Source organism: Heptranchias perlo, chromosome 1 (genome assembly GCF_035084215.1).
Source record: "Heptranchias perlo isolate sHepPer1 chromosome 1, sHepPer1.hap1, whole genome shotgun sequence".
NCBI classification, from domain to species: domain Eukaryota; kingdom Metazoa; phylum Chordata; class Chondrichthyes; order Hexanchiformes; family Hexanchidae; genus Heptranchias; species Heptranchias perlo.
In genome coordinates this window covers 141,071,676-141,347,355 of record NC_090325.1, presented here as the reverse complement: position 1 = coordinate 141,347,355, position 275,680 = coordinate 141,071,676, and the positions used below count along the sequence as shown (strand labels likewise).

The following is a 275,680-nucleotide window of genomic DNA, read 5'->3' as shown; positions in this document are numbered from 1 at the left end:
GGGTTGCAATTGTGGTTAGAATAGAAGGTGAAGTGTGTGTGAGTAGGAGGAGAAGGAGGTGTAGTGAAGTGTGGTGTAGTGATTGTAGGAGAGTGAAGGGAAGCAGTGGAGGGGAGTATTGTGAGTAGTGAGATTGCAGGTAGTGGAGGTGTAAGGAGGTAGCAGGTTAGGTGCAAGGTAAGATTCTTACCGTAACAAATCTGGTGAGGTCATTGAACTTTTTCTGCATTGCATCATGTCCTGGGAACTAAGCTCCTTGAATTGACCTCCTCAGCTATCTTTTCCCATTGGCGGCAGAGGTGTTGCCTGGAGGGCTTTCTGCCCCCAGGCGGGTGCAGGATCTCCTCCCTCCTGTCTACTGCCTACACCAGGACCTCCAAAGCTGCTTCAGAGAACCTGGGTACCCTCTCTGTACTTCTTGCAACCATTTCTTAAATTGCAAAATTTCCCTGAAGTTTTCCTGCTGTCTGCAGCCACAATGCACCTCCCCTTTAAGAGTTATGGGCTGACTTTTGTTTCTTTACTTGTTCCATTACCACCTTCCTTGCCTTGCACCATCATTCCTTTTGTAATTTAATCACTCGTGCCCTCCATCCTATCAGAGACCTCCCCTTTTATTCTTTCCTCCCCTCCAGCACCCCCCACCCCCACCCGACCCTTTCCCTGCCTCTGTATTTGCTTAAAAACTGTTTAATCTTCAACTTCTTCCAGTTCTGACAAAAAGTCTTCGACCTGAAACGTTAACTCTGTTTCTTTCTCCACAGATGCTGCCTCACTTGTTGAGTATTCTCATACTGATCTAATTGGTTCGTACAGACTTCAGGTTCCAATTCATGTGATTGTTTGATACTGACAACCTCTCAGTGCAGTGAAAAATGCTGATTTTTCTTGTGAAACGCTAGAAAATTGGCATGGGATTGAAACAATGTCAGTTTAAAAAGATGATGATTGGCATTTATGGCATAACTTGCTGAACCAGGAGCTGAATCGTTTATTAGGCTATGGCAATTCCACAATTTGCACATTAATACTCAGGATAATTTTTCTGAGTCTTTCTGTGCCCCAGCAACCACCAGTATGCGTTTTATTATGCACTGTTCTTTGGTATAATTGTCTCCTGCTGCACTCTGTTCTTACGCCATCCATTAGAGGTGCTAGACAGGCACAGAAAATAATCAAAATGGCTAATGGAATGCTGGCCTTTATATGTAAAGGACTAGAATACAAGAGGGTAGAAGTTATGCTACAGCTATACAAAACCCTGGTTAGACCACAACTGGAGTACTGTGTTCAGTTCTGGGCACTAAACCTTAAGAAGGATATTTCGGCCTTGGTGAGAGTGCAGCGTAGATTTACTAGAATGATACCTGGACTCCAAGGGTTAAATTACGAGGAAAGATTACACAAACTAAGGTCATATTCCCTGGAATTTAGAAGATTTAAGGGGTGATTTGATCGAAGTTTTCAAGATATTAAGGGGAACTGATAGGGTAGATAGAGAGAAACTATTTCTGCTGGTTGGGGAGTCTAGGACTAGGGGTCATAGCCTAAAAATTAGAGCCAGGACTTTCGGGAGTGAAGTTAGGAAACACTTCTACACACAAAGGGTGGTAGAAGTTTGGAACTCTCTTCCGCAAACTGTAGTTGATTCTAGCTCAATTGTTAATTTTAAATCTGAGATTGATAGATTTTTATTAACCAAAGGTATTAAAGGATATGGGGCTACGGTGGGCTTATGGAGTTAGGTCACAGATCAACCATGATCTCATTGAATGGTGGAACAGGCTTGAAGGGTTAAATGGTCTAGTCCTGTTCCTATGTTCCTACAGAGGAAAAAAAACGAGCTGAAATTCATTTTACTCAAAACCTTAACAGCATCCAGAGACTTTTTTCCCTCTCCTGAATTTGGTGGCTCATGCTCGGGTACGGTTTCACAGTCACCAGCATTTCTCCAGTCAGTCTAGACAATGAGTGTCAGCATCAAAACAAAACCTGATCCTGTCCTCACTAATACACTTTCCATCGGAGGTTGCTAGATAGTGATCAGGAGAGGGACCCCTGACTAATGCTCTCCTCCCTAACCCAAGGGGATATTGAGACAAATTTTAGTAATACCATGTCTGAGAATAGCACAGACCAGAGGTTGAACTTCATACCTTCCTGGTCTATATGGCTAAGCACTACACCATGCAGTGCATTTGCCCACAGAGGCACTGGGAATCGAGAGACTATCACCCTTTTAGTCCACGCTTAATTCAAAGGCACACCCCAGAGGTAGGGAGACAATGTCAGTCACTCATTGCACCACTTGTCCTTCTTAGCAGAAATCCTTTCTAATGAATTGTCACCTTAAAATTTCATTGGATGAGATGTGCGACTCCATTTAAGGTATATGACTAACTCAAATTTACAACAAATGTTGTTTCAAGTAGTTCCCCAATGGTCCAGTTAGTTAAAGCAGTGAATACGTGAACTATACAGACCAAATTCAAAACTTGGTCTGTGCTGAGTTAACTGATTTCAGCTGGGGTGGTGCTTGGAGTGCAGCAATTCCCTTAGCACCCCTTAGTTAGGGAGGAGATAATCAGCCACGGTTCCTGCTCCTGATTACCTCAATTGATGACGGGTGAAAATTATCAGGAAGGTGGATAAAAATTGTTTCATTGTATCTGAACTGGAACATTTCATGCCTGTTTATGAGAAAGACGTTTACAACAAGAACAACTTGTATTAATACAACACTTTTAACATAGAAAAACGTCCCAAGGCGCATCACAAAAGCGTAATCAAAACAGTTGCCACAGAGCCAAAGAAGGAGATATTATTAGAGGTGACCAAAACTTGGTCAAAGTTTAAGGAGGGTTTTAAAGGTAGAAAGGGAGATGGAGAGGCAGAGGGGTTTAGGGAGGGAATTCCAGAGTATGGCCACTAGAGAGTTGAAGGCACAACCGCCGATGGTGGGCGAAGGAAGGGGAGGATGCACAAGAGGCCAGAAGAGGCCAGAAGCAGAGTAATGAAGAGTTTAGGGGGAGGTTGCAGGGCTGGAGAATGTTACAAAGTGGGGCGGGGGGGGGGGGAACAAGGCCATGAAGGGATTTAAATGCAAGGATGAGAAATTTAAAATTGAGGCATAGGGAGACTAGCAGCCAATGTAGGTTAGGCGAGTGAGACTTGGTGTGGGATTGGATACAGGCAGAAGAGTTTTGGACAAACTGAAGTTGGAGGATGGGAGGCCGGCCAGGAGAGCATTGGCATAGTCAATACTAGAGGTGACAAAGGAATGGATGAGAATTTCAGCAGCAGATGGGCTTAGGTAGGGACGGAGGTGGGTGATGTTAGGAGGTGACAGTAGGCGATCCTTGTAGTGGAGAGGATATGGAGTCAGAAGTTCAGTCTTGGGTTGAGTAGGACATCAAGGTTGCGAACAGTCTGGTTGAGACAGTGACTGGGGATGGGGATGGAATCAGTGACAATGGTACAAAATTTGTGGCGGGGGCTGAAGATGATGGTTTCAGTCTTCCCAATGTTTAACTAGAGGAAATTGTGGCTCATTTTAACCATACATTTACTTTATTATGAACATTGTCTAATTCCTTTCAATTACAGACAGTCTTTTGCTTCCTTTTTCTCTAACAACAACTTGCATTTATATAGCGCCTTTAATGTAGGAAAATGTCCCAAAGCGCTTCACAGGAGCGTTAACAAACAAAATTTGACACCGAGCTACAAAAGGAAATATTAGGACAGGTGACCAAAAACTTAGTCAAAGAGGTAGGTATTAAGGAACATCTTAAAGGAGGAGAGAGAGGTAGAGAGGCAGAGAGGTTTATGGAGGGAATTCCAGAGCTCAGGGCCTAGGCAGCTGAAGGCACAAATGCCAATGGTGGAGCGATTAAAATCGGGGATACACAGGAGGCCAGAATTGGAGGAGCGCAGAGATCTCAGAGGATTGTAGGGCTGGAGGAGATTACAGAGATAGGGAGGGGCGAGGCCATGGGGGGATTTGAAAACAAGGATGAGAGTTTTAAAATCAAGGCAGTTCTTGGCCAGAAGCCAATGTAGGTCAGCAGGCACAGGGGTGATGGGTGAATGGAACTTGGTGCGAGTTAGGTTATAGGCAGCAGAGTTTTAGATGAGCTCAAGTTTATGGAGGGTGCAAGATGGGAGGCCGGTCAGGAGAGCATTGGAGTAGTCGAGTCTGGAGGTAACAAAGCCATGGATGACGATCTCAGCAGCAGATGAGCTGAGGCAGGGGCAGAGACTTTGGGGTCGATTTTAAGATGGCCGAGCGGGTGTGTTGGGGCGGCGGGGCCCGGCTCCAACCCGCCCACTTCCGGGTTCCCCAGTGACGCGCTCGGGTGCGCGCGCAGCTCCCGCATGCGGGACTCCCACCGGCAATTAAAGACGGCGGGATGACAATTTAGATACTTACTTACCTAGTTGAGGTAATTGACAGACCTCAGTCACAGGAGACTTTGGCAGGGGTGGAATTTTCATGGATCCTCAGCATGTTTCCCGTGCTGTGGGAAACACTCCCTGTTGGAGCAGACGTGTTTCAATCAGCAGCCAGTGGGAGATGCAAAGGATTTTTTGACAGTTTGGGGAATACCTCATTTATTGCAGCAGGGCACTCTGTCTCTTCAGACAAAGTTTTGGCTGCAGCACCTTTGTCTTTCCACTCAACTCTGCTGTGCAAATACATTTACCTACTTTGCGGACCCCCTCAAACTCACACTATCAGGATGGGGGGCCGCCATAGCTGCATTCACCACTACATCCAAGGACGAGCAACATCACCAGCCTCGCCGTCCACCTCCGCCGCGTGGAGCTCCACAACACAGTGCTGCGCCACAGGCACCTGCACAAAATAGTCGTGCAACTACACATACACCCACTGTAGGGTGACCCAATGGGTGGCATCAAGTGTGGGTGTTCATGGAGAACCTCATGAAAGGGACGTGTTGCACAAACCAGTCAAGAATGGCCAAGACATGGCAGTAGTGGTGACAATATAATATTTAATGTGAGTTGAACTAAAATCAAATATAAATAAAAAACATGACAAACTGTCAAACACCCTTGTGCAGCTCCTTTGTGCTCACAAAACCTTTGCCGTACTATTCATACGTGATGCATCCCCTGTGGCTGCAGCAGAGGTTATGGCAGGTTGGATGAGGGTGACCATGAAAGAGATGCATCAGAGGGTGAGTATGAGACAGAGCCATGAGATTGTATGAGGATTGGGTTGAGTAGCAGTGGTGGGATGAGTACTGGGGAGGTGAGTAAGTGCAGGTAAGTTGAGGATGAGCTTTGAGTGGGTGTGAGGAGTGATGTGATATAGTGTTGGCAGTGCAGAAGGAGTTGTGGGGTGGGGGTGGTGATGTGGAAGATGGAGTGTAGGAGAATGAGTAAGTGTGCTCACTTTGGCTGACCTAGTTAGGTCATTGAAGCGCTTCCTGCACTGTATCCAGGTGCGGGATCTGTTGCTGATGCTGTTGACCTCCTCTGCCACCTCGACCCAGGCCTTCTTGGTGGCAGAGGCAGGCCACTTCCTCCTGTCCGCCAGGTAGAAGATCTCTCTCCTCCTCCTCAGCCCATCCAGTAAGACTTGGAGTGAGGCATCATTAAACCTGGGAGCAGCCTTTCCCCTGGGCTGCTCCATGCTGTAATTTTGGCTGTTTGCTGCAGGAGCAGCATTGGAGGACTGCCCCTTTAAATAGGGCTCCTCCAGCTGACAGCCTGTGATGCGGGTGTGCAGTCCACCCACTGCGCAGGTTTCCAACGGGAAACCCAGAAGCCACGGTAAGTGGCTTCAATTTACTCGCGATCGCGTGGGGAATGCACCGATTTTACTGGGCGGGTTACCTACGCGCTCAGTCGACCCCCCGGTCCCAACCCGCCTCCCTGGTAATGTCGGGGCCTTTATCACAATGGGTGTATTTCATTTCATATCGACATTTGTGAATAAATCTTCTTAAAATCTATGACTGCATGAACAGGGAGTTGGAGCAGTGCTGGACGCAAACTTTTAAAGGAATCCCTTTACATATAATCTCTATCCAGGCAGTGTTTTTAAATATACAAAACCAACAGTCACTGAGTGGCCTTGCATTGTTTTCTGCTGAAAGGCCAAGTTAGACCACCTTACATCAGAATTGGTGTAAAATAAGACTCCAATCAGATTAGATCATGTAAGGGACTACATGAAAGGGTACAGCTATTGCTTTGAAGGAAGATATGTAAAGGTGGCTGATAATTCCATTAGTAAAATGTTGTGGTCCTAGCAAAGTTTGAAGGTAGAGTGGATTTGTGTGCCACTGTTGCAGTCACATTGGGGATACTAGAAACTGTATTTCCTATGAACCTAGGAATTTATACACAATATATAAAATTGGATAGCAACCAGCTTGAAATAGGGCCAGGGCAGTTGTCAGGGACCATTGTAGTTGCAAAGGCAATTTTTTATCTAGGCCCTTGTTCCAGTATTAATCCTGATAATGATTCAAACAGCCTAATACTGTATTTATCACCAGGCCATTCAGCCCCTCAAACCCGCTCCGCCATTTGATAAGATCATGGCTGATCTGCCTTGGGTTTTATTGTTCTTTCGTTTATGTTCAACAAAGAAATGTAATTAAAAAAAAATTCTTCCCATCCTCCCCAAGAGCCAGTGATTCATGCAGGGGTATAGATAGTGGTGACCATTCTTCTTGTAAGAGCCTAGACTATTAGTCTGAGTAGGCTATTCTACCTCAGGTCAGCATCACAATGAAGCCCAGTCCCATCCTTATTTGAGGTCCATACGATGCACTTTCCAGTTGGAGTTACTCTACAGTAATCAGTTGTGGGAAAAAAAGCTGATTTTTTTTCCCCTGGCTAGCTCAAGGTCATTGAGCCAATTGTAGTGCTCCTATGGCTGTCTCAGTTATCAATGAGCTGACTCATCACATACTGAGGCTGGAACCTGGGATCATCCTGGTCCATACAGCTCAGCCCAGATGACCTAATGCATTTGAGCCTATTCAGACTAACAGTCCAGGCTCTTACACAATATCACTCTTGTCTCTGAGTCAAAAGGTTGTGGGTTCAAGCCCCATTCCAGAGACTTGAGTACAAAATCAAGGCTGACACTCCAGTGCAGCACTGGGGAAGTACTGTACTGTTGAGGTGCTGTCTTTCAGGTGAGATAGCAAACCGAGGTCCAGTCTGCTCACTCAGGTTTATATTGCCTCTCTGTCTATGTCATTCTGGAGTCTGTTACTACATTTCCGAGTTTCGAGGCATCTGCAAACTTTGAAATTATGCCCTTTACACCCAAGTTCAGGTAATTAATATATATAAAAAAGAGCAGTGGTCCCAACACCGATCCCTGGGGAACACCACTGTATATTTCCCTCCAGTCTGAAAAACAACCGCTCACCACTACTCTCTGCTTTCTGTCCCTGAGCCAATTACGTATCCATGCAGCCACTGCCCCTTTAATCGCATCTCCTGAAGATGTTGACTCCCAGAGGAGTACTTCTCTATGTCGGCCTTGGCTCAGTTAGTAGTACTCTTGCTTCTGAGTCAGAAGGTTGTAGGTTCAAGTCCCACTCCAAAGACTTAAGTACATAATCCTGTTGACACACCAAGGCAGTATTGAGGGAGTCCTACACCATCAGAGGTGACATCTTTTGGATGAGATGTTAAACAGAGGCCCTTGCCTCTCCTTTCAGGTGGACAAAAAGATCCCATGGCACTATCTGAAGAAGAGCATGGGAATTCTCCTTGTGCCCTGGCCAATATTTATCTCTCGACCAACATCACTAAAACAGATTATCTGGTCATTTATTTCATTGCTGTTTGTGGGACCTTGCTGTGTGCAAATTGGCTGCTGCATTTCCCTACATTACAACAGTGACTACACTTCAAAAGTATTTACAAAGCACTTTGGGACATCCTGAGGTCATGAAATGCATTGTTATAAATGTGAGTCTTTCTGTCTATGAGATTCAGTCAGCTTAAGGTGCTACACCCGTGTGGTTATTCTTCATGTGTGACCTCAGACAGTGAGTATCAGTAGACGATTTGAACATGAGGCATCAAAGCTAAGTCCAATCCTGTCCGCACCCATTATCCTTAGACATGCACTTCCAACAGGAGTCACTGGATAGCAACCAGGACAGGAGCTGTGGTTGATTTTCCCCTCCCTAACTCAAGAATACTGAGACCAACTCTTGAATCACTACCTCCCTCCCCCATTACCCAGCTGAGATCAGCTAACTCATCATAGAGCTGCCATTGAATTGATCTCGGGGCTTTCTGCTCTGCATAGCTCAGTTACATGATGCCTTCAGCAACTGAGCCATCAGGGTACTGCAGTACTTCCTTTTTTTCTTACTTCTATATTTTTCTTCCTTTTCGCTTGGGTGTGGCTCCACAAGCATCGGGCACCCTCTGCCGCCTTGTCCGGGAGTCTGCTTTTCATGTGTGAGCTTAGACAGTAGGGCTAATGTTAATTTTCGGTGGTGGCCTAAAACTGGCGATATTGGATCAGTCGCCTGTTACACACACCGCTCGATTTTCCTTTCCATTGACTTCAATATTAAGGAAAATCAGGCAGGGTGGGTAACAGGTGGACGATCCGATATCGCCTGTTTTACGCCATCCCTGAAAATTCAAATTACCCCCAGTGAGTGGTGGCAGGCTGTTCAATTGCAGGGAGCAACACAGTCATAAGAACATAAGAAATAGGAGCAGGAGTAGGCCAATCGGCCCCTCGAGCCTGCTCCGCCATTCAATAAGATCATGGCTGATCTGATCCTAACCTCAAATCTAAATTCATGTCCAATTTCCTGCCCGCTCCCTATAACCCCTAATTCCCTTTACTTCTAGGAAACTGTCTGTTTCTGTTTTAAATTTATTTAATGATGTAGCTTCCACAGCTTCCTGGGGCAGCAAATTCCACAGACCTACTACCCTCTGAGTGAAGAAGTTTCTCCTCATCTCAGTTTTGAAAGAGCAGCCCCTTATTCTAAGATTATGCCCCCTCGTTCTAGTTTCACCCATCCTTGGGAACATCCTTACCGCATCCACCCGATCAAGCCCCTTCACAATCTTATATGTTTCAATAAGATCGCCTCTCATTCTTCTGAACTCCAATGAGTAGAGTCCCAATCTACTCAACCTCTCCTCATACGTCCGCCCCCTCATCCCCGGGATTAACCGAGTGAACCTTCTTTGTACTGCCTCGAGAGCAAGTATGTCTTTTCTTAAGTATGGACACCAAAACTGTATGCAGTATTCCAGGTGCGGTCTCACCAATACCTTATATAACTGCAGCAATACCTCCCTGTTTTTATATTCTATCCACCGAACATTAAAAGCCAACATTCCGTTGGCCTTCTTGATCACCTGCTGCACCTGCATACTAACTTCTTGATTTTCTTGCACTAGGACCCCCAGATCCCTTTGTACTGCAGTACTTTCCGGTTTCTCACCATTAAGATAATAACTTGCTCTCTGATTTTTCCTGCCAAAGTGCATAACCTCACATTTTCCAATATTGTATTGCATATGCCAAATCTCCGCCCACTCACCCAGCCTGTCTATATCCCCTTGTAGGTTTTTTATGTCCTCCTCACTCTCTACTTTCCCTCCCATCTTTGTATCATCTGCAAACTTTGATATGTTACACTCGATCCCCTCCTCCAAATCGTTAATATAGATTGTAAAGAGCTGGGGACCCAGCACCGATCCCTGCGGAACACCACTGGCTACTGGTTGCCAGTCCGAGAATGAACCATTTATCCCAACTCTCTGCTTCCTGTTAGATAACCAATCCTCCACCCATGCCAGAATATTACCCCCAATCCAGTGATTCTTTATCTTGAGCAATAATCTTTTATGTGGCACCTTGTCGAATGCCTTCTGGAAGTCTAAATACACTACGTCCACTGGTTCCCCTTTATCCACCCTGTACGTTATGTCCTCAAAGAACTCGAGCAAATTTGTCAGACATGACTTCCCCTTCGTAAAGCCATGCTGACTTTGTCCTATTAAATTATGTTTATCCAAATGTTCCGCTACTGTCTCCTTAATAATAGATTCCAAAATTTTACCCATCACAGATGTTAGGCTAACTGGTCTATAATTTCCAGCCTTCTGCCTACTACCCTTTTAAAATAAGGGTGTTACATTAGCAGTTTTCCAATCTGCCGGGACCTTTGCCGAGTCTAGAAAATTTTGGAAAATTATTACCAAAGCATCCACAATCCCAACTGCCACTTCCCTCAAGACCCTAGGATGGAAGCCATCAGGTCCAGGGGATTTATCCGCCTTGAGTCCCATTAATTTACTGAGTACCAATTCCTTAGTGATTTTAATCGTATTTAGCTCCTCCCCCCCAGAGCCCCCTGTTTGTCCAGTGTTGGGATATTCTACCGTAAAGACTGAAACAAAATATTTGTTCAGCAATTTTGCCATCTCCATGTTTCCCACCATTAATTTCCCAGTCTCATCCTCTAAGGGACCTACGTTTGCCTTAGCCACCCTTTTTCTTTTTATATAACTGTAGAAACTCTTGCTATCTGTTTTTATATTTTTTGCTAATTTATTTTCATAATCTATCTTCCCTTTCTTAATCAATCCTTTCATTACTTTTTGCTGTCTTTTGAAGACTTCCCAATCTTCTATCCTCCCATTAAGTTTGGCTACCTTATATGTCCTTGTTTTTAGTCGGATACTATCCTTAATTTCTTTACTCAGCCACGGATGGCTGTCATTTCTTTTACACCCTTTTTTCCTCAGTGGAATATATATTTTTTGAAAGTTGTAAAGTAACTCCTTAAATGAACACCACTGTTCATGTACCGTCTTACCCTTTAATCTATTTTCCCAGTCCACTTCAATCAATTCCGCTCTCATACCATCATAGTCTCCTTTATTTAAGCTCAGTATGCTTGTTTGAGAACCAACCTTCTCACCCTCTAATTGGATATGGAATGTAACCATGTTATGGTCACTCATTCCAAGGGGATCCTTAACTAGGACATTATTAATTAATCCTGGCTCATTACACAGGACCAGGTCCAAGGTTGCTTGCCCTGCTCAAGAAATCCATCCCTAATACACTCAATAAACTCTTCCTCAAGGCTGCCCTGCCCAATTTGATTTGTCCAGTTAATATGATAGTTAAAATCCCCCATAATTATAGCTGTCCCCTTATTACATGCCCCGACTATTTCCTGATTAATACTTCTTCCAGCAGAGTTGCAACTATTAGGAGGCCTATATACTACGCCCACTAGTGTTTTTCCCCCTTATTATTCCTTATCTCTACCCAAACTGTTTCATTATCCTGATCCTTTGTCCCAATATCATTTCTCTGTATTACAGTGATTCCTTCCTTTATTAACATAGCCACCCCACCTCCCCTTCCTTCCTGCCTGTCCTTCCTGATTGTTAAATACCCTGGCATATTTAATTCCCAGTCGTTGTCACCCTGCAGCCATGTTTCTGTAATGGCCACAAGATCATACCCATACGTAGTTATTTGTGCCGTTAACTCGTCCATTTTGTTATGAATGCTACGTGCATTCAGATAAAGAACTTTCAAATATGTTTTGTGACACTTAGTTCCTGCTTTTTCCTTTTTTAACACTTTACCTTTTACTCCATACCTTCTGTCCCTTCCTGACACGCTTTCCTCTGTCTCCCTGTTCAGGTTCCCAACCCCCTGCCACAGCTTTGATGCTGGGTTAATCGCCTTACGCCTTCTAGTTTTTATTTTATCTGTCGTGTCTAAAGTACACTTTCTTTCTGCTGCTCTATGCTTTTCCCTTTCACTTGTTCTTGAACAACTGTTTGTACTATTTGTATTGTAGATTTCCCCTGGGTCTTCCCCTCTCTTGCTGCTCTCAACTTTATTCCCTTCTGACTCCCCGCTCAGGTTCCCATCCCCCTGCCACTCTCGTTTAAACCTTCCCCAACAGCACTAGCAAACATCCCCGCGAGGACATTGGTCCCGGTCCTGCTCGGGTGTAACCAATCTCGCTTGTACAGGTCCCACCTTCCCCAGAACCGGTCCCAATGTCCCAGGAATCTAAATCCCTCCCTCCTACACCATCCCTACAGCCACGCATTCATCCTGTCTATTCTCCTGTTCCTATACTCACTCGCACGTGGCACCGGTAGTAATCCTGAGATCACTACCTTTGAAGTCCTGCTTTTTAATTTATCTCCTAACTCCTTAAATTCACCTTGCAGGACCCCATCCCTTTTTTTTACCTATGTCGTTGGTACCAATATGGACCACGACTACTGGCTGTTCACCCTCCCCCTCCAGAATGCCCTGCAGCCGCTCCATGACATCCTTGACTCTAGCACCAGGAAGGCAACATACCATCCTGGAGTCACGTTTGCGGCCGCAGAAACGCCTATCTGTTCCCCTTACAATTGAATCCCCTATCACTATAGCCCTGCCACTCTTCTTCCTCCCCTCCTGTGCAGCAGAGCCACCCGTGGTGCCCCAAACCTGGCTCATGCTGCTTTCCCCTAATAAGCCATCTCCCCCAACAGTATCCAAAGCAGAATATCTGTTTGAGAGGGAGATGGCCCCAGAGGACTCCTGCTCTACCTGCCTAGTCCTTTTACTCTGCCTGGCGGTCACCCATTTCCTTTCTGCCTGTGTAATCTTTACCTGCGGTGTGACCACCTCACTGAACGTGCTATCCACGATAGTCTCAGCATCGCGGATGCTCCACAGTGAATCCACCCGCAGCTCCAGCTCCGAAATGCGGTTAGCCAGTAGCTGCAGCTGGACACACTTTCTGCACACATGGTCGCCAGGGACATTGGTAGTGTCCATGACTTCCCACATAGTGCAGGAGGAGCATATCACGGGTGCGAGCTCTGCTGCCATGACTTGCCTTAGACTCTTAGACTCTCCTCCCGCTCTAGGTCTCCCCTTTTATACTGTGCTCACCTCTCGGACTCTCCTGCCTCACCTGTGACGTCGCACAGTAGTTGTCTCTTGTTGCAGGTCTGCTGCTGCTTTTATTCCCCAATCTAAGTCTTCTACTCTCAGGTCCACTGCCGCTCTGGGGAAAAAGTTAGTAAAAGCAAGGCAAAGCAGCACCTCCTTCCCCCACTGCACCGAACTCCCACAGGTACCAAACTCTCAGCAGCTCACAACTGTGTTGTCCGCACACCGTGCTGTTCGCACTGACAGGCCCCTGTATTTCTACAGTTTGTGACTCCGATGAGTCAGGCCTGCCCCACCTTCAAGTACCAGTTTAATCTAGCTAACCGATTAACTTGCTACAGCAGCTCTCTGCTGAAGCCTGACAGAAACTTAAAAATTTATACTTTAAAATTGAACTTCAACAGTTGAAAGCAATTGAACTTGCTTTCAACAGGAACGAGCCTGTTCCTGCCCTTATCCAATGTCAACACACATGGATGGTGATCAGGAGCAGGAACAATTTTTCCCTCCACAATCCAGGGTGCTAAGCACAACTGTAGCATCCCTACCTGACTGAGATTAATGAACTCAGCACAATTTGGGAATCAAAACAGCTAAGGCATTGGAGAAATCTAAGGGATCCCTTCTGTTGAAAGAACCATGATGTGGAGATGCCGGTGATGGACTGGGGTTGACAATTGTAAACAATTTTACAACACCAAGGTATAGTCCAACAATTTTAGTTTAAAATCCACAAGCTTTCGGAGGCTTCCTCCTTCCTCAGGTGAATGTGGAAATGAAATCCTCGAACCTATCGCATTTATAAATCACAGAACAATGCCTGGTGATTACAGATAGTCTTTTCAACTGCCCGTTGCCAAGGCAACCAAAGTGTTCAGACAGATAGGTGTTACCTACAGGGCCACCGGATATACAAACGGCCAGAACTAAAAAAACAGATGATGTGGAGGTGCCAATTAAAAAAACAGAGCGAGAGAGGCAGGAACATAGAAAAAATCCAAAGGAAAAGACAGCAATTGACCCGTTATATTAAAAACAGATAACATTTGTTCGCTGGTGGGGTAACGTGTAGCGTGACATGAACCCAAGATCCCGGTTGAGGCCGTCCTCATGGGTGCGGAACTTGGCTATCAATTTCTGCTCGACGATTTTGCATTGTCGAGTGTCTCGAAGGCCGCCTTGGAGTACGCTTACCCGAAGGTCGGTGGCTGAATGTCCTTGACTGCTGAAGTGTTCCCCGACTGGGAGGGAACCCTCCTGTGTGGCGATTGTTGCGCGGTGTCCGTTCATCCGTTGTCGCAGCATTTGCATGGTCTCGCCAATGTACCATGCTCTGGGGCATCCTTTCCTGCAACGTATGAGGTAGACAACGTTGGCCGAGTCACAGGAGTATGAACCATGCACCTGGTGGGTGGTGTCCTCTCATGTGATGGTGGTATCTGTGTCGATGATCTGGCATGTCTTGCAGAGGTTACCGTGACAGGGTTTTGTGGTGTCGTGGACGCTGTTCTCCTGAAAGCTGGGTAATTTGCTGCGAACGATGGTCTGTTTGAGGTTGGGTGGCTGTTTAAAGGCGAGTAGTGGAGGTGTGGGGATGGCCATAGCGAGGTGTTCGTCGTCATTGATGACATGTTGAAGGCTGCGGAGAACATGGCGTAGTTTCTCCGCTCCGGGGAAGTACTGGACGACGAAAGGTACTCTGTTGGTTGCGTCCCGTGTTAGTCTTCTGAGGAGGTCTATGCGATTTTTCGCTGTGGCCCGTCAGAACTGTCGATCGATGAGTCGAGCGTCATATCCCGTTCTTACTAGGGCGTCTTTCAGCATCTGTAGGTGTCCATCGCGTTCCTCCTCGTCTGAGCAGACCCTGTGTATTCGCAGGGCCTGTCCATAGGGGATGGCCTCTTTGACATGGTTAGGGTGGAAGCTGGAAAAGTGGAGCATCGTGAGGTTGTCCATGGGCTTGCGGTAGAGTGAGGTGCTGAGGTGCCCGTCTTTGATGGAGATTCGTGTATCCAAGAAAGAAACTGATTCTGAGGAGTAGTCCATGGTGAGCTTGATGGTGGGATGGAACTTGTTAATGTTATCGTGTAGTCTCTTCAGTGATTCTTCGCCGTGGGTCCATAGAAAGAAAATGTCATTGATGCATCTGGTGTATAGCGTTAGTTGGAGGTCCTGTGCAGTGAAGAAGTCCTGCTCAAACTTGTGCATGAAAATGTTGGCGTATTGGGGTGCGAATTTGGTCCCCATGGCTGTTCAGTGTGTTTGGGTAAAGAACTGGTTATCGAAGGTGAAGACATTGTGATCCACGATGAAGCGGACGAGTTGTAGGATGGCGTCTGGAGATTGGCTGTTGTTGGTGGTGAGTATTGATGCTGTCGCAGCGATGCCGTCATCGTGGGGGATACTGGTGTAAAGTGCCGAGACGTCCATCGTGGTGAGAAGTGTTCCTGGTTCAACTGGTCCGTGGTTACTGAGTTTTTGTAGGAAGTCTGTGGTGTCGCGACAGAAGCTGGGGGTTCCCTGTACGATGGGTTTCAGGATGCCCTCGATGTATCCAGAGAGGTTCTCACACAGGGTTCCGTTGCCTGATACGATAGGACGTCCGGGTGTGTTGGCTTTGTGTATCTTTGGGAGGCAGTAGAAGTCTCCCACGCGGGGAGAACGTGGGATGAGAGCGCGTAGGATGCTTTGAAGGTCTGGATTGAAGGTCTTGATCAGTTTGTTGAGCTGGTGGGTGTGTTCTTTGGTCGGATCTGCGGGTAACTGTCTGTAGTGTTCCTGGTTGTCCAGTTGTCGGTATGCTTCTTTGCTATAGTCCGTTCTGTTCTGTACGACTATGGCTCCTCCCTTGTCCGCTGGTTTGATGACGATGTTGCGGTTGGTCTTGAGAGCGTTGATGGCGTTGCGTTGTGCTCGGGTGACATTCTGGACTGTCTTCTGAGTGCGGCTGATGAATCTGGCATTGACCACGGAATCTGGCGTACCCACGGACCAGTTGAACCAGGAACACTTCTCACCACGATGGACGTCTCGGCACTTTACACCAGTATCCCCCACGATGACGGCATCGCTGCGACAGCATCAATACTCAACACCAACAACAGCCAATCTCCAGACGCCATCCTACAACTCGTCCGCTTCATCCTGGATCACAATGTCTTCACCTTCGATAACCAGTTCTTTACCCAAACACACCGAACAGCCATGGGGACCAAATTCTCACCCCAATACGGCAACATTTTCATGCACAAGTTCGAGCAGGACTTCTTCACTGCACAGGACCTCCAACCAACGCTATACACCAGATACATCGACGACATTTTCTTTCTATGGACCCACGGCGAAGAATCACTAAAGAGACTACACGATAACATTAACAAGTTCCATCCCACCATCAAGCTCACCATGGACTACTCCTCAGAATCAGTTTCTTTCTTGGACACACGAATCTCCATCAAAGACGGGCACCTCAGCACCTCACTCTACCGCAAGCCCATGGACAACCTCACGATGCTCCACTTTTCCAGCTTCCACCTTAACCACGTCAAAGAGGCCATCCCCTATGGACAGGCCCTGCGAATACACAGGGTCTGCTCAGACGAGGAGGAACGCGATGGACACCTACAGACGCTGAAAGACGCCCTAGTAAGAACGGGATATGACGCTCGACTCATCGATCGACAGTTCCGACGGGCCACAGCGAAAAATCGCATAGACCTCCTCAGAAGACTAACACGGGACGCAACCAACAGAGTACCCTTCGTCGTCCAGTACTTCCCCGGAGCGGAGAAACTACGCCATGTTCTCCGCAGCCTTCAACATGTCATCAATGACGACGAACACCTCGCTATGGCCATCCCCACACCTCCACTACTCGCCTTTAAACAGCCACCCAACCTCAAACAGACCATCGTTCGCAGCAAATTACCCAGCTTTCAGGAGAACAGCATCCACGACACCACAAAACCTCTGCAAGACATGCCAGATCATCGACACAGATACCACCATCACACGAGAGGACACCACCCACCAGGTGCATGGTTCATACTCCTGTGACTCGGCCAACATTGTCTACCTCATACGTTGCAGGAAAGAATGCCCCAGAGCATGGTACATTGGCGAGACCATGCAAACGCTGCGACAACGGATGAACGGACACCGCGCAACAATCGCCACACAGGAGGGTTCCCTCCCAGTCGGGGAACACTTCAGCAGTCAAGGACATTCAGCCACCGACCTTCGGGTAAGCGTACTCCAAGGCGGGCTTCAAGACACTCGACAACGCAAAATCGTCGAGCAGAAATTGATAGCCAAGTTCCGCACCCATGAGGACGGCCTCAACCGGGATCTTGGGTTCATGTCATGCTACACGTTACCCCACCAGCGAACAAATGTTATCTGTTTTTAATATAACGGGTCAATTGCTGTCTTTTCCTTCCGGATGTTTCTATGTTTCTGCCTCTCTCGCTCTGTTTTTTTAATTGGCACCTCCACATCATCTGTTTTTTTAGTTCTGGCCGTTTGTATATCCGGTGGCCCTGTAGGTAACATCTATCTGTCTGAACACTTTGGTTGCCTTGGCAACGGGCAGTTGAAAAGACTATCTGTAATCACCAGGCATTGTTCTGTGATTTATAAATGCGATAGGTTCGAGGATTTCATTTCCACATTCACCTGAGGAAGGAGGAAGCCTCCGAAAGCTTGTGGATTTTAAACTAAAATTGTTGGACTATAACTTGGTGTTGTAAAATTGTTTACAATTGAAAGAACCATGCAGATTTTTTTCTATATAAAGTTAGGGACACCCATTCCATAGGCTGAGATGGGAATCCATTTTCCTGTCACTTTCAGATTAATGTTACACTTGGAGTGACAACTAAACAGCAGAAGGCAGTGAAAAGCTGCATGTGACTCTTGTATTGTTAGAGCTCCCCCCTGTGACTCTACTGATTATTGCTATGCTAGGTGGCAGCTCTCCCAATATGGGATTGGTGGGGAAGAGGGAGAAGGTGTGTTCATGCTGGCCAGGCCCGTCAAGAGGAATTTTGGGGCTTGGTATCTCACCTTCATTGTGGCACAACGCCATATGCCGAGCTTTGTTGCCAATGCATTCAGGTTCAAAATCTGCTATAGATTATAATAATTAGAATTTAGGGAACGAGTATTAGTAATGTTCCTAATTTAATAAATTATAATAAGACTTTTTAAAGCTCATTTAACTGAAAACAGAAAAATACAGGGATAGCCCAGATAGTGATTGAAAATATAAAATTTTGCATGCTATATTACTATTGCGGATTCATAGGGGAGCTTCATTAACCCTTTCCAAATGGATTTGGTATATTTTGTCAAGTTTTGTCACCTAAGAAGTTATTGTGTGTATGTTCACTGAATTGGGTATAGTTTTACTAAAGGAATAAACATTTCCGAACACAAAACAGATTTTTACATTTTTTTAAGGCAATATTTTTTACTAAAACTATGATCGTGAATTGTCCTGAACTTTCTCAATAAAATATGATTTTCATGCTATGCATAAAAATATTTTTTTTTTATTTTACAATTTTCATATTTATTTTATAGAATCTTTGGAGTCTCCTGATAAAAATATGTTCTTGCCATAAATGTGAAGGGGCTTGATCGGGTGGATGCGGTAAGGATGTTCCCAAGGATGGGTGAAACTAGAACTAGGGGGCATAATCTTAGAATAAGGGGCTGCTCTTTCAAAACTGAGATGAGGAGAAACTTCTTCACTCAGAGGGTAGTAGGTCTGTGGAATTTGCTGCCGCAGGGAGCTACATCATTAAATAAATTTAAAACAGAAGTAGACAGTTTCCTAGAAGTAAAGGGAATTAGGGGTTACGGGGAGCGGGCAGGAAATTGGACATGAATTTAGATTTGAGGTTAGGATCAGATCAGCCATGATCTTATTGAATGGCGGAGCAGGCTCGAGAGGCCGATTGGCCTACTCCTGCTCCTATTTCTTATAAATTTATGATAAAACTACAAATATTATCTTTTTTAAAAAAATTATACAGAACACATAATTCTCAGATTTGTAAGGAAATCTGACATACCATAAAAAGTTGAAAATATGAAAAAAAACCAGTAAAATTGCCAATTTTTTTGGATATTGTGCATATCTGAACAGATTTCAACTAATTTTGTTTTCATAACTTTTTTATTTTTTGGATTTTATTATTCCGACTGGAGCAATAGCCTCCCGGCCATAAAACACACCATCACCGTATGAGCAACACTCCAAATCACCGTCCAAAACAACTTATCTTGAACGGGCACCCACTAACGTAACTTAGAACAACACGCCCAAAAAGCATGCTATTGTTTTTGTTTAGTTTCTGAAAAATTAATCCAGTATTCCTGAAAGTTGTGAAAGAAAAACACTTTTGAAATGAAAGCTGTACTTCTTATTCTAACAAACATTGGCCTAACACTGGCCTAAGCTAAAAATCTTCTGGAACAAGCTTATGATAACAGAGCCAACATGGCAGGAAAGTACTCTAGAGCTCAAGCAGTACTTTTTTGACAGCAGCACTGGGTTGGAGGTAAAATTCAGCTAGCCTCATCTTCTGCTGGAAAGTGAGTGTGCATCAGATAAGGGCAGGTTTAGGCTCAGCTGTGATTCCCCCTCCCCCATACTCTGATATCCTGCTCACACTCACCGTGCTCACAAGTGAAGAATACCCACACCTGGCTGTAGGGTTGTCCGGGTGTCTCCCGGAATTGACAATCTATCTCCTGGGCACTGCTACTACCAACCCAAAAGACAAGTACTTTGCATTTGCGAGTTCGTGCCTGTGCGCTTCTCACTGCTGTGGTGAGCCTCTCTCCGGCTCTGGATCCAGATTCAGTTTAGTAATACGGAATGGGCGGAGGAGGCCACGGGTAACGGGCAGCACAGTGGCAGTGACTGCTTGTTAAAACACCATTTCCTTCCCCTGCGGCCACAAAATTGATTTAAGAAAACTGTAATTATCTTCTTTATCACGATTTTATGGTGAAATTTGAAATCCAGCTCCTAGATCAGATTTTTAATAATTTGGAGCTCGTCTGCCAAAAGCAGGTGAGTAGACCTGGATAATCTGCTCTGTGTTGTTTTATTTTATATATATTTCTTCTAAATGGTGTGTATGTTTACATGGGTCTGGATAATAAATCAGAATGTTTAGAACAATAATAAATTGGGACATCAGATGTTTGGGATTCTGAAACCAATGGTCAGGCCACATCGGTGATTGGATCCCTCAATCTTTTCAATATCCAAAAATACTTTACAAAAGTTCACTAATTAACACATTCTTATATAATGCTGGTGTAACAACCGACAATAAAATGATTTCAAAATGGAATGACATATGCCACGTGTTATTACAATTTACTTTATTTCACATGTGATAGAAACAGTGAAATATACATTACAAAAATACAAATGGTGGAAATCTGAAATAAGAAAAAAATGGGCAGCAGGTCCATCAGCGTATGTAATTTCATATTAATTGGTGAGGAAAGTAGAGTGCAATCAGTTCTGGACATTATATTGTGTCACAATTATGATACAAACAAGAAATTGTTGAAAATTTAATTTGAAATAAAGGGACACTTCTTGGAAAGGAGGAACAGGAGGAGTGTAAGTTAACATGTGTTTTCATCCTGCTGGTTTCCAAGTTCAATTTTCCGAGCAAAAGATGGGTCAGAAAAACACCGTTCTCAAATCAAAACTAAGTATGTTAACCATGTTACAACAATGAACATCCAGTAATTAAGGGGAATGTAACACCAGGGCTCAACTTTAATGATTCTTTTGTTTGAAGCAATTCCCTTTGGGTCTTATGGAACTTATCACATGGAAGGAAGAGCATTTGAAGCAAATAAAGACATTGAAAGATCTTTATTAATATTAATAGTTTTGATTATTCTTTTGCAAAAGAGAGATAAATGATTGCAGTAAAGTTTGGCCTCAAGAACCTATTGCAAAAATAAGTGTTTTAATACGATATTGCTCTCAAAACCTATGTCAAAACCTAGAGCCCTCAGCTCCAGCTGCACAATTATAACTGCAATGTTGCATTGTGCTAATGGTCAAGATCACACTGAGTACCCCGCTGCACAGGGGCTGTTGATCTGTTCAGTAAATTAAAGGGGACCCAACCTTGATAAGGTAAACGCAATAACATTTGCAAACTGTGGGCAAATGTCACATGATCAAATGTCATGTGATCAACACCCCAGGAATATGCCCAACCAGTGTTGGTAACCCTACCTGACTGGCACCAGTGGAAGCACATGCCAGCATGAGTTAAGGACCATCAGTAGTGGAGGGGGAAAATAATAAAAAGATGCCACTATAAAAGCAATGTAAGAACGACCATGGCGCATCTTGGTTCTGCTTGCAGAGACAATATCTGAAAAAGGAAAGGATTATGGTAATTCCAACCATAACAAAATTTAACACTCAAGATTATTGCCTCCTCTAATCCCACTTTTACTGGGACATCTATTTAAATAGATCAGTTAAGCTCCAACATGATTAAAAGTGCAGTTTACAGGATTAATCAGCAAATGGGGAAAAAGATAGCAGTGACCACAATTCCTTCTTTCCACAGATATATCACAAGCAGCAATACAAATAAATTTATAGAATGTTATTTTTTAAAAACATAATGGGGTGGATTTTAACTTGTGGAGTGGGTTTCTGGCAGGAAACTGCTCAGATGAGTAAATTTCCAATTGCCAGCGGCAACAGGAGGCCATTGGCAATTTTAACCATTGAGCTTCATTTAAATACCGCCAATACAGTTCCCGTCTGTTCCTGATGGGAAAAAATGCAGAGTGGCTGCTGGCTTCCAGCTCACAGGTAAGCGGCGGGAAAGGGGTTTCAAGAGGGTCTCGCGGGAGGGAAGAGGTGGAGTCTGCAACAAGAATGGATGTGACTTTCCTGGTGAGCCCAGCAGAACACCCCTGCTCCTCTTGGCCCCACAAAAGGAAAGTTTTCCACTTATCTTTTGGGCCTCTTCTTCCTTCCTAGCAGCTGCCAACCTGGATCACTTGACTGGGAAGCTGCGGCAGCTTTCTTGCTGGTTAAAATGCAATCAGGGTCCCATTGTCATCATGGGACCTTGACTTGCATTAATTGGTGAGGCACTCCCGAGTCCAGCAGATGCCTCTTCCGCTGCCAAACCAGCTATGTTAAAACCCAAAATCGGACCTATTTTAACGGCTCGCCTTCTCCATTCCCACCAAGTCAGGAGAGTTAAAATACTCACCCCCACTCCAGATCCGACCTTTCCCCTGATGTTGACTCTTAGGCCCCGATATCTATGGGGAGGCGGGGAGGGTGAAAACAGCTAGGGAACTCGTCGAGGTTGGGGACGTGGAGGTCCTGCCGAATTTAACGGCAGGACCTCGTTATAACTTTTTTCTTCCGTTTCCTGCCCGGCAGCCAGCCAAATTGACAGGCTGGCTGGTTGCCAAGCGGGAAAACCAATGGCAGGGGTCCACAGCTGGGGACCCTTGGGGACGGTCCCCAGCAATGGGGGGATGTCCAGAGATGGTGGGGGGAGGGGGGGGGGGGGAGATAAAGGCAATCGGGGGGGCGGGCGGAAGGCCAGAGGGCAGGGCTGGGGGAAGGGATAGAGAGAGCCTATCAGGAGAGGATCGTCTTTAGTGGTGAGGTTGGCTGGCTGGCTGCGATCGTGGCATGGAGCAGACATCAGTGCTCGGCAGGGGAGGGGGAGGGCATGGGGGAGGTCTGCGATCTTGGCAGTGGGGAGGCAAAGGCTTCCTTGAGGAGCCAGGAGGAACACTCCTGCTCCTCTTGGTCCACACAGAGTGCTGTAAAAGGCACTTAATTTCCTCAACCGTCAGCTCTCGCCTCCCTTTTGCTGTCAGGTTTCCCAAGCCCTAGGAAACCCGCAGGGCAACAGTTAAATTTAAATCAGACTCCCAATTGCACGGAGGGTGCCTGATTTAAATATGTTAATGTAGTGTCCCGCCTCTCCACTCGCATGCCACAAAACCTACCACTGTGCAAATGGCGGCAGGCGAGTACGCAGCAGGTTGGGGACGTGTTCCTCGTTTTTAAATTTTTAACCCCTCTCCCAACCCTATCCCGTCTGTCGTGGGGGGTTTAATATCAAAGCCTTTATATATGATCGTATCTCTGCAATAGTGTAACTTTATTCACAACATAATGCTTTGCACACCTCCCATTTACAGACGACAAAACATTTGCATTGTTGGTTTAAATAGTTTCAACAGCAGGCTTTTCATTGAAAGCCTGAATTGTGAGATTTTTCCAAAACAATGACTTCATATTGGGTGGAGAACAAAATGTCTGCACAGGCACACCCATTCCAGAAAATTCAGAATACAGCTTCCAGTCATCTTAACTTCTGCTCTTAATATAAACAGAGAATCCTGTTGTGGTAATAAATTCACAAATTCATTAATAGTAAGCATTCATTAACATAAACATATTGAAGTAAAATTCAACATAAAGGAACATGATTTGGATTGAATTTATTTTTAAAAATGGATGCACGTGGCAGTAATATGTTTTCAATAACTACACCATGATCTTCTCATTTTCATGATGTGGAGATGCCGGTGATGGACTGGGATTGACAAATGTAAGGAATCTTACAACACCAGGTTATAGTCCAACTGTTTTATTTGAAAATCACAAGCTTTCGGAGGCATCCCACACTCACCTGACGAAGGAGAAAGCCTCCGAAAGCTTGTGATTTTCAAATAAAGCAGTTGGACTACAACCTGGTGTTGTAGGATTCCTTACATTTCTCATTTTCACTATTATATATGAACTTCCTTATTAACTATTATATGAATTTTTCTAAATAAAGATTAAAAAATTTTAAAAACTGAATGTGAGCATTTGTTAGACTATAAACCTTTCTGTTGTTCTACTGTCAATATAAACTGGCAGGCACACTTATCAACTGAATCCCACTTTCCAATGTCAGTTCCTTCTTACCTTGCCTGCTATTTCTCATCTTCCATTGTTGCCACTGTGCCCTACAATACTGTTTTCTGTAATAAAATGCAAAAGCAATATAGATGAGTTTGCAAGCAATGCTTAATATGTAAATCATATGTTCATACAATGGTTTTTGTTTCTCTATTAGTTGCTGGTGTGGAAAGTGAATGCAATGATAGATGTCATAAATGGGAGGGGAAATTGGTAGCAGAAATATATAGAAATTCGTTGGCGGATGCCCAAATGGGCATAAAACAGGTGCCTAAATGTTTAATATGACTGGTGGCGTTGCCACCCACATTCCGCTCCTGAAGTATGCTGCCTGCCATATTGGTAAAGGTCATTTGCATATTCAAATAGGAGACCTAACGCTTGTTTGAGGCCCCCCCACTTCCCAAAATTGGGCTGCCCTGGACACGGTCAGGCCAACTGCATTCAGATAACCATTTCTGCATGCGGCCACCATAAAGATACTTTTTTTTAAACAATACTTAGCTGAATGTGGATCAGGAGTGCTACTCCTGGCTCCCAGGAAGTCCCAAAAACCGTTGCCAGCTCCCGCTCGGCCCACTCTCAATCGCCTTCCCATTACCCTCCTCCCTCCTTATCACCTCCTCCCTCTCCCACAATCTACCTGAGGACCGGCTGCCGTGGAGGCAGCCGGTCCAACTTTGTCCTTGTGGAACTGGCGAGCTGCCTCTGAATGCCTGTTTGGCGTCCACAGCTCACCAGTAATATGCTGATGAGGCCCAATTTCCACCTTATAATGTTTTTTGAGCTAGTCAGCAGTAGCAATTATAAATTTGAGCTTGCATTCTGACACTGGAATTGAAATTCCTCTGTGTGCTATTTTTAGTGCAGTGATTAATGTACTTGTGTCAAATTCCTGTGCGTGCTATTTTAATAAAGCCATTAATTTGTTTTTGGAAGTTAACAGAGAAATTTCAACCCTTTCTCAACAGAAGACTAACATGTATCCGATTATGTAGCTGTGATATATTATACATCAAACCTCAAAATAATGTAACTTGAAGTAAACAATTGTTGTTGAAGGTGCAGTTTGCTCAGTTTTCTGTAAAAATCATTATTCAACATCCATGTAGAGCTAGAAATAAGACCCACTTATACTGTGCACTTTGTTAACATACACACACTTGATTCCTTTAGCTGCTTTCTAATTACTTGGAACCATATAAGTGGCTATTTTTAGAATGTTTTCAAGGCTCATCCACTAATGGTGTAGTGAGTAAACGTGTCACATTGTGTGGCAATGAACTACATGGATCAGAAAGGTTCAATCCCTGCTCTGTGCTGAGTTAATCAATCTCAGCCAGGGCTGTACAGGGATTGCTAAATTAACTTTAGGGTGCTTTGGTTAGGGAGGAATAAATAATGCTGCAGGGTACTGATTACTGGTTGGTATTGAGTGCTATGTTGGAAGCATCTGGATGATGATGGCATTGGGCACAGTTGTGAAGGCCCCAACAGTCAATAGCTGATTAAAACTCACTGTTCTGGCTCACAAGAGAGGAATGGGTACACAGCTGAGGCAAGAGAGAGCTGCCACCACTGTGGAAGAGCACAGCATTTACAGTAACTGTTTCTCAGGAGAGTAAGGGTAAGAAGAGAAATTGGAGTGAGGAGTGGAATCTTGTTTTTATTTTTATCAGTGTGAAGATAACCTATATGTGATTATTGCAATCGCCCTGGAATATCTAGTTAAACGATAGTGAGACCTGGCGATTCTACCATTACCAACAAGCCAGGGGATCAACCCTGGTTCAATGAGGAGTGTAGAAGAGCATGCCAGGAGCAGCACCAGGCGTACCTAAAAATGAGGTGCAAACCTGCTGAAGCTACAACTCAGGACTACATGTATACTAAACAGCGGAAGCAACATATAATAGACAGAGCTAAGCGATTCCACAACCAACGGATCAGATCAAAGCTCTGCTGTCCTGCAACATCCAGTCGTGAATGATGGTGGACAATGAAACAACTAACAGGAGGAGGAGGCTCTGTAAACATCCCCATCCTCAATGATGGCGGAGTCCAGCACGTGAGTGCAAAAGACAAGGCTGAAGCGTTTGCAACCATCTTCAGCCAGAAGTGCCGATTGGATGATCCATTTCGGCCTCCTCCCGATATCCCCACCATCACAGAAGCCAGTCTTCAGCCTATTCGATTCACTCCACGTGATATCAAGAAACGGCTGAATGCACTGGATACAGCAAAGGCTATGGGCCCCGACAACATCCCAGCTGTAGTGCTGAAGACTTGTGCTCCAGAACTAGCTGCGCCTCTAGCCAAACTGTTCCAGTACAGCTACAACACTGGCATCTACCCGACAATGTGGAAAATTGCCCAGGTATGTCCTGTCCACAAAAAGCAGGACAAATCCAATCCGGCCAATTATCGCCCCATCAGCCTATTCTCAATCATCAGCAAAGTGATGGAAGGTGTCGTCGACAGTGCTATCAAGCGGCACTTACTCACCAATAACCTGCTCACCGATGCTCAGTTTGCGTTCCGCCGGGACCATTCGGCCCCAGACCTCATTACAGCCTTGGTCCAAACATGGACAAAAGAGCTGAATTCCAGAGGTGAGTTGAGAGTGACTGCCCTTGACATCAAGGCGGCATTTGACAGATTGTGGCACCAAGGAGCCCTAATAAAATTGAAGTCAATGGGAATCAGGGGGAAAACTCTCCAGTGGCTGGAGTCATACCTAGCACAAAGGAATATGGTAGTGGTTGTTGGAGGCCAATCATCTCAGCCCCAGGACATTGCAGCAGGAGTTCCTCAGGGCAGTGTCCTAGGCCCAACCATCTTCAGCTGCTTCACCAATGACCTTCCCTCCATCATAAGGTCAGAAATGGGGATGTTTGCTGATGATTGCACAGTGTTCGCAACCATTTGCAACCCCTCAGATAATAAAGCAGTCCGTGCCCGCATGCAGCGAGACCTGAACAACATCCAGGCTTGGGCTGATAAGTGGCAAGTAACATTCATGCCAGACAAGTGCCAGGCAATGACCATCTCCAACAAGAGGGAGTCTAACCACCTCCCCTTGATATTCAACGGCATTACCATCGCCGAATCCCCCACCATCAACATCCTGGGGGTCACCATTGACCAGAAACTTAACTGGATCAGCCATATAAATACTGTGGCTACAAGAGCAGGTCAGAGGCTGGGTATTCTGTGGTGAGTGACTCACCTCCCGACTCTCGAAAGCCTTTCCACCATCTACAAGGCACAAGTCAGTAGTGTGATGGAATACTCTCCACTTGCCTGCATGTGTGCAGCTCCAACAACACTCAAGAAGCTCGACACCATCCAGAACAAAGCAGCCCGCTTGATTGGTAACCCATCCACCACCCTAAACATTTACTCCCTTCACCACCGGCGCACTGTGGCTGCAGTGTGCACCATCCACAGGATGCACTGCAGCAACTCGCCAAGGCTTCTTCGACAGCACCTCCCAAACCCACGCCTTCTACCACCTAGAAGGACAAGGGCAGCAGGCACACAGGAACAACATCACCTGCACGTTCCCCTCCAAGTCACACACCATCCCGACTTGGAAATACATCGCTGGGTCAAAATCCTGGAACTCCCTTCCTAACAGCACTGTGGGAGAACCTTTGCCACACGGACTGCAGCGATTCAAGAAGGCGGCTCACCACCACCTTCTCAAGGGCAATTAGGGATGGGCAATAAATGCTGGCCTCGCCAGCGACACCCACATCCCATGAACAAACAAAAAAAAACAGAGAACCCTTACTCCATATACCAGCTACTGAAATATGACATGTGAATTCTCCTCTCTTTATGAAAGGTTTTTTGAAATAACACTTTACCGAGACCAGGCACAGTTTCAGGCCATCAACTGGTTTATTTATATAGAATAAATGAATGAACAGTATATCGTTTTCACAGTGAGAACAATCAATTTCCCTGTGCTCCTCAGACACAATAAAACAATAAAGACACAACTTACTAACACTGACCTTGGGCCTACTATCTTTAGATAAGCTTCCAAAACTAGCTGGTTCACTTTTAAAACAAAGACAGCTTCTTGTTGCTGCTGAAAAAACATAGACAACTTTAACTGAGAGAGAAAGACTCTCTGTGGATACTCCTTTAAGGCGATGAGATAGGGGCTCAGTCCGCTAAGTGATTAATCAGTAACTACCCTAAGGTGAGGCTTACCTTTTGATGTGAGAGTCAGAAGCTCCCCAGTGCCTGTGGGGCCAATCTTTCTACTGTGCAAATGAATGGAGCGACATCCTAGATCATCACGTGTCACAAGGATGTTCTTCTCACAATAGCATGAAATGTTTGAGGTAAAGAACTCTATCTCTGCATGCTAATTAACACTCAAAATTACTATGGTTCAGATTAGTCCTGGACTGCTGGCTCATTGCTGAGAAGGAATGCTGAATCTAGCATTGCAGAAATATTGTAAGTTAAAAAAATCAACTCAGGCAAGATAGGCAAAATCCAATTGCCACAGGCTTAAGTATTTCAGTAAGGCCGCCTCGAAGTCACCTTTTTTCCAATGTAAAGATCTCTACTACCCATAGTCTTTCCTCATAACACAGGTGCCCAATGGAATTTAATTGACCATATCTGTACTCTGATCAAATATGTTCCTTCCACGCTACAGTGTTCAGAACTGTACCCAAGATGGGGCAGACCAATGCTCCATACAAACTAACTGTCATTTTCTGGGACTTGTGCTCTATCTCTGGAGATATATATTCTAAGACCCCATTTGCCGTTTTCATTATTCTGCAAATTGTGCTGATAGTTTAAAGGTGCTTTCCTTTGAGATGCCCCAGATCCCTCTTTCTTTTTTCATTTGGTCTTGGGACGTGGGCATTGTGGGCAAGGCCACATTTATTGCCCATTCATAAGTTACCCCGTTGGGCCTGCTCCTTGAACATCTGCAGTCCTTGTGGTGATTGTGATCCCACAATGGTGATAAGGTAGGGAATTCCAGGATGCTGACCCAGTGATGATGAAAGATATATATCTAAATCATGATGGTGTGTGATTTGGAGGGGAACTTGGATGTGATGGTGTTCTGACAACATTATTCTTCTTGGTGATCGAGGTCACGGAGGAGGGAAATGCCGTAAAAATAACCTTGGTGAGTTGTTGCAGTGCATCCTGTAGTTCATATATACAGTAGCTACAGTATGCCAGTGGTGGAGGGGGTGAATATTGAGTTCAGTGGCAGGAGCATCAATCAAGCAAACTGCTCTATCCTAGATGTTGTAGAGCTTCTCGAGTGTTATTGCAGCTGCACCCATCTTGGCAACCGGTGAGTAATCCATCGTACTACTCTGATGAGCCTTGTAAATGGTGGAAAAGCTTTGAGAAGTCAGAAGGTGATCCATTTATTGCAGAGTACCCATCCGCTGCCCTGCTCTTTAGCCGTGGTGTTGATATGGCTGGTCCAGTTCAGCTTCTGGTGCATGGTGACCCCCAGGAGGTTAATGGTTGGGGACTTGGCAATGGCGGTGTCATTGAGGGTCAAGGGGAGGTGGTGGATTGTCTCTTGTTTGAAATGGTCATTTATGTGTCATGAATGTTACCTCCCAATAATAATACAAAAAGTGCAAAGATGTATCCTTATAGCTTACAACATGACAGTTCTTTAAGCCAGGTGCTCTATACTGTATAGTAGGGCTAGTCCAATGGCAGACTGGAGTCGACATTTGGACAATGTCCAATCCAACATTACCTCCCACTTGTCAGCCCTGTAGGTGGTTCCCTTTTAGTTTGTACTCCTACTGTTTGTTGCCCTTTACCAGAATCATAACTTTGCATTTCTCTACATGAGACAACATCTACCATTTTTGGCTTAATCTCCCAACCAATCCATTTCCCTCTGTAACTGGTTCACTTGCTCCTACTGTTACAACCTCTCCCAGTTTGGTGCCATCTTTGAACAGTTTGTCAGACAATGCTAAAGTACGTAGCTCTCTGTCTTGCTCTCTGTTGGGTTTTGGGCTCGGCATAAAGTGGTGAACTTTGGCCTTGCAGTCCATTGGAGCATTAAGCATAGCGTCACTGAGCAATGGGACTCTTCTCCTGTGATGCAGCCAAACTCTGCTCCAGCTTTGTTCTGTGTTTCTATCTTATATAGCTGAAAAGTAATTCTGGTGCTAAGCATTCACAGCAGGTACAAAGGTTACAGATCCAAATGTCAACTCCAGTCTGCCATTGGACTAGCCCTACTATACAGTATAGAGCACGTGGCTTAAAGAACTGTCATGTTGTAAGCTATAAGGATACATCTTTGCACTTTTTGTATTACTATTGATTTAACATTGAAATTTGAGTCCCTTCCCATCTTTGCAGTACATTTCAGAATCCATTTAAGGTCAGCTTCTTTGAAAATGAGATTAAACTGTTTACACGAACAGTGATGCTGCACCACACCTTATGAAGCTTATTTTGACACATTTCCAGCAAGATAGCATCTGCAGAGTTTCATAACCTTAACCTTTTACTTAACTTTGAAGGTAATTGCAAGGGAGTTGCCAATGCTAAATGTGGACCACACCAAAGTGGGAGGAACAAATATTAGGGTTGGGATCACATCTAAATATCAATAGGTTTCAATCTGACAACACTTTCAACACATACCAGAATAATCTGCTGATAGATTCAAAAACAAGTCCCTTCTAACAGTTGAAGATCTCCCTGTTCCATTACTGTATCCCATCCTCATATAAATCATCTTGTTCTCCTTATTATGCACAGTTCCTGCTACTTAAGGGCTGTGGCATGTGTGACAAAAATCCAGCTGTGGAGATGCTCAGCTGAGGTTGTGCAGTATAGCCAAGGCAGCTCACACAGATTTTAAATAGTGAGCCTGAATTATGTCCCCGAGGCTCAGTAGAACTGTAATGTTATTCAACAATTTCCAAACCCAAGACTGTGTTTGTTAGGGCTCTCAAAATATGATGGATATTTTCCATTCCCTAAGTCCCTGTATGCGGTGCATATGAGGAGTTGGAGGTGTTAACAAGTCACTGTCATTTCTAATGTATGAAGTATCTGGGATTCTGAGAACACGCATCAACTTGGGCATAAAGGCAGAACAGGGTCTATTGCCAATTAAAGGTTCTATACACTAATGCGTAACATAAGAAATAAAACAAGTGAATTAGAAGCGCAAATTCAGCGTAGTGACCATTACAGAGACCTGGCCACAAGCTGAGCATGACTGGGAGGTAAATATTCCAGATTATAAGGTCTTTAGAACGGACAGGAAAATTGGAAAACTAGGAGGAGTAGCAATATTGACAAGGCACACTATTACAGCATTAGAAAGAGGGGCTATCAGTAAGGATGAGCAGGCAGTAGAAATGCTATGGGTAGAATTGAGGAATAGGAAAGGATGCGAGACTTTGGTGGGAGTTGTTCATAGACCTCTAGGTAGCAGTGGTAAATTAGCAGGATACATAAATGCAGAGATCAGAGAAGCTTGTTGCAAAAACAGAAGAGTTATAATGGGAGACTTTAATTTTCACTTAGACTGCGGGAGGCAGAACAGCTCCAGTCCCAAAGGCGGTGAATATCTTGTGTATTTGGGACAGTTTTCTGGAACAATATGTTCCTGAACCAACAAGGGTACAGGCCATATTAGATTTAGTGATGAGTAATGAGCCCGAAATAGTCAATAATCTAACGGTAAGGGAACACATAGCTAACAGTGACCATAATACGATAGAATTCGATATTAGGTTTGAGAGGGAGCATGGTGAGTCATAAACCAAGGTTTTAAATTTCGGTACGGCTGACTTTGGAGGTATGAGGCAGGAATTGACCACAATAGACAATATTGGAAAATGTGAGGTTATGCACTTTGGCAGGAAAAATCAGAGAGCAAGTTATTATCTTAATGGTGAGAAACTGGAAAGTACTGCAGTACAAAGGGATCTGGGGGTCCTAGTGCAAGAAAATCAAGAAGTTAGTATGCAGGTGCAGCAGGTGATCAAGAAGGCCAACGGAATGTTGGCTTTTAATGCTCGGGGGATAGAATATAAAAACAGGGAGGTATTGCTGTAGTTATATAAGGTATTGGTGAGACTGCACCTGGAATACTGCATACAGTTTTGGTCTCCATACTTAAGAAAAGACATACTTGCTCTCGAGGCAGTACAAAGAAGGTTCACTCGGTTAATCCCGGGGATGAGGGGGCGGACGTATGAGGAGAGGTTGAGTAGATTGGGACTCTACTCATTGGAGTTCAGAAGAATGAGAGGCGATCTTATTGAAACATATAAGATTGTGAAGGGGCTTGATCGGGTGGATGCGGTAAGGATGTTCCCAAGGATGGGTGAAACTAGAACGAGGGGGCATAATCTTAGAATAAGGGGCTGCTCTTTCAAAACTGAGATGAGGAGAAACTTCTTCACTCAGAGGGTAGTAGGTCTGTGGAATTTGCTGCCCCAGGAAGCTGTGGAAGCTACATCATTAAATAAATTTAAAACAGAAATAGACAGTTTCCTAGAAGTAAAGGGAATTAGGGGTTACAGGGAGCGGGCAGGAAATTGGACATGAATTTAGATTTGAGGTTAGGATCAGATCAGCCATGATCTTATTGAATGGCGGAGCAGGCTCGAGGGGCCGATTGGCCTACTCCTGCTCCTATTTCTTATGTTCTTATGTAGACTGGGCTGAACTATTAACGAATAAAACTATGGATAAACAATGGGAAGTGTTCAAGAAAGTATTTGGTAGAATACAAGACCTGTACATATCCCTAAAGGGCAAAAGCTCCATCTGAGTAATTAAATAACCTTGGTCAACAAGGGGAGTGAAAGATGGAATAAAACTAAAAGAAAGGGCTTATACGAAACAAGAACAGTAGAGACTCCGTGGATTGGGAGAGATATAAAAAACAGCAAAGGGACACAAAGAAAGTGGTAAGAGCTGCAAAAAGGGAATACGAGAAAAAACTTGCGCGAGATATTAAGGACAATACTAAAGCTTTTTACAAATATATTAAGAGAAATAGGGTGGCTAAGAGTAATATGGGCCTTTTAATGACAGACGAAGGTGATATTGAATTGGAAATCAGGAAATGGCAGACTTACTAAATAGCTACTTTGTATCAGTAGAGGAAGAGGATAAAGTACCAGAGATACAAAGAAAACTAAAAATAAATCAAGGGGAGGAACTAATTGGATTCAATATAAGTGAAAAAAATGGTAATGGAGAAACTAATGAGACTAAAGCTACACAAATCTCAAGGAACCGATGGTTTCCACCCCAGGGTATTAAAAAAAGGCGAGGAAATTGTTGATGCGTTACTCATGATCTTCCAAAATTCTCTTGATTCAGGAATAGTCCCCTTGGATTGGAAAACTGCCAATGTCACTCCATTATTTAAGAAGCGTAGGAGAGATAAACTATGAAATGATAGGCCTATTAGCCTAACGTCAGTTGTGGGGAAGTTTCTAGAATCTGTTATTAGGGACAGAGTGACTGACCATCCTAGAAGTAAAGGGAATTAGGGGTTACAGGGAGCGGGCAGGAAATTGGACATGAAGCTGAGTTCGGATCGGTCAAGGCCCTGTGGGTGGAGGAGCGGGCCCAGGGGCTGAGTGGCTGGGTCCTGCTCCTACTTCTTGTGTTCTTTAGATTTGAGGTTAGGATCAGATCAGCCATGATCTTATTGAATGGCGGAGCAGGCTCGAGGGGCCAATTGGCCTATTCCTGCTCCTATTTCTTATGTTCTTATGTTCTTATTTGGACAAATATGACCTGATCAGAGAGCGCCAGCATGGATTGTGAAGGGTAAGTCATGTCTAACGCACCTAGTTGAATTTTTTGAGGAGGTAACTAACGTGGTAGATAAGGGAGTCTTTGGATGTATTTATATGGACTTCCAGAAGGCTTTTGACAAGATTCCACATAACAGACAGTTAACAAAAATGAGAGAACATGGAATTGGAGGCAACCTATTGGTTTGGATAGGGAATTGGTTAGGAGGCAGGAGACAGATTGGTATTCAAACTGGTAGGATGTGACTAGTGGTGTCCCCCAGGGATCTGTACTGGGGCCTCAGTTTTTCAGTATATTAATAAATGACTTGGATAAAGGAGTAGAGAGCCATATATCTAAGTTTGCTGATGACACTAAGTTAGATGGCACAGTAAATAGTGTAGATGAGAACAGAAAGTTGCAAAGAGACATTGATAGATTAAGTGAGTGGGCAAAACTGTGGCAGATGGAGTTCAATGTAGGAAAGTGTGAGGTCATCCACTTTGGACCTAATAAAGATAATCAGAGTATTTTCTAAATGGTGAGAAGCTAGGAACTGTGGATGAACAGAGAGATTTTGAGTCCAAGTACAGGAATCACTAAAAGCTAGTGGACAGGTACAAAAAATAATTTAAAAGGCTAATGAAATGTTGGCTTTTATCTCAAGAGGACTGAAATACAAAGGGGTGGAAGTTATGTTACAGCTGTACAGAGCTCTGGTTCGACCCCATCTGGAGTACTGTGTTCAGTTCTGGGCACCTCACCTCAGGAAGGATATATTGGCCTTGGAGGGGCTGCAGTGCAGATTCACCAGAATGATACCGGGTTGCATATTCCCTTGAATATAGAAGATTAAGGGTGATATAATTGAGGTGTTTAAGATGATCAAGGGGTAGATAGAGAGAAACCATTTGCTCTGGTGGGGGAATCCAGAACAACAGGGCATAACCTTAAAATTAGAACTAAGCCGTTCAGGGACGTGTCAGGAAGCACTTCTTCACACAAAGGGTAGTCAAAATCTGGAACTCTCTCCTCCAAAAAGCTATTGAGACTAGGTCAATTGAAAATTTAAAAACTGAGATTGATAGATTTTTGTTAGGGCAAGGGTATTAAGGGTTATGGAACTAAGGCGTGTAGGTGCAGTTAAGATACAGATCAGACATGATCTAATTGAATGATGGAACAGGCTTGAGGAGCTGAATGGCCTACTCCTATTTCTATATTCCTGCCTATGTTCCTAACTTGGGCCTCTGCTCCAAATTACTTTCAAACTAATGCTTCAAACATAATATTCTGATGTTACTCTAATTTAAAGGCTTTGTTCAATTAATTTGAACTTCTTGTCTGTTTCTTGGATTGTAGCCAATTCCTAGGGTGGAATTTAATTGCTTGTGCCTGAATTGCTGTAACTAGCCGATAAGCTTTAATATGTGTGCTGGCCATATGATAAGCAAGGGCTGCATTTGGTCTGCAGAGGGTAGTATGACCATTGAACAAAGCAGCAGAATCAGTCAGTTATTGCAGTGATAGCATCAGATGTATGCAACCTGTTAAATGCTTTAAATTACTATTTCAATGCTAGGATTTGAATTTTGGAAGAACTCCAAAAATAAAACTGCAAAAAGTCTGTCTATGGGGGTGGTGGGGATATGTTTCCAGAATTTCTACAGATTTCTTTTTCAATTAAGAACAGGCACATCAATACTCCACATTGAGTAAGAGACACAAGGAATCGCCACGTGGTATTACAACCGTCAAGACAAGCATAGGCAGATAGCTAAATTGCTACTTGCCACCTAGGCTCATGATTTCTATTTACAGTTCTTCCCAAAGTCCCAAACTAAATTAGCTTTTCTCCAAAGGAAAGACTGAGTTTTGACATCTTCAGTGCTGATGCTTTAATTTGTATGTAGAGCAACAATTCTATGTAGGCTTCTACAGAAGTCTTTCAAAATCCCAGAGTGAGGAGAAAGAGCACTGCTATTAATTGCAGTATTCCAAAGTTAGGTATCCCTTCTGAATGAGAACATTTTTACCTTCAGGGGCATGGCAAAAATAGAAAAAAAAGTCTAATTATCATTGAGTGGATTTCTTAACTACATACCTCAATGCAGTATTAGGATGAATGCAATGTAAACAAGCAATTAGAAGAAGTTTGTGTCATTTTTGCCCAGTTTATGTATATTCACCATATCCTGCAGATGAATTAAGAATATGCTGAAAATATATAGCGCATCAATAAGTGCCAGAAAGAGAGTGACAGGTTAACATATCCTCTGTCAGTCCTGTTCAGATCAGTTCTCCTGAAAGGTCCCATCTGAAACATCAAACTGTCTTTTTCTTTCCGATTTTGCCTTTCCAAAATTTAGCGGCTGAAATTCTGTGCAACTGGGAAGCATAACTCCAGGGACACCCCAGGGAAATAGCAGAAATTGCAATTTCCTTGGAGATTGCACCAGTCTACCACTGGGAGTTACAAGGGGAGACCAGTGAAGTTTTTCATGAGTTGAAGTTTGTGAAGAGTGGAGCTCGGGAAGCCGGCAAACATAAACTGTAGTCAAGTCAGAGGTGACAAAGGTGTGGCTGAGAGTTTCAGTAGTAGTGGGGTTGAGATAAGCGTAGAGGCGAGTGATGCTGTGAGGTGGAAATAGGTAGTACTGGTGGTAGATAAGATATATGCTTTTCAATTCAGGGTCAAACAGAACCATTTAGGTTGGGTTCAGGCTGAGAGAACAGCCAGAGAAGGGAATGCAACTGGGGGGTTAGAATGTGGAGCGTTCTCCAGAACCCTAAATCACGAGCTCAAATCCCAGTATAAAGCTTGAACCTACAACCTTCTGACCCGGTAGCAAGAATTCTCAAAAATTCAGACAAGCTAACACAATATTTTGAGGGTACACTACCTTAACCAAGTGGGTAACCAAGTGAGTGCTCCCCAAAATATGGGGGAGAGGAAGTTTCTCTTCTAAATGTACAAGGATATAGTGAAACATGTACTTACTGCAACTTTCAGACATTCACAGTGAGTTATTGGCCAGTGGTACAGTTGGTTTTAGTAAGTTCGAAGTCATGCAGATCATGAATGTACCAACTTTAATTGTTGGTCTATGCTGAGTTTGCTGATACGTGCCATGATGACAGTGGGACGTTGCAGCTGACCTCAATGTTGATTTTTCCTTCCCAGGGACAATGTTCTTGTGCCATCACTTTCCATTAACACTTGCTGGAAAATATGCTTGTCTGGACATTGCGTGGAAGTGACTCAAATGAAATGATTGGATAATATTAGCAGTGGTTTCCTTCCTAGAATTGGATCCATCAAAGCTGATTATTGTATACCGTTATGCAAATTAATTATAAATATATTTATATATATATATATATATATATATTCTGCTGGCAGCAGTATCGAAGGAGATTATTCTCTCATGTCGAACTGCCATTTTCCAAATGAGCAAATGGAGGAAGATCAGACAATATTTACATTATGATATTTGAGAAACTAGAATTGGACATAATTCGCTGGGCTTTCTTAGCCGCTGGGGATCCTAACAGGGAGGCCACTTCTGCCTGCCAGAAGTGTTCACTGCTGACCTTGAGGTGCTTTCTGGGGTCAGCTAATTTGCATGTTGAATGTTGAACTCCTGTCGGAGATCCACCATACATTGGCCAGGAGTGTGAAGGGTTGGGAAATGAGGCAGAAGAGCAAAAGCAGACCAAAAAAGCAGCTGATGCAGATGGCCAGCCAGAAGAGGGAAGACCCCCATATGACATTTCAGTGCTGTAAGATATGTAATGATCTAATGAGGATGAGCAAGCTAAGTCTTGACAGTTACTCCTGCCAGAAGACATTTGGGCACCACAGCATGCATTATAGCTGGCACACTAGCACCAAACAAAGGAAAGTTGCAAGAATATCTTCACATACTTTGGCACCTCTCCTTACACAAGAATATGTGTGCATTTAATCTCACTGGAATGTCTACAAGCTGTAGGCGCATACAAGTGTTCACTGTTTGGAACCTCCAAATGATTTGCATCACCACAATATCAGCATGCCCGTCACTGTCAATTTCTGCTTCACTGTACAGTTGTTTTGCCTCTCACATTGCCTACTTTTGTCCCTTAGGAGGAAAGCGCCCATAATGCCAGAGAAAGGAAGGCTACTGGCAGTCGAGTGCGGTGCACGGCAGACTTTCATTATGCCCTTGACACTCCCCATGAGGAGGAAGCAATAGAATTCCTGGGAAAATCTGTTGCAGAGGGAGTTAGCGATGAGGAAGTGATAGGCCCTGTGGCGGCAGAAGGTTAGTTACTCCGTTCATAATTACGACCTGGACATTAGACACTCTGAAAACTCTTCCTTCATCTGAGCTCTGAGAATTCAGCTTCATCAAGTGAATACTTATATTCTTGTGCTCATGCCATACTTTAATTTCAGTTTTATGTTGTCATGCCATAGGTCCCTCGACATCACAGGAAACTGCAGATGAAGAGTTAACAGAGGAGGATGAGGATGAAGAGAAAAAAAAACTGTTCTCTCAACTTACTTTCAATTCCTTGACCCGCTCCTGTGACACCTTTAATCCAACAGGTACCAAGCTCAGATCTATCACATAGGGGCTTTAGTCAGAGAATCGTACAGGGCAAATCACTGAGCACTAGATATCAGGTTGAGGGAATAGCAGAACATTGGGAAGATTTTGACAGCAGACTGGAGGTACTGGTGATGTCCACCTATGGCTGAGGAATCAATGAACCCTGATATCACTAGTCCAGTATTTAAAAAGAGGATGTTAGCTGAGTATTGAATACATGTGGAAGCTCTGCGACTACCTCCTATAATGCATGGGAATTGTTAGGGCAGGTGGGGAGTGCACCGTCGCTGTTTGCTGTGCTATCAGGGATGATTTCTGGTCCCCGGAGGCCACCTTACGAGGAGTGGATGTTGCAAGTCGGCTTGTGGGGGACACTCGTGATGCAGAAGTTGCTGAGGCAGACATAAGTTGCTGTCTGGCATCCCATTCCCTTACACTGGTCATCTTGGGCAACAGGTGAAAATTGCAATCTCCAGAGGTTTCTATTGGTTAGATAAAGTACTCGGTTGTGGTTTGTCTGATACATGTTGCACCATTCCAAGTACTAATCAGCAATTCAATAGTTCAGTGGATGCTGTTCCAGGAGCCAAAGAACATGTAACAAGGCCCTCCGTTTGATAAAGCTGTCCCAAGGGAAGTACTTCAAGGCTTTTCATGACTGGTCCAGACACCTGAAGCATGATTTCAAAATTCTCACAGTGTTCTCAATTAATACTCTGGTTGATGAAGCAGCCTTGTTGTAGCTCTCCTCAGCATTGCCCCTTGGAAAATGCACAAGGGTCATCAGCCACAGATGCAGAGGGTATTCCTGGTCCCCCAACAATCAGCTAGTTGTAGAGTCAGTACCTTGAAATATTGTTGGCACACTTGACTGCTTTAGAACAAAAGCATCATGGAACTTTCCAGGATAATGGATATTGACATGCATGTTGTGGTGCTGCTGGTGACAGACATGTTGATCATATATGGAGCCACATCAATCAGAGTTTCATTGGTGGCACTCTATTTTGGGAAAGTCAGGCATCTGCATAAACCAACAGCTCTGTCATGCTGTGATTCTATGTCCAGTGGCACCTTTATGTAGGAACATAGGGAACAGGAGTAGGTCATTCAGCCCTTCAGGTCTGCTCCATCATTCATTTAGGTCATGACTGATCTGTACCTCAAGTCCATTTCTCGTCTTTGCTCCATATCCCTTGAAACCCTTACCTAACAAAAATCTATCGATCTCAGTCTTGAAAGCTCCAATTAACCCAGCATCCAAAGCCTTTTGGGGGGAGGGAGTTCCAAATTTCTACCACCCCTTGTGTGAAAAAGTGCTTCCTGACTTTGCTGCTGAATGGGCTAGCTCTAATTTTATTATGTCCCCTTGTTCTTGAATCCTCCACCAGAGGAAATGGTTTCTCCGTGTCTACCCTATCAAATCTTTTTAACATTTTAAGCACCTCGATCAGATCACCCCTCAATCTCCTAAACTCAAGGGAATACAAGCCAAGATTATGCAACCTTCCTCATAATTTAATCCTCCAAGCCCCGGTTTCATTTGGATGGCTCGACATCATTCTGATGCTCTCAAATAATGTGTTGGTGACCTTGTACATCTTTATGCTGCTGATCTGTACACACTACTCATGCCTGCACTTGCAGCCTGAAAGGACCCAGGCGCACAGATCTTAAGAGCCACAGTGACCTCCATTTCAACTGAGAGGGCAGTTGGGTTTCTTCAGCTAGGTCCCAGATCATTTGAGCATCCAGTAAATATCCTAAATGGTTTCCTTGGGGAATTTCAGCCTCTTCAGGCATTGTTTGTCTGTAAGGCTTTCAAAACTGCTTCGGTCTCTGTATCTCAGTGTTCCGTGTGTTTGGGTAAAGAACTGGTTATCGAAGGTGAAGACATTGTGATCCAGGATGAAGTGGATGAGTTGTAGGATGGCGTCTGGAGATTGGCTGTTGTTGGTGTTGAGTACTGAGGCTGTTGCAGCGATGCCGTCATCGTGGGGGATACTGGTGTAAACACACGGAACAGCCATGGGGACCAAATTCGCACCCCAATACGCCAACATTTTCATGCACAAGTTCGAGCACGACTTCTTCACTGCACAGGACCTCCAACCAACGCTATACACCAGATACATCGACAACATTTTCTTCCTATGGACCCACGGCGAAGAATCACTGAAGAGACTACACGATAACATCAACAAGTCCCATCCCACCATCAAACTCACCATGGACTACTCCTCAGAATCGGTTTCATTCTTGGACACACGAATCTCCATCAAAGACGGGCACCTCAGCACTTCACTCTACCGCAAGCCCACGGACAACCTCACGGTGCTCCACTTTTCCAGCTTCCACCCTAACCACGTCAAAGAGGCCATCACTCATGGACAGGCCCTACGAATACACAGGATCTGCTCAGACGAGGAGGAACGCGATGTACACCTACAGACGCTGAAAGACGCCCTCGTAAGAACGGGATATGACGCTCGACTTGTTGATCGACAGTTCCGATGGGCCACAGCGAAGAATCGCATAGACCTCCTCAGAAGACAAACACGGGACGCAACCAACAGAGTACCCTTCGTCGTCCAGTACTTCCCCGGAGCGGAGAAACTACGCCATGTTCTCCGCAGCCTTCAACATGTCATCGATGACGACGAACACCTCGCTAAGGCCATCCCCACGCCTCCACTACTCGTCTTCAAACAGCCACCCAACCTCAAACAGACCACCGTTCGCAGCAAATTACCCAGCTTTCAGGAGAACAGCGTCCACGACACCACACAACCCTGCCACAGCAACCTCTGCAAGACATGCCAGATCATCGACACAGATACCACCATCACACGAGAGGACACCCACCAGGTACATGGTTCATACTCCTGTGACTCGGCCAACGTTGTCTACCTCATACGTTGCAGGAAAGGATGCCCCGGAGCATGGTACATTGGCGAGACTATGCAGACACTGTGACAACGGATGAACGGACACCGCGCAACAATCGCCAGACAGGAGGGTTCCCTCCCAGTCGGGGAACACTTTAGCAGTAAAGGACATTCAGCCACCGATCTTCGGGTAAGCGTTCTCCAAAGCAGCCTTCGAGACACACAACAACGCAAAATCGTTGAGCAGAAATTGATAGCCAAGTTCCGCACCCATGAGGACGGCCTCAACCGGGATCTTGGGTTCATGTCACGCTACACGTAATCCCACAAGCAAGGAAAAAAAAGTTATCTGTTTTTAATACAACTGGAAATTCTCTCTCTCTCTACCTTTCGGGTCTCTCGCTCTTTGTCTGTGTAATTTGACACATTGTGTATTCAGCATACTGGAACCTACTGTTTTCTGTGGCTAACCTGTCTGAACACCAACGACACCTTTGATTGGTGTGATGGTGTCCCAGCCTAATATAAGATATGCGATTTGAGAACCTCTCATTCACTACTCACCTGACGAAGGAGTTAATCTCCGAAAGCTTGTGATTTTAAAATAAAATTGTTGGACTATAACCTGGTGTTGTAAGATTCCTTACATTTATAGATAGAGGCATAGAGAACAAAAGCCCAGGCTCAGGACACCGGCTCTCAGTCCCTCCTGAGCTCAGGCACATTGCACCGTTAGGAAACCACACACCCCCCTCCTCCTCTTCCTCTTCCTAGTGTGTGCTTTCTGACTCAGTGCAATGTGACTGAACCTGAACCTGGGCTCAGCAGGGACTGAGAGCCAGTGCCCTGAGCCCGGGCTGTTTGGAGATGCGGCTCCCTCTGGCGGCGGAGGCTGTCTCGGGGAGGCTCCGACCCGCACCTCTCTGAGTGCAGAATACTTTACAGCTTCACCCCCTAGTTTTTGCACATCGCTTACTGTAACCCGGCCACTCCCACACTCACTGTCATTCCCAGTTCTCCGGTGACTTCCTTCCCCCTGGAGAAATGGTGTTACTAAAATGCCATTGAGAGGAGATGGTAAACTGGTCTGTGCTTTGAATAGGGAGGAAGTGACTGCATAATCCAGGGGATTATAAACTGCAGAAACCTCTCCCTCCCCCACCCGTATGCACCTGGTTTTCTGATCCAAGAGAAAAATAAACAAGACTCCACAGAGTGACACGAGAATGGGCTGAGCCCAATAACTGGAGTGAAGTGACACCAATCTTTGGAGAGCCTCTTCTGCTCGAACCGGGTAAATTTAAATGCCCCACTTTGCTACACTCTGAGCTGGAAATTTGAAAGGTTTAAAACCTCGTTGTATTGTGTGTTTTTTTTCCTCTTTTGCTAATCCAGTAGCAGAGTCTTGTGGTATTTTGCATGTGGTTTTGCTCATCGGGGTAACTCGACACCGAGCTCGCTTCCCCAGCGGAAAGGAGAGCGCACCTTCCGCACAAGAGTTTAGCACCGTCAGGGAAACGGAGCCACTCCACCGCCTCGGCAGCCGCTTTCGAATCAAGATCTACGTTACCGGCAATCTACATGTAAGTTTACACTTCTTTGCAAACGAGGATAAACCGAGGTTGGGGTGTCGTACATGCTCGCGACGACGCTTGTTTTTTTTTCTTCCAGTTGTGTGTGTTTTTTAATTAATGTGGTTTGGTTATCCACGAGACACCGAACGGTCAGTCACGGTAGAATATGTTTGCAAACGGACGATAGGAAGTTGGCAAAATATTGCAATTGGATCAGATCTCCACAGCAATGGGGTTGGTTGCTCTGCTAGTAACTCTTTACCTTTTAAGACCCTTTAGACAACGATCTCCGAGTCAGTGAATACAACTTTTTTTGTTTGGTGGGGAGGCGGGGGGGTTACAACACTGAGTGAAATGGAAGATAACTTGATGCCGATTGGTCTGAGACAGTTCATTCTTTTAAGTAAAGCGTTGTTTTTTTTTGTTTGACTGGAATATAACAAGATCTTGGCTTATATGGAATAAAGTTAGTTCTTCACTACTCCTGTGTTAAGTCACACCCAGGACTGAAGGAACAACAAGCAATGGGGCGATATTTTGAAATATTAGGAGAATGCACTGGTTTCTGTGGTAGGCAGGTTGACTTCAGAAGTATCATGTGACATGTCCCTTGGAACGGAGCTGGAACGGTTGTTAAGGAGATGTGTTTTGGAAGGTTACATCACTATTAACTCTTTAAGGGCTGCACCAGGACCAAGAGTAACCAGATTTCACTGTACCTGTGTTTTAAAATGCATTTTTGGAATGTTATTTGTTTCCCTAAATTTATTAACATTCATCTAAAATTCTGGAAAATTGGTTTCAATGGCAATGTAAGTTAAAGTGTGTATTTTTGAAATCTTTCAGGGTTAAAAGAGTTGCTTGCACCTTTTGTGGTAAAACTGTTTTCATGCAATTGTTCTTTGATTACAATGTTAAATGTTACATTTGGTAGTATACATTATCCACAGTGCAACGAGTGTATGTGGTATAGAGTGATAATGAGAAGACTGTGGAAAAATGGGTGGAATTGCTGATTTTGATCCCTAATTTACCAGTAAAAATCCTGGCATCCCATGTAATAAGAACAGATTTTGATTTATTCCGTCACTACAAACCAGTAGCAATGGTAATGAGCGAGCCTTAAATAGAGACTTGTAAATGGCCCTGGAGACTTTGTGGGGAGGCGTACTCATGTTCGGGTGTATTGTTGTGCTTGTCTGCTGATACAATGTTCGGTGGTATTTGTTTGTACTGCCATGGCTTTATGGGTTATTTGGTAGTAATGAGGGCATTCTTTCGTGGTGCTCAAGCTATGCATCGGGTGTTTCTGAAATACCAGCCAGTTGTTGGTAGTAGGAGAGCAACGAAGAACAGATTTAAAAAAAATTCTTCTGATTCCCTAAGTAAATACATCATTGTTCATAGGAAATCATTCTCCAATTTATTGATCCACGTTCATGGAAGAAGTAACGAATGAATTGGAAATAATTAATTACAAACACACAATTTCTAGCAAATAGATTCTTAAATGCGTTAAAAGGTTTTTCTTTTAAATGATGAATTGTCACGTAAAGAGTGACTGACTAGCAGCCCGGTGAGTGGTACCAATCTACTCTGTTTCTAATGAGCTTAACGTTGGTAAGATGTTTTTGAACATCTTCCCGAGCTACTTTCTTACACACATTTTTGTATATGGGAGAACAAGAGAATATACTTTGTCAACATAAGAAAGCTCACTCAGGGAGGGATAACTTTCCATGTCCAACAGGTTAAACTTTTGCATTAAGTATTACAGACATTTAGCTTGATGGTAATTTTAAAAAGTTTTTGTTTCTTCCCCGAGGGTTGTGTGGTAGCTTATGCCCCTGGCTACTGATGCAGAGCAGCGTTGAAGGTGGTTTGGGAGCAGGTTGCTTGTCCATTTGTTTTGTAGGAGGAGCATGGACTGGCAGGACAGTTAGAGCCACCAGTCATGGTGTGAGACTTGTGCCTTGCCCTGTTAAGCATTGCTGCTGTTTGATTAGGAGTGACTAAAGGAAGCAACTGGAAACCAAGTTCATTACATTTCTAAATAATTGTCACTATCCGCATGGTCTTCACTTGTTGCCAATAAATATTGCATAATTTGCTTGTACTAACAGTAAATGAGATAACAATCTAGTTCTCTGTACTCTGAAGTACTGGCCTATTTTTAACTATTTGAACCTCGTACAAAATTGATCAAACTCAACAACAACAACTTGCATTTAAATAGTGCCTTTAACATAGTAGAACGTCCCAAGATGCTTCACAGGAACGTAATCAGACAAAAATTGATACTGAGCCAAAGAAGGAGACATTGGGACAGATGACCAAAAGCTTGGTCAAGGAGGTAGATTTCAAGGAGGAGAGAGAAGTAAAGAGGTTTAGGGAGGGAATTCCAGAGCTCACGGCCTCGACAACTTCATCTATCTCAGTTTCAATTCTTGCATCATTGCTGCTGATATATTTTTTATATATATATATATTATGTATATCCTGTGGTGTTCCTCACAGGCTGAGGAGCAGGCCGCACTGTATCTGCTTGGGTCAAGACGTGGGTGATATGTGTCCCGGTGGAAGCTAATGCCAAGGTTACAGTGAAGGGTGGGGGCTGGTTTGAGGTTTGGCTGTGCAGATGGTGGAGCAGCATGTTGGGGAGGCAGTTTGAATTACAAAAGTAAGTAAGTTAACTCCAGCAGGGGAGCACAGACGGAGGTAGGTGATGCTATGGAATGGGGTGTGGGCTCCTTTAAATTGCGTGCAAGGCTTGTAACTATCCACATCAGTCAATTGTAAATTAAATTGCAGTTTTTGCAGGTAATTTCTCTGCCATTTTATTCCTAGGAGCATTCACCTCCAAATTCATAACGTTTAAAGCAACAACTTTCATCAGGAGCTTTCCCATCAGTCCTTCTAGCTGGGAAATGTTCTGATGGTTGTATGTCAAAGAATTGTTTTTGTTGTAGTATTTTGTCTTGGGAAGAAAATTGAAACTGTGGACAATGGTTTTGTGTAATATGATTGGTGAATAATAAAAGTAGAAAATAACCAATTGAAAAGAGCAAAACACAAAATCTTCATAGAAACATAGAAAATAGGAGCAAGAGTAGGCCATTCGGCCCTTTGGGCCTGTTCCGCCATTCAAAATGATCATGGCTGATCGTCTAACTCAGTACCCTGTTCCCGTTTTTCTCCCATATCCCTTGATCCCTTTAGCATTAAGAAATATATCTATCTCATTCTTGAATACATCTAATGACTTGGCCTCCACTGTCTTCTGTGGTAGAGAATTCCACAGGTTCACCACCCTCTGAGTGAAGAAATTTCTCCTCATCTCGGTTCTAAATGGCATACACTGTATCCTGAGACTGTGACCCCTGGTTCATGACTCCCCAGCCATCGGGAACATCCTCCCTGCATCTAGTCTGTCTCGTCCTGTTAGAATTTTATATGTTTCGATGAGATCACCTCTCATTCTTCAAAACTCTAGTGAATATAGGCCTAGTGGACCCAATCTCTCCTCATACGACAGTCCTGCCATCCTAGGAATCAGTCTGGTAAACCTTCGTTGCACTCCCTCCATGGCAAGGACATCCTTCCTTGGATAAGGAGACCAAAACTGCACACAGTACTCCAGATGTGATCTCACCAAGGCCCTGTACAACTGCAGTAAGAAATCCCTGTACCTGTACTCAAATTCTCTTGCAATGAACGCCAACATACCATTCGCCTTCCTAACTGTTTGCTGCTTCTTCAATGAAGAAAAAGAAAATTAACACACAGGTTCATTAGTCATGACAGTGTACACAAGAAATAGTATTAAAAAGGTCCTCTGTCTCCATTTTTGTATTAGGGCCCACATGTTCTTCATTCCGTGGCCAAGAGGTGTCCAGTTCCCAGTGCTCTGATGATGCTTCTTTTGAGCCAACTGCTCATGAATACTTGACAGCAGTCCAGGTAGTGTAGTGTTCATGTTACTGGGCTAATAATCCAAAGAACACTAGTTCAACCATGACAGGTTGAGAATTTGAATTCAGTTTTTAAAAAAAAATCTGAAAATTAAAAAGCTGGTATCAGTAAAAGTGACCATGAAGCTGTCGGCTTGTCATAAAAACCCAACTGGTTCACTCGTCCTTTTTTTGTCGGAGAAACTTGTGGGGAAGTCCAAAGCTAGGGGCCATAAATATAAGATAGTCACTAATAAATCCAATAAAGAATTTAGGAGAAACTTCTTTACCTAGAAAGTGGCTAGAATGTGGAGCTTGCTACCACATGGAGTAGTTGAGGCGAATAGCATAGATGCCTTTTTAAAGGGAAGCTAGATAGGTACATAAGGGAGAAAGGAATAGAAGGATGTGCAGATAGGGTTAGATGAAGTAGGTTGGGAAGAGGTTCATATGGAGCATAGACCAGTTGGGCCGATGGCCTGTTTCTGTGATGTAAATTCTATGTACCTGCAATGCTAGGTCGGATTAGGCCCTTTGGAGAAGAAAACCTGTTGTCCTTACCCGGTCTGACTTATATGTGACTCCAATCTTACACCAACATGGTTGATTCTTAACTGCCCTGCATTAGGGTTAAGGTTAGGCCTAGCAAGCCACTATTATAGTCATGCAAGGAACGGAGAGGGTGGGCTCGATCGGTTTCTTCCCCGACCAGACGGTTGGTGCTATTTGGCAGAATGCCTCGTCGCCGGAACTGACCAGCAGGCACCAGGATGTAGTCTAGAAGGTGGTGAAAAAGGCCCTCCCAGTGCGGTCCTTCCAACATGCACGGAACCTCAGCGCCACCGCAAGCTGCCCTCAATGCTGTGGCGGGGAGGAGATCATCTTCCACCTCCTGATGGGCTGCCCCTTTGCGTAGAGGGTGTGGAGAGATGCGCTGGTATCTGTCCTGGTTCATCCCAAACAGTATGGTAACATAGGACGCTGTGCTCTACGGACTGTTCCCCGGGGCATGCACCGAGACCTATATCGCCTGCGGCTGGAAGTCCATCATCTTGGTGAAGGAGGCCCTTTGGTCTGCCTGAAACCTGCTGGTCTTCCAGCTGAAGGAGCTGTCCACGACTGAGTGTTGCCGACTGGCACATTCCAAGGTCCAGGAGTACGTGCTGCGGGATGCACAAAGGCGAGGTGCGACCTACGCAAAGGCTGTAAGGGGAAAGGCCACAAGGGGAAAGGCCACCGTGTAAGCCCAGCCCACTTTGTATTGTACACCATGCGTCGTAAAAAATACTGTTTGAATTGTAATAATGAGACCGCTTTTGTGTACGATCTGTAGTGTTCTTGGTTTGAGATGTACTGGTTTGGAATTGTGATATTTACTTTGAACCTTGTGTACCTTTTTTAAATTCTATGAAATAAAAGTATTTTTGAAATTTAAAGAAAAGTTATATTGAAAATCATTAAAAGGCCTGCTATCGCCCTCTCAGGGCAACAATGGATGGGCAATAAATGCTGTTCTTGCCAGCGACACCCACATCCCAAGAATGAATTTTTAAAAAATGATGGTTGCCACTCTCGTGCAGTATATTGAAGCTCCCTATGTGCAATGCCACAGAGTAATGGTCCACAGGTTTGATTTTTTTCCCCCCCCCCTTTTTTCAATGAGTTCCAGGTTACAGTTGTGGTGCTCCATAGTGACCAAGTGCTTACTGCAGGAGGTAGAAGAGTTTCCCTAAGCTACTGAAGCATGCCTTTTTATGTGAAATTCAGAGCAGCTTTGACTGATGCCTCCAAACATGTTGTTTGGCTACCTTCTTGGCTGCATTTGGTGTGTGAATCAAGAAAAAGAATACATTGAGCTCAGCATAGGAAACAAAAGCAATTCTGTCTTCCTCACTGTTCAGTAACAATCAGCCATTTGTTATAAACAAACTTTCTTGGTCATAGTCACAGTTATTACCAGACTTCATATTTGCATAAATTAGACTTTCATTTGCATTTTAATATTACTTCTGTTACCCAACAAAATTAGACATAATCAGACACAGAACCAGCTCAATTTAGCATTGAGCCCTTTCACACTTCCAAAAACATTGGTGCTTCTTTCATGATGTGCACTTTATCTGATGTTCAAAATGTTTGGCATTTTTTTTGGCCAGAGAAATTGGTACATCTACAATGCAGGGACCGATTCAGCCCTATTTACACAAATGTTTTATGTACAATTAAACTTGTGTCGGAAACCATGAACACCAGTTCTACCGCCCTCCCAAGTACCATGCCAAGTTTCTCATCGAGATATCTTCACTGCTTTCCTCCCTCAGCCTCTGCACTGAGTAACTTCTCATCCTCGGTGATGCCAACCTCCATCTCAATTCATCGTGCCCTCCCTCCTCTGAATTCACTGCCCTCCTATCCTCCCTTAATCCCTCCCTCCATATAAACTCCTTTACCCATATTCACAGCCACCCCCTCGACCGTGCTGTCTCACGTGACCTCTCTATTCCCATCATGTCAATCATTAGATAAGGCCATCTTCAATCGCTTCCTTATATCCCTCTCCACCCACATCCCCCTTCCCTCTCCCAACCCCACTTCTTTCTGTGTCTGGCCCTGGAAAAAAGCTCTTCCCCCAAAGTCACTCACAACGGCACTTTCAAATTCCCAACTGTCTAGCTTTTGGCCCTCCATTCACCATGCCATGTCTGCAGCTACCGATCTGCTCAATCACACCCTCACCTCCACCTTTGATGCCCTTGTCCATATTAAAATCATTACTCTCTCTCACACTGGTCATCCGCTCTAGTACGGCCTTATCTCCGCCCGCTTAAGTCCAAGGGATGCAGACTTGAATTTTTAGAAGACAACTGGTTTAGTCATTCACTGCCAGATCTGGCTGGACCACATAAAGCATTATCCTGCTCTCCTCTATCAAAACTGCTCCCTATTGCAGGATCATCCTAGAATGTAAAGATAACCCCCGGCATCTCTACTCCACTACAAACCCCCCTCCCTGCCTCCTCCATCCTCACCTCCAATGAAAAGTGCAAGGAGCTCATAGACTTCTTTGTCACTAAGATTGAGACCATCCATTCAGCTGCCTCTGAGGATCCCTCCTCATCCTTCTCGACCTGCCTGCAGCCTTTAACACGGTTGACCATGCCATCCTCCTCCAAGGCCTCGCCTCCATCATCTAGCTGGGTGGGATTGCGTTCGCCTGGTTCCATTCTTATCTATCCAGTCATAGCCAGAGAATCACCAGGAAAGGAATCTCTTCTCACTCCCACACCATTACCTCTGGAGTCCCCCAAGGATCTAGCCTTGGCCCCCTTCTATTTTTCATCTACATGCTGCCCCTCGGCGACATTCAGGTTCCACATGTATGCTGACGACACCCACTCTACCTCTCCACCACCTCTCTCAACACCCCCACTGTCTCTGATTTGTCATACTGCTTGTCCGATATCCAGTACTGGATGAGCAAAAATTTCCTCCAACTAAATATTGGGAAGATCGAAGCCGTTGTCTTTAGTCCCCACCATAAATTCCATGCCCTGGCCACTGACTCCATCCCTCTCTCTGAGGCTGAACCAGACTGTTCGCAACCTTGGCAGCCTATTTGACCGAGATGAGCATCCGACCACATATCCGCTCCATCACCAAGACCGCCTACTTCATCCTCCGTAACGTATCCTGTCTCCACCCATGCCCCAGCTCATCTGCTGCTGAAACCCTCATCCAGGCCTTTGTTACCTTTAGACTTGACTATTCCAATGCTCTCCTGGCTGGCCTCCCATCTTCCACCTTCCGTAAACTTGAACTCATCGAAAACTCTGCTGCCCGTATCCTAACTTGCACCAAATCCCGTTCATCCATCACCCCTGTACTCGCTGACCTACATTGGCTCCCGGTCCAGCAATGCCTCAGTTTTAAAATTCACATCCTTGTTTTCAAATCCCTCCGTGGCCTTGCCCCTCCCTATCTCTGTAATCTTCTCCAGCCCTACAACCCTCCGAGATCTCCGCACTCCTCCAATTCCTGCCTCTTGCGCATCCCTGATTTTAATCTCTCCACTATTGGCGGCTGTGCCTTCAGCTGCCTAGGCCCTAAGCTCTGGAATTCCCTCCCTAAGGCCCTCTCCTCCTTTTAAGACGCTCCTTGAAAGCTACCTTTTTGACCAATCTGTCCTAATATCTCCTTATGTGGCTCGGTGTCAAAGTTTGTTTGATAACGCTCCTGTGAAATGTCATTGGACATTTTACTACATTAAAGACGCTATATAAATGCAAGTTGTTGTTAATAACGCAACCCTCAGTCCATTGGTTTTGTGTGTGCTTTGATACTAGTGCAGTTAAAATGCAGGATCAGAATGACATCATTGTACCTTTTAATCCTCACCGTAGGTTTCTAGGCAACTGGGAATACGAGTCTGATGACCAGGTCACCATGCAGTTCCCTGTGTAATTGTAAATCCAAGGTTTGTGTCTGTCACCAGTGCTCAGAGTAGGCTATGCTGGAGTAATTCCAGGCACTTTGTTGCAAGAGGTATTAGTTTTGTTTTGAATGCTTTGCATATCTCTCACACTCGCACGCAGATGCACATGCACGCACACAAACACACAAAATCTCTCTTACCCATGGTGCCTGTACCTCAGACGAGGATTAATATAAAGAATGGTGGTTTGTCTGAGGTGCAGTCAACTTTGACATGTTCAGAAACACAATTGAGCAAGATATGTCTTCAGGTCATGCAGTATTCATGAATCCTACACAGCAAGCAATAGAATACTAATTAATAAAACTACCTGATATAACTCATGACTGGACAGACTTTTATGAGGAAAAGTTTCTTGAGAGAACCTGAGAAGTAATGGTTCTTCTGTTTACCGTATGCTATTGTTCTAACTATATAAACTTTTGACGGTTGTTAGCAGAATGGATCCTTCTTGCTTTAAAATGTTACTTTGCCACAAAAGTTCAGTTGTGTAAGCAACCGGGGAGTCCAACTAAATGTCGCTTGATGTGGGACAAAGAAAGCTGAAGTGTTTCATTTGGAGTCCAGGGAATTTCTCAGTAATATAGTACGGGAGTCTCATAATACATGTTGTTTGTTTCCTCAGCCTCTTTGTCTTTTCTTGCTTTTTCAATGGAAATAAATTTTGTGCTCGAGATAGGGAATTGAAATTAATTTTAAAAAAAAATGTTTTTCTCAAACCACCCATAGGACAAACCTTATACTTTTCCAAGCAATGTGCCCCAGTAGCAAATTTTGAAGAAAACTCCCTCACTGTTAGAGAGTTCCATTTTGTGGGGGGGAGGAATGAGGACATAAGAAATAGGAGCAGGAGTTGGCCGTGCGGCTCCTTGAGCCTGCTCCGCCATTCAGTAAGATCATGGCTGATCTTCAACCTCAACTACACTTTCCCGACCTATCCCTATATCACTTGATTCCCTTAGTGTCCAAAAATCTATCGATCTCAATCTTGAATATACTCAATGGCTGAGCATCCACAGCCCTCTGGGGTAGAGAATTCCAAAGATTCACAACCAACAACAACAATTTGCATTTATATAGCACCTTTAACTTGGTAGAACATCCCAAGGCGATTCACATGAGCGTTATCAAACAAAATTTCACACCCAGCTACATAAGGAGGTATTAGGACAGATGACCAAAAGCTTGGTCAAAGAGTTTAAGGAGTGTCTTAAAGGAGGGGAGAGCGGTAAAGAGGCAGAGAGGTTTAGGGAAGGAATTCTAGAGCTTAGGCCTGGCAGCTGAAGGCACGGCCGCCAATGGTGGAGCAATTAAAATCGGAGATGCACAAGAGGCAAGAATTGGAGGAGCGCGGAGATCTCAGAGGGTTGTAGGGCTGGAGGAGGTTAGAGATAGGGAGGGGTGAGGCCATGGAGGGATTTGAAAACAAGGATGAGAACTTTAAAATTGAGGCATTCCCCGACAGGGAACCAATGTAGGTCAGTGAGCACAGGGGTGATTGGAGAACAGGACTTGGTGCGAGAGCAGAGTTTTGGATGAACTCCAGTTTATTGGGGGTGGAAGATGGGAGGCCAGCCAGGAGACCATGGGAATAGTCCAGTCTGGAGGTAACAAAGGCATGAATGAGGGTTTCAGCAGCAGATGAGCTGAGGCAGGGGTGGAGATGAGCGACGTTATGGAGGTGGAAGTAGGCGGCCTTAGTGATGGAGCAGATATGCAGTCAGAAGTTCATCTCTGTCAAATAGGGCGCCACGGTTGCGAACAATCTGGTTCAGCCTCGGACAGTGGCCAGGGAGAAGGATGGAGTCGGTGGCTAGGGAACGGAGTTTGCAGTGGGGACCAAAGATAATGGCTTTATTAGTTGGAGACGATATTTATTTGGAGCAAATTTTTGCTCATCCAGTACTGGATGTTGGACAAGCAATGTGACAAATGAGAGACAGCGGAGGGGTCGAGGGAGATGGTTGTGAGGTAGAGCTGGGTGTCGTCGGTGTACATGTGGAATCTGACGTGTTTTCGGAAGATGTCTGAGTGAAGACATTTTCCTCATCTCAGTCTTAAATGGCCAACCTCTATGAGACTATGCCCCCTAGTTCTAGACTTTCCAGCCAGGGAAAACAACCTCTCTGTATCTGCCCTGTCAAGCCCCCTCAGAATCTTGTATGTTTCAATGAGATAACCTCTCATTCTTTTAAACTCCAGAGAGTATAGGCCCATTCTACTCAATCTCTCCTCAAAGGACAACCCTCTCATCCCAGGAATCAATCTAGTGAACCTTCGCTGCATCCCCATCGGGAAATTTGGGTCTTCCCAGAGATTCATGGCCAATAGTTCAGACAAAGAAAGACACCCTTAAACGATAGTTTCGTTAATCAAAGTGATTATTTAATGATTTAAAAAGGGGTACATAAGCATGAAGCAACTTAATATGTGGATTACCCTACCCAATTCCTACAAGCAGGCATAAAGCAAGCAAGTAACATATACAGCCTCTATAAAACATCAAGGCAGCCGTCTAGAAGTAGGGTGTCGATCACTGTGGTAACAGGTGTCATTGAGGGATGTGTCCAGATTCTTTGTCGTCTCATCAAGGTTTGTCTATCTGTCAAAGTTCAGAAGCAAAGTATCGAAGTGCTCATTGTTGGAGGAGCTCATATCACAGTAATTGTTCAACTGTTGCTCTTGTAACTGTTGACTGTTGAAGCTTCTATGACGTCCTATCTTTATATGTTTTTTAGTTGGTAGGGTGTGCTCCAAGTTACGAGAAGTTACAGTTTGGCCACTCGCCCATCGTTGCATTAATGATGAATTGATGGTTGGACCACTCAAGAACCGTGTGAATCTATTGTATCTTGTGTGCATCCAGGTGCATTTATGAAATCCTTTTATTTAAGAACCAGGTTGTTGTTGAGCGTCCATGTTGTCCTGAGAACAGACGTCGGTAGGATCTTCTTGAAGCTTCTGTCTGGTTGTCGTCTTATCCATTGTTCATCCTTTGCATTTACGGTGAGAACCAGAGACCAGTTCAAACTCTCTCGAAGTTTCTGGAAGGCGACAAAAGCTTCTGCCTTTCGTGCTTATCAGTTGCTATTGAAAACCGCAACTGGCTGCTTTTCTGCTTTTGCAGTTTTAAACTGATGTCCAAATGTCCAGTTTAAACTGACTACACTTTGCAGTTGTGAATTTACGCTGTACAAATGTCCAAAAGTAATGTCAAGGGCGAGTTAACCCTTGCTTTTAAATGTACTGTCCAAATGAATCTCCAAATCTTTAAAGGGACTAATTAACCCTTTATGTAGAGTTGTCCAGCTGTTCAAAAGAGTAAAATGGGGTCCAACCTAAAGTCCAAAATTCTTACAGTCCCTTTTCAAGTGGATCTGACTAATCTTTTGACTGATTCACTTCATACACCTTGAGCATTTTTATTTGTTCATGGGATGTGGACGTTGCTGGCAAGGCCAGCGTTTATTGCCCATCCCTAATTGCCTTTGAGAAGGTGGTGGTGAGCCGCCTTCTTGAACTGCTGCACTCCGTATGGTGAAGGTTCTCCCACAGTGCTGTTAGATAGGGAGTTCCAGGATCTTGACCCAATGACAATGAAGGAACGGCGATATATTTCCAAGTCGGGATGATGTGCGACTTGGAGGGGAACGTGCAGGTGATGTTGTTCCCATGTGCCTGCTGCCCTTGTCTTTCTAGGTGGTAGAGGTCACGGGTTTGGGAGGTGCTGTCCAAGAAGCCTTGGCGAGTTGCTGCAGTGCATCCTGTAAATGGTACACACTGCAGCCACGGTGTGCTGGTGGTGAAGGGGGTGACTGTTTAGGGTGGTGGATGGGGTACCAATCAAGCAGGCTGCTTTGTCCTGGATGGTGTCGAGCTTCTTGAGTGTTGTTGGAGCTGCACTCATGCAGGCAAGTGGAGAGTATTCCATCACACTCCTGACTTGTGCCTTGTAGATGGTGGAAAGGCTTTGGGGAGTCAGGAGGTGAGTCACTCGCCGCAGAATACCCAGCCTCTGACCTGCTCTTGTAGTCACAGTATTTTTATGGCTGGACCAGTTAAGTTTCAGGTTAATGGTGACCCCTAGGATGTTGATGGTGGGGGATTCGGCGATGGTAATGCTGTTGAATATCAAGGGGAGGTGGTTAGACTCTTGTTGGAGATGGTCATTGCCTGGCACTTGTTTGGCGCGAATGTTACTTGTCACTTATCAACCCAAGCCTGGATGTTGTCCAGGTCTTGCTGCATGTGGGCACGGGCTGCTTCACTATCTGAGGGGTTGCGAATGGAACTGAACACTGTGCAAACATCCTCATTTCTGACCTTATGATGGAGGGAAGGTCATTGGTGAAGCAGCTGAGATGGTTGGGCCTAGGACACTGCCCTGAGGAACTCCTGCAGCAATGTCCTGGGGCTGAGATGATTGGCCTCCAACAACCATTACCATCTTCCTTTGCGCTAGGTATGACTCCAGCCACTAGAGAGTTTTCCCCTGATTCCCATTGACTTCAATTTTACTAGGGCTCCTTGGTGCCACACTCGGTCAAATGCTGCCTTGATGTCAAGGCAGTCACACTCACCTCACCTGGAATTCAGCTCTTTTGTCCATGTTTGGACCGGGCTGTAATGAGGTCTGGAGCCAAGTGGTCTTGGCAGAACCCAAACTGAGCATCGGTGAGCAGGTTATTGGTGACTAAGTGCCACTTGATAGCACTGTCGACGACACCTTCCATCACTTTGCTGATGATTGAGAGTAGACTGATGGGGTGGTAAGTGTGAAGACGGGACTTCGTCTCCACAAGGACTGTGTGGTGGTCACTCCTACCAATACTGTCATGGACAGATGCATCTATGACCGGTAGAATTGCGAGGACGAGGTCAAGTAGGTTTTTCCCTCATGTTGGTTCGCTCACCACCTGCCGCAGGCCCAGTCTGGCAGCTATGTCCTTCAGGACTCGGCCAGCTCGGTCAGTCGTGGTGCTACCGAGCCACGCTTGGTGATGGAGATTGAAGTCCCCCACCCAGAGTACATTCTGTGTCCTTGCTACCCTCAATGCTTCCTCCAAGTGGTGCTCAACATGGAGGAGGACTGATTCATCAGCTGAGGGAGGGCGGTAGGTGGTAATCGGTAATCAGCAGGAGGTTTCCTTACCCATGTTTGACCTGATGCCATGAGATTTCATGGGGTCCGGAGTCTTTGTTGAGGACTCCCAGGGCCATTCCCTCCTGACATACCAGGGATGGTGATGGAAGAGTCTGGGACGTTGGCTGAAAGGTATGATTCTGTGAGGGTGGCTGTGTCAGGCTGTTGCTTGACTAGTCTGTGGGACAGCTCTCCCAATTTTGGCACAAGTCCCCAGATGTTAGTGAGGAGGACTTTGCAAGGTCGACTGGGCTTGGTTTGCGTTTGTTGTGTCCGGTGCCTAGTGGTCCAATGCCGGGTGGTCCGTCAGGTTTTATTCTGTGGTTGTTAAATTTTCGTTATCATTGGGTCATGTTCCTGTGTAGGATGGGTTTGCCCTGACATATGCAAAAAGAACATTTGTTTGCCATGCTTGCGGATTAAAATGTCTCATTACACATAAGCAAATTATCATAAACACTAGTCTACATTGCGTACATATTAAATCCATACTAATCATTGTAACCCATGAGTGTTGTCCAATATTATATACTGTCTCCCACCACTCATGAGCACCTTGCATGTTTATCGCTTTTTCTACGTTCTTATTGTCTTGCTACAGTTTTACAAGGTTCTTCTGTGAAGTCTTAGTACGTTCTATGATGGATTTAAGACTTGAGGAAATTGGGGGTATTGGATGTCCAAACTGGACCACTGCTTTCATGGCCTCATGCTGCATTGATATATTAACTTGAATCGTGGTGATATCATGGGTTGCCATGAGTATCAGCACGATATGACCTACCTTGGTCAATCCCATCGGTATAAAACAAAAGGTTGGGGATTCTTGGGCTTACTTGGTTGCCATGCTCATATGTGCATTTTGTGGTAGTCATACAACATTCTCCTCGTCTTAGATAGCTGCTTTTCACCTGGTGGGCATCCCATGTCTGCAGTTGCACTGTACACATAGGAGACTGGCCATCCAGGGTAAATCCATAGGCAGGTATGCCTGGGGTTGTGCTATCACATCTACATATCTAGGATCCTCTTGACCTGGTACAACAGTCCAGGCTAGGGGCTGGCTCCCTTTTTCACAATCTTTTTGGGGAATTGTATAAATTCCTTATGCACATCTCCTTCAATAGTTCTAATGGATTCTACCGTAAACACTTCCCATTTATCCTTTTCTATTTACCTTGGTAGCCACATAACCACCGGTACCAACCCACTCTCTGTTTGTTTTATTGTCTGCATTTATTTTACACGGTCGACCAATATCTCCTAATTTTGCACCAGTTGGTGCTATTCACATTTTTATGGTGTTTGAACCAATCCTTAAGGGTTTTAACACTTACAAAGTTGGGTATGCTATTATTCTCAATATCCGTCAAGCTCTGTTGTTTCTGATTCAATAAAAACCCTCCATACACAGCCTTTGACATGTTCTGATCGTGTACTTCGTTATTATGTTGCTGGATTATTTAATTAATCTTCCCTCTTATCTTAAGCATTCCATCCACCACTTCCTTTATGGACTTCAATATTTGTTTAAGAATTTCATCTCTCTGCCCTTTATTTGTTTTACTCAGGATTCCCTTCATTCGCAGTCTCATAACCTTATTACGTTCCCATATGCTCTCTATGTCTATCCGGTTCCAGGCTGCTGTTCCAACCATGACTCCGATCCCCAACCATTCTCCTAATCCTCACCTCTTTCTACTGTGGCTCCCCGTACTATTGATGATTGGGGTGGTTGAAACATTGTCCCAGACAACACTAATTAAGGGTTCTTGAATATCTGGGGGCCAAGGCTCATCCAGATCCCTGCCTGCATTTCTCGGGACAAAATCCTTAATCTGTTGTTCTACCAATCTTTGATAAAATTCTTCATGTTTTGGTTCACATAGCCCCAGGGGCATGTGTACGGCACTAAGATTAAATACCACAGGTACAATCTCGTACCTCATTATTATATAGTGCCTCGTGGGTGCGGGTTACTACCAGACCATTCTTGGGGCCTGGCTTCTGTGAAGGGCACAAAATTTTGGTTGCCCTCCATTGCTGGAGCCTTGCTATAAATATGGCTAGCCCACCCCTCTCGCTATTTTTCTTAAAGATGGTGCCAAACAGCCCCTTATGTCTTTTATTAAGTGCCGGCCAATTTAGATCTCCTTCTATGTTACCCTCCTCATCGGCGGTGGAGTAGGGTACCCCTACCTGTCCCACTCTTTTAGTCTGATACTGATTGGCATAAATGTAATATCATTCAGGATCTCGTCTTTCTTCCAGACCAGGGAGATGTTTGGTGTATACTGGACTTGGTGTACCATTCTCTCCTGTGCATTTACAATGCAGTCTAATTCCTGTTTCTTTCTCTCTTACCCATCTCATTTTCTCTGTGGCGTTGCTACCTTGATGTACCATTATGCTACATTCACTTTTTACTTGATATCTGTTTACACACAATATTAACATACATATTACAAACAGTAATTTCATTCTTGATGTTTTGTTTGCCTTTCCTGATGTTGGTCTCAAGTCAGGGCCTAGAACAAAACAAAACGTATGGGTAATGTCTGGTCTTTGTTAATCTGTTATTACCCATTTTTAAAATTCGGTTTCTTGTAACTGTCTTCTGCCATTTACGTATCGTAGCCATCTTTGTAATCACATGGAGGAGCGTACCTATCAGGTGGGCGGACCAGCCTTTGTCTCAGTTGCCTAGGACTGGGGGCTCTTTGTACTACCACAGGTGGGTGTAATATGTTGTCATCCTCTTCATCCTATAGCATAGGAGGGAGGTGAGTAATCTCTTCCTCCATTGGGCTGATTACACCATATACATCTCCCTTCTACTCTTTTAGTTGGTTGACATGGAACCATTTTCCTTTTCCCTTTTTCAGGGCCACTTTGTACACTGATGGACTGGCTTTATTCACAATGGGATATGGTCCAGAAAAGCGAGCTGCGAATGACCCTGCTGATTGGTATGTTTTTACTATCACTGTTTGTCCCACATCCCATTCTGCTGCTTTGACTTTGATGTCTTCATACAAGAAACACAGAAAATTAGCAAGCAGGTACAGCAAGTAATTAGGAAGGCCTTTATTGTAAGAGGGTTGAAGTATAAGAGTAAGGAAGTCTTGCTACAATTGTACAGGGCTTTGGTGAGACCACGCCTGGAGTACTGTGTACAGTTTTGGTCTCCTTATCTAAGGAAGGATATACTTGCCTTAGAAGGGGTGCAACGAAGGTTCACTAGATTGATTCCTGGGATGAGAGGGTTGTTGTGTGAAGAGAGATTTAGTGGAAAGGGCCTAAAGTCTCTGGAGTTTAGAAGAATGAGAGGTGATGTCATTGAAATATATAAAATTCTGAGGGGGCCTGACAGTGTAGATGCTGAGAGGTTGTTTCCCATGGCTGGAGAGTCTAGAACTAGGGAGCATAGACTCAGGTCATTTAAGACTGAGATAAGAAGGAACTTCTTCACTCAGAGGGTTGTGAACGTTAACGGCTGCAAAGACCATTGTTTGTTGCAGCTGGTCATGTAATTGGTTAACATACTGCTCCTGAGTTAAGGCCTGATACCGAGGCTCCGACATGTCCTGATATATTAAATGCTCAGGGGTTCTCATCACTCTCCCTGTCATTAACTCATGGGGTGAAATCTTGGTGGTACGTGACTCAGTGGATCTCCCAGCCATTAATGCCAAGGGCAGCAGTTGGTCCTATATTTTGCAGAACTGTTCAATCACCTTCTTCAGCATTGTGTTTAATGTTCGGTTCATTCTCTCCACTATGCCTGGTGAGGTAGGATTATGCAAAATATGGACTCTTGTTTTGATTCCTAGCAAATGCAAAGCGGTTTGCATTATCCTCCTCGTAAAATGACTACCTTGGTCCGAGTCGATAGACTTTGGGAGTCCCCATCTGGTGAATATATGGTTCACCAATGTTTTAGCAGTGGCCTATGTTGTTGCAGTGGGGGTTGGAAATGCTTCTACCACTTTGAGAATGTATCTACTACCACCAATACATATCGATTTACCTCGAGAGGAAGGGGAAAAGGGCCCAATATAATCGATTTGTAGATATGTCCAAGGACCGGCTGTTGGCCGAGTGTGGCGCAACGGTGCCACCTTTGTATTCACATCTGGGTTGTGTTGTACACAAATTAAACAGTTGTGACAATAATGCTCCACCTAGCTTTTCATTCCTGGCCACCATGCTACTTGCTGGAGCCTTTCGAACGTTCCCTGTGGACCAGGGTGTCCTGAAGTGGATATGTTATGGGCTTGGTAAAGAAAAGCATTTAGCTCATTCAGTGGTACCACCCACTTTTGATCATACAGCAGGATCGCATCTTTCACGTTTAATTTGGGCTGATTAGCATATTCTCCCCATGGGCTTTCTTTTCTAGCATCACCATTACTGCCTTTATTTCAGGATCTTTTTGTAATTGTTTCAAATCGATTGGGTCAGGCAATTTCTCATGCTGATTAGCTTCCATTGGGGGGAAACGCTTCTACCAGATCCCAATCCGTTCTGTTCTCTCCTCCTTTCTTAGCTGATTCATCTGCTTTTTGATTTCCCTCCCATAGAGGCTCATTCTTCTTATGTGCTTTAACTTTAGGCACTGCTATTTCTCCGGATACTTCCTGTGCTCTGTTTAAAAATTACTTTCAACAGGGAGGCGGAGAATAATGCCTTTCCATCGGCTAAGATAAAGCCTCTTTTTTTCCCAATTCGGCAAGTATTCCGTTAGAGAGTTACACATATACATGGAGTCTGAATGTATGGTAAAGGGAGGTGGGAACTCAACTGAATGTGTGACCACATACGCTACCAATTCGACTGCTTGCGCAAACATATGGGCAGGCAGTTTAATAGCTAATTCTACTTGTTTGCCCAGGTCATATATTCCACATCCTGTCTTCCTTTGCCTGTTCTCTACTCTACTGGATCCGCCTACATATATATCGCGAGTGTCAGGCAACACTCCTGCTTTTATTGGACCTTCGTGGTGGTTTTGGTTGGCCACCTTACACTGATGCTTTCCTCCCTGATACATCAGATTTCCTTCTATCACTGTGGGGAAATATCCACTTAAATTAAGAAACTTAAAACTTTTATACGCTTGACTAAAGCACTGCAACAATAGCACTAAATTTCAAAGAATTATCCTTTTAACCGAAACAAACCCAACAAAATATGTCGAGAAAACCTGGCTAGCTTTTCTGTCTCGTCTTCCAAGGCGTCTCGCTCTTTTTTTGCTAGCAGCCCTTCCGAAATTAACCCTGTCAATCCCACATACAGATGTACACAGGACAGCTGAATATGGAATTTCCAATTCCAAGTGCTTTTTGTGTTTTTTAAGATGTAACCATTAAGAAAACTATTTTATAAATGGTCGAAGTGATTCAAAACAAGTAAAGCAATAAACACTCAAACTAAAGAAAAATTCTCTAGCTTGTAACAGAAGAGAGACGGAACTTTCCCTTTTCCCCTGTTTTAAATCCTGTGTTATCCTTTATCTCTGAACTCCATTTTTGATCTCCAATATTTCCTACTTAACTCAATTTTGAACTGATTTAAAATCTCATGTGGGAAACACCTTTTTGTCAGCCTTGTATTGGCTCAACTGTTTAAAAGTTTTCTCCTTCTCCTCTGTTGCCGGAAGGATGGGGTATAGTGAATGGAAAGGCGGTACTGGGGAACCAACAGAGAGTTTTAGTTTCTTGGTTCACTTTCTAGAAACTCTATGACTGCCTCTTTCACTCCAACTCCCAGACAATCTTTACACCTTTCACATTTTCCCTTTCCACTCGCAGTTTCGAGACGTTCCTTTTCAACAGAAACTTTAAATGTTTCTGAATTAGCTACTGCTGCTTGTTGATCAACAATCTCATCTCCAAATTGCTGGATTTCCTTCTCCTGTGCTTCTATTTCTAACTGTTCCTGCTTATTTTCTTTTTCCATTAACTCTTCCTTTAACTGATCATCCTGCCGACTGAACGTGAAGGCAGTAACCGTAACAGGGGTTTGTTTTAATAATACAGGCTTGTCAACTGGAACTGGAACCACATGTTGCGAGCCTCTCGGCCCTAATTCATGTAAAGTTTGTATCGTTTGTCTAAAGCTACTCTTCAGGTCATCCCTATTTAATTCCGCCTCATCCGGATTATTCTATAATTCCAGTACATTTTTGACTTCTCTCTATCAAAGCCTCCGCACAGGTAATATTGTTTGATAATGTATGATGCTCTAACAATTGCCCCTTCTCCTCCTGTTACTTCTTTGAGACAGCTTTCATTAGATCACTCACTTTGGCCTCTGTCCTCTGTGCACAGAAGTGAGCCACATACTCTAACAACCGTCTCACTGGTTCCTTTTCCATTCCAGGGCTACTATCTTGTCGTTTTTGTTTCTGCACGGATGCTGGACAAGGATTTTTTTTTTTATATACCTTCCACCCGTTCCTGCCCAGAAAACCCTGTTTACTGGAGCCAGGTTTAGACAGAATATAGTCCACTCGCTTCTGCCTAGAAAACCCTGTACTCCGTCTAAGTGTTGGACACAGTATTCTTTCTTTACCCTGCCTGTCATACCCTCTTACGCCTCTCTGGTGGCCAAGGATTTTAGTAATTGCTCTGCGGGGTTATTTCACATGAACTCGGACGCTTTCTTTGTTGAACTATGTTAGGTCCCTGTTAGGGCTCCACCTGTGGGGAAATTTGGGTCTTCCCAGAGATTCGTAGACCTGGACAATAGTTCAGACAAAGGAAAACACCCTTATGCGGTAGTTTTGTTAATCAAAGTGATTAATGAAATTATAAAGGAGTACATAAGCATGAAGCAACTCAATTAATACATGGATTACCTATCCGATTCCTACAAGCAGGCATAAAGCAAAGTAACACAGACAACCTCTATAAAACATCAAAGCAGCCGTCTAGAAGTAGGGTGCCGATTGCTGCAGTAATGGGTGCGTCGAGGGATGTGTCCAGGTTCTTTGTCTTCTCATCAAGGTTTGAAGTTCAGAAGCAAAGTATCGAAGTGCTGGAGGGGAGCTCATATCACAGTAATTGTTCAACTGTTGCTCTTGCAACTGTTGAAGCTTCTATGACGTCCTATCTTTATATGGTTTTTAGTTGGTAGGGTGTGCTCCAAGTTACGAGAAGTTACAGTTTGGCCACTCACCCATTGTTGCATTAATGATGAATATTTGGTTGGGCCACTCAAGAACCGTGTGGATCCACTGTATCATCACCTCTGTGTGAATCCAGGTGCATTTATGAGCTCCTTTTGTTTTGAGAAACAGGTTGTCCTAAGAACAGACGTTGGTAGAACCTTTTTCAAGCTTCTCTACAGTTGTCGTCTTATCCATTGTTTATCCTTTGCATTTACGGTGAGAACCGGACACCGGTTCCGACTCTCTTGAAGCTTCTGGAAGGCGACGATAGCGTCTGCCTTTCGTGCTCATCAGTTGTTATTGAAAATCGCAGCTTGTTAATGTTTCTGTACTCTGCTGCTTTTGCAGTTTTAAACTGATGTCCGAATGTCCAGTTTAAACTGACTACACTTTGCTATCTTTGCAGTTGTGAATTTATACTGTCCAAAGGTAATGTCAAAGGCAAGTTAACCCTTGCTTTCACATGTTCTATCTGCAAAGGGACTAGTTAACCCTTTACTTTGAGTCGTCCAGTAGATCTTCCATGCAGATCACTGTCCAAATGTAATGTCAAGGGACAAGTTAACTCTTGCTTTCAAATGTACTGTCCAAGTGAATGTCCAAATTCTTAAAGGGACTAGATAACCCTTTATGTAGAGTCGTCCAGCAGTTCAAAAGAGTAAAATGGGATCTGACCAAGGTCCAAAATCCTTACACTGCCTCTAAGGCAAGTATATCCTTCCTTAGGTAAGGCGACCAAAACTGTACACATTACTCCAGGTGTAGTCTCACCAGAGCCCTATATAATTGCAGCAAGACCTCTTTGCTTTTATACTCCAACCCCCTTGCAATAAAGGCTAACATTCCATTTACCTTCCTAATTGCTTGCTGTACCTGCATGTTAACTTTCTGTGATTCGTGTACAAGGACACCCAAATCCCTCTGAATATCAACATTTCTTAGTTTCTCACCTTTTAAAAAATATTCTGCTTTTCTGCTCTTCCTACCAAAGTGGATAATTTCACATTTCCCCACTTTATACTCCATCTGCCACCTTATGGTAGGCTAACTTTCTTTTGTTAAAAACACATCTTTTTAAGTAATAGGCATGCATCTGAGCTTCCTGAATGTGAGTAGCTAAGCTATACAGGCAAGGAAGGTCCCAGTTTCGATTGAGTCTGTGCTGAGTTAGCTGATCTCAGCCAAGATGGCAGTAGGGATATTTCAATTAGCCTTAACACCCCTGGGTTAAGGAGGGAAGAAGTGGGTCAGCCTTCTTGCTGAGAATGCTACCTAGTGACTCTTTATGGAAGTGCATATATAAGGATGATGGGTGAAGGGAGCACCGAGCTCAACTGTGATGCCTTTCACTGTGGAACTGCCAGCTGACCTTCAGCAAGGACGCAACATCTTTAGAAGGGGAGTTGAGAAGATTGGTGAGAAGAGGAGGTAAAAACATTATGCCTCCTCGTTGACTTGGCATCGAATGGAATTGATGGATGTGGAAAAGTTCAGACAGTTGCATCCTCGTATCTGGAGGAGAAAACATGATAGCATGTGGTATTAGCAGATATCTGAAGGGGGAGAAAATTATATTTTTAAATAGTGACTTTGGGAGTAGGAAAATAGGGGAAAAGCTCAAGTACATTGTACCGAATAGACATTTATGTACACCTTTCACATTGAAATTTCTCAGTGTTTCACAATGATTTACTGTACTTTTTGAAGTACAACGACAATTGTATGGCATTTCAATAACGTAGCCAAGCTTTGTTTTTGTCTGAAAATTTCTGACTGTGTGATGTGGAATTCACTGATCAGAGTAAGGGCTTTTCTTTTTCGTAGAGTGAAAGATAATCAAACCGTAACATAAAGGTGGGAATCATAATGGAGCCTGGTACTTTGTACAGCACAATGATCAGAGGGTACCATCCAGGTGTGTGTAACAGAGAGAGAGCAATAGCACCACACAGCCATTGTAGTGGAGGCATGAGAGCAACCAGTGGCAGGCCAGGTAACAAGCAGCAGGCAGGTAGGCAGAATAACAAGTGGCAGTTGGAGTGACCAGTACTGGGCAGGGTCACCAGGTGTCTGCAAACAATTGTGGAAGGAGAATCCACAATTTTTAAAAAGGAGAATGATAGTTGATTGAAACAAAAAAGAAGGAAAATTAAAAATTGTGGAAGGTGAGTAGGAGAGAGGGATTAGACTAGGTGGCTCATGGAGAAAAACTTTGGCACAGACCTGATGGGCCAAATGGCTGCAACATTCAATGATTCTATGTAGTTTCTCCCTCCTCTTAGTAGTTTTTCTTCAATGAGAGAAATTACATGTGTTTATGAAGATCTTTATTCACATTCTGAAACATTTGATGCAGAAGAGCAGCAGTATTGAGGCCTGTGAAAATGGATGTATCCACGGAGGGACAATCTGTAGTCATAATTCTTAAGAGGGTGCTTACCTAATGCTTTGCGAATTTGAAGCTCTAATATCATTTCCTTTACTACCATCCACCAGTTCTGCTACCCGGCTCAAAATACCTTAGATGTGACTTGCCTTTTATAAAGTTATGTCGGATTGATATTGTTTCTTTTGCTGTTTGTTAAATGTGCTTGAATTGTTTTCTTTACAGTAGACTCCAATTTTTTTTGCTATGTACATCAAGCTAATTTTATGGATTATTGCTTTGACTTTTAAGGATCCAGACTAACTTTAGTTATTTCCAGTTTTTTGGTATCTTCTCTGGCCTATGAGCTGCAGCACACGTTTTGCACAGCACTCCATTTACTATCCTAAATTCTTTTTTTTAAGTATATATGAATTTATTTTGTTTGATTCAGATGTTTTATGCCAATGTAAGCACAACTATTTTAAAGATATTATTGGTGGAAAGGTAAAGTTGTTTGGGTGGTATTGTTCAAATGAGAACTGTAGCCACAAACTTATTTCATACATCTGTGTGCAATCATGATTTTATATACAGAGCAAGGAGTGATTTAAATTTATATGCTTTTTGTAAATAAATATCACTTTTTAAAAAATTACATCTTGGGTTGGGGCCATGTCTAGGATTGCATCAGTACTAATTTTGGGAATGTGGAATCTCTTGAGTTTCCAAGTTGGGTCCTCCCTATGTTGGTTTATTTTTCAAATGTCACCTTCTCGTACATCCTGCAACTCTATTGTTCTTGCTACTGACACTGTTAACTTGAGGCAAGCTGTAAGCTATTCAAACCCCTGCCCTGAGATCTAGCAACTGAGAACTGCCTATACTTACCTAACTGAGGTGAGTTTCCGTGCTGGGAATCCTTGGAACCTAGATTGACGGGGGCAATTTAACTTGTTATGTCTGGTGTTAATGGAGCAGTAAAGGGCCTCAAATTGGGGTTGGTAGCCTTACTGTCACATTAATCCTAATGATGCAGCTGTAGCCATTTTGATAGGGACCTCCTTCTGGGTGCCCAAAGCGCTTGCCTATTTCTGGCGGGAGGCCTCTTTAAATGTGCAAATAGGGGTCCTCGGACCCCAGGTTCCCACAAAAATAATCTGGGCCACTGCAGCCCAGGAACTCCCACCTTCTGTGATTGCGACCGCACTTACCTTGTTGCCTGCTGGGGCGATATTGGCCAGCCATAATCTGGTGAATTGCTTTGAGCGCCCGTTTGGTGCCCTGTAGACTGCCGGCTTGATGCAAATGAGGCTAGGGCCTCAAAATTGCAGCCTCCTTTTTGGTGCGTGTATGAGCAACTGGTCAGCATGTTCCACAGGTCGGGTGCCAAAAACTCAAAATCGACTCAAAACTTTTGTTGGCAGTTAAGTGTTTAAATGTGATACTTGGCCACCGTTTCTGGATAATCTTGTTTTTTTTCCCTGCCTCTCATTTCCTCCCCCCAAGGATTCCACCTCTATCCAGTACAAATGCAGTCTGTTGTACGAGTGAGGGAAAGTTTCAGAGACCGATTAGCCCAGTAAAAATGAAAGGGAAAGACATATCCCATAGTGGAGGCCCTAGTCACACCTTTCCTAGTGACCATTTACTCAGCAGCATTGCCAAAGGCTTGAGAATATGTGCCTTTTTCACATTTTTGGCTGCAGATTGTGATATGTGAAATAGAGAGGTCATAAATGGGGAGAAGAGAATAATTCTTTACAATTAAATAATTCAGGTACTCTAGGCTACTTTTTGACATGTTTGGGATGCAATTTTGGAAAATGAATATGAAGGCATTAATCCTTTCACCAAATATTAACGATGATACTAGAACCCTGGCTGAAATGTTCCTCCTAGCTTGAGGTGGCCGAGGCCAGTTGCTGCCCCAGCTGAGGTCAGCTAATTCAGCTTCGACAGCAACTAAACCTAAGATTTTTTTTTTGTTCGTTCATGGGATGTGGGCATCGCTGGCAAGGCCAGCATTTATTGCCCATCCTAATGTCCTATGCCTTGGAAAGATAAGATGAGGCTTTATTCTCACAATTCCAGGCTCAGCACGTTTGATAGAAGTATCATTAAACAGCGTGAGAGACAAACTCTTCCCCACACAGAAGTGGGGGAAATCCCAAGCTGTCATGCGCCATTGAGAAGGTGGCTTGAGCAGTATTATGAGAGATGGTAATTTGCTTTCATCTTTGCTTGGCATAGGGGGTTGTGGCTTGGGGAGGGGGAAATAAATTTAATAGAATGGGCAAACATCTTAGTTTTGCCATTTCTATTTTTCAAAAAGAAAAAGATACTTGCATTTGGATAGCTCCTTATCATATCAAAATGTCTCAAAATGAATTAATTTCTGGAGTGTAATGGCTACTGTTATGTGAAGCTGGCAGTCCAGAAAGAAATCTAGGTTAATGCCATTTTCCCAAACCTAAATATAGATCTGTGCTGTTGAAGGTCAAAATACCTCCTGCAAGTGACATGGCAACATTAGTATTCGTTGTTACGAAACTCCAATGAGGCGGCATACGCTGCATTGCTTCAGAACTAGGATGTAATTTCTATCCCTTTCAATTTCTCCATGCAATAAGTTCCTGATCTCAGCTAGACTGTTAGGAAAGAGGTATGAGAGGCTGAATCAGTCTATGCTGTTCTTGCGGCCTCCTAGCAGATGGTTCAAGAAAAGTGTTGGTAGATGTTAGAAAACAATTCTGCCTCAGAAACAGGAATGGGTAGGGAGCCCTAATGAAGCAGAGAGAAAAAAAAGAGAAAATGGCTTGAAGGGAATAAATAAACAACCGTACCTATGAGTTGACTTGCAATGACTGCCTGAGGAAGTAACAAGCTTAATGCTATGTGCTTTTTTTTTGCTACTGTACACACACTGAATTAGCAAGCAGGATATTGTCACTGTAACATGCAGGCGATCCAGTGACCTGCTGTGGTGCGATCAATAAAGATCAGCACAGAGACCTAAGCAATTGTAAAATATTTGCAAAGTATAGTAATAATAAAAACCCAAAAGTCTTGTGCCAATAAAAGATTTTTATTCACACAAACTTAAGAAAAAGATTGTATCCTATTTTGGGTTCTTTTTCTCAAATACTCTAACCAGGCAAAAATATGAATGAGCTACCACAGTTGTAAAATAACTGGAAAGAAATTTTAGTACACTGCATGCTGTTTCTACATACAGCACATTGAAAAAATACTTTTTTTCATAATGTGTGAACATGATGTAAAATGCTGCAGCTCCTGGGGTTTAATTACTTATTTTGATTACAACTTTGAATGTGGCTCAGAACTCCAGTTGCTGCTGACGAACATGGTTGCTTGTATGTTACTAGAAGGTGACCATTCCTGAGCCATATTTTATTATTCCCAAATTTGTTTAAGCTTTAAAACTCTAGGATGTTAGGTTTGTACCAGCCCAAATCCACTAAGTTTCCTTCTCTGTTCAATATATGTAGAAAAAAAATATGCTTATAATTATTTGAAATGACTTATGGAAGTGTTGAAATTTCACAATGACTGCAGGAAAACTCATGCTTTATTACACATTCTTGAAGAACCAGGGGAGGTTTCAGGCAGTTGTTCATGTGACCCTGAAACACTGCTTAACATTGTTACTGGGTTGGAAAAAATCCTTTAACTTGGCTTCAGTTCAGGTATTGGGATCTGAATCCAGCATACCAGATGGTATTCCAGCCGATCGGAGAAGGAACATATTTGACCTTTAGAATATAATTGATATATCTCTTTGCACAAAGGCAATTCTCCAGTGTTTTCTGATTCCTATATCAGAAGGGCTGCACAATTGGAGAAGGGTGTGTGCGTGTGTGTGTTTTTTATACATACACTCCCTTTTTAGACAAGGTTATGTGTCTTTTTGAAAAGAAACACATTATGAGTGTGTATTTTGACGGGGACAGTGATTGTCAGCAGGCAATTTTATCATGGGCATCACATCATGCCTGATGCTGCCATCACCTAAGGAGTAATTTTCTGACTCTAAGCTGCTGGTGCAGAGCCTAGCTTGATAGTAGCACATATCAGAAATTTGGGTGCGCGTCGGGCACGATTGGCCAATCACTTAAATTGTGTTCAAGCTTCCGATACGCACTGCTGGCAGGCGAAACTCCTCGCTGCTAGTGTGAAGTCAGAAAATGTCCCCTCTAATATCTACATGCTTTAGTTTACAGTAAAAGACATTGGGTAATGATCAGGATCAAGGAGCCAGGCTGATTTATTTTTTTGCCCTCCACTTCCCCTTTAAGCCAGGGACTGTAATACCAATTTTAGTGCCTCTGCTGACACACAGCTTGAGATCACCACAGAACCATCAGTGAAGGTTTTTGTGAATGAAAATCTTCTTGTTACACTTAATAGATGAATAATCAAGCATAGTAAATATTACACACAAAATTAATGACCTGAAAATGTGCCATTTCTATGTCTCTTGTTCTGCATGACCTATTCAAAGTTTCTGTTTTCAATATGTTCTACAGTTTGAAAGAAAAAAAAGTTGGTTCAATTTTTTGATGGAATGCAGTTACCCTGCCAGCTTGCTTTCTGAAAATATTATTCCAGTTATAATGGTTATTTGGAGACTTACAAAATATTGCTGAATCTCCTTGGCTTTCAAAAATGTTTATTTGGCCGAAGTGAATCTTGTGAAGCAGTGAGCTACAGAATTCATGGGGTAGATTTCCGTCTTTACAGCCTGGGCATTATGCACCACCTGAGTGGAGCGCAGAAAGGAGAACCTGGCAGGGAGGATTAGACGCTGGTAACAGAGCTTGCCAGATATTTCTTCCGTTGAAATGAATGTATGGGAAATCCGGCGGGCTCTAAAGGGGTGAGTGATCCTCCCCACCCAATTTTCCCACTCTGCCTAAGCGATGATTTAACTCCCAGGCAGTAAAGACAAAAATCTACATTCATATCTCTTGAATTCTACAGGTAAGAAACTAGTGGCTCATTTCTTGTGGGTCTCTAGTTTTGTACCTGCAGAATTCAAGAAAATACAAATTGATAAATCAAACAGCGAAGACGACATTTTTACCTAATTAATTTATTTCTGTTCTGAGGTTTACAGAAATATGTGTCACACGATGCAGCTACAGCTTCTTGGAGAATTTGGGGATGAATTTGCTACTTGAGGTTATTTTGTTTTGTTATAATTTAGCTTGAGGGATAATTGCACTGGGATAATTGCATCCCCTTTCCTCACATGACGCTGGAAGTGTGGGGATGTTAGTGCTCTTTATGTCCATCTGTAAGGGTTTTTTGGAGAGTAGAGGAAAAACCATTTTTTTGGGGGGGTGGGCTGGTGGTGGTGCTTAAGTATTTTCTTACATTGCTGAAGGGTGCTTCCTCCTAGATTAACTGAGAAGGGGCATGAAAGTGAGTCACTCATCAGCATTTTCCCTCCCAGAACAGCAAAAGACTTGAGAAAAAAATAGCAGGAAATGACTGGCTTGCTGTCTTTGTATACTTTATTTTAATATTGTTCAGTTGTGATTTGTTGCTGTTTTAGACAAAATACAAAGTGTGGCATCTGAAGTGTGTCGGTCACACTCGGTCCAAGATGCATGTGTATATATAATTTGCACCAAGATGTTTTGTAGAAGCCATCATATTTAGGAGATACATGTATTGATTGGAAATAAATAACAGAATGTCATTGGGAGATATTGATATGTTTTGCTGGAAATCAGCTGCAGAGATCCTTCAGTTGTGTATGGTAAGCAGTTTAACTACTGAAGGCCTGGGAGGACTGGTTATACCTGCTGCTTTTTCATGGATCCATCAAAGCTTTACAGAAATTGCATGGTTAGTTACTACAGAAAATCCAAAGTTGGAGATTAACAGAAAAATATTTTCATTGAAGATGTTACCAAATCCTATTTTCTCTGTTTTCTCCTGAAGAAAATTCAAGGGAAAGAACTACTGGAGCCCCATCACATGTATCTGTGGACCACATCAAGCAAGCATACTGACAAAAGAGTGGCTGCTGTAGATTACGCACAATAAAACTATGGTTTATAAAGGGTCAAAGAATAACTCATAGAATTTCAAATATTTAAGTCCAGACTTTGATTGGCAGTTGGACTTTTTCCTACTGGTAATGTAAATTTTCATTTTATTTTTTTCTCCCCTCTTAAGCCTTCAAGCCAAGCGCATTTCCCAGCTGAGAGAATGGATACGCAGACTGCTGTCAGGGTACCAGTAAAGTTGTTTGAGATTTATCCTCTGAGAAATGTGAAAGAGCAGCCTAAGATAAATTTCCTTCAGACTTTCCCTCTCTGTGAGAAAGTGCCTAGCCTTGGCTGACTGCAGGTTCCTTATGGGATTGCTGTGATCAGAGACTTGTTTTCTGGAGAATTATGAGGGTGAACTTGAATCTTATCACTAGTTCTGGTTTTGGAAAATAAGATGTTGAATAATCAGAAGAATACAACATGAGCACCATGGGTTTAAAACTTTGTAGGGGTTGTGAGGTCAATACCTCTGTGCTTTCCCTGCTCCAAAAACTTAATTTTATTCTCCTTTGTATTGCATGTCAGAGCTATGTAAAGACACACTGTCCTGTGAGTTCTCTCCTCTCCTTCTGCCTTGCCCAGCTATAAAGGAAAATTCTATGCTTGTATAGCCCAACTATTTTGATTTACTGTTAGGCAAATTAAATGCTGGTGCAACAAGCAACAATGGGCCAGATTTTGCTGTCAAAATGATGGTGAGGCTAATGGCACTCGCCGTTACTTATGCGTAAATGGTTCAGCAACTTCAGGTGAGGGGCAGATGCACGGTTAAACACAGATATCCAGAAGTTGCTGTCTGAGTTGCGCCGCTCCGCCATTAGCTTTGCGAAAACGGCATCTTGCTGTCTGCCTCACCATTGAAATGCATTGAACGGCGTGAAGTTGCTATATTTGCGTGGTAGATACGAACTAAACTCGCCACAGGAAGTTAAGTCGTCATTTCAAGTCTAAGTATCCTTTTAACGATGTGTTAAGTGTTAATTACTGCCAATTAACCTCTCTAGTACTGAAAATTAACGATTACAAGTGTGGAGTCTCATTCCTTCAGGTTTTAATTGTTGGAAATTTTAGAAATGTATAATTTTAAATTTAAAAAAATACTTGTTTTACTTTTCCGTCTCTTTCTTAATCCAACGTTTCTTTCCTTCTCTATTTCTCTCTGTACCTGATTTGACATTAAATTCACCCACTCTAATTTACACTTCCTTCTCAGTCCTTGCGCTGTTAATTTCACAATCCTTCAATCTAATTGGTTAAGCAGATACACAATTGCTTGCCCTGTTCACTCAAGTCCCAGATCCCTATTTCCCTCACTGTGCTGTTATCAGCTCGCACTTTCAGCAGCTTGCCACGCAAAAATTTTAAAAACCTCAATGTGCAAGGGCAAGTCTAACTAACAGCAAACACTGTTAAATGCCCTGATACAGCCAAGTGTGGGTCAATGACTTCTTAACTTAAATCTAAAAAAAATGACAGCACTAAGATTTAGGCATGTATTTCGCTAGTCTATAGAAGATGCTGTTTAATTTGAGTAAGCATCCACTTGATATTTTAGTCTCACTGAAGATGTTGCCAACGTCAACGGTGTTTGCTTGCAGAAAGTACACTGAGATTAGTTGTGTGCAAACGGGGTTTCTGCCGCGCTTCCCGTGAAGCTGCGGCGGGGCAGCAGCAACGCAGAGGAATTTCCCGGCCTATGGGATGATTTTACAAATTTGCCCTCCTGATGTGGAGTGTTGCTGGCCAGGGACACTTATCAGGAGTTTGGATGCGTGTGTGCCTTTTATTTTCGATCTATATTAAAATTAATGGAAAGAAAATTGCATGGTGTATGTGTGTGCCTGAATTCCTGATGTGCGCTCCTGGCAGACAAAGCTCCACACCAGGAGCCCACATTTACAAAATTACTCCTTGTGCAGAAACGCCAGTCACAAATTTGATAAACTTTACAGAATCGTAACTCCCCAAAAGGATGATATCTGATTGAAAAGGTATCAAAATGATCTTGTATTTGAAGCAAGAGTGCTACCTGATCAAGATTTATACAAAGAATAATGGATACATGAGAGTGACTAGAGGGCAGAAATCTCATTGTGGGGTTTAGGTAAACTGTACGAACATACAAAAGTGACGGGCAGGAAAAGACCAGCTGGTCCATCAAGCCTGCCCATGCTCATGATGCCTGGAGCATTATGACTATACACTTGCTTTTACCCCCACCCCCCTCTGCAGCCATGTAATCTAATGGGAGAGGCAAGAAGCCAGAAAAATAAGAGAAGCAAGCTTAGAGATGGGATTCCTATCTTGAAATCACTCTGCTATAATCAGCATTTCTCTGTTATAATGTACTATGTAGTTGCTGGTGGGTTTTTTTGATTTCACTTTTCATGTGCTGACGGTGGATGATATCAATCATGTAATTGATTGACATCCTTCATCGAGGAATAAATAACAAATATGATGTGTCCAAATCACAACCTGGTTTGTTACCGACCAGCAAGTGAAGGCCGGCCAATTTCACAAGGTATCTTTTGCACGAGTATGAACCAGTAGTTACTGCATCCGGGGGAGAATTGTGTTTTGCTTTAATTCAGTGAGCCCCCTTGCAGTCAGAATTTTTCAAAATGTCCTAATTATGTTAGCAAAACAAATGAATATCAACACCTGTTTTGAATTCTGCCATTTTTCAAGAAATCAGGAGCAGAGAGCAGAGGGCAGAAGCTAGAAGAGAAAACTTTTTATGGGTTTATACCCCATACAGGGCTTTTATTTACAGACCACAGCGCCTGTAACTCCAGCTGAAGGTTTCAGTCACCATATGGAAAAATAAAATGTAACCATAAACAGTCAAACTTCATTATAACATCATGATCTAAAAATATCTAGAACCACCCTTGTACACTACACTGCTGCTTTTGTGAACTCCTTGTCTGAGAATACCGGTCAGACCAGTTTTTATAACCTGCTCACTCCTGACATACACCTAGTTGGGAGTTACTTTGTTTTTTCTGGTCATTAAGTTGCAGAAGAAGCGGTCAGGTAGCCTGTGAGCAGTGTACTGCTAGATGTTAATGTAATCCTGCTCACCGATGCTCAGTTTGGGTTCCGCCAGGACCACTCGGCTCCAGACCTCATTACAGCCTTGGTCCAAACATGGACAAAAGAGCTGAATTCCAGAGGTGAGGTGAGAGTGACTGCCCTTGACATCAAGGCAGCATTTGACCGAGTGTGGCACCAAGGAGCCCTAGTAAAATTGAAGTCAATGGGAATCAGGGGGAAAACTCTCCAGTGGCTGGAGTCATACCTAGCACAAAGGAAGATGGTAGTGATTGTTGGAGGCCAATCATCTCAGCCCCAGGGCATTGCTGCAGGAGTTCCTCAGGGCAGTGTCCTAGGCCCAACCATCTTCAGCTGCTTCATCAATGACCTTCCCTCCATCATAAGGTCAGAAATGGGGATGTTCGCTGATGACTGCACAGTGTTCAGTTCCATTCGCAACCCCTCAGATAATGAAGCAGTCCGAGCCTGCATGCAGCAAGACCTGGACAACATCCAGGCTTGGGCTGATAAGTGGCAAGTAACATTCGCGCCAGAAAAGTGCCAGGCAATGACCATCTCCAACAAGAGAGTCTAACCACCTCCCCTTGACATTCAACGGCATTACCATCGCCGAATCCCCCACCATCAACATCCTGGGGGTCACCATTGACCAGAAACTTAACTGGACCAGCCATATAAATACTGTGGCTACGAGAGCAGGTCAGAGGCTGGGTATTGTGCGGCGAGTGACTCACCTCCTGACTCCCCAAAGCCTTTCCACCATCTACAAGGCACAAGTCAGGAGTGTGATGGAATACTCTCCACTTGCCTGGATGAGTGCAGCTCCAACAACACTCAAGAAGCTCGACACCATCCAAGATAAAGCAGCCCGCTTGATTGGCACCCCATCCACCACCCTAAACATTCACTCCCTTCACCACCGGCGCACTGTGGCTGCAGTGTGCACCATCCACAGGATGCACTGCAGCACCTCCCAAACCTGCGACCTCTACCACCTAGAAGGACAAGGGCAGCAGGCGCATGGGAACAACACCACCTGCACGTTCCCCTCCAAGTCACACACCATCCCGACTTGGAACTATATTGCCGTTCCTTCATTGTCGCTGGGTCAAAATCCTGGAACTCCCTTCCTAACAGCACTGTGGGAGAACCGTCACCACACGGACTGCAGCGGTTCAAGAAGGCGGCTCACCACCACCTTCTCGAGGGCAATTAGGGATGGGCAATAAATGCCGGCCTTGCCAGCGACGCCCACATCCCGTGAACGAATATAAAAAAAAAATTCAATTCTCTAACTTTTTTGTGAATTTTTGTTCTCGTAGAGGGTTTCCATTTCCAGCATCAATATTAATTATAGTTAAAGGTACAGAATACATCAAGCAAAGCTCTCTATTCTGCCCCAACAATGGATCTCAACCCCACCTTCAGAAGAGCACCTCATACTGTGTGGATGTGATTTCATTTTCTCCATTTCCCACACCCAGCTAGCTATTCTGTGGCTGCTCTAAATAAGATTGCTCATTTAGTGCCAAATTAAGAGTAATTTTATGCTGTGGGTCTACCGACAGTCATTTCACATGGGACCATTATAGCCAGAATTTTTTTTTATCCTATCACTTTGGGATCGATTTTATACTGCAGAAGTGAAAGGGTTGTATCAAACCCACTGCACCATTTGTTCCTCTTAAGTATTGTGATTTGAACAGTTTTGTATTTACAAGCTACTGTGGGGTTCCCTTTCAAAGAGAATATTTAACCACCTTAGTGACTACTTTTTAAAATTATTTTCGTGTTTAGGATTTTCGGAGGGAAGTAATTTGTCACTCTGATATTTTAAAGTAAACTAGTGCTATAGTTTAATATTATTGTCTTGTAGCATTTCGAGCCGTACAACACCCTCTAACTCTCCAGTGCTGTATTTCCAGAGCTGTTTGTTTTGGTAAGTGATAAGGCAGGCTTTTTGTAGGTTACAACAGAATTTAAAAAAAAAAGGTTGCAGCAAAAGTTTCTCTTTTACATTTGGGAATTGCAAATTTGATATAGTAGCAAACGTAAGGGCAAAATAACAATATGGGGGTAGAAGATTTTAGATGGTCAATCCTTAGAGTTATGAGAAGAACTCGATGGAGCATTAAGTGGGAAACACAACTAGGAAATAAATCAGAAGAAAAATTAAATTTTTAAAGATTATTTTAAAGGCTAAGAAAGAAACTATCCCTATGAGGGAAAAAAAAGAGAAACCTATCAAGATCTAGAGCATAATAATTAAATGAGGTCAAGGTCAACTAAAAGCCAATCAAAATATTTTAAAATACAGAGGCAAAAAATTGGGAGGATTGGGAATCTTGCAAGAGTCAATTCAGGATTACTAAAATGTGTCAGAAAGACAGCCTGATTGTAGCTAGCATTAAGAGGGCTTGAAAGAAATGTATTCAGTCACACAGGCAGCAGATAAAGAAAGAACTTGCATTACACACAAGTCTCTCAATGTCCCAAAGTGCTTTTAAACGATGAATTACTTTTGAAATGCAGTTACTATTGCAAACATGACCGTCTTTTACACACAGCAAGATCCCAAAAACAACAATGAGATGAATGATTAGATAATATGTTTTTTGTGGTGTTGGTTGAGGGAGGAATGTTGTTCAAGTAATTGGGAGAACTCCCCGGCTTCTCTTCAAATAGTGAAATGGGATCTTTTACGTCTACCTGAACCACAAGAACAGGGCCTCAATTTAACATCACATCTGAAGGATAGCACTTCCACTCCCTCAAAACTGGACTAAAGTGCCAACCTAGATTATATGCTGATGTCTTGCGGTGAATGGGGCTGTACCCCACACTTTTTCTAATTCAGAGGCGAAAATGCTACCAACGGAGCCCAGCTGACACAACGTGCTGCATTAAAGACTGGATAGGACCTTTTAAGTTGGGAAGAAATATTGTGAGAAACAGAAAATGGCAGATAAGTTATTGGATCCCTCACATCAATGTTTACAAATAAAGACTCTGGTTAAATACCAGTCATGTTAGCTCAGGAGTTTATAGTACTTGCTTTACTCGCATTGTTGGCCAGGCCAGTAACCGGTGACCTCCGGTCAACAGCATGTCAACATCGAAAACTGCAGAAAGCTGACCAAACTGAGAAACTGCCTTGGTGATAAGCATGTGAAAACCAGTAGTAGATAAACAGGCTCTATAATTTTACCTGGCAGTATACTCTACATTCCTTCACTTACATTAGAGGATAAGTACATGAAAGTGTGAGGAGGGAACTCCAAATGTTAAAAATTGGTGGTGTGTTTCTAGGAGGGTCTGGCAACATGCTGTCCTAAAAAATTTTGATTTTATACATTAAAGTGGTACACTCCTGGTTAATTATAAGCACTTTTATTCTTTGATCAGATTTTTAATCTAAAAGATGAAAAAAATGATTAGGATTTTCAAAAGACCATAACTTCTGCAAAATTTGCCTCACTAATCACTCTCCCTATCCGATTCTCCCCTGCCCCATTTCTTAGAAACAATCTATCCTGTGTGGACTTAGTACACAGAGACACTGTACTGCATTCAACTCCCCACTCTCGCACAAGACTCTCTCCTACTCCAACCCTCCAGTTCACTCTTCTCCTTTCCTCCCTCCTCTCAATTTAACCTGACCGTTTTCTTCTATCACCTCAATTGAAGATGGTGCTCTCCTTCTACAACCCCCAGTTCGAGCTGGCAATGTTCTTGCTCTCATGTTCTAGTTGCTACTCCTCTCCCTCCCACCTTCTCCAATTCAACCTGGCACACTCTCATCTTTCCCCATCCAACCACCTCAGTTCTAGTTGCCAATGCCTCCGGCCACCTCCCCCACCTTATGCTAGCATTCTTCCTCCTCCACCCTTTCAGTTAATGCTGGAACTTTCCATCCCACTCCTCTTAATTAATACTGGCTGTCACCTTCCACGCCCCCCCCCCCCACCCAAAGCACTGCTCTCAACTTCCCCTCTCTTTCCTTCTAAAGCACACTGAGTTCACACCCCTCCAAAGTACTCTTCCCAGCTTCTCCCTCCCCCTAATCAAAAACACTGCTTCTTGCTTTTCCTCACATTCCTCTACCCTCAAGCACCACTTATGGCCTCTGCCCTGTTGCTCTCCTTCACTTTCCCCTCTCCCCCCCCCCCCCCCCCCCCCGGTCTACTGGGAATTCCTGTTCTCATGAGAATTCCCACCCACAGTATGCAGCAGCCAGAATCAAGTTCAGTAGCAGAAAAACTCATAGGAGCAGCAGTGAGGGAATAGGGCCCTGGTTCACATTGATATTTTGTATGTGACTGTGGCCTGGGCCACCAACACACTGATGTCTGCATGAAAAGTGAATGATTGGCATGCATATTTAATAATGTCTACATGTGTTATATAGAAACCCAGAGCACTAAATGTCTACGCTGTATCTAGGGTAGATGGAATTCTAGAATATGAGAGGAAATTCCTATGGCTCTGGCTGATATTTTTAGGAGCCTCATAAATGCAGGATGATGGCAACGGTTAATCTGATAGTCACAAAAAGGAGTGAGATATTAACTTAAAAATTACAGACTAATTAGTCCAACATCTATAGTGGAGCTATTGATGTTTATCAAAGAATGCAAGGGCCATAAAAAGTATTTAGCATGATTTAGAAGTAAGAGGTCATATTTCATGGATCTGCTGGAATTCTTTGAGGAGGTAGGTAGACTAGCTGGTGAAAACTAATCAGTGGATATAATTTACTGCGCTTTTCAGAAAGCGGTTGATAAGGATCCATTTGTGAAGCTTTTGAAGGAAATGAAGGTTCAAAGAATTAATGCTAGATTAGCTAATTTGATTGAAAACTGGATTGGCAATAGAAAGCAGCAAGCCATGCGAGGGTGGGGTGGAGGCAGTGATTAATGGAGTTCTAAAAGCATCTTTGTTCTCACTATTCATAAGCAATACAGTGGATTATACTCCCTGTGAAATATAACAATTGCAGCTGACAGTAAGATATGTGTCATAAGTACGGAACAATTGATCGCCTTCAAAGGCTTATCGTGTCAGTTTGTCTCAGTGGGGAGCACTCTCTCACCTCAGTCAGAAGGTTGTGGATTCAAGCCCCACTCCAGGATTTGAGCAGATAATCTAGGCTCACACTTTAATGCAGTACTAAGGAAGTGCTATGTTGTCAGAGGCACTATTTTTCATATGCCAGTTCAGGTGGCCATAAAAGATCCCATGGTACTATTCAGAGAGCAGCACTGGAGTCCTCTGGTGTGTTGGCCAGCATTTATCCCTCAACTAGCACCACAAAAGAATATTCATAGAAATAGAATCATACAAAGGTTACAGCATGGAAGGAGGCCATTCGGCCCATTAAGTGCGTGCTGGCTCTATGCAAAAGCAATCCAGCTAGTCCCGCTCTCCCGCTCTATCCCTGTAGCCCTGCAAATTTTTTCCTTTCAAGTATTTATCCAGTTCCCTTTTGAAGGCCATTATTGAATCTGCCTCCACCACCTCTTCATGCAGTGCATTCCAGATCCTAACCACTCGCTGTGGGAAAAAAAAAGTTTTTCCTCGTATCACCTTTTGATTCTTTTGCCAGTCACCTTAAATCTATATCCTCTGGTTCTTGACACTTCTGCCAATGGGAACAGTTTCTCTCTATCTACTCTGTCTAGACCCTTCATGATTTTAAATACCTCTATCAAATCTCCTCACAACCTTCTCTGTTCCAAGGAGAACAACCCCAGCTTCTTCAGTCTATCCATATAACTAAAGCCCCTCATCCCTGGAATCATTCTCGTAAATCTCTTCTGCGCCCTCTCTAAGGCCTTCACATCTTTCCTAAAGTGCGGTGCCCAGAACTGGACACAGTACTCTAGTTATGGCCGAACCAGTGTTTTACAAAGGTTCATCATGACTTCCATACTTTTGTACTCTTACGCCTCTATTTATAAAGCCCAGGATCCCGTATGGTTGTTTAACCGCTTTCTCAACCTGCCCTGCCACCTTCAACGATTTGTGCACATATATCCCCAGATTTCTCTGTTCCTGTGCCCCTTTTAGAGTTGTGCCCTCTAGTTTATATTGCCTCTCCTCGTTCTTCCTACCGAAATGTATCACTTCGCATTTTTCTGCGTTAAATTCCACCTGCCAAGTGTCCACTCATGCCACCAGCCTGTCTATATCCTCTTCAGTTCTATCACTATCCTTCTCACTGTTTACTACCCTTCCAAGTTTTTTGTCATCTGCAAATTTTGAAATTGTGCTCTGTACACCCAAGTCCAAGTCATTAATATATTAAGAAAAGCAGTGGTCCCAGCATCGACCCCTGGGGTACACCACTGTACAACTCCCTCCAATTGTTCACCACGACTCTCTGTTTCCTGTCCCGTAGCCAATTCTGTATCCATTTTGCTACTGTCCCCTTTATTCCATGGGCCGCAATCTTGATGATAAGCCTACCATGCAGCACTTTATCAAACGCCTTTTGAAAGTCCATATGCACCACTTGAACTGCATTGCCCTCATCTACTCTCTGTTACCGCATCAAAAAACTCTATCAGGTTAGTTAAACACGATTTGCCTTTAAGAAATCTGTGTTGGCTTTCCCTAATCATTCCACACTCGTCCAAATGACTGTTAATTCTGGTCCCAGATTAACTGCTCATTTTTCTCTATTTCGTGGTGTGCTACAATCCAACTGGGAAGCACCTTTAGTGCTGACCTCACCAGACATACCATAAGCTCATTAAAGGCATGAAAATATATTAATTAGGGATAGTCCTTGCTGTGTGCAAACTGGCTGCTGCGTTTGCCTGCAAAACAACAGTAACTGTACTTCAAAAGTAATCGGCTGTGAAGCACTTTGAGGATGTTATGTAAATGCAAGTTCTTTCTTTCTGCTTTCAGTCTTTCAAAGGTATCTGAACCCTTTAATTGGATAATTTAAAGAATAGTATCCAGATTATAATGTGGATAAGTGTACTGTTTTGAATAGTGGAACAAGAAATATGAAACATGTACATAAGGAAGAAACACCAATTAGTAATAATAGGAAAAGGAAAGAGGTGGGTGTGATTACTGAAACCTTCATATTCACTGGAAACAATCAACAATGTTAATCAGACACTAGGATACATCTCATGGGGATTTGGTTCTGATTCAAAACAAGTTGCATAGATCATGGGTAACGTCACATTTGGATATTGGGGCTAACATTGGATTGTTCCTTGTAGTGCATTGGGTGCCACCTACTTGCTTCATCGAGCGCTGAAGTCTACTGAGCACCCTGCACACGTGGCGTGCTACAATCCAACTGGGAAGCACCTTTAGTGCTGACCTCACCAGACATACCATAAGCTCATTAAAGGCATAAAAATATATTAATTAGGGATAGTCCATTAATACACCTGAACAGTGCTCCAGACACTGCATAAAATGCTGCAAGTGAGGCCCCTTCCCTCAAGTTGCTCTTAGTGGCCCGAATTGTTTGGACTTGGTATATCTGCTGTGTATGTGATTTTTTTTTTTTGCTATTCAACTGTTTTAAATGTTTTGCCACAAAGAAATTCGCAGTCAATTTCTTAAAGCTGCACTCAAGATCTCCCAGTTTCCCAAGGGATATTTCAAAGTGTGCTGTTTATTTACTGTGATGTGGAGATAAGAACATAAGAAATAGGAGCAGGAGTAGGCCAATCGGCCCTTCGAGCCTGCTCCGCCATTTAATAAGATCATGGCTGATCTGATCCTAACCTCAAATCTAAATTCATGTCCAATTTCCTGCCCGCTCCCCGTAACCCCTAATTCCCTTTACTTCTAGGAAACTGTCTATTTCTGTTTTAAAATAAAAACATAAGAGATGCCGGTGATGGACTGGGGTGTACAAATGTAAGGAATCTTACAACACTAGGTTATAGTCCAACAGTTTTATTTGAAAATCACAAGCTTTCGGAGGCTTTCTCCTTCGTCAGGTGAGTGTCGAGATTCATTGAAAATTACTGCATATATAGTCATAGAACAATGCCTGGTGATTACAGATAATCTTTCCAACTGCCCGTTATCAAGGCCATCAAATTAATTGAATAGTGTTCAGACAGAGAAACCTTAGATACCCCAGACAACTGAATATACAAACGTCCAGAACCAAAGAAAGAGAGGGAGAGGGAGAGAGAGAGAGAGAAACATCCGAAAGGAAGAGAAAGAGAGAATGACCAGATGACCAGTTGTATTAAAAACAGATAACTTTTTTTTTCCCCTGGTGGGGTTACGTGTAGCGCGACATGAACCCAAGATCCCGGTTGAGGCCGTCCTCATGGGTGCGGAACTTGGCTATCAATTTCTGCTCGACGATTTTGCGTTGTCTTGTGTCTCGAAGGCCGCCTTGGAGAACGCTTACCCGAAGATTGGTGGCTGAATGTCCTTGACTGCTGAAGTGTTCCCCGACTGGGAGGGAACCCTCGTGTCTGGCGATTGTTGCGCGGTGTCCGTTCATCCGTTGTCACAGTGTCTGCATGGCCTCGCCAATGTACCATGCTCCGGGGCATCCTTTCCTGCAGCGTATGAGGTAGACAACGTTGGCCGAGTCACAGGAGTATGAACCATGTACCTGGTGGGTGTCCTCTCGTGTGATGGTGGTATCTGTGTTGATGATCTGGCATGTCTTGCAGAGGTTGCCGTGGCAGGGTTGTGTGGTGTCGTGGACGCTGTTCTCCTGAAAGCTGGGTAATTTGCTGCGAACGATGGTCTGTTTGAGGTTGGGTGGCTGTTTAAAGGCGAGTAGTGGAGGTGTGGGGATGGCCATAGCGAGGTGTTCGTCGTCATTGATGACATGTTGAAGGCTGCGGAGAACATGGCGCAGTTTCTCCGCTCCGGGGAAGTACTGGACGACGAAGGGTACTCTGTTGGTTGCGTCCCGTGTTTGTCTTCTGAGGAGGTCTATGCGATTTTTCGCTGTGGCCCGTCGGAACTGTCGACCGACGAGTCGAGCGTCATATCCCGTTCTTACGTTCTCCAAGGCGGCCTTCGAGACACAAGACAACGCAAAATCGTCGAGCAGAAATTGATAGCCAAGTTCCGCACCCATGAGGACGACCTCAACTGAGATCTTGGGTTCATGTCGCGCTACACGTCACCCCACCAGGGGAAAAAAAAAAATTATCTGTTTTTAATACAACTGGTCATTCTCTTCCTTTCGGATGTTTCTCTCTCTCTCTCTCTCTCTCTCTCTCTCTCTCTCCCTCTCTTTCTTTGGTTCTGGCCGTTTGTATATTCAGTTGTCTGGGGTATCTAAGGTTCCTCTGTCTGAACACTATTCAATTAATTTGATGGCCTTGATAACGGGCAGTTGGAAAGATTATCTGTAATCACCAGGCATTGTTTTATGACTATATATGCGGTAATTTTCAATGAATCTCGACACTCACCTGACGAAGGAGAAAGCCTCCGAAAGCTTGTGATTTTCAAATAAAACTGTTGGACTATAACCTGGTGTTGTAAGATTCCTTACATCTGTTTATTTACTGGTATCTCTCGGCATCCCTCTGTATTTGGAGGTTTTGAAGGAGGCGAATCAGAAGAAGCATGCCAGATAGGTGTGTTTGTAATTTAGATGCTTAGGGCCCACCCTTATGCTGCCACCTGTATATACAGGTATATACATCATGTATATACAGGGCCAGACAATTGTACTTAAAGATGTAAGGGACACCTACTTATGGAGATTATGATTCCCGAAGGAGGTCATCGCCTAACTATACACACCCCTGTGGGCAGACTTAAAAAAAACACTTCCACAACGGGGATGAGTCAGTCAGTGGCTGTGAAAATAACAATTGCGTTGACCTTTTCTGCTACAGGGTCCATCTAAACAACAGCAGGAGATATCTGCCAAATCTTACAACCTATACTACACAGCTGCGACATACAAGTCGCAGATGCCTTTTTTGTCCAGTTTAGTTGTTTCATCTATTTCCCAATGAAAAACACACAGCAACAGAAGAGAACCCTGCACATTTACCGTCTGGCGGGATTCCCCAAAGCACAGGGCATTATTGAGGGGACGTAGAAGATAGATGGGGCTCGATCACTGATACCACCCTCTTCAACAACAACAACAAGTTGCATTTATATTGCGCCTTTAATGTATTAAAACATCCCAAGGCGCTTCACAGGAGCGATTTTCAAACAAAATTTGACACCGAGTCACATAAGGAGACATTAGGACAGGTGACCAAAAGCTTGGTTGAAGAGGTAGGTTTTAACTCACATCTTAAAAGGAGGAGAGAGAGGCGGGGAGGTTTAGGGATGGAATTCCAGAGCTTAGGGCCAAGGCAGCTGAAGGCACAGCTGCCAATGGTGGAGCGATTAAAATCGGGGATGCGCAAGAGACAAGAATTGAAGGAACGCAGAAATCTCGGTGGGTTGTAGGGCTGGAGGAGGTTACAGAGATAGGGAGGGGTGGGCCATGGAGGGATTTGAAATCAAGGCGTTTCTAGACCGCGAGCCGATGTAGGTCAGCGAGTACAGGGGTGATGGCTGAATGGGACTTGGTACGAGTTAGGATATGGGCAGCAGAGTTTTGGATGAGCTCAAGTTCACGGAGGGTGGAAGATGGGAGGCCGGCGAGGAGAGCGTTGGAATAGTCAAGTCTAGAGGTAACAAAGGCCTGGATGAGGGTTTCAGCAGCAGATGAGCTGAGGCAGCGGCGGAGGTGGAAGTAGCCGGTCTTGTGATGGAGAGGATATGTGTTCGGAAGCTCATCTCCGGATCAAATAGGTTGCGAACGGTCTGGTTCAGCCTCAGACAGTGGCCAGGGAGAGAGATGGAGTCGGTGGCTAGGGAACGGAGTTTGAGGCGGGGATCAAAGATAATAGCTTCGGGCTTCCTAATATTTAGTTGAAGGAAATTTTTGCTCTTCAGACAAGCAGTGTGAACAGAAAGGGGTTCCACGCCAATGATATGCAGCTGGTTTGTGATCACTGATACAGAATTAGAGACCTGGGTGCCTGCTATCCTGACAGTTGCTATGATTCATTTTAGGTCGGTTCACAGTGCCACCATTATTAGAAGTGCCAGGAAGACCAAATGGATATCTGCTCCAGGACCAAAATAGCCAGTGCAGCCGTGGTTGCTTACCCCATTGACACACCCAAGACATGTAGAGTAATATGAAGAGGTGCATTAGCCATCAAAGTCTTAGTGGATCCACCATTTGAAACTAAGACTGATAAGAGCAAGCTTTGCAGTACAGGCTAGTCAAGGTGTCCAAAATTATTGTTGCCTTGTTATGTCTTAAATACTTTCACCCTGTAAAAGGGTAGGAAAGATGGGCAGCGGCAATTGCAAGCAGAAGATGAACCTGACCAGGAGAAACAAGACTTTGTACAAGCAACCAGTCACTCAGCAAGAGTTGTACAGCTGAAACATCCAATGCACGATAAACCTCATGTTCTCAATACCGTTGTCAATTAAAGCATTGCCTGCATTGACCCCAACTGTAGATCAAGATCCGTGAATAGGTTAGATAAGGGCATCAAAGGATATGGAGCTGAGGTACAGATCAGCCATGATCTAATGAATGGCACAGCAGGCTCGAGGGGCTGATTGGCCCTCTCTGTTCCTACGAATATCACTGCATTTCTCCACAGCTACCTTATTCTACCCCATCCCAAATCATAGAATTTTGCAGCACAAAAGGAGGAGATTCTGGTGAACGTACCTGTGCCAGCTTTGTGAAAGAATTATTCACTTAGCCCTATTTCTGTGCTCTTTCCCCCAACCCTTTTTAGATTGTTCATTTTCAAATATTTATTTGCTTCCCTTTTTAAATGCAATTATGGACTCTTCTTCAACTGTTTCTTGCATGTCTTAACAATGCTGTGTAAAAAAAAAAATCCGAACAACTTCATTCTTTTGGTGATTATAAGAAATAGGAGCAGGAGTAGGCTCTCCGGCCTCTCGAGCCTGCTCCACCATTCAATAAGATCATGACTGATGATCTTCCTCCAGCTCCTGCTGATTACCACCGACTGCCCTCCCTCAGCTGATTAATCAGTCCTCCTCCTCCATGTTGAGCACCACTTGGAGGAAGCACTGAGGGTAGCAAGGGTTATGAATATACTCTGGGTGGGGGACTTCAATCTCCATCACCAAGAGTGGCTTGGTAGCACCACTGCTGACCGAGCTGGTCGAGTCCTGAAGGACATAGCTGCTAGACTGGGCCTGCGGCAGGTGGTGAGCGAACCAACACGAGGGAAAACCTACTTGACCTCGTCCTCACCAATCTACCTGTCGTAGATGCATCTGTCCATGACAGTATTGGTAGGAGTGACCACCGCACAGTCCTCGTGGAGACGAAGTCCCGTCTTCACACTGAGGACACCATCCAACGTGTTGTGTGGCACTACCACCATGCTAAATGGGATAGATTTAGAACAGATCTAGCAGCTCAAAACTGGGCATCCATGAGGCGCTGTGGGCCATCAGCAGCAGCAGATTTGTATTCCAGCACAATCTGTAACCTCATGGCCCGACATATTCCTCACTCTACCATTACCAACAAGCCAGGGGATCAACCCTGGTTCAATGAGGAGTGTAGAAGAGCATGCCAGGAGCAGCACCAGGCATACCTAAAAATGAGGTACCAACCTGGTGAAGCTACAACACAGGACTACATGCATGCTAAACAGCAGAAACAACATGCCATAGACAGAGCTAAGCGATTCCACAACCAACGGATCAGATCAAAGCTCTGCAGTCCTGCCACATCCAGTCATGAATGGTGGTGGACAATTAAACAACTAACGGGAGGAGGCGGCTCTGTAAACATCCCCATCCTCAATGATGGCGGAGTCCAGCACATGAGTGCAAAAGACAAGGCTGAAGTGTTTGCAACCATCTTCAGCAAGAAGTGCCGAGTAGATTATTCATCTTGGTCTCCTCCCAATATCCCCACAGAAGCCAGTCTTCAGCCAATTCGATTCATTCCACGTGATATCAAGAAACGGCTAAGTGCACTGGATACGACAAAGGCTATGGGCCCCGACAACATCCGGGCTGTAGTGCTGAAGACTTGTGCTCCAGAACTAGCTGCGCCTCTAGCCAAGCTGTTCCAGTACAGCTACAACACTGGCATCTACCCGACAATGTGGAAAATTGCCCAGGTATGTCCTGTCCACAAAAAGCAGGACAAATCCAATCCGGCCAATTACCGCCCCATCGGTCTCCTCTCAATCATCAGCAAAGTGATGGAAGATGTCGTCGACAGTGCTATCAAGTGGCACTTACTCACCAATAACCTGCCCACCGATGCTCAGTTTGGGTTCCACAAGGACCACTCAGCTCTAGACCTCATTACAGCCTTGGTCCGAACATGGACAAAAGAGCTGAATTCCAGAGGTGAGGTGAGGGTAACTGCACTTGACATTAAGGCAGCATTTGACAGAGTGTGGCACCAAGGAGCCCTAGTAAAATTGAAGTCAATGGGAATCGGGGAAAACTCTCCAGTGGCTGGAGTAATACCGAGCACAAAGGAAGATGGTAGTGGTTGTTGGAGGCCAATTATCTAGCCCCAGGACATTGCTGCAGGAGTTCCTCAGGGCAATATCCGTGGCCCCACCATCTTCCGCTGCTTCGTCAATGACCTTCCCTCCATCATAAGGTCAGAAATGGGGATGTTCGCTGATGATTGCACAGTGTTCAGTTCCATTCGCAACCCTTCAGATAATGAAGCAGTCCGTGCCCGCATGCCGCAAGACCTGGACAACATCCAGGCTTGGGCTGATAAGTGGCAAGTAACATTCGTGCCAGGCAATGACCATCTCCAACAAGAGAGAGTCTAACCACCTCCCCTTGACATTCAATGGCATTACCATCGCCAAATCCCCTACCATCAATATCCTGGGGGGGTCACCATTGACCAGAAACTTAACTGGACCAGCCACATAAATACTGTGGCTACAAGAGCAGGTCAGAGGCTGGGTATTCTGCGGCGAATGACTCACCTCCTGACTCCCCAAAGCCTTTCCACCATCTACAAGGCACAAGTCAGGAGTGTGATGGAATACTCTCCACTTGCCTGCATGAGTGCAGCTCCAACAACATTCAAGAAGCTCGACACCATCCAGGACAAAGCAGCCTGCTTGATTGGCACCCCATGCACCACCCTAAACATTCACTCCCTTCACCACCGGCGAACCGTGGCTGCAGTGTGTACCATCCACAGGATGCACTGCAGCAACTCGCCAAGGCTTCTTGGATGGCACCTCCCAAACCCGCGACCTCTACCACCTAGAATGACAAGGGCAGCAGGCACATGGGAACGACACCACCTGCACAGTTCCCCTCCAAGTCATACACCATCCCGACTTGGAAATATATAGCCGTTCCTTCATCGTTGCTGGGTCAAAATCCTGGAACTCCCTACCTAATAGCACTGTGGGAGAACCTTCACCACACGGACTGCGGCAGTTCAAGGCAGCGGCGGCTCACCACCACCTTCTCGAGCAATTAGGGATGGGCAATAAATGCTGGCCTTGCCGGCAATGCCCACATCCCATGAACGAATGAAAAATCAAGCCCTTTTCCTTCACCATCCCCATATCCCTTGATACCTTTTAATACCTAGAAATCTATTGATCTCTGTTTTGAATGTACTCAATGACTGAGCCACCACAGCCCTCTGGGGTTGAGAATTCCAAAGATTCACCACCTTTTGAGTGAAGAAATTTCTCCTCATCTCAGTCCTAAATGGCCTATCCCTTATTTTGAGACTGTGACCCCCGGTTCTAGACTCCCCAGCCAGGGGAAACATCCTCCCTGCATCTACACTGTCGAGCCTTGTAAGAATTTTGTATGTTTCAATTCAATCACCTCTCATTCTTCTAAACTAGAGAATACGGGCCTTGTCTACTCAATCTCTCCTCGTACGACAATCCCGCCATCCCAGGAATCAGTCTGGTGAACCTTCGTTGCATTCCCTCTATGGCAAGTATATCCTTTCTTGGGTAAGGAGACCAAAATTGTACACAATACTCCAGGTGCAGTCTCACCAAGGCCCTATATATTTGTAGTAAGACATCTTTACTCAAATCCTCTTGTAATCAAGGCCAACATACCATTTACCTTCCTAATTGCTTGCTGCACCTGCATGTTAGCTTTCAATGACTCATGTACAAGGACACCTAGAACCCTTTTGAACTTCAACATTTCCCAATCTCTCATTTAAAAAAAAATACTCTGCATTTCTGTTTTTCCTTACTTACTTTATCAAAACCAGTCATCATTTTGAATAGCTCTATTGGATTTTCTCATAATCTTCTCTGTTCTCGTGAAAAGAGACCCAGTTTCTGTAGTCTCTCCTCATAACAAAAGCCTCTCATTGCTGATATTTTAGTAAATTGCTTCTGCACCCTCTCCATGGCTTTGACATCATTCCTAAGATAATGCCCAAACCTGGACACAATATTCTATTTGTAGCCTAACCAGTGATTTGTGTAGGTCTAACATTAACTCTGCTTTGATATTCTGTGCAGTTATTTATAAACCTAGGATCCCAAATGATTTTTTTTTACAGCTTTATCAACTTGTCCTCCCATTTTTAAAGATGTGTGTACCAGAACCTCTGAGTCTCTCTGCGGTTTGATTAATTTTTAGTATATGTTTTCTCTCTTTATTTTTCTTCTCAAGATATATCACCTCCATATTTCTCCACATTAAATTTCATCGGACATCTATCTGCCCAATCCGCTAACCTATTTCCTTCTGAATTAACTCTGTCGTCTTCACAGTTATTCATGCTCCCTATTTTGTGTAATTTGCAAATGTTGATATTGTGTCATCTATACCTGAATCCAGATCATATAATACATATTAGGGACATAAGAGCAATGTTCCTAATAATGACCCTGTTGACTCCAAAAAAAAACTAATTAATTGCTACTCTTTGTTTTCTGTCCTTCACCAACTTTGTGCTCTCACAACATGTTAGAGTACCTTCACTACACAGACTGCAGCGGTTCAAAAAAAGGCCCACCACCAGCATCTTCTCAAAGGCAACGAGGGATGGGCAATAAATGCTGGCCTTACCAGCGACACCCACATCATGAGAATAAATATATTTTTAAAAACTCATTTTATTAACCCTTTGATTTGTTTCTTCTATCTGCTTCTCTTGTAAAAGGGGCATCTGTTGAAATAAGGAGTGTAAGAGATGTGCATGTGTGATCCAACTTCCCAGAGCAGCAAGCACTTGGTATGTGAGTGCTTAGTATTTGTTGCTTGCAGCATTTCATGGGCTAAAGGACAAAGCCTATATTTTACCTGTGTTGCTCTGTTGGCAGTAATGCAGATTGCCCAGGTAAAACATAGACATGCCTGTACATTTCGAAAGTAGAGCATTGCTCTCGACGATGGTGCACCAAGCTTACAGTGAAGTGTTATTAAGATGCCTTATAAGACAACATTATTAAATTATGTCAAGTATGGGCATACTTACTGTGGCAACCTTGAACAACCCATCAAATTTCTTCCTCACCTGATGGCAGGTTTGGCCTACCAGTGAAACATTAAAGCCTCAATTTTAACACCCCACCAGCTGTGCTCGACAAGAACGGGGCGGCCGGTGGGGGAATTAAAATTGGGGCAGCGTCCTTACTTCTGTGTTCATGCCGTGTTCCTGGCCACCGACATTTTAACTCCCGGTTTTCGAGAGGTTTTGGAGGTACTAGCAGCAGGCGAAGGCTTCATAAATATCCAAATTCCGGGTCCAATGACATAATTCGGACCCCAATGCCATTTTTACCCTGGATGTGCAAGTTGTGCAGAGTGCCGGACTTTCTAGTGAAACCTGGCGACAGGCGAGAACTGGTGATGAGGCCTAGGAGTTAAAATGGCTTGGGCCTCAAGACGGCGCCATAGTGGAAGCCTCACACCTGCCCCGACCACCTGCATACCACACTTTAAGCTTAGAGTTAAAATCGGGGCGTAACACTGTCTGCAGCTTCTGACTAGAGGGTGTCCTTCTACTCCAAACTGATCCACCCATCAGTGCAACACCTATTGCTGAAGCACCTCCAAAGCGACTTTTTAGAATGGTGCTGTTTTGCCTCTGCACCTTGCAATGAGTTGACCTTACTTTACATCCAAGGTTAGTACAATGCACTACAGGTGCGTGCAGGGCCGAAAAAGCAGCAGTGTCAGTGCCTTTGTGCGGAGTTTGAATAAATGGTCCTGATGTGCAGCTTTGGGTACCCTGCATTCAAATTGAGAGGGATTAGCGAAGAGTGACTAGAATGATTCTGGGACCTAAAGCTTGAAATTATGAAGATACAGTCACAACTTTTTCTTATTAATTTTCTCGCCTTCCCTTCTCCTGAAAGTGTTGACTTATTGCTGGATTACTCAAAAGTTGATTGGGTCCCATTTGTTCCACGTATATTCATTTCCTTTAACAGGTCGGCTTGCTCAACAGTTGGAGCTTCCTTGAAAGCTATGCAAATATGCACATCTCAAAATGCCAACATAAATCAAAGTTGAATGACATTTGAGGCCAATTGTTCAGGTCTGTAATATCGTCATCAGGCTAATATCAAGTTCACTTTTATGACTAGTAGTTCTCTGATAATCCAAAGGTGAACTGCCTGATCCCTGATTTTGATCAGTGTTGTATCCAGTATCTGCTTTTCATTACAGATCCCAGTTAATTCTTAATACTGTCTTAAATGTGACAAATACTTACATTTTTTGCTAATGAATAATCGTCCATGCCCAAGAGACACAAACATGGTTGCACATAAAGAGAGCCCCTCCTCTTATAGGACATGTTCATACACAACGAATACCTATCTAGGACTATATAATGACTATATAATGACTATATATTACCTATCCAGGACTATATAATGATTCCTCAGAATCAGTTTCTTTCTTGGACACACGAATCTCCATCAAAGACGGGCACCTCAGCACCTCACTCTACCGCAAGCCCACGGACAACCTCACGATGCTCCACTTTTCCAGCTTCCACCCTAACCACGTCAAAGAGGCCATCCCCTATGGACAGGCCCTGCGAATACACAGGGTCTGCTCAGACGAGGAGGAACGCGATGGACACCTACAGACGCTGAAAGACGCCCTAGTAAGAACGGGATATGACGCTCGACTCATCGATCGACAGTTCCGACGGGCCACAGCGAAAAATTGCGTAGACCTCCTCAGAAGACTAACACGGGACGCAACCAACAGAGTACCCTTCGTCATCCAGTACTTCCCCGGAGCGGAGAAACTACGCCATGTTCTCCGCAGCCTTCAACATGTCATCAATGATGACGAACACCTCGCTATGGCCATCCCCACACCTCCACTACTCGCCTTTAAACAGCCACCCAACCTCAAACAAACCATCGTTCGCAGCAAATTACCCAGCCTTCAGGAGAACAGCGTCCACGACACCACACAACCCTGCCACGGTAACTCTGCAAGACATGCCAGATCATCGACACAGATACCACCATCACATGAGAGGACACCACCCACCAGGTGCACGGTTCATACTCCTGTGACTCGGCCAACGTTGTCTACCTCATACGTTGCAGGAAAGGATGCCCCAGAGCATGGTACATTGGCGAGACCATGCAGACGCTGCGACAACGGATGAACGGACACCGCGCAACAATCGCCAAACAGGAGGGTTCTCTCCCTGTCGGGGAACACTTCAGCAGTCATGGACGTTCAGCCACCGACCTTCAGGTAAGCATACTCCAAGGCGGCCTTCGAGACACACGACAACGCAAAATCGTCGAGCAGAAATTGATAGCCAAGTTCTGCACCCATGAGGACGGCCTCAACCGGGATCTTGGGTTCATGTCACCGGGTACGGTAGCATAGTGGTTATGTTACTGGGCTAGTAATCCAGAGGCCTGGACTAAAATCCAGAGTCATGAGTTCAAATCCCGCCACGGCAGCTGGCGAATTTAAATTCAATTAATTAATTAATTAATCCCCCACCATCAACATCCTGGGGGTCACCATTGACCAGAAACTTAACTGGACCAGCCATATAAATACTGTGGCTACGAGAGCAGGTCAGAGGCTGGGTATTCTGCAGCGAGTGACTCACCTCCTGACTCCCCAAAGCCTTTCCACCATCTACAAGGCACAAGTCAGGAGTGTGATGGAATACTCTCCACTTGCCTGGATGAGTGCAGCTCCAACAACACTCAAGAAGCTCGACACCATCCAAGATAAAGCAGCCCGCTTGATTGGCACCCCATCCACCACCCTAAACATTCACTCCCTTCACCACCGGCGCACTGTGGCTGCAGTGTGCACCATCCACAGGATGCACTGCAGCAACTCGCCAAGGCTTCTTCGACAGCACCTCCCAAACCCACGACCTCTACCACCTAGAAGGACAAGGGCAGCAGGCGCATGGGAACAACACCACCTGCACGTTCCCCTCCAAGTCACACACCATCCCGACTTGGAAATATATCGCCGTTCCTTCATTGTCGCTGGGTCAAAATCCTGGAACTCCCTTCCTAACAGCACTGTGGGAGAACCGTCACCACACGGACTGCAGCGGTTCAAGAAGGCGGCTCACCACCACCTTCTCAAGGGCAATTAGGGATGGGCAATAAATGCCGGGCTTGCCAGCGACGCCCACATCCCGTGAACGAATAAAAAAAAAACACGTAACCCCACCAGCGAACAAATGTTATCTGTTTTTAATATAACGGGTCATTGACTGTCTTCCTTCTCTCTTTTTTGGGGGTTTGTATATTCGGTGGCCTTTTTAGGTGACACCTTTCTGTCTGCTCACTGTGATTGCCTTGGCAACGGGCAGTAATCACCAGGCATTGTTCTGGGATTTTAAAATGCGAAGGATTCGAAAATGTCATTTCCATACTGTTCACCTGACGAAGGAGGAAGCCTCCGAAAGCTTGTGGAATTAAAAATAAATTTGTTGGACTATAACTTGGTGGTGTAAAATTGTTTACAATTGTCAACCCCAGTCCATCACCGGCATCTCCACATCATATATAATGACCAGCATTTTTGTCCTCCTGATCCATTAAACATTCAAATACCATCGGAACTTTGCCAGTTAAACTAGCAAATTGTAATCACTGGAATAGAAAGAATTAATCGCACTGCTATAATTATTCAGGGTGTGTTAGATCTTATGGGTGTTTTCATAAATCTGTCATTGTAGGATCCCACTTGCTTCTCCAAATTCTTTGTCGACAGTCATAAGGATGTTTAAAGAAAGCAAAAAAAAGAAGGCACTTGCGGGGAACGAGTAGGGGAGTGAGACCAGCTGGATAGCTCTTGCATAGAGCCGGCATGGCCTTGATGGGCCAAATGGCCTCATTCCATGCTGTAACCTTTCTATGATTCTGATTTATATGGAGTCTTTCAATACCTCAAGATTCCCAAAGTGCTTCACAGTCGATTAAGTATTTTTGAAGTGTAGTCACTATTGTAATGTAGGAAATGCAGCAGCCAATTTGTGCACAGCAAGGTCCCACAAACAGCAATGAGACAACGACCAGTTCATCTGTTTTGATGATGTTGGTTGAGGGATAAATATTGGCCAGGACACCGGGCGAACTCCCCTGCTCTTCGTTGAATGGTGCTATGGGATCTTTTACATCCATCCGAGAGGGCAGTCAGGGCCTCTGTTTAATATCTCATCCGAATCATGGCACCTCTGACAGTGCAGCACTTCCTCAGTAATGCACTGAAATGTCAGTCTAGATTATGTGCTCAAGCCTCTGGAGTGGGGCTTGAACCTACAACAATTTACACTTGTATAGTGTCTTTTGTATATCAAAATGTCCCAAGGTGGGTCGAAGGACACAGAATAAGAAGTTGGAGAAAAGGTAATGGAGATGATTGAAGGTATAAAAAAGAGGTAGGTTTTGAGAAGGCTTTTGAAGGTTGCGAGAAATAGCAAGCTGGAGGGGTTTAAGATGAGCACTCTTAGAGGGTAGGGGAACAGTGGCTGAAGGTTTTTCAATTGATGGAGCGGAAAGGATGGGAGTGGTCGAATAGGAGATCAGAGATAGAAGAGCAAGCTGTGCGCTGGCATATGGGACTGCAGCAGGTTGCAGAGGCGGGGCAGAGTACAAAGCCATGGAGGGATTTAAATATAAGGATGGAAATTTCCAGCAGGGGTCATTGAATAATCAGGAACAGGAATCCAGGCTGATTTTCCTAGCTCCAAGCCCAGGGATGTGAAAACAATTGTAGCATCCCTACTGCTATCTCAGCTGAGATCTGCAACTCAACAGACCAGGGAGCAAATGTGGGACTTTCCTGGTTTGTATGGTTCAATCCTACATCGGGCAGTGCACTTATCAACCTCACCCTATCTATTGGGAAGCCCAAAATGTTTAGTTGTATTTTGCTTGCTGTGTAGAAGAACTGGCATCTGAACCTTTCACAGACCTGCTTGTTACAGACAGACTACTTTCAGAAGCATACTGGCTGCTGGGGCTCCCAACCCCTTTTAACACCCACCCTGGTCGGATGAGCTTTGTCCATTCTGAGCTAGACTGCTCACTGCGCTGTTTCTTCCTTGATGAGGCTTTATTATTATTGCCCATTGGGTTTAGTAAAGGAGAAGCAGCATTAAGATAGTCAAGAGTCCTAGATTGTGCTGCCTTCCTAGCTGTAGTAAGGTGATTGAGATAACTGGAATCCATGGGAGATGAAGTAGCCAATACAACTTTTAACAAGAAATTGTGCATGTTTAAATATAGAAAATTGAAACATAAGCAATTTTTAAAATGTTTTCCCTGTCACCTAATCTTTAAGTTTCTTCCAGTATCAAGCATTGTACCCATAGAATCATAGAAAATTTACTGCACAGAAGGAGACCATTCGGCCCATCGTGTCCGTGCCAGCCGAAAATGAGCCACCCAGCCTAATCCCACTTTCCAGCACTTGGTCCGTAGCCTTGTAGGTCACGGCACTTCAAGTGCACATCCAGGTGCTTTTTAAATGAGTTGAGGGTTTCTGCCTCTACTACGCTTTTTCAGGCAGTGAGTTCCAGACCCCTACTGTTCTCTGGGTGAAAAAAATTTCTCCTCAACTCCCCTCTAATCCTTCTACCAATTACTTTAAATCTATGCCCCCTGGTTATTGACCTTTCTGCTAAGGGAAATAGGTCCTTCCTATCCAATCTATCTAGGCCCCTCATAATTTTGTACACCTCAATTAAATCACCCCTCAGCCTCCTCTGTTCCAAAGAGGAACCCCAGCCTGTCCAATCTTTCCTCATAGCTAAAATTCTCCAGTCCTGGCAACATCCTTATAAATCTCCTCTGTACCCTCTCTAGTGCAATTGCATCCTTCCTGTAATGTGGTGACCAGAACTGTACACAGTACTCAAGCTGTGGCCTAACCAGAATTTTATACAGTTCCAGCATAACCTCCCTGCTCTTATATTCTATGCCTCAGCTAATAAAGGAAAGTATTCCATATGCCTTCTTAACCACCTTATCTACCTGTCCTGCTACCTTCAGGGATCTGTGGACATGCACTCCAAGGCCGCTCACTTCCTCTACACCTCTCAGTATCCTCCCATTTATTGTGTACTCCCTTGCCTTGTTTGCCCTTCCCAAATGCATTACCTCACACTTCTCCGATTGAATTCCATTTGCCACTTTTCTGCCCACCTGACCAGTCCATTGATATCTTCCTGCAGTCTACAGCTTTCCTCACTATCAACCACACGGCCAATTTTTGTATCATCTGCAAACTTCTTAATCATGCCCCTTACATTTAAGTAACAATAAATGCTGGCCTTGCCAGTGATGCCCACATCCCATGAATGAATTTTTAAAAAGTCCAAATCATTAATATATATCACAAAAAGCAAGAGACCTAGTACTGAGCCCTGAGGCACCCCAATGGAAACAGCCTTCCAATGGGGTGCTGCACTTTGCATTACCCTTTGCTTCCTGCCATTGAGCCAATTTTGGATCCAACTTGCCACTTTCCCTTGGATCCCTTGGGCTTGTACTTTTTTGACCAGTCTGCCACGTGAGACCTTGTCAAAAGCCTTGCTAAAATCCATGTAGACTACATCAAATGCACTACCCTCATATACCCTCCTTGTTACCTCCTCAAAAAATTCGATCAAGTTAGTCAGACATGACGTTCCCTTAACAAATCCATGCTGACTGTCCTTGATTACTCAGTGACTGTTTATCCTGTCCCTCAGAATTGATTCCAATAATTTGCCAACCACTGAGTGGCCTGTAATTACTAGGTCTATCCTTTTCTCCCTTTTAAAACAACGGTACGTTAGCAGTCCTCCAATCCTCCGGCACCACACCTGTAGCCAGGGAGGATTGGAAAATGATGGTCAGAGCCTCCGCTATTTCCTCTCTTGCTTCTTTTAACAGCCTGGGATACATTTCATCCGGGCCTGGTGATTTTATCTATTTTCTAAGATGCTAAACCCCTTAATACTTTCTCTCTCACTAAGTTTATCCCATCCAATATTTCACACTCCTCCTCCATAACTACAATGCCTGCATCGTCCCTCTCTTTTGTGAAGACAGACACAAAGTATTCATTGAGAACCATACCAACATCTTCCGCCTCCACACGTAGGTTACTTTTTTGGTCTCTAATAGGCCCTACTCTTTCCTTAGTTATCCTCTTGCTCTTAATGTATTCATAAAACATCTTTGGGTTTTCCTTGATTTTACTTGCCAATATTTTTTATACCCTCTCTTTGCTTTCCTAATTTTCTTTTTAATTTCACCCCTGCACTTTCTATACTCCTCTAGGCTTTCTATAGTATTGAGTCTTCGGTGTCTGACCTAAGATAAGGCAGAAAAGGAAAGCTTACCATGTATGCTACTTGACATCCAGGGGGCTCTTGATTTGGCAGCTCCACCCTTTTTCTTTGTAGGAACATGTTCACTCTGAACTCCTTAAATCTTCCCCTCGAATGCCTCCCACTGCTCCAACATTGATTTACCTTCATGTAGCTGTTTGCAGTCCACTTTTGCTAAATTCCAGTAGAGAGTACAACATGCTAGCACAAAGGAAGATGGTAGTGGTTGTTGGAGGCCAATCAGGGCATTGCTGCAGGAGTTCCTCAGGGCAGTGTCCTAGACCCAACCATCTTCAGCTGCTTCATCAATGACCTTCCCTCCATCATAAGGTCAGAAATGGGGATGTTCGCTGATGACTGCACAGTGTTCAGTTCCATTCGCAACCCCTCAAATATTGAAGCAGTCCGAACCCGCATGCAGCAAGAACTGGACAACATCCAGGCTTGGGCTGATAAGTGGCAAGTAACATTCGCGCCAGACAAGTGCCAGACAATGACCATCTCCAACAAGAGAGAGTCTAACCACCTCCCCTTGACATTCAACGGCATTACCATCACCGAATCCCCCACCATCAACATCCTGGGGGGTCACCATTGACCAGAAACTTAACTGGACCAGCCATATAAATACTGTGGCTACAAGAGCAGGTCAGAGGCTGGGTATTCTGCGGCGAGTGACTCACCTCCTGACTCCCCAAAGCCTTTCTACCATCTACAAGGCACAAGTCACGAGTGTGATGGAATACTCTCCACTTGCCTGGATAAGTGCAGCTCCAACAATGCTCAAGAAGCTAGACACCATCCAGGACAAAGCAGCCCGCTTGATTGGCATCCCGTCCACCACCCTAAACATTCACTCCCTTCACCACCGCCGGTGCGCACTGTGGCTGAAGTGTGTACCATCCACAGGATGCACTGCAGCAACTCGCCAAGGCTTCTTCGACAGCACCTCCCAAACCCACGACCTCTACCACCTAGAAGGACAAGCGCAGCAGGCACATGGGAACAACACCACCTGCACGTTCCCCTCCAAGTCACACACCATCCCGACTTGGAAATATATCGCCGTTCCTTCATCGTCACTGGGTCAAAATCCTGGAACTCCCTTCCTAACAGCACTGTGGGAGAACCTTCACCACATGGACTGCAGCGGTTCAAGAAGGCGGCTCACCACCACCTTCTCAAGGGCAATTAGGGTTGGGCAATAAATGCCGGGCTTGCCAGCGACGCCCACATCCCATGAACGAATTTTTAAAAAATGCTTCTAGGCTTTTGCCTATGCTGCTCTGCAACCACATCATAGGGTATCTGTGAGAGTGGGCTGGAGTGACTGATGTGACTTAGACCTGTGAGGGTAATGGTAGCTATGGACATGTGCCCTCCTTCTTTGTAGTATGTTCTGTTGAAGCTCCAACATACACCACAACCACATTGCCTCCATTTAATATGGTTTTTGCTGCATGTCTGTAGACAAATACTGTGATTTGCCTTTTTAATTGTACTAATTTTATATTACATGTAGAGCAAGCAGCCTCTAAAAGTTGGCCAATTAATTAGTTGCAAAGGAGGTGTTAATTTGGAGTTGGTTAATTGTGGTTTGGAAATGTTTCATCACAGGAACATCCCCTCCAAGCCTGACAAGTTTAAACCAAACAGAACGATAAATTATCATCTTGTTAATGATTCAGCTAATAATACTATGGCGATCAGGCAAGTTGCTTCATGAATTTATGTTTATTTTGTCATCTGCAGTGTTTTCTTTTGAGTTTGGTATGTAGGTTGAACTAGTGCTACGAAATTGGAACTGTTGTTGAACTAGTGCTGTGAAAGTCATTAGTAATTCCTAACAGTTTTTATAAAATCAATAACATTCATACAATTCTGTCTTGGTATTTTAAAGATGAAAGATAAAAGATAGCCTGGTAGCTTCAGAGTTAGAGCATTGAGCCTCTGAACAAAGAAAAATGCGTTTTTCAATTTGAATAGGTGGCAGATGAAATTCAACATAGAGAAGTGCTTTACATGGAGACAAAAAAATCCAGGAAGTGGCTATTACTTAAATAGAAAGAAACTGGAAAATGAAAGTGATCTGGGGATCCTGATTGCCACCGAGCATTGTTGCAATAGCTTCAATTTATTGTCAATGAGTGAAGCAAATCAGATGTTGGGATGTATTAATGGGTCAGTAATTAGCTGAAATATTATAAATCATACATCTAATCATTGGTGCCACTATGATTATATGCTATTAGATAAATCACTGGTGCAACCACACTTAGAATACCGTGTTCAGTTCTAGTTGTTACAGTACAAAACATATTGCAGCTATTGAAAAGACATAGAAGAGAGTAACCAGAATGATGGAGGGGATGAATTGTAAACAATTTTACAACACCAAGTTATAGTCCAACAAATTTATTTTAAATTCCACAAGCTTTCGGAGGCTTCCTCCTTCGTCAGGTGAACGGTGTGGGGATGAAGGGATTGGATTATGATGAGCAATTATGTAAATTGGGCATGTTTTCCCTGGAAAAGAGAAGGTTGAGAGGTGATATGATTGCCGTTCATAGAATTCTAAAGGAACTAAATAATGTAGACCACGACAAGCTGTTTTACCTTGTCCAGAACAGTACAACCAGAGAACACACCTACACCGAAGAGGTGTTATTTCAAAACTAATATGCGGAAACGTTATTTGTGAGCAAGCGGTAACTCTGTGGAACAGGCTCCCTAAAGAGAAGGTGGAAGCAGATTGTATTGATTCATTCAAACGCAAATAAGATAGATTTCTTTCAGAAAGTAATATTTTGGGATACAGTATATGAGATATTTGAGACATAACATATGGTAAGTTTAGCATACTTGAGGGGAATAGGTCATTTTGGGCCTATGACTCCCAAACATTTATACCACTGGGGGTTTTCCTCACCTCATGTCTGGGTCTGTTGCAAACTAATTCATAGATATTGTTTGCTATCGTTAGTCAACAACTCCATTATCGCTGTATCATGCGACTACCGGGATGGTAGAAGGTGAACTAGATGGACCGTGGTCTTTTTTCATCTCGTTTTCTATGTTTGAATCTTGACTAATATTTCTATTTATTCTTACCCGGGGTGACTTTATTGGTCTTGAATATGTTATCTGGAAGAATGAGGAGAAACTGGGAGAGGAACGATCCCTTTCTGGTACCAGATAAGCCCGCCTCTTGATAAGTTGACCAAGGAGCAGCATTAACGGCATCAGTGCGGATTGCCACTGGCTGGATCACTCTGACATCCCAACTGCAAAGAGTTACCGGGGAAGGGGAGGAGACTTTTCCTTAATCTATTTAACACTAGACTTTAATAAAAGGAATATCCCAGGTTAGAGGGATAAATTTAACTGAACTATATTTTATCAATAATGTGAACAAATCTGGTCATTCAAGCATATGGATTCCTTATTGCTGTTTAAAAAAAAAACTTGTGCGGTCCACCATAGGTAGATCAGGACCAGAATCTTCCACTGTTCCTCTGGCGATTTCCTGGCTGAATTGAGGTGAACAAGGGCGAAAAATTGGATGGGACTGCCCTCTGCTAGGTGACCTATGTCCCTGTCCAGTGGAATTCCCACCAGCAATCCTCAATATGCCCACTGTATACGTGTAGGTGTATTGAAATGATATTCAAATGATGGAAATACATCATTCAATGTATTTGCTATCTTTTGGCCCATAGCAACACTGGACATGGGGATGCTTGTTGGTTCCTAGCGTCCAGTGTTGCTATGGGTGGTATATTGGTGATTGATTGCATAAGCATTGGTGCCAAATTCAAAAAAAAAATTGCCTGCAGTCTCGGTATAAATTCAAAAAAAAGTTAGTTTGTTTTTGAATTTATACTGGCGGCACTGAAACTGCTGGCAATGCTATGTAGAGGCCTGGGAGCCTGCCAAAATTATGTAAATGATCTGAAGGCTGGAAGGTTGGCCAGGGTCAGTGGCACATGTTTGTGGTGGGCGGAAAATCGGTACCTCTCACTGAATTTGCCCCAATTCCGCATTAGCGGAAAATCTGCCCCCAGGTCTTTGGTTGGTATGGATGCAGATTCAATCCACTGAAATGTCAGCTAATGGCCATTTTGAGGACAATATTTCAGATGAGGTAGACTTAACAGCAATACATACTGTAGATGGACCGTACAAAGCTATTTTTAATGTCAGTAAGACAAATGAATCTAGGAGGGAATTACCAAACTGTCTGGCCTAGAAATTAGACTTCGTTGCACCCATTTTACAAGCTTAAATGGGCACAACATGGGGCAATTTCAGGCATGAATGTCTTGCACCTCGGGACACCTGAAAGACATCTGGCCCAACATTGGGTCAGGCCATTTTTCAGGCAATCGGGACGGCCACCTAAAACAGGTATTCAAAACCTTGCACGTGCCTAATGCCTATTGTAGGACACCTCTGGGGAAATTGGGCTGCCCTGAGCAGGAATCGGGTGTCTTCCGCTCAGGTTTTGCTGGCATGGATGTGGCCTAGCAAGCGTCTGCCATCAAAAAGGTATGCTACTGACAGTGATAGGCCCCCCCCTCCCAATGTCTTCCCCCTGTCACTGGCACTTACCTGAGGCCTCTGCTGGCGAGGCAGGCAGTCTGAAATGCAATCCTGCAGGATCAAATTTTGGCAACTGTGGAGGCAAGACAGGCGCCAGCAGTTCGACCAGATTATTGAAGGCCAAAGTCAATTTCGAACCGGTTATCAGGTCTCCAGGTTTAGCCACATACTGTGGTCACATTGCTACCTTCGCACATGAAACTGGACGCCAACGAATTTCTACCGGAAAGTCATGTTTAGTTCAATTTATGCACTGAGTCTGGAGTATTCCTTTAACTTATAAATATTGGGCATAGCATTTATTGTACTAACCATGTCATGTTTCCATTTGTTCTATAGGATAGGTACTAAATAATTTCATTGAACATGTTCAATGTCCATCATGGAAAAGGACACTTTAAACTAAATACCTTTTTAATCAAGACCATAAAAAGTACATTTTTGAACGATTGAACTAATCATAAATGTAATTTTCAGATGTTTTGACCAGAAATTATAGTTTTTGTAATATGCTGTGTTTCTAAATAGTGGCTTAGTGGTAGCACTCTCGCCTCTGAATGAAGAAGGTGATGTTCAAATCCAACTCTAGTCTTGAACACATCATCTAGGCTGACACTCCAGTGCTGCACTGTTTGAGGTGCTGTCTTTCAGATGAGACGTTAAACTAAGTCTGCCCTCTCCGGTGGCACTATTTCGAAGAGCACGGCTGTTCTCTCTGGTGTGCTGGCCAATATTTATCCATCAACGAACACCACTTAAACAGATTAGCTGATCATTACCTCATTGCTGTTTGTGGGACCTTGCGGTGTGTAAATTGGCTGCTACATTTCCTACATTACAATAGTGACTACACTTCAAAGAATCTCATTGGCTTTAAAACGTTTTGGGGTGTCCTGAGGTTGTGAAAGGTGCTATATAAATGCAAGTTTGTTCTTTCTTTCTTTTAAACCATACCCAAGGACCATTTAAAATCAATATTTAGTGCCAATTTAAAAGTCCAGGTTTTATGTGTATTTTTCAGTTTTTATTTTTAGTATCAAAAATCGTTTTTGGGATCTTGCTGTGCATGAATTACTTGTCACGTTTGCCAACATTACAACAGCAACTATACTTTAAAAGTACTTAATTGACCGTGAAACATTTTGGGAAGTCTTGAGGATGTGAAAAACACTATATAAATGCAAGTTATTTCTTTTAAAGCCTGGATTCAAATGTTTGAAAATTGCTAACTGTCTATCGAATGGTGGGTGAAGGGGGAATTTTAGCTGAATTAAAAATTGCTGTGCTAATTCATTCTCTGGGTATAGAAAGTGAAAAGGTTTATTACACCTCGTCACTATCAAATGACTCTAATACAGGTTAAGGTCTTTTTACCCCAAAAGTGAATATTGTGGTTGAACAGCAAGATTTCAGAGACTTGGTCAGTCTGCGAACCGTTTTGTTTTGCCAATTTGGGGACATGACAGCGAAAATAATTAGGGATCTATTGGTGGGAAAGAGCTACCTTTGTATACCTATGACAACAATTTGCATTTTCACAATGAGCTTTAATGTTAAAATGTCTCAAAGCACTTCACAGTGAGGAAGGGAATGGATGCCGATCCGTGGAGGGAAAGATTAGGAGGCCTGACAAAGTTTGCTGGAAGGGATGGGTTTTGAGAACGTTTTTAAAGGTGAATAGGTGGAGGAATTTAGGCAGGGACTTCCAGAGAGTAGGAAAGATTGACTACTCTGGCTCTTTTCTCTCTTGAAAAGAGAAGACGGAGGGGCTTTCAAGTTACATTGAATCTACAGCACAGAAACAGGCCATTCGGCCCAACTGGTCTATGCTGGCATTTATGCTCCACACGAGCCTCCTCCCGCCCTACTTCATCTAACTCTGTCAGCATACCCTTCTATTCATTTTTCCCTTATATGCTTATCTAGTTTTCCCTTAAATGCAGGGGATATGATAGAAGTGTTTAAAAATATGAAAGATTTGGACAAAGTGGATACAAGTGAGCTTTTCTGCCATCTACAGAATAAATTACAAAGGATCATATTTACAAATTAAGGACAACAAAAGAAAATATGAAAAGCAGGAATAATCTTTTTTACCCTAAGGGTGGTAAGTATATGGATTAGATTACCGGCATGAGTAGTGGAACAAGAAACCTTGGTAGGTTTCAAGAAGGAACAAGACAGGTTCTTGTCAACAAATGGGATTCAGGGCTATTAGAAATGCACCAAGGGAATACTGTGGATAGGTGGACTAGATGGACCAAAAGTCTTCTCCTGCTTGAAACTGTTAACAACATATTATAGTGACAAAAGCAACTGAAGGCTCTGTCAACAATGATTGGAAAGGATGCCCCGGAGCATGGTACATTGGCGAGACCATGCAGACACTGCGACAACGGATGAACAGACACCGCGCAACAATCGCCAGACAGGAGGGTTCCCTCCCAGTCGGGGAACACTTCAGCAGTCAGGGACATTCAGCCACCGATCTTCGGGTAAGCGTTCTCCAAGGCGGCCTTCGAGACACACGACAACGCAAAATCGTCGAGCAGAAATTGATAGCCAAGTTCCGCACCCATGAGGACGGCCTCAACCGGGATCTTGGGTTCATGTCACGCTACACGTTACCCCACTAGCGAACAAAAGCTATCTGTTTTTAATATAATGGGTCATTTGCTGGCTTTCTCTGCCTTCCGGATGTTTCTGCCTCTTTCTCTCTTTTTTTTTCCTGTTTGTTTTTTTGTTGAATGTGTATTCGGGGGTTCTGTAGGTGACACCTCTCTGTCTGAACACGGTGATTGCCTTGGCAACGGGCAGTTGCAGGGGCAGTCTGTAAACACCATGTATTGTTCTGTGATGTATAAATGCGTAGGCTTCAAGGAGCTCCTGAACATTTACCTGAGGAAGGAGGAAACCTCCGAAAGCTTGTAGATTTCAAATAAAAATCGTTGGACTATAACTTGGTGTTGTAAAATTGTTTACAACAATGATTGGGTAAGAGGAGGGCAGGATACACAAAATGCCAGAGTTGGAATGAGGGGAGGACATAAAGCTGGTGAATGTTGCAGTGAGGAGGGGGGAGATGAGTAAGTGTGACAGGATATCGATCACTGAGTTTTGTACAAGTTGGAGTTTATGGAGGGTGAAATGTGGGAGGCCAAGAAGGTGGATATTGCATGGCTAGGGGTTTCAGCAGCAGATGGGCTGAGGTAGAGGTCGACGCAGGTAATGTTGTAGAAGTAATCAATGCCTTCAGGAAAGGAGTGGAGAAAACTAGCAGGAAAAAACAAACAATAACAAAAGGTAAAATAGTTTTAAAAATGATCATGCGTTCTGCCCTCATCCATGAAAGAAATCTTAACATTGGTTTTGGAATATTGATCTCAGTTGATTTCCCAGGGCTTTGCTGAATTTGTGCGACAGGGAGGAATCAAACATTCGTGCTCATCAATGTATATTGCCCTTGTGTAAATGTGTGTTTTGAAAGACTGTTTACAAATCATTTCCCTTGAAAGATTACCATGGAAACTTTTTGTTTCTAAACTCTGAAAATACTACAGGGCAATGACTTATGCAACAATAGGGCTGTGTACATTACAGCTGCTCCATAGAAGAAAAAGACACACACCATTTTAAACATCACTGAGGCAGTTTCGCCCAGCAAAGCGTATGGTGAAGCTTCTGATGGAATGAAACAGAAAGAAAGGTAAAGTAGATGCAGATAAATGATTACTACTAAAACTCCAGATTTCAAGTGTGATGTTTTATAATTTATGTACAGAAACCTTGAAAAACCGGTAAAGATCAATCTAAGTATGCAGAGTCTAGAAAGTTCGAGTACCTGTAAGTTAAACGATGGCAGAAATTGGAATGTTGCACGCCTGTCTGCTTTACCATAATTGATGTTTGTGTTTAGCTGTGATCGTGCTGTGACAGCCATAACAACACGCCCTTGTATTTCTCCCAGGAATTAATTCAGAAGAAACCTCCTATATGGGTTAACGGCTGTGGGCCTTAATTTCCTCATGTCAAAAATGGGATAAATTATCTTGGGGAGATACCAACTTGCTTATGCTGCTGGTGAATGCTAATGTTTATATAGGTGGCTGTGTGCTGATCCAGGGGTTCAGTTAACTCCTGAAAGGAGCATTGCATAGCAAAGTGGCTGACTCCTGAATTGTCCCCTATCTCCTAGAAGGAACCTGTAGCAAAAATATTGAGGGTAGTGTTTACATTCACTACTACAGGTAATGCATTGGGTGGTAGACTGACTGTGGAGGTCTTATGCAATCAAATGTAAATCAGATGGCCTACCTCGGTCGTAGCTTCTTTGCTGAGTCTGAGCCCATTCTCACACTGCCCAGATAGCTGTCTTTGCTGGGTGGTGCTGGCTGAAAGTTTTGCACCTCTGTGTTCCGAGCTCACCTTTCCCCCTCCCCTGTCCCTTGCAGGCTCTTAGCAGTGGGAGCCATTTCCATGCACGGGGGAAGAAAATTCCTCATTTCTATTCCATTCACTTGTATTGCATTATATTCACTTGTCACAGTATGGTCATACTTTGAAATCTTAGCCTTTGTTAAGATTACTATCTTCACATGACCGAGTGTGGCACCAAGGAGCCCTAGTAAAATTGAAGTCCATGGGAATCAGGAGGAAAACTCTCCAGTGGCTGGAGTCACACCGAGCACAAAGGAAGATGGTAGTGATTGTTGGAGGCCAATCATCTCAGCCCCAGGGCATTGCTGCAGGAGTTCCTCAGGGCAGTGTCCTAGGCCCAACCATCTTCAGCTGCTTCATCAATGACCTTCCCTCCATCATAAGGTCAGAAATGGGAATGTTCGCTGATGACTGCACAGTGTTCAGTTCCATTTGCAACCCCTCAGATAATGAAGCAGTCCGAGCCCGCATGCAGCAAGACCTGGACAACATCCAGGCTTGGGCTGATAAGTGGCAAGTAACATTCGCGCCAGATAAGTGCCAGGCAATGACCATCTCCAACAAGAGAGAGTCTAACCACCTCCCCTTGACATTCAACGGCATTACCATCGCCGAATTCCCCACCATCAACATCCTGGGGATCACCATTGACCAGAAACTTAACTGGACCAGCCATATAAATACTGTGGCTATGAGAGCAGGTCAGAGGCTGGGTATTCTGCGGCGAGTGACTCACCTCCTGACTCCCCAAAGCCTTTCCACCATCTACAAGGCACAAGTCAGGAGTGTGATGGAATACTCTCCACTTGCCTGGATGAGTGCAGCTCCAACAACACTCAAGAAGCTCGACACCATCCAAGATAAAGCAGCCTGCTTGATTGGCACCCCATCCACCACCCTAAACATTCACTCCCTTCACCACCGGCGCACTGTGGCTGCAGTGTGCACCATCCACAGGATGCACTGCAGCAACTCGCCAAGGCTTCTTCGATAGCACCTCCCAAACCCGCGACCTCTACCACCTAGAAGGACAAGAGCAGCAGGTGCATGGGAACAACACCACCTGCACGTTCCCCTCCAAGTCACACACCATCCCGACTTGGAAATATATCGCCGTTCCTTCATTGTTGCTGGGTCAAAATCCTGGAACTCCCTTCCTAACAGCACTGTGGGAGAACCTTCACCACACTGACTGCAGCGGTTCAAGAAGGCAGCTCACCACCACCTTCTCGAGGGCAATTAGGGATGGGCAATAAATGCTGGCCTCGCCAGCGACGCCCACATCCCGTGAACGAAAAAAAAATGTATCGTAGAATCATACAGCACAGAAGGAGGCCATTTAGCCCATTGTGCCTTTGCTGGCTCTTTGAAAGAGCTATCCAATTAGTCCTAGCCCATAATCTTTCAAATTTAAAAAAAAAGTTATAAACTGCCTTTTCAATTACCCTGTAATTCTGCAACATTTTTCACAATTGGCCTTTAACAAAGCTTTAACAAATTAAATAAACCTTTTCATAACTTTTCACTAATGTGATTGAGGCCATTTTGAGGTAGGAGGAATCCTTAGAGAGCCGTTAAACATGGAGGGATAGTCTTTTAGTGCTTTTCTAGTGCCATTAAACTTCTCTCTGCTTTACCAGGAACCTAGAGTGGAAAACATTGCCCTATGTGATGTCACAATAATAAATTTGAATATAATACTTGTACTTTGTGGTAATTCCCATAATAAATGTAATATTTCCGCAATTTTAACCCTACACCGGAAACCGGGCAGGCAGGCAGTTAAAATCAGCCAAGAGACTTGACCCCCAACATCCTGCTCCATTTCCACTATCTTCTATTTTAACGTGATCTTCTGAGCAGGCAGCAAGGACGTCAACCTGAAACTGTTGGGGTCCTTCTTTAAAAGTGCAAATCCAGGTCCAATGACATCATCAGGCCCCAACTGCAATTTTAATTGGTGTCCTGAGCCGTTGTGGCTTTCCCGCTAAGTGAAGCTGTCGGTAAAAGAAGCCGGGCCGGTCAAATGAGGCCCAAAGAGGTAAGTTTTTTGGCTGGGGCAGCGTAACCAGTTCAGTTGCATGGGGAGCCGAGTCTGCTGCTGGCAGCATTGCTCAGTCCAAGCAGGTTCACCTCTTAGCCTAATGTACTCCGTTTCTGGACAACTGATCTGTATGGATCATCGCCACTGTCAACGGTCACAGGGAGCATAGGGCCATGTAACACTGTAATTGCACAGTCAAGGAACTTGAGTGTGTCAAATCCCCAAACTAAACTTTTGCATGGGGCTCTCGCAAGGCAAACTGGGCCCCTGACTCAAGGCCCCACAAAGAAAGTTTAGGCCTATGCTGCCGTGGGCTTCCTCACCCCTACACGATCACCAGCCCTTCCTGAATTCCCCTCCCTGATGGCGCACCTGACTGCCGGGGACTATTTCTGTCCTCTGGCCAGGTGCCGCTTACCGCCAGTTTCCAGGGGACAACCAATCAGGAGCACGTGAATCTCCTGGGCCTCAGGCTGCTGGGTTTGACACTCGCCTTGGCGCCCGCCCGCCCGATTCCAGTTCTGAGTTAAAATTGGGACATAACTCTGAATTTGATGCTTCGCACAGGTTAGTAAAAGTCAGTGTTTAGAATCCGATGCAACCTTTAATGTAAGTGATGAGATGTCACACTATTGAATAGCACTTACTGACCTCTGGGAGTTGGAATTGGTGTGCGTTGTGCCCGTCCTTCGGTTTTGCTCTGGCTGCATGGCGTCCGACATATTGGTCCTCTCTGTTTTTAGGCGTCCCTGGCAGTCGCCTGAAAGCAGCGTTGGACCTATTTAAATATGTAAAATAGGTTTCGGGATCCTGCTGCAAATTTCGTGACAGACTAGGCGGAGCATGCGCCGTATTCCGACTCCTTTTTCTAGTTCTTCAGTGGCCTACCCAATGCTGGAGGCTGCCGAAGAAAAGGGAATTGTAAACAATTTTACAACACCAAGTTATAGTCCAACAATTTTATTTTAAAATTCACAAGCTTTCGGAGGCTTCCTCCTTCCTCAGGTGAATGTCAAGATACTGGCACCAGTATCCCCCACGATGACTGCATCGCTGCGACAGCATCAATACTCAACACCAACGACAGCTAATCTCCAGACGCCATCCTACAACTCATCCGCTTCATCCTGGATCACAATGTCTTCACCTTCAATAACCAGTTCTTTACCCAAACACACGGAACAGCCATGGGGACCAAATTCGCACCCCAATACGCCAACATTTTCATGCACAAGTTCGAGCAGGACTTCTTCACTGCACAGGACCTCCAACCAACGCTATACACCAGATACATCGACGACATTTTCTTTCTATGGAACCACGGCGAAGAATCACTAAAGAGACTACACGATAACATCAACAAGTTCCATCCCACCATCAAGCTCACCATGGACTACTCCTCAGAATCAGTTTCTTTCTTGGACAAACGAATCTCCATCAAAGACGGGCACCTCAGCACCTCACTCTACCGCAAGCCCACGGACAACCTCACGATGCTCCACTTTTCCAGCTTCCACCCTAACCACATCAAAGAGGCCATCCCCTATGGACAGGCCCTGCGAATACACAGGGTCTGCTCAGACAAGGAGGAACGCGATGGACACCTACAGATGCTGAAAGACGCCCTAGTAAGAACGGGATATGACGCTCGACTCATCGATCGACAGCTCCGACGGGCCACAGCGAAAAATCGCATAGACCTCCTCAGAAGACTAACACGGGACGCAACCAATAGAGTACCCTTCGTCGTCCAGTACTTCCCCGGAGCGGAGAAACTACGCCATGTTCTCCGCAGCCTTCAACATGTTATCAATGATGACGAACACCTCGCTATGGCCATCCCCACACCTCCACTACTCGCCTTTAAACAGCCACCCAACCTCAAACAGACCATCGTTCGCAGCAAATTACCCAGCTTTCAGGAGAACAGCGTCCACGACACCACACAACCCTGCCACTATAACCTTTGCAAGACATGCCAGATCATCGACACAGATACCACCATCACACGAGAGGACACCACCCACCAGGTGTATGGTTCATACTCCTGTGACTCGGCCAACGTTGTCTACCTCATACGTTGCAGGAAAGGATGCCCCAAAGCATGGTACATTGGCGAGACCATGCAGACGCTGTGACAACGGATGAACGGACACCGCGCAACAATCGCCAGACAGGAGGGTTCCCTCCCAGTCGGGGAACACTTCAGCAGTCAAGGACATTCAGCCACCGACCTTCGGGTAAGTGTACTCCAAGGCGGCCTTCGAGACACACGACAACGCAAAATCGTCGAGCAGAAATTGATAGCCAAGTTCCGCACCCATGAGGACGGCCTCAACCGGGATCTTGGGTTCATGTCACGCTACACGTAACCCCACCAGCGAACAAAAGTTAACTGTTTTTAATATAATGGGTCAATTGCTGTCTTTTCCTTCCGGATGTTTCTATGTTTCTGCCTCTCTATTTTTTGTTTTTTTTGTTCTGGCCGTTTGTATATTCGGTGGCCCTGTAGGTAACATCTATCTGTCTGAACACTTTGGTTGCCTTGGCAACGGGCAGTTGAAAAGACTATCTGTAATCACCAGGTATTGTTCTGTGATTTATAAATGGCGAGAGGTTCGAGGATTTCTTGACATTCACCTGAGGAAGGAGGAAGCCTCCGAAAGCTTGTGAATTTTAAAATAAAATTGTTGGACTATAACTTGGTGTTGTAAAATTGTTTACAATTGTCAACCCCAGTCCATCACCGGCATCTCCACATCATGGCTACTATCGAAGAAAAGGGAGGGAAAGTTTTTTTTAAACTATTACTGTTGTGGAGGTAGGAGAGCGCGCGCTCTGCCTCGCTCGACAGCCCCGCTGAGGGCCCGCGCGCACACGTTTTCCTCAGCCCCTTCCCTCTTAGCTGGGAGCCGCTGGCAGTGAGACGGCAGGCACAAATTCGATACCTGCCATCTGGTGAGGAGCGACAGATACCGGCAGCTCGCCCTTATTATTAAAATGAGGCCCGAATTCTGACGAGCCTCGGGTTCCTGGTTCGGGGCGTGCGATGGAAGCACATCATCAGTTATGCACCCGAAAATGGGCATTAATAAATTTCTACCCCTTTGTGTATTCCTATGGTAAGTGGGTCTTCTTTTCACCCAACTGCAGTTGATGGTGGAAATCACACGAGAGTCTACAAATTTAGATCTCAATTCAGTGGAGACTACTCAAAGAAAAAAATGTACTTTAGTTCTTTGTTTTTTGGTATAAATCTGTATGAAACTTTTAGCTCATGCCTATCAACACAGTTGAGGGAATAACCGGGTCAGTCTGGTGTTTCATCACATGAGCTAATAGCTATTAGCTGTCGAACACTGATGCTCAAGGGATGTGAGCAGCCCTCTGCAGCTAAAGGTGACCTATTTCCTGCAAGTTACAGTTCTATTTTTGGGTTGAAAAGTTACTCTTCTGCTGCTATAAATGTTTGCAAAGGATGAACCATGAGCTACTCCTTTCTCCTCATCCAATCAACGTTTGACGAGTATAATTTCATGACATCACATTCTTGTTCCTTTACTCCATTGCAAAATGCCTGAGGAATATAAGTATCTATTTCCAGGATCAGGCATAGTTCATTTGAAGCTCACTGTAGCATTAAACTGTTTGGCTTGGTGTGACTTGACCAATAAATTGTTGACTTTTCAGTACCTCTGTTTTACATCACGGAGGTTAAAGCTTGGAGTCCCAGTGTCACTATAAATAATGAGTTTTACCAGCTTTTAGTCAGGTGTGGGACTTGGTTGCCAAAGGTTAACTTAATCTGGACTAATGGGATCTTTTTGCTAAGCTGCAGGCCTGTAATTTGCTTGGACATCAGAAGAGATCCTCCAGTCAGTCCATTCACCTCCTGTCTCAGCTACGTGAGGCATGGAAATGAAATAGATTAATATCCTTCACACAATATTAAGCTCCACTGTGGTGAGCTTCAAGTTGTTTGGCATCAAATTACATCACATCATGGATGGAAAATAAAAAAAGTTTCCTGACCTTTTCTTCGGTGGCTTCCAGTGGTTCCTTTATTTAATTGCAGCTAACGATGGGTTTGCAACAGACTTATTCTTTAGTTTTGATTTTGAGGTTCACAGTCCCAACCATTGTGGCACTTGATTAACAATGTCAGGAATGTTGTAATATGTTGGAAGTTATTGGATGTAGAATTGCGATTGCCCAGACAGCGAGGGTAATTTTGACTTTGGGCGATAGTGTAAAATGGCCGATATCTATTCAGCCGCCCAAATCTCTTCCAATTTTCATTTCCATTGACTTCCTTTTCTTTAAGACAGTTTCAGTTGAGAAAGTGATTTAATAGGTAATGGATTCTGCCCCCTTCACTTTTTTAAGGTAAGCAACTGTAACTTTAACCATATTTAATTTGATATATTTTAAGCAGAAATTGAGATTTTTAAAGCCCTCCATGGAATTGGACATCCAGCAAAGTTTTATATCCCTTCCTCTCCCCTTCTCTGAATCTCTGTTAAATAAATTCAACAATGCCTACAATAAAAAGAAAAGAAAGACTCTCATTTATATAGCGCCTTTCATGATCTCAGGATGTCCCAAAGCGCTTTACAGCTAATTAAGTACTTTTTGAAATGTAGTCACTGTTGTAATGTAGTCATCATCGCTGGGTCAAAATCCTGGAACTCCCTCCCTAACAGCACTGTGGGAGAACCTTCACCACACTGACTGCAGCGGTTCAAGATGGCAGCTCACCACCACCTTCTCCAGGGCAATTAGGGATGGGCAATAAATGCTGGCCTTGCCAGCAACGCCCACATCCCATGAACGAATTTTTAAAAAGTGGCAGCCAATTTTGCACACAGCAAGGTCCCACTAACAGCAATGTGATAATGACCAGATAATCTGTTTTAGTGATGTTGGTTGAGGGATAAATATTGGCCAGGACGCCAGAGAGAACTCCCCTGCTCTTCTTCAAAATAGTGCTATGGGATCTTTTATGTCCATCTGAGAGCGCAGACGGGGTCCTCGGTTTAACGGGGGGAGAAAACTGCCTATTGATTTGTAATGGGTTAGGTTGTTCCAGGAGTAAGGCATCTAAATTGAATGTGTACATTATGTTGACTTATAAGTAACACATCATTACCGGACATCAAAACAGCTTACATAGTTCTGTTTCAGGCCTCTAATACATCAGCTGACTCACGACAGTACTTCCAAGTATACAGATTATATCTGGAGTACATCAGTATTAAATACATCTGAGGATATCAGCATTATTATTACAACATGGCAACCGGGCACAGTACAGGTTTGACGGGAACAGTTAATGTGAAAAGTTTACTTATTTCAAAAAGTGGTGATTGGTTTAACAAACAAATTGTTTTGAAAATCGAGTGGAATGCTATACTTTATTGACTGTCCTTTTTAATTTAATTTAATTACATGCGATGGAGCAGTAGAAGAACAAAGCATTGAACTGTAAACTTTCTTTGAAATAAAATGTCGTATGAGTTACTATGTACTACAAAATGAGCTGTGGGTTCAGGAAGAAATAATGAGCTATGTGTCGAATGAAAGAAATTGAGGGAGATTTTATAAATAAAATTTCTTTTCAAGTGTGTAACTAGGTCAAACATGTGGTAAGTTATTTATTATGTATTGTTCCTATTGATGGCTATATACTGTCAGTAAGGAATGTTCAATCCGGCTTTACATTAGTAACAACACAGTAATGCAACATACAATTAAAGATTATTCATTATCTTTCTCTGTAGTAGAGATACCAACACTTATTGTACGTTTTGTGCAATGTAGGAAGAGGAAGTAGCAGTTTTAAATGATGTTCTTTATTGCTGCAGAATTCTCTTCATTCATTATATAAGGAATAGATCCTGTCAATGATATGTTGAGATCTATAACACTCCGAAGATATAAATGTAAAAATTATGTGATCCTGATAATGAGTATTATATCTGTAATATAAATTAATACTGGAAAAAAAATATTTATTGATATGAAATGCCTCCTGTCAGTGATATTGTGGCCTGTTGTAGCTGACTGAACACTTATTAAACACTTTTGTAAATAGATGTTGTCTTTTTGTATCTGATGACCATATGGAGCACAAGCTGCAGAAGCAGCTTGGATCATCATAAATTGTGACATGGGCCCACTGCAGAAGACTCCATAGAGTGAAAGCATTCCCTCTTGAAAAGCTTTTTTTTCTCCCCTAAAGGATATACAAGAAACAGTTGAAGCAAGCCTGCTTGTCATTTTGTTTTCGTTTCACTACCATTTTAGGTAGCTTTATTTCTCATGAGCATATTTTTTTTTAAGGTTTAAAAAAAATTACCTTTTTCGATTTCTAGAATCAATCCTTTTTAATCCAGACAGTCCTTCCATCTGTGTAAACTAAAATGATTGATCTGAGCAGTGCATTTATAGTGTCCCTCCCTGTATTCAGGGGTTGTTTAGGTAGTAGGGTTTGCGTAACTAACACTGAGGTCCTGAGTGTGTGTATTGCTATAGACAGCTGGCAAGAATTCTGTTAAGGCCTTATCAGGGCGAAATGGACAGAATTTCTAGGGTGGGCTGGGAACTCCCCCAGACACATGTTGGGGGTAGATTGTCCACGTCCACTTGCTAGAAAATGGCTGGCTGAAAGAAACAGGGCAAAATCTCAGTTGAACTGGGCTCCGTCCCAAATTCCAGCCACTTGGGGGCAATCTGTCTGCTGTCTGCTCTTGATCAGGGCTGGAATTTCAGGCCCTAAGTTTCTTTTTGGAATTAACAAACTTGGAACTTAACTGTAAAATATGCATGACAAGTTTACATAGGCAACTTCCATTATAAATGTCGACATAGGAACTTATAATGAAAGTGCATGCAGACATAAGATTTTTAATATATTACTAATCTATTCTTCTGTGACGCACACAGTTAGTTGGAGAATTTGGTCAATCTCTTACCTGTCTCTGCTGTCTTTGTGTTACTGTTCTTTAGTCTCTCTCTCTCTCTCTCTCTCTCTCTGTGTCTCTTATTCATTGATTCAACATTTTTCCCCATAACTCTTGTCTTTTTCTTTTATTTACTTTTGGGTGGGAGGTTGTGAGTGGTGTGGCAGGGAAAGAAGCCACCAATGGCTGCAGGCTACATTTGGGTGGGGGTTGGGGGAAAAATGTGGCCCTTAGTATTCCCTTCTCATCTCCTCCCCCAATCACTGGTGCTTTCCTCCACCTTCTTACTCCCATCATGTACCCTGCCATTCAACTTCCCACTACCCCTTTCTCTTCCTATCACCCTCTAATTCCCATTACTATCCCTACCTCTTCCCCTTTGGACTAACTGCTCAACCACTGTATCCTCCCTTCTCCCTTGCTCTGTTGTCATTCACCTTACCGTCAACACTTTATCCACTCCCCTTAGGGTGGATGGTGAGAGGTCTCTCACCCGCAACCTATTTTCCTCCTCCCCTCCCCCTCCTACTCTCTCTGTCTGATTCCCTCAAAGATAATTTGTTTTCTTTCAAAACACAACTTGTTTTTTAAAGAAGTAAAATTAGAATGAGAAAAGAATCTGCTTGATTGCCTTTCTGTTTCTTTGTCTCTTTCGCTCTATCTCGCCCTCTGTCTCACAGGTGGTAGAAATTAGAACCTCTGTCTCACAGGTGTAGATGAATAGCATTGATCTTTTCCATCTGTTAACGAAACACACGTGAAATAATTAGTTGGTTTTAAAATTCAACTTTTTTTTGAATATTTAACTAATATCTCTCACCTTCCTCTCTGACCCCAGTCTGTTTATCTCACTCTCACACCCCCTTTTCTCTGACCTCTTTTTTTCTGTCTCCTCTTAAAGTTTATAAAATGCAAAATAAGTGACAACAGGTGTGTAATCACAACACAATCATGTTTTCTCCCTCACACACACAGAAATAGCCTCTCTTTTTAAAAAAAACTCAAAATAAACTTTACCATTTGAAAATTGTCCTCTTGTTTTCCAAATTATTCGGAGAAAAGCTATTGAGCAAATAGTGCTAGAAACTTAAGAAAAATGTTCCATCAATACTATTGACTGAACAGTATTGATGCATCCTGGGAAATTAGGTGCACTTCACATGCTTAGACTGCACTTTACAAATTCAACACAGTGTCACAACTCTGGACAAGTGTTCTTTGTCCAAGCTCAGGCTTTTGAGAGACGAGCAAAAATTTTAATGAAAGCATTAAAAAGCACAAAATGCAATTCAACGGATATTTTAAGAAAGGTGAGGGGAACCAGGAAATTATAGACCTGTTAGTATAACATCTGTTGTGGGGAGGTTATTGGAATCTATAATTAAGGACAGTGTGTCTGAGCACTTAGAGAAATTTGAGATAATCAGAGAGTGCCAACATGGATTTGTAAAGGGTGTGTCATGTCTGACGAACCTAATTGAATTTTTTGAGGAAGTAACTAAAGTAGTAGACGGGGGAATGTCAATGGATATAGTTTATATGGATTTCCAGAAGGCATTCGATAAGATTCTGCATAAGAGACTTAGTTAAAATTAAAGCTCATGGAATTGAAGGCAAATTATGACCTGATTAGGAGATTGGTTAGGCAGTAGAAGACAGAAAGTAGGGATAATGGGTTTGTATTTGAATTGGAAGGAGGTGACTAGTGGAGTCCCACAAGGATCTTTGCTGGGGCCTCAACTATTCACTATATTAATGACTGAGATAACATAATAGAGAGCCAACTATCCAAGTTTGCCGATGACATAAAGATTGGTGGCACTGTAAGTAGTGTCGATGGCAGCATAAAATTACAAAGAGACATTGATAAATTAAGTGAGTGGGCAAAACTGTGGCAGATGGATTTCAAAGCAGGTAAGTGCAAGGTCATCCATTTTGGACCAAAAAAGGATAGATCCAAGTCTATTTTAAATGGTGAAAAGTTAGGAACAGTGGAGGTCTAAAGAGATTTAGGGGTCCATTTACACATCACTAAAATGTTGAGGTCAGGTACAAAAATAATCAAAAAGGTTAATGGAATATTAGCTTTTATAACTAGAGGGCTGGACTATAAAGGGGAGGAAGTATTGCTACAGCTATACGAAGCCCTGGTTAGACCACGGCTGCAGTGCAGATTCATCAGAATGTTACCAGGGCTCCAAGGGTTAAATTATGAGGAGAGATTACATAAACCAGGTGTGTATTCCCTGGAATATAAAAGGTTCAGGGGTGATTTGATTGAGGTTTTTAGGATTTTGAAAGGAATTGATAGGGTAGATAGAGTGAACTTTTTTCTGCTGGTGGGGTAGTCTAGGACAATAGGACACAACCTTAAAATCAAGAGCCAGGCCATCCAGTAGAGGAGTTAGGAAACACTTCTTCATGCAAAGGATGGTAGAAGTGTGGAACTCTCTCCCACAAAAAGCAGTAGATGATAGCTCAATTAATTATTTTAAATCTGAGATCGATAGATTTTTGCTAGCCAAGGGTATTAAGGGAAATGGAGCCAAGGCAGGTGGATGGAGTAAGGGTACATATCAGCCATGATCTCATTGAATGGCGGAATAGGTTCTAGGGGCTGAATGGCTTACTCCTGTTCCTATGTGATGTATGTATCTTCCTGAAATTTTTTTTTTGTTTAAGCCCTTATTTTAGACAGGAGAAATTTTAGTTACTGGGGAGAAAAAATTACATGAAAAAAATTTTCATAAAGCATTTTAAGAATTTTGTTTGAACCCGGTGCCCAGGTTGTGTGATCAGGAGTGATGAGTTTCCAGAGGCAAAACCCAGTATAAATGTGGATATAAGAATTTATAATGGGAGAAAGTTGACAAAATGATAGAAATGTGACAACAGGAAGTACGGTTTAGTAGACAAAGTGTACGTAGACCTGGGATTTTTAATATATTATAGATAGATAGATATATGTAAAATCAGGTATGTGTTGGAGACTTTTATAAAGTGGTCTTTTAGAATGAATCAAGTATTTTGTTCTCCCATTTATGTGTATGTATATTTACTCATCTAAATATATTTTTAAAAAACTTCTTCAATAAACTGTAATAAAAACAGAAAATGCTTGAAAAGCTCAGCAAGTGAGGCAGTATCTGTGGAGAAAGAAAAAATAAACTGGTTTGGACAGTTAACTGAAAAAATGAATCCTAAAAAGAACCAAATACTGTATGCATTCAGTATTGATGGGGAGTTGGGAAAGAAAGGAAAGAACTTGCCTTTTATATAGCACCTTTCATATAGCACCTTTCATATCCCAAAGTGCTCCACAGTCGATTAATTACTTTTCCAGTGTCATGTTTTGTAGCTAAACATGGCAACCAGCAAAGTCCCACCTACAGCAATGTGGAGTGTTGGTTGACGGACAACTGTTGGCTAAGGCACTGAAAGAATACCCCTCCTCTTCAAATAGTGCCCCCTCTACCATCTCCCTTGCTGAGATTAACTAACTCTGCCATACACAAGTTCCGCACCCATGATAGCCAAGTTCCGCACCCATGAGGACGGCCTCAACCGGGATCTTGGGTTCATGTCACGCTACACGTAACCCCACCAGCAAAAAGGGGGAAAAAAATTATGTTTTTTAATATTCTCTCTCTCTCTCTCTCTGCCATTTTGGGTTTCTTTCTGCCTGCCTGTGTAATTGACACAATGTATATCCAGTGTACTGGGATGTGCTGTTCTCCGTGACTGGCCTGTCTGAATAACAACGACACCTTTTGATTGGTGTGATGCTGTCCCAGCATCGTATAAGATATGCGATTTGAGAACCTTTTCACTCATTCATCTGACGAAGGGGATAATCTCCGAAAGCTTGTGATTTTAAAATAAATTTGTTGGACTATAACCTGGTGTTGTAAGATTCCTTACATTTATACACAAAGAAGGCTTGAGGTTCTATCTCCAGTTTCTGTGGCTCAGTTACTTGCTGGAGAAATTCACGGAGCCATCGGGGAGCTCTGGATGCTAACTAACCTGCAGTGAATTTGCTGAGTTGAATTTTGTAACTGCAAGGCCCCAAGTATTAGATTAAATTTGGCACTAAGCCTTCCTCTGAGGTGGTGTGTAACAGTGGAGACAACAGAAGGTAAAGTTAACACTGAGAATGTTCGTAATTCTTGCCTGCTGTGTCCTAAACCAGGTTCAGATGGCTTCAAACAGTTGGTGTTGAAAGTGGTGCCCAAATCTACATGAGGGGCTGTGTCCTGCCAGCCTGACCTCCACTTTTTCCTATTTTTCTGTGAGTTAATTAGGTAGTTGCACAGGATTGTGCATCCATTCCTGAAGGATGGAAAAAGGCTTGTAGCCTGAATTATTGTCACGGTAAAACGAAATGGCAGCACTAAATATATAATATGTTCAGTTGTAGAAATTATAATCAGTGGACCATTTTGCAATGTCAGATTTGCACTTTACGAAATGAGGTGGAGGAAATGCAGCTTCCTGATGACCTAATGGTAAAGATGCCTGCTTTGATTCCCACTCCTAGTTGCTAACCAATGACCCCTGTTGGAAAATATGTGTGTTGACATTGGGTGAGGTCACGATTGGGCTTGGGTGTGATGCCTCCCACTATCAAATAGTCTGCTGACACTCACTTTCTGAGAAAGAAAGACTTGCATTTGTATTGTGCCTTTCACAACCTCAGGACTTTTGAAGTGTAGTCACTGTTGCAATGTAGGAAAGGTGGCAGCCAATTTGCACACAGCAAGGACCCACAACCAGAGATAAAATAAATGACCAGATCACCTGTTTTTGGGTGTTGGTTGAGGGATACCACTGAGCCAGGGCTGACACACTTGAATAATGGCCACTTGAATAGGGTGCTGGAAGGCTATTGGTGCCCATGGAAAGTCATAACTTTCAAGAGAAAAGGGGGGAAAAAGTGTAGGAAAAATTAATTTTAATGGCTCATTCATTTTACCATGTTAAGTTTACATTATTTTGAGTAAAGTGTAAAATACTTCATAAAAATTCCTTTTTTCTCAAAATGCCTGTCCTTACTGTGTCATTTCATTTATATATAAAACTCATTGTTGCAGATCTCTTTGTTCAGGCCATTGATGCACTAACACACTGCAGCAGGAAATGGTATGATTTGGTTTCGCAACCACTATTGGTCATCAGGTGAATTTCTGATGCTGGCCCAGCCACTGAGAGCAGTGACAAGAGGAAGCTGGGCTTTATCACCGGAGGGAGGGAATCTGTTCTTGAGTGAACCTGGCCCTTCTTGTAACTTGTGAGTTTGCCATTTGTAAAGTAGCATTGCCAGAGGCCTGGAAGCAGGTGGCTTCCCCATACTTTCCATTAGAAAATAATTGGAAAATAGTGAACGTCACAGGAAGAGTTGATATGGTTGTCACTATTTGTTAAGTCCAAAACCAAACTGGGTGGGGGAAAGGGTGGGATCGTGGCCTGAGTTCTGAGGATTGATTTGCTCTTGTTGAAACGTCACCAAAAATCTTAATAACTAACAATTATGTCATAAGGCACGTAAGTGAGTGAGGGAAAAAGTGGACTTTATTTTAAAAATAAGGTTTTGGTTTCTGGTTTCATTTTTTAAAATTTTCAGAGATTCCATTCAAGGTGACTGTCTAATACAAAAGTAAACAGGTGGAAACCCTAAAACTTAATGGGAGAAATGGGAACTTAAATAAAAGCCATAAATATTCAAAGAATGAAGACAAGTAGAATATTTTACCAGTAAATGAGTAATTACAAATGTTTGTGAATCATATTTAATAATTTCTAGTATTTCTGCTAATTGCAGGATAGTTCTGTGATGTACCATGTGCACTTGGAATTGTACTGAAGTTGTCCATATTTACTTTATGAACAGTTGTTGGACATTACGTATTGTCATCCCATTTATTTGGACTAGATTCAGCCTCTGGTCCAGAACTAAAATGAAAATGGGTCAACCCCACATTACTATCCAGTCTAGCGGAACAATATCAGATGAGCAGTGACAAAAATCGACACCATTCCCGCTCTTGTGCAGTGCTACCCAACTGTACCTAATCTTCTTTCTACCTTTCTGTATGTATCTATGAATGCTTAATGATCTTGGCCTGGAGTTTGGACACAATCAGGAAATTGTGCCCAAAATGTGCCTGTCACTGCGCCCAAGTGTCTGCACAAACAAATTAACATAAGCCCGAATGTAAAATCTCCCCTGGAACAGGGCCAAAGGGGCCTCAAAGTGCTAGGGTGGGGTAGTATAAAAGGTGAGGGAAAAAAATTTTCCCTTCAGTGTGAAGCTGAAGACGACAAGGTAAGCAGCACTTATCTTTTACAGTAATTAATTGAAATCATTCTGTGCAGAGTATGAAGTATTTTTAACTTTTCCCTCCCTGCAGAGGAATAGCCAGAAAATGAGCCATCCTTCAAGTTGTTTTTAAAGATATATGGTTTCTGCAGCCGCAGGGCAAGCCTGAAGCTTTAATTCACTGTTGGTTAGCTGATTTGCACTGGATTCATATGACTACGGGTGCCTGTGTGCCTGAAAACCAAGGCACAATTCAATGAAACCCCCTGAACAAGCACAATTGGTGGAAACTCACCTTTCAATTCTGGGGTTGTGGCTAGTTTTGTGGGCGGGGACTGGTTCGAGCAAAGGGTTCAAGGGACAGACTTAAAAGATTGCGGATACTTGGGCATAATATAGTTATGGATGTAACTCATTCTAAAATTCCACGATCTTTTACGCTATTTGACTTGGTTCCGCCCAGATTTCCCAGACGGAAACTCTGGGTCCTTTTATATTTATCATGGCTCATCATGATGTGTAAGCTACATTAATATTTTTATTTCTTTCTCAGGTTACTGCGAGTCACAAACTAGACAGTTTTTGTACAGCATGGTTGTTGGAACTGTGGGCTTGCAGAAAAGGACCGAATATATTCTGCTGGCATATTTCCGATATGGTCTAAAACAGATCTGGTGAACAACATGGCTTCAGCTGTCATTAGCGAAGGGAATCGACAGGTCCTGAGTCTCTCAGGAGTGGACTCGGAAACCTGCACCATTGTGTTTAAAAACCACTGGACTCAGGTGAGCCTGTCTGTCTGTATGTGAATCAACCAAAACTTTCAATGTTTCTGTGTAAAATAAGTCAGTTATTCAATTACATTTGAGGCCAAGTAATGATTTCATTGACCCATCCCTCCCCAGCTGACAGGGTGCGCAGTGACTTCCTCCTGTAATCGTCTGCCAAAGCCAGAGGTTCAGGCCAGGAGCTATTTAATTTTTATTTTTTATTTTCCATTTTCCCCTACCCACTGAGGCCTCACCATGACTGAGATGGGTAATTCAACATGTGGGGAATCATTGGCATGTACCATCCCAAATGGTACCAAATATCCATGACTCAGAAACTTGTTTGCATAAAGACTTTATTTGCTCTCTGCATGCACTGCCCTCAATGCAAATCACTTGCTCTTTAACACAAAAGAGAACTCGATTTTAAAAAAAACAAATCTTAATGTAATACGGATATGGAATAGAATGTGGCTTATATTCCATATCCAATTGGCTCCAGCATCTATCACAATCCACAATGTAACGTACCCTACATCATAAATTAAAAGATGCTAATGGTATTTAATCACAAACTCTAATCATTTTTTCTTTTAGGGGTTGATTCTGCAGTCTGGCACTTGCAATGGGAAATGGCGCTCACAGCGACCATATCTTGGGAAATTGTGGGAGCTGGAGGGGGAAATTGGGGAGGGGGAAGGAGAAACACTTCTACATAACATGAGCTAAACTATCTAGTTTTAGAAATGAATCACAGCTGGGCTTGTTTTGCCTAGTTCCATACTCTCAATGTCATCTTTCTCATCTTCATCCCACAAAAATGGTCTGGTGTTGGCAGCCAAAATTGCTGCTTTATCATTTCTGCCGTGACATTACTGATTTTTAACAACCCTTTAAAAATATATTGAAATTATAATTGTAACAGAAGGTTGTACATTCAAAGACAAATTAATATGATATGGGAATTTTGACAAGTCTGTGGGGTATTTTCTATGTATAAACAACCCGAGTGGAGAGACTCATTAAAAATCAATGAGATTTGGCAGACCAGCATGGGTAACTTTATCCCAGTCCTCTTGGCACTGAAATGTTATGTAAACCCTGAATATGCAATCATCTTTTCATTCAGTGCTCAGCCACTCCCTACAGTATTGAAAGAAGCTTTGACATTTCACTGTGTACTTAAATGACAATTTTACTTATTGCAAATATTACATTTGGTACTGTTGCCATGTCATAAAATATGCTGGTTTTTTTTGGTTTTAACTGTTATTATCAATAAAATTTCTTTACTGTTTCTTCACCATTGAAGGACTGCTGGTACTAAACATGTTGCTTGCCACAATTGTTTTGAATAGGAACTTGCTGAACCAGATGAACACCACTCTAGATTGTTCCTCTAGTCTTCTTCTGAGTTATAAATATGCCAAAAAAGCAAAATACTGAAGATGTTGGAAATCTGAAACAATAACAGAAAATGCTGGAAACACTCAGCCGGTCAGGCAGCATCTGTGAAGAGAACCGACGAGTTAACTTTTCAGGTTTAGAGCCTTTGTCAGAACTGGAAGATATTACCGATTGATAATATCTTCCATTTCTGACGAAGGGTTCGTACGTGAAATGTTAACTCATCTGTTCTCTCCCCAGATGCTGCTTGACCTACTGAGTGTCTCCAGCATTTTCTGTTTTTGTTATAAATATGCCACTTGTATAGGAACATAGGAATGAGTGAATCGCTTCCCACACACGGAGCAAGTAGGAACATAGGAACAGGAGTAGGCCATTCAGCCCCTCGTGCCTGCTCTGCCATTTGATAAGATCATAGCTGATCTGTGATCTAACTCCATATACCTGCCTTTGGCCCATATCCCTTAATACCTTTGATTGCCAAAAAGCTTTCTATCTCAGATTTAAATTTAGCAATTGAGCTAGTATCAATTGCCGTTTGCGGAAGAGAGTTCCAAACTTCTACAACCCTTTGTGTGTAGAAATGTTTTCTAATCTCGCTCCTGAAAGGTCTGGCTCTACTCCTAAAATCCCCGACCATTGGAAATAGTTTCTCTCTATCCACCCTATCCGTTCCCCTTAATATCTTATAAACTTCGATCAGATCACCCCTTAACCTTCTAAACTCCAGAGAATACAACCCCAATTTATGTAATCTCTTCTCATAACTTAACCCTTGAAGTCCAGGTATCATTCTAGTAAACCTACGCTGCACTCCCTCCAAGGCCAATATGTCCTTCCGAAGGTGCGGTGCCCAGAACTGCTCACAGTACTCCAGGTGCAGTCTAACCAGAGTTTTGTATAGCTGCAGCATAACTTCTGCCCCCTTGTACATCGAGTCCTCTAGATATAAAGGCCAGCATTCCATTAGCCTTATTGATTATTTTCTGCACTTGTTCATGACACTTCAATGATCTATGTACCTGAACCCCTAAGTCCGTTTGGACATCCACTGTTTTTAACTTTTTACCATTTAGAAAGTACCCTGTTCTATCCTTTTTTGGTCCAAAGTGGATGACCTCACATTCACCTACATTGAATTCCATTTGCCACAGTTTTGCCCATTCACCTAATCCATCAATATCACTTTGTAATTTTATGTTTTCATCTATACTGCTTACAATGCCACCAATCTTTGTGTCATCGGCAAACTTAGATAAGAGACTTTCTATGCCTTCATCTAAGTCGTTAATAAATATTGTGAATAATTGAGGCCCCAAGACAGATCCCTGCAGGACTCCACTAGTCACATCCTGCCAATGTGAGTACTTACCCATTATCCCTACTCTCTGTCGCCTTTCGCTCAGCCAACTTCCTAACCAAGTCCGTACTTTTTCCTCAATTCCATGGGCTTCTATCTTACATAAGAAATAGGAGCAGGAGTAGGCCAATCGGCCCCTCGAGCCTGCTCCGCTATTCAATAAGATCATGGCTGATCTGATCCTAACCTCAAATCTAAATTCATGTCCAATTTCCTGCCCGCTCCCCATAACCCCTAATTCCCTTTACTTCTAGGAAACTGTCTGTTTCTGTTTTAAATTTATTTAATGATGTAGCTTCCACAGCTTCCTGGGGCAGCAAATTCCACAGACCTACTACCCTCTGAGTGAAGAAGTTTCTCCTCATCTCAGTTTTGAAAGAGCAGCCCCTTATTCTAAGATTATGCCCCCTAGTTCTAGTTTCACTCATCCTTGGGAACATCCTTACCGCATCCACCCGATCAAGCCCCTTCACGATCTTATATGTTTCAATAAGATCGCCTCTCATTCTTCTGAACTCCAATGAGTAGAGTCCCAATCTACTCAACCTCTCCTCATATGTCCACCCCCTCATCCCCGGGATTAACCGAGTGAACCTTCTTTGTACTGCCTCGAGAGCAAGTATGTCTTTTCTTAAGTATGGACACCAAAACCGTATGCAGTATTCCAGGTGCGGTCTCACCAATACCTTATATAACTACAGCAATACCTCCCTGTTTTTATATTCTATCCCCCTAGCAATAAAAGCCAACATTTTGTTGGCCTTCTTGATCACCGGCTGCACCTGCATACTAACTTTTTGATTTTCTTGCACTAGGACCCCCAGATCCCTTTGTACTGCAGTACTTTCCAGTTTCTTGCCATTAAGATAACAACTTGCTCTCTGATTTTTCCTGCCAAAGTGCATAACCTCACATTTTCCAATATTGTATTGCATCTGCCAAATCTCCACCCACTCACCCAGCCTGTCTATATCCCCTTGTAGGTTTTTTATGTCCTCCTCACTCTCTACTTTCCCTCCCATCCTTGTATCATCTGCAAACTTTGATATGTTACACTCGGTCCCCTCCTCCAAATCGTTAATATAGATTGTAAAGAGTTGGGGACCCAGCACCGACCCCTGCGGAACACCACTGACTACTGGTTGCCAGTCCGAGAATGAACCATTTATCCCAACTCTCTGCTTCCTGTTAGATAACCAATCCTCCACCCATGCCAGAATATTACCCCCAATCCAGTGATTCTTTATCTTGAGCAATAATCTTTTATGTGGCACCTTGTCGAATGCCTTCTGGAAGTCTAAATACACTACGTCCACTGGTTCCCCTTTATCCACCCTGTACGTTATGTCCTCAAAGAACTCGAGCAAATTTGTCAGACATGACTTCCCCTTCATAAAGCCATGCTGACTTTGTCCTATTAAATTATGTTTATCCAAATGTTCCGCTACTGTCTCCTTAATAATAGACTCCAAAATTTTACCCACCACAGATGTTAGGCTAACTGGTCTATAATTTCCAGCCTTCTGCCTACTACCCTTTTTAAATAAGGTGTTACATTAGCAGTTTTCCAATCTGCCGGGACCTTTGCCGAGTCCAGAGAATTTTGGAAAATTATTACCAAAGCATCCACAATCCTTACTGCCACTTCCCTCAAGACCCTAGGATGTAAGCCATCAGGTCCAGGGGATTTATCCGCCTTGAATCCCATTAATTTACTGAGTACCAATTCCTTAGTGATTTTAATCGTATTAAGCTCCTCCCCTCCCCCCTAGAGCCTCCTGTTTGTCCAGTGTTGGGATATTCTTAGTGTCCTCTACCATAAAGACTGAAACAAAATATTTGTTCAGCATTTTTGCCATCTCCATGTTTCCCACCATTAATTTCCCGGTCTCATCCTCGAAGGGACCTACGTTTGCCTTAGCCACCCTTTTTCTTTTTATATAACTGTAGAAACTCTTGCTATATGTTTTTATATTTTTTGCTAATTTATTTTCGTAATCTATCTTCCCTTTCTTAATCAATCCTTTAGTTACTTTTTGCTGTCTTTTGAAGACTTCCCAATCTTCTATCCTCCCACTAAGTTTGGCTACCTTATATGTCCTTGTTTTTAGTCTGATACTATCCTTCATTTCTTTACTTAGCCACGGATGGCTGTCATTTCTTTTACACCCTTTTTTCCTCAGTGGAATATTTTTTTTTTGAAAGTTGTAAAATAACTCCTTAAATGAACACCACTGCTCATGTACCGTCTTACCCTTTAATCTATTTTCCCAGTCCACTTTAATCAATTCTGCTCTCATACCATCATAGTCTCCTTTATTTAAGCTCAGTACGCTTGTTTGAGAACCAACCTTCTCACCCTCTAATTGGATATGGAATGTAACCATGTTACGGTCACTCATTCCAAGGGGATCCTTAACTAGGACATTATTAATTAATCCTGGCTCATTACACAGGACCAGGTCCAAGGTTGCCTGCCCCCTTGTAGGGTCAGTTACATACTGCTCAAGAAATCCATCCCTAATACACTCAATAAACTTAGCTAACAGTCTCTTATGTGGGACCTTATCCAATGCCTTCTGGAAGTCCATATAAATAACATCCATTGACATTCCCCTGTCCACTACTTTAGTCACCTCTTCAAAAAATTCAATCAGGTTTGTCAGGCACGACCTACCTTTCACAAATCCATGCTGGCTCTCTCTGATTAACTGAAAATTCTCGAGGTGTTCTGTCACCCTATCCTTAATTATGGACTCTAGCATTTTCCCCACAACAGATGTATGGCACAAAGTTAACTGTGGAAATGTTTCTAGTTCCATTTGAGTGTGGACATATATTTTTAATGCATATGAAGTGGCACTGATGAAATTTTAGTCCACATATATGACTGACTTAACTCCACTAGATCTATTGAACAGCACATAACCTAGGTTCCTTAGACCCAGATTAAAAGACGAATAAAACCACAATTCTAAAGAAACATCTATTCTACTCAAATTGACATTTTTATCTGGATAAAGAGTGGCTCAGATTTTCTCGGGGGTTTAATTTCCTTTGGTAGTGCACTGGTTAACCTGTTCACCTAAAATTCCTTTGCATGCTATGTTAATACAGTCGTTAAGTTGTTTATTGAGGAATTGTATTCAAACGTGGTATTGGTTTACTCACCCTTCTGTAATGAGTGTTTTTTGACCTACTTCTTTCCTCCATTCATCTGTCGATCCATATTTTGAAACAAAACGTGTTAGACTAGATGGCTGTCCTGGAGACTTATTTATACAGTGAGTAGTTGAACTACGCGATCTGGAAGGTGTCAGATTTGACCCCAGGTCTGTTCTATGTTTGCCATCTCATCTGGTGCAGTGTTAGTGTGCTACATTTAGCCTTAGTAGGGAGGAGAAAATCAGCCAGGGCTCCTGCTCACTGTCCAGTGTATTTGTGGCCTTTGGAAGAAAGATTGGCACCAATCTTCTGGTCGGAAAAGCTGTTTTCTTCTGTTTACTGACACACGCCATGATGTCATTTGCATTGCACATTAATTCATTTAACCTGATTCTGCCCTCACCCAATGACCATGCACGTGCACTTTCCAATATGGAGGTCATTAGATAGCTACCAGAAGTAGGAACATTGATTTCCACCCCACCCCCCGCACACTCTCCCAGCCCAGGTGCACTGAGGCTCTATATAGCACTGTGCTTCTGCCCCGAATGAGATTTCATTCTTAAAAACTGCAGGTTAACCTTTTTTCATTTAACTAATGTCAACAAACCTTATTCCTTGACAGGTGCTAAAGATTTTCGAAAGGCACGACCCACTGAAGAACTCCAGTGCAAGACATGGGGTTATCCCTTCTGATGAAGCCAGCGCTGTCCAGAATTATGTTGAGCACATGCTCTTTCTGCTGATTGAGGAGCGTGCTGAAGATACTGCCATGGGTCCCATTCTGGAGTTTGTGGTGACAGAAAATGTCATGGAGAAACTTTTTCTGTGGAGTCTTCGAAAGGAGTTCACAGATGAAATGAAAATCGAGCAGCTAAAAATGTACGAAATGTTGGTCACGCAATGCCATCAGCCTTTGTTGCACCACAAGCCAATCCTGAAGCCTTTAATGATGATGTTAAGTTCGTGCTCTGGGACTACTACTCCCCCTGTGGAGACTGAACTGGTTTTGTTGCTTAACCAGCTCTGTTCCATCCTGGCTAAGGACCCTTCCATCCTGGAACTCTTTTTCCACACCAGTGAAGACCAGGGAGCAGCAAACTTCCTCATCTTCTCCCTGCTGATTCCTTTCATTCACCGAGAGGGAGGAGTGGGACAACAAGCTCGAGATGCATTGCTGTTTATCATGTCTATGTCAGCCGAACAGGATGTAGCAAAACACATTGTGGAAAATACATACTTCTGTCCGGTAAGAGTTTAAACATTTAATGCTAGTAATTGTGGCTCCTTATAATTAGAGGGAACTTGATGGTTAAAACAGGCCACTTAGTTGACACTAGTTGAAATTCACTAACCTGAAAAATCAATAATTGAACTTGTCTCATAAAGGTCCGAGGACAGTCCACTCATCCACAATAGACATTTGTGCAAAAAAAATGTTTTAAAATAGTTTTGTTCTTCAGAAATATATTGTGACTTTTTTCTTCTTCACAATATATAATGGCCATAAGAAAGTGGTCTTGACAAGCTGCACCTTTGAAAGAGTTTTGAAGATAGCAAATTATTTTCACCAGACATACAACCGCACTCTTTTTTGTAAGTATACCATTGTTGGAAATAGATTGCAAGGCCAATTTGTGATATTTTCAAGTTGCAAAAACAAAAGTTTTTTTTTTAGGAAACTTGTTTCATGGTGGGGTATTTTGGGCAAGCTTCATCTTTCTCTGTCAATTTTTAAATTCATTGTCTTCCTAGTCTAGCACCTCCATAGCTGAGAGGCTGTGTACACAGCCAGTTCTTGGGTAATTGCCAATATCCCTCTGACCAGTTGCTAGGAGGCATTAGGGACCAACCAGTCATGTTACTCTCTTCCAACTTTTCCCTCACCTCTGCTTGAAGCCTCTCTGCCCAAAGCAGGGAAATGAACAACTTGACAGCCATTTTCAAAATGTGGCCCGAAGTTTGGGACTCTTTGTGAAGAGTCAACACTGAAGAATCGCATGACACTTAGTTGAGTAGATCACACCTCTTTGAAGTACCAGAGTTCAATTTATAACTGCAGAAGTCCTGTGTGTACCTTCCAGTGGGGGTCACTGAATAGTGATTTAAAAAGTAGGATCCGTGGTTGATTTTATTTTTTTTGTTTTGTTTCCCTCTTTAGCAGATTGTGGTGCTCTTGGATCATGTCAGCTAGTGTGGCACAAGCAATTCAGATATGGGGATCAGACTTAGAACCTCTTGATCTGTAGGGATCAGTGCCACACTGGGAGGAGGGGTGGGGGGGCGGTGACAATGCATTTCCTCACCGTTGACACCACAGTCAAAAAAAAATCCTGCCAGGAAGTGTACACAGGATTTATGCAATTATCAATTCAACTCTGGCACCTCATCACGGGAGCTTCTCTGATTATTTTTGAGCTTTATTACAATTGATATAACAATTGCTGTCGGTAGGAATTGCAGCTTAATGTACTGTAACCAAACAGAATGAAATTATTCTGTAAATTTGCAATTGACCTGTTTATAGGGCTTTATAAGCACCACCTCTCTCAGCCCCTCCACTGCCTCTGTGTTGTCAGGTTGCTTGTCCGTCATCCAGTACTGGATGAGCAGAAATTTCTTCCAATTAAACATTGGGAAGACCGAAGCCATAGTCTTCGGCCCCTGCCACAGTCTCCGTTCCTTAGCCACCGATTCCATCCCCCTCCCTGGCCACTGTCTGATGCTGAACCAGACTGTTCACAACCTTGTCATCCAATTTGACCCTGAGCTGAGCTTGCAACCCCATATCATCTCCATCACCAAGGCGGCCTACCTCCACCTCCATAATACCGCTTGTCTCTGCCCCTGCCTCAGCCCATGTGCTGCTGAAACCTTCATCCATGCTTTTGCAACCTCCAGACTCAACTATTCCAATGCTCTCTAGGCCGGCCTCCCAACTTAAACCCTCCATAAACTTGGGCTAATCCAAAACTCTGCTGCCCGTATCCTAACTTGCACCGAGTCCCGTTCACCTATCACCCTTGTGCAATCTGACCTACATTGGCTCGCGTTCCACCAACACCTCAAATTTAAAATTCTCATCCTTGTGTTCAAATCTCTTCATGGCCTTGCTCCTCCCTATCTCTAACCTCCTCCAGCCCTACAACCCGTCAAGAACTCTGTGTTTCTCTAATTCTGGCCTCTTGTGTATCCCTGACTTCCTTCGCCCCACCATTGGTGGCCGTGTCTTCAGCTGTCTAGGCCCTAAGCTCTGGAATTCACTCCCTAAACCTGTCCACCTCTCCACCTCTCTCCCCTCCTTTGAGACGCTCCTTAAAATCTCTGACCAAGCTTTTGGTCACCTGTCCTAATGTCTCCTTCTTTAGCTCGGTGTAAATTTTTGTCTGCATATGCTCCTGTGAAGCACCTTGGGACGTTTTACTACATTAAAGGTACCATATAAATGCAAGGTATTGTGTTGTCATACAGTAGTTGTGGGGTCCATTGGTACCAAGGTGTGTCATCTGATCAGTTTCATGGCTATTGTATTTGAGGTTAATTCTATACATGAGCTGGCTTTTATCCATTAAAGTAAACACATGCTGGTTTACACAGTAACTTTGGCGTGTCTAGCAGTGCATGGCAAAGGCTTATTAAGAAGTCTACAGCTTCACAATTGACTGCTCTGCTCTCGGTGCTGATGGATCCTGTACCTGCAAATGTTGGAATGACACAAAATATCTCGAAAAGATAAATGTTAAAGCTTGTCTTCCATAACTATTTAATATTATGCTCATAACCAAAATGCCTTTAAGTTTCAGACATCTGTTTGTGAATTATGTCAAAGCAACAAACAGTCTGAGCAAGTATTGTTTAGATTGAAACTGTAATCGGTTTCAGTGGTAATAAATCTGAGAGTATATTTTTTACGAATTTGCGTTCCTGTGGGTAAAGTTCTATGCTGCAAGCATAAATTTGTAAAACATCGTCTCTGATATTTTAGGCTGGCAACAAGCCGGAGATTTTTTACTGGATCAAATTAGTGAAGTTAATTTTATTTTGAGTTAATTAAGGGAAACTGGCTATTGGACCAGCAAAGGATAAAGATGTGCTCCTTCTTTCTTTCAGCCTATCAATAGACCTTAAAGCCTGGAGGCCTTTTTGCTGCATTGGAGAACAGCAGATAGAAGGGCCCAAGGCAGGCAGGCAGCCAATCCTGCACCTGCAGGCTTCTGTTGCTGCTCCATTTCCCAGGGTAAGGCTCTACCTTGCTAATGACCTGGCCCACCAATTAGGGCACTCTAACCCTGAGAGGCAGAGTGCAATTTGGGTGGTACAACTCACAGAATCAGGCAGACAGTCTTGAAGTTGCACACAGAAGGGCTATTATAAAAGCCTTAAGACACTGAGACTCCACTTAAATACATTGAGGACAAACTACATACTGCAAAGAATGCACTTTTTAAGAGATGGGAGATTGAAATGGTAACCCATAAGCCATGGTTATAGCGCATTTTTGAAAGCAATAAATGAGAGCTGTTAATGTGTATTCAGAGTACGGAATAAAACCACTATATTATTAAAAAGCATCTGGGCATGATACTTTCTCACCTTGTGAATACTTCCTGAATGGGGAAGGAGCATGAGAACCTACCACTTCTGTTTCTGTCTAGGCACTTTTACATTTTGTTAGGGGGTGATACTCCAGGTAAACTCTGTGCTGCAATTTTCCCTGTTTATGCATAATGATGTGAACGCTCAAAAATGCGAATGAAGACTGATGGCAGTATGTAAGATCTACGAAAACATGGGTCTCCGATGCCATTAAGTCTCTGGAGGTTGATGCCAGGGGAACCATGTGTTTACCATCAACAGCACCCTCTCAATGTAAATGGCTTCTCTCTCCTCGTTCACTTCTCTCTCTTCTTACACTTGTTTCTATTTGTGTTTCTCCTCCTCTATTTCCTTCTTCACTTTTCTCTTTAACTCTTTCTTTCTGACTTTCACTTTTCCTTTACTCCCTTGGCATGATTGACATGGACTCTAACCAATCCAGATTGCTGCTGTTCCTGTAGTTTTTACTAAAAACATTAACGTTAGGGAATTGGAGGTGCTGTAGGTTAAACACTAACCTTTCACTTCTGGGATTTGAGTTCAAATCCAGCTGATGCTGCTGGGATGAAAGTCTCCTATTTGCTGTCTGTGGGTTTCAGCAATACCAATCCAGTTTCTATTGGACAAAACTGTTTCTAATTTGGCACTAATTGGCAATCTCAGAAATGCCACAAGATGGCTGGTGTGAGAAATGGAGAGAATGTCCTATTGGTGCATTAGGGATTGCTCTTCTGAGGTTGGGGAAAGGAAACATTGTTAGGTTAGAGTAGAGGGGGCTTTACTCTGCATCTGGGTGCTATATCTGACTTGAAAGTGTTTGATGCTGACACTGGGTGCCTAAAATGGGAAAAGTTTCATTCCCCAGCACAACATCCCTCACCTTTTTATGAACAAAAAAACCCCATTAAAATCAGCAGATTTGTGACTCTTGTGATGTCCATGACAAAGGTTAATAATGGTTCTAAAACTGCTTGCTGTTCTGTCGAGTAATTTGTATTGAGAAAATCCAGTTTCTCACATTTTGCAAAACTTGATTTCTTTTCCTTTTTTTTCCCTAAAGGACTTGCAGGTCTCCCATATGATGATAGATTGAAAACTGGTGCAAAATCAGCTTGCATTGTTTCCATTACTGTCAAAAGATTTCTTCGTCCTTGCAGAGGACATACATGGAGATTTGTCATCCTCTTTTATACTTCCATGTTTTTCATCCCAAAGGATGGTTCAAGTTTTGCTTAGAGAAAGCCATTTAATCTTAAAAAAAAATGTACTGTAGTGACAGAGAGAGTGTCAATGCTTGGAGGCACATTAATCATTATACATCTGGTCAGTAGCATGTTTCAGGAAACAATTTGCACCAGCGTGTATTAGTCCTGCTGCAACTTTGCAAAAGCCTCCCAAGGTCTTTCAGAGGTGAAAATTAGTTTTTCTTTTACAATCCTAATGTGTTTTACAAGATTTTATTTACTACTGCTGCTGCTGCACCTGCACTTGTGCCGTGTCTCTTACTTACCATGGGAGTAGTTTATTTGCAGAAAAGTGTTATTAAGCTTGAGCCCAGATTTGAAGTGCTTCGGTGGGGTTGGGGGGGTCTGGCTTACTGCCTTGTAGTATATCTGAGGCTTTGACAGAGTTAAACACTTTCAGTTGCTCACAGGAATTACAAATTGTTATTTCACTTACATAATGACACAGTTTCTTCATTCTCATTTCTGATGGTGCTTCACAGAACGTGATTTTTTGTTTGTACATGTAAGCTATTAGAATTGCTTGCTGCACGATTTTGGGAAAATTCTAAAACTACTTCTAATTCCTTAAACAATTGGTTCAAGTGAGTGAAGACAACAAACGTAACAAAGAAAATTCTCTAAGGCAGAGAGGGTGAAATTGGTCTTAGGCGGTGGCGCAAAACGGGCATTGCGAATCGGCCGCCTATTTTACACCCCGTATGATTTCCTTTTCCATTAACTTCAGTGGAAGAGAAAATGGGGCGGAGTGTAAAAGGGGCGGCCGATTCGCATTGCCCAAGATGAATTCCACCCCCATAGTGTCTCAAACGGAAGTTCCTGGGCAGGCTCAGTTCCTGAAATAGTGCTTTTAAAAAAAAATCCTCTGCTATCCCCTGTTATTGCTGCACGAAATGCTAGACGTATTACAGCACCAGATTTTTCACCATGTCTTAAACATGAAGACATTTACCTTTCAGTGAAGGCCATGTATCCTCAAACATTGTCCTCCCATTTTATCTTTGGATCTCCCGCTGGCTCATGTATCTCTAACACTGAGAAGGCACTTGCAGCTGGGCAGCCTGATCCCAGCCATCGTTAAATATCACCTTTCGCTGAGCATTAAGAGGCACACAACAGTCCACTGAAGCTCCCCTATCTTCATCTATAGAGAGCCAGGGTTACGTTCACATGGTACAGAGTTCAGATCAGGAACTGAGCAGAGTAAGATAATCTGACCTGCAAGCTTCCACTCTATAGCATAACATGGTGATGCTTCAATGCGCTTTGCTGCCTTGCATGTTTCAATTTTTGAACTTAGTGAAAGATAAAAATGATCAATTGCAGATGCAATTAGCTTTGTGAAGAAGTAATTATATTGCCAACCGTATAATCATGCTATAGTCTGTTTATATAACAAAGATTGCAAGACACTTAACCTTGAGGGCTAGGATTGCCAACCTATCTCCGGGAATGAAAGATTAATCTCCCAGGCACTGCTGCAAGCAACCCGGGAGAAAAATCATAGGCAAGTAGAGTTTGCACTTTGGCATTCATGGTTCGCGCTTGTGGACTTTCTTTCCCAGACTGCTTGTGGTGTCCCTGCATATTCCACGAGGTCCTGCTCTGTCCTCCTTTATTTGAAATGAACGAGCGGGTCACTGTCACTCTCAATGGCGGGTTCGTCTTTCAAAGTGAAGGTGCCTGGCTCGATCTTGCGGGATCGCGTGTGCACACGCTGCCCAGCTACAGACGTTAGTCAAAGGGCAATCCTCTCTCTGATTGATTGGCTGCAGAGACAGGTGGGGACTCTAAGTTTAACAGATTATTGCTGCTCCTGCCCCGGACCGTGGTATGTCCAGCAGAGCAGGTCAGGGGAAATATATTGAATTTGCTGTTCTGCTCTGAATGTAGAAAAATAGAGCATTGGAGAACATTTCCAAACAAGATCCAATAAACATTAATTATCAGTTTCAGAAATATTCAATGTAAATCAAATCATCAAATGACTTCTACTTATTACACCACAAATTACACACTCAATCCAATTCATGAGAAATTTCAGATGGTTTATAGACAAAGCCTAATGTGTGAATAGCGTTATCGAGTTGCAGCATTACTTTCATTAAAGCCAGAACCACAATTCAGCTTTTGTTGTTGTATAAAACTACAATAACAATTAGGCATTAATCATGTTATCAAAAGAAAATAAATAATTCACTCGCTATACTATTTAAATGTTAAACTGAAGCCAGGCCTTTGAGGTGTCGTATTTCATTTAAACACTGATAATTTAGGGCATTACACAATAGAAGTGATGTAGCCACTGCTGAAGTGATGACGAGTAATGAATGTCGCTTTCTCGCCTCTCAGGCTGCAACTGCTCTGCGCGATGCCTTCGATCTAATACAGGAAGTACTGTAACAAAGGGTCACCTTATGCCAAAATAGAGACAAATACCACGTTCAGCTCTATAAATTCTATGTGTTGAAATGTAAGTGGCAGATAAATAGTCATGGGACGGAGCAATAAACAAATAATAAAGGGCTGGAAACCCAGGCCGAGTGACATAAATATGACAAATCGGACACTGAATAACTTAAGGAAGTGTCTTTGTCAACATTGTGACTGACAAAGAAGAAAAATGGCAGGAAGGCAGAAGGGTGTAAATAATTGGAGTGATGAGAATGAAAATAAAAAGGAGTAGAGGGAGAGAGACAGGAAGAGAGAGAGTAACAGATTGGCATATATACTCATTATATTACAGAGGAGTGCCTGCTCCCAATGTAAGGCACTCAGATGCATTGACAACATATTGCATTAAGTTTCTTTCTTGAGACTTTGAAAAATGGTTTATATTGCAATTAATTAACAATCTTTTAAAATTATATTGTGGAATTATTTTTGACAGTTGCTTTTCTGTACAGTTCTAACTTTGTATTGGTGCTATTGTTGACTTTCAGTATAAATGATCAACATTGGATATACAAAGTTAAAATATATATTTTAAAATGTTTCTTTAATGTTTTCTTCTTTACATATGTGAAACTCTCAATATAAGTGATATAACACAAGAACCAGAAAATTGCACACATTATACAGCATTTGGTACATTTTATTTTCAGGGCAGCCTAATTTGCCAGAGGGGTCCTAAAACTGGAGCTAGGCCCCTTATTAGCATATGCAAGGGGTTTAATGCCTGTTTAAGGTGGTTGCCCCAGACTCCTGAAAAATGGCCTGACCCAGTATTGGGTTGGATGTCTTTCAAGTGTCCTTGGGATGCAGGTCCCCAAAATTGTCCCTTGTTGCACCCATTTTACACTCGTAAAACGGGCACAATGAGGTCCAATTTCTACCCCAATTAGTTTAAAAGAAATCTGATTTTTGGACAGGTCGCTATCTCATTGAAGGATAACCAGAATCTGCATGTAGAGTACAGGTGCTGCATAACTGCTTTTTTTTAAAAGAAAGAAAATCAGTAGTCCAAGACTAGTGTTACAGATGTACAGTTTCAAATAAGATAGCTGTGTCATTCTGTTCATGACTATAGAACTTGCGGGCTCAAATTTGCATTCTTTTCCTATTTCTTTTGGTGCTATGGGTGCAAAGGCACTCAACTGCAGGGGGCCCAACCATTAAAAAGTAAATGCAATAACATTTGCATACTGTGGACAATCGTGACGTGATCAATCATGATCATCATTTGATAAAATCTTCAAGAATACGTCCAGCCATAGTTGGCAACTCTATGGAGGACCGAATATGGCCCTTTGAGTTTAGACTCGAACTGTTTAAGATCCTCCCTGCAGGTGCCATGTAATGCTATGACCCAAGAAAGTGTTTAAAGTTTTTACAATTCAGTCAAAATTTTGGGGAAGAAAGTAGACAGTTGACTGATTTAGTATTCATGTTGCCTTATACCAAGAGTAATACTTCAGTGCGTTTTTTTTGTAGTTTATTAGATGTTTTGATTTCTTCCTCTGTTCCACTCACTATTATTGGACCCACAGGTGCTAGCCACAGGACTGAGTGGCCTCTACTCCTCATTGCCTACTAAATTGGAAGTGAAGTCTGATGAATGGCACTACCTTCAGCGAGAGGACTGGATACAGATTCCAACTCTGGTACAGTTTATGAACTCCCTGGAGTTCTGTAATGCAGTAATACAGGTAAAGACATACTCAACAATATGTACAAATATAAACATTCGTAAACAGTGCAAGGTACTCGTATTTCACCTCTTGGACCTGGCCTAGTGTTCAGCCTAGATCAAGTCCCCTGCAATGGTTGTATGAATCTTAAGTGAAATGGGTTCTTTAGCTTCTGCTGAGGTTACAAGACAAAACTATTCAGAATTCAAAACTCTCTTTGATCACAATTCTCGCTTCCAATATTTTCCCAATGTTGCTCTAAGATTGAGTCAGTAAGTAGAAAAAAGTTATGTTCCCCAAAATTCATATCTATCCTCTTCAGGAACAGAAAATGTTTACCAAAACTTTAATGTTAAAAAGAATTCCATGCCTATATTGAACTACCTGTACCCAGAATATATAAAAGGTCTTGGATATAGTGCGCAATTCCTGTAAGTGTCACACTTCTTGTTATGTTTTAGTTGTCATACTTGAGACATCACATTTTAGCATAGCCTCTGACTCAAATGAGCAATGCCACGGGAGATCTGGCTAATAACATTATAAGAAAGGTACGACTACGTGCGCTTTATATACATCACACTTTATATACATCACACTTTATATACATCACACTTTATATACATCACACTTTATATACATCACACTTTATATACATCACACTTTCGGTTTCATATTTAGGGCATCATTAGGGCTTTTTTCAAATTCCTTCCACCTGATTGGTTGATATGCAAATCTGTTAATTGCTATTTGTTCATATACCAATTTCTCAGCAAGGAAAAGACAAGCCAAATATTATTCTGGTTATTTTAGCATCTATCTTGCCTTCCTGGACAGGGTACAAGGGAAAAAACATCATCTGGCAGGAAATCTTACCTCTAGACTGCAATCTCCCTTGTCTTTCTCTATTTTATATTACTGACCAACAGTCCCCTGAATTTTACCCTCGTTCTTTGTAAGCTCCAAATGTGCTGTCTTGCTCCTCCCAACATCCCCACTATGTTTAGAAAAAAAAATGGAAAAATTTATGGCACAGAAGGAGGCCATTCGGCACACCGTGTCTGTGCCGGTCGAAAAAGATCTACCCAGCCTAATCCCACTTTCCAGCACTTGGTCCGTAGCCTTGTAGGTTATGGCACTTCAAGTGCACATCCAAGTACTTTTTAAATGAGTTGAGGTTTCTGCCTCTACCACCCTCTCAGGCAGTGAATTCCAGACTCCCACCACGCTCTGGGTGAAAACATTTTTCCTCAGCTCCCCTCTAACCCTTCTACAAATCACTTTAAATCTATGCTCTCTGGTTATTGACCTCTCTGCTAAGGGAAATAGGTCCTTCCTGTCCACTCTATCTAGACCTCTCAAAATTTTATACACCTCAATTTAAATCACCCCTGAGCCCATCCCATCCAATCTTTTCTTAAAGCTAAAATTCTCCAGTCCTGGCAACATCCTCGTAAATCTCCTCTGTACCCTCTCTAGTGCAATCACATCTTTCCTGTAATGTGACCAGAACTGTACGCAGTACTCTACCTGTGGCCTAACTAGTATTTTATACAGTTCTAGCATAACCTCCCTGCTCTTACATTCTATGCCTTGGCTAAAAAGGAAAGCATCCTGTATGCCGTCTTAACCACCTTACCTACCTGCCCTGCTACCTTCAAGGATCTGTGGACATGCACTCCAAGGTCCCTCACTTCCTCTACACCTCTCAGCATCCTCCCATTTATTGTGTATCCCCTTGCCTTGTTTGCCCTCCCCAAATGCATTACGTCACACTTCTGTGGATTGAATCCATTTGCCACTTTTCTGCCCACCTGACCAGTCCATTGATATCTTCCTGCAGTCTACAGCTTTCTTCCTCACTATCAACTACACGGCCAATTTTTGTATCATCTGCAAACTTCTTAATCATGGCCCCTACGTTTAAGTTTAAATCATTAATATATACCACAAAAAGCAAGGGAAGTGGTACTGAGCCTTGCGGAACCCCACTAGAAACATCCTTCCAGTCACAAAAACACCTGTCGAGCATTACCCTTTGCTTCCTGCCACTGAGACAATTTTGGATCCAATTTGCCATTGTCCCTTGGATCCCATGGGCTTTTACTTTTTTGACCAGTCTGCCACATGGGACCTTGTCAAAAGCCTTGCTAAAAGCTATGTAGGCTACATCAAACGTACTACCCTCATTGACCCTCCTTGTTACCTCCTCAAAAAATTAGATCAAGTTAGTCAGACACAGCCTTCCCTTAACAAATCCATGTTGACTGTCCTTGATTAATCCGTGCCTTTCTAAATGATGGTTTATACTGTCCCTCAGAATTGATTCCAATAATTTGCCCACCACTGAGGTTAGATTGACTGGCCTGTAATTACTAGGTCTATCCTTTTCTCCCTTTTTAAACAACGGTAGTACAATGTTAGCAGTCCCCCAATCCTCCGGCACCACACCTGTAGCCAGGGAGGATTGGAAAATGATGGTCAGAGCCTCCGCTATTTCCTCCCTTGCTTCATTTAACAGCGTGGGATACATTTCATCTGGCCCTGGTAACTTATCTCCTTTCAAAGATGTTAACGCCCTTAATACTTCCTCTCTCACTACGCTCATCCCATCCAATATTTCACACTCCTCCTCAACTACAATCTCTGCATCGTCCCCCTCTTTTGTGAAGATAGACACAAAGTATTCATTAAGAACCAAACCAATATTTAAAACAACACTGTATTCTAACTCATTCTTTCCCAGAATCTCAAAACAGTAAAACCCAGTATCTCCTGCAGTCATTCCTTTCTCTTGCAATCTACAAGCTTTTAAAATGCAAGAGTGCCTTCATCTAATTGCATTGCACCTTCTCTCCGACTCTTTCTGACCTTAGTGGTGTCCTATGCTATAGGGCGTGGTCCTATACTTGGGTTTCTTACCTTAAAGAAAATCTGTTTTATATGCGGTGGATGTTCCTTTTGTCTAATTCTTTAACTTGTTCTTCTGCTTTAGGTGGCTCATCCCATGATACGCAATCAACTTGTGAACTATATCTACAATGGGTTCCTTGTGCCTGTCATGGCTCCTGCACTTCATAAAGTTAGTAGATTGTTTGCTGTGAGTTTCTAGCCAAAGTTTGTAATGATTAATTGTGCTGTACTTGGTGTTGTACCTGCACTCTGACAAATTAGTCGCTGTGGTGTATAGGTATAAACATTTGGGGGAATTTGTGACTTCTCCCCCTTCTTCCATAGGTATTTTAATCTATACCCCTGTAGGAGTAGGACTGAATTATACTCCCCCGCCCCCCCCACCCAATAACGCAGAAAAATGTACACCCTAGCTTCAGTGATACAGGGGCAACGTGACTGCCAGCACCTACAGAGCTGGACCGCAACAAGGATCAGCAGCTTCCGGAGAGTAAACTGTTAATTATAAACCAAAAAAAAATCTCTCCTGATGGCTCAGGAGCAGATATAGAGCTACACAGATCTGGAAGTACCCAGGTTCTATTCCTGGTTTGGATTAGCTGATCTTGAGAGATGGTGTTAGTATCACTACAATTGGTGCAATGTGTCTGGATTAGGAAGGAGATAGTTGGCTAGAGTTCCTGCTAGAGGTGCACATGTGGATGTCGGGAGAGGACTGGATGCAGCTCCCTGTCATTTCCCATGAGGTTGAATAGACCTCCACACCACTGAGTACAGCTCACAAGTGAATAGAGGCCAATTGGACAAGGGTGATCAATGCTTGTGGAACTGTATCTCACTGAGAGAGGAGGAGAGGTGAGAAAGATAAAACTAAAAAAAACTTAAAACCATTTCCCTTCCTTTTACTCGCTCTGTTCCTTCTTATAAGTTACTCATGTGTATTATCTTCAGATTCTGATGCAGGGCTATGTCTGATATTTTCCTTTCTTTACAGATGCTGAGTGTTTCCAGAATTTTCTGTGTTTATTTTTTCATATTTCCTGCATCTGCAGTACTATGTATTCTTTTAATGCTGCTCAGCTGTGCTCTATCAATGAGGTCTAGTGAGGGGTTACTGTATGAGATTGTAGGGTACGTTTTCTGTCCGCACTGTTGGAGCAGAACGAGCAAGAGGGGCTGGAAAAGACAGAGAATTCCCTACATTGGATCCTTGCAGTGTGCTAATTTCCAGATGGCCTTTCAAACTGGCCTAAAGTGGTCTTGCTGAAAATGTGAAATTGATATTAATAGCTTGCTAATGATTTCCCAATTTCCTCGTGGGGCATTTGCTCAGTTTGCCCATATAAAATAGGTGATGAAAGTCTGGTATCTTGTTACCTTTCAGCTAGTGACTTCTTAAAGGGTCACCTGCTGGATTTTTCCCAGGAGCATTTTTGATGGTGGAATTTAACTAGATTTTTGAGAATTGGATTTGTGATATGTTCTGTTTCTTGCTACATTTTTGTGTTTAATTATTTGTATTTCTGGATTTTTGGCAGCAAGATTTCTGATTGCTACAATTAAAAAGTATGGATACAGGTATTCCTCTGGATAGTCCTGTTTTTACGTTTTTGTAGGGGATGAAAGGTAGACTGTGAGGCAGGTTTATTTGCATTGAAGGCAGACTGCCCACGTCCATCTTACCCATGCAGCATATCAGGGACGACTGTCTTGGCAGGCTTTGTGTTATCAGGAAGGCAGTAATGGAGTTGTATCATCTACTGGAATCTGACCTGAAGACAACCTCCAGTATTGAGTCAGCACCATCTGTCAAGACCACCACAGCTGTGAACATTTATGTCTCAAGCTTATTCTAACACAAGGGACATCAGCAATGTCAGTCAATCCACAGTGCACAAATGCACCAAGCAGGATTTTGATGATGGCATGCCAAGTAAATCAGAGCATGAGGAAGTGTGAGCATTCATGGGATACTCCTGCTTTGTGAAGGAGCTCTGTCACTGAGGGCCCTGCTGCAGATGACCCAAGATTTGCCACCGGCTCTATGCTGGACTGCAGTTCACTTAAATGGTCATGCACAGCTGCAGATAGTGAACTCCTCCCAATTGACTGCATAAAATATTGGTGCTCAGATGGAGGCTGTCTTTTAAGCTGCAGACCCATGAGAGAAATCTTAGGGCTCTGGCTGGGGAAGGACGCCTGCTGGTTCTCTGGCTAGCAGCTTCCTGTTCCTCCACTGCCGCGACTACATCTCCTACTCATGCTCTGATTTACTTGATGTACCATCCTCAAAATCCCCTAAATCCTAATACATACCTGAATCCCCTGAGGTGGATGTACCTGGGTGATGTTTGCTATGGATAAAGTGAATGACGCAGGGAGCAATGAAGTGCTAACTTGTTCCATTTATGTGGCAGTTTTGTCTGGTTCTTGGGGCTGACCTGTAGAAACAGAAGAGGCACATATATTAAAATACCGGCTGCAAGATAGCTCTGCAAACAGAACCGCAGGAATAATTTTAGTAGGCTCCGCTGCCAGTGTGGAGGCTTGCTAATGGCGAGTGTGGGTTGGGATAAAAGGACTGAAGTGTGTAGTAAGGGTTTGTCATGGTGGCATGTTGCAGTGTGCATGAGTTGAGTGTGTAATGAGTAAAAGAATAACAGTAAGAGAATAGTACTGACCTCAGGTTGAGAGTAGCCTCTGCCTTCATTTCCCACTTCCTCACCCCCTAGGCCCAGGATTTAAAGAATGAGCAATTTAAGGGCTTAAAGATGCTGGGTCCTTCTCCCACACAGATTTGCTCTCTCTTGTTAAGTGTTGTGTTCTGCAAGGAGAAGTAATGTTGAGATGTTGGATGTGTGAAGAGTACAGAATGATATCCAGGTCCCCACAGTGTGTGTGTGTGTGTGTGTCATGCAGTTAGGTTTTGCTGGACTTGTTTTGTGGGCTCACCTGTACAGCTGCTAACGCAACAATAGTTCTAGTTTTATATTACAGTTACAAAGTATGCCCTGCTGCATTTTACATCTGCGTATGAAGCTAGGAAGTAGCTGCTAAGTTGTGTCGGTGCTTTGCATGTGGCCTCAGTCAAGGTGTAAGAGGTTGAATGGAAACTGGCATGCAAACCTCACCTGCTTATCTTGTACAGGGAAATACTTTGGAAGATTTTCTTAAGTTTTTTTCTGGCCTTCTGGATGTTTGACACCACTGTAACTCTTTGTATGACCTCCTTCCATGCAGTCCAAATATCTCCGCTGTGGGAAGTTGCCTTTCTGTAACAAACAGGGTAACTCTCCCCTTGCCCACTTTGTTTAGCAGCAATTACTTAGAAAATATACCCTTATAATATTTCAGGGTTATTGAGAGTGCTATGCAATAGATTGTTCTTGGTAAACCATATTTCTCAGGTTCTCCATTTTGTAACACTGTTCATTGAACTTGGCAGAAAAATATTTCCCAGATGTTGAATAACAAAACTTGTCTCTGCTGTGAGAGCTGCAAATGACACCGGGTAGTCTGAGGGTTAGGCACACATTGGAGTAGATTTTGACTCTGTGTGCGAGAGTGTAAAATGGGTGATAGTGAATCAACAGCCCGTTTTACATCCCTCCCGATATTTATTTCTATTGACTTTAATGGAAATAAAAATTGTGAGAGAAGTAAAACGCGGTTGCTGATTTGCTATCACCTGTTTTACACTATCAACACAGTGTCAAAATCTACCCCATTGAGCTGAGGGGATTGCTGGCAGTTCAGAGGTATGCTGCAAGTACTGTGCTTTCTTTCCCCTCTCATTACTGTTGACGTGACTATTCTGTTTGTTTCAGATGACTGTGGAAGAAGTTATGACTACGACTGCGTACTTAGATCTGTTCCTCCGCAGCATCTCAGAGCCTGCACTGTTACAGACTTTCCTGAGCTTCATTCTCCTGCATGAGCATGAAAAAGTGCCGATTCTAGATACACTCGTCAGCCGAATTAACACTCCCTTTCGGGTAAGGTTCCTTTCTACTTTGACCTAACCGTGCTGTTGATTTATAGTTGTGTCACATTGAAGCCAGCTGTTTCCCCTCTTCCAACATAATTGTTTGAGAGCACGCACACAAAAACAGAGTAAAAATGCCACTTGAGGAGGACTGATCTAAATTAATGACAGAAGGGAACTCTAAAATTCACAAGCAGCAAGGTCACAAGTTCTATCACTGGTCTGTGTTGAGTTAGATTTTTTAAGCTGGGGTGATAGTGGGGACAGTACCATTGGCTTCAGTGTCCCTGGGCTAAGTAAGGGAAAATCAGCCAGGGTTCCTGTGTCTGACTGCAGTGACCCATTGCTGGAGTGAATGTGTGTATCCTGTGCAAGACAGGGTGGGGAGGAGATTTCATGTAGTTGTTATGTATGCTAAAATAAATAATGATCAGAAGAATTCTTCTTATTATGTTTACAGTTTTACTGACACATAGGTCCCAGCTGGGACCTCTCAGTGGGTCAGGCAGCATCTGTGGAAAGAGAAACCGAGCTAATGGGCCTGATATTACCATGGCGGCGGGGGGTCGATTGGGCACGTGGGTAACGACCCGGTGAAATCAGTCTGCTCTGCGCGCAATCACAGGCTGATTGGATCCACTTACCTGGTCTTCCGGGTTCCCCGCTGTTGAGCTGCGCGTCGGGCGGACTGCGCATGCACAGTAAGGTCTGTCAGCTGGAGGAGCTCTATTTAAAGGGGCAGTCCTCCACTGACTGATGATGCAAGAAATAGGAAAAATTACAGCATGGAGCAGCCCAGAGGGAAGGCTGCTCCAAGGTTAATGATGCCTCCTGTTGGATGGGGTGAGGAGGAGGGGGAGGACAGAGATCTTCCCCCCCAGCGGGCGGGAGGAACCGGCCTGCCTCTGCCACCAAGAAGACCTGGCTAAATAAGGGAAAACCAACATATCACCCACCTGCATACAGTGCAGGAGGCGCTGCAATGACCTAAGTAGGTCAGCCAAAGTGAGTACATTTACTCATTCCCCTACACTCTGTCTGCCACTTCACCGCCCCCACCCCACACCTCCTTCTGCACAGCCAACACTACTCTGTCACATCACTCCTCACACCCACTCAAACCTCATCCTCATCTTATCTGCACTTACTCACCTCGCCAGTACTCGTCCCGCCACTGCCACTCAACCCAATCCTCATACAATCTCATGGCTCTATCTCATACTCACGCTCTCGTGCATCTCTTTCACGGTCAGCCTCACTCAACCTGCCACTACCTGTGCTGCAGCCACAGGGCATGCATCACATATGTGCAGTAGGAAGCGTAAGGCAAACGTGTCGTGAGCATGAAGGGGATGCACAAGGGTGTTTGAGGGTTTGTCATGGTTTTTACTTATATTTAATTTCTTATCAACTCATATTACATATTATATTGGCACCACTACTGCCATGTCTTTGCGAATCTTGTCTGGTTTGTGCAATAATGCCCTTTCCTGAGGATCACAATGAAGACCCATAACTGATGCCACCCATTGTGTCACTGCAGAGTGGGTGTAGGTGTATTTGCAGGGCTCTTTTGTGCAGACGATTGAGACACGTTGGCGATGTCCCCGGTGGCACCCTGGAAGGATGCGGAGGAGAAGTTGTTGAGGGCAGTGGTGACTTTGACAGCGACAGGTAAGAAGATGGTGCTCGGGCCAGCCGGGAGCAGCTCGGCATGAAGGAGGCTGCAGATGTCCACGACTACATGTCGAGTGACTCTGAGCCTCCATGCACTGCTGCTCAGAGAGGTCCAGGAAGCTGAGCCTCGGTCTGTGGACCCTGTGGCGAGGGTAGTGCCCTCTGCGATGCATCTCTCTCTGCGGTTGCCCTCCCTCCTGCTGTGCAGGTGGATGTGTCACAGCACTGTGTTGTGGAGCTCCACGTGTCAGAGGTGGACGGCGTGGCCGGCGAGGCTGGTGATGCTGTTCGCCCTCCGAGGAGGTCATGACTGCAGCTACGGCAGCCCCCATCCGGAATATGTACATCTGAGGGGGTCTGCAAGGTAGGTACATGTGTCTGGACACCGGGGTAAGTGTGCAAGTTGGTGAATTTTATTGTTAGGAGGAGGGTGGTGGAGGCCAAACTTTGTCCAAAGTGACACAGTGGCCTCCTGCAATGAGTGAGGGTCTCCCCCACCCCCACCCCCCCCCCAACCTGTCAAATGGACCTTTGCAGCTGCCACAGGCTGATGGCTGCAACACATCCATTTGAACTGGGAGTGTTTCCCCCAGTACGGGAAACAGTCCCAGTTGTTTGCAAAATCCCATCCCTCCTAAAATATGTTAATCAGGTCTCTAAATGACCTGAAATACCTAAATAAATACCTTAAGTGGCACCCTGCCGGCTTTAATTGCCGGCGGGAGTCCCACATGCGGGGGCTGCGCGCGCATGTGAGCGCGTCAGTGGGAAACCCAGAAGTGGGCAGTTGAAGCCGGGCTCCCGACCCGCCCCGGGAATCCCCGATTTTCGTAGACCCCCCGCCACCAATGCACCCGATCGCGGGTGCTGAAATCGAGTCCAATGTTTCAAGTCGATGACCTTTCATCAAAACTGGAAGATGTTAGAGATGAACAGCTTTTAAGCAAATACAGAGCCAGGGAAAAGGAGGGGCAGGAAAAGAACAAAAGTGAGAGATCTGTGATAGGGTGGAGAGCAGGAGTGAATAAATGACAAAAGTGATGATGGTGCAAGTCAAAATGAGGTGATAATGGGACAAGTATAGAAACAAAAGATGGGTCCAGAGGCGGTGTAAATGGTTACAGCAGAATGGTGGAGTAGGAGGGAAGCATGGGAAATTTGGCAAAGAAATTAATTACACATCAGTGACAAGTAGATTGGTGGTAGAGGCAGAAGCCCTCATCGCAATTAAAAGTTGCTTAGATGTGCACTTGAAGTGCTGTAACCTACAAAGCTACAACCAAGAGCTTGAAAGTGGGATTAGGTTGGATAGCTCTTTTTCGGCTGGCACAGACACGATGGGCCGAATGGCCTCCTGTGCCGTAAATTTCTATGATTCTATATTTGCTGAGGTGAATGAAGGGTGACAGGTAATATGCAGACACCCTGCTCAGATAAGCCGCTGGCCTCACCTTCCCCGATGCTCATGGCACTTCCTTGGCCACTGATCACCAGGACTTCTCTGCTTGCTTGAGGGCTATAATGTTGGGTATTCCTTCCCCCATCTTGATCCTCTCCCTGGCATTATGCACTTTCTCGCCCTGAAGAGGAGGAGAGTTGGTGAAAAGGTAACTGGAGATGTGTAGGGCTTGTGCATATAATGCATGTGGTGAGAGGTGGAGAAGAAGCAAGATGGAATGAGGATGGGGAGGTGATGCATGTAAAGCCAAGTGTGTGGAATGTGGTGAGGAGAGAGTGCTGGGAGGAGTTGGTGGTTGTGCAAGTGCTAACATGTGAGCAGAGAATGGTGTTAGTGTGTGGTGGGAAGAGAGCAAAGGAAGAGGCAGATGTGTTTGAAATGAGAAAGAGAGGTGTTGCAGTGTGCCCTTGTGGTTGTACGGTGAGGGATGTGATTGGGGGGAGGGAATGAAAGGAGTTTTGTCAGTTGTAGTTGAGAGAGGGGGAGAGATGAAGAGGTGGATTCACCCTTGCTGCTCTTGTGTCATTGAACCTCTTTCTACTTTGAACCCAGGTGCTGGTGGCACTAACCCTGTCAGCTACGTCCGACCAGGCCAGCTTTATAGTGGCCTCAGAGACACTCCTGTGGCTGTGAGGAAACCTCCCTCCTTGCCCTGAATTCTTCCCTAGGACCTTCTGGGAGGCAACAGAAAAGAGGGGGGGGGGGGGGCATGTAGGCAGGTTGCCCGATTCCCGACGCGATCTGGAGGACTTCCTGTCAGTCAAATGGAAGTGAAGCCTGGGTGTTAAAATTGTCCAAGCCTCATGTTGTGTGGGCTTACCCCTGCCTGCCCAGTTGTTCAGTTTGTGCCCCTAGTTAAAATCGGGGTTTATATGTGGGATGAAAAACCAGGTCCACTTACAGAAAGTGGCTCAGCCTATTCGATGAACAACAGCTCAGGAAACAGATGTGTTGTTGTACATTGTAAATTGTAACTGTGTTCCAAAATACTGTTACAAATGGGTAACTATTGAATTGTTCCAGCAGCAATCAGGTGGGTCAGGATAGTTTCTTCCTAGGTAGGGGTCACGTCATTCATTTCAAAGACAAGTATCCTGTGGATCTTTTTAAAGTGTATTTTTGATTGGCAGCTTTATTTGTGGGGAAAACACCATTTTGAATCCTGTGAATCACTGACCACCTAATGTAGTTATGAGAGATACATTAAAAAAATTCCCTTTATTCTGGTCTGTCTTTTGAAGAAGTTTGAGGCTCTATCTTTGGCTGACTTGCACCAAGCTGATTCTGATTGCTGATTCGATTCTGATTGCTGATTCAATTCTGAAGCTATCAAAATTGGAGGCAGGCCAGAGACTCCATCCATTGGTCTGCAGGGTACTGCCACATAATATTGGTCAGAGACCATGCTTCTGGTCCCATATACAGTGAGAGTTATTGCAGGAGAAACTTCCTTATTGTTTTCAATGTTCTAAGGAGGATTGGTATTTATTGTAAATCTATTGTTTGTATTTAATACAGTTTACTTATCCGCTTACTGTTAAATAAATCTGTCTGGTGATTTATAGCTTAAGCCACGACCCAATAGGATGTTTATTCTTCTGCCTTTCCAAAGATAAGAAAACCATGTAGCAATCTGAAATATTGTAAGTGTTCTCAGGGGTTCCCTGTTAAACCCCTGGGCTTGCTGCATTTGTCTAGACATTGGGCAAGTAAAGGCAGGCTTAGGTATGACAGGGGCGAGGGATCACTACAGGAGTGATCTGTGATGTTAAACCCAAAGAAAACATCTAACGTAAAAACGTTACAATAGTTGGTCTCATCATTCAGAAATCTACAAAACAAACCCCTCTTTAAATTGACAAGCTACATGTTCATTGTTGTCCAGGTATTTTTAGGCAGCTAAATTAGGGTTGCCAACTCTGGTTGAATGTATTCCTGGAGGTTTCATCACATGACCTCCTGCCTCCAACTGCCCTGCCCCGCCGCCACGCTCCCGCCATTGGTCGCCCAACATGTCCATTCTCCCGGCGCACCGCCTTCCCATGCCAATTAGAAAGCGAAAAGACTTTTCATTACCCAATTGGATGATTCTTGACTGTCAGTCCAACAGCCTTTTTTTCCATCTCCAATATTTTTATATCTAATACATAGAAGTATTCAAAGAAAATGGGGAAAAAAAACACTTCTTTTAATGCCTCTGTGATTTTTCTCCAGGATTGCTGGCAGCTGTGTCCTGGAGATTAATCTTCAATTCCTGGAGACTCCAGGCCAATCCTGGAGGGTTGGCACCCCTAAGCTAAATGCATCTAGTAGAAGGAAATTGATACGTAACAAACGCTGTCTCCACTTTTACTTACCAACATTTGGCGGGGTGAAATCTCAGTAACCTGTCCATAAGAGCAGAGGCAGCTCGTTGGGTGAGGCAATGCCTCATCTGGAATTTTGTGTGTGTTCGTGTGCCCGCGCAAGCAGGGAGCCGGTGCCGTTGTCAGCAGCAGCTTGACCCGGGCGAGCAGGTTGGGGGTGAGCAGGATGTAGCCGAGCACGAAGGGCTGCCAGGTGAATGGTGGGCTGGCTCTGAGCCAGTGCTGGGGGTGGGAGAGGGAGAGAGAGGTTGGGCTGTGAGATGAGATGGAGGTCTACGATGTGCATATCAGGAAGAACGAGCTGGAGAAAAGGAGCTGTCTTTACCAAAGTGATTATTGGCTCCATCTCCTCCCATCTATTTACTGGTTGCCCTGTTACGCCTTTCTTTGGCCTTGCTTTCTTCTTTTAATTAAAGATAGCTATGGACAAGAAAATAAAACTCATTGTGCATGCGTGAAGGGCCCGTTGCCATGCTAACACACTGGCTTGGTTAGGCATGTATAGCTGTGCCTCACCTGTCAAAAGGGTCACCAGCCACTACAGCATAAAAGGCTGGGAACATAGGCTTAGGAGAGTTTTCTTTGTGGAATTGGTAGTAGGATATTGGATGTGTGTGAGAAATAGGACTATTATTTCTAAAGCACATTGCAAAATGTCTTTGTGTAACTTCAATGGCCAGTGAATGGATTTGTATCATTGATGTATATGTACCCTTTGATTAAAAAAAAATGATGATTGCTCTCTCTGTCCCTGCACTTCAAGAAGGTATTTTAGTACCAGTCCCATATAGCCCAGGATCCAGTTGAGATGGGAAGATCAAAGGAGAAATTTATTATGTCTGAAAATACGGGGTGTGGGGGAATGGGGAATTCCAATCTTAATATTCCTTGGAACAACAGGCCTGTGCAGTAACTTGACTTCAACACTCATATGCATAAGTCACCAGATCAAACCGTATGTTTGCTCACGTTGGACTTAATAACCAAAACGTTCTGCTTTGGTGGAAATCCCATGTAAAGCCGATTGGCTGGGTTTTGTATCTGTCTGATTTGGTTGTTACTGTCCCTGGGGACATTTCTGGGATCAGCTAACTTAAATAATTTTGGCTGATTACCAATGGGATTGCCTCCTGCACTGACCAGGGAGGAGGCAGTAGAGGAATCCAGAATAAAGGAACATTCGCCTGGAATTTCCTTGGAGCTGCTCCCGCTCCCTCACAAAACTTTGGTGGAAGTACAGCGATAATCCCGTTTACGCGCGGAAATGGGGTTTCCACCACACTTCGGCGAAGTTACGGTGGCGGTGCAGGAGTAGAACTGCGGAAATTCCGGACCATAATCTTAAAACTCAAGTTAAGCCAAATAAAAAAAAAGAGAAAAGCCTCTTCACACAAAGGGACGTGAGAAAGTGAAATCCACTGTCCAAGAAAGTCATTTGTAAGGAGTCGCACAACTCCAGGTTATAGTCCAACAGCTTTATTTGAAATCACAAGCTTTCGGAGATTTGCTCCTTCATCAGGTGAAGTGACGAAGGAGTAAAGCTCCGAAAGCTTATGATTTCAAATAAAGCTGTTGGACTATAACCTGGTGTTGTGCGACTCCTTACATTTGTCCACCCCAGTCCATCACCGGCATCTCCACATCAAGAAAGTCATAGATGCAAAGTTAATTGAGGTTTTTAGAAGGGAGATAGGAGATATTCTTACTTAGGAAGGAAGAGTATTTAGGATATGGAGAATATGTAGGAAACTGTGACTAAAAATGACAGAGCTTCCATGGCTGGTATAAATTTGGATTTATTCAGGATGTTGCCAGGACTGGAGAATTTTAGCTATGAGGAAAGATTGGATAGAATCATAGAAAGGTTACAGCACGGAAGGAGGCCATTCAGCCCATCGAGTCCGAGCCGTCTCTATGCAAGAGCAATCCAACTAGTCCCACTCCCGCGCCCTGCAATTTTTTTCCTTTCAAGTACTTATCGAGTTCCCTTTTGAAAGCCATGATTGAATCTGCCTCCACCACCCCTTCGGGCAGTGCATTCCAGATCCTAACCACTCGCTGTGTAAAAAAGTTTTTCCTCATGTCACCTTTGGATCTTTTGCCAATCACCTTAAATCTGTGTCCCCTGGTTCTTGACCCTTCCGCCAATGGGAACAGTTTCTCTCTATCTACTCTGTCTAGACCCTTCATGATTTTGAATACCTCTATCAAACCTCCTCTCAACCTTCTCTGTTCCAAGGAGAACAACCCCAGCTTCTCCAGTCTATCCACGTAAGAAAAGCCCCTCATCCATGGAATCATTCTAGTAAATCTCTTCTGCACCCTCTCTAAGGCCTTCACATGTTTCCTAAAGTGCAGTGCCCAGAACTGGACACAGTACTCCAGTTATGGCCGAATCAGTGTTTTATAAAGATTCATCATGATTTCCTTACTTTTGTATTCTATGCCTCTATTTATAAAGCCCAGGATCCCATATGGTTTTTTAAACACTTTCTCAACCTACCCTGCCACCTTCAACGGTTTGTGTACATATACCCCCAGATCTCTCTGTTCCTGTACCCCTTTTAGAATTGTAGTATATATTGCCTCTCCTCATTTTTCCTACCGAAATGTATCACCTCGCATTTTTCTGCGTTAAATTTCATCTGCCACATGTCCGCCCATGCCATCAGCCTGTCTATATCCTCTTGAATTCTATCACTATCCTCCTCACTGTTTACTACACTTCCAAGTTTTGTGTCATCTGCAAATTTTGAAATTGTGCCCTGTACACCCAAGTCCAAGTCATTAATATATATCAAGAAAAGCAGTGGTCCTAGCACCGGCCCCTGGGGAACATCACTGCACACCTCCCTCCAGTCCGAAAAACAACCGTTCACCACTACGCTCTGTTTCCTGTCACTTAGCCAATTCTGTATCCATGTTGCTACTGCCCCTTTATTCCCTGGGCCGCAATCTTGATGATAAGCCTACCATGCGGCACTTTATCAAATGCCTTTTGTAAGTCCATATACACCACATCAACTGCATTGCCCTCATCTACCCTCTCTGTTACCTTATCAAAAAACTCTAACAAATCCGTGCTGGCTTTCCCTAATCAATCCACACTTGTCCAAGTGACTGTTAATTCTGTCCCGGATTATCGTTTCTAAAAGTTTCCCCACCACTGAGATTAAACTGACTGGCCTATAGTTGCTGGGTTTATCTTTACACCCTTTTTTGAACAAGAGAATTTGCAATTCTCCAGTCCTCTGGCACTACCCCCATATCTAAGGATATTTGTCAGTACCGCCGCAATTTCCACCCTTCCCTCAGTAACCTAGGATGCATCCCATCCGGACTGGGTGACTTATCTACTTTAAGTACAGCTAGCCTTTCTAGTACCTCTTTATCAATTTTTAGCCTGTCCAGTATTTCAACTATATCTTCCTTTACTGAGACTCCGGCAGCATCTTCCTTGGTAAAGACAGATTCAAAGTACTCATTTAGTATCTCGGCCATGCTCTCTGCCTGCATGAGTAGATTTCCTTTATGGTTCCTAATCGGCCCCACCACTCCTTTTACTACCCGTTTACTGCTTACATGCCTGTAGAAAACTTTTGGATTCCCTTTTATGTTGGCCGCCAGTCTATTACCATAATCTCTCTGTGCCCCTCTTATTTCCTTTTTCACTTCCCCTCTGAACTTTTTATATTCTGCCTGGTTCTCACTTGTGTTACCAACCTGACATCTGTCATACACCCCTTTTTTCCACTTCATCTTACTCTCTATCTCTTTTGTCATCTAGGGAGCTCTGGCTTTGGTTGCCCTACCTTTCTCCCTCATGGGAATGTACCTAGACTGTATCCAAACCATCTCCTCTTTAAAGGCCGCCCACTGTTCAATTACAGTTTTGCCCACCAATCTTTGATTCCACTGAAATTGGCCCTCCTCCAATTGAGTATTTTTAGAATGGTCCGTGTCCTTTTCCATAGCTATTGTAAACCTTATGATACAATGATCGCTGCTCCCTAAATGCTCCCCCACTGACACTTGCTCCACTTGGCCCGCCTCATTCCCGGGAACCAAGTCCAGCAATGCTTCCATCCTCGTTGGGCTGGAAACTTATCAGTCAAGAAAGGATAGGCTGGGGTTGTTTTCTTTGGAACAGAGGAGGCTGAGGAGTGATTTAATTGAGGTATACAAAATTATGATGGGCCTAGATAGAGTGGATAGGAAGGACCTATTTCTTTTAGCAGAGAGGTCAATGTCCCAGGGGCATAGATTTAAAATGATTGGTAGAAGAATTAGAGGGGAGCTGAGGAATTTTTTTTTCACCCAGAGGGTAGTGGGGGTCTGGAATTCATTGCCTGAAAGGGTGGTAGAGCAGAAACCCTCAACTCATTTAAAAAGTACTTGGATATGCACTTGAAGCGCCATAAACTACAGGGCTATGGACCAAGTGCTGGAATGTTTGATTAGGCTGGGTGGGTCATTTTCGGCCAGTGCGGACACAATGGACTGAATGGCAGCCTTCTGTGCCGTACATTTTCTATGATTCTATGAAATGACGGAGCAGGATCAATGTGCCAAATTCCTATGTTCGTAACTCAAGGAAAATGTTACTAAGTATATTACTTTCTCCTATTAAATGAGGGAATTCTTTCAATATAAAGCATTCACACTATTATTTTCTCCCCTTTAATTAACTTAACCTAATAGTGACAAATTAGATGGGGAATTGATCATGTTGTGCTTTGAAACTCGGCAAGAATGAGAAGCGAACATGTAAGACACAAGACAGGTTAAATGCCTTTTAGAGTACATGAATGACATTTTTATATTGCATGTCTGTTATTTCTGTTTACTAAATCTCATTGATCAGCCAGGTACTTTTTATTGGACTTAATTCTGATTCCTGTTTGTTTTTTGTATGCACACGGGTGGATAGATTAGCATATAGAAATAAAGAACTCTGACTTATATAGAGCCTTGCACGTCCTCAAAATGTCCCGAAACGCTTCACAGCCAATAAATTTCTTTTGAGATGTAGTCACTATGGTTTTGTAGGGAAACACATCAGCCAATTTTGCACACTGGGATAAATGACCAGTTAATCTACTTTAGGAATATAGGAACAGGAGTAGACCATTCAGCCCCTCGTGCCTGCTCTGCCATTTGATAAGATCATGGCTGATCTGTGATCTAACTCTATATACCTGCCTTTGGCCCATATCCCTTAATACGTTTGGTTGCCAAAAAGCTATCTACCTCAGATTTAAAATTAGCAATTGAGCTAGCATCAATTGCCGTTTGCAGAAGACAGTTCCAAACTTCTACCACCCTTTGTGTGTAGAAATGTTTTCTAATCTCACTCCTGAAAGGTCTGGCTCTAATTTTTAGACTGTGCCCCCTACTCCTAAAATCCCCAACCAGTGGAAATAGTTTCTCTCTATCCACCCTATCTGTTCCCCTTAATATCTTATAAACTTCGATCAGATCACCCCTTAACCTTCTAATCTCAATTTGTGTAATCTCTCCTCATAACTTAACCCTTAAAGTCCGGGTATCATTCTAGTAAACTTACGCTGCACTCCCTCCAAGGCCAATATGTCCTTCTGAAGGTGCAGTGCCCAGAACTGCTCACAGTACTCCAGGTGCGGTCTAACAGGGTTTTGTATAGCTGAAGCATAACTTCTGCCCCTTTGTACTCTAGTCCTCTAGATATAAATGCCAGCATTCCATTAGCCTTATTGATTATTTTCTGCACCTGTTCATGACACTTCAATGATCTATGTACCTGAACCCCTAAGTCCCTTTGGACATCCACTGTTTTTAACTTTTTACCATTTAGAAAGTACCCTGTTCTATCCTTTTTTGGTCCAAAGTGGATGACCTCACATTTGCCTACATTGAATTCCATTTGCCACAGTTTTGCCCATTCACCTAATCTATCAATATCCCTTTGTAATTTTGTGTTTTCATCTACACTGCTTACAATGCCACCAATCTTTGTGTCATCGGCAAATTTAGAAATGAGACTTTCTATGCCTTCATCTAAGTCGTTAATAAATATTGTGAATAATTGAGGCCCCAAGACAGATCCCTGCAGGACTCCACTAGTCACATCTTGCCAATGTGAGTACCTACCCATTATCCCTACTCTCTGTCGCCTTTCGCTCAGCCAACTTCCTAACCAAATCTGTACTTTTCCCTCGATTCCATGGGCTTCTATCTTAGCTAACAGTCTCTTATGTGGGACCTTATCAAATGCCTTCTGGAAGTCCAAAAAAATAACATCCATTGACATTCCCCGTCCACTACTATAGTCACCTCTTCAAAAAATTCAATCAGGTTTGTCAGGCACGACCTACCTTTCACAAATCCATGCTGGATCTCTCTGATTAATTGAAAATTTTCAAGATGTTCAGTCACCCAATCCTTAATTATAAACTCCAGCATTTTCGCCACAACAGATGTTAGGCTAACTGGTCTATAATTTTGATGGTATTAGACAGGAACTTTCAGAAGTTGATTGGGAGAGTCTGTTGGCAGGCAAAGGGACGTCTGGTAAGTGGGAGGCTTTCAAAAGTGTGTTAACCAGGGTTCAGGGTAAGCACATTCCTTATAAAGTGAAGGGCAAGGCTGGTAGAAGTAGGGAACCTTGGATGACTCGGGGGATTGAGGCCCTAGTCAAAAAGAAGAAGGAGGCATATGACATGCATAGGCAGCTGGGATCAAGTGGATCCCTTGAAGAGTATAGAGATTGCCGGAGTAGAGTTAAGAGAGAAATCAGGAGGGCAAAAGGGGACATGAGATTGCTTTGGCAGATAAGGCAAAGGAGAATCCAAAGAGCTTCTACAAGTACATAAAGGGCAAAAGAGTAACTAGGGAGAGAGTAGGGCCTCTTAAGGATCAACAAGGTCATCTATGTGCGGAACCACAAGAGATGGGTGAGATCCTAAATGAATATTTCACATCGGTATTTACGGTTGAGAAAGTGATGTCTTGAGGAGTGTACATATTACAGAGAGGGAGGTGCTGGAAGTCTTAACGTGCATCAAGGTAGATAAATCTCCGGGACCTGATGAAATGTATCCCAGGACATTATGGGAGGTTAGGGAGGAAATTGCGGGTCCCCTAGCAGAGATATTTGAATCATCGACAGCTACAGGTGAGGTACCTGAAGATTGGAGGGTAGCAAATGTTGTGCCTTTGCTTAAGAAAGGCGGCAGGGAAAAGCCTGCGAACTACAGACCCATCTGTAGTGACATCTGTAGTGGGTAAGTTGTTAGAGGGTATTCTGAGAGACAGGATCTACAGGCATTTGGAGAGGCAGGGACTGATTAGGAACAGTCAGCATGGTTTTGTGAGTGAAAAATCATGTCTCACGAATTTGATTGAGTTTTTTGAAGGGGTAACCAAGAAGATAGATGAGGGCTGTGCAGTAGACGTGGTCTACATGGACTTTAGCAAAGCCTTTGACAAGGTACCGCATGGTAGGTTGTTACATAAGGTTAAATCTCACGGGATCCAAGGTGAGGTAGCCAATTGGATACAAAATTGGATTGACAACAGAAGACAGAGGGTGGTTGTAGAGGGTTGTTTTTCAAACTGGAGGCCTGTGACCAGCGGTGTGCCTCAGGGATCGGTGCTGGGTCCGCTGTTATTTGTTATTTATATTAATGATTTGGATGAGAATTTAGGAGGCATGGTTAGTAAGTTTGCAGATGACACCAAGATTGGTGGCATTGTGGACAGTGAAGAAGGTTATCTAGGATTGCAACGTGATCTTGATAAATTGGGCCAGTAGGCCGATGAATGGCAGATGGAGTTTAATTTAGATAAATGTGAGGTGATGCATTTTGGTAGATCGAATCGGGCCAGGACCTACTCCGTTAATGGTAGGGCGTTGGGGAGAGTTATAGAACAAAGAGATCTGGGAGTACAGGTTCATAGCTCCTTGAAAGTGGAGTCACAGGTGGATAGGGTGGTGAAGAAGGCATTCAGCATGCTTGGTTTCATTGGTCAGAACACTGAATACAGGAGTTGGGATGTCTTGTTGAAGTTGTACAAGACATTAGTAAGGCCACACTTGGAATACTGTGTACAGTTCTGGTCACCCTATTATAGAAAGGATATTATTAAACTAGAAAGAGTGCAGAAAAGATTTACTAGGATGCTACTGGGACTTGATGGTTTGACTTATAGGGAGAGGTTGGATAGACTGAGACTTTTTTCCCTGGAGAGTAGGAGGTTTAGGGGTGATCTTATAGAAGTCTATAAAATAATGAGGGGCATAGATAAGGTAGATAGTCAAAATCTTTTCCCAAAGGTAGGGGAGTCTATAACGAGGGGACATAGATTTAAGGTGAGAGGGGAGAGATACAAAAGGGTCCAGAGGGGAAATTTTTTCATTCAAAGGGTGGTGAGTGTCTGGAACGAGCTGCCAGAGGCAGTAGTAGAGGCGGGTACAATTTTGTCTTTTAAAAAGCAGTTACATGGGTAAGATGGGTATAGAGGGATATGGGCCAAGTGCGGGCAATTGGGACTAGCTTAGTGGTATAAACTGGGCGACATGGACATGTTGGGCCGAAGGGCCTGTTTCCATGTTGTAAACTTCTATGATTCTATGAATTCCCTGGTTTCCCTCTCCTTTCTTAAAAAGCGGAGTGACATGTGCAATTTTCCAATCTCGAGGGATGGTTCCTGAATCTAGAGAACTTTGAAAGATTATAGTTGGGGCATCTGCAATGTGCTCACCTACTTCCTTTAAAACCTTGGGATGGAAACCATCTGGTCCTGGGGATTTGTCACTCTTTAGTGCTATTATTTTCTTCATTACTGTTGTTTTACTTATGTTAATTTTATTGAGTACTTTAATGGTGTTTGTTGAGAGATAAATGTTGGGCAGGACACTTAGAGAACTTCTCTGCTCCTCTTCAAATAGTATCATGGGATCTGAGAGTATGGCATCAAAATGTTAATGTAGATTATGTGCTCAAATCACTGGAGTGAGGATTGAACTCATGACCTTCTGACTCAGAGGCGAGAGTGTTACTACTGAGTCAAGGCTGACACCTTATGTAGTGGATTGTGACCTTTTGTTATGTTATACCATATAGGTAAAGGATTGGGGCTTTAAAATTCTTAATAGTATAGGGCTCTTAATGGGTTAATCCAACCGTGGGTACAACCAATACGCTGAATTTTTCAGTATTGTTCATAGTAACGGTCTAATCTGTGTTTCGTAAATTATTCTGGATTTCTATGAAAAAGACTAGAAAGGCAGTAAGAGAAGTAACTATGTTAATGTATGCAACTGAAATGTCATGGAAAATACATTTGTATTTCATTTAAAAAAAAATCATAAGCTTTCTCTCAGGATCAGCCAATATTTGTCACAAACCAATCCACTTTTGTTTATAAAAGTGTCAAGTCGTGTCAGTCACAACCTGATTATTTTTTAAATTCTTCTGACAGTTGTGTGTCGTATCTCTGGCCCTGTTCAGAACCATAATCAGTCTGAACTGTGAGGATGTTATGTTGCAGCTTGTCTTGAGGTAAGAAAATGAGACCTATTTGTTTACAAAGAATTAAATAGTAACTGGCAAAAGGGTCATGGTTTGAAACTTCTGTATGATATTCAGAACTAATGCATTAATGTGTTTCCACAAGAATTCCTTTCTCCGCTATTTTAATGAAGATGATAGGCCACCATAACTAAAATAAGGGACCAAGGAATTTCATACAAACAGTTTAACATATTTGTTGAATATCTCACAGTGCAACGACATGTATAAATCTTTGTTTTCAGCATTCCTGGTACAGAGCTTTGCACACCAAGAGGGCTAAAGACAAAAATTTACCCCCCTATATGTATTACTTTACATTTTGTGGTTATGGTTAACATGGAAATATTCTTTTCTTTGTGTTCCTTTTTGTAATGTTAAATATTGTTTATAAAATCAAGTACTGCACATCAGGGATTTAATACAAAGCAGCTATGTGTCTTTTAAAAGAAATTAAATTGACAATATTACATAGCCTCATCCATTTACTATTCATGTCTTGATGGTCTAGTTTGGCCCTAACTCAGCTAGGCCTGTCTCCCTCTGGCCCCCACCCCCATCCCAGTCTGAGTGATGGACACAACAGTAAACTGCTTTGTGAACCTGTGCCCTTCATACTCTGTAGAAACTTGGTGAACCTTGATTGGCTTTGGGGAAAACCATGTTCTGATCATGCCCATAAGAATTTGCATTCTGACATCATGCTAGGTTGTGACACATGTAACCTGCTGCTCCTGCCTTGTACAAAGCCCAGGGTCTGCATCATAGAAACCAGTTCATTTGAAAGGCTCTCTGTTCCTACCATCACAGTGTCCTGACTTATAGAGCCAGGCACTGCAGTTTCTACCATCTCTAAGGAAGGGCAAGCACAGTTTTAGTGCCTTTAACTGATTTCTGCTAGCTGTTCCAATCATATGCCCTTTTCAGCGCTAAACTCTTAGCATTCAAATTTTTCTCTTTTTAAGCCATGAAGTTACTTTACTTTAAAGCCCCAATTTTGTGATCCCAGCAAAATCTGTGCCAGGCTGCCCGTGCATGGCTAAGCAAAGGTGCAGCGAGCTGATTGTATGCAATTTGCAGGGACTGAATAATTAATATCAGCTCCCAGCAAAGCTTTGGCCTTGCACTGACAGCTAGGATAATGAGAGGTGCACAAAAGCTGGCTAGTAGCTTAAATTTAAAAGTATGTTGCCACTTAAAGATTAAATAGTTGAATATGAGGGGAAATATTATTTCAGATTTTAAGGTTCAATTTAAAGGATTTTAAATATTTGGTCAGCCTTTGCCAAGGCTATGGTGAGGGTAGGGGAAAGAAGAAGCACTAGATAAAAAATGAAGTGAAAGAAAACCCCACATGGAGGCACAAAACCAAGTGACAGAGCCACAGGGTATCTGACTTCCCCCCCCCCGTCTGATGGCTCGTAAAGTGGTCACAGTAGCGTTGTCCTGTTTGGCACTCCAGGGCACTGTCACCAGAGGACAGCAGTGCAGTATGCCCATCAGCAGGTGGCGATTGGGCTCAGTGGTCTGTACAATACATGGGTGCCTTCTACAATGCTCTGCCCTCTTTGAAACCTTGCACCTGGGAACAGTTCTGTACCTTATTAAACTATTTGTCTTCTTTCCATAGGGAAAATAACGTGTGGGTTTTCCCTTGCAAATAGGGCCTCTATCACTTGTTGCATTTGTGGACAGCCAACTGACTGATTTGACATATGATCCCATTGGGATTGGAAGAATTGGGGAGCATAATAGTTTAATGGCATAGTGACCTTCAAACCCGTAGGAAGAGCTGTCCCTGTGGTAGATACTTGTCCAATGTGCTTCGGCTAAGCCTTGGCATCCTATTTGACCCTGAGCTGAGCTTCTGACTCCATTTCCTCTACATCACCAAGAACGCCTACTTCCACCTCCGTAATATTGCCCGTCTCCGCCCCGCCCTCAGCCCATCTGCTGTTGAAACCATCATCCATGCTTTTGTTCCCTCCAGACTCAACTATTCCAATGCTCCCCTGGCCGGCCTCCCATCTTCCACCCTCTGTGTAGTTCAGCTCATCCAAAGCTCTGCTGCCTGTATGCTAACTTGTACCAAGTCCCATTCACCCATCACCCCTATGCTCGCTGACCAACATTGGCTCCTGGTCCAGCAACGACTCAAATTTAAAATTCTCATACTTGTGTTCAAATCCCTCTATGGACTCGCCCCTCCTTATCTCAATAACCTCCTCCAGCCCTACAATGCTCCGAGAATTCTGCGTTCCTCCAATTCTGGCGTCTTGTGCATCCCCGATTTCCTTCGCTCCATCATTGGCGGCATTCAGCTGTCTAGGCCCTGAGCTCTGGAATTCCCTCCCTAAACCTCTCCGCTTCCCCACCTCTCTTCCTTTAAGACTCTCCGTAAAGCCTACCTCTTTGACCAAGCTTTTGGTCATCTGACCTAATATCTCTATGTGGCTAGGTGACAAATTTTGTCTGATAATGCTCCTGTGAAGTGCTTTACTACATTAAAGGCGCTATATAAGTGCAAGTTGTTGTTTATGTCTGCTTCTCTTGTGACTCCCAGGATGGATTTACGATGAACCTTTACTCTAAATTCCACGTGGACCACACTCCACTCTTAAAGAGCTACGAAAAGAGAGTATGAAAAGAAACTTGCAAGGGATATCAAAACCAATACGAAGAACTTTTATAGTTACATTAGGAAAAAGAGGGTGGTCAGGAGTAGTGTTGGCCCCTTAAAAACTGAAAGTGGGGATATTGTCACTGACAATGGGGAAATGGCGGACATGTTGAACAATTACTTTGCGTCAGTATTTACAGTAGAAAAAGAGGATAGCATGCCGGAAATCCCAAGAAAACTTATATTGAATCGGTGACAGGGACTCGATAAAATTAACATAAGTAAAACAACAGTAATGAAGAAAATAATAGCACTAAAGAGTGACAAATCCCCAGGACCAGATGGTTTCCATCCCAGGGTTTTAAAGGAAGTAGGTGAGCATATTGCAGATGCCCTAACTATAATCTTTCAAAGTTCTCTAGATTCAGGAACTGTCCCTCTAGATTGGAAAATTACACATCACTCTGCTTTTTAAGAAAGGAGAGAGAGGGAAACCAGGGAATTATAGACCAGTTAGCCTAACATCTGTTGTGGGGAAAATGCTGGAGTCTATAATTAAGGATAGGGTGACTGAACACCTAGAGAGAGCCAGCATGGATTTGTGAAAGGTAATTGTTCAACATGTGCCTGACAAACCTGATTGAATTTTTTGAAGAGGTGACTAAAGTAGTGGACAGGGGAATGTCAATGGATGTTATTTATATGGACTTCCAGAAGGCATTTGATAAGGTCCCACATAAGAGACTGTTAGCTAAGATAGAAGCCCATGAAATCGAGGGAAAAGTACGGACTTGGATAGGAAGTTGGCTGAGCGAAAGGCGACAGAGAGTAGGGATAATGGGAAGGTACTCACATTGGCAGGATGTGACTAGTGGAGTCCCGCAGGGATCTGTCTTGGGGCCTCAATTATTCACAATATTTATTAACAACTTAGATGAAGGCATAGAAAGTCTCTTATCTAAGTTTGCCGATGACACAAAGATTGGTGGCATTGTAAGCAGTGTAGATGAAAACATAAAATTACAAAGCGATATTGATAGATTAGGTGAATGGGCAAAACTGTGGCAAATGGAATTCAATGTAGGCAAATGTGAGGTCATCCACTTTGGACCAAAAAAGGATAGAACAGGGTACTTTCTAAATGGTAAAAAGTTAAAAACAGTGGACGTCCAAAGGGACTTAGGGGTTCAGGTACATAGATCATTGAAGTGTCATGAACAGGTGCAGAAAATAATCAATAAGGCTAATAGAATGCTGGCCTTTATAACTAGAGGACTAGAGTACAATGGGGCAGAAGTTATGCTGCAGCTATACAAAACCCTGGTTAGACCACACCTGGAGTACTGTGAGCAGTTCTGGGCACCGCACCTTTGGAAGGACATATTGGCCTTGGAGGGAGTGCAGCGTAGGTTTACTAGAATGATACCCGGACTTCAAGGGTTAAGTTACGAGGAGAGATTACACAAATTGGGGTTGTATTCTCTGGAGTTTCGAAGGTTAAGAGGTGATCTGATCGAAGTTTATAAGATATTAAGGGGAACGGATAGGGTGGATAGAGAGAAACTATTTCCGCTGGTTGGGGATTCTAGGAGTAGGGGGCACAGACTAAAAATTAGAGCCAGACCTTTCAGGAGTGAGATTGGAAAACATTTCTACACACAAAGGGTGGTAGAAGTTTGGAACTCTCTTCCGCAAACGGCAATTGATACTAGCTCAATTGCTAAATTTAATTCTGAGATAGATAGCTTTTTGGCAACCAAAGGTATTAAGGGATATGGGCCAAAGGCAGGTATATGGAGTTAGATCACAGATCAGCCATGATCTTATCAAATGGCGGAGCAGGCACGAGGGGCTGAATGGCCTACTCCTGTTCCTATGTTCCTAAATTGGAATGGATGTATAGGTACAGTAATCCTCTTCGTTCATGCACAATAGTCAGATTCGGTGGCCGTTCTCCTTGTAGGATAAGCCCAGGCTGCTATACAACAACAGGAAATTACTTCTATTTAGGACCTTTAACGTAGAAAACATCCCAAGCCGCTTCAACAGAAATCAAAATGGACACATATATCTTTGGACACAGAATATATGTGTAAGGGCCTGTCCAACTCTGTATGGCTTGGCCGAAGCACATTGGGCAAGTACCTCAGGGCTGTGTAATTATAGATAATAACTAGCGAAAGATTTTATGAGAACATTTTTAACGGCTCATTATGAACAGGTCGGGCAGCAGTACAAGCATTAGATTCTACATCATTGAAGGCTGGAGTTACGCCTCTCAGACTTGCACTGGAAGCTGCAGCAACAGCTTCTCTATTCACCCTTTGGTAAGAAAAATATTTTTGCAGTAAGAACATAAGACCATAAGAAATATGAGCAGGAGTAGGCCATACGGCCCTTCTAGCCTGCTTCACCATTCAATAAGATCATGGCTGATCTCCTACCTCAACTCCACTTTCCTACCCTATCCCCATATTCCTTGATTCTCTTAGTGTCCAAAAATCTATCGATCTCAGTCTTGAATATACTCAATGACTGAGCATCCACAGTCCTCTGGTGTAGAGAATTCCAATGATTCACAACCCTCTGAGTGAAGTAATTTTCCTCATCTTTGTCCTAAATGGCAGATCCCTTATCTTGAGACTATGACCCCTAGTTCTAGACTCTCTAGCCTCTCAGCATTTATCCTGTCCAGTCCTCTAAGAATTTTATACGTTTCAATGAGATCACCTCTCATTCTTCTAAACTCCAGAGAACATAGGTCTGTTCTACTCAATCTCTCCTCATAGGACAACCATCTCATCCCAGGAATCAATCTATTGAACCTTTGTTGCACCACCTCTAAGGCAAGCGTGTCCTTTGGTAAGGAGACCAATACTGTACACAGTACTCCAGGTGTGGTCTCACCAAAGCCCAAAATAATTTTCTAAGTGCCCAATTACTACATCTTTAATAATAGATTCTAGCATTTTCCCTACTACTGATGTCAGGCTAACTGGCCTATAGTTCCCTGTTTTCTTTCTCTCTTTCTTGAATAGCGGGGTTACATTTGCTACCTTCCAATCCATGGGGACTATTCTAGAATCTAGGGATTTCTGGAAGATCAAAACCAATACATCCACTATCTCTGCAGCCACCTCTTTCAAAACCCTAGGGTGTAGGCCATTAGATCCAGGGGATTTGTCGGCTTTTAATCCCATTAATTTCTCCAGTACTTTTTCTTTATTAATCTTAATTAATTTAAGTTCCTCACTCTCGTCAGATCCTCAGTTCCCCACTAATTCTGGGTTTTTTTTTTGTGTCTTCTACTGTGAAGACAAATACAAAATATTTGTTTAACGTCAGTGCAATTTCCTTATTCCCCATTATAATTTCTCCGGTCTCTGCCTCTAAGCGACCTACGTATTAGAAATGTTTAGATGAATCTTCAAAGAATGGGTCACAAAAGTTGTGCAAAGCCATAGGAACCTCAAGAACAACTTTCACACCATTTACATTCATGGGTATAGCACTTTCATGGGCCACAGGTTTTAGGTACCCTGCCCAAGACAACAGAGCAGGTGTCCCTTTCTACGATCATAGCAACAATTACCTCAGTCAGATTCATGAATTGTAAGTTGTATCAGCCAAATGTGCTATTCTTAGGACATACCTCTGATATTTTAAGGAAGTCTGTTTGGATCATTTGCAGGATCTCCTCATGAGCTCTGGCATCCTAAAGAAGCTTATAATAGTGGGGCCTTTCAAGTATTATCTTTGAGGCACGTACATTCTTTATCCCCGTAGCTCTATATTATGGCAAAGAAACTGGAAGGATTCCCTCCTTTTAGAATCGTGGAAAGGTTACAGTATGGAAGGAGGCCATTCAGCCCATCGAGTCCATGCCGGCTCTATGCAAGACCAATCCAGCTAGTCCCACTCCCTCGCCCTATCCCCTTAGACATGCAAATTTTTCCCTATCAAGTACTTATCCAGTTCCCTTTTGAAAGCCACGATTGAATCTGCCTCCACCACCCCCTCCGGCAGTGCAGTCCAGATTCTAACCACTTGCTGTGTAAAAAAGTTTTTCCTCATGTCACCTTTGGTTCTTTTGCCAATCACCTTAAATCTGTGTCCTCTGGTTCTTGACCCTACCGCCAATGAGAACAGTTTCTCTCTATCTATTGTCTAGACCCTTCATGATTTTGAACACCTTTATTAAATCTCCTCTCAATCTTCTCTGTTCCAAGGAGAACAACCCCAGCTTCTCCAGTCTATCCACATAACTAAAGCCCCTCATCCCTGGAATAATTCTAGTAACTCTTTTCTGCACCCTCTCTAAGGCCTTCACATCTTTCCTAAAATGCGGTGCCCAGAACTGGACACAATACTCCAGTTGTGGTCAAACCAGTGTTTTATAAAGGTTCATCATGACTTCCTTGCTTTTGTACTCTATGCCTCTATTTACAAAGCCCAGGATCCCATATGCTTTCTAAACTGCTTTCTCAACCTGACCTGCCACCTTCAACAATTTGTGCAATATACCCCCAGATCTCTCTGATCCTGTACCCTTTTTAGAATATTGTGCACTCTAGTTTATATTGCCTCTCCTTGTTCTTCCTACTGAAATGTATCACTTCACATTTTTCTGCGTTAAATTTCATCTGCCACATGTCCGCCCATTTCACCAGCCTGTCTGCATCCTCTTGAAGTCTATTACTATCCTCCTCACTGTTCACTACACTTCCAAGTTTTATGTCATCTGCACATTTTGAAATTGTGTCCTGTACACCCAAGTCCAAGTCATTAATATAAATCAAGAAAAGCAGTGGTCCTAGTACCCATCCCTAGAGAACACTACTCTATACCTCCCTCCAGTCCGAAAAACAACCATTCACCGCTACTCTCTGCTTCCTGTTACTTAGCCAATTTTGTATTAATGCTGCTACTGCCCCCTTTATTCCATGGGCTTCAGTCTTGATGACAAGCCTATTTTGCGGCACTTTATCAAACGCCTTTTGAAAGTTCATATACACCACATCATCCGCATTGTGGGATCTTAGAAAGCTAAACCGATCCTTAAAATTCAAATGGATATTCATTTGGTGCCTCAGAGATTCGTTAGTAGCTTATCAGCTAAGTGTTATTTATTACCAGACGTACACTTGGCACTGTCAATGAAATTTCGCCAGCTTTATTTCCAGGGAATGGTTTATTGCTACAGGGTGCCACCCTTCCAAGTATTCTCAAACTACTGTTTGGTGGTAGCTATGCACTTTTTTGGTTGCAGCATCTCCACGCACACTCACGTTTAGATAATTAGCCAGTGGGGACTATTGGTCGACACCCTACCTGTTGGGCGGTGTTATAAGTGATCGGTACTCTCTAGGGATTAGGCTCATTGTTGACCACAGAAAGCCTCAGTTTGGGCCTGTGCAAAATCTTTCATTTCAGGGGTACAGTTTACAGGATCTGGAAGTCTCTTATCGTTAGGCAGATTCAAATTTGGGGATCTCGTGTTTTCTCCAAAGGAGGAATTATGTATTGTGACTGAGGCTCATTTTCAGGTACTCGAGCTAATGACAGCAGCCATCTTCGTGATGCCTAACGTCCATCCCATCAGTTATATCTGTTCAGACAGTGGCTACCCCTGCAGGGTTCTCCTTGTCCTATCCAGTTCATAGTCAGTGAGGCAGCTTAGGGAAATAAACAGGGTTACTGGTTTTGTGATTGAATAGGTCGTATTCCTTTATTACACAGGGTTCTGAAATTATCAGTATTTTGGGGGTTACTTGCTGTGATTTGATCCATTTTGCTCTGTGAAACCACAGATCAGTGGCCTTATCTATAGGCGTTCCTCATCAGGTGTATCTCCAGTAGGACAGAAGTTGCAACATTTTCAGCTGCTAGCTCAAGGATCAGTACTGTGATTTTGAACACACTATGGTAGCCTGTGACATCAGTAAACAAGGGGAGCTTCATTCTCGTGTACTCTACCAAGATGCAGAACAACTGATAAGCAGGTGTCTAGCCACGGAGTGCCCTTCTTGAATTAGCATACAGCCAGGGTATGCCTGAAAATAAACCTATTCTAGAACCATCTGCTTCTTGTTTCTACACCCGGATCGGGGAGGGGAAGGGTGGGGGGGGGGGGGGGGTGTCATATGCATGGAAGCTGAAAGGCTTGTTTCTTTTTCCTGCAGACAGACATTTCTGTTTATCTTTTTCTGTTCCCAATACCCAAGGTATTGCAGAAATGCACAGACTAAGTGATTATGATCATTCCATTCTGGCCCCATCAGCGATGATTCGATCCATTTTGCTATGTGAAACCACAGAGCAGTGGCCTTATCTATAGGCATTCCTCGTCAGGTGTATCTCCAGTAGGTCAGGAGTTGCAACATTTTCAATGTTGATCCTCACAATGAGCACAGTCAGTATTTCTTACCCTACAGTAGGGGTTAAATGCTGCATCCTGAACCAGAGTTTTGTCATTGAACGTCATTGAATTCTAGATCCAAGTTTTCCCTTGTTGAGGGTTGAGCCCTAGTTCAATTCCTGAAACTTGTCTTATAATATCAAGTGGTGGAAGTCATCAGAATATGTGCAGTTATCCATTCTCCCCATCGTTTCTGAGTTTCATTATATTCTATAATATCTGCAGTACTCGTATGAGCAGGTCTAAAGCACAGTTCTGTTTGAGTATGGATGGCCTCCATCGCAGCCTTTTATGAAACTAAAGTTTCAGGTGTGGTAGGTTTACCAACCCTTCATATCTCACGTTCTGACAGTGATATGGAAGTTGCAGGCCAAATAAGTCTCCCCTAGTTCTTAACTGCATTCTTAATTAGTCCTTAATAGACTGATGAACCCAGTGTTTGAGCCACTCCAAGGCATGATTTGACATTTCTTACTTGGAAGGCAGCATTGTTAGTAGAGTCTGTTTTAGTTGTAGGTCAGCTGTGTTTGATTTGACATGAGGGTGGCATTGTTCTTGGACTCACCGAATTTCCCCTCAAGGTGGTCTAACAGTTTCATTTGGGCTGAGATTTTTAAAAATCCTCCACCTTCTTAGTTAATTGGATGAGGATCCTTGGTCGATATTTAGGAGTTCCAGCAGTTGTTTATATTATGTGATAAGAAGACCTGTGTAACTCAGTACTAAGTAGCATATCGTATGATGGCTAACGGAATGTATTCTACCTTGTTGCCGTTTAGCTGGAAACCATCCCAGAGGTCTAATTAAGGGCCATTCTGTTTGTTCTATAGCTGGAGCCTTCTCTTAGTGTCTATGTGGTGAACCTTCTTACAGGCATTGCTGGTTAAATTTGACCAACTCTAAGGACAGTGTTTTCAGCACATCTATTCTGGTGCTGAGGTTGGAGTGTTCCAGCTATGGCCCCCCGTTCTCCTAAATTGGTACTACTTTGACATGGCTCCCACAGTGTATGAGGGATGCTGAATGATGATAGTAAGGTTACCTATCTTGTAGCATCTTCCTCATTCTTCATATGATGGCATCCTTTAGATACCATGGTCCTCTCCAGCCTGCGTAGTTTCTTTTCAGGGTGGCATAGAGATTAGCTTCAGCCTTCTATGATGTATGACTTGGCACTTTAGGGAGCAGCAGGTCAGATTTGTCTCCACCCAGCATGATGTCAGCATAAAAAATGTTATGCGCTTACTCAGCACTAGTTTTCCCCAGAACCAACCAACGTTACTCATGTTCCTATGGTGTGTACTACCAGTCAAAGAATAATGATCACCCTGCAAGGTAGGCAATTTCACTTTCTTGTGTCCTTCACTCTACCTAGACTGCTGTGTTGGTTGTGGGAAGGATGTAGATGAGTGAGAACAAGCAACAGCTGCCCGTTCAGGCTCAGTTCCAACACAGTGCTAATCTGCTTCTTTTTAATTTACAAATATGAATACAATGTTAACGATTAACTTTAATATTAAATATTAATTACTACCATCAATGCCAGTTAATGCATAGCATTCCTTTAACACTGCAGATAATATTCACTGACTAAATATGTGCTGGTGACCTTGAGGTACAATTTGCATGGAATTATCCCGATCTCCCGCTGTAACTTTGACAGAAGATCGATGGAATCCCTGCAGAACTGGTGTAAACCCTGGTATAAGTTGCCTGTGGAAATTCTAGGCACTAGTGCCTGAATTGTTTGAAGCAATATTTTCTCTCAGAGAGGCTCTTCAGGAGACAGGAAAAGACCACTGTACTAGAAAGGCTCGGTGCACTTTATATATGATTAACTACACGTAGTTATTTCAGATTCTTTTTAAAGTTTATCTTATTCAGAAGAAGTGTGTGGAACTATTGGGAGAGAAATTGGACTCCGCTGTGCCCGTTTTTCTTGCACAAAACACACCCATTTCACGTGCTGTCTTCCACGCCCCAAAAGTGCCTGTAATATGTTCAACGCCATATTGGGTCAGGTGATGTTCAGGGTTCCCTGATGCCGTTAGGCCCCTTGTATATGTTAATGAGGGGCCTAACGCTTTTTTCAGGATCTCTCCTGGAAATTTGTGAGTGCTGAGCAGAGTTTGTGCTAGGCCTGCTCAGCTGAGTTTTTTGGTTCATTATGCGGCCTAACTAGCGGTCCTTAAAGGGAGGCCGCCAACAATAAGGCAACTTTGTTTTGTAACCTATCTTAATGTCGAGCCAGGAGGAGCAGGCGGCCCATGTTGATCTTCAGCAAACTGGAGCACTGCCTCTGGGCGCCCGGTTGGTGTCTGCAGCTCGCCGGAATTATTCAGATGATGCTCGAGGCCCAATTTGGGATGTACCTTGGCCTGTGGCGCGCACTCCAACGCATTGCCGATTTCAGGCTCGAAAACGGGCCTAAACCTATTAGGTCTGAGTATATTTCCATAATTCCACATCTCCACCTAAAGAGGTTTAAGTCCCTACATGTCAGATTCTTTGACTGTAGATACCCAATCTCACAATTACTGGAATCTGTCATTTATTGCTAGTCTTTATTGTGCATCAATTGCCATTTGTATAGAGCTTCTGCATAAAACACCTTCCAGCAGATCTAATTCCAGTGCAACGCCAAGTCATCAACAGTAAATTTCTCAAATGAATTGAATATTAGTCCTAAAATTGGCCTATTATATTTTACTACAAATGCTAAAGAAGCTGCATGAGTTGAATTTGATGAATTAGTAGCAGAATAGCTAATGCTATTGTTTTCTCATTTTCTTTTTCTGGGGGTAAGAGGCAGGCTAGTTAAAAGGAAGTGTTACACTAGATCCCATTCAATCAATTATAATGGTAATTTTTGTTTTAAATTGTTGCATTCCACTCCTAATGGTTGCAGAGACATAACATTCATGCCCTTTTTATATTACAAATTTGCTTCTCATAACAAGCAAATTTGTAAATGACTTGGTGCTAGCTCCTTTGGAGGCACCAAATCTCTCCTCAGGTGATGGCTACACTGGATGCCTCCAACAGAAAGTGCTACTCATGGCAAAGCTAAATAGAACTTGGTGTCAGGTCTGCCATTTTGCCACTGGCAACTGAAAAGTCAACCCACCCGTAGAGGCCAACAATGCACGTTTGATACCATTTTTGGCCTAATCCCAAACAGATTAAAAGTCACAAATATGACTTTGCACTAGGTCGACGGGTGTAAGAGTTGTGCATGCACTGTTGCTTTAAAGTCATGTTCACAACTTTTGCACAGTCATTCCACTGTGTAAATGGGACACACTGTCACCTTAGAACCAGTTCTCTAATGTAAAAGGGACAGTAAAGAGGTTATATTTGTCAGTATATGAATGCAGCTTTTTCTTCCTCCTTTCAGTTGGAAAATCCTCCATGGGGACTCTTAGTGACCATTCCTCATATTATTGTGGACGTGGATTCTGCTGTCATTTTCAGAGTGTCTTTGAACAGATAAAAGGACTTTTATCTATGATACAATTTAGAAAATCTAAATATTATGAAAGTTACAGCAGACTTTGTGCCTGTGAGCTGGTCCTGAGATGTTTCAGTCTCAGGACGATGATGCAGCTCTTTTAAGTTAAATAAACTACAAAGGAGGAGGAAAAGAAAACCCCGAAGCAGGAAGAAATATTTGATTCCCCTTTATTATTCAATAATTATGCAGATTCCCGTTGGGACTGGATCACCTCGTTTACATTAAAAGTGCATTGTTGGCCTATCTAGGCAGAGGGATCAGCCTGCTTGGGGCCAGACCCAAAATGGGAAACCAAAGCCAAATGTTGCAACTGCAAACTGTTTATATTTGCTGCAGCTAGTACTTTTGGTTACGGGCAGGGAGTGACATTTCATTCCAGGAGAGTTTCCCTGCCTCCGATGAAAAGAGCATTGGCTAATTTATTCTACAACATTACCTCTGACAGGACTCTTGGCAACGGAGGCAATGCTGTAATACAAAGGAAGCATTAATAGCAAGCATAAGTAGTATATTACCGTCAGGTTTCACAGCTAATTTATGATTACCCTCAGGTTTCACAGCTAATTTATGATTACCCTCTGACCTCACTAATTAAGGGGCTTGGCTGTTGCAGGTACCTAATACCATGTAATCACATGATGCTGAGCCAACGTAGGGCAGTGAGGGAAAGAGATTGCTACTCAGTGTCTGCTGCCAAGCTGCTTGCCTTGACACCAGCCTGCTGTAATTTTGGCATCTGCCTAGCCCAGGGAGAACAAGAGGGCGAATACTTCTCGGGATCAAAGGTCCCTGATCCATCCCACACTGTCACTGCAGGTATGAGTTAATTTTTTGGTTTATTGTTCTATCCAAGAATTGTAGAATAACTTCACATCCATTTATGGTGGTACAGAATTGACTTTGAGATCATTAGAGGCCATTTACCTTACGACGTTTAGAGGAGAAAAACAACTTAGTTGGCCACAAGGTGATAACTGGTAACTCTTGATAAGCTTACCCTTCAATTTCCAGGAGACTCAGATAAGATTGAATTGCTGTATTACTGAAGAGATGCAGAATCCAATTCGGGAGGCCCAGAACTAGTATAAACATGTATCCCTTCAGATCTGAGTCTAATCATTTATGTATATGGTTAGCAACAGTGGTCCCAGCATAGATCCCTGCGGGACATAACTTCCCATTTTTTGCCAATCCATCAAACTTTCCTTAACTCCTACCCTCTGTTTCATAGCCATTTTACAATCCATTCTGTTACCATTTTAAAAAAAAATCCTAACAACATTCCTTTTCCACCATCATCTTCTGTGCAAAAGCTCCATGGATATTTTTCTAAAGTAGCAATACAGGTTTAGTAACAAACACAATAGGCTTGATGCCATATCTGTTGCTGCAGTGGTTGGTGCTCACAGCATGTACTATGGAAGGTTTAAGCTGGCCGATTCCGTACACAGGTTTCAGATCTTGATCGTGTCGTGAAGGAGAGGCCAAGATGGTAACCGGGCACTCATTCCACTAAAAGGATGGGGGAATCAGAAGCCAGTCTCCTGGGATTGCTCTGGCACACCTTCTAGTGGTTAGTCCAACAACAACTTGTGTTTAAGAAGAGTCCTGGCCGGTGTTGAGAACAGGTTGCCTGGCCTCCCCTTGGCTGTGGACGTGTGTCTAATACTGGAAACCTGAAGAGAGGGAAAGAAAATATAATCCTAAAATGAGGGAAACAATTCTAAAATAATTGTAAATTATAGGGCACTTGTAATGGAATGAGAGCCAAAATATTTTAAGTATAAAATGTCAGCTGTGACAGCAGTAGGGGTGCTACAATTGGCCTCAGCGACAGGCTAGTGAAGGGAAAAATCAGACACTGTTCCTGCTCAAGTGACTTCTGCTGGAAGGTATGGGGATATTGGCAAAGATGGGATCTGGCTCAAGTGTGATGCTCACCTGTGAATTCCTCCATGCCTTTACTATCTAGACTCACACATGGTTGAGGTACCAGAGGATGCCTGGCGTCTATGGAACTGTACTGCCCACGAGTGAGCTCTTTCAGGAAGGCGGGACAAAAAATTGGGGGGGATGGAGAAACTAAATAAGAAATATTTAATAAAATAAAATGTAAACTGTACTGCTCCTGGACCATCAGATGTTCTTAATAGTATTGACTTCAAACCCATTTTGTCTCAGGCTCTGAGAGAGTGGTGGCATATGCACAAATCCCAGGGGACTGGCACAGACTCCAAAAACCACTGGATATCAGTTACCTGCAGTACCTGTGGGAGGCTCGGGTTAACATCACCACCTGTATGAAAAACTGCAGAGTGTGGTCTGCGCCTTATGATGGAGAAAATCCAGACGCTGAAATTGTTTCCCCAGTGTTGCCAGAGGACAACAGCAAACTCAACAGCGACTCATTGGCTAAAGCCCAACACAATCCTGTCATGAGAAGGACCAGATTGAAGGCCAGTTCCGCCAGGGAAAAGCTGCAACTGGACTTAGAATGGGATGACAGTTACGACACCGGAATGTCTCCGGGTTCCGAGGAAGACACCTTGCAGCCTTATTTACCTTTTGCAATTAAGCAAGGAACTGGGAATGATCCACAACAAGCAGATCCTCCGAAGCACATTCAGGAGATGAAGAAAAGTGCATTAATGCTCATTAGAGGTTCCTACATTGAGGAATCAGATTTCCACGATGATGTCATGGTTTATAGACTATGTGCAGAAAAAGATGCTCAAGATAATGTTGAAAGTAATCCTAAAAAGGTCGAAACATCAGCTTCCATGAAAAGCACAGATCAGAAGGCAGTGATGAGCAATGGGCCTGCCACTAGGACAGTACAGAGCACATCGAGGAACACTGCTTCAGAGGAGCAAACTGCTGTGAGTGCTAGCTCTGAGCAGGGCACAGAAATGAAGCAGTCTGTACAGGGATCCGCACAGAAAGAAAAGAAACAGAAAGACAGCCTGCATGTAATAAGCACCGAGTCCAAGTGCTCCAACCAGCGTACCTTGAGCGTGGAGACTGATGATTTCCTTTCACAGTATCACGATCTTCTTACAAAGTTAAATTCTAATCCCAGTGATTTATTGGCAATGAAGCAGACCTCACCTGAACCCAGCACTCCTACAGAAGAGGATGATGATTTTGAGAAGTTCTTTGAGCCCCCACATTCCGACAGTATAACTTCTCCATTTGGTCCAAAAGTTCACCTGATGTATTCCAATAATCCTGCTAGAATACATGGAGCTCCATTCACAGGTATGTTGATATAGAAAAGGGGGAACTGAGTACGGTGCAATTTGTTGACATCTGAGGTTCATAGGTCGCCTCAATGAGTTTATTTACGTGTCAGCCTTGGCTCAGTCATTTCACTCTCGTTTCTGAGTTAGAAGGTTGTGGAGAGAAGTTAGGAAACACTTCTTCACACAAAGGGTGGTAGAAGTGTGGGACTCTCCCACAAACAGCAGTAGATGCTAGCTCGATTTAATCATTTTAAATCTGAGATCAATAGATTTTTAAGAGCCAAGGGTATTAAGGGATATGGAGCCAAGGCAGATAAGAACGTAAGAACATAAAAAATAGAAGCAGTAGGCCTTACGGCTCCTTGAGCCTGCTCCGCCATTCAATAAGATCATGGCTGATCTTCTACTTCAACTACACTTTCCCGACCTATCCCTATATCTCAATTCCTTTAGTGTCCAAAAATCTATCGATCTCAATCTTGAATATACTTAACGACTGAACATCCACAGCCCTCTGGGGTAGAGAATTCCAAAGATTCACAACCCTCTGAGTGAAGAAATTTTTCCTCACTTCGGTCCTAAATGGCCGACCCCTTATCCTGAGATTATGACCCCTAGTTCTGGATTCTTCAGCCAAGGGAAACAGCCTCTCAGCATTTACCATGTCAAGCCCTCTAAGAATTTTATACATTTCAGTTAGATCACCTCTCATTCCTCTAAACTCCAGAGAATATAGGCCCATTCTACTTAATCTCTCCTCACAGGACAACCCTTTCATTCCAAGAATCAATCTAGTGAACCTTCATTGCACCCCCTCTAAGGCAAGTATATCCTTCCTTAGATAAGGAGAACAAAACTATACCCAGTACTCCAGGTGTGGTCTCACCAGAGCCCTATATAATTGCAACAAGACCTCCTTATTCTTATACTCCAATCCCCTTGCAATAAAGGCTAACATACCATTTACCTTCCTAATTGCTTGCTGTACCTGCATGTTAACTTTGTGATTTGTGTACAAGGACACCCAAATCCCTCTGACTACCAATATTTTTTAGTCTCTCACCTTTTTAAAAATATTCTGCTTTTCTATTCTTCCTTCCAAAGTGGATAATTTCACATTTTCCCCACATTATCTGCCACCTTCTCGCACACTCACTTATTCTGTCTATATCCCATTGCGGACTCTTTGTGTCCTCCTCAAAGCTTACTTCCCCACCTAGCTTTGTATTGTCAGCAAACTTGGGTACATTACACTCAGTCCCCTCATCTAAGTCATTGATATATATTGTAAACAGCCGAGGCCCAAGCACTGATCCTTGCGGCACCCCACTAGTTACAACCTGCCAACCCGAAAATGACCCGTTTATTCCTACTCTCTGTTTTCTGTCTGTTAACCAATCCCCAATCCCATAAGCCCTAATCTTGTGTAACAACCTCTTGTATGGCACCTTATCAAATGCTTTTTGAAAATCCAAATATACTACATCCACTGCTTCCTCTTTATCTACCCTGCTAGTTACACCCTCAAAAAACTTTAATAGATTTGTCAAACACGATTTCCCTTTCATAAAATCATGTTGAATTTGCCTAATCATATTATGGTTTTCCAAGTGCCCTGTTACCACTTCCTTAATAAGATTCCAGCATTTTCCCGACTACTGACGTCAGGCTAACCGGCCTGTAATTCCCTGTTTTCTCTCTCCCTTTTTTGAATAGCGAGATTACATTTGCTACCTTCCAATCCACGGGGACCGTTCTAGAATCTAGGGATGGAGTTAGGATACAGATCAGCCATGATCTCATTGAATGGTGGAACAGACTCGAGGGGCTGAATGGAATGTTCCTGCACCTGTTCAAGTCCCACTGTGGAGACTTGAGCACAAAATCTAGTACTGAGGTGCCGACTTTTGGATGAGACATTAAATTAAGGCCCTGTCTGCCCTCTCATGTGGACGGAAAAGATCCCATGGTACTATTCGAAGAAGAGAAAGGGAGTTCTTCCCTGTCTCCTGGCCAATATTTATCCCTCAATCAACATCACTATAACAGATTATTTGGTCATTATCTCATTGCTGTTTGTGGAATCTTGCTGTGCAGAAATTTTCTGCTGCTTTTCCTACACTACAACAGTGACTACACTTCAGTAAAGTGCTTTGGGATGTCTTGAGGTCGTGAAAGGCGCTATATAAATGCAAGACTTTCTTTCATTTCTTCCTTCAGACCAGGTATATCCCAGATTTGAACCTCGATGTGAGTAAAAATGATTTCATAAAATACTCAAAAGTTCATGGTCTATGTAGTTTCCAATTTTTTAGATTTAAAAAATTCTTAAACATCAAAAATGGTTCAGAAGAGAGATGAGCTAAATGTTAGAACACATGCAAAGAATAAATAAGACAAAATAGCAAAGTGAATTTCTTGGAGAAGAGTATTCTCATTGGTAACAATGTTTATTTTGGATCCAAATTTGAAAAGCTAGTGTAAAAAGCTCTTAAGTAACACCAAGAACTTGAACTGTTTGAATAGCTAAATATTACAATTCTTTGTTACTATGGTATACGAACAAGAGAAAATGTCAGACAGGACAGGACCAGCTGGCCTATCTAACCTGTCTCAAGCGTTGTGATGTAATGTATCAGGATAACTCGACTACCTATATGGTATAGAGGGAAAGAATTTTTATTGTGTCTTTCATGTCCTTGGGAAATCTCAAAGTGCCTCACAGCCAATGGATTACTTTTGAAGTGTAGTCACTGTTGTTATGTAGGCAAACATAGAGGCCAGTTTATGCACAGCAAGGTCCCACACACAGCAGTGAGACAAAAGACCAGATAATCTATTTTAGTAGTTTTGACTGAGGGATAAATGTTGGTCAAAACACCGGGAGAACACTCTGCTCTTCTTCGAAAAGTACCATGGGATCTTTTACAGCCACTTGAGAAGGCAGTGCCTCACTTTAGCATCTCATCCAAAAGATGCTATCTCCAACAGTGCAGTGATCCACTCAATACTGCACTGAAGTGTCAGCATAAGTCCTGGAGTGAACCCACAACTTTTGACTCAGGTGAAAGCGCTACCACTGAGTCAAACTGACACTTAAATGTGGCCGTTATCTAGGGTATTGTGTATGTTTGTTTGCCTATAAACTGTTATATCTGCATCTTGTTATATGCTGTGTTATAAACTCTAATAATCCCTCCTATATCCAGTCAGCCTATGTGCCATTTTGTAACTGTTTTTAGAAAAATGTTATCTCCATTCAGTAGTGTTCTGAAACATTGTCCAGGTGTACAATGTGTTGTCAGGAAGCCTTTCAGAAATGAAAAAAAGGAACAATTTTCTTTTTGCTGTAAGATTTGGAAATTCATTGCAAACTTGGAAACAGGAATACACTGCGGTCCCAACTGCTTTAAAAATTGGGCCTCTAACCTCAAATTAAACCTGATCAACTTTACAAGGAAAGCATTGAAAACATCTACAATCAAACTCAACTCTGAATCTGCATTCTTTCAGCTTTAGTTTGACTGTTTGATTCACTTTTGCTCTACACCAACCTTGAGTGAGACTTTCCCTTTTTATAATCTGTGCATGTTGTGGAGACATTGAATTTCTCTTCCTTGCAGTATAGTGCTCAGTTCCACCATCTCTAGCCCTTTTGTTCAGTGTTGCTGCACTGCATTTAGATAATCCAGTTGCAAAGCATAGGTGGCAGACAAGTGCTTAAATGCACTGTTCATGACTGCCATTCCCCACAATCAAAGTTCCGGAAATCTGATCTGTTGACTGTGGTGCAGCCAAGAATTGTTCAGGTGTTTTCCCAAAGAGAGGCAGAGAAAATCTGTGGTTCAGACAATCCAGGCCACTCATATTTGTTACCCAGGAACCAGTTTAAGAGATTTGGGATGACTTGTGTTTTTAAAAGGAGAATTTCATATTTGCTTTATTCCCACAATTTTTTAATTTTAGTAATACTTTGGAAAGTTAAAATTGTTTCTGTTGTAAAATTATACCATTTTATTTGCATTTATAAAATATTACTACAAGACCTCACCTAAGTGGCCATTTTTCATGTGTAAGCCTAGACATGGATTGTCAGTAGGTTATTTAATATATCATGGCCTCACCTAACGTCCAACACATGAATACACGCTCCAGCAGAAGTGAGAACATTAGCTGATTTTTTTTTCTTTTCTCCTCCCCTTCCTAGTCCCAGAATCATTGAAGCTAATTGTAGACCCTGGCTGAGATCAGCCAGGGTCTACATTTAGCAGAGAGTAGGAATTGAACCTGGAAACTTTAGAAATGTTAAAAAAAATTTAGTTCTCCTTATGGATCTATTTAACCCCCCCACCCCTCCCTCGCCTGTATGTGCCAGTTTATGCTAGGGTACGGTTCCAAGGGTACATGGTACCTCTGGTGCCATGCTCAACTGGCCCATTTCTCATGTGCTTGCAAAGAGACTATAGCAAGTGGGTTGATGTGAGTCCTTTATCAAGGAGGGAGCTATAAACAGTACTATCAGGCAGCCTGTTAAGGTACTTACTACATATAGTGTCACTGGCAGTCAAGGTGTTAACATCACTGGTAGCCGGAAGTACTCTCTCTTCTCCTGACTCACTTGACTTTTCTGTTTACAGGACCATTCATCAGCGTTTTATTGTCTAAGCTGGAGAATATGCCGGAAAATGAATTACACGTAAACTTGCTGCTTACTGGGATTGTTGCTCAACTGGCTTGCTATCCACAACCCCTCCTCCGTTCTTTCTTGCTCAACACTAACATGGTCTTTCAGCCCAGTGTACGCTCGCTTTATCAGGTACAACAAGCAGTTACAGTGACTGGGGTTCCACCGAGTTTTAGAATTCAGAAGCCTTAAACAGCGGTGTTTAAAAATAAATTAAAAATAGTTTTACCTTATCTTGCAACTGTATTTCTATACTAGAAAATCTGTCTCACTGGTTCTAATTGTGGGAAGGAGGCTGCCATTTAAAGGAGATTTATATTAGCTTGGCCACTGATTTACTGTGACTGAATATATGAAATTCCATATATATTATGTGGGATTAATGGATTTTTTTAGTCAGTCTTTTGGTGATTTAATTCTGGAAATTAATCCTTTTTTTCACGCACATCATAAATTAGTGGCCTTGCAGACTATTTTTTCCTGAAGTGCGCTGCTCTTGTTCGGGCCTAGTAGTGCTGGGTATACTTATCCTAGACTATTCAAATTTATTTGGCCCAGGGGCACCTCCGGCGTATGCCCATCCTCTGGGAGGGAGAAGCACTGAGGAGGAAAGTGAAGCGCAGATCCAGGCACCTCAGACCTGCAGCTGTGTGTTGGCCCCCTGGAGATTAGCACCTTCTAACTGCTGACAAGGTTGTAAGCCAGAAGGTGCTGATTAGACATGAGCATCTGGGAGTTTGATGCACTGACAAAGCCTTCCCTTGCAGTCTTCGGTCTGCTTGTGGATCCCAGTGGATCTTTGCATCAGTGAGGGTTCGGGTTTGGGGAGCAGGTCAAAGCATCATATGAACGGGCGATCTGGAAAACGAAGCAGACAACCAAGAACACCCCTTCCCGCCTCATATAAATGGTTTTCACGGGCCTGTGCCTACTGCAAATGCAGGCCAAGCTCTGCCATCACAGAAAAGCCCTGGAAATTCTAGGGAAACGTAAAAGGGATGGAAACCCAGCGATCCAGTCCCTTCCCCTTTTTCCTGACTGTTCGCATTCAGAGAACTGGGTGTTCCCTGAGGCAAGGGTCAGGAAAATCAGCCAGTCACATTTTGAGATTTTTGATCCTTTGTTCATAAATATAACTCCTTCCCAGATCCTTTTTAAGTATTGTGTTTTAAAACAAAGCGAATTCACAGAGGTTTATAATGCCACTGAGATGATGGGGAATTTGACGTAATTATGAACCAATTATCCTTACTGTTTCCTACAATGATCGAGACATTACTTTGTTTCAGGTGGCCTAACAAAACATCCACACCTATTATGATGGGGATGATTCTATTCATGTGAGCCCAGCATGAGGTGTCTGCTGAGAATATATTATTGGGAGAGAGGGTAGTTGGTTTGGTTGACAGGCTCACTGGAGTATCTTTTGAACTGGGAAGGAGTTGAAGGCCATGAGAGTAAAGGAGAAAACAGACACATAGGCAGAGGATGGTTTTTCAGTTTTGGGGTAGTATGGATCTCTAATATGACACTGGCTTGTATAAATGTTGTTTCATAACTACAGTTAAAGGAGGCAATTTCTTTTACCTGCGTAGGTTTGCCAAGTTGGATGTTATTTTCAAGGCTAGGCTTGATTTTAGCTTTTGATTTGACCTTTACTGCTTTCAAAATGTATGCAAGCAAATCTTTCTCTTATCTTAGTACTTTTTAAACTTAGTAGTCTGTAAACTTCTGCTGTTATTTTTAGTTGAAAGCGAACTATGGACACTTTAGTGACACAGCCTAATAGCTTGAACAGTAAGACATGGAATACCCATGATTCTAGTGAGCTCCCAAACTTGGCTTGCTATTAGGAAGTTGTAGCAAGTGCAAGTGGGTGTTTCCTCAGACAGACAGAAATTGGTAAGTGAGTTATCTCTAACTCTGTTTTGCAGTCTTGCTCAGGCTATTGCAGCTAACTCAAGAGAGGGTACGGTAGCATAGTGGTTATGTTACTGGACTAGTAATTCAGAGGCCTGGACTAATAATCCAGAGTCACGACTTCAAATCCTACCACGGCAGCTGGGGAATTTAAATTCAATTAATTAAATAAAATCTGGAATTAAAAAAAAACTACCGGATCGTCATTAAAAACCCATCTGGTTCACTAATGTCCTTTTAGGGAAGGAAACCTGCTGCCCTTACCCGGTCTGGTCTATATGTGACTCCAGCCCCACAACAATGTGGTTGATTCTTAACTGCCCTCTGAAATGGCCTAGCAAGCCACTCAGTTGTACAATCTCGCTAAAAAAAGTCATAAGAATAAAACTGGCCGGACCACCCAGCATCGGACCACTAGGCACCGGACACGACAAAGGCAAACCAAGCCCAGTCGATCCTGCAAAGTCCTCCTCGCTAACATCTGGGGACTTGTGCCAAAATTGTGAGAGCTGTCCCAGAGACTAGTCAAGCAACAGCCTGACATAGCCATACTCACAGAATCATACCTTTCAGCCAACGTCCCAGACTCTTCCATCACCATCCCTGGGTATGTCCTGTCCCACCGGCAGGACAGATCCACCAGAGGTGGCGGTACAGTGATATACAGTCTGGAGGGAGTGGACCTGGGAGTCCTCAACATTGACTCCGGAACCCATGAAATCTCATGGCATTTGGGCAAGGAAACCTCTTGCTGATTACCACCTACTGTCCTCCCTCAGCTGATGAATCAGTCCTCCTCCATGTTGAGCACCACTTGGAGGAAGCACTGAGGGTAGCAAGGGCACAGAATATACTCTGGGTGGGGGACTTCAATGTCCATCACCAAGAGTGGCTCAGTAGCACCACTACTGACCAAGCTGGCTGAGTCCTGAAGGACATAGCTGCCAGACTGGGCCTGCAGCAGGTGGTGAGCGAACCAACACAAAGGAAAAACCTACTTGACCTCGTCCTCACCAATCTACCTGTCGCAGTTGCATCTGTCCATGACAGTATTGGTAGGAGTGACCACCCCACAGTCCTTGTGGAGACGAGGTCCCGTCTTCGCACTGAGGACACCATTCAACGTGTTGTGTGGCACTACCACCGTGCTAAATGGGATAGATTCAGAACAGATCTAGAAGCTCAAAACTGTGCATCCATGAGGCACTGTAGCCCATCAGCAGCAGCAGAATTGTATTCCATCACAATCTGTAACCTCATGACACAGCATATTCCTCACTACCATCAACAAGCCAGGGGATCAACCCTGGTTCAGTGAGGAGTGTAGAAGAGCATGCCAGGAGCAGCACCATGCGTACCTAAAAATGAGGTGCCAACGTGGTGAAGCTACAACTCAGGACTGCATGCATGTTAAACAGCGGAAGCAACGTGCTAGAGCTAAGTGATTTCACAACCAACGGATCAAATCAAAGCTCTGCAGTCTTGCCATGTCCAGTCGTGACTGGTGGTGGACAATTAAACAACTAACGGGAGGAGAAGGCTCTGTAAACATCCCCATCCTCAACGATGGCGGAGTCCAGCACATGAGTGCAAAAGACAAGGCTGAAGCGTTTGCAACCATCTTCAACTGGAAGTGCTGAGTGGATGATCCATTTCGGCCTCCTCCTGATATCCCCACCATAACAGAAGCCAGTCTTCAGCCAATTCAATTCACCCCACGTGATACCAAGAAACGGCTGAGTGCACTGGATACAGCAAAGGCTATGGGCCCTGACAACATCCCGGCTGTAGTGCTGAAGTCTTGTGCTCCAGAACTAGCCACGGCCCTAGCCAAACTGTTCCAGTACGGCTACAACACTGGCATCTACCAGACAATGTGGAAAATTGCCCAGGTATGTCCTGTCCACAAAAAGCAGGACAAATCCATTCCAGCTAATTACCGCCCCATCTGTCCACTCTCAACCATCAGCAAAGTGATGGAAGGTGTCATCGACAGTGCTATCAAGCGGCACTTACTCACCAATAACCTGCTCACCTCTGCTCAGTTTGGGTTCCACTTGGCTCCAGACCTCATTATAGCCTTAGTCCAAATATGGACAAAAGAGCTGAATTCCAGAGGTGAGGTGAGAGTGACTTCCCTTGACATCAAGGCAGCATTTGACCTAGTGTGGCACCAAGGAGCCCTAGTAAAATTGAAATCAATGGGAATTAGGGTGAAAACTCTCCAGTGGCTGGAGTCATACCTAGCACAAAGGAAGGTGGTGGTAGTTGTTGGAGGCCAATCATCTCAGCCCCAGGGCATTGCTGCAGGAGTTCCTCAGGGCAGTGTCCTAGGCCCAACCATCTTCAGCTGCTTCATTAATGACCTTCCCTCCATCGTAAGGTCAGAAATGGGGATGTTCGCTTATAATTGCACAGTGTTTAGTTCCATTCGTAACCGCTCAGATAATGAAGCAGTCTGTGCCCGCGTGCAGCAAGACCTGGACAACATCCAGGCTTGGGCTGATAAATGGCAAGTAACATTCGCTCCAGACAAGTGCCAGGCAATAACCATCTCCAACAAGAGAGTGTCTAACCACCTCCCCTTGACATTCAACGGCATTACCATTGCCAAATCCCCCAGCATCAACATCCTGGGGGTCACCATTGACCAAAAACTTAACTGGACTAGCCCTATAAATATTGTGGCTACAAGAGCAGGTCAGAGGCTGGGTATTCTGCAACAAGTGACTCACCTCCTGACTCCCCAGAGCATTTCTACCATCTACAAGGCACAAGTCAGGAGTGTGATGGAATACTGGCCACTTGCCTAGATGAGTGCAGCTCCAACACTCAACAAGCTCGACCATCGACCATTTCTACCATCCAGGACAAAGCAGCCCGCTTGATTGGCACCCCATCCACCACCCAAAACATTCACTCCCTTCACCACCGACGCACTGTGGCTGCAGTGTGTACCATCTACAGGATGCACTGCAGCAACTTGCCAAGGCTTCTTCGACAGCACCTCCAAAACCTGCCACCACTACCACCTAGAAGGACAAGGGCAGCAGGCATATAGGAACACCACCACCTGCACGTTCCCCTCCAAGTCACACACCATCCCGACTTGGAAATGTATTGCTGTAACTTCATCGTCGCTGGGTCAAAATCCTGGAACTCCCTAACAGCACTGTGGGAGAACCTTCACCACACGGACTGCAGCGGTTCAAGAAGGCGGCTCGCCATCACCTTCTCAAGGGCAATTAGGGATGGGCAATAAATGCTGGCCTTGCCAGTGACGTCCATATCCCATGAACGAATAAAAAAAAAAGCATTAGCAGAGGGTACGGTCAGCCTCCAATCTTAAAAATGGTAAAATAAATACACTGGGGGAAAGAGAGTAGAGAATAAATTCAGGCAACTACCGTGATACTCAAAAGATTATAGGTTAGGAACTTTGCATCAGTTCAGGCACCACGCCATGATTAGTGTAATTTTTCTCTCTGCTGAATTTTCTCCCTTCTTGTGGTGAGATTAGATAGCGAGTGTTGGCATCCTGTTTGGTCACAGGGAGAATCACAGCTGACCCTGATCAGGCAAGGTCCACATCCATATATTTCACAGCACAGGTCACAGGATAGCAATCAAGAGAGGGAAAACGGACTGATTTTTGATCTTCCTAGCGGGAGACCCCGAGGCCAACTGTTGTTGCCCCCCCACTGAGTTCAGCTAACTCAGCACAGATTAAGAATCGTTCCTGCGATGTTCTTGGTCTGTCTCGTGCAATACCATAATGATTTGTGTCATTTAATTGATTTCTTTGGGGAAAAAAAAGGTCAGAGAAGAGAAATTCTGTTCGGAACAATCAAGGTAAAACATTGGCATGTGATCACTTGTCAACTTTGCAAAATGTGTTCGGATCGCTGGGCTTTAAACTATTGAACAGCAATTAATTCATATTTTTTCTGAATTGAAAATGAATTTAAATCCTATTTAGTATAGATATGGAGTAAAAAATGTATGAAAACATTAATTTTCTGGTTGCTTAAATCAAACAATTTCATGCATTCATAGAACATGTAACATATGAGATGTAGTTTTGATAATTCAATAATGTTTTTGTGTTTACACAGGTGCTGGCATCTGTGAAAAATACAATTGAGCAGTTTGCTTCTACAAGGGAAGACTTCTCAACATTCTTGACCCAAACTCGGGAATACCTGCTCTCACGGGTGGAGAACCCCACTTCACACAATGGAGTATTCACAGCCAAAGGTACCTTCTTAAAAATTTTGTCCACACTTAATTAAAAAAAAATTCCTGCACATTCCCCCTATTAGATCTAGAATTCCACTAAAGCTCTGATGTCCAATTTACAGGATTTCATTATTAGATTCAAGTAGCCAAATTGAAAAACAAACTAATGTTGTAACAATGATTTGTCCCTAAACATGTTTAGCATTCTTTGTAAATAATATGGACTAAATGTGCTATTAAGATCTTCAATTTTTAAAATGATTAATGCTAGGTTTTTAATGCTGGTACTTTTGCCTACTAATTACAGGTCCTCTAATGAAATAATATTATTCTGACATTAAAATATTTATTTGATGTAATTCCAAAACCCTTATAATTACTGTTGGCAATTCTGTACTTCAAGGCTTTGGAATGTGAGTTCTAGATAATTGAAAAGTCTTCACTTTGGGTACATGGTGCCAGCATCAAGGATTACACCAGGTCAGGTAGATCATGATTACATATGAACGTGATGGACAAGACTAGCTGGTCCATCGAGCCTGCCCCGCCCAGCAGGCTTTGATGATTCACAACACCCCACCCCACCCCACCCCCCCCCCATATTCCTCCTGCAAGAGACTAATTTAGGGGGAAAAATATCTGGAAATTTCCTCCCCGACCAGTCCAAGGAACCATATTGACCATGATTTATATTACTTAGTCTTTTGAGGAGGGGTGAGGGGTGGTTTCTGATGAAGGATCCACACCTGAAACCTGGGGTGTAATTTGCACTTTCGACAGTGGCGGAAAACTTGCGATAGTGAATCAGATTGACTTCAATGGCCAGGCGTATAACAGGTGGCCAATCCACTACCGCCAGTTTTCTGTGACAAAGTGAAAATGACCCCCATTAACTCATTTGTTCTCTCCACAGATGCTGACTGACCTGATGAGTGCTTCCAGCATTTTCAGTTTTTATTTAATGGGGCAAGGGATTTGTCTCAAATCCATCTAATTAAAAGTTCAAACTGTGAGCTCCTTCCTTATTGTTCAAAGAGTAAATCAGCTGTTGGGAAAACCAAGCCGTACAGGCCAAGAAAGTCCCAAATTTGATTCCTACCTGGTTAGCATTGATCTCAGTTGGAACAGTTGTGAGGATACTACAATTAGGTTCAGTAGAGAACGAAATCAGCCAGCACGCCAGCTGTCTTTCCCTCCCACAGTGTGCATGTGGAGGTTGGGAGAGGACAGTACTGGGCTCAGCAATGACAGTCCAATATTCAAGTAGCCTTCTGGCACTTATCCAGACCTACACACGAAGAACAGTCACTTGGGCAACAGTGTTACTGATGCCTGTGGAACTGTATCATCCAGAGTCTTCAGCTGAGGTGGGAAGAAAATCAAGGACAACAAAAAACTAAAATGATAAAGGTTAAATACTTTTTTTCTTGGTATGGAGCAACAAAAGACTTCTGCCAATGGCAGGAAAAAAAGAACTGAGTTGTGAATCCAGAAGAAAGCCTTTTGTACAAATTGTAAGATAAGGTAAGGTTATAAAAGGCTTTAAAGTCTCCAGCTTCCCCCATTTAGATGACTGCATATTTATTTGTACATAAAGCTTGAACAAATGAGGATGAAAAATGTAACCAACTATCAGTTTGAATTTCTAGAAAAAAATCATGAGCTTCTTAAGTAGAAATGTGAATTGTAGTATATGAAAAATACACATTGATATTATCAGTAATTGGCTTTTTTCTTTCCTGGAAAACCTCTTTTGCAGAAATTAAGCACAGTCAAGTACAACAGCTTCTTTTAAGTAATCTCGCCAAGCCAGTGGCTCCTCCTAATGTTTCCTTGCATATGAAAAATTCTATCAATGCAGCTGTCATCTTCACTGAATTTCTTAAGGAACTTGCAGCAATTGCACAGGAACATTCCATTTTATCTCACATGCCGCTAGAGGAACGTGAAGAATAATTCTTACAATTTTGAAGAAATGTTTTGAATACAAATGATCATTTTTAACCTTTTCCAAAGCAATAACTCCTTTGGTCAATACCATGTTTCTACCAAGCCTTAACTAGAGTGAGACTGGATTGGAGGGAAAGACTGATAACATAGAACTGTATTCTAAGTATTCTGTGCTAAACTTTAGTTTTGAAATGCAGCAGCCTTATTTTAGTAGAATTATGCACAAATGGAATTGTCTCTCTATGCAAGCTGCAGTGTATGTGAATTTTTACAGGGGACAAAAATATTTTAATTCATTCAATGGCAAAGGGTATTGTATTTTTATTGTGAGTATACACACACACACTTTATGGCAGTTTGTGGATTTGAGATGTGCATATGAGTCTATTCTTTAAATGTCTGACCTTATTCATCCTGCAACATTACGCTGTGAATAGTACCAAAGACCAAATGAAAGAGGACAATGAGACTTTCTGGCATTGGGATGCTGATGAAAAACATTCTTCATTTACTAAAATATTATTTTAGTTCTCTTTTTGATGAACCTATTTAACATTGTCATGTGAAACTCCATATGTGTCTTAGTATAGTATCTGACAAGAGAAGTTGAACATGACTATTGGCTACAGAAAAGTAACATCTTAAACTGAAGACATGGGCATGGAATTAAGCAAACTTAATGTGATGTGTGCTCCAGCACATTGTTTTTATACACTGTAAAGATGGTTGTACTGTTTGTATGTATGCATAGTTGGTGGCAGAGTGTATGGGTGGAAGCAGTCTTAGTGACTTTACTTTTGGTAAACCCTGTGTTGAATGTTCCCTTGAGGTTATTTCCTTTTGCAACATCAATAGAAATTATATATGTATATTAAAAAATTCTAAAATTTCATAGAATTACATAAATATTTAAAAATACACGTCTTAAATTGATTATTCCCTGCCTTATAAAATCAAAATATTTTTGTGGTATCAAGATGCTACTCCAGATCTGAGGGTTAAGGGTATTTAATAAATTATTTTACTCTTCAGAAGGAACTTTTCAACGTATTTATAAACAATTGCCGGTAGATTCAATAAAATGTACCATGTGTCTCTGTCTGTGCAAGCTGCTACTTTAAGGGCTCTTTGCTGAGGAACTGCTTATTTTGTACATTGTAGCAGTTTAATTTCAAGCATTAAAGTTTTCTGAAAATGGGTACTGAATGGTAATTATTTTAGAGAGATGCATAGAACACAATAGCAAGCTCGTGCAGTACAGAAATGAAGTATTTTTAATATGAGCTCTTCGTGAGCTATATACCATTCCTAGCCAGAGCCATGTTGCAGTTACGTATTTTAACAAATTAATTTTTGACAATCAAAAGTATTTCTATAATCCACTGCAATCTATAGTCAGAATAGTTGCAGATCCCATTAATACCTCCCCTGGGTCAATCTTCCAGGCTTAGTAGTTACTGAGCAGCAGCACTACAAAAGGAGTTCTAACTGGAACGTCTAGCTTGCAAGTCAAACTTCTGTCAACCCAAGTTCACCTGAACAAATCTGTTCCAAAGCAGGTTTTTAAAATGGTGACTCGGATCCAGGCTGAGATTTCTATCGGTCCATTTCAGGGTGCCATTCAAATCTCCACAACAGGGATTTACCTTCATCTGAACCCACTGAGCATAAATTTGATCAATAAAGAACAAAAAACATAGAATGACAGTCACTGCACATAAATGCATAATTTATAGAACTATCTAGTTACAGTTTGGTTATTTGTGTTTTTCAAAGTCAATTAGGAATTTTTCATGATTAGTACACAATTCAGGTAATGCCTGGCACACACAATTCATCATGGTAATAATGGACATACAACTGTGCGAATACTCCAGGTAACCAGTAGGAAGTGTTTTATCATTAACATGCAAATTTTTTTAAATTAAGGGGTATTTTATCAACCTCAAATTATGTGGCAGAACCCAGAGAGAATAAATATAAACAACTGTTTCTCTGTCGATTCAGTCAGTCACTCACCGAAGTTATGGCAACAGATTGGGACAACCCATGTGGAAATTCAAAGTTTCAGTTCCTATTGATACCGTGTAACTGCTGAAGTAAATCAGTTTTGTCTACTGTCTTGATTCCCACTGTTGCAGCTTTCAGGACAGTTTTTTTTCCAAAATGGCTTTCACCACGGTGGCGGCGGCCCGGCCATGCGTTGCCCTCTGAACCCGGCCAATCAGTTTATTTAACACTTTCCAGTTTCCTTGCTGTATTTCAGAAACCTACAAAATAAGTGAAAGGAAGACAGGAGTGTAACCAGGCTAAGCACATACTATTTTCATCTTGCATCATTACTGCAACCTAGTGCTTTTGAATGTTGTAGAGTAGTTTCTACCTCCAGATATAAAGAAGAGTTCAGCCTTTACAATTTTGCAGGATAACCATATGCACAATTCCAACCCATTAACACTTCCAAGGGCCAAGACTTGTGCTCAGAACTAGCCACGCCGCTAGCCGAACTGTTCCGGTACAGCTACAACACTTGCATCTACCCAACAATGTGGAAAATTGCCCAGGTATATCCTGTCCACAAAAAGCAGGACAAATCCAATCCGGCCAATTACCGCAATCGGCAAAATGATGGAAGGTGTCATTGACAGTGTTATCAAGCGGCAGTTACTCACCAATAACCTGCTCACCGATGCTTAGTTTGGGTTCCGCCAGGACCACTCCAGATCTCATTATAGCCTTGGTCCAAACATGGACAAAAGAGCTGAATTCCAGAGGTGCGGTGAGAGTGACTGCCCTTGACATCAAGGCAGCCTTTAACCGAGTGTGGCACCAAGGAGCCCTAGTAAAATTGAAGTAAATGGGAATCAGGGGGAAAACACTCCAGTGGTTGGAGTCATACCTAGCACAAAGGAAGATGGTAGTGGTTGTTGGAGGCCAATCATCTCAGCCCCAGGACATTGCTGCAGAGTTCCTCAGGGCTGTGTTCTAGGCCCAACCATCTTCAGCAGCTTCATCAATGACCTTCCCTCCATCGTAAGGTCAGAAATGGGGATGTTCGCTGATGATTGCACAGTGTTCAGTTCCATTCGCAACCCCTCAGATGATGAAGCAGTCCGTGCCCGCGTGCAGCAAGACCTGGACAACATCCAGGCTTGGGCTGATAAGTGGCAAGTAACATTCGCGCCAGACGAGTGCCAGGCAATAACCATCTCCAACAAGAGAGAGTTTAACCACCTCCCCTTGACATTCAACGGCATTACCATCGCCGAATCCCCCACCAACAACATCCTGGGGGTCACCATTGACCAGAAACTTAACTGGACTAGCCACATAAATACTGTGGCTACGAGAGCAGGTCAGAGGCTGGGTATTGTGCGGCGAGTGACTCACCTCCTGACTCCCCAAAGCCTTTCCACCAAAAACAAGGCACAAGTCAGGAGCGTGATGGAATATTCTCCACTTGCCTGGATGAGTGCAGCTCCAACAGCATTCAAGAAGCTCGACACCATCCAGCGGTTCAAGGTGGTGGCTCATCACCAACTTCTCAAGGGCAATTAGGGGTGGGCAATAAATGCTGGCCTTGCCAGCGACACCCACATCCCATGAACGAATAAATCAAAATGATGAATACATTAACTAATCTAGTGGGGGCTGCAGCTTGAATAGAAAAGATCTTAATTTCAATTCTGAATAGCCATTAAAAAAAATCTCTACATAGAATCATACGGGACAGAAGCAGGCTGTTCCGCCCATCGTGCCTGTGCCAGCTCTTTGGTAGAGCTATTCAATTAGTCCCACTCCCCTGCCCTTTCCTCACAGCCCTGCAAATTTTTCCCTTCAAGTATTTGTCCGATTCCCCTTTGAAGGTTATTATTGAATCTGCTTCCACCACCCTTTCAGGCAGTGTATTCCAGATCATAACAACTCACGGCGTAAAAAAATTTCCCCTCATCTCGCCTCTGGTTCTTTACGCCATTAGTCACCACCACTTGTGTCTTCACGGAAGTGGACACAAATAACTTCCCAGAAATGTTAGGGAACCAAGGGACTAGTGAAAAGGAGGAATTAAAGGAAATTAGTATTAGTAAAAAAAAGTGCTGGAGAAATTAATGGGACTGAAAACCGATAAATCCCCAGGACCTGATAATCTGCATCCCAGAGTACTAAAAGAGGTAGCCATGGAAATAGTGGATGCATTAGTTGTCATCTTCCAAAATTCTATAGATTATGGAACAGTTCCTGCAGATTGGAGGGTGGCAAATGTAACCCCACAATTTAAAAAAGGAGGGAGAGAAAATAGGGAACTACAGACCTGTTAGCCTAACATCAGTAGTAGGGAAAATGCTAGAATCTATTATAAAGGATGTGATAACAGGACACTTGGAAAATATCAACGGGATTAGACAAAGTCAACATGGATTTATGAAAGGGAAATCATGTTTGACAAACCTGCTGGAGTTTTTTGAGGATGTAACTGGTAGAATAGATAAGGGAGAACCAGTGGATGTGGTTTATTTGGATTTTCAGAAGGCCTTTGATAACGTCCCACATAAGAGGGTAGTGTGCAAAATTAAAGAACATGGGATTGGTGGTAATATACTGGCATGGATTGAAAATTGGTTAACAGACAGGAAGAGTAGGAATAAATGAGTCTTTTTCAGGGTGGCAGGCGGTGACTAGTCGGGTACCGCAGGGATCAGTGCTTGGGCCCCAGCTATTCACAATATATATCAATGATTTAGATGAGGGAACCAAATGTGATATTTCCAAGTTTGCTGACGACACAAAACTAGGTGGGATCGTGAGTTGTGAGGAGGATGCAAGGAGGCTTCAAGGCGATTTAGACAAGTTGAGTGAGTGGGCAAATACATGGCAGATGCAGTATAATGTGAATAAATGTGAAGTTATCCACTTCGGAAGGAAAAACAGAAAGGCAGAGTATTATTTAAATGGTGATAGATTGGGGAATTTTGATGTACAAAGGGATCTGGGTGTCCTTGTACACCAGTCACTGAAAGCAGACATGCAGGTGCAGCAAGCAGCTAGGAAGGTAAATGGTACGTTGGCCTTCATTGCAAGAGGATGAGTATAGGAGCAAGGATGTCTTACTGCAGTTATACCGGGCCTTGGTGAGACCACACCTGGCGTATTGTGTGCAGTTTTGGTCTCTTTACCTAAGAAAGGATATACTTGCCACAGAAAGAGTGCAGCGAAGGTTCACCAGACTGATCCCTGGGATGGCAGGACTGTCATATGAGAAGAGATTGGGTCGACGAGGCCTGTATTCACTCGAGTTTAGAAGAATGAGAGGGGATCTCATTGAAACATAAAATTTTGACAGGGCTAGACAGACTAGATGCAGGGAGGATGTTTCCCCTGGCTGGGGGGGTCCAGAACAAGGGGTCACAGTCTCAGGATACGGGGTAGGACATTTAGGACAGAGATAAGAAAAAATTTCTTCACTCAGAGGGTGTTGAACCTGTGGAAATCTCTACCACAGAAGGCTGTGGAGGCCAAGTCACTGAATATATTTAAGAAGGAGCTAGATAGATATCTAGACACAAAAGGCATCAAGGGGTATGGGGAGAGAGCGGGAATATGGTATTGAGATAGAGGATCAGCCATGATCATATTGAATGGCGGAGCAGGCTCGAAGGGCTGAATGGCCTACTCCAGCTCCTATTTTCTATGTTTCTATGTAAATCTTGGGTCACTCAATCATTAACTAAAACCTAGGATTAATCAACTGTTTCTTGGATACAAGATGTACTACCAAACATTTAACACATTTACTGTGTACATGTGTTCAACATTAACATGAAGTGTCTACCTTGAGATTTCATACATCTTACCAGAATACTTGTAAACAATTTTACAACACCAAGTTATAGTCCAGCAATTTTATTTTAAATTCACAAGCTTTCGGAGGCTTCCTCCTTCGTCAGGTGAACGATGTGACTTACCAGAATACAGCCACAAATGTTTATTTTATGGAGTCCTTGCATTCTACGAATACTCCAGTGTACACCCAAGAAATAGCTGAGAAACAGATCTGCACCCACAATTTTTGATTGTGAATTCCTGATCTCAACTATGCTGCATTTTGAAATTGCAGAGTGGAGGTCAGGTACTTTTCAACAGTGGCAGAAAAAAGATGGCTGGTATCTTGGACCAGTTTTACATACTTTCAGGTGGCTAACTATAGTGTCACTATCAGAAGGCTGGGAGCAAGATTCCAACTCATCCCCTCAGATAAGCACATAAATGTTAGGTGTGAGGAAACAGGAAAATAAAGGGGGAGGTTAAGGGTGAGAAATGAATTATGTGTGTGTATATTTCTCCCCCCCCCCACTTTGTTAGTACTCTTCCTCTTCTATTTGCTCTGTTTACTGCTGTCCAAGCTATGTAATGGTGATAGTATTCAGGTAGTGTTTTTCCCATTTCTTCTCAACATCCAGCAAGAGAATACTATAAAAAATAGTATTGAAGTTTTAATCCTCTAAGTGCTGCGAACAAGTTCACTTGTCCGGGTGCAGGGTTATTGCCAAGTTAATTCATCAGCAGCTGGACTGCCTAGCTTAGACATCTTTTACAAAGCAAAGATTGACCATGCTGCATATATAAGGAGACCATGGGGGTTGAATTTCTGCAGGGGTTCTCTCCATCGTCTACTGTAACTTTGGTGGAAGAGCCGCAGAACTCCCTGAAAAGTAGTGTAAAGAGATCTGGCTTGGCCAAGTCAAGCCCTACTGAGTTTTGCTCCACTCTGCCAAAACCACCCACTTTCCTTGGATAATCCTGGAGAACAAAGATAACCCCAAGTTTCTTTACTACCAACTGCTTCCTAATTACTCTCTCACCTTTCAGCCAACGTCCCAGACTCTTCCATCACCATCTCTGGGTATGTCCTGTCCCACCGGCAGGACAGACCGTACAGACGTGGCGGTACAGTGATATACAGTCAGGAGGGAGTGGCCCTGGGAGTCCTCAACATTGACTCTGGACCCCATGAAATCTCATGGCATCAGGTCAAACATGGGCAAGGAAACCTCCTGCTGATTACCACCGACTGCCCTCCGTCAGCTGATGAATCAGTCCTCCTCCATGTTGAACACCACTTGGAGGAAGCACTGAGGGAAGCAAGGGCACAGAATGTACTCTGGGTGGGGGACTTCAATATCCATCACCAAGAGTGGCCCAGAGAACCACTACTGACAATGCTGGCCAAGTCCTGAAGGACATAGCTGCCAGACTGGGCCTGCGGCAGATGGTGAGCAAACCAACACGAGGGAAAAACTTACTTGACCTTGTCCTCACCAATCTACCTGTCGCAAATGCATCTGTCCATGACAGTATTGGTAGGAGTGAACACCGCACAGTCCTCGTGGAGACGAAGACCCGTCTTCGCACTGAGGATACTATCCAACGTGTTGGGTGGCATTACCACCGTGCTAAATGGGATAGATTTAGAACAGATCTAGCAGCTCAAAACTGGGCATCCATGAGGTGCTGTGGGCCATCAGCACCAGCAAAATTGTATTCCAGCACAATCTGTAACCTCATGGCCCAGCATATTCCTCACTCAACCATTACCAACAAGCCAGGGGATCAACCCTGGTTCAATGAGGAGTGTAGAAGAGCATGCCAGGAACAGCACCAGGCGTACCTAAAAATGAGGGGCCAACCTGGTGAAGCTACAACTCAGGACTACATGCATGCTAAACAGCGGAAGCAACATGCTATAGACAGCGCTAAGCGATTCCACAACCAACGGATCAGATCAAAGCTCTGCAGTCCTACCACATCCAGTCGTGAATGGTGGTGGACAATTAAACAACTAACGGGAGGAGGAGGCTCTGTAAACATCCCCATCCTCAATGATGGCGGAGTCCAGCACGAGTGCAAAAGACAAGGCTGAAGCGTTTGCAACCATCTTCAGCAAGAAGTGCCGAGTGGATGATCCATCTCGGCCTCCTCCAGATATCCCCACCATAACAGAAGCCAGTCTTCAGCCAATTCGATTCACTCCACGTGATATCAAGAAGCGGCTGAGTGCACTGGATACAGCAAAGGTAATGGGCCCCGGCAACATCCCGGCTGTAGTGCTCACGACTTGTGCTCCAGAACTAACTGCGCCTCTAGCCAAGCTGTTCCAGTACAGCCAGAACACTGGCATCTACCCGACAATGCAGAAAATTGCCCAGGTATGTCTTGTCCACAAAAAGCAGGACAAATCCAATCCGGCCAATTACCGCCCCATCAGTCTACTCTCAATCATCAGCAAAGTGATGGAAGGTGTCGTCGACAGTGCTATCAAGCGGCATTTACTCACCAATAACCTGTTCACTGATGCTCAGTTTGGGTTCCGCCAGGACCACTCGGCTCCAGACCTCATTACAGCCTTGGTCCAAACATGGACAGAAAAGCTGAATTCCAGAGGTGAGGTGAGAGTGACTGCCCTTGACATCAAGGCAGCATTTGACCGAGTGTGGCACCAAGGAGCCCTAGTAAAATTGAAGTCAATGGGAACCAGGGTGAAAATTCTCCAGTGGCTGGAGTCATACCTAGCACAAAGGAAGATGGCGGTGGTTGTTGGAGGACAATCATCTCAGCCCCTGGACATTGCTGCAGGAGTTCCTCAGGGCAGTGTCCTCGGCCCAACCATCTTCAGCTGCTTCATCAATGACCTTCCCTCCATCATAAGGTCAGAAATGGGAATGTTCGCTGATGATTGCACAGTGTTCAGTTCCATTCGCAAACCCTCAAATAATGAAGCAGTCCAAGCCCGCATGCAGCAAGACCTGGACAACATCCAGGCTTGGGCTGATAAGTGGCAAGTAACATTCGCGCCACACAAGTGCCAGGCAATGACCATCTCCAACAAGAGAGTGTCTAACCACCTCCCCTTGACATTCAACGGCATTACCGTCGCCGAATCCCCCACCATCAACATCCTGGGGGTCACCATTGACCAGAAACTTAACTGGACCAGCCACATAAATACTGTGGCTACAAGAGCAGGTCAGAGGCTGGGTATTCTGCAGCGAGTGACTCACCTCCTGACTCCCCAAAGCCTTTCCACCATCTACAAGGCACAAGTCACGAGTGTGATGGAATACTCTCCACTTGCCTGGATGAGTGCAGCTCCAACAACACTTAAGAAGCTCGACACCATCCAGGACAAAACAGCCCGCTTGATTGGCACAACATCCACCACCCAAAACATTCACTCCCTTCACCACCGGCGCACAGTGGCTGCAGTGTGTACCATCCACAGGATGCAATGCAGCAACTCGCCATGGCTTCTTCGACAGCACCTCCCAAACCTGCGACCTCTACCACCTAGAAGGACAAGAGCAGCAGGCACATGGGAAAAACACCACCTGCACGTTCCCCTCCAAGTCACACACCATCCCGACTTGGAAATACATTGCCGTTCCTTCATCGTCGCTGGGTCAAAATCCTGGAACTCCCTAACAGCACTGTGGGAGAACCTTCACCACACGGACTGCAGTGGTTCAAGAATGCGGCTCACCACCACCTTCTCAAGGGCAATTAGGGATGGGCAATAAATGCTGGCCTCGCCAGCGATGCCCACATCCCATGAACAAATTTTTTAAAAAAGCCCCCATCACAAACTTCACACCCTTGCCACCTTTCCCTCTCAGCCACCGTCAGGTCTGTTTGCAACTTTGAGGTCCTGTTTGAAGCTGAGCTTCCAACCTCATATCCTTTCCATTATAAAGGCTGCCTACTTCTACCTCTGTAACATCACCTGTCTCCTCCCTACCTCAGTGCATCAGCCACTGAAACCCTCGTACGTGCCGTTGTCATTTTCAGACTCGATTACTCCAGTGCTCTCCCGACCAGTCTTCCATCCTCCACCCTCTGTAAACTGCAGTTCATCCAAAACTTTGTCCGTATCATGTCCTAAACGGTCCCACTCACCCAACACCCCCGTCCTTGCTAACCTTTATTGGTTCCCAGTCCCCCAATACCTCATGAAAGTCGTCATCTTTGAATTTACATATCTCCATAGCCTTGAACTCCCTATCTCTGTAACCTCTTACTGCTGACAACCCTCTCCCGGCCCCAAAATTCTTCATTTCTCTGATTCCAGCTCCTTGTGCACCCTCCCACTTCACCCCACCATTGATGATCAACTACTGCCTGGGGCCCACTCTCTAGAATTCCCTTCTTAAAGCCCCCTGTCTCTCCATCTCCCTCTCCTCCTTTAAGACCCTCCTTAAAACCCACTTCTTTGACCAAGCTTTCAGTCATCCCTCGTAATCTCTCCTCCTTTGGCTCAGTGTCCATTTTTATTTGTGCCTCTGTGAAGTGCCTTAGAATGTGCTACATTAGTGGTGCTATATAAGTGCAAGTTTCTGCTGCTCCTTGGTTAAGTATGAAATCTTAGCTTGTTTTTTCTAGTATTAGTTTACTCTAGATTAGCTTCCAGGCAGGTCCAAAGTCTCAGCTCCATTACAGTGAATCGAGCTGCACCTTGATACATGTAAATTAAGTCATGGATCACCTAAGGGGACCTGAAATGGTAAAACAAAAGAACAGGAGTAGGCCTATCAACCCATCCAGCCTGGTCTATCATTTTGTTAGCCATGGCAGCTCTATCTTTTTAATCTCAACTCTTCCTTCCTATCCCTTTAATGTATTGCCACCCAGTAGGTATCTATCTCCCCTTTAAACATCTCAATTTGTGTGGGGGAGGGGGAGAAATATAAAGCCCAAAACCACTATATTTTCTAGGAACTGTATATGCATCAATGCATAAAACATATTCTATTAACTAAATACTACAAACTGTTCTTTAGTAATAGCAAAAGTATTACTAAATGACCCATCTATCATTGCATTTTATTGACTGTTAAAATTCATTTTTCAATATTCCATCATCTGCTATATCACCCAAAGTACATTTTTCAAAGAGCTGAATGGCAGAGAAATAACCAGAATGTCAACATTAATGAGGAAGAACTATTTTATCTTGCAGTAACTACAGTGAAACCTGTATAAACGGACACTCCCAAAAAACAGACGCTCATTGAGAGACCCAAATAATTTACATGACAAAATATACAAGAGGCACTCTGAAACCACAGACACTCCCAAATTATGAACTACAGAGAGCATTCAATACATCAAGCCCTTTTACAACTTAAAACATGGGACATGCAGGTCAGCGCGAGGTGGCAGTGGGTTCTGTGAAAGAAACGGCTTTTGTGGAATGAGGAGCTCTTTACCCAGCATCCAGAGCGGCAGAGAAACCACCCTATCTCTGGGACTGAATGCTTACACGGCTCTATCCCAGGGATAGAGCGGTTTCTCTATGATCAAGATGCAATGATGTCTGGAGACAGCAGCTGGCCCTTGTTTTTCACACAATTGTGTTTAACAGCTATAACAGCAGAGTTAAACATTATGAGTAGAAGTTGGCTTCACATTTATCATGGGACAGATACAATAGGACAAACTTTCTGGAAATACAGCAGACATTGCTGAACCACAGCACAGTACCAAGTAAAGCAGAAGGGGAGAGGTATGAAACCTTCCATGCAGTTACAATAAAACCAGTCACTGCACTGACACAGTTGAAAGCAGTAGATCAACCGGAGAAAAGGAAATAATTTTTTTCCCCCTTTATTGGCCCTGGGTTTTTTCTCTGTTTTCTTGCCACTCCCAGGAGATTACAGGGCTGCAGGGTTGGGTGGGAGGTGGGGGAGAGGGAAGAAGTGTTTAGTCATGATGGCCCAGCCATCATGGTGTGGGAAAGACTTGATGGACCAGCCGGTCTTTTCCTGCCTGTCAATTTCATATGTTTGTATGGATGCTGGATAAAGAGCTCCCCATTCGACAAAAGACATTTCTTCCACGAAACTCACTGCCGCCTCGCACTGACCTGCATGTACTGACCTCACCAGCCTCCCGAATCAAGGAAAGCGCGTGAATAGCGAGAAGGGCCGTCCTTTCCTGCCCCCGGCGCCGGGTCCATACACTCAGCGGCTGCTGGCAGCTCCTCTCCCCCTGACCCTGCTGGCAGCTCCTCTCCCCCTGACCCTGCCATTGTCTTCTTTCCCTTGAATTCTGATGGTGGATCTGCTTCATTGAGGAGTTCTGGCTTTTGGGATTGAAGGTGGATGGCTGTGCCAGGTCTCTTTGATGATCTTTAGAGTGATAGACAAGCCTGAGTCCCAGTTATCAGTCAGTCTTCATGCAGACTCACTGCTCAACCAAAAAACTGCAGTTTCACTCCTACACATAATGTGACCTGTTATGTTTTCCCTCCCAAACGTTCTCAATCCGTTAAGACTTACTTGCCTTTGGAAGCTTCAATATATCGCCCCAACATTTCCCCCTTTTTTTTGTCCTGTGACTGCCCTAATGCTGTGAGTAGAACTGAGAAATGCAGATCATTACTGAAGTTACACTCTGCTCCAAGTGAGAGCTGTTTGAAATGAAATGGAAATTTAGACTGAAACTGTTTAGTGAACAGAGCTGAATGCTGATGTTTGGGAGGGGGATTCTTAGCACTGTTGCAGCTGATTAGGTGCTGATCATAATCTCAGCTGGTTCTTCAAGATTGTTGGGAACATTTTTACAGTGCATACAATGACCATTTTGAAAATAAGGACACCTGCAAAAAAGAGAGCTGATGCCTGTCCTAAAGTCCCCGTAATTTACAAATTTCACTGTATCTGCCACAGTCCTAATCTTTCCCCAAACGGATACTCAGGAAAACTTTTTTAAAAAAAGACAGCAGCATCTGTTAAAATAGCTTACCTCTGCAGGGTGACCTTCAATAACACATTGACAGATCTGCTCTAGTTTCTGCTGGTCTTGGATCAGCCCCAATTCTTTTTCTTCAACTATCTGGGCTGCAGTTTTTCCTTCTCCCTTCCACAGTTCAACAAATACCTACCAATTCAATTCAAAACCAGAAGTAAGATGCATTACTGCTCAAACCTCCCATGGAAGTGAATTATACAGTTTTTTAAAAGTACAATTTACAGAATTAGCCAATCATATGAATCAAATAAATGAATGATCTAATTCTTCATAATATGATTTCTAGAATTGGTTTCATCACATAAAAGCATCATTACTATGATGGTGCTAATATAATTTATTTTGTATATATTTCTTGTCTTGGAATGCTGCAGTATCAGGCTCCCCTCACAGCTTAGCATCTTTAGCCAGTCAATAGCTGAGCCATACAGAACAAGATCATACCAGGTTTGATTCCCAATTTGGGCTCTTAGTTTATATCAGATGAAGGGACAATATGGGTGCTATAAGTGTCCTCAGCACCCCTAGGTAAAGGAAAGGAAGAATCAACCTGGGTACCCACTCCTATTATATGTACACATGTAAGAAAAGGATAGCCTGCTGACACTTACTGTCAAAACTGACACAATGGGCACTTGAGTGAAGTTTTAAAGGATGTCTTGCACCCATTGAACCATATCCAGCAAGGAGTCAATACCTTGAGGAAGAGGGGAAGGAGGAAACTGGAGAGAAAAAGAACACTGCAATACGAGGATGAACTAGTCCCACCTCTTGGGTCATTAAAATAGTGGATTCCCCATTTGAATCAAAGTACCCAGAAACTTTTATCAGAAAATCAGTGAAACTGTATTTGGTAATATTCAGAAAATCAGTATTAGATTTTATTTTAACAATAACAAAGAGGTGCTATAAACCTCTGTGCAGGGTTACTCCATGCAAAAAATAAATGCAAGTTTTTCAGCAGAAATTAGCGTTTATTCACCTGTTTTGCTGCAGATGAAGATATAAATCCTTTTTCCAAGAGGATTAGCAGCTCTGACAAAGCAGAGGGCCTAATGGGGCTGTAAAGAGCATGTACAGAAATTAAATGTAAATTGTAAATTTAACTGTAAATTTAAAAATCCATCAGTAAGTAGCATTTAAGAAAGCAAACTTTGTATAATTTTACACCATCAAAATAGCAACAAAAAGAATAAAAAGGAGAAATTCAGCAACACTATATTAATATTACATTTTCTTGGTCAAACTTGTCCTTTTCTAAAATTAAACTATACTTAAATCTACAAAACGAGTCTGCTTGAGAGGACAGCATAGTGCTCAGCTGAGTAGCCTACCAACACATATGCACCCGAAAAACAGCCACTTGGATAAGTTACCAAACGGATGCCAGCATCCGTAAACTGCATCAAGATTCAGTACCTTCAGGAAAGTTGAGGTAAAATGGGACAAAAAAAAATTACACTAACGGTAGGGATTGGGCGGAAAGCAAGTATACAAGGGCACTTCTTTACATTTTGGCCAGAAAGGAAGACAGAATCTTTCAAAATATATTAAATCTTTTTTCTACACTGGTGTAACACAACTGCGAGTGACAATGATGGGTTTTAAAACATTATTGCATGTTATACTATATATATGTTAAAATCATCTATTTGAATGTTTATCATGAAGTAGCAAGCATAGAAATTGGCACAATGTCCTTGGTGATGGAACATCTTTTCAGACCTGCACAACCACATCATCATAAATTGCTATTGATTAACAAACAACATTTCTTACTGAACAGGCAATATCAATGTAATTATATTACCCTCATCAGTGACATAAGTGAAATGTCCTGGGCAATTCAACTAATTGCAAAAGGGAAATGCAATTTACTTCAATTGCTGTTTTAAAGGGCTGATCAGAATTACATAGTGATAACTAAGCAGACAAAAAATTCTCACTTAAAAGGAATACTCCAGAGAACAGAAGTGTGCAAAAATTCATATTTGTGACCAAGCACAAGTCATTTCTTGATAAAATCTGTTAAGTTTTCACTTGTCCATCATGCAAATTGCTTAACATATTTCCAATGGCTGCCCTTATACTTTAAGCTATGTCACTCATTGTGCTCTTTTCATAAACTGCAGAGCACTTGGTGCTTGAACGTGATGCAGATGAGCTGTCAGCGCCAATCCCTCAAGTTTTCCAACTTTGCCCACTCCAATTATGGGCCTGATCCTTCCTTGTAACAAATTCTAATTTTAAACATAAGCTGCAATCCCAGCCCTCAGTCCAATTGCACTGTTCACGTAGGGAAGGGATCAGCACTTTAACACCCACACTTCATCTTGCATTATATTTGAGTGCCACAGCACTCCAGAAATAAGGGATGGTGATAATGGTAGCTTCCAATTATCACCCATCCCTCACTTTTGCACGGTCCATTTCTGAGAATTTCCTTCTTGGACCTCTCCATCTCTGCAGACAGGCTTTCCACTTACATCTATTACAAGACAAAAACTTTCACATCTACCTGGATTATGCTTCTTCCCACCCCACTTCCCAAAAGGGCTCCATTCCTTTCCCCCACTTTCTCTGTCTCCATTGCATTTGTTCCAATGACTCCACTTGCACACAAGAGCTTCTGAAATATCCTCCTTTTCCTCAGCTGAGGTTTTTCAGCCACAATAATGACAGGACTCTTAACGATTATCTGCCCATTTGCTAGGCCTCTGCTCTTAGTTACTCCTCCTCCTCCAACAACAACGTTCCCCCTTGTCTTCACTTTTTGCAGATCCTCTTCTGTCGTTTCCACCACCTACAACATGATACCATCACCAAGCACACATTTCCCCTCCCCTCTTTGCTTTGTAGAGACTGTTCCCTCTGCAATACCCTTGTTCATTCTTTCACTACCCTTACTTCCAGATGTCCTTCTCCTGACATCTTCCCGTGCAACTGCAGGAGATGTAACATCTGTCCATTTACCCTTGTCCAATTGCCCAAATACTCCCTCTGAGACATTAAATCACGTGTACTTCGTCCAATCTAACATACTATATTCACCACTTATACTGCAGTCTCTCCTACACTGGGGAGAGCAAACACAATGAGTATGTCTGTTCTGTCTACATATGTGACCCTGACCTCCCCATGGCTTGCTACATTTCCACTCTAGCCTCTCCATCTTTGGTCTCCAACACTGTTCCAGTAAAACTCAAGACAAGCTTCAGGAAGAGTATCTTGTCTTTATGCTGAGCACTATGCAACCCTCTGGTCTGAACACTGACTTTAGTGACTTCAGAGCATAGCTATAACCTATCATTTTCTTAATAGTAGGAGGGGGTTGTGACGTGAGGTAAGTCTGTTAGTGCACAGGAGAGGCAGGTTGACATTTGGGTGGAGACCCATCGTCAGATGGTGAGTGTCTGAGCAGTGGTGTTTTTTTACTATACTCAGGACTGACAGACTGGCATGTGTTCTGTAAAGATTTTCTGATTTAATTTCACATCTGCTGCATTCACAGCTTGCCCTTTTACTCTCTTTTCTCATTTTTGTTTGTATGGGTCTTTTTCATATCTTTTCACCTTACACTATTTGCATATTCTTTTGTCTATTTATATCTCTGCATCACCTCACTTATGATCGTTTATGTTATCTAAAAGTTTTTTTTTAAATTAAGGAGTTTGCTGGCCATTCAAGGCATTTACTCCCTATGATTCTGTTGATTCTCACACCCCCTTTTTCTCTGTTTTTTTTAACCTTACCAAAATGCCTGTTTATCTTTCAGTCTTCAGTTCTGATGGTGGATTACATAAGCCAAAAAGGCCAATAACCTGTATCTTTTCTTTACAGATGCTGACTGACCTGTTTATTTCTAGCACTTTCTATTTTTATTTCAGAATAATGGTGGCAGCTGTTGGAAAAGTAAAATTTCATTAATTATTTTTAAACTGAAAAATATATATTGATTGTGCTTAAGAGTTAATTTTTAAAAAAATCCTAATCTATTTGAAAAATTACTTGGTCACACTGGACTAAGATGACCTGTTCTTTAGCTTGTGCAGTATATCCTAGCCTTCATGATGAGCTAAAAGCGCCATCTGTTGGTAGCTGTGAGCTACATTAGTCAAAACATTTCAATGTAAAATAACAGGATTTCCAATTGTACAAAATTTGTTATTGTAGTGGCACAGATTTTAGAACTTGGACTGAAATAACGAGGCCAAATTTTCCATCACCCAAAAAAATAAAGTGTTGCACTAGTTAATTATCAATGGGACGCGATCTTAAAAGGAAACACTGACTAGACATGCAAAAATTCCCCTAATTTATATCACATTATACAAAAATATGTAAAATTACAGTCCAATTGAGTATTGATAACAACAAAGCTTCAACACCCAGAGGTTGTGTAATTGAGTTTCTTTAAAGCATCCATTTCAGATACTTATAATGAGAATTCAAACTAAAGGATCATTTGACTGTAATTAGTTGAATTCCAGGTTGAATTTATTTTTAAATTTTACATACAAAAATGATAGATTTTTAAATAATTAAGGGGGCGGATGGGGAAAAAAAGGCTGTTCAGATAAAGGCAGATTATATCACGGTGCGTCCTCCGAAAGCAGCAGCGTTAGCGCGGTGCGTCCTCCGAAAGCAGCAGCGTTAGCGCGGTGCGTCCTCCGAAAGCAGCAGCGTTAGCGCGGTGCGTCCTCCGAAAGCAGCAGCGTTAGCGCGGTGCGTCCTCCGAAAGCAGCAGCGTTAGCGCGGTGCGTCCTCCGAAAGCAGCAGCGTTAGCGCGGTGCGTCCTCCGAAGTTTGTAGCCTGCCTGACAATGACTGGATCAAATTACACATTCCAGAGAACTTGGAATTACTCTGCAGCAGACTGGGTCAAATTACACATTCCAGACAAAGGTTTGGGTGAGTACTCTCGTCCCACATCTTGTCTGTGGCAATACTAGAATGTGCGGATGGCAGTAGATGCAGCCCTATTTTAAATGCCATCAGTGCTGCAAGAACAGCCAGACCACTCTCAGAATACTGCAACTTTCTCCAAGTATAGGAAACTTCCACAAACACATACAATTGCACTAGCAGCCAGAATAACTAATCCAGCAACTAACTTGTAACTCCTGCATGATCCCTTTAAATAGCGCTGGTGGGGGGCCCTTCATGCCGTTTAAATCCTGTTCAGCTGGAGCGTGGAGTTTCAAAATGCCGCCAGCTGCTTCAAATCAGCGTTGCCACTGATTTACGTCATAATCTCCCTACTCTACATGCTGCCGGCATTCATTAGGTGCAACCACCTTTACCAAGATCCTGCGCACTTCACATCGGAAGCGTGCGCCCGCATCTCAGACGCCATTTTCGGGATTTAGGAGTTCGCATAGCGCCTACATAGCAGGCACTACACGGCCCAATTTCACCCCCTCTATGTTAGATTTCTGGTTCTGACTACTTCATTGAATATACAAATCAAATATGTCCAAACAGAACATCATATTTCCATTAAGTTGCTGCTAAGTTAAACAAAGACAGCTGACTTGTTTTGTAAAATGGAATGGAAAAAGTCATAAGAAGGTAGACATGTTTTTACATTACCATTACTCGTTTTTGAGTAGTGTAGCTTTTCTAAAAATCCTCGGAACACAGGTTAATTTAGCAGTGGTTAGTAAATATACTGCAGCTTATCTGCACTGGTTTACTGTGCTGTGGTTGTTTAACGAATTGTAGAAATAAATATTAACAGTTGCTTTGGTATCTTATTGGCTAGATCCTCTACAACTTCCAAACTTCAATGATTCCCCCTGCCCCAGCTGGTCAATTACAAGATTTGCATCCTGATTTCATAATCCTCCATGGTACCACCTACCCTACCTTTATAATCTCTTCCTGCCTTAGGTCCCTGTATGCACCCTCTGCTCCGCTACACTGCACATCTCCCCACCCCTCACTTCTTCTCCTCCACCATTGGTAGCCGCTTGTTGAACCACTATGCTTCTGCCCTCTGGAGCACTCTACCCAGTTCCCTCCCCTCCCCCCCCCACTTTCAAAAAAACCTTCTCAAAGCCCTCCTCTTTGACTATGCCTTTGATTCACATTCTAGCCTCTCCATTTCTCACCACTCCCCATGTTTAGTGCCCACTGTATCCTCTTCCTTCTTATTATAATGTGCCCCAAGACGACATCTTGTGCATATACCTATTCTTAATACCATTTTATGCAATTACATTTTGTTTTGTGAATTGTTTACAAGCAATTCATTCACCGCATGCAGCAAATGATCGCATAGTTAAACCACTGCTGTGGAACACAAAGGATAGTATGATATGGACCATGGGTTCAAGCCAACCAGAGTATGAGTGTCAGCCAATTAAAGACTTGCAAGTTTTAATATTTAAGCAAAAATGTGAAATGAGTATAGGACACAGAATAATAATCATGGGAGATTTTAACTATCCCCAAATAAACTAGCAAGACGAGGTAGGTAAAGGGGTACAGAGAATTGGGTTTTTACAATATGTACAGGACTACTTTCTTAGCCAGTATGTAAAAAGCCCAACAAGAGAGGAAGCACTGCTGGATCTAGTAATGGAAAGTGAACCAGACAGATAAGAGAAGCGTTGGGGAACATCTAGGCAATAGCAATCACACCATAATAAGGTTTAAGATAAAGATTGAGACGGACCTAAATAAGACAAAGACCAAAGTAATAAATTGGAAAAAAGCTGATTTTCAGGGAATGAGAATAGAACTAAGGAAAATAAACCGGAAAAAATTACCTATAAACAAAGAAATAGAACAGCAGTGGGAAACATTTAAAACAGTGATCAAAAGAGACCAGGAGAAATATGTCCCATTGAAAAGCAAGAACAAACCAGCCAGTAATGATACATCATGGATGAATAAAGAAATAAGGGCAAAATTGAAATATTAGAAAAAGGCATACACTAAGTACATAGACAACAAGGAGAGGATGAGAAAAGGGAATAATAAAAGGTTAGGAAAGTCAAAAAACAATTAGGAAGGCAAAGAGAAACTACAAAATTAAGTTATCAAGGAATATAAAAAGAAATAGTAAAGATTTCTACAGACGCATAAATAACAAGAAAAATCAGGATACACACGATAATCTCACAGGTAATGACAGCGAAATGGCAGAAATATTAAATAATTACTTTGCCTCAGTATTTATCAGGGAGACTAACATGGTGGGCATAACATGAGGAGAAGAGATCAAAAAATATATAAAGACATTTAAGATAGAAAGGAGGGAGATAATTGATAAACTAATCAGACTTGAGAGGATAAAACCCCTAGTCCAGATGGATTGCATCCACACATATTAAAGGTAGTTAGGAAAGAGATAGCTATGTGATTCCCATATTTAAAAGGGGAGATAAAACCAGTCCAGGGAACTATAGACCAATTAGCTTAATGTTGGGGGTGGTAGGAAAAATAATGGAATCTTTACTCAAAGATGTAATAGAAAAACATCTAGCAGATGAAAATATAATAGAGAATAGTGAGCAGGGGTTACAAATGGGAAGGTCATCCTTGACCAACCTTACTGAATTCTTTGAAGAAGTAACAGAAAGGGTAAACAAGGGTAATGCAGTAGATGTAATATATTTGGATTTTCAAAAGGCACTGCATAGTAGACTCATGACTAAGGTCAGAGCATGTGGAGTCAGGGGATATGTAGCAAAATGGATAGCAAGCTGGCTACAATGCAGGTTAAAGGTAGTTCTCCAACGAGAGTATCTAACCACCTCCCCTTGACATTCAACAGCATTACCATCGCCGAATCCTCCACCATCAACATCCTGGGGGTCACCATTGACCAGAAACTTAACTGGACCAGCCATATAAATACCGTGGCTACAATAGCAGGACAGAGGCTGGATATTCTGTGGTGAGTGATTCACCTCCTGACTCCCCGAAGCCTTTCAACCATCTACAAGGCACAAGTCAGGAGCATGATGGAATACTCTCCACTTGCCTGGATGAGTGCAGCTCCAACAACACTCAAGAAGCTCGACACCATCCAGGACAAAGCAGCCCACTTGATTGACACCCCATCCACCACCCTAAACATTCACTCCCTTCACCACTGCGGTGCGCACCGTGGCTGCAGTGTGTACCATCCACAGGATGCACTGCAGCAACTCGCCAAGGCTTCTTCGATAGCACCTCCCAAACCCGCCACCTCTACCACCTAGAAGGACAAGGGCAGCAGGCACATGGGAATACCACCACCTGCATGTTCCCCTCCAAGTCACACACCATCCCGACTTGGAAATATATCGCCGTTCCTTCATCGTCGCTGGGTCAAAATCCTGGAACTCCCTACCTAACAGCACTGTGGGAGAACCTTCACCTCACGGACTACAGCGGTTCAAGGGCAATTAGGGATGGGCAATAAATGCTGGCCTTGCCAGCGACGCCCACATGCCATAAATGAATAACAAAAAAGAATGGCAAAAGTTGGGAAGTGGTATTCCATAAGGATAGGTGGTGGGACCACTGTTGTTCACTATTAACATAAACAATTTGGACTAGAAAATTGGAAGTACAATTTCAAAATTGGGGGTTATAGTTAATACCAAGGAGGACTGCGACAAAACAGAGGAAGACATTAATAAACTTGCAGAATGGGCGTGTAATTAGCAAATGAATTTCAATATAGATAATTGGTAGGAATAAGGGGGCCACATACTGCTTGGATAATAAGAGTCTAAATGGGGAAGAGGAGCACAGGGGTCTGGGGGTACAGATACACAAATCACTAAAAGTAGTGACGCAAGTTAATTAGGCCATAAAAAAAGCAAACCAAGCACTGGGGTTCATTTCTAGAGGGATAGAATTGAAAAGCCGAGAAGTTATGTTAAACTTGTATAGAACCTTGGTTAGACCACACTTGGAGTACTATGAACAGTTCTAGTCTCCATATTATAAAAAGGATATAGAGGCACTGGAGAAGGTGCAAAAAAGATTTACTAGGATGATACCAGAACTGAGAGGTTATACCTATCAGGAAAGAATGAGCAGGCTGGGGCTCTTTTCTCTAGAAAAAAGACTGAGGGGGTAACCTGATAGAGGTCTTTAAGATTATAAAAGGGTTTGATATGGTAGACAAAGAGATGTTTCCACTTGGAGGGGGGAGACCAGAACCAGGGGCCATAAATATAAGATAGTCACTAATAAATCCAATAGGGAATTTAGGAGAAGCTTCTTTACCCAGAGAGTGGTTAGAATGTGGAACTCGCTACCACAAGGAGTAGTTGAGGTGACTAGCATAGATGCATTTAAGGGGAAGCTGGATAAACACATAATGAAGAAAGGAATAGAGGATATGCTGATAGGGTTAGATGAAGTAAGGAGGGAGAAGGCTCGTGTGGAACATAAACACTGACATGGACCTGTTGGCCCACTGGCCTGTTTCTGTGTTGTACATTCTATGTAATTAATACCTTCAGTATTATTTACATTGGTAGAAGTGTTCAATATCACCTTCCTAACAGAGTAATATGATGGGTTCTGAAAACAATGAGGTGCAACTCTGTTGTAAATTGTCTATAAAATCAAATTACTACTAGGAAATTATAATATAGCTTCACACCTTTGGTTTACTCGGAGGTTATTTTGCTTCAGGAGTGCCAGGAGATCATTAATTATCCAACCAATCACCTTCCTTGGATTGGCTTGGGTTTGTTCCACAACATTTTCAAAAAATTCCACAAGTCCATCTTCATTCTGTGAAACAAGGTCATACAACTAGAAAGCTGCACAAAATATTCTCCCATTTTAATTTTTTCCTCCAATATTCTTCCCTGACCTTTCCTCCATCAAAGGCAGTGAGGAAAACATGTGCAGGAATCCTGGCCAGATTTTCCCCTCCCTTAACTGGAATCTCCTCATTTGTAGCTGGGTAATACAGGTAATGACAGTTTGTTCCATGACTCCAAGTACTCCATCTAGATTCAATGCCAGGATGTTAGCATAGGCCAGTTGTAGGCCTCCTTGCTATTCTAGCCAATATGAACTAACTTACCACAGACCAGGGATTAAGCCTGATTAAGTTTCAGCATGGAACCGCTTGGAAGGTTGACATTTCTATACATTTTTTTAAAAAAGCATCCTTCAGAGATGAGCAACATAACTGGTAATTTTCAACTAATGTGGCAGGTACATTTGTAAATTTTCACTACTGAAACATACATATGAGTTTGCATGTTCTGTAACAATATTTCAGCTTCACTTAACAGAAATCTTAAAGTTAAAAATATTTTATAGGAATGTATCAAAAATGCAGAAGCGCTAAATGTGAAAGGTTGTGGTTTGGATTTGATACAACACACAATTTTACTGAATGCAAAAAACAAAGGGCAGTGCATCGTCAGTATTCTAGAGAAAACAGCATTCAATCAACTCAGCACTTTTTCACTATAATCGAATCTTCATATCCAGTAACTATTTGTACTGAAGTGCTAAAGCTTTACAGCATCCTGGCTATGCTACTAGTGCCTTGTTCACAATGGAAAAAAAATCTAAATCTTAACTTAATTGTGAGGCAAATAGAGGAGAATCTATCAAAATATTTATATTTTGTTCTGGTTACATCCCTGACCCATCATTTCCCCTATGTCTCCTCTAACTGGGAGAAGTGGCCAGCACAGAACATGGCTTTCTCTAAAACGCGAACAGATCCTGTTTTATGAATCATTGCAGGGCGAGACAGGTAATGGCAATGGCCACAAGGTACTCTATCTAGTGTCAATATCAGGATATTGCCTTCAATTTTTGATGAGGACAGTATAGGTATTAAACATTCTGTAAACACATCAAAAGATACATCATTATTTTTTTCACTGCTTTACTATCAACCTGCAAACTTACAATCGCAGGTATTTTTAATGTTAATATAGGCAGATATTCTTTTGTGGTTAAGAATCACACTTTAAAAACAGGTTATTTGTAGGATGCTACAATTGACCTAAAAGCCCCAGACTCGAAATGTGCACACACACTAGATAAGGACAGAATTAGGCTCAGCTGATGCCCCCTGTAGTTGAAGAGCCTGCCAATACTCAGTCAAACTGATATGTTAAACAACCCCAACAATTTAAAAATATTGACTTTTATTGTCCTGAATCTATAGGAATTACAAACAATTTAATGGGTTAATGTGCAAATCCAAAGCACAACCTTTCACATTTTGATTGATGAAAACAAAAGTACTGCAAACACACAGCTTAATTTTGTAATACTACAGTACTTTGAGATACAAAGCACTTGTACATAAAACACAACAGACTGTATCTGCAAATTAAGACTGCCTTGTTTCTGTTCTAATAGGGTAAAATATTTGGCTGGAAATGTTCTACCTGTCCTTAACGATACAATCAGTGAATGTGATTATAAAAAAAGCATTCCTTTGTTGATTTATTGAGTTTAGAATTTCAATTAAGCTTCATTCCAAAAGTAAACCAAGTCTTGTTGACTTCTTTGTCAGTGTCAGTGATCAAGGTACTGGTGAAATTTGGAGATGACAGTAGTTTCAATTTTATACAAACAGGAGATGGAGTTGCTAGAATGATTGCCAACTGATGCATCAATTTATCTAAAAACGAAGGCAATAACTGTGACCAAAATTCACAGTGCAGAGATATTCATGCTTCATATAATGCATATATTTATAAAAGCAATCATACATTGTGAGTCTCAACATTCAAATCCAACTACTCACCACTAATGTGAAGCTGTGTTCAGCAAGAATATTATACTTTTCCACCAGTCTTGTTCTCTTAACATTAGGTAGCTCAGGCAGCTGCTCACGAATATGGTCAATATTCACCACTTGTTGAGGATTCATATTAGAAGGGAGGGTTTCATTGTCATAAATAACCAATGGAGGCAAATTCGGTTCTGGCATAAATCTTAAATATTTCAAAAATGTTAGCAAGTTTAAAACTCTATGGATCAATTTTCAAGTCTCTGATTTTAAATAAAAAATATCTAATGGGGGGCTTACAAAAATCATATAGCCAGTTTTCACAATAGTATTAGTCAATTCCTATAATCAAACATGAAATTTAAACTTATCTGCACATACTGTTGTATTTTATTAATCCTTCACTGCTACATGTATTAAGACTACTGCAACATTTTATTTAGGCATGTTATGGCATCTAAACAAAATATGATAGATGTGGAAGTGCTGGATGGTAAGTTCAACATTTCCACTTCAAAGCTGACGGCAAATAATTATAAATTTTATTCTATTTCATGAAATAAAATGTGCATGAAGATTATTTGCTGGGAAGCAGTCCAATTTTGCAGTAAAAATTTATTTACAATCAACACTGGTTCAGTGCTCGATTGAGTGCCCTACACTTCCCATCGCTATATGTAATCTTCATGTGTCACAGTATTCCAAAAATGAACATAGGAAGCATTTGTTAGCCACAAGATTCCTAATACCGCTGAAGGTTCAACATATAAAATGAATTATGTAGGAACTGCCAAACACTCACCAATTGATGAGCTGGAGAACAGAGCAATTTGCAACTTTCAAATGAATCCCCACCATCACCAATTATTTTGGTTTCTATCTTCCTTTTTCTGCTATATCAGATTTTTTGTGATTTGTTGCATCACTTCCCTACCACAATGCCTTACCTTAGCTAAGTTTTAATGTGCAAGCAGCTAATAACTTTTACAATATTTTTTCAATATTATGATGGCAGCTCTGAAGCAGTCTATATCCCCAGACTGTCCACCCTCCCAACTGAAAGATGCATGGCAATGGAAGAAAACACTAAAGGTGAAAAATTAAAAGTTTTTTTTTAAGTTTATCATTTGTGGCTTGGAATTGGTATTATTATTTACAGTAGATTTAAGGTGGTTGGCAAAAGAACCAAAGCCGACACGAGGAAAAACTTTTTAACTCATCGAGTAGTTGTGATCTGGAATACGCTGCCTGAAAGGGTGGTGGAAGCAGATTCAATCGTGGCTTTCAAAAAGGAATTGGATAATACTTGAAGGGAAAAAATTTGCAGGGCTACGGGGAAAGAGCGGGAGAATGAGACTAACTGAATTGCTCTTACAAAGAGTTGGCACAGGCTCAATGGGCCAAATGGCCTCCTTCTGTGCTGTAACCATTCTATGATTCTACGATTCCAAATGGAATATACCAAAGCCATTTTTAGTAATAAACTACACTACTTACGGCATCACAAATGTTAGCAATTCCTTCCTGTTCAATTGCATGTAAAATATTGAAGTATTTGCTTGGCCTAAAAACAAGCTTTACAGTGTTCTTACTAAAATACTTAAGAGGACTGTAAATATTGCATAATTCACTATCTGTAACAGATTGTATGTATGGAATCACTCATTATTTTACAGTGGGCTGCAAGGAAAAATATCAATTCACTTTGAACTGAACAGAGATTGAACTTCTTGGGGATAACAGAGAGAAGTCTTTCTTTCAAATTACCGTCACATGTTTACGACAAACAAACAGGAAACACTGAGCAGAAAACCCAATATATTAATTATGCACAGTCTCTGCATTTCATTCTAATTACCTGTAATCTTGCTTTCCCTCTTTGTCTCTCATAGATACGGTCTGCCTGAAAATAATAAAATAAACTTTTTCTAAAAATTAACTTCTCAGGCAAAAGTGCATATTATTTTCTAGAACATCCAGTACATTCATGTATACAGACTCATCTCTATCACTATTAGCAACAAATTTCCCAAAATAAAACTTTGATTTACTCATTTCCTAAATAAAATTACAATGATATTCCATGCAAGTTTGGTGGGCCAAAAGGGCTTTTCTAGTTCTACACTTTTCTTCATTACATATGATGGCACTTTCCACTCTATTGATTGGAACAAGTAGCCATTGCCCAATGGCTTAGTGATAAATACATTGTCTGGTGTGGTGCTGAGCCAGAAAGGTCCCAGGCTCCATCTCTAGACTGTGCTGAGTTAGCGGATTTAATTGTGGAGAACTACAATTGGCCTCACTTTCCCTGGACTGGTGTGGGGTAGGCCTAAGGACAAGCAGAGTTCAGCCATTCCCGATCACTACTCAGTGATCTGAGGCATCCTCAAATAATCATTTGAGAGGAAAATTGGCAGGGGAAGAGCAGAAAATGAGTTTTAAGTAGTGAACCAGCCTAGTTGCTTGTACTTTTAGAACATATTTGTAAATCTGCCTTAACCCATGACTAGCTTCTTGATTGACAGGAACCAAGATGAATTGTGATATTAGGCACCAATGATAAAGAATGGGTAAGATTCTATATTCTTACTATTAGGATTAGCATTAAATAATCTCTCAGCAGTATGGGGCTAAAAATGAACTCTGCTTAATGCTGAGACACAGATTTATGTCCTGGGGGATAAATAAGTAAATTTCAATTTACATAACAATAGAAAAGTCAACAATTAAAAAGGTTATTCAGCCTATCAAAGTTGGGCCCTCCAGTAGCTTAACTCACCCAGTCCAACATCCACGTTTTGAAAACCACTAAAATCATCTTCTCTACCACCTTACCTCGTAGGTTATTCCAAACATTTATATTACCCTTTGAGTAAAGAAGTTCTTTCTAACATCAGTTTTAAATTTACATTTCTCCAAGTTAAATTTATGCCCTTTGATCCCATTAGCCTGCTACTTTAAGTAATATTCTGGGTTCACTTCACTAATAACTTTCAATGTTTTTGTTTTCTCAATGAGGTCCCCTCCTTAACTGTCTCTAGACAGTAGAGCTTGAATTTCTCTAATCTAGTGTCGTAGTCCATCCCCATTACCCTGGGATGATTCTCTTCTCTGCGCCATCTCCAATGCACGTACACCATTTTTTGTGTCATTGTAACAGAATTGAACACAGTACTAGCAAGTGTAGCGTCTAACCAGCACACTGTAAAGCCCCAGCATAATCTCTGTAGAATTGTATACTATTGATCTATCGATAAATTCCAAAATCCCATCAGCTTTTTCCAACCGCTTCACCACGTTGACTAGACTTTGAACACGATCAGACTACTATTCTGACCAGGTCACTTTTCTGCTAATTCTATTCCATTCGTTATATACTTATTGTGACAAAATGGAGTATTTTGCCCATAGTGTATTTCTGTTCCGTCTTTTCTTTATGGTATTTTCAGGATTCGCTTAAAGAAATAAACCAGTTTGAGAGCAGCGCATTCCATTATGCCAATGTATCCATCCCCAGAGACAAACCAACTGGGATGAGGTTAGTTGGCTTTACTGTGTCAATAATGATTATTTACAAAGCTATTTGGGTTGATCTCACCAGAAGTACTTTCTGATAACTGTTTGCTTTGTTCTGTGAATGATCAATTACATCAAAATACATTTTGCAGTAAGGTGACAAATTAGTTATGTCTGACACCTATTAAGAGGAATCTGCTGACACTCCAAGGGGTAATCTCTGGGTGTCTTTAATTTCATGCATGATTAGCAGCTTTATTTGATTTTGAAAAATATTTATTTGATTTTCATTTTTCCTGGTCAAACTTCAAAGGAGACAGAAAATATATATTGGACAGCCTTCTGACAATTCTTTAGATGCCATCAAGACACTCTGGATTTGACAAAACCCTATATATACACATTATGTTGAGATTGCTGATCTGGATCTAGAATTATTTACAGGATTAGAAAAAGGATTGTGTCATTTGTTATTTTTGTACTGAGGAGGTATAAATAAAGTTCTGTAACTACTGTATCGTCGCTAGCTACTGATTATGTTACGTTTAATAAACTTGTTCTGTATTTTGTAACCTATACCATGGTTCAATAGCACATTTATCTTTTGCTTCCTGAACTCTAGAAGTTCAAAAGTGTGCTCATTATATACCCATATGAAATATTAGTAATACGGGTTCCTAGTCAATCCCCGGGCTCACTGTTTTACCAGTTATTCTGCACTTAAATCGCACTCCAGTTCATAGGGAGTGAAGGTTCACTTATGGAAGTGTTGTTTGGCACTGAGCACAATAGAAATATCTGAAAACTATAGCAAGTGATACAGTTTGAATTTTACTCAATTTCAAATTTCACTTACAATTTATCTGCCCAATTGCATACTTGATCTAAATGCTTCTGCAAATCTTCATGTGTATCCTCTGAACACAGTAACAGTCCTCCAGCATCGTATGACCAGCACACTCTTCAGCTGAGACATTACACTAAAGCCCCATCTACCTCTCCAGTTATTTAGATGCACATTAAAAATTGATAACACTATTCAAAGACAACCAAGGAGTTCTCCCTGGTGTCCCGTTCAACATTCCTTCCTCATCTATTACCACCGAAAGTCATTCACTTCATTACTGTTTGTATGATTTTGTGTCCAAAATTGTTGCACATTTGCTTACATAATTCATTGTATATGAAACACTCTGGGATATTTCAGAGAAATGTGATAAGATACTACATAAATGCAAGTCTTTCTTCTTTCCTTCTCTGTTGCTATAGTTCTTCCTATTTTAGCTTTGTCTGCAATTTTAACAAGTTTACAAGTGGTTTTAGTATCCAGGTCAGTTATGTAGCTTAGAAATAACAGGTTCAATCATTGGAGTCCTTCAGGTGTCACTCAACACCTTGCTCATTTGGACTCCCAGTTTCCTATTTTCTAACCAACTTGTCAACTCCCATGTTTTACCCTAAATTCCGGTGGCTTTTAGTTTAAAGTGTCTTTCATGTGGATCTTTATCTGAAAATTCAAATATCAGAGAGCTCCACTATTTACTTTATCAAAATACAACAGTAGGGGGGCAGTCAGAGTAGTGAAAACCCTAAAACATGCATGTAGGCTGAAGACTGAAAATGAACACGAAATAGTAAATATTCTGAATGTGAATACTTGAATGAAGTAATCAAAGTAAAATATGGAGGAGTCTGGCTGATGGATACAGTCCTGTGGGTATGACAATGTCAACCTATTGCTTGACTAGACTGTGGGACAGCTCTCCCAACCTGGGCACCAGTCCCTAGATGTTCATGAGGAGGACTTTGCAGGATCGACTCAGCTGAGATTGCCCATATGATGCTACGCCATAGCCAATAGCTCTGTCTGATCTTATAGAGATATATAAGATAGTTAAAGGAATAGAAAAGTTAAATCCAAACATTACTTTAAACTAAATTATGAAGGTAGGACAAGGGAACATAGAAACAAACAAGTGAAAGATAAATTTAGCACCAATGTCAGGAAATTCTTCTTTTACACTAACAGTGGTCAACACATGGAATAGGCTTTCAGAAAAACCTGGAATCTTTTAACAAGCAATTGGATACTAAAACAGGGGGACTTTAGGATCTTTCTTGATGGCTGAACTAAGATGGGAATAATGGGCTTCCTCATCCGTAGCTATCTTGTGATTTCCCCCGTTCTAATACATGCTGGATGTTTCTTATTAAGTTACTGCTAAACAGCTAATAAAACGTCCTCCTCATTTAACTCTTACAGAACTAAAGATATCACTTTACCTAATGTACTGCAATGGATCCCCCTCATGGTTCAGCAACTTTATGCAAAGAGTAGCTGCGCCATACATAGTAGAAAAGTCCCAGGCTTGATCCACAGCCTGTGATGAGTTAGCTGGTTTCAGTCAGGGTGGCATTACAATTGGCCTCAGGATACATGAGTTAAGAAGGAGAAAATCAACTAAAGTTTCTGTTTTGATGAAAGGTCATCGACCTGAAACGTCATCGACCTGAAACATTAACTCTGTTTCTCTCTCCACAGATGCTGCTAGACCTGCTGAGTGTTTCCAGCATTTTCTGTTTTTATTCCCATTCTTGATTCCTGGACGTGCACATAGCCATCAGGTAGGACAGGAATGAGCTTGGCTGTAATGTCTTCCAAGTGAAATAGCCTACCAACATTCACTGTCAGGACTCCCACGTGAATTATGGACATTTGGGTGAGGTACCATAGAATGTTGGCACATGTAACTGTGGCCCAAAGAGTTAATGTTTTTAGGAGAGGAACACAAATGATAATGCATTAGTCTCCTTCTCCTCAGGTAAAAGAGCAAAATAATAAATAAGTGGTAAAATAATAATAAACAAATCATTCTTCCATGTGCTGCATATGGGGAGTTGAGACCAAGTGCAGTCTTCATACATTCTGTCCTTATTTTTGTATTTTCATCTTCAGACCCACCCCCCCCCCCCGCCCCACCCTATGCAATTTTCACTCAAACTAATGATATATAATATACAACAACTTGCATTTATATAGTACCTTTAATGTGGAAAAACATCTCAAGTTCTTTCACAGAGGCATAATCAAGGTTACTGAAACAAAGAAGGAGAAATTAGGTGGGGTGACCAAAAGCTTGGTCAAAGAGATGGGTTTTAAGGGGGAAATCTTAAAAAAGAGGAAGTTGGAGAAGCAGAGGGTTTAAGGAGGGAATTCCAGAGTGTAGGATCTAGGCGGCTTAAGGTACGATCACCAATGGTGGAGCAAAGAGAAGGGGAGATGCACAAGAGGCCAGTTTCAGAGGTTCAAGGAGTTTGGTGGGGGGTGGGGGCAGGTGGTTGTAGGGCTGAAAAAAGCTAGAGAGATAGGGAGGAGCAAGGTCATACAGGAATTTAAACATGAGGTTGAGAATTTTAAATTGGAAGCTTTGGGGGACCGGGAGCCAAACAGAGCAACGCGGATAGGGTTGATGCAAGCAGGACTTGGTGCAGGAAAGGCTACGGGCAAAGTTTTGGATGAGCTGCAGTTTATGGAGAATGGGAGGGCAGACAGGAGAGCCTTGGAATAGTCAAGTCTGGAGGTGTCAAAGGCATGGATGAGGGTTTCAACAGCAGAAGGGCTGAGACAGAGCAGAAGGTGGCCAATGTTACAGAGGTGGAAGTAGGCGGTCGACGTGATGGAGATGGTATGCAGTCGGAAACTCAGATCAGGTTAAAAGGTTGCAAACAGTCTGATTCAGCCTGAGACAATGGCCAGGGAGGGGGATGAAATCAACTCTAACAATTTGGATTTATATATCACCTTTAACGTAGTTTTTTTTTATTCATTCATGGGACGTGGGCGTCACTGGCAGGGCCAGTATTTATTGCCCATCCCTAATTGCCCTTGAGAAGGTGGTGGTGAGCCGCATTCTTGAACCACTGCAGTCCGTGTGGTGAAGGTTCTCCCACAGTGCTGTTAGGTAGGGAGTTCCAGGATTTTGACCCAACGACGATATATTTCCAAGTCGGGATGGTGTGTGACTTGGAGGGGAACGTGCAGGTGGTGGTGTTCCCATGTGCCTGCTGCCCTTGTCCTTAGGTGGTAGAGGTCGCGGGTTTGGGAGGTGCTATCGACGAAGCCTTGGCGAGTTGCTGCAGTGCGTCGGTGGTGAAGGGAGTGAATGTTTAGGGTGGTGGATGGGGTGCCAATCAAGCGGGCTGCTTTGTTCTGGATGATGTTGAGCTTCTTGAGTGTTGTTGGAGCTGCACTCATCCAGGTAAGTGGAGAGTATTCCATCACACTCCTGACTTGTGCCTTGTAGATGGTGGAAAGGCTTTGGGGAGTAAGGAGATAAGTCACTCGCCGCAGAGTACCCAGCTTCTGACCTGCTCTTGTAGCCACAGTAATTATGTGGCTGGTCCAGTTAAGTTTCTGGTCAATGGTAACCCCCAGGATGTTGATGGTGGGGGATTCGGCGATGGTAATGCCGTTGAATGTCAAGGGGAGGTGGTTAGACTCTCTCTTGTTGGAGATGGTCATTGCCTGGCACGAATGTTACTTGCCATTTATCAGCCCAAGCCTGGATGTTGTCCAGGTCTTGCTGCATGCGGGCATGGACTGCTTCATTATCTGAGGGGTTGCGAGTGGAACTGAACACTGCAGTCGTCAGCGAGTATCCCCATTTCTGACCATATGATGGAGGGAAGGTCATCGATGAAGCAGCTGAAGATGGTTGGGCCGAGGACACTGCCCTGAGAAACTCCTGCAGCAATGTCCTGGGGCTGAGATGATTGGCCACCAATAACCACTACCATCTTCCTTTGCGCTAGGTACGATTCCAGTCACTGGAGGGTTTTCCCCTTGATTCCCATTGACTTCAATTTTATTAGGGCTCCTTGGTGCCACACTCGGTCAAATGATGCCTTGACGTCATGGGCAGTCACTCTCACCTCACCTCTGGAATTCAGCTCTTTTGTCTATGTTTGGACCAAGGCTGTATTGAGTTCTGGAGCCAAGTGGTCCTGGCGGAACCCAAACCGGGCTTCAGTGAGCAGGTTATTGGTGAGTAAGTGCTGCTTGATAGCACTGTCGACGACACCTTCCATCACTTTGCTGATGATTGAGAGTGGACTGATGGGGCGGTAATTGGCCAGATTGGATTTGTCCTGCTTTTTGTGGACAGGGCATACCTGGGCAATTTTCCACATTATTGGGCAGATGCCAGTGTTGCAGCTGTACTGGAACAGTTTGGCTAGAGGCGCAGCTAGTTCTGGAGCACAAGTGTTCAGCACTACAGCTGGGATGTTATCGGGGCCCATAGCTTTTGTTGTATGCAGTGCACTCAGCCGTTTTTTGATATCACGTCGAGTGAATTGAATTGGCTGAAGACTGGTTTCTGTGATGGTGGGGATATCGGGAGGAGGCCGAGGTGGATCATCCACTCGGCACTTCTGGCTGAAGATTGTTGCAAACGCTTCAGCCTTGTCTTTTGCGCTCACTTGTTGGACTCTGCCATCATTGAGGATGGGGATGTTTATAGAGCCTCCTCCTTCCGTTAGATGTTTAATTGTCCACCACCATTCACGACTGGATGTGGCAGGACTGTAGAGCTTTGATTTGATCCGTTGGTTGCGGAATCGCTTAGCTCTGTCTATAGCATGTCGCTTCTGCTGTTTAGCATGCATGTAGTCCTGAGTTGTAGCTTCACCACGTTGGCACCTCATTTTTAGGTACGCCTGGTGCTCCTGGCATGCTCTTCTAAACTCCTCTCATTGCACCAGGGTTGATCCCCTGGCTTGTTAGTAATGGTAGAATGAGGGATATGCCGGGCCATGAGGTTACAGATTGTGCTAGAATACAATTCTGCTGCTGTTGATAGGCCACAGCGCCTAATGGATGCCCAATTTTGAGCTGCTAGATCTGTTCTGAATCTATCCCATTTAGCACGGTGGTAGTGCCACACAACACGTTGGATGGTGTCCTCAGCGTGAAGAAGGGACTTCATCTCCACGAGGACTGTGCAGTGGTCACTCCTACCAATACTGTCATGGACAGATGCATCTGCGACAGGTAGATTGGTGAGGACGAGGTCAAGTAGGATTTTCCCTTGTGTTGGTTCACTCACCACCTGCCGCAGGCCCAGTCTGGCGGCTATATCTTTCAGGACTCGGCGGGCTTGGTCAGTAGTGGTGCTACCGAGCCACTCTTGGTGATGGACATTGAAGTCCCCCACCCAGAGTACATTCTGTGCCCTTGCTATCCTCAGTGCTTCCTCCAAGTGGTGCTCAACATGGAGGAGGACTGATTCATCAGCTGAGGGAGGGCGGTAGGTGGTAATCAGCACGAGGTTTCCTTGCCCATGTTTGACCTGATGCCATGAGATTTCATGGGGTCCAGAGTCAATGTTGAGGACTCCCAGGGCCACGCCCTCCTGACTGTATATCACTGTACCGCCACCTCTGGTGCATCTGTCCTGCTGGTGGGATAGGACATACTCAGGGATGGTGATGGAACAGTCTGGGACGTTGGCTGGACGTAAATCGTTCCAAGGTGGTAAAGGTGCGGAGTTTGAGACGGGGGCCGAAGACAATGGCTTCGGTCTTCCCAATGTTTAACTGGAGGAAATTGTGGCTCATCCATGATTGGTCTAGGGGTGGAGCTAGCCAATGTTGCAAAGGTGGAAGGAATTGGTCTTTGTAATGGATAGGATGTGGGGTTTGAAGCCTGAGTTTCGCACGGTCTATATCTGTCTGAGCAAGTGGCTGGGAGAGGGATAGAGTTTTGGGCGAGGGGGCAGAGTTTATAGCAGGGGTGAAAAACAATGGTTTTAGTTTTCCCAGTGTTCAGTCGGTCAAGAATTTGACTTATCCATTTGATGTTGAACAGGCAGACTGACAGTGCTCAAGTGGTACCGGGGTTGAGGAAAGTGGCAGCAAGGTGCAGTTGAGTTTCATCAGCATACAAAAGGAAGCTGACCCATGCCTTCAGATGGTGTCATCTGAGGGAGGCATATAAATGAGAAAGAGGAATAAGCCAAGATTAGATCTTTGGGAAATTTCAGAGTTGATTATGCATTGGTGGGAAGACAAGCCATTGCTGAAGATGCGCTGTCTGCATTCAGACAATTAGCAGTGGAAGCACACAAAGGCAGTTCATGGAGCACAATAATGGAAGAGAGGCTATGGTTAGGATAGCATGATTGATCATATAAAATGCTGTAGTAAGGTTGGGGAGGACAAAGAGGCATAACGCACATCAACGAGAATGTCATGTGACTTTGGGCAGGGCAGTTTTGTTATGAGCAGAGCGGATGCTGGACTGTAGTTATCCAAACAGAGAGTTTTGAGAGAGATAGACAAGGTGCTGAATTGCAACAAACTTGAGGATCCTAGAGGATGGAGAGGTTCGATATGAAGTGGTTGAAGCCCTCCGACACAAGTGCCCAACTGTTAACTAGGAATCTGGAGAATGAGCTTATTTGTTTTTAATACCTGCACACACTTCACTTGGAGAGATTAGTGTCAAGTACTGGAAGGATTTGTAGGCTGATTAACAGTCTGACAGGTTGAGATATGAGCGCTCCCTCCATGGCTGTAACCATATTTATACCAGCCAATAGGGTGGTTAGTCCTATACAGCGGGAGAGTTTTGTGGGCTCCCACAACCCATACAATGAATGGGCATCACACACACACACACACACACACACACGTATCCCACTGGACGTCAACCCAGATTCACTTGCTGGAACTGTCTGGAGCGGGGTTTGAACCCTGCACCTGCTGACTCAAAGGTGAATATGATACCACTAAGCCAAAGGCTCATTCCTGGATAACAAGTGTCTGGATGCTATTGGCCCATGGAGGTAATCACAACTGGGCTCAATCCTGTCCTCACTCCATATCCACAGGGGCACACTTAGCGCCAGAGGTCGCCAGATCATTGCCTGATCATTCCGTAGCTCGGGGATGCTAAAGTCATCTGCAATGTCTGCACTGCATCGCTGGCAAGATAGCCAACTCAACACAGATAAGTGATCAAAGTTGGGACCTTCCTGTTTTGTATTACTTAGCAACATACCAAGAAACTGTATCCACAAAGCCAAGAGGAAGTACTGCAGTTTAACATTTAGTCTCACCTGTTCACCAGAGGGGGGAAAAAAGCCCAATATAAATTCTCACCCTGATTTATAATTAAATGCTCTTGTCTCATTTAATATTTTCTCTCCATTCTCCAGCACTTCAATCTGCCTTTGAATTTCATAATCTGTTATAAAGAAAACTATTATATTACAAATGATCACAGCAATGATTTCTGTAACAAAGCAAACAATTTTAACTTCTGTGTCAAATATATGTTTTCAAAACTATGTTTTGCACTTAGAAATTGAAGTAATGGCCACAAATCAGAGCAAAAATACTGACTTATTTGAATGTAGTTTACTGTAATGGACTGCAATTGGAAATACTGTAAAGAGGACAAACTAAAGCTTCACAATGCTGTGCAGTTAAAAATACAGATTAGGACAGATGGTGGACATTCACAGACCAATTGCTCTTGCCAAAAATCGGGCACTGTTAATATTCTTCACTTCAGCTCTCACGCCATATGGCTCCCCAGGTCGATGTACAGAAACGTTGGCATCCACTCTTAACTGTCCCTCTGCACAAATAAAAGTGAGACGTGACTACAATCTGTTTTTATAGAAATTGAATGCGTACAATCTGTTTATCGTTATGGGATTGTAATGTTGTAAATACACATTAAAATTAAATAAAACTTCACTGAACTATTTCTTAGCAGGAGTATAACACGAAGGAAGAACATTGACAAGGCATGGTACATACATTTCAGACTGCATTAAATCTCCAAGTCTGAAAAATCTTCCACAACTTGCAACAAACGATCTGTTTTTCCATCAAACACTGTACGGTATCATGGTGAATAATAAATTAGAACTGTTGCTTACTATAAACTAGGAGAATAAAGCTACTCTATTGCTATTTCTTTTATTAAATATCTGAAATGGTGTGAAGCCATGAGGAATCAATGCTTTTATATCTTTTGTTAATAGACCTTTATAAACAATTTTCTGTATTATTTTCAATTTATTAAACAACATAATATAATTCTTGTCAAAGCTAGCTGAAAGGAATTTTCATGTACAGCAGAAATTAACTATCAAATGGAATTTTGTTTAACCTTTACAAAGACAGACAATGTTTCCACTATTTAAAGTGCTCAAAATTGATAGAAATTCTTGAATAAAAAATACAAATGTTTTCAGTAGGTGACCTTTTAAATTTTTGGTATATAAACTCAGGAAGATGAGTGCAGACAATGCATGATGAAAATCACTTGTCTTTTTAACACCGTAACTCTCAGCTAATTTCTGGTATAACTTACAATGCATTGTAGTTTTCCCCAATTTGTCCTGTCACCTCCATCTTTACGGCCCACCTAAACCAGATGGAGGAAATGTGAGCTGGAAATTGACAGACATTCCTGCTTTAGGATAAAACCTCTTCCAGCTCAACATATGCTCTAATTCATCCAGAACTCATCTACTTGTATGCTATAAATGCAAGTTGCACTCTGGAATTCTCTTGCTTCTTCTCTCCTCAAACCCTACCTCTTACCGTTCTTTTGGCCAACTCCCCTCATTTCCCTCCTTCCTCCTTAGATTTCCTGATCCCATGTAAAGTGCTTTGGGACACTGCATTGTGTGAATAGCTCTACAAAGTGTCAGTTTTTTTTTACTGCAGACACTTCCTCACAGTAAGGTATTAAACGTTAGGAAGCAAGTCGCCCAAAGCCAGCTTACATACTCCAAGCAGCTAAGTACTGAGCTGCACTGGCTAAAACTTAGGGCAGATCTCTTGCCCGTGCTCACATTCATGGATTAGTACTTAGCATGAGGAGAGAAAATAAATCTGGGCAGTTTGCTCCACTTTTACTTCACTGTGGAACCCAGTAACAATTGTAAAAAATGAACTTTGCTAATTCATTTGAGATCTGTACTCATTTTACAGACTGGAAACTGCACTTTTTGTTTTATTTAGAGTTCCAAAACTAGAATCAAAGTTATCTTCTTTAAAACATGTATTAATTGGCATTGCGAATGATAAAATCAATGGCATTTTTAAGTTAACTTTCTATGTGAGTATCAACCCAGCCATGGCCAATATTTTAACTTTGAGCAGGATGGACAAACTGTACCCTTGTGTTCCCATCCAATTGCAACCTTAGTGTCTCTGACAGCCTGTGGTTTAGCGACAGATCTGATAGCCTCCCAATTATATATGTTATTTCAACTGATTTTGATAGGACAAGTTGAGTTTGGGAGTACCAGAGCAATGTTTTTTCTGTTCCCTCCAACAACAAAAAAATCCATCACATTCCTGATGTCTCAGTGAGTTTAGCAAGTGAGTAGCTAAGCCATATCAGCCAGAGAAGTCCCAGGTTCACCTTCTGATCTGTGCTAATTTAGTTTATTTCAGCCTGGGTGGCAGTAGGATGCTATAATTGGCCTCAGTGTCTACGAGTTAGGGAGGGAAAAAAAATCAACCAGGGTCGCTGCTCTTGATCACTATCAAGTGTACCTGCTGGAAGTGTGTGTGTGTGTGAATGTCAGATGAGGACACAATCGCTGTAATGAGCCCTCTCCTGATGATCAAATAGACTACTGACACTCACCGTCGAGGCACACATATGAATAATACGTAATTGGATGAGGTATCAAAGTATGGCCGACGCTGGAACCATATCCCATAGAAGGGAGGAGGAGAAAAATAGCTGATTTGAGGAAACGAAAACTCAACAAGATGGTAAAATGGGTATTATAATTGGTCTCAACTCTTTGGGGAATAACACAATCAGTCAGGTTTCTCACTCCAGTGGCTCCGACTGGAAAGTGCACCTGTGGATATTAGGTTTGGATATGATCAAGCTCGGTTGTCATATCTCTCGCAGTCAAACAGCTTACTAACACTCATTGTCTGGTCACTGAAAATGACCATTAGGATGATGTACCTCAGGGCTTCTGACAACTTTGGAACTGGATCTGAACACTAGTTTGCATCTTTGGCAAGGAGGGGGTAAAGCATGTGTTTATAAAAAAAACATATTTCTTTAATCATACTTTTTTCACCTGATACACAGTAACAAAAATTTCCAATTCCTGTCACTTTTTGATCTGTTTTATTCCCTAGCTATAGTCAAACCCGATCATAAGTCATTCTTTCCAAATATCACATATTTTATTTTAAAAGAAATCCTCAATATTAAGTCCTGATGCCAGAGAGTATTCTTCATCAATTTTTTTTCATCAAAATGGCAGTTTCATAACTACGAGTTCTAAACTTAAATATAAATGTAATTTTAAGTATACTGATACAAGCCCTCCACTTCAGAATTATGAAATGTCTTTTTTACCTGCCATATTTCCATGGCTTGTTCCAAGTGTCTGTAGGATAAGTTGGAGTTCTCGAACTGCTGCTGCTGCTTCATCACCACAACACATATCTGGCTCCATAACAATCTCTATCAAGCCAACCCCTGCAATCAAACATCATTTAGCAAATATCTTTTGAAAAAAATATTGTCATTTTAAGTATTGGGGAGGGGAGAGCTGGGATGGGAAAAGAAGGGAGATGGAGAAGTAAATTTTCATATACAAAGACAACTTGAAAGAACTTGCATTTAAAATATATATCAGGGCATCCCAATGCACTTTACAATCAAAGGATTTTTTTTTGAAGTGTGGTCACGATTGTTATGTAGGCAAACGTGGCAGGCAATATACACAAAGTAGTTCCCACAAATAAATGAAATGCACGACCAGATAATCTGTTCTTGGTGTTGATGGTTGAGGGCGGAATGTTGGCTAGAACATCACGAAAACATCCTGCACTTTTTTGAATGGTGCATAGGTCTGTTGGTTTAATGTCTCATTAGAAACATTGGCTGAGAAATTGATCTTGCACCGAAAACCAGAAGTGGGCAACACGCACGCCCAAAGATGAAGGCCTGAGGCCCATTGGAAATTGGGCTTCAGGCCTAATCTACATAACGAGCTGTGGATGCCAATCGGATGTCCCGATGCAGCTCACCAGTCAGGACCCTGGAAAATTTGGCCAGCTCCAACGCGAAGCCAGCCCAATGGCAAGTTATGGGGGGGGGGGGGGTGCATGTGCTCCACCCAGTTTTTGCCAAATTTGGCATCAGGGTCCTAAACCGGGCAATAGGCCCCTGACTAGCATATTCAAGGCACCTAATGCCTATTTTAGGTGGGTACCCCAGGCACTCGGAAGTCACCGGCTGCCACTTCCAGGGTAGGGGATTGGGCATGAGAGATGACACCCGGAAATTGGTCCCTCCAACTCCTATTTTTCACACAGAAATCGGGCATGACAGGGATCAATTTCTCCCCCACCATCTCTGACAATGAAGCACTTCCTTAGTACTGCACTGAAGTGTCAGCCAGGATTATGCATTCAAGTGCATGGTGACGCTTAAACCCACAATCATCTGATTCATAGGCGAGCCTAAGTGACGCAAGTTCAACTTATATAATTAGAGAGAAAGCATACAACTTATTAAAAACATTGAGGAAGAACTTACTATATACCTGCTGACGAAATATATCTACTGTAAATCAGGAAATATGAGCACAAAGAATATTTTGTGCAGCATGCTAAGGTATATTTATGGTAGACAGTATATTTAACTGTGGTAAAATGAAATATAGCTAATTTGATATTGGAAATTTCTCAATTTACAATAATTTCAAAATGAATCTTTCAAAAGGCATTTGATAAAGTACCACATAATAGATTTGTCAGCAAAATTGAAGCCCATGGGATTAAAGGGGCAGTGGCAGCATGGCTAAGAGACAGAAAGCACAGTAGTGGTGAACGGTTGTTTTTCAGACTGGAGGGAAGTATACAGTGGTGCTCCTCAGGGGTCGGTATTAGGACCACTGCTCTTTTTGATATCCACATCATGACTTTTTGATATACATTAATGATCTGGACGGGTACACCGGGCATAATTTCAAAGTTTGCAGATAACATGAAACTTGGAAATGTAGTTAACAGTGAGGAGGATAGTAACAAACTTCAGGAGGACATAGACAGACTGGTGAAATGGGAAGACACATAGTAGATGCAATTTAACATAGAAGTGTGAAGTGATGCATTTTGGTAGGAAGAATGAGGAGAGGCAATATAAACTAAATGGTAAAATTTTAACGGGGTGCAGGAACAGAAAGACCTGGGGATGCACGTACACAAATCTTAAGGTGGCAGGATAAGTCGAGAAGGGTGTTAAAAAAAGCATACAGGGTCCTTGGCATTCAGTACAAAAGCAAGGAAGAGAAGCTAAACCTTTGTAATTCACTGGTTAGGACCCAGCTGAAGTACTGTGTTCAATTCTGGGCACCACACTTTAGGAAGGATGTCCAGGCCTTAGAGAAAATGCAGAGGAGATTTATTAGAATTGTACCAGGAATGCAGGATTTCAGTTATGTGGAGAGACTAGAGAAGTTGGGGTTGTTTTCCATAGAACAGAGAAGATTAATGGAGAATTAATAGAAGTGTTCAAAATCATGAAGGGTTTTGATCAAGTAAACGAGAAGAAACAGTTTCCAGAGGCAGAAGGGTCAGTAACCAGATGACACAGATTTACGGTAATCACCAAAAGAACCAAAGGCGAGAAGAGGAGAATTTTTTTTTTTTTTTTACACAGCGGTTATGATGATCTGGAATGCACTGCCTCAAAGGGTGGTGGAAGTAGGTTCAATAATAACTTTCAAAAGGAAATTGAATACTTGAAGGAGAAAAAGCTGCCGGCCATGGGGCTAATTGGATAGATCTTTCAATGACCCAGCACAGGCACGATGGGCCGAATGGCCTCCTTCTGTGCTGTATAATTCTATGAATGTACATTTTAAAGGCTATACGGATTTGTATTCTAAAATTTACACAGCTGTTCTACGGACATAATGCTAAGCCCCTTCCAACTCCCCGATTATCTTACTGTATAAATGTGTATGGTATTGAGTCACAGAAACCAGGAGGTCAAAGTTTCAATCTCTGGTTTTTAATAAATTAGATGGGACACCAGACAAGAAAGGGGCCCTACAGTCAGCCTCAAGTTTCTGAGCTGTGGAAAATAATTTTTTTTTTTAAGTCCATATTTCTGATCATTCCCACATCTGATTTCAATCTAGCAGTTCATGGTGGACATTTGCATGTGCAAACGTTAGCTGCACACAGGAGTGTGCTCGGCTGTGTTAGCCCTCATAGTCAAATAAACTGCCGACACTGATTGTCCAGGCTCATTAGTGATGGGCTACTTGGCCAGTATTAGAGGACCACAAGCACCTGTGGAATCATATTCCAACACAAGTCACCATGTTCATGAGAGGAGGAGTGCAGTGAGATAACCAGAAAGAAAATGGCGGAGGCGGGGGGAATGATAAAAACATGATTGCAATGTAGATCTATACAAACATTTATATTACAGACTTGCTGGAGGCAGCTCCATCTCCAGGAACAGTGCTGTAATATAAATGAGGTGGTGCTAAGGCTTTGTAAGGCCTTCTAAGGCTACCTGCAGTAAACAAATCTATAAACAATACTGGCTGTCATGCGCTGTCTTTTTGTTCTGGCTTCAAATGGGATGACCTAAAATTCAGGAAGCAAAAAACTTAAAACAAATATTTTAAAGTCACTTGGACATATGTAGTTGCTTCAGTGTTGCTCTTGGCTCTCTGAATTCCATCCCACAGTGTAAATTAGGTAAATTCAGTGCACCAGCTGGTTTTATGCATCGCAGAACCACTTCCACAGTAAATGGGATGACTACCGACATTTACAAATACATCAAATTTAAGTAAGTAATGACAAATAGCTGAGCCACATAGACCAAGAAGATCCCAGGGTCAGTTTTGATGTGTGCTGAGTTAGGGTAGTAGTAGGAATGCTACAACTGGCCTCAGTGTCCTTGGGCTAGGGAGGGGAAAATTGCCAGGATTTGTGTTCCTAATTACAATCCAACAACTATTATTAGATATGCACGTGTTTGGATGTTGGCTGATGACAGGATCAGGCTCAGCTATGATTCTCCCAGGAGCTGAACAGACCGCTGACATTCACTACCAAGGCTCACGCATACGAAGAATGGCCACTTGAGTGATGTATTGGAGGGCATCTGGCACCCATAAAACCCTACATCAGCAGGGAATCAATGCCATCAAGAGAGGAGGAGAGGCAGAAAAAGGAAAATTAAAAAGAAACTACGTAATCAACATAACCTTCTTAACCATCTTTCAAACCATCAGAGATTGACAGTCACTAACAAAGTAACAACTCCAAAGTGGTGGGCATGTCCTTGTCCCATGCATGTACAGAAGTTCAACATCTTCGCATAGTCAAAACTGGCTTCAGATACCAAAACTGACTTTAGACACCAAAACAACAACACCCCTTCAAACCAGCATATACACTAACCTAATTTGATGGAATAATCAGACCATATCACTTCTTAGTTGGGAACACAATAATGAAGAATATTGTCCCTCCTACTTATTCCAGATTCCAGGGTCACAGTGCCAGTTTGACAATTTTGATACCTTGGGGGGGAAGGGGGAGAACAGTCACATCTTCAAGTTCCTCTGGGCAGACAACAGACTACAAAAATGCCTTATGTGCCTTCAGTTCACTTAACAAGAATAGGGATCCAGTTTATGAAACATTAGGTACTAAAACTGAGGGTACCAGTTCAAGAGGATCATGACCAAATCCCTAGCCTCCCAGCAAAGGCCATGGCTGAGAATCGTGATCAGGTCCTCGCCTTCAATTTTTGTCCTGCACAGCCTACCTCTCATAGATCCCCAGAAAAGACTGACAGGAGTCTTGAGGGATCCATTATCACACCAACCTTCTCAGTTAATTGCTTGAAGATCACTCTCAGTCTGTCAGCCTTCTCCCTAATTTGGCAAATAATGGTTTACAGGAGCACTCATCAATTGCAGCACAATAAAGGGGTCAGACTAACCCAAATCCTTCACAATCCAAGATTATGCCCTTCTATTAATTAGCCATTAAATTTCATCTGACCCAGCACAATCAATACCACTACCTCCAAACCAAGCAATACTCCCTAGACTCTGGAATGAGCGAACCCCCCTGAAATTCTTCCTCTAATCCGATACTTTATAAACCATTTTGTCTGCATAACAAAGTCAGACAACACACAAAACCTAAACAGGTCCCTGGAATGAGACCCAGGCAACCATTAACAGAGCACAACTGGTGAGAGATATGGAAATAGGCCCTAAGCACCACCACCCGCAGCAAGTAAATCCTCCAAGCAGCACTCCTGACAAGGTCGTTGGCACTCATCACGGAAACAAAAAAAAAGAGTACTTGAAATAGAAATAGATTTCTTTATGGCCATCTGTATTTTAAAAAATAGCTGTTATTTTTTCCCATATCTTCACACTCTTCAGCTGGAGAATAGTCTGAAGCAGTGGAAGAATTTGCAGGCTGAATAACAGTATGACAGGCCGCGATGGGAATGCTACTTTCATGGCTGTAACCATCTTTATACCAGCCAAAAGGGTGGTTAGTCCTATATGGAGGAAGGGTTTTATGTGCTCGCACAAACCCATACAATGCGGGGAGGTCACCCACTCCCAATGGACGCGAGTATCCCACTGGATGTCAACCCAGAATTCAGGGCCAGAGCTCCTTTCGCTGGGACTGTCTGAAGTGGGACTCAAACCCTGCACCTTCTGACTCACAGGTGGGATGGCTGCCACGAAGCCAAAGGCTCACTCCTTAAAAAAAGGGTAAAGTGCCCACTTTGTTTTGTCAATTTTACTCTGCACACCTACCAGCCCTATTTAAGTCGATTAAAGTTTGAGTTCTTGCATCATCATGGAGACTTTTGCCACTATCCTGTTCTAGTTGGATCTGTTTGATTCGCACCAATTTAGGTATCATCTGGTTTCTGTTCTTCCCAACACAAAGACTGTATGCAAGATTTCCGTTGGTGGCAATTGGACATCTCTGCTGTGTTATCTGATATCCGACCTACATGGATAACAACAAATACTTCTCAAACTGTTTGCAGAAGATTCTTGACTTCAACAGGACCAAATTCAGAGATTTAACTGTTAAAAATCTTTAATATAAAAGTATATAACTGCCCTTCAGGAGGTGCTGATAAATAGAACAAAAAACTATTCAACAGAAACCTCTATTTACATTTCTCTTCTCACAATACTATGCTGCCACCAAAAGCATCCTTGTTGTTTGAGGTAGCATGGTAAAATAAATGGTGGAACTTTTGCCTTCACAACCCTGATAGTAACATAACAGAAACCAAGGACAGGTGAAAAAAAGCAAATAAACAGCCACAATAGGAATCAAGTACAAAACAGCTGAAAAAGCAGTGATGAATAAAATCTAAAGCAAAGAGTGGGCAGGGAGGAGTGGGGGGGCGGGGGGGAATAGAATTAGTAGAGCACTAACACTCAAGTACAAACTTCCATGCCATTCACTTTTCAATTTCAGTTGCACAGCTGCAGAGAATTGCTGAGTAGCAGCATGAATCATTCCTCACTGCTATTGTATGCCTTCTGCTAGCTGGCAAAGGCCACAGCATCTTTTTTTTTAAATTTGTTCGTGGGATGTGGGAGTCGCTGGCAAGGCCAGCATTTATTGCCCATCCCTAATTGCCCTTGAGAAGGTGGTGGTGAGCCACCTTCTTGAACCACTGCAGTCCGTATGGTGAAGGTTCTCCCACAGTGCTGTTAGGTAGGGAGTTTCAGGATTTTGACCCAGCGACGATGAAGGAATGGCAATATATTTCCAAATCTGGTGGCGTGTATGCACGCATGTGCACAGAGTTCGGGGGGAAGGGAGGGAAGGGAAGAGAGAATCCGTTGGGATATTTTGGGGTGCTACTGCCGTCTCTACGTTACATGCCTCCAGCAGCTGGTCAGAAAGGGCACACACTGGTGGATCTCCATGTCACTCAGCTGGTTCAAACAGTTAGTAGCAGAATCATATAGACCGGGAAGATCGCCGGTTTAATCCCTGGCATGTGTGGAATTAATTGATCTAGGTTGGGATGGTGGTAGGAGGCCTACAATTGGCCTCAATACCACTGTGTTTGGGAGAGGGAGAAAAATTGACCCTGAAAAAGTATCCCATCACCTTCAGGAGAAGATGAGAGAAAACTGGCAGAAAATGGAGGGAAATTGATATTTTAAAAACAAAAGCCATTGGCAAAGCTCTGTAATCAGGTCACTGATCCACCATCTTGGTGGCTGAAGAATGGGACCTAAAGACACTGGGGAGAAGGCAGAGAGTGTGCTGTGGATAGAAAAAAATAGGTCAAGGGCCAAGGCCCATAGCACAGGAAACCGTCACGGTTGAACAGAATAGGAGAGAAGTTCCCCCAGAAAAGGAAATTGAAATTTAATGATTCAATAACTGCAAAAATACTGTATCCCTTAAAAAAATGGTTCAAGTAGCTTACAACGTTATTACAAATATTTCATACCAATATATCATGCAAAACATCAAGGACACAGCACAATCATCCCAATGAGCATCAATACCTTATGTTGTTTAAGGTTTTGTATTTGATGTTGTAAGAGAAGATAGTTACCACTAGAAATTATAATTTCAGATATTTCAAAAATTGTCAAATATAAATTGTGGAGAAAAAAACCTTTAGAATCACAGAAAATTTACAGCACAGGAGGCCATTCGGCCCATCGTGTCCTTGCCGGCCGAAAATAAGCCATCCAGCCTAATCCCACTTTCCAGCACTTGGTCCGTTGCCATGTAGGTTTCGGCACTTCAGGTGCACATTCAAGTGCTTTTTAAATGAGCTGAGGTTTTCTGCCTCTACCACTCTTTCAGACAGTGAGTTCCAGACCCCCACCACCCTCTGGGTGAAAAATATTTTCCTCAGCTCCCCTCTAATCCTTCTACGAATCACTTTAAATCTATGCCCCCTGGTTATTGATCTCTCTGCTAAGGGAAATAGGTCCTTCCTATCCACTCTATCTAGGCCCCTCATAATTTTATACACCTCAACCTCCTCTGTTCCAAGGAAAACAATCCCAGCCTATCCAATCTTTCCTCATGGCTAAAATTCTCCAGTCCTGTCAACATCCTCATAAATCTCCTCTGTACGCTCTCTAATGTACGTTCCTGTAATGTGACGACCAGAACTGTACCCAGTACTCTAGCTGTGGCCTAACTAGTGTTTTATACAGTTCCAGCGTAACCTCCCTGCTCTTATATTCTATGCCTCGGATAATAAAGGAAAGTATTCCATATGCCTTCTTAACCACCTTATCTACCTGTCCTGCTATCTTCAGGGATCTGTGGACATGCACTCCAAGGTCCCTCATTTTCTCTACACCTTTCAGTATCCTCCCATTTATTGTGTATTCCCTTGCCTTGTTTACCTTCCCCAAATGCATTACCTCACACTTCTCTGGATTGAATTCCATTTGCCACTTTTCTGCCCACCTGACCAGTCCATTGATATCTTCCTGCAGTCTACTGCTTTCCTCCTCACTATCAACCACATGGCCAATTTTTATATCATCTGCAAACTTCTTAATTGTGCCCCCTACATTTAAGTCCAAATCATTTATACCACAAAATGCAAGGGATCTAGTACTGAATCCTGCGGAACCCAAATGGTAACATCTTTCCAGTCACAAAAACACTCGTCGACCATTACCTTTTGCTTCCTGCCACTGAGCCAATTTTGGATCCAATTTGCCATTTTCCCTTGGATCCCATGGGCTTGTACTTTTTTGACCAGTCTGCCATGTGGGACCTTGTCAAAAGCCTTGCTAAAATCCATGTAGACTACATCAAATACCCTCCTTGTTAGCGCCTCAAAAAATTCAATCAAGTTAGTCAGACACGACCTTCCCTTAACAAATCCATGCGGACTGTCCTTGATTCCTCTGTGCCTTTCTAAGTGATGATTTATCCTGTCCCTCAGAATTGATTCCAACAATTTGCCACCACCGATGTTAGACTGACTGGCTTGTAATTACTCAGTCTATCCCTTGCTCCCTTTTTAAACAACGGTTCAACATTAGCAGTCCTCCAATGCTCCGGCACCATGCCTGTATCCAGTGAGGATTGGAAAATGATGCTCAGAGCCTTCGCTATTTCCTCCCTTGCTTCTTTTAACAGCCTGGGATACATTTCATCCGGCCCTGGTGATTTATCTATTTTTAAGGATGCTAATCCCCTTAATACTTCCTCTCTCACTATGTTTACCCCATCCAATATTTCACACTCCTCCTCCTTAACTACAATGTCTGCATTGTCCCTCTCTTTTGTGAAGAGAGATGCAAAGTATTCATTAAGAACCATACCAACATCTTCCGCCTCCACACATAGGTTACCTTTTTGGTCTCTAATAGGCCCTACTCTTTCCTTAGTTATCCTCTTGCTCTTAATGTATTCATAAAACATTTTGGGTTTTCCTTGATTTAACTTGCCAATATTTTTTCATGCCCTCTCTTTGCTTTCCAAATTTCCTTTTTAATTTCACCCCTGCACTTTCTATACTCTTCTAGGCTTTCTGCAGTACTGAGTTCTCGGTGTCTGATATAAGCTTTCCTTTTCTGCTCCTTGACATCCAGGGGGCTCTAGAATTGGCAGACCCACCCTTTTTCTTTCTAAGAACATGTTTACTCTGAACCCCATGAATCTCCCCCTTGAACACCTCCCACTGCTCTGACATTGATTTACCTTCAAGTAGCTGTTTCCAGTCCATTTTTGCTAAATCACTTCTCAGCTTAGTAAAATTGGCTTTTCCCTAATTGAGAACTATAACTCCTGTTCTATCTTTGTCCTTTTCCATAACTAAACTAAAACTAACTGAATTATGATCACTACTACCAAAATGCACTCCCACTGCTACTCCTTCCACCTGCTCAGCTTCATTTCCTAAAACTGCCCCCTCTCTTGTTGGGCTTGCTACATACTGGCTAAAAAAGTTTTCCTGAATGCAATTTAAGAATTTTGTGGCCTTGATGCCTTTCACACTGTTTGTATCCCTTCTCAACAATTTTTGGTCCATTCAAACACTGAAATAAAATATAAAAGGTCTGCAATTTTCCTGTAACAAACTGAAATACAGTTCAATGCAAGAAGATAAGATTGTGGTACAGCAGCTCAAATTGCAGGATCCACACATAGTATTATTTTTTAAATGGTACAAGAAAGATCAGTAAACCTTCTAAATATCAAAGCTTAAGGCAAACTTTTTTCTTTGGTTGGGTGGGAAATATGAAGTTTATGCACTGATTTGGAGAAGGTTTTATCACACAAAGGTCCAAAGCAACTTTAAACCTTTAAAAAAGGAAATTTTACTGGGAGTAATTTTTGTTCCAAGTACTCCCCCAATATTTTTGTGAAAATATATTAATAAAATTATATTCGTTACCATTTTAAAACAACATTGAATTTTCTGCTCCAACGGAGACCTGCCTGTCCCTTCAGACTGCTCTGATAATGTCACTGATGGGAAGGCACCACTGAAGTCATGGATCAGCTTCATTCATTTTAATGGGGGGGGGGGGTCAAAACTTTGGATTGCCCGGTAACAAATCTGAAGACAACTGACCCCAGGAACACTGTACTGGCTGGGTACATTGAATATTATGCCAATAATTCAATGTCTCAACATCAAACATTACGAAACAGAAAAATGCAGACAGCAAGTGTTTCATTAAGAATAGCAAAATCCCAAGTGTGTCGGCTGAAGAGCATCAGAGAACGACAGTATCCTATTCCAGTGTAATTTTTTTTTAAAATCAAGTCAGGTCAAAAAATTACCTACTTAATAGAAGTTATTTGAAACTATGCACAAGCTTACTGGTAAGTCAGCGTAGAAGTAGTGTTTTCTGTCAAACGTGGATTTCTTATTAATGGTACAGTTTAGGGCTAAGCCGGTCATCACAGCTCCTTCGACACAATGTCTGTTAAGTACCTTTTGAGGGTGAAGAAATACAATTGTTATGCTGTAAACATAAAGGCATTTCTATGTGAGGCATTTAATTCAAAAACATGTTCTGCACCAATTGAAGGTACCATTATAAGAAGCAAATGTATCCACTATCACAAACAAACTGCATAACTTTATACTAGTATCTGCTGAGGTAACATTTCTTCTAGCAGAAACATTTAAGTTCAAATTCTGTTAAGTCAGCATGATGAATAGCACAAATCCTCACATTGTGAGGCTCTTCTCCATAGCTCAATATAGCATTGCTGTTCACAATGGAATTAATGTGCGTGCATATAAAATCATAGTGAGATTGTAAGTCCGTGAAGGTCACACCCAATTGCATGCAGTACAGAATGTGGACCAAATTTAGACATTTAACAAAATCAATTTGATGTCAACTTGTCTTCTACTGAAATCATTAAAAATATAGGAAAACAAAACACCTAAACCTGTGAAGATTACAATTGATCTGTGTAAAAGAAAAGGCCCTGCTTCAATGCGTGGGTTATGCAAAGACTGATGTTTGACCTCAGCAAGCTTCAGCGAACCAATGAATTTAAGTTGATTCCCACCCCCTCAGAGCAGGATAATTGTTTACACAAAAGAACTAAAATATTGTACTCAAAGAGTAGCGGGGGGGAACATATCTTGGTTCAAATGATTTATCAAATGTTGGTACATTTTTTCATTAACTGTTCAAATAGATCTCATAAAAATACTTAATGTAAAGATGGTTTTGAAAGCTTTTATAGTTTTTGCAGCAGATAAGAGATGCTCCTCATAAGCAGTTGAGTAAATGGACAGCCATGACCACCTGGCAAACACATCAGCTCTGGCTACTCCAGCCTCTCTGAAATTGTAAGTAAGATTGTGCTTCTAAGCATCTTAATCAACCAAAAAATTTTCTTTTAAAATTCCTCCCCTCCCGCCACTTATGTTGGGTGTCGCTCTGGTGTACTAGCAATCTTCCAAAACTTGCTCAAGTTGCCATTCTTCATAGTTTACCCTAGACTATTTTACTGTGGCATTATTGCCTCAGTGTTTAAATCATAATTGTAAAATAATTATGAGGAATCCCCAGGATGGATATTCTTTTAACATACTTTTCAGCTATGCTAGGAGGTCATTCCAGAAAGTTAGGACCATAAGACATACCCTGAACAACACTCCATTCTATAGCATTTCTCCAATGTGTTGAGTGTTTCCCATCACAATTATGTAGGGTTTTGAGGAGGTATACTTTACAAAGATTTATTTTTTAAATTCTCCTTTTGATTTGATCTACCTAAGCGCACACCAACTGCGGCCAAAAATGCAACCTGTTCACAGGACTCCAACAATGCTGCTCAAGACTAAGAGGTCTTTGGTAGCAGCCTGGAGATAACCGTCTGATTTCTCTGCTGCTTGTTGGAAGACACTAATCTTCTGTTCGGTACCTCTCTCTGTGCAGATGGTGGAGGTCGAGAGCTCAGTAGACTAGGGGTTCAAGCTATGCCCCTCCAACTTGTACTACCAACTTGTACATAATTTTTAGTCAAATGTGCAACCAAAGAAACTTGAGATCTAAGTAGACAACTTAAATGATCAGTTAGACAAATGGAGACACAAATGTTGCAATGGCAACCAGCATGATTTGTTCTACATTTTCTAATAAATTACTTCAGCTTCAAAATCCTCCCAAGTTATTTTCACTACACATTATTCGTGTGGCAGTGTACTGTAAAACTGTCTGCATCATAATTCATTTAGCTCCTAGAAATCAATTTTTTTACTAATCGTTTACATTTCATGCACTGATTTAGTAGTGCAGAAATTTTCGTGCTAAAAATAAATTCATGTCTAACAGCCCTCGCACAACTATTATTTTCCTGCAAAATTTTCAAGTTTACAGTATTCTAAAATCCAGTGCATGAGGGGAACCCCTGTTTTACAAATATCTATTCAGTCTTTTAAAAATCTAAGTAATAACCCTCTATTTAGAGGACAGGAAAACATGCAAGATGCAAGTTATATATCAAATGCTACATCAATTATAATACTTGAAACTTAAATCAAACTGGTTAGTGTAAGGACCGTTTTGTGTGCCGACTCAGGCATCACTCACTCCCAGATCTAAAATTGGACGGTAAAGTCCCAGATGGTTCATTAGTGAAGAGAAAGCTGAGGGGGCTGAGGATTCATCTGGCTCTTTGGCATATATTTGTTGGGATACCAAAACCCAGAATTCTTACAAACTGTAGGAATGAATCTCCATTCCGATATTGTATGCCATCATTGACTGCAGCACCAGCATACTATATCCACATTGCCATCCAGTAATTCCCTTTAACTTTGCAGTTATATAACCCTCCTATTACTTTTACCATTTTCTTTCTCTATGCAGTTGCAGTTTTCTTATTCAGAAAACAACAGGAGACAAGGTCTATAACACTTCACGTCATTAGAAAATAGCAACCTATGACAAATAACTCAATTTGACAAGAGGTATCTTGTAGGAATCCTAACAAAGTAAGTTATGTAAAAGCACCATTATTTCTACCTCAACAAGTGCAGTAGAGACACATTTAAAAATACTCACTGGTAATGTGCCTGGAAGTGAAGCATCTAAAAATGATACCAATGAATTTGGAGGTGCTGAAAATTGCACCCGGGACCCAGAGAAAAGTTTGGAGTTGGAACATAACTGAGCATGGACTTCCAATCCCACAACTCCCATCCATTTGCTGGAAGAAAAAATGGGTTCTTTATAAAACATGAGGAACATAACTATAGCCTGACCAATAAACAACAATACATATGCCTTATAGAAAAAACTACAACCAACCTGACAGCCTAAAAGAAATATCTCAAAAGCATGTAAGTAGCAATAAAGTTCACACAAACATTTAAATGTAACATCCTGTGGTTTATGAAAAGAGATGACTGTCTTGATTTATGCATAATTTTTTTTTTATTAATTGCAAATGTAGTAACACTTTTGCCACACTGCCTCAACATCACTTTGCTTGTGGAATAGCTGAACAAAGCTAGCTGCAACTTCCCACCTACCAGTTTCCAGGAAAAATAAGGTATACAGTTCCTTTAATAAGACAGAGTTTTATGGAGGATATTATACACTGTTTTTACACCTATTCATGTTCATGATAATTTATCAGGGACGATTTTTCTGGGATGTCCTCTGCCCGAGCAATTAACTGGACTCAATGTGCCCAAATTTGGTGAGTTAGGTCATTTGAAAGTCCTGGTCGCACTATAGATACCCCTATAACAGTTGGATTTTTGGTGGTGTCACACTTTCCCTTAAACTATCACTGGCTGTCATTGCCAAAGCATTAAAGTCATTCAACAAAAATCATCTTATAGAAATATAAATAGTTTAATTACAACAGGTTTGTTATAAAAAATAGCTTTTGTGATCAAGAAAATAGTTATCAGTCTATATCAGCTCACCATATAAACAGAATAAATCTTCAACAGCAACACTATATAATTAATTTAAATCTCTAGATATATCTCTAGACCAATAGTTTACACATGATGCCTTAAAATTCCCACACAAGTGACTGACAGAACTGTGTTATGATGCGATACTGTCATGTACCAAGACATTCAAAGTTACCAAATGCATCAAAAACAAGGCTCCAACTTATGCTCACAACACAGCCAATGTCACTTTGCCTCTTACTGGAGTCAGAATGATGAGGGTTCAACCCCATTGGAAGGGGATGAGGGCATAATTTAGGTTGACACTTCAATGCACTATTGCATTGTTGGAAAAACCATTCTTTGGATGAGATGTTAAACTAATTCAGGTTGACGTTAAAGCTCTCATGACACTATTTCATAAAGAGCAGGGACCTCTCCAAGTATATTGGCTAACATTCATCCATCAACCAACACCACTAAAAACAGATTAACTGGTCATTCACCTCATTGTTGTTTGTGGGTCCTTGCTGTGTGCAAATTGGCTGTCGCATTGCTTAACAGTGCAGTCAGTGCACTTCAAAATTAATTAATTGGTTGTGAAGCCTAATTCTTTCATTATGACGTGCTTTAGAATGTTCTGAGAATGTGATACAGCCATATATAAATACATAAAAGAAGAAAATGCTGGAAATACTCAGCAAGTCAGGCAGCATCTGGGGAGTAAGAAACAGAGTTAACGTTTCAGGTCAATGACCCTTCGTCAGAAATGGGAGCAGATGAATATTAAACAGTTTTTAAGCAAATACAGAGCCAGGGAAAAGGGAGGAAGGAGAGGGGAGGAAAGAATAAAAGGGAAGGTCTCTGATAGGATGGAGGGCTGGAGTGATTAAATGACAAAAGGGATGATGGTGCAAGGCAAGGAGGGTGGTAATGGGACAGGTTAAGAAACAAAAGATGGGTCTAGAGGAGCTGTAAGTGGCAACATCAAAACCATTACCAGCATCTGCTGTCCGAAAAAATTGTAGTGGTTATGATCTGAAGTTATTGAAATCAATGTTGAGTCCAGAAGGTTGTGAAGTGCCCAAACGAAAGGTGAGGTGCTGTTCCTTGAGCTTTATTGGAACAGTGTAAGAGGCCACGGACAGAGAGGTCAGAGTGGGAGTGGAACGGGGAATTAAAATGGCAAGCAACTGGCAGGTCAGGGTCATGCTTACGGACTGAGCGAAGGTGTTCAGCAAAGTGATCACCCAATCTGCGTTTGGTCTCCCCATTGTAGAGGAGACTGCCTTGAGAGCAGTGAATACAGTATACTAAACTTTCCTCCCCTTGCTCCCCCCCCCCTCTTCCCTGCCTCTGTACTTGCTTAAAAAATGTTTAATCTTCAACTTCTCCCAGTTCTGACGAAGGGCCATCGACCTGTAACGTTAACTGTTTCTTTCTCCACAGATGCTGCCTGGCTTGCTGAGTATTTCCAGCATTTTCTGTTTTTATTTCAGATTTCCAGCATCCACAGTATTTTGCTTTTAATACATAAATGCATGTTCTTTCTTTCTACTAATTGTACTTCAAAATAATTTATTGAACTTCTTTGGGACATTTCTGCGAAACGTGATAAAGAACTTGCATTTATGTTGTATCTTAACAGTAATACCAATGGAAGCACTGCAGCCAAGTACTGCTCCACAACCTACATTGTAAGCTCAAGCTTTAAAATGCCACCAGAAAAAAACAAGCTGGAATTCATCACCTAACTTCACAATGTTACACAGCCAGAGTAGTAATGTTGCCATAATATCTTTTAAACTATTTAAACAAATATACCAGATGTAATATATAAATAGAATATTAATTGAGTTGGATGGTTTACAGAAACTACAAGCCCATGTAGTTTATTTTCCATAAAGCATGGTCTCCTGAACTTTATTTCTATTTGTACATTCTCTACTCAAAACTGACTACAACCACTACGACTTTGCCACCTGTGAGATAGCCAGTCACTTGTGAGAAATACTCCGCACCACTCAGCTGGTTATAACATATGTTCTGGGTAATCATAGTTTTAATAAACTTTTCATTTTGGTCTCCTCCTCTCCCCACAATACTTTAGCAGGTAAATGCACTGTGTGGTGTGATGGTCTGCATTCACTCCAGGAAGGTCACAGGTTCCATCTCTGGTCTGTGCCTAGTTAGTCAACCTCAACTGGGGCTGTCATAAGAGCATCGTTTGGCTTTAGGAATGGACAGTAGGGAAGGTATTAACCTAGATTCCCCTTCCTCATTGCGACCCTGCGACTCTTTCTGGAAAGCTACCACGTGCAGATGTCAGGAAAGGAGAAGATTTGACTCAGCTATTTGCTTTTGGTCTGACATGCACAAATCCGTCACCATGTTTAAGAATTTCAAATTTAAGAAATCTACACTCACCTGTAGAGATTTTAATTGCCCAATATGGCGTGCACACTCTCCCCATAGGGACACATCCCACTTATGTAGATCCAGAGAATATAGGTGCAGATTGGCAGAGACAAGACCCAAAGTATACGCAGGGGTCCTACTGGAGTTTAGTCACATAAAATGATGCAGGTTCCATGGCTGTTCACCAGTAAGCTTTCTCCACTTGTCAACTGACTACCACCCTCCCAGAACCTTGGACTGCCAGGTTATCTGAAGCCAGGTAGGAACAATCCCAGCTCCCAATGACAGGTTTATCCCTCCAGGTCCCACTTGTGAGGCAGGTTCACTAGTTGATTATCAATGGTGCAAGAAAAGAAAGAACTTGCATTTATATAGCACTTTTCACTGAGATTCTGCGGAGAGAGTTTGAGGAGCTAGGGTCCAAATTAAGCAGAAACTCAAAGGTAATAATCTCTGGATTACTACCTGAGCCACACACAAATTGGCATAGGCTTAAACAGATCAGAGAGTTAAATACTGGCTCAAAGAGTGGTGTGGGAGACAGGGGTTTCAACTCATGGGGCACTGGCACCAGTACTGGGAAAAGAGGAAGCTATTCCGTTGGGACAGGCTCCACTTAAACTGGGCTAGGACCAGTGTCCTGGCAAATCAAATGAGTAGAGCGATAGATAGGGCTTTAAACTAAAAAGGGGGAATGGGATGGGGTGGGGGGGGGGGTGGGGGGAGGGTTCAGGTAAGGGTAAATTTATAAATCTAAAGAGAATAGTCAAGGCCATAGCGCAGTGTAGCAATTTGGGTAAAGATAAGCAGAGTGTGTCAGGAAGGGAGAGAGTTTAACGGTAATAGTGCATCAGTGAATAAGGTAAAATCAGGGAAAAATAGTAAAAACTTAAAATTAAAGGCACTTTATCTGAATGCACGAAGCATTCGTAACAAGACAGATGAATTAATGGCACAAATAGAGATAAATGGGTTTGATCTAGTAGCCATTACAGAGACGTGGTTGCAGGATCTGGTAATGTGTAATGAGACAGGATTAATTAATGATCTCATTCTAAAGGAGCTTCTAGGTAGCAGTGATCACAATATGATTGAATTTCACATTCAGATTGAGGGAGAGAAGAGTAAGTCTAAGACTCGTGTTTTAAACTTAAATAAGGGCAATTATGAGGGGATGAAGACAGAGCTGGCTAAAGTGAATTGGGAAATTAGGTTAAGGGATAGGTCAGTAGAGATGCAACGGCAGATATTTAATGAGGTATTTCATAACACTCAGCAAAGATACATTCCAGTGAGAAAGAAAGACTCTAGGGGAAGGACATACCATCCGTGGCTAACTAAGGAAGTTAAAGATAGTATCAAATGAAAGAAAAAGCATACAATTCGCGAAGATTAGTGGCAGATCAGAAGATTGGACAGAATATAAAAAACAGCAAACAATGACTAAAAGAGTAATAAGGAGGGAGAAATTAGAGTACGAGAGAAAGCTAACTAGAAATATAAAAACAGATAGTAAGAGTTTCTACAGGTGTTCAGAAAGGAAATGAGTAAGTAAAGTGAGCGTTGGTCCTCTAGAGAGTGAGTCTGGGGAATTAATAATGGAGAATAAAGTAAGGGCGGATGAATTGAACAGATATTTTGTGTCCATCTTCACTGCAGAGGATACAAATAACATGCCAGAAATAATTATGAATCAAGAGGTGAAAGGAAAGGAGGAACTTAAAACATTTACAATCACCAGGGACAGGGTTCTGAAAAATATATTAGAACCAAAAGCTGACAAATCCCCAGGTCCTGACGGACTTCATCCTAGGGTCTTAAAAGAAGTGGCTGCAGAGATAGTAGATGCATTGGTATTAATTTTCCAAAATTCCCTAGATTCTGGAAGGGTCCCATCAGATTGGAAAACAGCAAATGTAACTCCTCTATTCAAGAAAGGAGACAGAAAGTAGGAAACTACAGGCCAGTTAGGTTGACATTTGAAATAGGGAAAATGCTAGAATCTATTATTAAGGTTATAGCAGGGCACTTAGAAAATCTCAATGCAATCAGGCAGAGTTAACACGGCTTTGTGAAAGGGAAATCGTGTTTGACTAATTTATTAGAGTTCTTTGAGGAAGTAACAAGCAATGTGGATAAAGGGGATCCTGTGGATGTGGTGTACTTGGATTTCCAGAAGGCTTTTGACAAGGTGTCACATCAAAAGCTACTACCCAAAATAAGAGCTCATGATGTAGGGGGTAATATATTAGCATGGATAAAGGATTGGTTAGCTCACAGGAAACAGAGAGTAGGCATAAATGGGTAATTTTCAGGTTGACAAGATGTAACGAGTGGAGTGCCACAGGGATCAGTGCTTGGGCCTCAACTATTTACAATCTATATCAATGACTTGGATGAAGGGACCGAACGTATGGTTGCTAAATTTGCTGATGACACAAAGGTAGAAAAATAAGTTGCGAAGAGGACATAAGGAGTCTGCAAAGGGATATAGATAGGTTAAATGAGTGGGCAAAAATTTGGCAAATGGAGTATAATGTGGGGAAAATGTGAACGTGTCCACTTTGGCAGGAGGAATAGAAAAGCAGTATATTATTTAAATCGAGAGAGATTGCAGAACTCTGAGGTACAAAGGGATCTGGGTGTCCTAGTACATGAATCACAAAAAGCTAGTGTGCAGGTACAGCAAGTGATTAGGAAGGCAAATGGAATATTGTCATTTATTGCAGGAGGAATGGAATATAAAAGTAGAGATGTTTTGCTACAGTTGTACAGGGCATTGGTGAGACCACATCTAGAATACTGTGTGCAGTTTTGGTCTCCCTATTTAAGAAAGGACACAATTGCTTTAGAGGCGGTTCAGAGAAGGTTCGCTCGACTGATTCCTGGGATGAGGGGGTTATCTTACGAGGAAAGGTTGGACAAGTTGGGCCTGTATACACTGGAGTTTAGAAGAATGAGAGGTGATCTTATTGAAACATATAAGATCCTGAGGGGGCTAGAAGGGGTAGATGCTAAAAGGATATTTCCCCTTGTGGGAGAGACTAGAACTAGGGGCCAGTTTAAAAATAAGGGGTCTCCCGTTTAAGAATTTTTTTCTCTCAGAGGGTCATGAGTCTATGGAACTCCCTTCCCCAGGGAGAGGTGGAGGCAGGGTCATTGAATATTTTTAAGGCCGAGTTAGATAGATTCCTGATTAACAAGGGAGTCAATGGTTACAGTAGGTAAACAGGAAAGTAGGGTTGAAGTCACAATCAGATCAGCCATGATCTTATCTAATGGCAGAGCAGGCTCGAGGGGCCGAATGGCCTACCCCTACTCTTAATTCGCATGTTTGTAACATTGGGAACAAAATATTCCAGGGTACTTGGCTTTTCGAAAAGACAGACAAAATGGAAAAGGAGAGGGGGTAGCCCTTACAATAAAGGATGACATAAAGACAGTAGTGAGAAAGGATTTTGGCTCGGAAGATCAGGAAGTAGAATCAGTATGGGTGAAGATAAGAATTACAAGGGGCAGAAAGCAATGTTGGGAGTAGTTTATAAGCCCCCTAACAGTATTTACACCGTTGGCCAGAGTATCAATCAAGAAACAAGAGGAGCTTGAAACAAAGGTAATGCAATGATTGTGGGGGACTTTAATCTTTATATAGACTGGACAAATCAAATAGGCAAAGTAGTTTGGAGGATGAATTCATGGAATGCATTCGAAACAGTTTCCTAGAACAATACGCAATGGAACCATCCAGGGAACAGGCTATTTTAGATCTTGTCTAGTGTAAGGAGACAGGGTTAATTAGTAATGTCATAGTAAGGGATCCTCTGGGGGAAGAGTGATCTTAATATGATATAATTTCACATTGAGTTTGAGAGTGACATACTTAAGTCCGAAACTAGAGTCTTAAACTTAAACAAAGCCAATTACATAGATATGAGGGGCGAGTTACATTAAATATAACAAATATACAAAGATATGACTGTAGATAAGCAATGGGGAACATTTAAAGAAATATTTTGTGATTCTCAATGAATATACATTCCATTGAGGAATAAAAACTCCACGGGAAAAGTGATTCATCTGTGGCTAACTAAAGAAGTTAAGGATAGTATTAGATTAGAAGAGGCTTATAATGTTGCTAAGAAGAGTAGTAAGCCTGAGGATTGGGAAAGTTTTAGAAACCAGCAAAGGATAACCAAAAAATTGATAATGAGGGAGAAAATAGAATATGAGAGTAAACTAGCAAGAAATATAAAAACAGATTGTAAGAGCTTCTACAAATATGTGAAAAGGAAGAGAGTAGCGAAAGTAAATGTGGGTCACTTAGAGACTGAGACGAGAAATTATAATGGGGAATAAGGAAATGGCAAAGAAGTTAAGACGATTTTGTATCTGATTCACAGTAGAAGACACAAAAAGCATACCAGAAATAGTGGGGAGCCAAGGGTCTAATGACAGTGAGGCACCTAAAGTAATTAATATTAGTAAAGAAAAAGTACTGGAGAGATTAATGGGATTAAAAGCTGACAAATCCCCTGGACCTGACAGCCTACATCCTAGGGTTCTAAAAGAGGTGGCTGCAGAGATAGTGGATGCATTGGTTGTGATCTTCCAAAATTCCCTAGATTCTAGAACGGTCCCAGTGGATTAGTAGGTAGCAAATGTAAAACCGCTATTCAAGAAAGGAGGGAGAGAAAACAAAGAACTACAGGCCAGTTAGCCTGACATCGGTCGTCGGGGAAATGCTGGAATCCATTATTAAGTGGTAACAGGGTACTTAGAACATCATAATATGCTAAGGCAGAGTCAACATAGTTTTATGAAAGAGAAATCGTGTTTGACAAATCTATTAGAGTTTTTTGAGGATGTAACTAGCAGGGTAGATAAAAGGGAACCAGTGGATGTAGTATATTTGGATTTTCAAAAGGCATTTGATAAGGTGTCGGATAAAGGTTGTTACACAAGATAAGGGCTCATGGGGTGGGGGGTAACACATTAGCATGGATAGAAGATTGGTTAACAGACAGAAAACAGCGAGTAGGAATAAACAGATCATTTTCAGGTTGGCAGGCTGTAACTAGTGGGGTGCCGCAAGGATCAGTGCTTGGGCCTCAGCTATTTACAATCTATATTAATGACTTAGATGAAGGGACCGAGTGTAATGTATCCAAGTTTGCTGACAAGACAAAGCTACGTGGGAAAGTAAGCTATGAGGAGTTCACAAAGAATCTGCGAACGGATATAGACAGGTTAAGTGAGAAGGTGGCAGATGGAGTGGGGAAATGTGAGGTTATTTACTTGGGTAAGAAGAACAGAAAAACGGAATATTATTCAAATGGTGAGAAACTATTAAATGTTGGTGTTCAGAGGGATTTGGGTGTCCTTGTACACGAAACACAGAAAGTTAACATACAGGTACAGCAAGCAATTAGGAAGGCAAATTGTATATTGGCCTTTATTGCAAAGTGGTTGAAGTACAAGAGTAAGGAAGTCTTGCTGCAATTGTACAGGGCTTTCGTGAGACCACACCTGGAGTTCCGTGTACAGTTCTGGTTTCCTTACCTAAGGAAAGACCTATTTGCCTTAGAGGCGGTGTAACAATGGCTCACTGATTCCTGGGAATGAGAGGGTTGTCCTATGAGGAGATATTGAGTACATTGGGCCTGTACTCTCTGGAGTTTAGAAGGGTGAGCGGTGATCTCACTGAAAGATATAAGATTCTGAGAGGGCTTGACAGGGTAGATGCTGAGAGGCTGTTTCTCATGGCTGGAGAGTTTAGAACTAGGAGGCATAGTCTCAGGATAAGGGGTTGGCCATTTAGTACTGACACAAGGAGAAATTTCTTCACTCAGAGTTGTGAATCTTTGGAATTCTCTACCCCAGAGGGCTGTGGATTGCTCAGTCATTGAGTATATTCAAGACTGAGATTGATAGATTTTTGGACTCTAAGGGAATCAAGGGATATGGGGATCGGATGGGAAAGTGGATTTGAGGTCAAAGATCAGCCATGATCTAAATGAATGGTGGAGCAGGCTCAAGGGGCCGAATGGCCTACTCCTGCTCCTATTTCTTATTTTCACGACCTCAGGATGTCCCAAAATGCTTTACAGCCAATAAAGTACTTTTTTTGAAGTGTAGTCACTGTTGTAACGTAGGGAATGTGACAGCCAATTTGCACACAGCAAAGTCCCACAAACAGCAATGTGATAATGACCAGACAGTCTGTTTTAGTGATATTGGTTGAGTGATTAATATTGGTCAAGTCACCAGGGAAGACTCCATAGAAACGATACAGCACAGAAGGGGGCCATTCGGCCCATCGTGTCCAGGCCGACTCGAAGAACAACCAGGTGCCCATTCTAATCCCACCTTCCAGCACCCGGTATGTAGCCCTGCAGTTTACAACACTTTAGGTGCAGGTCCAGGTACTTTTTAAAGAGTTGAGGGCCTTGCCTCTACCACCAATTAGGGCAGCAAATTCCATACACCCACCACCTTCTGGGTAAAAAGGTTTATCCTCATGTCCCCTCTAATCCTTCCGCCAATCAGCTTAAATCTATGTCCTCTAGTTCATGAACTCTCCGCTGGGGGAAACAGGTACTTCCTGTCTACTCTATCTGGGCCCCTCATAATTTTGTACACCTCAATAAGTCTCCCCTCAGCCTCCTCTGCTCCAAGGAAAACAACCCCAGCCTATCCAATCTCTCCTTGTAGCTGCAATTTTCAAGCCCTGGCAACATTCTTGTAAATCTTCTCTGCACTCTCTCCAGAGCAAATACGTCCTTCCTGTAATGTGGTGACCAGAACTGCACGCAATACTCCAGCTGTGGCCTTACCAGTGTTTTATACAGTTCCATCATTACATCCCTGCTTTTGTATTCTATACCTCGGCTAATAATGGAGGGCATTCCATATGCCTTCTTCACAACCTTATCTACCTGTACTGCCACCTTCAGGGACCTGTGCACATGCACTCCAAGGTCTCTCACTTCCTCTACCCCTCTCAATATATTCCCGTTTACTGTGTATTCCCTTTTACCGTTTGCCCTACCTAATTGCATTACCTCACACTTCTCCGGTTTGAACTCCATTTGCCACTTTTCCGCCCACTCCACCAACCCATTGATATCTTCTTGGAGTCTACAGCTATCCTCTTCACTATCAACTACACGGCCAATTTTTGTGTCGTCTGCAAATTTGCCAATCATGCCCCCTACATTCAAGTCCAAATCATTAATATATACCACAAACAGCAAGGGACCCAACACTGAGCCCTGTGGCACACCACTGGAAACGGATTTCCATTCGCAAAGACATCCATCGACTTTTACCCTTTGTTCTCTGTAACTGAGCCAATTTTGGATCCAATTCGCCACATTTCCCTGTATCCCATGGGCTTTTACCTTTCTGACCAGTCTGCCATGTGGGACCTTGTCAAATGCCTTACTAAAATCCATGTAGACAACATCCACTGCACTACCCTCATCAATCCTCCTTGTCACTTCCTCAAAGAATTCAACCAGATTTGTAAGGCATGACCTTCCCTGAACAAATCCATGCTGACTATCCCTGATTAAACCATGCCTTTCCAAGTGACAGTTTATCCTATCTCTCAGTACTGATTCTAATAGTTTGCCCACCGAGGTAAAGATTGACTGGCCTATAATTGTTCGGCCTTTCCTTCGTTCCCTTTTTAAACAGTGGTATTACGTTTGCAGTCTTCCAGTCCTCCGGTACCTCCCCTGTATCTAGTGAGGACTGGAAAATGATCCTCCCATGCTCTTCTTCAAAATAGTGCCATGAGATCTTTTACGTCTACCCGAAAGAGAAGAGGGGGCCTTGATTTAATGATTCATCCAAAAGATGGCACCTCCGACAGTGCAGCACTCCCTTAGTATTGACACTGTCTGGGATGTCAGCCTAGATTTTGTCTCAAATCTCTGGAACATAAGAAAATAAGAAATAGCAGGAGTGGGCTTACGGCCCCTCGAGGCGGCTCTGCGATTCCATCAGATCATGGCTGATCTTTGATCTCAATTTCACTTTCCCGCCCGATCCTCATACCCCTTGATTCCACTAGAGTCCAAAAATCTATCCATCTCAGCCTTGAATATATTTGATGACTCAGTATCCGCAGCCCTCTGGGGTAGAGAATTCCAAAGAAGAAATTCCTCTTCATCTCAGTCTTGAATGGCCGACCCCATATCGCGATTATGCCTCCTAGTTCTAGATTCTCTAGCCAGGAGAAACAATCACTCAGCAACTACCCTGTCAAGCCCCCTCATAATATTATATGTTTCAATGAGATCACCTCTCATTCTTCTAAACCCCAGAGAGTATAGGCCCATTCTACTCAACCTCTCTTCATAGGACAACCTTCTCATCCCAGGAATTAATCTAGTGAACTTTTGTTGCACTGCCTCTAAGGTAAGTATATCCTTCCTTAGATAAGGAGAACAAAACTGTGGGTGAGGTCTCACCAAAGCCCTGTACAATTGTAGTAAGACATCCTTACTCTTGTACTCCAACCCCCTTGCAATAAAGGCCAACATGCCATTTGCTTTCCTAACTGCCTGCTGAACCTGCATACTAACTTATTGTGTTTCTTGTACGAGGACACCCAAGTCTCCCTAAACACCAACATTCAGTAGTTTCTCATCATTTAAAAAATATTCTGTTTTTCTATTCTTCCTACCAAGTGAATAACTTCACATTATACTCCATCTGCCACCTCCTTGCCCACTCACTTAACCTGTCTATACCCATTTGCAGAATGTGTCCTCCTCACAGCTTACTTTCCCACCTAGCTTTGTATTGCCAGCAAACTTGGATACATTACATTCGGTCCCTTCATCTATATCATTAATATAGGTTGTAAATACCCGAGGCCCAAGCACCGATCCTTGCGGCACCCCACTAGTTACAGCCTGCCAACCAGAGAATGACCCGTTCATCTCTATTGCAATACAATATTGGAAAATGTGAGGTTATGCACTTTGACAGGAAAAATCAGAGAGCAAGTTATTATCTTAATGACGAGAAACTGGAAAGTACTGCAGTACAAAGAGATCTGGGGGTCCTAGTGCAAGAAAATCAAAAAGTTAGTATGCAGGTGCGGCAGGTGATCAAGAAGGCCAACGGAATGTTGGCTTTTATTGCTAGGAGGTATTGCTGCAGTTATATAAGGTATTGGTGAGACCACACCTGGAATACTGCATACAATTTTGGTGTCCATACTTAAGAAAAGACATACTTGCTCTCGAGGCAGTACAAAGAAGGTTCACTCGGTTAATCCCGGGGATGAGAGGGCAGACATATGAGGAGAGGTTGAGTAGATTGGGACTCTACTCATTAGAGTTCAGAAGAATGAGAGGCGATCTTATTGAAACATAAAAGATTGTGAAGGGGCTTGATTGGGTGGATGCGGTAAGGATGTTCCCAAGGATGGGTGAAACTAGAACTAGGGGGCATAATCTTAGAATAAGGGGCTACACTTTCAAAACTGAGATGAGGAGAAACTTCTTCACTCAGAGGGTAGTAGGTCTTTGGAATTTGCTGCCCGAGGAAGCTGTGGAAGCTACATCATTAAATAAATTTAAAACAGAAATAGACAGTTTCCTAGAAGTAAAGGGAATTAGGGGTTACGGGGAACGGGCAGGAAATTGGACATGAATTTAGATTTGAGGTTAGGATCAGATCAGCCATGATCTTATTGAATGGCGGAGCAGGCTCGAGGGGCCGATTGGCCTACTCCTGCTCCTATTTCTTATGTTCTTATGTTCTTACTCTCTGTTTTCTGTCCTTTAACCAATCCTCTATCCATGCTAATATATTACCCACAACCCCATGAGCCCTTACCTTGTGTAACAACCTTTTATGTGGCACCTTATCGAATGCCTTTTGAAAATCCAAATATACTACATCCACTGCTTCTCCTTTATCTACCCTGCTAGTTACATCCTCAAAAAACTAATAAATTTGTCAAACACGATTTCCCTTTCATAAAACCATGTTGACTCTGCCTAATCATATTATGATTTTCTAAGTGCCCTGTCACCACTTCCTTAATTCTGGATTCCAGTATTTTCCCGACGACCAATGTCAGGCTAACTGGCTTATCGTTCCCTGTTTTCTCTCTCCCCGCTTTCTTAAATAGCGGGGTAACATTTGCTACCTTCCAATCCACTGGGACCGTTCCAAAATTCTCTAGATTCTGGAAGATCATAACCAATGCATCCACTATCTCTGCAGCCACCTCTTTTAGAACCCTTGGATGTAGGCCTTCAGGTCCAGGGTATTTGTCAGCTTTTAGTCCCATTAGTTTGTCCAGTACTTTTTCTCTAGTGATATTAATTGTTTTAAGTTCCTCACTCTCATTTATCCCTCGGTTCCCCACTATTTTTGGTATGCTTTTTGTGTCTTCTACTGTGAAGACAAATACAAAATTTTTGTTTAACGCATCTGCCATTTCCTGATTCCCCATTATAATTTCTCCTGTCTCAGCCTCTAAGGGACCGACGTTTACTTTTGCTACTCTCTTCCTTTTTACATACCTATAGAAGCTCTTACATTCCAATTTTATATTTCTTGCTAATTTACTTTCATTTTCTATTTTCTCCTTTTTTAATCAATTTTGTTGGTTTCTAAAACTCTCCCAATCCCCGTGGAGTGGGACTTGCACTTCTGACTCAGAGGCGAGAGAGTACTGTGAACTGCGGGTTCTTGTATTGGATTGCCAGGTCTGCATTGGGGTGGGGGGCGGGGGGAAGTTGATTTAGTTTGCATCACCAAGCACATCATCTTGGCGCAATACAGTCATGATTCCCTGCGGGGATGAATTTACTTAATAGTTCATTTTGATGTTGAATTTATTAGGGCATTGTAAGGCACTTTAAGTACCCAGAAAACCTACATGTCTGTTATAACAGACTGCAATACAGTAAATGCCACCTCTGCTGCAAATGGAAACTTGACATAGTTTTCATTTGTTGAAAAAGTCTAAAATGAAAATTTATGTTCAAGAACAGCTGTGAGCATTGATGTAATTATATACACTAATGAGTTACCCAACAACTCAACCTATCGACAAAATTGTGTATAAATAAACCTTGTAAATTGCTTTGCTAGACACTTTTAAAAGGGCACCATTTTGTTAAAAGGTGTTTGTAAACAAATGAAAATTGATGCAAATTACTTTAGCATGTCATTTACATGTGACAAGTTTGTGAAGAAACTGACACAAGGCTTTTGCTCTTCCTTTCTACAACCAATAAAAAAAATTACCAAACACTTTTTCATTCAGACTTCGCCCCTTTACGACATAAAAAGCCGTTTGTCAGGCATTGTACAGTATCCTTAAAAATCAGAAATTAAACATACACAAAGCAAATGTTTGTGATGGGCAATTAAACTACAACACTATGCCATCACTGTTACATCACACAAGAATTAAACTATCTGCATTAATATGATGATATAAGGTCGATCTGGTTTAATGTTTTCTGCAACACCGGGTCACGAACCCGACTCTTGACCTTGATAACAACTCGCAGCGCGATGCCAACAAAACATAAATAAAATGTTAGATTTTTAATGCAACAGCCTGGGGGGGGGGGGGTGCCGTATGCAGCACCACAGCTCCATTTTTACTCATCACATAAATATATATTTTTAAACTATCACCTTTTACTTTTGCCTTGCCTCTTTGCTGCAGAGTGCGCGTTCCTACTGAAAACAGTTAAACGATCAACCGTTCTGTTCTCCAACGTTCTCAAAGACCATCCGCACAGAGCGGATACAGAAAGCGCCATGACACCCTGCACGGGGGAGGGGGAGGGGGTGACGCGTGTGGCGCGCAATGCCTCATGGTAATTGTAGTTCTCAGCTCTCGCACCTGTCCTGTGCACGGAGCTGGAACTACAGCTCCCAATATGCTTCACGACCCCAGCTTCCGTCTGTGCTCCCAACAAAAACTATTGCATTTTTTAGTGGTAAAAATGATTAATTATTTGAAGCGGATAAAAATACACGGCTATGGGGAATGGGATTGATTTTGGATTTTTCAAGCAGAGATGGCACAGGTCGTATGGGTGAAATGATCCCCCTTCTGTGCTGTAAACTTACATAAAGATTACATAGAATTTACAGCACAGAAACAGGCCATTGGGCCCAACAGGTCTATGTCAGTGTTTATGCTCCATATAAGCCTCCTCCCACCTTACTTCATTTCACCCGATCGACATGTCCTTCCATTCCTTTCACCCTCATGTACTTATGGCTCAGTTGGCAGCACTCTCGCCTCTTGAGTCAGAAGGTCTATGGTTCTGCAGTATCTTACTCTAAATCATTCTCAACCAGCAACTCAAAATTATGGAACTTCTCACCTTCCTCAGATTTTCCTTCCTACTACAATCTTTGGGTTTTTGAGACTTAAAGTTGGCATCACCTAATCATTTTCCCCAATTTACTATCATTGAATCATAGAAAGTTACAGCACAGAAGGAGGCCATTTGGCCCATTGTGTCCGTGCCAGCTTAAAAAGAGCTATCCAGCTTAATTTCACTTTCCAGCACTTGTAGGCTATGGCACTTCAAGTGCACATCCAAGTACTTTTTAAATGAGGGTTTCTGCCTCTACCACCCTTTCAGGCAGTGAGTTCCAGGCCCCCTACCACCTCCTGGGTGAAAAAAATCCTTCTACCAAATACTTTAAATCTATGCCCCCTCGTCACTGCCTCCTCTGCTAAGGGAAATAGGTCCTCCCTATCCAACCTATTTAATATACCTCAATTAAATCTCCCCTCAGCCTCCTTTGCTCCAAAGAAAACAACCGCAGCCTATCCAATCTTTTCTCACAGCTAAAATTCTCCAGCCCTGGCAACATTCTCGTAAATCTCCTTTGTACCCTCTCTAGTGCAATCACATCTTTCCTGTAATGTGGTGACCAGAACTGTATGCGGTACTCAAGCTGTGGCCTAACTAATGTTTCATACAGTTCTAGCATAACCTCCCTGTTCTTATATTCTGTGCCTCAGCTAATAAAGGAAAGTATTCCATATGCCTTTTTAACCATCTTATCTACCTGTCCTGCTACCTTCAGAAATCCGTGGACATGCACTCCAAGGTCCTTTTGTTCCTCTACACCTCTCAGTATTCTCCCATTTATTGTGTACTCCCTTGCCTTGTTTGCCCTCCCCAATTGCAATACCTCACACTTCTCTAGATTGCCATTTTTCTGCCCACTTGACCAGTCCATGGATATCTTCTTTCTTGCTCTTGTCAAACAGGATTTTTAGCCATTCACCTTGACTTCCAATTTAAAAGAAAATCCTGTTTCCAACCATATAATTCTCCAGCTCCTTTTTGAAGGAGTTAATCAGTACTGCTTTTGCTGGCAGTCTATTTTACATATCTACTGCTCTGTGGGGAATAGCTCTCTTGTTTTTCTTGAAATTTGTTAATTTTACATTTATATCCTCTAGGACTTCATTCAAAGCACTAGTTGACAATACATATTTAAGTGCTTAAAGGAACAGGATAAGTAAATGTTTTATTTTTGCATTCCAGTATTTCTGTAGAATAGAGTTGAGAGCATACACCTAATTAGTAGAAGAATATGGAATTATTTCTTTGATTTTCGACCATTCTTGATTTCAGCCAAGCCATAAGGGAAGATGCTGAGCAGAGGAAGTTAAAGAGATATTTGTATGCCAGTCACCCGTGACTCCATATTCTGATGTCCAGGTATACAGTGGCATTGAAGGAGATCTAGTAATATATCATTTGCTTGTCTTCTCAGCCACAGTTGGTAAATCACACAGGAGGCTGAGAAGAAGGGGAAATATAATAGCGTATTAAAAAATTTAAGCAAGCCCTATCTGCAGTCAATAACCAAGACTGGTTAATCATTATATCCAACAGATAAATCAATAAATAAAGGATTTTAAATGTGAATTGTATGTTTTGTGAGGACTTATTAAACAATAATAACATTTTCAATATCCACAGCATTCAGCAACAGAACTAATTTTTAAATGTTAACCATGCCAGAGCCTACAAGATTTATAATACTCTCCATACATTCACACTGGATGTTAATAGAGAAGCAGCTTTGCTTTACACTGTAAGCGAATTGGCAATCATCCAAAAAACATCCATCACATTGTTTTTCAGAGAAAATACACACCAGATTGGGCACAGACTATTCTAATATTCTAACAGCATTCTAAACGAGTCGCCCTCTGATAGTCCAGTTCTTTTTTACTACAGCTTACTATAACCTCTCACAGCACAAATCCACTACACCATAGACCACCATACTTACAGAAATAAACCCCAAATTTGCCTAATTAGCTGGCATGATGCAGTCCTTGCAATAAGTCAGGTTCAGCACAGGATCAACAAGTTCTAAAATATATGACTGATCAGTTAAGACTGAAGGTGAATTTTACACCCTATATTCACACAATAACAAGCAAAAATCTGAATAGTTTAGATTTGCATATCCAATCAGAGAGTCTGAACTAAAAATGAATTGACTGACTAGTTTTTTTTGCTAGGGTAAGCTGTTACAGGGTATAGCAAAAATAGTACTTCTAATGGGCATAAGTGCTTATTTCCTTATTTGCTACCAACCTGTGACTTTCTTCCTTGTGGGGAAGTAAACAGAATCTTTTTGGGGTTAGGGTGGCTCCAAGGTGACATGCCTGGTGACTGAAGCTTGGAACGAAGTCAATCCTACATGGTAGACTCAGTAATTCAGTGTACTGTTAATGATTGACCAGCCAGCCTGACTCACTAATGGACCCAGGGGACCAGAATTCTTCCCAGTTGACAGGCCAGTGCCCCAACAGGCAGGGTGATTCTAACCCGACAAGCCTCCAGTGTCCCTACCATCATTTTGTTGTGGTTACGTCTATGCACTGGCTTGAGTGATAGCCATCAGTTGCTATTCACTGCCTCATTCAAGTGCAATCCTGGAGAATGAAAGTCAGCTGGCTTTTTGACTGCACAGCATATCTCAGCCAAGCCCAATTTTATTCTTACCTGACATTCACATATGCATGCAAGTCACTGGATAGTGAGCAGGCAAGAAATCCTATTTAATTTTTACTCCTCCCTAGCCCAGGAATACTGAGGCCAATTATAATGTACCACTATTGCCCCGCTGAGATCAGTCAACTCAGCACAGACCAGGGGATCAAACGTGGGACTTCCTTGATCTGCAATGCTCAGTACCATAATGGGTGAGCATTTACCAACGCAACCATCAGGTTAGCTCCCAACAGAATTTCTCATGTCCAAAAAAAATAACTCTTCACCACATAGCCTGCATTGTTTATGATTGGTTAACCATTATATCCAATAGATAAGTCCATCAGAAAATTGAGGGGGGTGTGGGGAGGAGAGAATAGTATGCAGCTATTACCAGAATAAATATATTTGTCAGCTGAGAACATACAGCATTAAAATTGTAAGGCAGGCCAGTAGTGAGTTGGCATAACAACAATTTGTGCCATGGAGTGATAGAGCAGAATTACATTCCTACAATTTTTCCTACTTGGTACATTCCCAGTGTTGGCTTGGCAACAAGCTAAAAGCAATGTGCCAAATCATGGTAGCTGGGCTGCTGTTTCAGGTACTTCTTGCTGTACTGGATTTCCCTTGATTCCCTTTCCACCAGCATTATAGCCCCAATGTAACAACAACAATTTGCATTTTTATAGTGCCTTTAACATAGAAAAATGTCCCAAGGCGCTTCATAGAAGCGCAATTGGACAAAAGTTGATACTGAGCCAAAAATGGGGATATTAGGAGGGGTGACGGAAAGCTTGGTCAAAGAGGTGCGTTTTAAGGAGGGTCTTAAGAATGAGAGTGGGGTGGAGAGCTGGAGGGGCCTAAACGGCTGAAGGCACGACCGCCAATGGTGGGTCAAAGGGAGGGGGGATGCACAAGAAGCCATCTTGAATACTTCCAGCAGATAATTTACATATTTTAATCAGTGCCTTATTGCTCAAAGAAGGACTGTGGCTGACATCATAGTTATTTTTGATTGATGGTAAATCCCATTGCCTGCTGAACTAAACTCATCCCCCAAAATTATCCACTGATGTGCAGGAGTTGATTAGAATTTGTGTCATCATTCTATTAATAAATGAAAACTAATACTATGGACACTAAATCAAAAGCAAAATACAGCGGATGCTGGAAACCTGAAATAAAAACAGAAAATGCTGGAGAAGCTCAGCAAGTATTATTACTTTGGACACTAGATGGTGCTGTACCTCCCACTCTGGTTCCTCAGATCATTGCAATGACCAAGAACACTCAGTGGCATTACTGCACTCGCTTTCTCTCCAAAATCAAACATTTTGCTGTAAATTTTGTTGGTTTTTATTTCAATACGTCATTGTTTTTGGACAGAAGCCAGAAGGCCTCAAAGGTACCACTGCTGTAGGCATCTCAGTATATGCCTTTGTGCCATTGAATGAATGGGTAAGTGAATAGGGGGAAGAAAGAATAAGCAAGGGGTGGTACTAGCCCTGACTTGGGGGGCACCTCTGATCTCCCCCTGCCACACTCCTTCTGTGGTCTTGGTTTCCAGAATTTAAATGGCCTCTTCTCATCGGGAATCAACGGCTGATAGTTACAGGTTATCCTCCAGTTTGCATTTGTTCCCACCTGTTATGTGCTGCTGTTTTCTGTAAGCAGATAAAAAAACATACACTGGAAGAGCAGAGACAGTGTTACCTCAGTGCCCAGCTTACATTGCCACCTTGTGTGACTCCATGAGCATTCAAGTACCTTGTGTTGCCCATGCACCTGGTGGTCCTAAATTGGAAGATTTATGTTTCTGCGCCAGTAACAAAGTGGGCCCTGCAACAACATGGACATGGATATGCATGTGTTAACCAGGTCCCAGTAAGCAGAGCTACAGCATTTCAAGTGGTCAGTTATTAGCAGGTTATTTCATCATGGGGGCCTTGACAGCTTATCTGTCTTCTTCCAATGTGCACAGATGTACATTTACAGACAGGTGCACTATATGATATGTCGGATGCAGGAAAGGGCTAATTCCGATTTTGTTCTCTTTCATAACCCAGACCCACTGATGTCAATTGTAGTGTCTGCCTCCCCCCTCACCACCCTAGCTGGTATCAGGACAGATCGGGGAGTGAACCTGGACCCTTCTTGGTTTGTATGACTCAGAAACACAATGGGATGCACATTTACCCATTGAGTCATCTTGAAGACGTGGCATTTCCTTTTTTTGATCGCTCCTGTGTTATAAATTGGATAGCCAGGTGGTGAAGGAATGAATACTAGAGCCTAGTTTTCAGTTGCTTCCAAGCCTTTATTAACAGAGCTTCACATTACACCCACACCACACCCTAGATCAGCTCTCTTATAAATGGATACGAGAGTCCGCAATTGATACGTGCCACCTGAATGCAATTAACACTAATTGATATAAATCACATGGACACATTTAACAGATTCTCTTCTCTAAATAAAAAAAAAATTCAAACTTTATATACACAATACAAATAAAAATTTCAAAAATCAAAAACTTCCATACATCCTGAAGGCACTGACTTATGCTGTGGTAGGATTCCACTGGTGTCAGCCGACCCCAGATACCTCATCCATGTGGCCATTCTTCATGTGTGCCCAAGCAGGATACTCAACTATGAGAGAGGTGAAGGCATCATCACAGCCGAGCCTGATGCTTTCCTCACCCACAAACAGTGGTCACTAGATTGTGATCAAGAACCAGGAATCATGTACAACTACGTTGACGAGCCCAAGGATGGTGAGGCCAATTGATTGACACAATTTTCTTTTGCCCCTTGCCTTCATGTTAATAGAAGAAGAAGAAGCAAAAGCAACAGATGCCATAAGAGCCCCATTTTTGAATTCACTTGGTTATTTCTACAGTGATCAATGAAACCAGTGGAAGTCAATAACTTTGTTTTAAACTTTCAAAATCCTTACTAGCTCACAGTAGTCAGAATTCTCTGAAATTCCAGCATGACTTTTTCTGTTTATATTAATCTAACACCTCAATGGAATTTTATCCAGGTAGGTGAGATATTGCAGCTATTATCAGTCTCAATTTCAGACACATAGGGGGTAAATTTTAACCCCGAAGAATGGGTGCGTTGGGGGCGGGTGGGCAGTGAAAATTCTCTGAATTTGGAGCAGGACCGCATCGCAGCTCCAACGCACCGACTTCCGTGTTTGACCCTGACACATCTGGGTGCATGCGCGCATCTGAAACCTGGAAGTCCCACCGGCTGATATTTAAAGGGTCAATTGAGGTACTTAAAGATGTTAATTGTTTGTGTATTGAATTATACAAATCATTTTAACTGCTTCTGAATATGTCTCCCGTGGCCTCTGAAACACGCCATGGAAACGGAAGCAAGTTGCAGCCAGCACCCATTTGACACACATGAAGAAAATGTGAGTTTTTGCAGCAGGGCAATCAGTTCTCTCAGATAAACCTTTGGCTAGGAGTTCTTTGTCTTTAGATTTCTTGGTTCACACTCAGAATTCTTGTGTTCACATATATTTACCTACATTTTGGACCCCCTCAAACTAACAAGATCAGGATGGGGGGCGCAATGGATTTATTCAGTTGTACATCTGAGGAGAGGCACACCACCACCAGGCACGGCCTGCAGTTCCGGGAGTTGCAGCTCCACAAGACAGACATGCACCACAAGGACCTGCAGAAGAGCAGAGAGGGGACCAACGGAGGGGCCGAGGTCGCAGGAGACACTACCCATGTGAGAGGGTCTACAGACAGAGGCTGAGCTTCCTGGACCTTTCTGAGGTGCAGTGCCTACGCAGGCTCAGATTGAGGCACCAGGTAGTCGCAGACATCTGCATGTTCCTTCATGCAGAGCTGCTCCCAGCTGGGCCTGGTGGCCACACATTGCCCGTCGCAGTTAAAGTCACCACTGCCCTCAATTTCTTTGCCTCCAGGGCACTACCTGTGACATCACCAGGATCTCTCAGTCGTCTGCACATAAGTGTATACAACAGGTCACAGGTGGCTTATTTGCCAGGGCATCCCACTACGTCAACTTCCCCTGTGATGACATCAGCCAGACTGAGAGAGCAGTGGGTTTCCACTCTCTGGCTGGTTTCCCAAGGGTGCAGGGTGCAATTGATTGCACACACATAGCAATCCAAGCATCTCCACAGGACCCAGGACTGTTCATCAACCAAAAGGGTTATCACTCCATCAATGCGCAGCTGGTTTGCAACCACCGGAAGAGATTTCTGCAGGTGTGTGCCAGATTCCCTGGCAGCTGCCATGAATCCTTCATTTTGCACAAATCCAACATCCCGGCCCTCTTCCATGCACAAGACAGACTTAAGGGTTGGCTCCTTGGAGACAAGGGATACCCCCTGCAGACGTGGCTCATGACACCTGTGCAAAACCCCACCAAAGAGGCACAGCAGCGGTACAACATCAGTCACATCACCACCAGGTCTGTTATTGAACAAGCCATAGGAATGCTGAAGATGCACTTCAGGTGCCTGGATCGATCTAGGGGATCCCATGAGTACTCACCAGCGAGGGTGTGCAGAATAATAGTCGTGCGTAGCGTCCTGCTTAACATCGCTCAACACAGAGGGTTATAGGTTGATGAGGTCCCATGCACTCATGAAGCATCCGCATCTGCCAGCAACAGTGAAAAGGAGGAGAAGGACGAGGACGACGACCAACCCATCGGCAGCGCAGCAGCACATCTAGCTGTTCGTAATGCCAGGGAGTCACTCAGATCTGATAGATTCTCATTGGGAGATCTGCAAAGTGGAAATAGTGAAGTACTCAGACCACCTGGAACGACCACCAACACCAGCCCCCCTTCCCCACCCCTCCGCTTGCACAAAACAGTTCTACAACCACACATACACCCATTGTAAACGCATCAAATGGGTGGCATCAAGTCTTGCCTTTCATGAAGAGGGACATGCAAGGGCGCTTTCACGAAAGGGACTGAAGAATGGACAGGACATGGCAGTGGTGGTGACAAGTATGACATTTATTGTGAATGTAACAAAAAACAAAGAGAAATAAAAAACATGACAGTCTGTCAGACACCCTTGTGCATACCCTTAGTGATCTCAAAACCTTTGCCTTCCTCTTCCTATCACTCCTGTGGCTTCAGCAGAGGTAGTGGCAGGTTGCTCAGGTCCCTGCCCTGACTGCTGAGATGCTCTCGGCCTACGCCCTCTGGGTTTTGGAGCCCATGAGTACCCTGCCAAAGACTATTCCACCTGTATCTGTGCAGGGGCAGACTCGACCATCGGGAGAGGAGGCAGCATTGCGAGTACTGGTTGTGGGGGAGGGGGTGGGGGGGCCAACGGGTGAGACATGAGAGCGCTTTGAGTGGAGTGCCCCTTCCATGTCCCCTTTCGCCATCATCCCTCTCCAGGACCACGGCCACATCACTCCTGTCACTCTGTTGGACAACAGCTTGGAGGACATCTGTGATGCCTTGTAAGGCCACTGCTAAAGTATCCGTCTGCCTGTTTAAGGTGGCAGAATATTGGTGACCCTGAATCCACACGGCCATTGTTAGGGCCTGAATGGACTCATTTGTGAGCCGTGCTTGAAACTCAATGGAGACTGCCATTCTCCTCATCGCAGACATTTCCGCACTTAGCTGCACCACCATTCCACTAATGCTGGAGGTGGACTCCTCCATCCTCTCCACTATTGTGGAGAGGGTGTGTGGCACATCTTCCAGTACGTTGCAAAGGTGCATCTCTACCTCGATCATTCTCCTTCTCAAGTATGGTCCCCGGGGGTTCAGCATCTGCGTCCAGCTAAGCAGAGCTTGGAGAGGAGTGCACCCACCTATGCGGACTCCCCACCCTTGCCCCTGCCACCAGTGTCTGCTCGTGCTCACTTGTAAGTGAATCCCCAGGTGACAGCCCAACTAACTTCTAATAGGACCCACCGAGGTGTGAGTATCTGTGCTGGTGCATGGCTGGATATGATGTGATGGTGCGCCCTCAGAGGCATGGAGCTCCTCTGAGGAATTGCCCTCGTCCAGGTCGTGTGGACCTTCAGCAATCCTTGAAGGCCCTAGAAGAGAATATAAAGAATATTAAGAATCATCGCAGAAGTAATGTTGAGGTGTACAACAGGTCAATCATTGATAACATCAATTCATGTTGTGTGTGAAAGATGTTAAAGTTCTGTCACCAGACATTTACGGGGTGCCAGTCTCGACATCTCTAACAACCAGGCATTTGAGCGTTTGGCTGAGCTCCAAGGCATCCTCCTCCACCTCTGTAAGGGCCACTATTTGTGGTGGCCCCCCTCCAGTCCGACTCCCCTCCCTTGCATTTTGCGCTCTCTTCTCCTACAAGTGGAGAAAGTACAGACGTGAGTGAGGGTGACAGGGTCACCTGATGGTTGCATTGCTCTGGGTCAGGCTGACAATGAAACAGATGCATCAGAGGGTGAGTATCGGACAGATTCATCACATTGCATCAGAACTGGGGTGAGTGGGAGAGGTGAGTGCACAAATGGGGAGGTGAGGAAGTGCACAGAAAGTGAGGGTAACTTAACACTGAGCCTTAAGTGGTGTGAGGAGTGATGTGATGGAGTAGGCTTGGCAGGGCAGAGTGTGAGGTGGGGGGGGTGGTAATGTGCAACACAGAATGTAGGTGAATCAGTAACTGTGCTCACTTTTCCTGACCTGGTTAGGTCATTGAAGCTCTTCCGGCATTGCAACCAGGTCCTTGACACGGCGCTCCTGCTTGTCACCTCCTCCGCCACCTCGAGCCAGGCCTTCTTGGTGGTAGAGGCAGGGCACTTCCTCTTGCTCTTGTTAGCCAGGTACAATGTTTCCCTCCTGCTCCTCACACCAGCTAATAGCAACTCCAGCGAAGAGTTACCAAACTGGGGTGCTGGCCTCATCCTTTGTTGCTCCATATTTTAAGATTGCTCCTTTCTCCCTCAAAAGCCATGCTTGCAATGGCTCTTTAAATAATCCAGGTCCCAGCACGTCATTCGGGTACGTAGCACGCCCGCTGCGCAGCTTGGAGATGCGAAACCCGGAAGTCACATTAAGGGTCTTCAATTGAGTTGCGCCCGCTTGAGAAAACGCAAAAAAAAAATTTTCCAAGTTTCCCACAGGCATATTTACGCTGAGATTCTGCCAGTATGTTAAAATTTATCCCAAACACAGACTGACAGGAACTGCAGCACTTTACAGCCAATGAAGTACTTTTGATGTGTGGTCAGTGCTGTAATGTAGGAAATGTGGCAGCCAAGCTACCACAAACAGCAATGGGATAATAACCAGATAATCTGTTTTTAGTGATGTTGGTTGAGGGATATATTGGCCAGGACACCGAGGATAATTCCCCTGCTTTTCATCGAAATAGTGCCACAGGATCTTTTACGTTCACCTAAGAGGGCCACCTGGTTTAACATCTCATCCAAAAGTCAACACTTCCAACAGTGCAGCACTCCCTCAGTACTGCACTGGAGTGTCAGCCTAGATTTTTGTGCTCAAGTCTCTGGAGTGGGACTTGAACCCACAACTATCTGACTCAGAGGTGAGAATGCTACCCACTGAGCCAAGGCTGACACTGTGACAAAAGTTTAAAAAAATTCTTCGAATGGAGGAGTAAATTTTACCTCACCCATCGCTAATATGCATCAGCAACACACAGTGGGCAAGATGAAAAGGTGGGCAAGCTCTCTGTCTGCACATACTCAGAAAAGTTAGGCCTTGATTTACTGATATGCATGATATATTTCCACTAATGAAAGGAAACAGCCAGATGGACAACATAGTCTTATCCAGTCCTGTACTTTCCTTTGTTCTTATATACTATGGGCAGAAAGGCCTATATATAGAAACTGGAATGAGCCAAGGAAAGGGCCAACAGACTGCATGCAAGTTGATTTGTATTGGTGTTCCAAACATTTTAGAAAGGTGCCAGGTTGCCACAAAAACGGGAGGTCCCCCTTTCCTCCTTTTCCAAACTTCAATCAGCCACCCATTATACACCACGCCCGATTTTCATTTCCATTGAGGTTTTCACCCCAAGTAAAACAAGTAGCCATTTTTGCAATGTTCTTCTGTAACCATTAAGAGGGCCAGAATATTACACTTGACTGGAGCTGCGTTGAAAGGTGAAATGCTTGCTGTAACTTAACATTCTCAATGATTTTTTGAAATGTGTTTTTTAGATTGTTGCTCTTATTTTAGTTTGTTTTCTACAGGTTGAGACACAAAATGTTTCTGCATATTTAGGATTCTGTAAAGTCAGCTGTTGTGGATGCTGTATCATTAATTGCTAGTTTGTTGCTATTGTCAGTTAATTTTTCCTTTTATTTTTTTCATTTTATTCTCTTCCAAAACTTTACAGCCCCTTTCTATATTCATAGGTGATGACAGTAAGAGTAAGTGTAAATGATGTAAGTTAATTTTTTGCAATATTTTTATTTGATACAGAAAGACCATTGGGGGGCATCACTGCACCACACAGAGGTAAGCCATGGGTTTGTGGCTGTGGTTCCCCACACAATGAGCTACCAATCTCAGCCTTGCCGTTGTGGGGAAGCACAGACATCACATTTGTATACCTCCTAATGAAAGTTATTGGGCACATTGGCAGAGCCTTAGGAGCAGGCTGACAATTTACTTTCCCTCTTACCTGGGTGTGATACTTGACGTGTGATGCCCACAAAAGGGGAATATATATATATATATATATATAAAAATAACAAGTAATTATCAAACAAATACATAAGGACCATAAGGAATAAAACACAATCACCTTGCAAAGTTTTCATGCTTGGTAGATTGTGTAACCTTTTCAAACTTTTCCCCCCTGAATTGGGCTATGTTAACTTGAAAGGATCACACAGTACTACCATTGGTCATCTATATGGGTGACGAAGTATGAGCTTAGATGCTGATGGAGCTGGATTTACATTCAAATTTGAGCAGCATTATGGGCATCACAAGGTATCTTGACCAAGTGATTCTAACCTAGACAATATATAGCACTCCTCATAGGTGGAAGACATTTCAGAACACTTTAAATAAGAAGGAAAATAAATGGGGAAAGGGGAGAAAACTAGATGGGCTAGAATAGTGAATCAAAGGCACAGCTGAAGAGGATAGTTGTCAGATGGTTTTTGAAAGCAGGCAGGGAGGCAGAGGGAACTGGGTAGAGAGTTCCAGAGGACAGGTGCATAATTGCTGAATATGTGGCTGCCAATAGTGGACCACAGGGAACAAGGGTGAGGAGATGTCCATTGTTAGAAACTGGAAGGTTATGCAGGAATGTAAGGCAGTTGATTATTAAGGCAGGGTGGGCAAAGCCATGGAGTGATTTGAAAACAAGGGTGAGAATTTTTTTAATTGACGCATTGGGGCACAGGCAGCCAGTGGAAGTGGAGAGGATGGAAGTGTGAGACTTAACATGGGTGAGGACATGCGTTGTGGTAACCCATGCATGTGCTAGGGTTTAGGCAGCAGAAAGGGAGAGATAGGGGTACAGGCAAGCAATATTGCAGAGGTGGAAGAAAGCTGTTTTGCTAATGGAATGTATTTGAGAGAGGAATCTCAATTTAGGGTTGAATAGGATGTGTCGGTTTGGGTGGGAGACGTAGTGTAATGTAAAGCCAGGTAGGGTGGCCTCAGCAAGAGGGAAGGAGTCACCAATGGTGAGCCAGATTTCAATTAGAACTAAGATGTCAAAATGTTCCTCCAGGGTCAAATCATGGTTAGGGAGGACCTTGCAAACATTTTGAAGGGCAATGAGGAGATGGGAGAGAATGGCTGGATTGGTTATGACAAGGGAAATTAATAGGAATTTGCTGGGAAGGGAGGAGTCAGAAGGAGTGAGGGTGGTAGAGGGTGGGATGGGGAGGTTAGGTGTGGGGAGCAAGATGGGTGCAGAGGCATTTAGTGGGGTTGAGTGGGTACAGTAGAAGATTCCCAACTTGAAGCTAAAAGAGCCGGTCTAGGAAGAACAAGCCAGTCTAGGAAGGACAAGCCAATCTAGGAAGAACAAGCCAGTCTAAGAAGGACAAGCTAGTCTAGGAAGGACAAGAGCTAGTCTAGGCAGAACAAGCCAGTCTAAGGAGGACAAGCCAGTCTAGGGAGGACAAGCCAGTCTAGGAAGAACTAGCTAGTCTAGGAAGGACACGAGCTAGTCTAGGAAGAGCAGCAGAGAGAGGAGCTTGGTTGAGGAATCGCAGAAGGTGGAGCTGCAGGGTCCAAAGAATGTGGGGCACTTTGTTGGGAAGTGTTGGGCTGTGTAGGAAGTGAAGAAAGTAATGAATGGAACAAAGGCTGAAGAAGGAGTACAGAGTGGGGCTGGAAGCAGAGGTGCTTAATTCTGGGACAGCAGCCCATTATGTGCACAGAGCAAACCAAAGTATTAGCAGCAACTGAAATTCAGGTGCAGGAGGAGGGGTAAGTCTGTTTAGGAGGACTCTAGAAAAAGGTGGATAGAATTTATGATTGGCATGGCAATCAAGGACCAAATCAGCTTGTTATCAAAGTAACCAGGTTCAGCTAGGGTGTCAGGAGGTTCTTAAACTATCAGCGGGTGAGAGACAAGGTGCCCATTGGCAATGTCGGAGTCCAGATTTGATCTGAAAGGTTAGTAACTACCAGGGACAACGCTTGAGGGTGAAGACAATGGTCAGGATTTTCCACATCAGCTCTCTTGGCACATGCTTGGAGTACATATCAAGAAATTCTGTTCCCCCAGCATGTGATTTTCCAACCAAATGGTCAAAAAAATATGGGCTGGGAATGCAGAATTTTCTGATATGTTCTCTCAACGCGTGCCAGGACCACAAACGTGGAAAATTTCAGCCAGTGAGTTTCACAACATAGTTCAACTGTGAACCATATCACAGCATGCCTGATCCTGGCCTCACCCCACAATGGGCTTTGTGGCAGAGGCCACTGAATAATGATAAGGAATGGGAGTCCTGGCTGACTTTCCCCCTCCACGGCCCAGGGGTGCTGAGGCCAATTCTTTTCTCATTTTTATTAACAATATTTCTGAAAGACCAGAAGAAAAATGCACATCAGTTTTAAAGAACAAAATCATTCCACAGTATGTTCCCAGAACAATCACTGAAGCACACTATTTTTGGAAGACAATAGCTTGCATAGGCCCAGACACTCCCAACCTGGGCAGGCCTGAGCTTCTTATCATTGTTCTCAGTCAGTATTTTGTATAGCAAGATGTTTTAAATATATACCCATATTGTTTTTCCAAACAGGTTTATGTTAAATATCTAGTTGTATAAATAATAAATAAATCTGGTGCCGATGAAACGTGGACTGTTTGAGGTTTCCATAACAGCCAGTTTAATGCAATGCTGTTTTTCAGCAGCTGCTTTGTAAGTTTTTTAATTTACATCGCAATTGTAGACAGTCCTCCGTGTTGATCTATAAATAATAACATAGTGTCCCTTTATTCACAGTTTCAAAACTATCAGCATTCTTTTTGTGATAAATCAGTCTCCCTGACATTTAACGTACTGTAATTAAATCGGAAGAGTGCTAGTGGGCTCTTGAAGGTTGGTGCTGTCTATCATTCCCTTACTTTAGTCCCCAGTGTTCAGCCATCTGCACTTAGCTGAATACTCAGGATATACAACGCATTTGCTAAAAAAAAGTGATATAGGTACGCGCATTTTATTACAAAAATAATTGTTAACTTGACACATATGCTAAGTTAGAAACAGTTCCAAATGAATCCTTTTTTGGATACATTAATGTCTAATAAAACAGCCACTGTATCTAGTGCTCAACTTTCACCAGGCGCAAGGGTGTAAATATTAATCAAACAGCAAATCAGAGTTGAAAAGTGCTCTCCTTGATTTGTATATGTCGATAGGCTTGCCCAATGCCACCAAAATTATTTCAAACACCCCCCAACCATCCCCCCTACCCCCCGACCTATATCGAGGGGATGCCACTAATAAATACCTGGCCACCGAATATATAATCAATGACTTGGCACGCAAAGATTGCAAAATCAAAGTCGATAAAACATTTGATACACTGCGGTGCCCACTGGTTATGGAAAGCTTCAGAAGCAAGCACCATGGCTGTGCAGAACAGATGTATTTGGTTTCAACATGGCAGGTCTCCAGAGCTTCTGTTCTACTGTGTTATGTTTTCTATTTTGGTGCAAATAAACCTGAAAAAAGTCCCTTAAAAAAAAATTTCAGAGCCTAAAAAATTAAAGATTATTTTGAAAGTTGTAAAATCTTAAAACAAAGCTAGCAAGTTAATTTCTGTGAGCCGGTTGGTGCTAAAATTGTTGTTTACATGGGGTGATCTTTCTAATAAAAAGCTGAACTTTACTAAAAAAAGTTATAGCTGAAGTTTGCATTTCCAAGCAAACAAATTGTGTATAGTTTGTTGATGTAAAAGATTTTATATATTTCCAGTTAGATCATGAAAATAACCCAGCAAAATCCCAGTTTCGATTCCTCAATGGCTCAGTAGAAGTTGAGTACGTTACAAAGAAGGGAATCTTTTCTACCCAAAACAACATGGAGAAGGAGCTTTAATTCAAATACATTTAGAAAGTTCTCCATTCTGCTGTTCTGTTTGCTGTGAGCAGGCCTCAAGAGGAAAAACCATTCCTGTGCTGTCACATTTGAGCCATTTTGGGTAATGTATGAACTGCTACAATTGGCCTCAGTGACCCTGGTTAGGAAGGGAAAAAAATCAACTAGGGTTTCTACTCCAGCGCTTGAGGGAGGTTTCAGGTCATAACAGTGGGAATGTGGTCAGATTGCAGGCAATTTCTTCACTACCCGTTTTGAACTGCACCTTCACACCATGTTTCTTGTCTCTTACCTTTCCCAGCTCCTGGTTCATGGTTCTTGTGTCATGTTCCTTCTCCTGTACTTCTTTCCATTTCTCCTGCTTCTCTGATATTGCCTCACTCACGTCATCTCCCCTGCTTTTTATCATTGCCACTAATCTTCTTCCCAGCATGGCATCAGTCCCACTGCACCCCTTTCTTCCCTTTTGTAGTACTTTCCCAGCCCTATATCTTGTACTCCCCCTCATCCATCTCTCCCTTACTCCATATCATCCAATCTAATGTATTCATGACCCCTGCTTGAGTCTCTATTCCCTTGTCTGCTTGAGGCCCCTCACTGCGTTATACTCCCAATTTTCCCTCTCCTACTAACCTCCTATCTGCTGCTCACCGATTACTCACTATTTCTCTCTCTGGTTAACCTCCATCCCACCTCATTCCCACTCCCCCTTCTGCTCCTATATTGCCTCTGTAGCTGCCCCATTTGTCTCTGTGACTGCCTCCTATCTCCTTGTTGTGACAGTCCCCAGCTCTGTCTGCCCCCATTCCCCCTTCTGTGGCTGCCCCCATCCCCTCCCATCTCTCTGTTGTGGCTGCCTCCACTCAACCCTCATTCTCTGCCTGATCTCCAACCATACTCATATATATAATTTACATATATAAAATTAAAGAAAAGAACAAACCTTGGCTTCTGTTTTCTTCCCATCAGCAGTTGGTCCATCATTCTAGTTCCAGCCCATGTCTGCAGTCAAGGTTTAATTCTTATTTTTTATTTCAAAGAATGCCTCTCCCCTCACCCCACCTCCCCACCCTATTTACATAATGACTATTGCAGGCATCAATCTAAGCTTTGGGAGCAGGGCACCATGGCAATAGGCCCGAAAACGATAGGAAAACAGGAGGCATTTTGTCTTTTGTCACAAAAGCAGCAATCTCAATCCTGTTTCTGGCCAACATTTAAAATGAGGAACACGGCAATCTCTCCAGCGTCCGCAGGGACTGAAATTGTCCCTGCAGGTGCACAGAGAAAATTTTGGAGGGGATGAGGAAGAACATCTGCGGTGGCGACGAATAGTCCAAGGAGGCCACTGATGAGGAGCAGCAAGATAGACCACAGACTGGGAAGATCGGAGCGGTTAAAGCAGCTGTGAATCAAAGTCTGGGAGTGTGGGCACACGTACAGATCAAGCGTGACAATAGTTTCAGAAACTGCTTTTACCTACACCGTAATGTTTTATATGTTTTTTCCACTCATCTGTGCTTTATTTTAGGGGCCTGGTTCCACATTTTTTCAGGTCGCAAATGCTTTTGTAGTGATGAAGGTGCAGTAGGGGGTTGTCACATAACGTTAGGTACTGC

General features: G+C 42.9%; 2 protein-coding genes across 5 annotated transcripts; one reads left to right on the top strand and one right to left on the bottom strand.

The window, feature by feature from the left end:
- Positions 1–42,178: 42,178 nt before the first annotated feature.
- Positions 42,179–191,732, top strand: fhip1aa (FHF complex subunit HOOK interacting protein 1Aa). Of its 2 annotated transcripts, XM_067992071.1 has the most exons (14): positions 42,179–42,550; positions 42,652–42,839; positions 59,301–59,384; positions 123,875–124,106; positions 130,649–131,272; positions 139,853–140,011; positions 142,989–143,075; positions 146,734–146,901; positions 161,856–161,935; positions 175,110–175,312; positions 176,678–177,754; positions 182,376–182,554; positions 188,458–188,599; positions 190,341–191,732. In XM_067992071.1, exons 4-14 carry the CDS (start codon positions 124,005–124,007, stop codon positions 190,535–190,537), a joined length of 3,018 nt encoding a protein of 1,005 aa, XP_067848172.1. In that variant the 5' UTR covers positions 42,179–42,550; positions 42,652–42,839; positions 59,301–59,384; positions 123,875–124,004; the 3' UTR covers positions 190,538–191,732. The 2 variants fall into 2 exon arrangements, with proteins under 2 accessions (XP_067848172.1, XP_067848181.1); XM_067992080.1 differs by lacking the exon at positions 59,301–59,384.
- Positions 173,528–258,289, bottom strand: gatb (glutamyl-tRNA(Gln) amidotransferase, subunit B). Of its 3 annotated transcripts, XR_010964264.1 has the most exons (14): positions 258,147–258,289; positions 243,205–243,349; positions 240,495–240,608; positions 235,459–235,657; positions 229,992–230,114; positions 227,106–227,219; positions 226,739–226,823; positions 216,915–216,959; positions 215,072–215,261; positions 212,945–213,078; positions 204,315–204,393; positions 203,327–203,461; positions 192,551–192,801; positions 173,528–176,172 (listed from the first exon to the last, which is right to left on the bottom strand). XR_010964264.1 is itself a non-coding variant. In XM_067992091.1 (13 exons), the coding sequence occupies exons 1-13, from the start codon at positions 258,272–258,274 to the stop codon at positions 192,676–192,678; spliced, it is 1,617 nt and encodes a 538-aa protein (XP_067848192.1). In that variant the 5' UTR covers positions 258,275–258,289; the 3' UTR covers positions 192,234–192,675. The 3 variants fall into 3 exon arrangements, 2 of the variants coding, with proteins under 2 accessions (XP_067848192.1, XP_067848204.1); XM_067992091.1 differs by lacking the exon at positions 173,528–176,172 and having other exon boundaries at positions 192,234–192,801; XM_067992103.1 differs by lacking the exons at positions 173,528–176,172; positions 216,915–216,959 and having other exon boundaries at positions 192,234–192,801.
- Between the last annotated feature and the right edge of the window lie 17,391 nt (positions 258,290–275,680).

Excerpts from the sequence above, each read along its gene's own strand:
- fhip1aa (XM_067992080.1), top strand. The coding sequence starts at position 124,005 with ATGGCTTCAGCTGTCATTAGCGAAGGGAATCGACAGGTCCTGAGTCTC. Across the intron at positions 146,902-161,855 it reads GAATTAACACTCCCTTTCGG|TTGTGTGTCGTATCTCTGGC; the intron begins GTAAGGTTCCTT and ends TTCTTCTGACAG. Across the intron at positions 177,755-182,375 it reads ACATGGAGCTCCATTCACAG|GACCATTCATCAGCGTTTTA; the intron begins GTATGTTGATAT and ends TTCTGTTTACAG.
- gatb (XM_067992091.1), bottom strand. The coding sequence starts at position 258,274 with ATGGCGCTTTCTGTATCCGCTCTGTGCGGATGGTCTTTGAGAACGTTG. Across the intron at positions 226,824-227,105 it reads ATTTTTGGCAAGAGCAATTG|ATTATGAAATTCAAAGGCAG; the intron begins GTCTGTGAATGT and ends TCTTTATAACAG. Across the intron at positions 192,802-203,326 it reads TTGAAGGTCACCCTGCAGAG|GTTTCTGAAATACAGCAAGG; the intron begins GTAAGCTATTTT and ends CTTATTTTGTAG.